At 44.2% G+C, this 287,326-nt stretch overlaps 7 protein-coding genes and 6 long non-coding RNA genes across 24 annotated transcripts; 4 read left to right on the forward strand and 9 right to left on the reverse strand.

Moving 5' to 3' along the window:
• Nucleotides 1-6,561: 6,561 nt before the first annotated feature.
• Nucleotides 6,562-21,522, reverse strand: LSM1 (LSM1 homolog, mRNA degradation associated). The gene is made up of 4 exons (XM_079955284.1): nt 21,364-21,522; nt 19,638-19,706; nt 10,585-10,700; nt 6,562-7,067 (listed from the first exon to the last, which is right to left on the reverse strand). The coding sequence occupies exons 1-4, from the start codon at nt 21,407-21,409 to the stop codon at nt 6,897-6,899; spliced, it is 402 nt and encodes a 133-aa protein (XP_079811410.1). The 5' UTR covers nt 21,410-21,522; the 3' UTR covers nt 6,562-6,896.
• Nucleotides 21,523-24,194: 2,672 nt separating this feature from the next.
• On the forward strand, nt 24,195-37,945 carry BAG4 (BAG cochaperone 4). Of its 2 annotated transcripts, none has more exons than XM_079955139.1 (5): nt 24,195-24,522; nt 31,610-31,711; nt 33,398-33,652; nt 34,941-35,195; nt 36,990-37,945. In XM_079955139.1, the coding sequence occupies exons 1-5, from the start codon at nt 24,343-24,345 to the stop codon at nt 37,488-37,490; spliced, it is 1,293 nt and encodes a 430-aa protein (XP_079811265.1). In that variant the 5' UTR covers nt 24,195-24,342; the 3' UTR covers nt 37,491-37,945. The 2 variants fall into 2 exon arrangements, with proteins under 2 accessions (XP_079811265.1, XP_079811266.1); XM_079955140.1 differs by lacking the exon at nt 24,195-24,522 and adding an exon at nt 24,667-24,891.
• Nucleotides 30,318-50,703, reverse strand: LOC307203979. Its single transcript, XR_013833412.1, has 2 exons — nt 50,359-50,703; nt 30,318-30,512 (listed from the first exon to the last, which is right to left on the reverse strand). It is a non-coding gene; the product is annotated as an uncharacterized lncRNA (long non-coding RNA).
• Nucleotides 48,304-50,322, reverse strand: LOC307204040. Its single transcript, XR_013833483.1, has 2 exons — nt 50,228-50,322; nt 48,304-48,512 (listed from the first exon to the last, which is right to left on the reverse strand). It is a non-coding gene; the product is annotated as an uncharacterized lncRNA (long non-coding RNA).
• Nucleotides 50,704-50,764: 61 nt separating the features above from the next.
• Nucleotides 50,765-76,465, forward strand: DDHD2 (DDHD domain containing 2). 2 transcript variants are annotated; one of them, XM_079955038.1, is made up of 18 exons: nt 50,765-50,869; nt 53,039-53,251; nt 54,802-54,992; nt 55,692-55,781; nt 56,778-56,898; nt 57,352-57,441; nt 58,350-58,482; nt 60,324-60,532; nt 62,951-63,021; nt 63,721-63,843; nt 64,506-64,601; nt 65,943-66,062; nt 67,780-67,935; nt 69,761-69,863; nt 71,108-71,281; nt 72,576-72,738; nt 73,218-73,325; nt 74,337-76,465. In XM_079955038.1, the coding sequence occupies exons 2-17, from the start codon at nt 53,047-53,049 to the stop codon at nt 73,297-73,299; spliced, it is 2,127 nt and encodes a 708-aa protein (XP_079811164.1). In that variant the 5' UTR covers nt 50,765-50,869; nt 53,039-53,046; the 3' UTR covers nt 73,300-73,325; nt 74,337-76,465. The 2 variants fall into 2 exon arrangements, with proteins under 2 accessions (XP_079811164.1, XP_079811163.1); XM_079955037.1 differs by lacking the exon at nt 50,765-50,869 and adding an exon at nt 51,111-51,252.
• Nucleotides 76,466-77,928: 1,463 nt separating this feature from the next.
• PLPP5 (phospholipid phosphatase 5) lies at nt 77,929-104,247 on the reverse strand. 3 transcript variants are annotated; one of them, XR_013833390.1, is made up of 10 exons: nt 104,112-104,247; nt 99,811-99,919; nt 97,703-97,793; nt 95,131-95,194; nt 93,340-93,464; nt 90,010-90,180; nt 88,833-88,944; nt 83,415-83,496; nt 82,168-82,956; nt 77,929-79,973 (listed from the first exon to the last, which is right to left on the reverse strand). XR_013833390.1 is itself a non-coding variant. In XM_079955224.1 (8 exons), exons 1-8 carry the CDS (start codon nt 104,192-104,194, stop codon nt 85,547-85,549), a joined length of 801 nt encoding a protein of 266 aa, XP_079811350.1. In that variant the 5' UTR covers nt 104,195-104,246; the 3' UTR covers nt 83,415-85,546. The 3 variants fall into 3 exon arrangements, 2 of the variants coding, with proteins under 2 accessions (XP_079811350.1, XP_079811349.1); XM_079955224.1 differs by lacking the exons at nt 77,929-79,973; nt 82,168-82,956 and having other exon boundaries at nt 83,415-85,592; nt 104,112-104,246; XM_079955223.1 differs by lacking the exons at nt 77,929-79,973; nt 82,168-82,956; nt 83,415-83,496 and having other exon boundaries at nt 86,581-88,944; nt 104,112-104,246.
• A 54-nt stretch (nt 104,248-104,301) lies between these two features.
• On the forward strand, nt 104,302-111,212 carry LOC307203983. The gene is made up of 3 exons (XR_013833417.1): nt 104,302-104,448; nt 110,146-110,256; nt 110,869-111,212. It is a non-coding gene; the product is annotated as an uncharacterized lncRNA (long non-coding RNA).
• A 6,523-nt stretch (nt 111,213-117,735) lies between these two features.
• PRND (prion like protein doppel) lies at nt 117,736-134,010 on the reverse strand. 3 transcript variants are annotated; one of them, XM_079955287.1, is made up of 3 exons: nt 132,459-134,007; nt 122,378-122,605; nt 117,736-118,544 (listed from the first exon to the last, which is right to left on the reverse strand). In XM_079955287.1, the coding sequence occupies exon 3, from the start codon at nt 118,534-118,536 to the stop codon at nt 118,012-118,014; it is 525 nt and encodes a 174-aa protein (XP_079811413.1). In that variant the 5' UTR covers nt 118,537-118,544; nt 122,378-122,605; nt 132,459-134,007; the 3' UTR covers nt 117,736-118,011. The 3 variants fall into 3 exon arrangements, with proteins under 3 accessions (XP_079811413.1, XP_079811414.1, XP_079811412.1); XM_079955288.1 differs by lacking the exon at nt 122,378-122,605 and having other exon boundaries at nt 132,459-134,010; XM_079955286.1 differs by lacking the exon at nt 132,459-134,007 and having other exon boundaries at nt 122,378-122,722.
• On the forward strand, nt 132,234-152,264 carry LOC307203848 (uncharacterized protein). Of its 3 annotated transcripts, XM_079955041.1 has the most exons (3): nt 132,234-132,371; nt 145,986-146,797; nt 146,918-152,264. In XM_079955041.1, exons 2-3 carry the CDS (start codon nt 145,996-145,998, stop codon nt 148,075-148,077), a joined length of 1,962 nt encoding a protein of 653 aa, XP_079811167.1. In that variant the 5' UTR covers nt 132,234-132,371; nt 145,986-145,995; the 3' UTR covers nt 148,078-152,264. The 3 variants fall into 3 exon arrangements, with proteins under 3 accessions (XP_079811167.1, XP_079811165.1, XP_079811166.1); XM_079955039.1 differs by having other exon boundaries at nt 145,986-152,264; XM_079955040.1 differs by lacking the exon at nt 132,234-132,371 and adding an exon at nt 138,777-138,800 and having other exon boundaries at nt 145,986-152,264.
• Nucleotides 152,265-158,178: 5,914 nt separating this feature from the next.
• On the reverse strand, nt 158,179-173,138 carry LOC307203933 (major prion protein homolog). Its single transcript, XM_079955226.1, has 2 exons — nt 172,969-173,138; nt 158,179-162,300 (listed from the first exon to the last, which is right to left on the reverse strand). The coding sequence occupies exon 2, from the start codon at nt 162,297-162,299 to the stop codon at nt 161,499-161,501; it is 801 nt and encodes a 266-aa protein (XP_079811352.1). The 5' UTR covers nt 162,300; nt 172,969-173,138; the 3' UTR covers nt 158,179-161,498.
• A 29,401-nt stretch (nt 173,139-202,539) lies between these two features.
• On the reverse strand, nt 202,540-217,053 carry LOC307204048. 2 transcript variants are annotated; one of them, XR_013833491.1, is made up of 2 exons: nt 216,978-217,053; nt 202,540-202,854 (listed from the first exon to the last, which is right to left on the reverse strand). It is a non-coding gene; the product is annotated as an uncharacterized lncRNA (long non-coding RNA). The 2 variants fall into 2 exon arrangements; XR_013833492.1 differs by lacking the exon at nt 216,978-217,053 and adding an exon at nt 213,409-213,488.
• A 19,144-nt stretch (nt 217,054-236,197) lies between these two features.
• Nucleotides 236,198-242,858, reverse strand: LOC307203976. Of its 3 annotated transcripts, XR_013833408.1 has the most exons (4): nt 242,413-242,858; nt 241,827-242,025; nt 237,329-237,456; nt 236,198-236,484 (listed from the first exon to the last, which is right to left on the reverse strand). It is a non-coding gene; the product is annotated as an uncharacterized lncRNA (long non-coding RNA). The 3 variants fall into 3 exon arrangements; XR_013833407.1 differs by lacking the exon at nt 241,827-242,025 and having other exon boundaries at nt 242,705-242,858; XR_013833409.1 differs by lacking the exons at nt 241,827-242,025; nt 242,413-242,858 and adding an exon at nt 237,694-238,356.
• A 344-nt stretch (nt 242,859-243,202) lies between these two features.
• LOC307204046 lies at nt 243,203-245,619 on the reverse strand. The gene is made up of 2 exons (XR_013833489.1): nt 244,861-245,619; nt 243,203-243,322 (listed from the first exon to the last, which is right to left on the reverse strand). It is a non-coding gene; the product is annotated as an uncharacterized lncRNA (long non-coding RNA).
• Between the last annotated feature and the right edge of the window lie 41,707 nt (nt 245,620-287,326).

Consider the following 287,326-nt stretch of genomic DNA (forward strand, 5'->3'; position numbering starts at 1 on the left):
CTGTCTGTGTTCCTCTGCACAATCACATGAGTTTCTTATCTTTTTGCGATTGCAGCAAAGCTCATTCCCCACTGCTCCCTTTATCCAGGAATAAAAAGGCCCAAGAACAAACGCCTTAGATAGATTAGATGAAGAGCCACTAGTTTATGGGTGCAAATTCGCTGATCTGCAACCACTGGCTGAGGAAAAGGAGTGTGGGGGGAGCGCACTGTCCCCGGCAGCGCAAACCCGGTGGGGTGCCATTGTGGCTGCACCCTGCCTGCGCTGGGCACCATGCCCCCATAGGTGGCATGCCACGCCCCCAGGATGCGCACCACACCGCCCCCGGGACATGCGCCAGCTCCGTCCCCACCTGCTCTCCAGCCCCGGTGCCTGAGCATGAAGCTCCGCCACTGTCTGCAACGCCCATAACTTGCGTCAAACTTTCTCCCTACAATTTGTGTGGTGTGAATGCCTTGTAAGAAAACCTGGCATTCCACTTGGGTCCTACAGCCTGAAAAATGTGCCATCTCTGCGCTCTGGCCCCTGTGGTCATAAGCAACCGTTAAGGAAGGTGCAACACTCTGCTTGCGGGTGTGGTGCCTGCCTGCCCTAAGTCAGGCCTCGGCTTCTGCACATACAGACTGCCTGGAATGGCGGCCATTTGCTTCCCTCTGTGATAGGTGTAAATAAGTCGTAGCAGACAGAGGAGTGCACAGGACAAAACTAGGTGTGTTTGTGATGAATGTGGCTGATCTTGCTTGTGTCACATTAGGTGCAGGGCTCCACACCTTGCGCCTTTTTTAAGCCAGTCTTTCTACATGTTTTTGTACACCCTATTCCATCTCCCTCTTTAAGAAGATTGCCCCAGTTCAGATACTGGTCTCAGCACTGCCCGTGCCAAGGCCAGCTTAGCCTGAACAATGTACTGGCATTCTATGGCTATGGAGAATCATGGGTATGTTTTCTGCATTGTGGCTTCTTTCACATGCCTAAACAATTGCTGGATGTGGATCACTCAGCCCTTCAATGGGTTGAAGGAGCGTCTCCACCCCCATTGTTCTGCCTGGACACTGAGGTCCAGATCCAAGGGCCTTCTGGCGGTTCCAAGGGCCTTCTGGCAGTTCCCTCACTGCGAGAAGCCAAGTTACAGGGAACCAGGCAGAGGGCCTTCTCGGTAGTGGCACCTGCCCTGTGGAACGCCCTCCCACCAGATGTCAAAGAGAAAAATAACTACCAAACTTTTAGAAGACAGCTGAAGGCAGCCCTGTTTAGGGAAGCTTTTAATGTTTAATAGGTTATTGTATTTTAGTGTTTTGTTGGAAGCTGCCCAGAGTGGCTGGGGAAACCCAGCCAGATGGGCGGGGTATAAATAATAAATTATTATTATTATTATTATTATTGAAGCCAATGCTAGCCGTACTCAGAGAAGACTCACTGAAATTAATAGGCATTGCTAACTTAGGTCCATTAATTTCATTGGGGCTATTTGTCACGGTCCGGTCTACGGGTGATCGAAGTTCTGGCTGAGGACGTTGGGACCAGGGGCAAGATGGCAGGGTGGGAGCAGGAATGAGAGTCCAGAAGTCAGGGGTCCGAGGGTCAGGAAGCAAGGAGTCACGAAGTCGAGGATCAAGAAGCAAGGAGTCAAACGCAGCAAGGCAGGAAACATGTTGCTGCGACAAAGAGCCGAAGGGAAATGCTGACCTCATATCCCTTCGCGGCTCTTGTCACCAGGTGCAGTGAGTTACCAAGCGGCCTCACCTGTGCGGCCGCGCCTTGCCTCTCCAGAACAAACTTAGGAAGGCCCCAGTCCTGCGAAGCCCTACCGATCACAGGGCCTGGCTCCAGCACGCACTCCTGACACTATTACGAGTCGGAAACAACCCATAGCTTGGCACAATAGTAAGAGGTTTTTTTGTTTGTCTGTTTTGGATGTGGGTCATGTTTGCATTGCTTGGGGTCAAAAATCTTTGCAAAGATCCAGCCACTCCCCAAAGTTGGTTGGTTGTTGTTGGCATCTATCTGTCCCGGGAGATAATGGAGGAGGAGTAGACCTTTGGGAGTGAAGTCAAACTGTTGGAAGGTTGCAGCTCCTGCTGTGACTGTAGAGACCGACATGGAAAAGTTGTTGGTGCACAGCAATCAAATCATGTTTGCAAATACTAAGAATGTAATGTATATGAATCACAGTACATAAAAGCCAGAATTAAGGATGATTATTTTAAAAGCAGTAACATAAAGAATAGGAAAACCCAACACTCAAGCATATGGCAAAAAGGCAATAAAATTACCATGAAAGCAAGGCACCCCTTTGGCACTTTGGCACAGATCCTTGCAGTAGCTAGAGCAAGAGGAAACACTGTAAGTCACAGAAAAGTCAGTATATTTTTTCTGGGATGGTTTTTGAGCGTAAGCCTAATAAAATAAAAAGAAGAAAAAATTCCAAATCCACAGTTGGGCAATACATTTATTGGGACCAGTCAATGAAATGTCACGAAAGTGTGACAAGCTTTCAGGTTCTCAAGAACTCTTTGCCAAGTAAGATGATACACAAAGCAGGAAGTGGGGCAGGGAGTTGAGGTAAAAGTGGGTGGAGGGAGTTCAAGAACTAGTTCTGTTTCTAACTGTCTCTCCAAGTTCATTTTTTTGATTTTTGAGATCTTCCATCTCAGGATTTCTGTAAACCTATCTTTGTGGGCAATAAGGAGTATGACAATATCAACCACCAGTCATCGCCAATGGCATAGTCTCAGAGGAGATAGCCACAAAGGCTTACATTAGCTTAAATTAACTGACTAGCAAATTCTGAAGTTGCAATTTTAATGCTGCCAAAAAGGACCAGGAACATTTTGAACTTATATCAGAAAATGTGCTTTGTACTTCAAGCCTATCTCTTGAGCTTAACATATGCATTGGGGTTGACCAAAGAATGTGCACAGACAACAAAATTGGAGTTTCTTATTGCTGGAGGTACAGCAGCAGGGATCATTTTGTGTACAACTTAAGGGTTAATTCTGTGTTAGTCAACTAGCCAAGAGAGGGAGGGGTGTGGTGTTGCTTAGCAACCAGGCAGAATGGCATGATCTTGGCTGAGATAGCATACTGGGTAGTTTTGAGAGTTTTTCCTCTATAGGTTTGTTTGAACGTCTCCATGCTACATACAAGGCCTGAAATATGAAAGACAAAACCTCTCTGTTCCTTTGTCCTCAAATTAGTATACTGTTTTCCTCAGTAAAGTGTTATCAGGATTTCCTTTCTCTCCATCTGCACTATACAGTATAAGTAACTTCAAGTAACAACATTTAGAAAATGAGTTTTCCAGGTTTTTTGAACCCTGGTCTCACAGGTCCTAGTCTGACACTCTAACCACACTAGGGGGCAGAATTAACAACTTTCCCAAGAAATTATCCTCTAAGATTCCTCAGGCTGGAAAAGGTTTATTACCCCTTATCTTTACAATAACTTCCGAGATACTTAAGATTAAGTCACTTGGCAAACTGGTTGCTCATCTGTTGACTGTCTGAGTCTCTGGTGTTTCTTCCCAAAGATCGTAAGTTTGGTTTTTGAGCAGGTGATCTTTACACTTCCCTCTCTACTATATTCACCAAGCCTAGACAAATGCTTTTTTGAACTAACACAGGCAAGAGATAGAACCATTTCAAATGCTTATAAAATATTAGAAGCTTCGTGGGGACCGATGCCTTAATATTTTTATACTCAATCTCTCTTCCATTAGGAAACTCAAAGCTACGTATTTTGGGTCCACAAGCAGTCTCCCATTCTGGCACTGACCAGACCCAAACCTGCTTAGCTTCATTACTATATACGTAGATGATTCGGGTGGAATGTTCTGGCAACTTCCAGATTAGATTAGCTCTAGGTGAGTCTTCCCTTAGGTCAGCTGTTCCCCAAACACAAACACACACACACACCATTGCCCAGAGACCACTTAAAAATGGTGGCTTGATGAACCACAAATATTTTTTAGCTTGTTGTAGCAATTTTGAGGGGCAGATGGGGCTCATCAGCTTGGGAAGTCAGCCCATGTAGAAGGAAAACACTGTTCCTAAACCTCCACTGCCTTGCAGGACATCTTCAGAAGGAAAAGCTAAGGGGTGAACCCTACACACTGGTTGGATAGCACCTTGTACTCCTCCTTCCAAAAACTCCTGCAGCCAGCCGGTGCCAGACATATTGCTCTGCTTTCCTTTGGACATCTGTGAGGCCAAGAGGGCTGGTCTTGTTTGGGGAACCTAGGACCTCCATACACACTGCCCAGGCTTGTGTCATGGGAGGTCCCTTTGGTGCTGCTGATGAAATCAATGGTTTGACTCCACCCTTGGAGGCACACTCCATTGTCTCTCGAGACAGATGCCAACAAACCACAAAAAGGGTAGCAATTGTAATGCACTGTGCTGGATGCTGCATGGTTTTTGTGTTTCTATTGCTTATTTTGCACATGCTGTCGTAGCATTCAAATGTCACAGACTTCAGAGACACAATGTGGACCACTAGAATGATGCTTGGGAACCCTGCCTTAGGCTCTACCCAGAATCTGTAGCCTGCGCAGAATACAGCAGCTAGGTTGTTGGCTGGGCTTTTCCAACACCATGGAACACCTCTGCTGAGGGAGCTGCATGGGCTGCTCTGTGCATGTTTTGTGTCTAGCATTTAAAGCCCCAAACAACTTGGGCCGAGGATAGCTAAGGGACTGCCTTGCCCTATGCCTGTCTGCCCAGCAACTGTGCTCCTCAAATGGGGCACAGAAGAGAAATAAGGCTCTTAAGTGTTGCAGCTCCAGCCCTCTCAAATTCAACGACCAGCTGAAATCAGACAGGCTCTTAGACTATACTGAAGAGGGTTTGGTTTTCAGAAGGCTTTCCCAGAGATATGACCCAATAATTTCTGAAATACTAACTGCACATTTGTAGGAATGGTTTTGTTTTTAGTTTGCAGAAATGGTGTTAACAGTTGTGGGAATTTGTCTTCTATCTTGTTGATGACATCAGGCTGTGAAGCCACTTATAAATTAGTTAAATAAACAAGGATAAGTATGAAATGAAGTATCTTTCGTAAGCTACTTTGGGAGCGCACAGGTGGCACATAGTTGCAAAGTGGGGAAAAACAAGCATCACCTACTGATAATGTTCCTCTTCTAGCAAGCCTTTTAAAGGAGAGTTCTTTGTCCAGTCTGCATCTGTACTGGACCCACTTTTAGATGGACCGCTTTGTTTCCAAATGATTAGACTGTTATTGCATTTTTGTTGGCATTTTGAGCTGCTTCGAGTACAGTGGTACCTCTGGATGCGAACAGGATCCGTTCCAGAGCCCCGTTCGCATCCTGACGCAAACTTAACACGCAACTGAACGGGTCGCGTTTTGCCGCATGACGTCATTTTGAGAGTCTGCGCACGCGTGAGCGGCGAAACCCAGAAGTAACGTGCTCCGTTGCTTCTGGGTCGCCGCGGAGTGCAACCCAAAAATAATTAACCTGAAACGTATTCATCCCGAAGTATGACTGTACATTCATGTGGAAAAGCAGTGTACAAAAGGTAAATAAATAATAACCACCCCGCTTAGGTAGCAAAAATTGTTGCCAGGGAGAGAACAAGGGCATGCTTCTCGGGACACCCTTCTGTCACATGTTTTAAAGGCAACTTCTAAAACTTCTAAGCCTGTTGTAAAGCATCAGACACCCTATGTGGTTTAGAGTTTGGTTGCTTGCAGCTGGCTCACTGCTGCCACATTTATCCTTAAAGCCTGTGATATACTCACAGACCAGGCCACAGTGGGACAATGGGAGGCTGGCCCAGGAAGTGTGACTCCACTTTCCACCTCTGAATGATTATAACTGCATATGGGAGAACGCAGCCCAGAAGGGCCCTTGTAGCTATGCTATGTATGATGCACGTAGAGGAATAGAAGCCATTTATCTATCTCAACCAACACTCCACAAAGATCAATGCCAATACCAATGACTGGGAATTAATATTCAGAGATTCACTTAGTTGCCTGTTATTAAGCCTGCTCAGTCCCGACTGACAGACGGACATCTTTAAAGCGAGGATGGGGAACCTATAGTCAAGTCCTCTAGATGTCTTTTAGTACCGCGATTCCCATCAGCCCCAGCCAGGGCTCAACTGTCAGGGATGATAGGAGTCGTAGGCCTTTACAATGTCTATGGCAGGATCCATTGCTTGATCCAGACCAGGATTCCCAGAATGCTCTGGGTTAAGCATGGACTTGTCCACCCCAGGATGCACAGAGAACTTGGAAAGGAACACCGCCATATGGAACCGTGAGAGAGGAAAGGATTCTAAAATAAATGTAACAAACATAGCCAGAGTCCAGGTTCTTATTTCTAAGTCCCAAGCTTCTGAACACAAGTTACCAACCTCTGGAAGGGCACAGATTTCCCACACACCTGCCTCCAATTGAGGCACCTAAATGTCCACTAGCCCAGTTTTTAAGAGGCAAAGGTGCCTTCGCTGAATTCGCTTAACACTTTTAGAGAAAAGCTAAAAGTTGAAAAGGCGAGCACAAAACTCTCAAAGGGTTCTAGCCTAAGCAAGACCTGGGTTCGCAGAGTCAGTTTTTATTTACATGTCAGGGGAGGCTTAATTCCACCTCCTCCAAAGTCACAAAGGAAAAAAGAAAGAAAGAAAACTATATTTAAAAAAAAAAGTTTCATCCCTAGCCAGGATTGTTGACTGCTGCTCCATCACCTTGGATTACGTAACACTGGGATCTTTTCAGGTCTTCGGCAACAATGATAAATCATGATTAAATTGTGTTTCGCACTCAGGGCCGCAGGGAAAGGGGGGGGGAGGTGTTGGTGGGGAAATGCACATCGCGAGGGGGCCCTAAATGTTAATTCAATCTTGGGGGCAGCTGTGATTGTCTGGACTGAATGCCTAGTATTCATCTAGTGTATCAGCCCGTGGAATGGAGAGGCCCCGCTCCTTCAGCGCTTGCACTTTCAGCTTCTCCGACTCCTGCTTGGCTTGCTGCTCTATTCGCTGCACTTCCAGGATCTCCTCAATCGACACTTGCTGCAAAGGCGTGTCACTTTCCTTCTCCAGGTCCTGCAACAGAAAAGGAAGGCTCAACCACCACTCAAATTTGTCAATCCACACCACCTTTTTTGAGGTTGAGGAGAGGAGGGTTAAAGTATCTCCACCCCACTTTCAGCAGCGTAAGATTCTGGTGGGTGCACCACTGCCGAGTTTGCATCGAGCACACAGCAGGAGTGGCAAAGCTCAGGCCCGAGGGGCTGGATGTGGACCCCAAGACCTCGACACCTGGCCCGAGGAACTCCCTGCAGGCAACACTGCTCATCACTTTTGTTTCACATCCTGATTTAGTGTTTCTGCCTGGCTGGAATGTGCCTTTGGACTCTTGACAGTCCCTCTTGCTTGCCTGGTTTGGAGGATAGAGGGCTGCCCACTGTACAAAGGCCAAATGTACATGACTTGTTCTGGCCACTTTTGCCTCTGGCATCTAGCATGTAGCTCGTGGGCTGGAAAAGCTTCCCTTCCCCTGGTACAGAGAATGGTAAAATGCCTAGAGAAGATTTTTCATTTCCATGAAAAGGACAAAAGTCGAACTACAACGAGATGCCTGGCCAATGAGGAAGGGGCCATTGATGCCAACACTGTGCCCTCCAAAGCTGCCAGCCATCTGCTAACCAAGTGATCAAAAGCAGAAGATGAAGACAAGGGACGTCTCCAGTATCTGGTCCACAGAGATAGGCTCGCTTTGAGGATGGAGGCTTTATTGAGCCATGATGGATAACAGCTGTTTGCAAGAGCTCTTTTTAAACACTGTGCACCTCTTGGGAGGAAGCGGGGGTTATACTAAACAAACAAACAAACAAACCGTATAAGTTGTCCAATGTGTTTTTGTTGCTGCTGCTACAACAGATGACACTTTAGCAATGTATGATATAGGGGGGGGGAGGGGATGAAAATTGCTAATTGTCTCAAGGGCCAGTCTATAAATGGGATAAGAACTCTGCCCTACATCCCAAATCAAATGAAAATTTTACACACACAACAGCCCAAACAGACCCAACTCCCCTTAAAAAATGAGATAGAGAAGGAGGGTCTTTGTGGGCCCCAAGGGGTGTCTGAGGGAGCCATGTACCCAAGAGGTATCAAGTTGTGTCCCGTCCCCCCTTGAAACAGGATATAATTTTCCTGTCTAGCAATGAAATTGACAGGTTGTAAGGGAATCTAAACACCAGGCTGCTCTCCACCAGGATAACATAGTAGATAGAGACAGAATGCAAGCAATCTGCATGGTTTGAGTAAAAGGCCTCAATTTGATTCAAGGCACCAAAATGGTGCAAGAATGTCAAAAAAGGGGCCTTCTGGTATGCTTAATGCAAAAGTCCCAGGGGGGAGGTAAAGAAAGATAAGAACCCCACGGCTCCTTGCCACTCCAAACTTTGCCCTTTGTCTGTTGAGATGAACTACAATTGCCAAGTCTCTGTGCTGACAGAAGAGCAAACAATTACAAGGACCACCCCCCCTTAAACAGGGGGAGCATTATTCATCACAGTGGTTAAGGCGAAGCAGAAAAGAGCCTCCCAAAACGAATGGATGCAATGATCACATGATTTGGTTATCCCTCATCCAGAAAAAAATGCAAGACCATCTAAAACTTGTGTGAAAAGTGCCTATGCCTTGGTTGCAGATGGGATCAGAGCTCGGATTTGAGAATGTGACACATTCCATCAGGCAAGGCTTTTGAATTAGGGAGGTTGCAGTCCTGTGTCTTGTGCAACTCATAAGAGGAATGCATTTCTTCACTTTAAAATAATCCCATGCGCCTACAAAACTAACATTACCAGAGAGATGGCTAGCCTAGAACTATTTCCCCCTATTTTGGCCATATCTGCACCATACATTTAAATCACTATGATACCACTTTAACAGCCATAGCTTCCCCACAGAAGCCTGGGAACTGTAGCTTGTTAAGAGTGCAGAGAAGGGACCCGGGTGGTGCTGTGGGTTAAACCACCGAGCCTAGGACTTGCCGATCAGAAGGTCCGTGGTTCGAATCCCCGTGTCAAAGTGCAAGTAGATAAATAGGTACCGCTCCGTTGGGAAGGTAAACGGAGTTTCCGTGTGCTGCTCTGGTTCGCCAGAAGCGGCTTAGTCATGCTGGCCACATGACCCGGAAGCTGTATGCCGGCTCCCTCGGCCAATAAAGTGAGATGAGCGCCGCAACCCCAGAGTCGGCCACAACTGGACCTAATGGTCAGGGGTCCCTTTACCTTTACCTTTAAGAGTGCTGAGAGGAGAGTGTTGCTAGGAAAATCCTATTTCCCTCACAGAGCTACCATTTCCAGAATAGTTTAACAATCAATCAGGGAACTCTGGGAATTGTAGCTCTATGAGGGGAATAGGGGTCTCCTAACAATCCCTAAGGGACGCAGGTGGCGCTGTGGGTTAAAGCCTCAGCGCCTAGGGCTTGCCGATCGAAAGGTCGGCGGTTCGAATCCTGCGGCGGGGTGCGCTCCCGCTGCTCGGTCCCAGCGCCTGCCAACCTAGCAGTTCGAAAGCACCTCCGGGTGCAAGTAGATAAATAGGGACCGCTTACTAGCGGGAAGGTAAACGGTGTTTCCGTGTGCGGCTCTGGCTTGCCAGAGCAGCGATGTCACGCTGGCCACGTGACCCGGAAGTGTCTCCGGACAGCGCTGGCCCCTGGCCTCTTAAGTGAGATGGGCGCACAACCCCAGAGTCTGTCAAGACTGGCCCGTACGGGCAGGGGTACCTTTACCTTTACCTTTAACAATCCCCAGGACCCTTAAAAAGACTACTGGTCCCTTTTGAGGGAAACCATAACTGTCCAAATGGCATCAAAACACTTTGAAAGTATTGTGTAGGTGTGGCCTATGCTCACCTCCAGCATTCGGAAGGTCCAGGAAGCCCATATTTCACAGGCATTCATAAACTACCATCATTTTAAGTTGCCCTCTTTTGCTTGCATGGGATCACCTAGTTTCAGTATTAGAACAGCCTTACAAGTAAGCCTACTAAAGTTACTAACCTGCCAACACACACACGTCTTCTGGTGAATGGCAGAGGAGGGATTGAGAACTGAATTTCTGTTTTGGTGTGAAAAGGGGGCTCCACCAGCCCGCTTGGTTTCTATGCAGGGCACAGAGGACTCTCTCCTTCCTCTACAAGCCTACTCACTCGCCTGCACGCAATTCCTTGTGGCAACCAGGCTGGTGCTTATCGTGAAAGGAGGAACCTCTAACAAACCAAGAGAAGGAATTAAGAACAAACTGGAACCTGAACTTCCAAATGATGCAAACTAACATAGGACTGACATTAATAAAGCATTTTACATAACCAATATAACCAACTATATAATTACCAGTTCTCTATTAATTTGGTTAGCCTTATTTTCAAGTTCGGATCCCAATTTATTCATAATCACTTGCTAGGCTAGTGTTTAACTGCAGGGCTGCACGAGAAGGAACAATGGCATTTAGGACAAGCCTTTCTCCACCGACAACACTGAGCACGGCAGGAGATACCACTGCCCAATAAAGCCCCAAAGGAAGTCTATGCGACAGAGTTTACTTACAATTTCTCCCAGAAGTACGACGTTCTCGCCTCTCACCACAAAGATGCCCCGAGGGATGTCACCGTACTTTTTGCCCACATGAATGCGCTCCACTGTCTGGTGCAACACCAGGTTTGCTACAAGGTTCAGGGAGAGACAGAGAGGAATGGAGATGGAAAATCAGACTGAAATGTGTGGCGATACAGGCATTGAAAACTGAATGTGCAGCTCCCAGCCTTCTATATAATTCAAGCTTCTAAGAACCATCTTCTCTCAAAACGTGGAATGGCACTAGAACCAAAAGACATAACCCCCTCATTTTCTGACAGCAATTGTCAGCGGTCTTGTGAGTGCTCTGAGAGGGCCGTAGTTTGCATGCAGAAGGTTCCAGGTTCCGCCCCTGTCCTCCCTCAGACATCCTCTAACTGGAAAGGCTCCTGCAAGGATAGAGTACTAGGCAAGATGAGCCAAAGGCCAGACAATCAAGGAGTAATGCCATGTTGATATCCCAAGCACTAATCTCCTCAGAGTATAGCGGAAGAACGATGTCAATCAACATCTGATGATCTCCTTCTACTGGTCAACAATAGAAAGTGTCCTTTCATACTGCTTCACGGTGTGGTATGCTGGTTTGGCATCATCAGATAGGAAGTGCCTACAGAGGGTGTTGAATACAGCACAAGATATTATGGGCTGTCCCGTGAATCCACTGGATGAAATAGTGGAAGAACGTTGCCTCAGGAGAGTGAGGAAAATTCTCAGGGATGATTCACACCCTGGCCGGCACTTTCTTGATCTCCTGCCCTCGGGCAGAAGATATAGAAGCATGATTAGTCTCACCAACAGGGTAAAGAACAGCTTCTATCCATGGGCTGAATGAAAAGATAACAACAGGGCAACTGACTTTTGGGTTTGGTGGGTGTGCGTCAGTAAATGAGGGGAATTAAGACCAAGAGAGCTGAGGGGGGTGCTCGTGTAATCTCACCGTATACAAGTTGTACAAGTGACAAAGTATTTCTAATTTCTAAATTTCTAATTAAATCACATTGGTGACCTTGAAGATGAAGTCCATGCAAGTCGGAAACCAAATAAAATATATAGAGCCCTCCTAGATCACACCAAAGGCCTATCTCATCCAGGATCATGTTGACCAACAGATGCCTATGGGAAGCGTATGAGCAACGACACACTCTGTTCTTAATCAGTATGTGCCAAGACCCATCGATCTCAGTCATTTGTGAAGTTAACATCAACCCCATGAAGGAACCCCAAAAGCTCTCAGGCCTGGTGACCTAAAGGAGATGGCTGTTTTCCTTCCGTGGTTACTTGACAATTTACAGGACAACTATAAGTAAAGGCCATCTTAGAATCATAGAATCATAGAGTTGGAAGAGACCATAAGGGCCATCGAGTCCAACCCCCTGCCAAGCAGGAAACACCATCAGAGCTCTCCTGACATATGGTTGTCAAGCCTCTGCTTAAAGACCTCCAAAGGAGGAGACTCCACCACACTCCTTGGCAGCAAATTCCACTGTCGAACAGCTCTTACTGTCAGGAAGTTCTTCCTAATGTTTAGGTGGAATCTTCTTTCTTGTAGTTTGGAACCACTGCTCCGTGTCCGCTTCTCTGGAGCAGACAAACGTGTCCGCTTCTCTGCTTTGGGCAGCTTCAAAACTGGGGTGGAAGCTATATGGGGTTTGAATTTTACTGTCACTACGTGTGTGTTGGGGAGTGAACATACTGAAGTGCTGTTGGTTTAACCAATGTATGTGGCACTTTGTGAAGAACAGGTACAGGATGTCCTTGACCCAATCAAAACAGATGCAGATCAGCTGCAGAAGGGGAAGGAAGTTAAGCGAGGGGTAACACTACAAAGGGACGCGGGTGGCGCTGTGGGTTAAACCACAGAGCCTACTAATTTAATGTTTTATGTAGTGTTTTCGTTTCTGTTTTTGTATTGCATTGTATTGATTTGTTTAATTCTTTTTCTTTCTTTTTGTAATTTTTAAATTCTTAATATTATTTTTTTAAAAAAAAAAATAAACCACAGAGCCTAGGACTTGCCGATCAGAAGGTCAGCGGTTCGAATCCCCGCGACGGGGTGAGCTCCCATTGCTCGGTCCCTGCTCCTGCCACTCAGGCGGGAAGGTAAACGGTGTTTCCGTGCGCTGCTCTGGTTCGCCAGAAGCGGCTTAGTCATGCTGGCCACATGACCCGGAAGCTGTATGCCGGCTCCCTCAGCCAATAAAGCGAGGTGAGCGCCGCAACCCCAGAGTCGGTTACGACTGGACCTAATGGTTAGGGGTCCCTTTACCTTTACCATTCTACAGCCTTGTCCAATTCCATTTTTTTCTTTCTTTTTGGCTTCTTCATTCTTTAACGAGACTTGCAAATATATATATATATATATATATATATATATATATATATATATATGGATAGATAGATAAGATAGATGATAGATAGACAGACAATTAAAATTTAAAAACAGTTGTAAGAGCAAGATGAATAAAAATGCACAGACAGAATAACAATGTCCAGCTCTTCAAGGGAAAAATGCAAGTAAGCCAGCCAGCTACAATCTTCTTGGGAAGGCCCTTTCCCAGAGAAACGAAGTGCATCTTATCAAACATTCTATTCCATAGTCATGAACAACACTGCTTATTCAAGAGCAATGGCCTAGATGGTGGTTGTTTTTTAATGATCAGGGATGGGGGGGGGGGAGTGTGTAGAGAACTATTCCAGTCCTGTAGCTCTAATGTCACAACTGGCAACAGTATATTTTTTTTTAAAGAACCAAAAAATCACGAGGACCTATTAGGCAGCTTTCAAGAGGTTTTAGCCGGCCAGAGAGTACATCCTGACACTATCTCCAGTGTTTACAAGGGCTTTTAAAAATTACTGAGCAATGTTCTTATGCGCTGCATATGACTAAAAACCCAACTATTTGCCAAGCAAGGCCTTAATTATAAACTAGTTTATCTTGAAGAAAGCCAGGAGCTCCCAGCGTGTAAAGTGAAGTGGAAGATTATTCAGATAAGAACGTTGGCTGCTGGTTCCTGGCTACAGGCACGCAGGCACTCATTCTGAAGACTTAGGGCACCCTCTAGATCAGGGACAGAGGACCTGTGGTCCTGCGGATGATGTTGGGCTACAACTCCCATCAGCCACAACCATCAAGACGACAGTGCTCAGGGATGATGGGAGTTGTATTCTAGAGCACCGCAGATCCCTCATCTGTGTGTAGATACTCAGATTTCAAGATGTTCCTGGCCTGAGATTGTTGCGAGGACCATGTCACAGCCCTGCTGCTGCGGACAGAAATTAGTAGTCCAGCTCCTGAATTTATTTCTTTTCATAGGAATAAAAGAGGAGCCTGCTGAATGTTTTTGTGCACTATTCAATGCTAGTCCTACTCAGAGGAGACCCAGTGGAGTTAATGGATATGACTAACTGAAGTTCATTAATTGGTGTACTCTAGAGTAGGCCATAGCTGAATGCAACCTTTGGTTTTAACAGTTAAAACATTTTGGCATATATTTTGTCCCAGGAACAAAGCAAAACAAACCCCACACGCTCCCCTTAGAAAAGGCAAGCTTTTCTACAGAATTTCCTAGGGAAATTATCATACATCTGTATTGTAATATTTGGATTTTTGCATATTAGGATTTTCTGGCACGTAATGAAGGGGCACGGAGCAATAGCCAGCAGCAGAGAAATTAGGTAAGGCAAGGACAGAGGACACTTGTGCAGATGTCTGTGCCTTGGACAAAGCTTCATCTGGCACACAGTTGCCCATAGATTTCAAAACTTTTCTGAAAAACTAGATGCTGCATTGGAACTGACAGCTGATCTTCAGGAAGCCGTAGCTCCCCAGGGTCTAAGGATTATTTCCCAACTCTTCCTGAAGATGCCAATTATGGAATCTGGAAGCTTCAAGCCCTTCTTCAAAATTAAAGTTTCAGGATGTTATTCATGTCAGGACAGAATGGGAAAGCATTAAACCCTTGTTCCCTAAGTAGGAGGGTGACTGGACTTCATGAGGCGGTCCATTTCAACTGGAGCTCCTTCACATGGAAGGTCTGTAGCTCAGGGGCCAAGTACATGGATACCTGCAGAGGTCCCAGGTTCAATATTTCTGGTATAAGTCCCAGGCAGAGCTGGGAAAGACTTGCTGAAAACGTTCTGGAGACCTGCTGACAGGCAGACAGTGAGTAGTCTTCAGCCTTTCCCAGGACCTATCTATAGCCCAACACAGACATAGAAGTGTCATTTCTTACTTCTTTTGCCATATATTTGTGTTGTGATATTGCTGCTCTTATGACCCACCTTAGGTCAATCTGAGACACAATATTGAGTTCCTTGGACCCACTAGTTGAAACATGAACACCGTATTTACAATGGTGTAAATATTAAGCAAAATGGACCAAATCTTTGGACTTGGGAGTTTTAAAGCCAGATATCATAATCCCAGTTTTGCTCTTCATAGTGTAGACAGAAAACAGCCATATGCAAATTCTAATACAGTGGTACTTCAGGTTACATACACTTCAGGTTACAGACTCTGCTAACCCAGAAATATTACCTCGGGTTAAGAACTTTGCTTCAGGATGAGAACAGAAATCATGCTCCAGTGGTGCGGCGGCAGCAGGAGGCCCCATTAGCTAAAGTGGTGCTTCAGGTTAAGAACGGTTTCAGGTTAAGAACGGACCTCCGGAATGAATTAAGTACTTAACCCAAGGTACCACTGTACCCTCAAAGGAGCAAATTCAATGACCAAGATGCAGCAGAGACCTTACCAAAGCTGGCATCTATTATGGCTTTGCATTAGTTCAATGATACAAGCTTCTTTAACAAAGAAAGAGAACCTGTATTGTGAAATGATAAATATAAAGATGGCACAAACCTTGAGATTTTCCCCGCCAAAACTCTATTAATCACCACAACTCATTCGCCTTCCATTTCTGATCAAAATCAAGTTGGCTGGTTTTGTGAAGTCCACCACTGTCCATCACTTTGATTTCTATTTTTGCAGGGACATCCAATGGCTTTCTTGACGCCACCCCCATGTTCTTATATGCCAAAACTGTTCTTCGAATTCCTTAGCTATGTGTTGTTTCACGTAACCCAACAAGACAACCAAAGGATTCACTGGCACAATATGACACATGATGTCTCTTATTAGTTCTATTACATTTGCGCATGGTAATATGATTTTATAGCATGACGAGCAAGGCTGCATGAAGCCAGCATTAAGACAACACATTCAGACTAAACCCTTCCGATTTAGCACTGCGGGATTCTATTCTATTATCTTCACTGTTAGTATCATCAATCAAATGCAATCAAAAGGGGGCATTTCACATTTGAAACTATAAAAAGGAGTTGTTCAACATTCTGTGATGTATTGCTCCTTACTTTTTACACCAGTGCTGCCAATGTCCTGCTCTCATTTCGTCTCCTATTAAACATCAACAGAGGCAATTCAAGAAAGCTAGTTGCTAAGGCGCATAATAGATTGTCCTTAGAAACCCCTTAGCGTAATTGTTTTAATGTCATACAATAATTCAAAAATCATGGATGTATTGCAAGTCTATTTTTATATATTTATTCAATTTATTCAATTTGTATCCCACCCTTCCTGTAGCTGATCTAAGTAGTTCCTAGTTTATAAGTAACTGAGAAGATTGTGGAGGATCCATCCTATTAGGAATTTCCCTGTAAATTAGTTTCCGCTAGGCACATTCTGTTCAAACTTTGTTCATTCAAAAAACCCAATTTCTAAATTGCAGTGCTGGTTGAAAGTTTGTATTTTGAACTGAGCAACGGTGGAAAACTGAGCAACGGTGGAAAAGAGGTTCTAGAAAACCAACAAGAAGGAGTAATAAGAATGATTTCTTCATCAACCTAATGGCTCTTGTTCAGTAGGAATTCAAATGTGTTCTTAGCAAGAGATCTAATTTTCTGGCCCAGAGGAAAGAAGATGGGGACACAACAGGGTACAGAAAGGGTCCTGCGAGTTGTTAGGTGACCCCTATTCACCCCTCACAGAACTACAATAACCAGTTCCTGGGGAAGAGGGATCGACTACTAAACCACTCTGAGAATTGTTGCCAAGTGATGGGAACATCTCTACGCACTGTTAGCAAACTACAGTTCCCAGAATTCTTTGGGGGAAGCTATGACTTTAAAGCCATATCATAGGGCTTTATAAATGTGTGCTGTGAATGTGGCCGTAATATGCCTCTAAACACCAACAACCGGAGGTACTCCGTGAGAAAGAGCTATTGCCTTCAAGCCCAGCTTCTGGGCTTTGTGGAAGCATCAAACTGGGCCATCATAGGAACAGGACGCTGGATGAGGTTCGCATATGGCTGATCCAGCAAGGCTCTTCTTACCTCACCTTTCCTTCAGAGAAAGAAAGCGGGTATAATATTAATTTACCGCCCTGAGGGCTGGGTTAGGTTAGGAAGATAGAGCCGGACTTGCTCAAGTACAACCAGCCGCCTTTGTGGCAGAGCAGGGATTTAAAGTCAAGTCCCATCAGCCCCGAACCCAACATCCATTGTGCTGGCTCTCAAGATGCAACTTTCACCCTTACAGGGAAGGGAGGCCTGCAGCGGAGTTTCTGAAGAGAGCTAGAGGAGGACTGCATCTTAACTGCATTGTGTCAAGCTTTTAGAAGCGCCCATTCTAGTCTTGCTCAGAGTAGACCCAGTGATTTGATCTGTTAGCTTAAATGGAGCAACTCTGAGAAAAACTCAGTTGGATGCAGCCCAACTCTCTTCATGGTTCCACTTCTTAAAAGGCCTACCCAGATATCTTGAGGCTGCCTAGTACAGTCATGAACCTCATGTTATGTTTGCTTCAGGTTGAGCGTTTTCAGGTTGTGTCCCGCGGCGACCCGGAAGTAACAGAATGGGTTACTCCTGGGTTTCGCTGCTTGTGCATGCGCAGACGCGCACAATGACGTCACGCGCATGTGCAGAAGCGGCGAATCGCGGCCCGCGCACACGCAAACGTGGGTTGTGTTCTGTTCAGGTTGCGAACGGGCCTCTGGAAGAGATCCCATTCGCAACCAGAGGTACCACTGTACAAGGATTTCATCTAAAAAAGAGACTCCTGTTTTTCCCTTGAGTCAAAAGCTCCTTTTTAAACATAAGGCTCCCTCTAGTGGTCCAGGCTGACACAGATCTCCATGGCTGTGGCACTTTTGTCCCCGGGTTCCAGTGTGGCATTGTGGCTCAAGTGTCAGACTAGGAGCTGGGAGACCAGGGTTCAAATCCCCCCCCCCTCAGCCATGGAGCTCACTGGGTCACCTGCGGCCAGCCAGAGCCTCTCAGCCTGACCTACCTCACAGGGTTGTTGCGGGGATTAAATGTGGGGTTAACTGCATATGTCTTGGGGGAAGAATTGGGATAAAACAGTAAGTGCAATGAAAACCTAATACAGTGGTACCTCTGGTTGCAAACGGGATCCGTTCCGGAGGCCCGTTCGCAACCTGAAAAGAACACAACCTACATCTGCGCATGCGCGAGTCGCTATTTGCCGCTTCTGCACATGCGCGTGACGTCATTATGTGCGTCTGCGCATGTGCGAGTGGCGAAACCCGGAACTAACCCGTTCCGTTACTTCCGGGTCGCTGTGGGACGCAACCTGAAAACACCCAACCTGAAGCAAACGTAACATGAGGTATGACTGTAAACTAAACACTACAGGTCCACCCCATTTCTGACTGGAACCAGCGCTCCAGGATTTCACACAGCCATCTTCCATAACTCTTGATCCCTCTAACTAGCAGAGGTACAACCTGGGACATTCTTCATGCAAGCAGACTCCCCACCACAGAATTCTAGCTGATCCCTAAACGTCCTGCTAAGCTTAAGAAGCAGTTTAGGCACCTCCAGGTCCTTGCACAGCCCTTGTGTTCTGAGTAGCTGTCAGGGCCTCAACACCTCAGCTGGACCCACCAGCACCAATGTCTGATGTGGGCTTTTCTTGGCTTCAGGCTTTCCTGGAAGCAGCAGCAAGCTGCTGCCATTTTAAATCCCCCATAATGCCCCAGGGCACTTAATTTAAGATGGCAACTTCATGCATCCCTGCCACTGGCACCACATAAGCTCACTTCCTGGGAAGGGGGGCAGGCTATTGGAAAACAAAACCCTGTGTTTTTGTTGTTGTTTAGTCGTGTCCGACTCTTCGTGACCCCATGGACCAGAGCACACCAGGCCCTCCTGTCTTCCACTGAAACCCTGTTTAACCTTGCATAAAAAATCCTGTTTAACCTTGTAGCCAGCCTTGGGAAGATCTGATCTCTGCTGAAGGCGCCACATGAGGTTCAAGGATTCTCTGACGCTAATCTGATCGGTGGGTGGGGGTGGAGAGACGCTCTCCCAGGCCTCATGCAGTGTTTAGAAAGCAGAAAGCTGGCTTTTTCTTTCCCTAAAGAATGCATACACATACAAGCAGCACCAGGCTTCATATTGATCATAAGTAGTTGAGGGAGGACAAACACACAGAGCGCTCAGGCAAAACAGCAGCTGCTCAGTCTGACCTCCAACTCCATCACGACTGTGCAAGTGCAGATCTGTGTGTGTGGGTATGCTTTTAAGACAGGGGTGGGGAACCTCAAGTCCAGGGGCCAAAGGTGGCCCTCCAGACCTTTATACTTGGCCCTTGGGTCTGATCAGGGACCTCTTGATTTGTATCTCAAGTCTTCACAACTATTCCATAGCCACTCCCTTTGAGGGCAGCAACTGCTTCAGTCCCCACTCAGCCATGAAGTTCACTGGGTGACCGTGGGCCCCTCACCACCTGTTATCCTAACCTTCGTCACAGGGTTGCTGTGAGGGTGAAATGGGGAGGGGGAGATCCATGAATGGCACCTTGGTTCCTTGGAAGCAAAAGGTGGCATGTACGGTAAATGCAATAAATAAATACAGTCAAATAAATCAGAATGCAAAGTTCTCCCTTAACACACATGCATATTCCATTGCTGGATTCCTGATCATGGTCAAATACAAAGGGGAATGAAACAGGCTAGCACCCAAAAAGGCAAGTTTACGTTGGCATACCAAACTGATCGATGCTGCGTAAATATCCAATCAGCGTTCGACCGTCCCGCAGGAGGACCAAGTGTTTCTCTGGAGGAAAATAAAAAGGGAAAGCTTCATTAGTGAACATAAGAATGTAAGAGGCTGCTGGATGAGCTGAATTGTGGATCAGTTGACAGAAACGCTGCTTTGACTATAAGGCAACTTCCTATGTTTGGGGGAATGGGCTGATCCAAAGTAATCCCCCCAGCATCTCTGCACAGGGCTTTGAATGTTCCCAGCCTGGAAGCCTGAGAGCGGCTGCCAGCCAGTGTGGCCAACACTAACCCAACGTGGTTGGGGAGGCTGCGTGCGTACTATACCACTGGTTTTTGGCTTGGTGAGTCACGGACTGATCCGAGGTACCACCTGACCAGAGGAGGAATGACTGCTGGGAGGAGTGCAGAGAGAAGCGCCATGGTACCCCTTGCAGCAGCAAAGTGGGATGCCTTCATCTGCCCCACCTGCAACGAAACGTCTTTGCAGGCGCTGTAACTCTCCAATGGTTTGACTTCACCCCCCAGAGGCACACTCCTCCATTGTCTCCTCAGACAAATCCGATGCCAACCACCCATGGGGTTTGAAATGGGACCCCAAACACGTGTTTGCACTTACAGTGGTACCACAGGTTAAGTACTTCATTCCGGAGTTCCGTTCTTAACCTGAAACTGTTCTTAACCTGAAGCACCACTTTACCTAATGGGGCCTCCTGCTGCCACTGCGCCGCCAGAGCACAATTTCTGTTCTTATCCTGAAGCAAAGTTCTTAACCTGAAGGACTATTTCTGGGTTAGCGGAGTCTGTTACCTGAAGCGTATGTAACCCGAGGTACCACTGTAAAGGATAAAGGTAAAAAGGTAAAGGTACCCCTGCCCGTACGGGTCAGTCTTGACAGACTCTGGGGTTGTGCGCCCATCTCACTTAAGAGGCCAGGGGCCAGCGCTGTCCGGAGACACTTCCGGGTCACGTGGCCAGCGTGACAAAGCTGCATCTGGCGAGCCAGAGCCGCACACGGAAACGCCGTTTACCTTCCCGCTGGTAAGCGGTCCCTATTTATCTACTTGCACCCGGAGGTGCTTTCGAACTGCTAGGTTGGCAGGCGCTGGGACCGAGCAGCGGGAGCGCACCCCGCCACAGGGATTCGAACCGCCGACCTTTCGATCGGCAAGCCCTAGGCGCTGAGGCTTTAACCCACAGCGCCACCTGCGTTTCTGGGTTAGCGGAGTCTGTTACCTGAAGCGTATGTAACCCGAGGTACCACTGTAAAGGATACCGGGTCTGAAAAGGCTACTGCCTTCTACCTCTGAATCACATTCTTTCCCTCAAAGAATCCTGGGCGCTGTAGTTTGCCCCCTCACCTGATTACAGCGCCCAGCGCCCCTTAGCGAACTACAGTACCCAGAATTCTTCGAGGCATCAGGAGCTGTGCTCCGAAGGTGCAGCGTGCGCACAAAGATGTATTAGGCAGCCTCTATGTTGTTTGCAAGCTGCGCGCGGCAGGGGCGGGGGGGGGGGCTTGAGAAAGGAAAAAGGGGTCGCGGAAAGCAAAGGGAAAAGGGGGCATATCGAAAGCGGAGAGCCAGGAGGGAAGAGGAGGCGGCGGCGGCGGGAAGGAAAGGGCGGCGCTTGGCACGGCTTCCCGAGGAGGAGCCGCCGGGCTCGGGTGGCGGAAAGGCGCCCAGGCGCCTCCGTCGCGCCGCGGTACTCACTGTCGATGTCCTGGATGAGGCTGGCGGTGCCCGGCATGTAGTTCATCTTCCCCGCAGACGCCGCGGATGCTCCGCCGCCGCCGCCGCCCGCAGCATCTGCCTTGGGAGAAGCGGAACCTCCCCGCGCCCTGTCCCCGCCCGGGCCGGAAGCGGGGCGGGGAGAGACGAGGAGGAGGAGGCGGCTCCTCTCGCCGGAGGGCGGCTGCATGCTGGCGGGAGGGGGCTCGGCCGAGGCCGAGGCTTAAGTAAGGCCCCGCTGGAGCGCAGTCGCAGCCGCGGAAGCCTCCGCCGCCGAGGCGAGCGAGGGGAGAGGAAGCGGGGCGCTGGCGAGCCTTGCAATGGCTTGGTTGCTCCTCCCGAAGCGGCAGCCCCGGGTCTGCGCGGGCTTACTCAGAAGGAAGCCTCCCCTGACACACACGCATATATACGGAGAGGGCCACCGGTTCTCGCATCGTGGTGTAGCCTAACCCAGCGGGGGCTTCCTTTTGAGCAAGCACGTGTGTGTGTGTGTATACAGTACACACAGAGAGAGCCGGTGCCAGGCTGTTTGCGCCCAAGGCAAGGCTAACTGCTCGCACCCCCCTCCCCATATTGGTAACCTCGGTTTTCAAAAACAGATGTCTTGTAGGAGAAATGAAAATATCAGAAAGTTGTAACAAAAACTAATTTGTATAAAGCTGGCCCTCAAATGTCAGCACTGCACCTCTCTGAGGTCTGCAACCCTAGGCGGGTGCTCTGCAACAAAAATAAAATCAGTTTCAAACTCTGCAGTCACAGGTGTCTGTTGCTGGACTCGTCTTACCAGCGCCAGCCAGCCCTGTCAGTGAACTGGAAATGGTGGGAGTTGCAGCTCAGCAACATCTGGAGACCTGCAGATCCCATGCTCCTGAATTAGACTTGGGCCCAAGAGGGCCTAGATTTGAAGCTTTGCAGGTGGCGCTGTGGGTTAAAGCCTCAGCGCCTAGGGCTTGCCGATCGAAAGGTCGGCGGTTCGAATCCCTGCGGCGGGGTGCGCTCCCGCTGCTCGGTCCCAGCGCCTGCCAACCTAGCAGTTCGAAAGCACCTCCGGGTGCAAGTAGATAAATAGGGACCGCTTACCAGCGGGAAGGTAAACGGCGTTTCCGTGTGCGGCTCTGGCTCGCCAGAGCAGCGATGTCACGCTGGCCACGTGACCCGGAAGTGTCTCCGGACAGCGCTGGCCCCTGGCCTCTTAAGTGAGATGGGCGCACAACCCCAGAGTCTGTCAAGACTGGCCCGTACGGGCAGGGGTACCTTTACCCTTACCTTTACCTTTAATCTTAGCCCTTTGTTTACTTTGCATTTAATCTGTAAAATTTAATCATTTTTATTGTGACAATATTTACTTCTCACACAAGGTCTTCTGGACTCTACACAAAACCATTGAAAAGTGCACTCAGAGCATGTATCCTCTCTGCTGATGTGGTTTAGCTTGCTTCTGGGTTTTGTATATGCACATATGTGTGAGAGCTTGTCTTAATTTATTTATGTATATGCACATATGTGTGAGAGCTTGTCTTAATTTATTTATGTATATGCACATATGTGTGAGAGCTTGTCTTAATTTATTTATGTATATGCACATATGTGTGAGAGCTTGTCTTAATTTATTTATGTAAATGGTTTAGTTGCTAACATTACTACAAATACTGATGGCAAATAAACAGTTGTGTTGTGTTGGCATTATTATTAGCACTCTTAGCATTATAACTCTTTCCAGGATAGACATGCTAGTCTCTTGCAGCAAAGACTAACACATTCATGATGGCAGAAGATTTCACTGAGTACAGTCGTCATTGCTAGTAGCCACCTACATCCCCCCCACAAACTATTTCAGGATTGGTATTTTGCAGGTGGGATTAAGTTGTATATTCACAAACTGAGGTTCTACTATTAAAGCTGTTGGAAAGGATGAAACTCCAAGGATTCCCACTACATTTTTACAGAGGAGCTTATTTTGGACTTAGAAATCATCAACTGACCTTAGGTATATGGACTAGATCAGGTGTGGGGAATCTTTGGCCCTCCAGATGTTATTGAACTACAACTCCCATGAGTCCTAGCTTGGCCAGTGGCCAGGCATGATCAGAGCACATCTGGAGGGCAAAAGATTCCCTACACCTTGACTACCTGGTTAAAATACTCAAAATTGGTCTGTGTGTAATGTGTAATTTCTGAAGGGCTGAACAGCTCCCAAAGGTTTATTATGTTTATATATGCTATACATTCTAAAACTTTAAGGGAAGGTTTCGTTTTCTTGCAAGTTGTAAGTACCATAGTAGTAGCAACACCTGCAGGGATTCTGAAAATATAGCTTTCCAAGAACTTGTTCTGAGTCAGCACGGACTCCAGGAAAGCTCAGTACTTTCTGATGAAGTCTGGCTAATTTTGGATGTACAGTATGCATTTGTAGAAATAAACTTGCATTTCTCATGCTTTTTATATTTAATACAGTGTGGTAGTTTCACTTTTATGCTCCTTTAAAGGTCAGTTTACCCCTTTTGAATGCCTGTTTTGGCATAATTGTAGGCTAGAATCACCAGAGACCGCAGATCTGCCCATGTCTACTGGGCAGCAAAGCAAGCTCCTGTGAAGTAAATGGAACTTCCTCCCAGATAAGGTGTGCACTGCTGACCCATTCCATTTCTCTCCAGGTCTTTAAGGGTTACTCTAACGGGTTGACGGAGGCGAAAGCTTTCCTGATTGGATGCTTTCGCGCGGGATGCTTCTGCGGGTCTCGTTCGCAAGACGTCAGCGACGGCTGGTGACGTCGCTCAGAGGCAAAAAAAAACCACCCCCCCCCAGACAAATCTTTCAGAACTCCCCTCATCCGGGAATGCTATAGCTGGCGAAACGCCTGTTTACGATAAGGCAGGGAGGAGGGGGCGTGTCTATGACAGGAAGGAGATGCGCAGGCGCACTGCTTTCTCAAGGGGACTAGGAGAGAATTAAGAGCCCTTAATGGCGGCGGCGCTGAGGAGACTGTTACACGGGGCGGAAGTGGAGCGGGCCCGGCCTGAGCCCGAGCCTCCTCCGCCACCGCCGTGGGGCGCGGAGGGGCGCAGGTGCCCGCGGCATCGCAGCGGCGGCGGCGGCGGCGGCAGCGAGAGAACGGTTCGGCCCGGCTATGACGGCTCTCAGGTAACGGCCGAGTCCTCCCTCCTCCCCCCTCCTTTTTATGAGGGTCTGTGACGTAGGCGCCCCCCCCCCGGTGTCCTCGAGGCTTGAGCGTCGCCACGTGCGCCTCTCATCTGTTACGTCTCCTCCGCTGCTTTGACCCCCTCGGGGAGGGAGGGGGAGCCAAAGCGGGGCGAGAGGGAAGGAAGACTGGTCCGCCCGGGCCGCCCCATCGCCGAAAGGAAAATGTGTGCTGGTTAATGCAGGGCAGATGCATTGGTTTTTCCTCGTTTCACGCTCAAACTGAACTAGGGACAGGCGACCTGGCTGGGTCCACATAAGGGAAAGAGGGGAGAGAAAAAGAATAACAATCCACTTGACACTAGTAAAATGGTAAGTCTTTTGTACTGTATAATTGTCTTCTCAATCGAGGCGATTTCCCCCTTCCCTGCCCCCCCCCTCTTACGTACTTAACAAATTTGATTTGCCCTGCACTACAGTCCAGAACAGATAAGTGTTATTGACAGTTCCTGCCCCTCGGGATTACAATCTAAATGGCATGGCACAAAAGGAAAAGAAGTTGGAAGGGAAGTGGAGGAGGAGGAGGGTGAGAAGCAAACCTGATGTCTGTAATAGTGATATTGGGTCTATGCTGCTTTCTGTCTCCTTTGAATTATGTGGGGTGTCCCATCCTGTCCCCTCGCAAGCTGTCATTTTAATACAGTGGTACCTCGGGTTACATACGCTTCAGGTTACATACACTTCAGGTTACACACTCCGCTAACCCAGAAATAGTACCTCGGGTTAAGAACTTTGCTTCAGGATAAGAACAGAAATCTGGGCCAAAATATTGGGAAATATTAGAAAAAGATGGAGACAATTGGAAATTGCAGAGTTTGGAGAAAATGAAGGATAAAGTGCGAGACTGGTTACATTACGCTCAGATTAAAGAAGTTTTTAAAAATGACAAAAAGCTAGGGTTCCAGGTGGAGAAATCGAAGTTGGAAACAGAATTGTTAGAGCCAAAAACTAAGGTTTTATCAAGAATGTATAACTTGCTGCTGAAATGGAACACACAAGACGAAATGGTTAAATCGGTTATGATAAAGTGGGCTCAAGACATTGGGCATAATATTATGTTTGAGGACTGGGAAAGGTTGTGGACCACTGGGCTGAACTTCACTGCATGTAATGCTTTGAAGGAAAATGTAATGAAAATGATATATAGATGGTACATGACCCCAGTTAAACTTGCCAAAATATACCATTTGTCTGATAATAAATGTTGGAAATGTAAAGAACATGAAGGAACATTCTTTCACCTCTGGTGGACTTGCCCTAGAGTGAAGGCCTTCTGGGAAATGATTTATAATGAGTTGAAAAAGGTATTTAAGTATACCTTTACTAAGAAACCAGAGGCCTTCCTTCTGGGCATTGTCGGCCAGAAGGTGTTAAAGAAGGACCGAACATTTTTTATGTATGCAACAACGGCAGCAAGGATACTCATTGCCAAGAGCTGGAAAACTCAAGATCTACCCACACTGGAAGAATGGCAGATGCAGCTGATGGACTATATGCAACTGGCCGAGATGACTGGCAGAATCCGAGACCTGGGAGAAGAGAGGGTTGAAGAAGACTGGAAGAAATTCAAGATTTATCTACAAAAGTATTGTAATTTGGTTGAATGCTAAGAAGGATGCTAGATCATAAATAATTGCCTACCACTGAATTAGATTGAACTTGATGATAAGTGAGATTGAGGGAAACATAAATTTGTGGAGAATAGATTAAATTAACTGAATAAAATTTAAGAATATAAACAAGATGATAAATTGCTGGAAAAAATTTACAATGATGTAAGTGGGAGTGGGAGACGCGAGGGAGTCCAAAGAAGTTCTGAAAAATGTGTTATGATCCATGTTATATTGTTTATTATTTTTGCATTTTGTATTTTAAAAAATCTCAATAAATATTTATAAAAAAAAAAAGAAATCTGGCTCCTGCGGTGCAGCGGCAGCAGGAGGCCCCATTAGCTAAAGTGGTGCTTCAGGTTAAGAACAGTTTCAGGTTAAGAACGGACCTTCGGAATGAATTAAGTACTTAACCTGAGGTACCACTGTACATTGGAGCCACTTGTGTGCGGGTGGGAGGACTGCAAAAACTGATTAACACTTTGTAAGGGCAGAGCTGTGCTATGGTGTGTGAAATTTGGCACAGAAACTGCTTTGGTCGTCCTGTATGATGGCCTTTGTCAGGAGACAGGGGCAATATGTCCTTGTTAATTCTCCTCAGCATCTCAGCAGCTTTCGATCCCATCGACCAAGATATCCTTAGGTGGCACTGCTTTGCGTCTGCTCTGGTCCTATTTGGATGATTGCTCCTAGAGGGTGTTGTTTGGGGAGTGCTTTTCAACCCCATGGAGCCTTCAGTAGAGTTCCTCGGGGCTCAATTTTCTCCCCCGTGCTATTTAACATCTACATGAGTGGGGTCATTTAGAGTTTTGGAATACTTTGTCAGCAATTTGCTGACGACACACAGCTCTACCTTTCCTTTACATCTGCAGATGAGTTAGTGGATGTATTGGACCGTTTTCTTGCCTTGATAATGAGAGCCAACAAATTGAAGCTCAATCCAAATAAGACTGAGGCACTGTTAATGGGTACCTCCCAACAGACTGGATGGTTGAGAGTTAGCCTGCTCTTAATGGGGTTACACTCCCTCTGAAGGAGCAGGTACACAGCTTGGGAGAACTCCTGGATCCTCTGCTGTTGTTTGAGGCTCTGGTGGCACGGAGTGCCTTCCATCAGCTTCAGCTGGTGACCCCGTTGGCCTCCTAACTTCTGCTGTCTATACTTTGATAACCTCTAGGCTGGGTTACTTAAAAGAGCTGCCTTTGAAGACTGTGGAAACTTCAGCTGCTGCAGAATTTGGCGGCCGTGTTGCTTACTGGGGCAACATGATTTGAGTGTATTACACCTATCCGAGCCTGACTGCTCTGACTGCCAATTAGCTTCTGGGCTCAATTCAGAGTCCTGGTTTTGACCTATAAAACCTTAAATGGCTCAGGACTGCACCTCAAGGACTGCCTCTTTGCATATAAACCACCCTGGACTCTGCATTCATCATCTGAGGTCCTTCTTCATGTGCCTTCTCCACAAGAGGTCCAGAGGGTGGCAACACAAGAACAGAACTTTTCTGTAGTGGCTCTCCATTTGTGGAATGCTCTCGCCAGGGAGGTTCGCATTATATATTTTAGGAGCTAGGCAAAAATGTTCCTCTTCAACCAGGCCCTTGGCTGATTAGTATTCCACAGCCTTTTAAATGTCTTTGTGGAAGGGGGGATTATTGCTTTTGTTTTAACTACTTACTTGTGTTTTTAGCTTGTATTTTATTCTTGTCGAACCTGGAGTGAGAAAAGTGCATAATGCACCAGTCCTATTTAGTTTGAAGATGTGGCTGAATCTGAAGCTATTCATTATATTCAGTTGAGGAGTGTATGGTATCCTTCAGAATCTTGATTTTGCTGGAATTGTGGGCTCCATTCCTGCCTTTCCTAGGCTGGAGTGGGAGGGATTGGCAACAAACAAGAGGCTGGCTTCGCATTACATATGAACAGCACTTGCTTTTTTCTCTCCTCTCCTCCCATGAGCAGTAAGCCAGGATTTGCTAGTGGTTTCTTGGGAGGGGAACAAACCAAAGACAATAGTTTGCATGTAATATGAAACCAGTCTCTGGTTTGTAATTTCCCTCCAGACTGAGAAAACAAGTAGGAATAATGGAGCAGTGATGAACGCATTCACATTAAACCTTAGTTTATTTGACCAGGAATATTTACGAACCAGGAAGCAAATGTTTTACCTGTAACCAGAGCGCAAGTCTCAGGCTTGCTATGACTTGTTCTCATAATGCTCAACTACCCTTTAGCATTGTATCTGAAGCAACCCCAAACCAAGCTAGTGTGCCCTTATTAAAATTTTAATTGGAGTTGTTAGCCTATCTTTACAGTATCATAATGATACAAAGGTGCTGTATAGGCTTAATTATGATCAATGCTTTGTATATGGTGTTAAAAAACCCAAAACTGAGAAATCATTTTGTTAACAGGTAGTTGCTACAAAGCTTTCTGGCAAGATTGACCTCTAATCTTGATTCCTTCCATTATTGTGTGTGATTCTTGTACAATGGCTATTTTGGGAAGACTGCTTTGTGTCTGTATTTAAAGCTACTTTGTCACAGCAACGCTTGCTGCATATAGGCCTTGGTTGCTGTAACTTTCTACAATAATGGGGAATATAATCACTGGAAATATGAATAGGTAGCCGTGTTGGTCTGCCATAGTCAAAACAAAAAAAAAAATTCCTTCCAGTAGCACCTTAAAGACCAACTAAGTTAGTTCTTGGTATGAGCTTTCGTGTGCATGCACACGAAAGCTCATACCAAGAACTAACTTAGTTGGTCTTTAAGGTGCTACTGGAAGGAATTTTTTTTTTTTGTTTTGGAAATATGAAGTTTTTCTCTGCTGGTTTGAGTATATTTTTCCCAACCCATATTCCTAGTTAGGTCATCTATACTGAGGAACTAAAGGTAAAGGGACTCTTGACCATTAGGTCCAGTCACTGACGACTCTGGGGTTGCAGCGCTCATCTCGCTTTATTGGCTGAGGGAGCCAGTGGAGGAACTATGACTTAATAAAATAGTGAATTGTATTTGGGGTATCTCAAGTACTGCAAAAGGAAGCCAGCATGAAATACAACCGTGCAGTTTTATCCACAGATTTGTATGTTGCTGTTTAATTACCAAGCTCTGATTACCTCCAGGTTCTACTCCTGCCGTTCTTTGTATGTAGGAATGCATTTGAAAGCTATCCAGAAACTGCACTACATTCAAAATACATTTGCTAGGTTACTAACTAGGAGTGGATGTTGGAAACCCAATTTGCCAGAGCTCAGCTGGCTTACAGTCTGTTTTTGAACACAAAAGTGCTGATGTTTAAAAGCCCAACATAGCATGTGACTGTATTCTTGAGTGAACATCTTCTGCCATATCAAGATACCTATATACAGAGATCTTCCCCAGATGAGGTTCTCCAGTTGCCTCTGCTATCTTAAGCGAAATGGGATGGCAACAGTGGAGGTTACAGTGCCAAGCTTGTGGCTCATCTAGTGTCAATGTTGATGTCTTTTAGGAACATAGGACGCTCCTTTATACAGAGTCATGCCATTTGCCCTTCTAGCTTAGTACTTTTCACTGACTGGCATTGGCTTTGCAGCATTTAGGTCAGCAAATGTTTTCAGCCCTCCCTCCCTGGCAATACCAAGGATTGAACCTATGACCTCCTGCATGCAAAGCAGATTCTTTACCACTAAGCTTCCACTTTTTAGGGGCAAAGCAAAGTCCATCTTATTTTCCCAAACCTTTAACCTCAAAGGTATTTTATATCTGCTGGGATTGCTATTAATACTGTATATTATTGTTCACTGTTTTATTGCTGTTTGCTTTTGTGTATCTTGTGAAGTCTTGTAAACTGCCATGGAAAAAATAAATTTAAGGATTATACAAAAATGTGCTAATATTTTGGGATTTTTGTACTTGGGACACCTTTGAGGGGGTAGCTAAGCTTGCTTGACCCAACTTAATGCCATAGCCATAATAATATATTGGAATTTTTAATGATTTTTTTTAGCTTTCACTTAAAAACAAAATGTATCAAGAGGTGTACAAGTAAGCTTTTCTGTAATTGCTCACTGAGATGTGAATATGCTCCTGCCTTCCAATGTTCTGGTGAGTGAATAAAGAATTATTGGAAATGAGAGTCAGGCCCTTATTTTAAAATTTTATAGAACCATTGGGGTTCCTGCAACAAAACATTGTCATATGAACAGTCTGTTCTGGTTCAAGTCATACCATTCCTGCAACTGTCAGTTAGCATTCTGTGCACTGAAGCTGCTAGGTTTTCTTTTTTTCTTTAAAAACTTGAATTTCTTCATTTGTGTAGACTTTTTTCATCCTTGTCCCTGGGAATATTAAAAACAAAGTTTCTTAATGTGAACCAGAAATTGCTTTTTTGGACAATGATACGATTCTGTCTACTATTTTTATATCTATACAGTGGTGCCTCGCAAGACGAAATTAATTCATTCCGCAAGTTGTTTCGTCTTGCGGTTTTTTCGTCTTGCGGAGCGCGGATTCCCTGGGTATTAACGGTTGTAAGAAAAAGGAAACAAACTCGCAAGACGTTTCCGTCTTGCAAAGCAAGCCCATAGGGAAAATCGTCTTGCGAAGCAACTCAAAAAACGAAAAACCCTTTTGTCTTGCGCGTTTTTCGTCTTACGAGGCATTCGTCTTGCGAGGTACCACTGTATACCGTAAATGCAAACAGCACTGTAAGAAGAATGATTTCTGTCTCAACCACAGTAGAGCAGAAAAATTATAGCAGCCTGGCAGCTGCTATTTGCATTGACATCTAGTTTGACCCTGAATTTGAAGTTAGAATTGCATCATTCCCTGCATACTAACCGGTGCCTGAAATAAGGTTTGTTACTCTTTAAACTGCACCATTCACCACAAATTTTTAGTCAGGTTCAACTTGCCTCTCCACTGGGGCTTGGCTGATAAGACTATCTAAGAGGCTGGCCCAGCTGCTTATTAGAAGAACTGGGCTTTACAGTCGTACCTCAGAAGTTGAACAGAATCCGTTCTAGAAGTCAGTGTGACTTCCGAAATGTTCGACTTCCAAAGCGCGGCTTCTGATTGGCTGATGTTCAGCTTCCAAAAGAATGTTCACTTCCGGTTTTTGATCATTTGGGAGCTGGAACATTCAACTCACAAGGTGTTTGGGAGCCAAGGTACGACTGTATTTGCAAGAGAAAGAAGGAAGCAAAACCTCCTATTACCAGAAGTCTGCTGAATTTAGCTCTGTTGCCATGGATTGGCAGAAAATAATTTTTGACTATGCATAGGTCTGTTGAAACCCTCATTAACAGTTTCTACATTCAGAGTCCTTTTAGGCTACATACAATATTTCAAGGAACTAGAAGATTCTAAGATTTTGATACATTTTCAAGACATGTTGATGATTTTCAGGAAGTGAATATCTTGTTTCTTTCTTTAGGAGCACCCCCCTTATCATGGATATGGTTCGCATTACTGGAATTCATCTTCCAGAACTCCCTACCCAAGCCCATATTCTGTTGGACCAGAGCTCCAAGGCCAGGTATAGTCGTAGGACAATTTGTCTGAGAAGTGGTGTCTCATGGAAATATTTGGTTATTGAATACAGAGTGGATGGCACTCCAATGTTAAAATAATGTTAAAGTTATTTTCATACTGACAAGTGGTGATCATAATAAGGCTTACTACTTGTGGAAGACCTTGTAAACTAGTTGTACCATCCTGTGTAGCTGTAGCATCCGGGTGTGAAAAGCCATGACCCATCATGTTGCAGTGATGAAGGAGGACCTTTACACATGTTCCCGTGCCTTACACAGCAGCCTGTAAAGCTCATTAGATGACCTGTCTCAGATTTCCCACTAAAAGATCTGTCATACAACAGTGTAGTCTGTTCAGAATAATAATGATACAAGGCTGTTTGCTCTGTACAGAACAAGTTCTTCCTTATCCAAAGTACCCGTGTGGTTCTAATAAACCCTTCAGTTGGTTCAAAAACATCTTGTTCCATTTGCTACTAAAGGGAGCATTGCTGGAGACTGGTGATATCCTCGGAAGCAACTATATCTTAGTTTTCCTCAAACATTTATTTTCCATTTGGATTAAACAAGTGGGCCTGATTTTAGTACAGATCTGAGGCTATAATATAGATGAGCATTGTGTCATTTAAGATGGGAAGGGTTTAAGGTGAAGTTTGGACATAGGCAAGAATTTAAACCAGGGTCTTAGTCACTACTTTATACCAATTCTCAACCTAGCCAACCACATCAGCTTGTTAATAAGAATAAAACCATGCTGCCCCAACTGCCACATTAAGTTCTTTGGAGGATGAGCAGGGTGCATTTTTAATACATTTTAAAAAGCAGAACTTGCTTCAGAGCTGCAGAACGTGTGAGTTGAAAGCAACGAAACCAAAATAGGTGGGAAATTGTTTCCAAAACGGTTATGCAAGCAAGAAATTGGATGATTGCAGAGAAAAAATGCAACAGTGTGCAATCTCTTGCAAGTAAGTGTTGTTCAAACATTTCCAGAAATCACTGATGGAAATATGGCAAATCTCTTCTCAGAGGCACTAAAACTTCTAATATATTCCCACTAGAGGGCACTTGGTGGTTTACTATCTCTTCGGCAGGGCAACCATTTCACATTTATTGAGTACTGCAACTCTTCAAGGCAGAGTACCAGGAGATGAGGTTCCATCCTTTTGGGTTTACAATATGAATAAGAGAGCTGTGGATTCATTAAGCCCAGATAACAAACCCTATGAAAATGTGTGATCTAAATGACCAGGAATGCAGACTTCTCAGGATCTCTCGGCACTTGGCAGAAATCTGACAGCCAATTTTCGTGTTGCTTAGGTAAGCAGAGTCTGTACTAGCCGCTGTTGGAATAATATGGCTGCCTTGCCTGGTTCCAAAGGGAATTCTTGATGTTGAGGGATGCAACAAATTCTGCATTGAAACAGGATTGTGCATAGCAGGGCCCACACAGCATTCTATGCTACCTGTAACTGAAGGCCTGCATGGTCAAGAAAAAGCTCAGTGGATGTGGCTTCTACATTCACTGCAGAAATGACACCTACTGAGCTTTATTTGATAAAAAATAAAGGAACCATCTTTGGCCCAGGAATTGATAGCATAACTAGCTCTTGTCCAGGAGTTCCTGAGACATAATACTTGATTTGCTGTGCACTCAAGGTTGGTTTTAAATAAGTTACCCTCTTATCTTCTAGGGAATTGATCCTTCCTACACAAATGGTGTTTATGGCACTCCATACTCTACTTCTGGGACTGGACCACCATATTCCAATATCCCACAATCAAATGCCTACTATTCCTCAGGGCATCCTCATGCACCATATTCCACAGAGTCTCCCAATGTACATAGATCACCATCACCAGCTTCTAACTGGAACTACCCACCACCAGACTGCCCAGCTGAAGGTTCCATGGTGAGGAGGCAAATGCCAGGATATTCTCCTCCACAGGTAAGGATGTAGTGTGGGCTGGTGACATAATCTCATATAACTGATTGGCTGCATCCTTCTACCATTGACATACTATTAAAGTATTCTTGTCTTTAACATTCAGACCTTAATCTGTTATGCCAGATGCTTATATAATCATCTCTTAAAGCTCCAAAACCTATAAGTTACTGTTTTTCCTGGTAACTACTGTATTTTTCGCTCTATAAGATGCACCAGACCATAAGACACACCTAGTTTTTGGAGAAGGAAAACAAGAAAAAAAATATTCTGAATCCCAGAAACCAGAACAGCAAGAGGGATCACTGCGCAGCAAAAACAGCAATCCCTCTTGCTGTTCTGGCTTCTGGGATAGCTGTGCATACACATTTCCCCTTACTTTTTAGGAGGGAAAAAGTGCATCTTACAGAGCGAAAAATACGGTATCTCCATTCCAATCCTTTGTAAGCTTATTCGGAGTTCCTGAGGTGATGGGCCTTCCTTCCTGGCATTCATGTCTTAAGTTACAGCTTAGTTTGTACTTTCAGTATCCAGCATGATCAGATACTTTTTAAATTAATCTCTATTTGCAAATTCCCTGCACAGGACAATACTACAGTTTAGTAAATACAGTGATACCTCGGTTCTCGAACGTAATCCGTTCCAGAAGACCGTTCAAGTTCCAAAACATTTGACAACTGAAGCGCAAAGGGCTGTCTGCATATTCAATTGAGAAAACTGAAAAATATGCACCAGAAGCCATTCAAGTTATGAAGTGCGTTTGAAAACCAAAGCATTTTCTTCCAGGTTTTCGGCGTTTAGGTTTTGAAATGTTCGTCAACGGAGACGCTTGAGAACCGAGGTACCACTGTATTGTGAAAAGCTACATATTCTTGCTGATATAGTGGTGGAGGGGAGCAGGGGCTTGGCTAGGTGTCATATAGGCACAAACGGCGCTGTCTACACCCAGTGCCCAAACAATATTCCCTAGCCTGTCTTCAGTTTGGAACTGGTTAGAGAAGCAGGGTTTCCCTCCCATCGTTTTATTGTACCCTCTGAAGCTCAGCCCAACTACAAGGACATTCCCTGCCTTTATTCATCAGCTCTAAGTTGGAGACACAAGGCTTGAGTTTTTCTCGCCACCCTCACCCAAAAGTGTGAACTCTTGCCTTGACAAGCAGAATTGTGGATCCCTGCTTCTGCAGTTAACTGCCAGCCTAGTCTTATTTGGTGGGTCTCAACATTTAATTAATCAATGTGTTCTCATAGGCTATATGAAGAAACCATATCTCATTTTTCCTTCGGCCTGCAGACACCAAACTTTCCAGTCCCACCCTATCCGTATGGCGACTGCAATCACAGCATTCCACAACAGAGGCCCCCGCCTCCACCTCAGCCAAGACTTCAGGATACAAACTGGAGACCTCCTCTCCAGTATGGAATGCATCCTCCGTATGGTTGGTCTCCTTCATCAACAGGACATGGGAATCAATATGTTGCAGAATCCTCTCCTCCATGGCCTCCTAGTGGAGTATCTGCTCCACATGCTCCAAATAACAATGCAAAGGTAATTTTTGAGGGGAGGCAATCTCTCCCCAATGCTTGTCCTCTGTTCATTGTTGGGAAGCTTTTTGTATCAATGGCTATTATATAAAATCTGCTTCCTAACTAAAGAAACAAATAAGTTTATCATCAGTATTAGCTTATTTAATGGGTTGTCTTTTGAATAAATTTGTATGTGGGTAAAAGTATGGCTGTAGAAAACAGGATTCTTTGTTTTTAGATCAAAATGTATTGTAGCAAGCATCATATTTAGAAGAGCCAATTCTGCCTAAGTGTGAGCGAAGAGAAAATATCTCTTAGGATGATGCCTGCCACCTGCAGTTTTTAAGGCATCTGTATTTGGGCAGTGGGGAGAGAAATGGTGCCCAGTTAATTGGCACTGTTTTGGTCAATTCATAGGCTTTTTTAAATCTGATTTTTTTTTATCTGATTATGTTGTAGCCCAGTTCTGGACCTCCGGAACGAATTAAGTACGTAACCAGAGGTACCACTGTAATGAGAAGTTTTCCCAGCTAAAGTTCTTCTTGAAACAACATTCTCTGACCAAACCCATAAAACCATAAAGTTTCAAATTTTATGAAATTCAACTAAGAGTGCTCCACAGGGTGGATGCTGCCACCACAAAGATCCTACTCCTTATTGCCACCCATTAGGCTTCACATAGTTGAGGAATACAGAGTAGGGCTGATGGAACAGATATGAAGGGAATCACCCTGGAAGAAGGTGGTTCTTAAGGTGCATACATCTCATACCTTTCAGGCCTTCATACATGAACAAATCTTGAAGTTCTGGCATCCTTTGCTTAATGCAAGTAGTGAAGGAATAATTTGGTGCTGTTATATTAAGCTTATGTTCATTTCTGTAGATCACCTTCCACCTCTAGCAAAGCCTAAAGTGGTAGGTGCTAGCTTAGTCCAACTCCACCTTGATAAGCCATCTGAAACGGGAATATAACTTTCTCCTCTGGTGTATCTTAAGCTTGAAACCCACAGGCAAGCTTTCCAGCCCTTAACCCTCCCAGTGTACTTGCTTATAGGCATACAGATGTGATCTTTTGTCTGTTTCCCAGAGCTGTGAATTGCTACCTGGACCTTCTTGGAAGGGCTGTGTTTTCCCCCTTTGCTTGTTATTGTAAGGTACACAAGAACAGTCTACATCATTATCCCCTGGCCAACTTGTACCCTTGTTCCTTTTATCAGCCAATGGATTTTCTCAGCTAGGACATAGGCCCTCTTATGCTTCTGTAGACATAGCATAGACAGATTTAGTTTGCATTTTCAGTAGGATAGGAGCAATTTCCCGCTTGGCTACTGAAGCCACCCTTCATTAATTACAGGAGTTGGCAACTTTCAGTCCATGAGCTGCATGCAGCCTCTTGGTCATTTCTTTAAGGTCCCACTTCCTTGCTGCTGAGCTGTTTCTTGCTATTCAGTTGAGAGAGAAAAAACCTCAAGAGCTTGGTCTGCCAAGTATCTAGTATTCTTTTCCCCCCTTTTGGAACTGCTTATGGGTTGCAGGGCCTATGCAGGTCACCTGGGATTCAAGTTATTATGTCATTCCACATTGTGATGTCAATCTGACAGGCTCAAAGTGCAAGTCCTGTCCCTAGTGTCTTTCAGTGCTTGGACCTTTTTGCACTGACATCCTGAGCATGCAGACCTTACTGATAAACACAGAGGCAGCCTGGCAGTATTGGCAGCCCAAGGATCTGTGTGGACAGCACCTTTGCGGCAGGATGTGGGGTAATGGGATTGTTAGAGTTGGACACCATGCTGAAGGCTCTTGTTTTCTTCTTTAGGACTCTTATAACCAATTGGAGCAAGGAAGTAACCAGCAGGGCTACTTTTCTGAAGCCAATAACCTGCCTTCTGGGACCATGAATGACTACAAGCCGGCACAGTTTGATACTAAGCCATCTGCTTCCAACCCCAAAGTGCAGTATAGTGCGCAGCCCCAGCTGTATGATAATGTACATAGGAAACCATCTGTGATTGCCGACCATGGACCAGGATCTAAAACCAGTATTCAGACTCCATCAGAGATACCAGATGTGCCATCAGGCATACAGAAGGTTATGCAAGTTATGGAGGGCGTTGAGCAGTTGGAGGAGGAGGTGGACGAATTTGTAGGGAAAAAGACAGACAAGGACTACTGGCTGCTGGAGGAAATGCTGACCAAGAAGTTGTTGGAGCTGGACTCTGTGGAGACGGGTGGTCAGGACAATGTACGGCAGGCAAGGAAAGAGGCCGTTCACAGAATCCAGGCCATACTGGAAGAACTGGAAAGAAAGGGGCTTTAATGTAGGTAATAATCCTCAGGCCTCCAGTCTTTGAATGCCCAGAGATATCTAGCTTTGTCCGATTCTCAGCCCTCTTTACCACCCAAAGCAATAAGTGGGGACTTGCATTTTAATTTTAAAGTAACACCACTGGTTAGTTGGTTGTGACTAAATGACAATTTCAGACCCAAAGTCTTGGTGATCCTACCAATGAATGCAGGAGAAGGGATGAAGTGCTGACCCTGGTGACTGAAGACTTCAGCTATAGCAGCCTCGATGGATATTGCCACATTTTTCCAGCCGCAGAAGGAAAACACTCAAGTAAAAGACATTTTGGTACCAGAGCGTGCATCTCTGAAGAGATCTCTTGGAACACCAAGGACTTCAGCTGCTCAAGTAACATGCCAAAATTTGTAAGGTACAAAGACTTTTCAGTCACAACCCAGCACCAGTAAAACCAAGACTTCGTCTCCCTAGCTGCTGCTCTTGTGTATTATTTCCGCCTTCCTCACTCCTTGCCATATAAATTGTGTAGTGTTTGGTAACTTTTTGGGTACTTTCTGTTAAAGTGCAACCATACAGTATGGCAGCCAAAACCAATAGATGTTTTATGCTATGTTTTCTCCTTTATCATGCAGATATAATCCACACTGCTTTTTCATGAGGTAGGCAGAAGGAAGTGCTTTGATCATTGCAAATAAGAGACTGACTGTAGGAACTGTGGGCCGGAGGCATTTCAGGACAATTGTACTTAATTGTGATGTCACTTCATATGTTGCAGTTTTTTGTATTCCACTTTTAATCTTGTAACTGATTCCGTATGATCAACTCTATAGGTGGCAGGAAAGGCTACTGCTGTGAATCTTTTAACTCCTCACAAAGTGGTTGTTGCTCCAAACATAAGAAATAAACCACTTAGTTTTAAAACATACACTTATTGCAAGGCATCATCAAGTAAGAACAGTATTGGTGTATCAGATCATTAAAAATGATGAATTGGGTATTAAATGAATTGTGCAGTGTTCTGTTTTGAGTGACGAATTTTATGAGCGAATGCCTGTCTGTATAAATGAGAGGGGCATATATAATGGCACAATGGGATTATACCCTGGATACACTAAAGTTGTTTCCTGTGGCATGATGCTTGGGACGTCTTTCTTAAGAGAAAGTATGGCCTGGTTTTTAATACTTGGCTACTGAATGGTATTGTCTATGAATTTGTGTAGTCCTCCATAATGCCCAGTTGCACCATTGGCTGTCTTGGCAGTGAGTTTGTGAAGTGTCAGAATATTATGTTTAGATTTGTTGGGTTTTATTTCAAAAGGTTGCACCACCTTTCTTCTATAAGTAGTGTTTGAGGGGACACAAATTTGTATGTGGCCTTGGTAACACCAGCATCATGAAAAACCATCAGGTAAGCAGTGTGGGTGGCAAGAGATCGAGACAAGCTGTTTAAAGGAGAGTAGGAGGTGCTTCAGAGAGCAGGTTGCCAAACTGCTCTCTGAAGTGCCACCCGCCCTCATTTAAAAGGGATTGGGTGAGCTGTGAGAGGACAGTTGACAGGGTTGGTCAGGTGTGTGTGGGAAAGGGGGTTTGGCAAGCGGGGGCATCAAGCCCTAGTGTATACATAAATATGTTAGCAACTTGAAGCTTTTACTACGAGGAAGTACAATAAGTGGTGTTAGTGATATGCAAAGATGTTGATGTATAATGATGGTGCTAAAATGAGCTGTGCTTGTTCTTACTGCTTCTAGATGTTGGGTTAGAGCAGGCATGGGAGAACCTCGGACCTATGGGCCGGATTAGGCCAGCTGGGTTCCTAATTTGCCTGCAAGGTTGTTTTCCTTACCAGGCCCACAACTGGTGTCAGTTCCGGGGCAAGAAAAGTCATGGTTGCAAAGGAACCATTGGGAGTGGTAGAATCATTTCTCTGCAAGCAGGGCTTACAGCTGGTGCCAAATTTAAATTTAGTGCTGAATGCAAGCCTCCTGAAGGTGGCAGCTCCCATTAAGAGTCACTTTGGTGTACTAGGAAAAGAAGTTTTGGAAAAGCTTCAGAAATCACCAAAGTCTTCAAAAACCTCAACTGTTCCCCCAGCCACCCACCCACCACACAGAAATTGCAAACCCCTCCCCAACTGTTGCAAACCCCTCCCCAACTGTTCCCCCAGGCACCCACCACACAGAAATTCAAACCCAGAATTTTTTTAAAAAATAAACAACATGGCCCAATGGTCACAGAAAATCAGAAAAATGCAGAAAAAACCCCCACAAGCTCCCAGATTCTTGCAAACCCCTCCCCAACTGTTCCCCCAGCCACCCACCACACAGAAATTCAAACCCAGAATTTTTTTAAAAAATAAACAACATGGCCCAATGGTCACAGAAAATCAGAAATTTTTTTTTTAAAAAAACCCCACAAGCTCCCAGATTCTTGCAAACCCCTCCTCAACTGTTCCTCCAGCCACCCACCACACAGAAATTCAAACCCAGAATTTTTTTTAAAAAAACAGCAGACTGGCCCAATGGTCACCAAAAATCAGAAAAATGCAGAAAAAAAACACAAGCTCCCAGATTCTTGCAAACCCCCCCCCCCCAACACCAAGTCCTTGAATTCCAAACACCCCAATCCAAAAACCCCCAAAAAAGTTTTAAAAGTTTAACTTACCAAATGGATGCAAAAGAAGTTTTGGAAAAGCTTCAAAAATCAGCAACTCCAAAAATCACCACTCCATTGGGAGTGGTAGAATCATTTCTCTGCAAGCAGGGCTTACAGCTGGTGCCAAATTTAAATTTAGTGCTGAATGCAAGCCTCCTGAAGGTGGCAGCTCCCATTAAGAGTCACTTTGGTGTACTAGGAAAAGAAGTTTTGGAAAAGCTTCAGAAATCACCAAAGTCTTCAAAAACCTCAACTGTTCCCCCAGCCACCCACCCACCACACAGAAATTGCAAACCCCTCCCCAACTGTTGCAAACCCCTCCCCAACTGTTCCCCCAGCCCCTCCCCAACTGTTGCAAACCCCTCCCCAACTGTTCCCCCAGGCACCCACCACACAGAAATTCAAACCCAGAATTTTTTTAAAAAATAAACAACATGGCCCAATGGTCACAGAAAATCAGAAAAATGCAGAAAAAACCCCCACAAGCTCCCAGATTCTTGCAAACCCCTCCCCAACTGTTCCCCCAGCCACCCACCACACAGAAATTCAAACCCAGAATTTTTTTAAAAAATAAACAACATGGCCCAATGGTCACAGAAAATCAGAAATTTTTTTTTTAAAAAACCCCACAAGCTCCCAGATTCTTGCAAACCCCTCCTCAACTGTTCCTCCAGCCACCCACCACACAGAAATTCAAACCCAGAATTTTTTTTAAAAAAACAGCAGACTGGCCCAATGGTCACCAAAAATCAGAAAAATGCAGAAAAAAAACACAAGCTCCCAGATTCTTGCAAACCCCCCCCCCAACACCAAGTCCTTGAATTCCAAACACCCCAATCCAAAAACCCCCAAAAAAGTTTTAAAAGTTTAACTTACCAAATGGATGCAAAAGAAGTTTTGGAAAAGCTTCAAAAATCAGCAAAGTCCTCAAAAACCTGAAAAAAGGCTACCAAACCGCGTGCTATCAGTTGCTCCTCGAAGTCAAGTCGCAACTGCACCTCTTCAAGCAATGCACCCTTGGTTTTAATGGTTTTAAGACAAAGGAAACAAAATTGCTAGACGTTTTCGTCTTGCGAAGCAAGCCCATAGGGAAATTCGTCTTGCGAAGCAACTCGAAAAACGGAAAACCCTTTCGTCTAGCGAGTTTTTCGTCTTGCGAGGCATTCGTCTTGCGGGGCACCACTGTAGTCACGATATGTATGCCTCTTAAAACAATTTTTGAGAAACAAGAGTGGGGAAATGCTAATGTACTTGTGTACTGCTTGCGGGTTTCCTATGGGCATCTGGAGAGCCACTATGGGATTACACTACTACACGAGATAGATGTTTGGTTTAATTCAGCATTTCTCTTATTTTCTTGTACTATTGATACAAATTTGCAACTTTATAATTCCAGGTTGTAGCCCATGCTAGACCCATTGAAATTATGAGTAGCTTAAGTCAATAAGTCAATTGATTTGAGTGGGTCTATTCAGAATTGGACTAGCATGGAATACAATAATCCTTTGTGGACTTACTGTTGTGTGATGTGGTTTATGAGTATGTGTTACGTAAAACATTGTCTTAAATATCTTGCACTAGCTGATGGGTCAAACGATCATTTTTTCAACCAACACTTCATTGCAGTCCGTTTATAACTCTGCTGAGACTGTTGAGTGGAAAGATTGTGCAGGGTCATGCAATTCACAGACTTGATTCTAACAAACTGAAAGAGCAGCAGGGTTGCCAAAAACTGGTCTGAGACTGATTTGTTTTGAAAGTCATGAGCCTTTGTGAATGAATGGATGGCAGTGAACATCTTAGCACTAACTGGTACCTTTTATGCAACAGCCCTGTTGCAGTAACCCTAAGTGGCAGTACATGAAAATTGTGCATTGTTGGCTGGTCTTCAGTTCCTTGTAAACAAGGGTTTTATGACATCATTTACATCAATTCCATGCCAGTATGTATTAGCACAATGAGTTTGCCACTCATTGAATTTCTGTCAAGTAAATACCCATCTTGCCTTTGGGTGTGTGTGGAAAGAAAATGGATTTATTTCCTGCCTTTCCTCTCAATAACTCAAGGTGGCTAACAAGGGAAAACCATAAATCAGCAGTGTAAAACAGCTTACAATGGCCTTCCCCCACTTGGTGCCCTCTAGATGTCTCGGAATACAGCTTTCATCAACACACTCAGTGAGATTATAATAAAGGATATAGCAGACCATGAGAGAAGAGATGAGATGGGCTTCCATTGGGAGTTCCAAAGTCTAAGTGCAACTACAGAAAAAAGCCCCCGCCTTGTTCACAACTAAGCCTGTTTCTGGGAATGCTGGGAACGCAGTTGCCTTTAACTGCAAACTAAATCTCCTTTCTCCTCTGTCCCTGGTTGGGATACACAAGAGGGCATCTGAAGATAATCTCAAAAGGTAAGGTGGCCCTTTGAATATCCCAGTCCTAAATAGTTCAGACCTTTAAAGCTTTTTACCAGCACTTTTCACTAATGTCCAGAAACATATAGGAAGCCAGTGCAGCTGCTGGACAAGGGAATTACATGCTCCCTATTTGTAGCTCCTGTTAACAGCTTGGCTGCCACATTCTGTGTGTATGTGTGTGTGTGTGCGCGCGCATACACACACACACACATATATAAAGTTTTCCATTTTAACAATCCAATAAAAACCACATTAAAACATTCCAAATTATGATACAATCAAAAAAGCCAGATATTCAATGCCAAATTACCGTTATATATCTCACATTCTGGACAAGTTATTTCTGAGCATACTTCAAAGGCTCTATGTAGAGCGAACTGCGGTAATCCAGATGTGATGTAACTAAGGCATCTGTCATTGCCATGGCCAGATCTGAAGGCTGTTTATCTCCTGCCTCCATGTTGCAAAATAATGTAACCACTGCTTGTAAATGTTGCTCTTTAAGAAGCCTTTGGCTGATCTAGAAGATGTGAGGTACAAATATGTTTCCTTTCCCCCTGTAGCTCCTACTTCTTAATACCCCTGTTATTCACTTATCTGGACGTGAAGTGTATGTATACTCTCAAGTCACCAGCCACTGCACAAACATTTTAGAAATCAACCTGTGGTGAAGGACAAAATCTAGCATCCCATGTTGATCAAGCGATTCACAAGACTGAGTGGCAGATGCAACTTTAGATAGGATGCATCGGAAGAAAAAATACAATGGAAGAAAAAAATGGGCATCTTTTTGAGTATATCTGCCACTTTGGTCTTGGACACTAAGAATCACAAGTTGGGCAAATATGTTTTTTGCTGAGTAATAGTTCCAGTATTTTAACTGAGAGGGCAGATCCTTAGTATTCTCCATCTCCTCAGAGTATTGTGAAAGAACGATGTCAATCAACATTTGATGAGCTCCTTTCATACTGCATCATGGTGTGGTACGCTGGTTTGACATCAACTGACAGGGAGTGCCTACTGAGGGTGGTGAATACAGCACAAGATATTATGGGCTATCCCGTGAATCCGCTGGATGACATCACGGAAGAACATTGCTTCAGGAGAGTGAGGAAAATTCTCAGGAATGATTCACACCCTGGCCGGCACTTTCTTGATCTCCTACCTTTGAGCAGAAAATTTAGAAACATGATTAGTCTCACCAACAGGGTAAAGAACGGATTCTATCCGTGGGATGTTAGGCTGCTGAATGAAAAGATAACAACAGGGCAACTGACTTTTGGGTTTGGTGGGTGTGCGTCAGTAAACGAGGGGAATTAAGACTAAGAGAGCTGAGTGGGGGGTGCTCGTGTAATCTCACTGTATACAAGTTGTAAAAGTGACAATAAAGTATTTCAATTTCAATTCTGCTTTCCTAAATTGAGGTGGGGTTTTACAATAATAAAAAGTAGACCAGCAACTTGAAATCGTAATTTTTATTACAGAGAGACAGAATACCACAGCCTACAGAGGGATGAGGAATTGTTGGTCCTCCAGATGTTGGACTCCAGCTTACATCAGCCCCAAGCAGTGTTGCCAGAGGCCAGGAATGATGGGCGTGTAGTCCAACAGTTGGAGGACCAAAAGTTCCCCACCCAGCCTAGTCAGAAGGCAGTATCGCTGAATTTCAATGCAACTCTGGCACTACTTATGCCAACTTTGAAACACAATTTAAGTACAATTATGTTTTACGTACAAGACTCCAGCCAGAGACTCAGAGGGATGTATACTATGGAGACAAGTTTGCCTAGCTACCTATTTTTAACTTGCTGCTTTGCCCTTGACAACCTGTAGAACTCTCCAGACCGGGAAAGTAACTATCCGCATTAGGGTGCTTTAAATTGGGAAAACACCTCAACAGTTCTCCTCTTTGCTTCAGTCACCTAGACTAGTTAATCCCCATATGGTAATGAGCTGAGCTGAGAGTTTTCAACATCTGCCCCCTGGATATGTGTGTGTGTGTGTGCGTGTGTGCGTGTGACTTGTGCTTGAGAGTTTCCACACTCTCTTTAGTCTTGGTCTCACCTTTCGCTGGCAAGAGGCCAATGGAGGGTTGGCCAAGAACAAATGCAGCTTTTCAGGCCCAAAAAGACTAGCTACCTTTGTCCAAGGAAGGGCTAGAACATTCCCTCTGTCCAGTTATTCTACTCCCCAGGTTCAATTTAGTCCAGTCACTAGGAAGGGAAATGTTCAGAGCTCTGCTACTAAGACTTGTGTGTGGTGATGGTAGAGGCAGGCAGTGAGCAGTTGCGATTGGGCTTAATTCCACCCAACTGCATTAGAAACATCTTGTACATGCAAAGGTAGAAGAAAGGTTGTATACAACTGCTACTCTCTACCTAAGTTAGCCATGTACAGTGGTACCTCGGGTTACATACGCTTCAGGTTACAGACTCCGCTAACCCAGAAATAGTGCTTCAGGTTAAGAACTTTGCTTCAGGATGAGAACAGAAATCATGCTCCGGCGGCAGCAGGAGGCCCCATTAGCTAAAGTAGTGCTTCAGGTAAAGAACAGCTTCAGGTTAAGAACAGACCTCTGGAATGAATTAAGTACTTAACCCGAGGTTACTACAAGTATGACCAGTGTTGGATACAATCATATATCAATATGTATATATATTTTAATGTATCACACCTTAAATAAAACTAATGTGTCCATTTTGTTGACTATTTCTGATAATTTCAAATAATCTTCTAATGGAGGATGTGTGTCCATGTGGTCCCTGATAATATCCACCTTTCTGAATTTCAGAGCCCCCTTTATATGCCAAGGATGCAGATTAGCTGGAGTTGGGTTCTATCCCCAAGATATCAGGAGCTCATGAAAAATTTCTGTATAGGCAATACGTAATAGTCTGATTAGCCATTAACTCTTTTCTGTCTTTGCAGATAAGGTCCAACACAGTTGTCATTGGTAGGACTTTGGGCAGAGACGAGACGGTAAAATGTTCTATTTTTAGATGGGTTGTGAATTGTCTTGTGTTTGGAAAAGGAAGATTAGCATCAAATTGCAAAGCATTTCTTTCTAAAATGGGCTCCACGGATCAGAAATAACAATGTGTGGTGCAAGCTGTATTTGTCAGCAGTTTAAAGTATATGAAGGGTCAACAATGAGGTAACTAACTGAATGCAGTTATTTTTTTGAAACTTTGAGGGAATTTCCTAAGAGAAGGGTGGTGGTGATATTAGGGATTATGCTGATGTTGGACCAAACCTGTTTTAGCCTATCTGTTCTTGTCAACAGATTGTGGGTGTTGGTACCTTAATCCTGTCATACCTCTATAGCTCAGACTAAGCCCTGATGGCAAGAACCAGACTTTGCCTCTGACTCCCAAACTGTCCTAAATTTAGGGAAATAGGCTATAACCCTTCTCCAAATTTGCATCTCTGATTTGGGATGGAGCTTTGATTTTCCACACCAGGCCAATAAATTCTACCTGAAAGCCTATGACAGTACATGAAAGCAACAGCTGCACACCATTCCAACATTCCACAAAAATGGGGATGTGATTGCAACATCTCACTTTCCACACTAAAATTATTGCCTAGGCTTCTCCCTTGATGCCATGTTACAGAATGTGGTTCTCTGCCTGCTGTATTGGTTTACTTGGAAACAAATGCCTTACTGCGGCATTCAGATTACACATGGGTTAGTGTTAGGGTAAGGAGAAATTTGATTCAGATCATATTTAAAGATGACTCTACCAAATCTGCACAAAACCAAAACAGAGCCATCCTCTGACATTCACACCTATTCAAATTTTGTAATGTATGTCTCCAACCAACCAATGTTTATAAAAATGCCTTTATTAGAGGAAACTGCATTAAAATGGATATGTTTAGGAGAATTTTGCACTAAAATGATACCAGTTTCACAAGGATTTCTTTCTTTCTTTAGCAAATTGCTGCAGAAATGTGGAAACCGAATTTAAGATGGGAAAAATGTGAAACTGACAGATCCTTCCATCCCTACTTATGTGCAAACAATCATGCAAGGGAGAACAGGGCCATGCAGCTAGGCCCCACCCTTTCCAAAGTATGACCATCATCCATCCTATTTACAGCTCTGCACAAGTATAAGGGCAAAGGTCCAAAATGCAATCAGGGCCCCTCTATGAGTAAAGGAGACATTCTGTCACAGACCTTTGCCCTGAAAGTCATAGAAGGCTGTAAACTTGATGGCGATATGCCAGAGGACACACACGTTCCTTGTCCATTTGAATGCCCTCAAATGGTTCCTGTCTTCCATGGATTTAAAAACTCAGCAAGTGAGATGTTCTTTTCGTCAAGCAAAGGAAAACAGACCTGCTGGTTCACCCCAAAGGCTATTCTGTTCCCACAATGGCCAGTTTTGGGGAAGCCAATAACCAACATATAAGTGAAAAGCCCTCTCACAATTGGGGGGGGGGGCATAACTGTCCTATGCTCCCAACAATTCGCAATGTACCTCTGAAGCTGTAATGAACTGGTTTGGACACAATACTAAACCATGAAAAAGCCTGTTCTTAGGCCAAGGAGGTAAAGAAACTCAATATGAGAACTAATTGGCCGAAATATTCTGAAATTTTAGAACAAGAAGGTGGTGAACTTAAACTACAAAGTTATGAGAAAATAAAGTCCAAGGTACGGGATTGGCTCCATTATTTTCAAATAATGGAGGCCTACAAACAAGACAGGAAAATTGGTTTCCAGGTGGAGAAATCGAAATTAGAAACAGAACTGTTAGAACCCAATACTAAGAATTTATCAAGAATGTATAACTTGCTGTTGAAGTGGAATACAATAGATGAGACAGTGAAGCCAGCTATGATTAGATGGGCACAAGACATAGGTCATGACATTATGTTTGCTGACTGGGAGCAGTTATGGACCACAGGTATTAAATTCACGGCATGTAATGCCCTACGAGAAAACTGATTTACAGGTGGTACATGACCCCAGTCAAGCTTGCGAAGATTTATCATTTGCCCAATAACAAATGTTGGAAATGTAAAGAGACTGAAGGTACCTTCTTTCACCTTTGGTGGACCTGCCCAAAGATTAAGGCCTTCTGGGAAATGATTTATAATGAGATTAAGAAAGTGCTTAAGTGCACCTTTCACAAGAAACCAGAGGCATTTCTCTTGGGTATGGTCGGCCAGTTGGTGCCGAAGAAGGATAAGAACTTCTTTTTGTACGCTACTACGGCAGCAAGGATTCTCCTAGCAAAGTATTGGAAGACACAAGAGTTACCCACGCTGGAGGAATGGCAGGCAAAAGTGATCGACTTTATGGGATTGGCAGAAATGACCGGCAGAATCCGCGACCAAGAGAAAGAGACTGTGGAAGAAGATTGGAAGAAGTTTAAAATATATCTTAAGAGTTATTATAAAATTGAGGAGTGCTAAAATGCTGAGGGAGAGGAAGACGTAGAATTGCAGCGGTAAATTGTGTTTAGTTTAGGGGGAAATTGAAAAGGAGAATGAATTTATATTTAATTGGCTAAGAAGGGTTGCTGAACAATTGTTAAAATAAAGGATGCAAAAAGGGGAAGGCATGGGGAAGTCCGGGAAAAGAGGTTTATGGAAATAAGGTAAAGAAATTATGATTTTTTGTGTTTGTTTTTATGTTGTTTTTGTGTTTGTTAAAAATTGGAAATTAATAAAAATTTTATTAAAAGAAAAAGCCTGTTCTTATCTCCCTCCTCTAGAGTAACTTCTAGGAAGCAGTCAAGGTATCTACTAATGTTTTCAACTGAGTGCAGTTTATTTTGTCTAACTGGGTCCAACTGTGGTTAGTTTTAACGAAGATTTAGCTGAAACAAGTAGGACCAGAAATCACATTTTGTTACAACAAACCAGTGTACATTAATCATTTTGTCCTGGTTCGGATGAAAGGATAAAATGTGGTTAGCTGAAAATAGAGATGTTCCAGCTCTCTTCCTTGAAGCACTGAAAGGGAAGTGGAATACACAAGTCTAAGTGTCAGTCACATTATGTTTGTTTAGTATTAGGACTGCTCAGTTTCTATGTATAATAGCAGGCTGTGCATACACATGCATTTTATGTATAACAGTGCAGAAGTGGGGAACCTGCAGTCAGTCCTCCAGCTGTTGGGGCTCCAGTTCTGATCAACCCCAGCAGTCTCATCAACATTTGGAGGGCCAAATGTCCCCCTCCCTGGCCCATGCCAGAGACAAGATGCCCAGCCTCACAAAGACTTAAGTGAGTCAAATCCTGCACCCAAGTCTAGCAGCTCTTACAATCAGCATTTTAACAATGAATTGTCCAAAGGGCAAAAATCTAGGACCGGAATTTCTGGAAGCAGAAGTATAGGTTGTCTTTGGGTAACAGGACTTGTTGGTTATCGAACTTCCCCAGTTCCATATGGTTGTATGCTAATTTTGTGCTGATGCAGCCCTCTGCATTGTTTCAGCTGTCAATTGCTTGTATTTGTATTTTATTGCTTTTAATTTGTGAACTGCCCAGGGGAGAATGATTAACTGGATGATATATAAAGGTAAAGGTAAAGGTACCCCTGCCCGTACGGGCCAGTCTTGACAGACTCTGGGGTTGTGCGCCCATCTCACTTAAGAGGCCAGGGGCCAGCGCTGTCCGGAGACACTTCCGGGTCACGTGGCCAGCGTGACATCGCTGCTCTGGCGAGCCAGAGCCGCACACGGAAACGCCGTTTACCTTCCCGCTGGTAAGCGGTCCCTATTTATCTACTTGCACCTGGAGGTGCTTTCGAACTGCTAGGTTGGCAGGCGCTGGGATCGAGCAGTGGGAGCGCACCCCGCCGCAGGGATTCGAACCGCCGACCTTTCGATCGGCAAGCCCTAGGCGCTGAGGCTTTAACCCACAGCGCCACCTGCGTCCCTGGATGATATATACCCCCCCATAAAAATGTTGCCCTGAGCTTGTTGGAGGGAAGGATATACCGTATGTTTTGCTCTATAAGACTCACTTTTTCCCCTCCTAAAAAGTAGGGAAAATGTGTGTGCATCTTATGGAGCGAATGTAGGCTGCACAGCTATCCCAGAAGCCAGAACAGCAAGAGGGATTGCTGCTTTCACTGCGCAGCGATCCCTCTTGCTGTTCTGGCTTCTGAGATTCAGAATATTTTTTTCTTGTTTTCCTCCCCCCAAAACTAGGTGCGTCTTGTGGTCTGGTGCGTCTTATAGAGCGAAAAATACGGTAAACATAAGACTGAAGTCCTTTACGCACTTCCTGGGAGTAAAGTTTATTGAATGAAGAACAACAATTGCAGAACACAGCAGCTTCCCAGATGTCTATGCTCCAGAAGCAGGATGGGACCATAACAGCACTCTGCCACTTGTGAACGCCAACAACCAATATTCAGAAGCACCAATACAAGAGGTAACACACAGCCATGACTATGCAGCCATCGACAGCTTTATTGTCCATAAATTTGTATAATCTTCTTTCAAAGCCATCTAAGTTGGTGGTTGTCACTAAACTCCATAGTTTTAACAATGTGCTGTATGAAGAACTGCTTCCTTCTGCCAGTCCTAAATGACTCTCAGTTCTAGTATTAAGAAAAGAACACTATATCCTTTTCCACTAAAAACCAGTAACAGGGAAAATACACAGTTTACTGTCCCTTTTGCCATTTATTCTTAAGGCTCTTGGTGGCTAGGTTCTACCTGAGTATGTCTCTCTATGTCAGGGACTGGGGATCACAAGTTGGGAGTGTTATTTCGTGCGCAGGTCCTCCCGAGGGCTTCCCCATAAGCGCCACAGGACCTGGGTTCAAATCCCCACCTGGTCGGGTTACCTCGCAGGGTTGTCTGTGAGGGTCACTGCGCCACCTTGAGCTCCTGGGGGTAACAAAGGCGGGGGGGTCTTCAGACGACCCGTCTAGCCACGGCGAGAGCGGCCTTGGGCCTCCTCTCGCGTTCTCCTCCTCCTCCTCCTCCTCCTAGCAACCCTGTGAGGTAGCGCGGCGGGCCGAGGGGGGCGCGCAGCCTGCTCGCCGGGCGAAGGGAGGCTCTGAGCGCGGGGCTCCTCCGCGGCCTCTCACAGACACCCGAGGGCGGAGGCGGGGCCTCGCTTTCTCCGAAGAGCCTCCCCCGCCGGGCGCTGCCGAGGTGCGAGGCCCCTCAAGGCTCGCGGCGGAAGGCGGGCCGCGAGGAGAGCCGGCCTGCCTCGCGCGTCCCAGGCAGCCCCGCCTCGCCTCGCCTCAGCCAGCCTCCTCCTCCTTCGCCGCCGCCGCCGTTGTCCGACAGCTCAGCCGGCCGGCCGGGGAAGCGGCAAGGCGAGGACACGTCGCGGCCTGGGCGCCCGGGGTCAGTGCGAGAGGAAGGCGGCGGCGGGGAGGACGGGCTGGGGCTGCTCGCGACAGGCGAGCCCGGGGCGGAGGGCCGAGCGCGGTGCTTCCCTGAGGCGATTCTCGCCAAGCGGCGGCGGCGGAAGGGGCGGCCAAGGGGATGCTGCTGCTGCTGCCGCCTCCGCCTCCGCTGGACATCATGGAAAAGGAGGGGACTTTCTGACCTCCCTGATGTCAGGAGGAAGAGGGGCGGGTTGGGGGGGCAGATCCGCAGCCTCCCGTGGCTTGTGGAACGATGAGCCCCGTTCGGACGTTCAGCGAATGCGTGTCGGCGAGGGCGGACACTCGCGGTCCGTTCTGCGGTCGCTGCGCCTGATGTCCAGGCGTGTTCGCCGGCAATGGGTAAAAGGGACGGGGATGCCAAATGCCATGAATTCCTGCGGGGAGTGACAGGATGGAGAGGGACGTGTGTGTTTCTGTGGGGCGGGGAGGTCCTCGATGCCCATGGGGTGGCAAGGGAATGGTGTGTGCCTGCACACGCAGATAGACGCAGGTTTACCTGTGCCCTGCACCTGCCGCCCTGCCCAGCCAGCAGTGGTCTGGGGGGAGGGGGCTGCCCAGCGTCCAAATGCCTCTATTTTATTTTTATTTGTGGGAGGGATGGTGTCAGGGGACCATCAAATGGATTGTTTGGGTGTCAAGAAGCTGAAAGACAGCCTGGGTCCTTCCTGTAAGGTGTTCTCAGAGGCTGGGTACCAGGTAGGAGAAACCTTGGTGACAGATACCTTGGTTGCAGATGCGTTAGGAGGTGGCCAGTGCTGCGAAGGTGCTGAGGAGGACAGGGTGGCCTTTAGACTCACAAGGGCAACAGTGGGTTACTGGATCAGGGGGGCAGCAGGGCTTGGAACGTGGCATCCGTAGCGTCAGTAATGGCTGGGAGCAGCTGTGTGCACAACTCATTTTGTAGTGATGGGTATTTATCCAGCCGCTTCTTCTTCCTAAGGGGAATCTGTCACATTTGCTGTTTGTTGCTCGGCACAACCAGTATTATGAAACTGGAAGCATGCGCTGAAATGATTGGTTAAGCTTGTGGCTTTTGTCTTTGGTATCTGGGTGCTTAGTAGTAAATACCCTGTGATTATAAGGAGATGGGGTCACTGCCTGACAGGGACCAAAGTGTTGTTATTTTGCTGACTAAGAATTTGGAGCAGTGTTTGTATGTCTAATTCATACCCTTCTGACAATTTTCTGCAAGGACTAGGATCATTATTCATATTTTTGCTTAGCGTACTGTTTTCGATGCTGAAAGCACCAGTCTAGTTGTCACTGTCCATATGTGCATTGAAACCATTGTCTCTATTGGAGATTTCTGGAGAAATATTTTTGAACAATTGTCTTATGACAGGTTAGTGTTTTGCCATGTGGAGGCAAAACCATCACAAAAAAGGAATATGTGAAGCCATCTATAGTTAGCAACTGCAAGAAGTCAAAATGTCTTAATATTAGCTTATTTAATTATCATTATGCATATCCAAGACTGAAATTTAATGTGTTAGCAAGCGCCTAGGGTCTCTTTAAAGCAATAAAACCTGTTCCCCACCCTGTAGTAGAGTAAAGACCGAGCAGTTAGGATTCTGTGGCTGTAAGTATCTTATTTAAATTATCATTTGGGGGTACATTTTCATGTCAGTTAGGTGGGGATTCCTCCCTGTCTGCGAGGGATGTAGTTTTATATATTTTCATTTGTATTTTGATTCACTTAGCTATTTTCATTCAGTTATAATTTCTCTTCTGGTTCTCAGATGTGGAGGTGTAATTCAAAGGGATGGTAATATGCCTGTCCATGAATTTTAGAATGATGCATTTAAAAATAATTTATAAAACTGCAGAAGGGAAAGTAGTTCTGATGCAGTTGTGGGCTCTTAGATGTTTAGTTAGTGGTCCACTGAATTGCTTTGTGCTGAAGTTGCAGTCCAAATTGTAAGTTTGATTTGGTTTGAGAGGCCTGATGTCAGTGTGGTTGCTGTTGGCTCATTTGTAGCAATTTACAATTTTATCTTGCTTATTTTCTCAGAAACTGTGCTGTCTGGGGTCATTTTTATTCCTACGTAACCTTTTCATTCATTGCTATCAAATAAACTGTAGGCATTTTAAACCATATTCTGTTTCCTGTCTTGTGTTCTTCCAGGCAGTGCAATGTCAGCAGCAGAGCATCAACCGACAGAGCCTTCTCCATTGCCTAATTTAGCCAGCTCATCTGAAGCACTGGAAACAGATGCAGCCAATAAATATGAGGCAGTTTGCCCTCACTGGTTTTATTGCAAGGTAGTAGATTCAAGAGAGAGGTGGATTCCCTTCAGTGGACAAGATTCAGAGAAGTTAGAAAATGCTCATAAATCCAGTAAGTTGAAATGCTGGGGAGGTGGGAGCTATCCTTTAACACTAAGCCTTATTAGTTAGCAATCTTTCCCAGTATCCTCTGTTGCATTAGTGGTGTTCAGAGGTTTCCTACAATATGACTATATCCAATTCTAAGTCATCTTCCCTTGAAAATAATCTCTATAACTGGCGTGGTTGCATGGTTCACTCAAATACTAAATCATCAGGCGACGACTTGAAACTCGGTTTGAAATATGAGTGTTTCCAGCCAGAAACCCATTGTCATGGCCACCCTTATAGTACAATCCTATGTATATCACTACTCTTATATAAGTCCCATTGAGTTCAATGAGATATTCTCCCAATTAATTTAATTAATTTGGTGGCTATTTTGCACCTAAGTTTATAAGAAGAGCCCCACTCGATTAGGCCAAAAATCCCCTAGCCCAGAATTCTGTTTTTTACAGTAGCCAATCAGATACTCCTGGGAAGCCCAGAAAGCAGGGAAGCATAAAAGTCAGAGGTGGCCTTCATAAATTTCCCCAACTCCATATAGTCATTGCCATATGTTGTGGCAGTGCATGCTATAAATTTTGTGTTGTGCAAATATAGGATATTTATTGAAGTTTTCAAGAATAATACAATGTAAAACAAACAAACAAAAAAAAAACCAACAAAAATACAAAAAATAAAAACAACTAAAAACACATAGAATTTCCAATTACTTATTTTCTTTTAACTTATTTTCCAGACCTCCTCATACCTCCCTTTCTTATATTCCAATTCAAATTGTTAGTTCAGCAAATCCTCACCATTAATTTTTACTTATTTCAAAACCTTATTTTCCATATCTCTTAAGCATTACAGCTGGAAACCACTTAATTTCTGTCCAACATCATTCTAACATTCATTAATTGTGTTGTGCAAATAAGTGCTTTTCATTTGTCCATCATAAATCTATTGCCAATCATTTTCATTGGATCTCTCAAAGTTCTTCTGGTATAGGACAAGGAAGAAAGCCAGTGATTTACTAATATAGTGGCTTATTAACTAAGTGACTCTGAAGACTAAGATCTGCAGTATAATTATGAATACCAAGGGATCAGAGGGTGTGTTTCAAAAGCAGGGAATTATAAAAAATGACCTACCTTCTACAATTGTACTTCATTGCGAGTGTTGGTGGCTGGAAGTAAATGTGTGAGAAATGAGTGGAGAAATTTAACTGCAGGTCCCTGGGGAAGGACAGGAAAATATGCTGGACATACAGAATTTATCCACAAATCGTTGTCATTTTGTAATCATTATTTGGTATGCTTTCATAGCTATTTTGTCAACTACAAAGACGACACACTTGCTTTAAAGAATAAAGCTGCAGTCTTCTGAATTCTGCATTAGATACCATATTTTGTAGGAAGCAAACAAAAAGAAAAGGCTACTTATTCTTTTAGAATCTGGTTTTAGCCCTGCTTTTCCTTTTTACAAAGTTCCGTTAATAATGTGTGGCTGTGTAGGTCAGGTGTCCCCTTATCTTGGGTTTAAGTCCTGCTTTATAATAGTCCTTTTATTTTGCAGGCAAGTACTGTGATGAGCTAGTTGTTCCAACAGAGGGGGGAAGATATGATGTACATCTGAAGAAGAGGTTACGCTATGCTGTTTACTGGGAAGAAGATGAATCTGAAGTGAGGCGCTGCACTTGGTTTTACAAGGGAGACAAAGACAACAGATATATCCCATACCCTGAAAGCTTCAGTGAAGAGCTAGAGGTAACCGTAAATTATAACTGCTGCCTCCGGCAGGCACCAGGCATACCTTGATTGTAATGTTTCCATTTTTGGCAAGTCTTTTTGATCTTGGATATGCCAAGTTTTGTAACTTGGCAAAATGACATGGGAGCTCACAGGCCACTATGTGGGAAAACTTACATGTATGATGCCAGTATTTGTAAATTTTCACCTACAAGTCAAATGGCCAAGGTGATGGTGTGTGTGGAGAAAGGCTACCCCCTACTATTCTACATTTCTAATCATCTCTCCCCTCAGTTGATAATAATGTCAGTTACAGCAGATGGCCTAATTTCCTGATGCTGTATTTTGTTTGGCCCCAGATTTATATTGTAAGGACATAGACAAGCATTCTTGGTGACTATTCCCTCATTGCTGCCTCATCATCTCCCAGACAATAAAATACCTACATATTTTGCTTTTTCTCTTAATAATCTCGATTGAGGTGTCCCGTCCCGTTCCCCCAAAGGCATATATTGAGAGGCTAATTAAGACTTTATTGGCTTGGTTCTTCAAACTATAGTTTTGGAACTGATTCTAGTCATTTAATTTTGTACACTGTGCTCTCAGAATAGTAGTCCAGTTAAAGATGAGTAAATATGCATAGGATTGTGCTTTGATAGATTTTTTTTTAAAAAAGACATATATTTAACTCTTTAAAGATCTTCTTCTTCTTCTCAGGACACCTATATGATCTGTGTCACCTTAGATGAGTGGAAAAAGAAACTGGAGTCTCCGACCAGGGAAATCATCATATTGCATAACCCAAAGGTATAGTGAAGCTTAAAAGTTTGCTCTTTGCACCTCTCAAGTATTACAAGCATCGTTTATCTATTTCAGGAAATCAGGAACTTCTGAAAAGAAAAGTTCATTTCTAGAGGGGAGAATAGGTGAAGTGTTATTGCCTGGTCTGTTAGAAAATTGGAGAAAGGAGTTTCTATATTCTACCCATTTTCTGGGTCTTATGGTGTAGACATGCGTGTGGGTTGTTTGAAGGTGTGAGATTGAATTATGTCTGTGGTTGCTGAGTGTGGAGAGTATGATTTGAGGGAGTGTCAAAATGGTAGGCATACGTATATTGGTTTATAATATGTATATGCTGAATTGATGTGTGTGTATTGATCATGAAAAGGTGTGCTTGAGAAGAACCAAATGGAAGGCATTTTTAGCTGTAATTTATGTTGTGCTTATTGTTAGGAATTTAATTGCTTAATTATACGATCGATGGGGATATGATATTTTGCAAATGGGAAGTGGTTTTTCTTTTGTCTAACTGTCAATCATGCTGTTTTAAAATGTAGAATTTATATATTTTTAGTTGGTTTTCATTTGTAATATTTCATTTCCTATGTTTAAAGGGTATTTTGAATAGCTATGTACTGTATTCCACAATGTGGCATTTTCCTTCTATTTTTGTAGCTAATTTTTCTATGTAATGTTTATTTTGATGCTAAAGAAGATGCTCTGCTTATTTCTTAATTGTCTCTGATAGAATGCAGACATTTTCTGGCAATCTTTGTATTTGTCATTGGAAAAAAATGTTTTAATCTATGTTGTAAACCACTTAGAGATTTGCGTAAATATGAGCAGTATATAAAGTTTCCAAATAAATAAAATGGGTCTGCCTCTCCTCCAGCGTTCCTGCATGTCCATATTTGGGAGTTGCATTTAAATTATTACGCACTCTTGAAATTGATTCTCTGATTTGTGGTTTGTTTCTCCTACTTATGTAGTGCTAACATCTTTTATTTCTGTGGTCCTTTAAAGTTGATGGTACATTACCACCCAGTAACAACCACGGATGACTGGGGCGCAAGTCCCACAGAGCAAGGCCGGCCAAGAACTGTGAAGAGAGGAGTGGAAAATATTTCTGCTGAAATTCCTAATGGTGATGACATGCATTTCCCCCCCCCCCCTGCTTATTTTAAACTTACCTGCTTTTCCTTTCTTGATATGATTTTACACAGGGATTGTTCATTAAACAGGATAGACAGATGTGACTAAAATGATTAGAAAACTTCCTGGTACTTCTGCCCTTGCTTCAAACCAAACTATACCCAAACTTGAACATAATTCTTAAAGATGTTATACTACAACTGAAAAGTAAATAGTCATGTTTGTAATATATATATTTTATCTATTTATGATTTTTTATTTTTTAAAAATTAGGGAAGCCAAAGCATAATCAAATATTTGATTTAGCTCAAGTATAGAATCCATAACTTTTCTTTGAAAAATTTAAGCTTTTTTTGGGGACGGGACCAAAACTTACATTTTGAGAGAATGTCACTCCCATTTGAAAATAGTGTCTTGATAAGTATGTAATTTCTATTTATTTCAGGGGAACCTTTGCAGATAGACCATTTGGTTTTTGTTGTTCATGGAATTGGACCTGCATGTGATATTCGGTTCCGGAGTATTGTTCAGTGTGGTAAGTCTGCAGTATAAAAGATACTTGTTGGTTCTGCATCCCAGGAGGTCCACAAAAGATGTGGGTCTGTTGTACAGACAGAGTTATTGTGCTGTCTTATAACCATTTTATTCCATTATATTATATATTATTCCATTATATATTATTTTATTGTATTCCACTTTTCAGAGAGACATTCCCAGGACAGCTTTACAGTTAAAATAGAAGTAGAACAATACAACAGAAACAGTAAAATGAATACAATAAAACAAAAGCAGAGGAATCTAAAACAGCTGATGTCAGAGCCCACTGGTTCAGTGAATATCAGCTTTATGCTAGAGTGTAAGGCTGAATATATCTTTTGTTCATATGATGAGGAAATTAACTGATGACTGTATTTGACTAGAAAGGCAGACTGATTCTGTTTGAGATGGAGAAGCAAGTTGTCCACAAGATCAATTGGCTAATGATTCTAAGGGTTATATGTACACTTAGATCTCACAGAGATTGCCAAGGAGGATATATCCAAACTAAACTAGTACAGTAGTTCCTCCATATTACAGCAGCCTGAGGGGTCGGGGGTTAAAACCTTTCTCTTTTTCTGCTTTCCCAATCTGAATCCCCTTCCTAGCTGCTATTTGACCCACTGATAGGGGGATGTACAAGTACATTATGATATTTGTGTATCTTCCTTCTCCTCGGTCAAATAGCAGCTGTGGGGTGCAGTCCAGATTGGGAAAACAGAGCAGGGGGAATTTATTAAATTCTCCCTCCTTTTCCACCCACTCCGCCCCCCCACAATGGATGTTCCTATTTTGGAATAACGTGGGAGATCTGTTTATCCATATCATATCATTACATCTAGTCAGGCCCTCAGTGTGGGGTGGTTGCTCTGTGCCTTGATGCAGAATTGATTTTTTTTCTTACAGTCAATGACTTCCGCAATGTTTCATTGAGTATGCTGCCTGCACACTTCAAGAACGCTCAGGAGCAGCAACAGATTGGCCGAGTAGAATTCCTCCCAGTGAACTGGCACAGTACTTTACATACTGGAGTAGATGTGTAAGTGTACCAAGAGTGTTCCCAGCAAGCCTGCCAGTCATTGTATGCTGACAGCCTGGAGCTTGCCAAAGTACAAGAGATCTGGAGGGTGGCAACACAAGAACAGGCGTTTTCTGCAGTGACTCCCCAACTGTGGAATGCTCTCCCCATTTATTGTATATATTTAGGTGCCAGGCAAAAACATTCCTCTTCTTCCAGGCCTTTGGCTAATTAAACAATCCATGGCCTTTTAAACTGTTGGGGGTGGTTATTGTTTTTTGTTTGTTACTATGTTATTTATTTTTGTGTTTTTATATTGCAAACCACCCTATAATCCTTGGGTAAAGGGCAGTATAGAGATTTATTAAATAATGATAATACTCCTATTTCCTACAGTGTGTGAGTTGTCATGCCTGGTAATAATGACAAAGCAGTGGAGACAGAATGGGAAGTGCATGTTATGGACTTTGGGCATACCCTAATCCTGTTCAGCGTGTCCAAAAATGGTGTTTTAAGTTTGCTGTTGCTACTTTGCTCTAGAATAGCCTTGCAAATAAGGAATCAGAAAATAGTTGCCCCCTATTCAAATTTTTTACATGCCCAGTGCTGCTCCCACAATCTCCTAGATCAATCTCTGTATTGGCAACGGTTATGGAGGCACTTGCATTTATTTTCAGCGAATGAGTGCCTAATTACAACCCTCCTGTAGTAAATTAGCACCAGAACAAGGGAGTTGTTTGTGACTTTTTGCTTGAAGGATCCAGCAAATCCTCTTTGGTAAACTTTTTGCCAAGTATTTCATCTCCCATTTCTGCTTTAATCCTCTGGAGAAATAGAGCTGATTTCAAAAACCCTGTTCTGCATGGAGGATGGAAGCAAAACACTACATCTTATAATCAGGTCTTGCAATCTGCCTGCCTACCTGTCCCATGCATATGCTTAATCAAGGGTTAATTGGAAAACTGGGCAGCTCCCCAGACTTCTTTGTTTTAGTATTAGACAGCCTATATTGGGAAATATTGCTTCAAAATAGGGATAGGGAGCCCGGGCCTCTCTGACCTTGGAACTCTCTTCGGTTAGAGAACCTTTCTCCAGGCCACACCCCTTACCAGACATGCTTTGCACCATCCATGAGTGCTTATGCTGGCTGTTTGCCGTAAATTGATTGATTCAGTGCTTTTGCCCAGGTGGAATATATTTTTGAACTCTGACAATGCTTCTTGCTTGCCTGGATGGAGGATAGAGAGGGATGTGTAGAAATTAGCCTACTGTACAAAAAGTAAAATTCACACTTGCTGTTCTTCCTACTTTTGCCTCTGACCTTGCCCACAACTAGCTATGAGCTTTGACATAGCTCAGTCTGTAGAGCAGGAGATTCTTAATCTCAGGGTCGTGCGTTCAAGCCCCATGTTGGGCAAAAGATGCCTGCATGGCAAGGGGTTGGACTAGATGACCCTAGTGGTCCCTTCCAACTCTACACTTCTATAGTTCTCCCTGGAAGAATGTGGACCTTGGGCTGGAAAAGGTTCCCTACGCTGCTTTACAATACAGTGATGCAAAGGAAGGTCTTTCAAAGATCCTTTCCCTCTTACTTTCATTGACATTGTGTTTTCTGAGCATTTTAACATCAGGTTAGTTGTAGCCCAATCTTGTGTCCTGGCCAATCCACTGAATTCAATGGGGCTTGCTTCTGAATGAACAAGTGTAGTCACTGGAGTACAGAGTGCAGCATTTGGATTTGTACTTTTCACAGGCAAACTTTATTTTTATCTGGCTTCTAAGATCAGGTGCAGGATAATAAAGCTTCAGTGGAGTCCAACAACATCTGGAAGGCTACATGCCCTTCTCTGTTTTGCTTTCAGAGACTTGGAGAGAATCACCTTGCCAAGCATCAATCGCCTGCGTCATTTCATCAATGACACCATCCTAGATGTTTTCTTCTATAATAGCTCCACCTACTGCCAGACCATTGTGGACACAGTTGCTTCAGAAATGAACCGTATCTACCTGCTCTTCTTGGAGAGGAACCCTGATTTTAAAGGGGGAGTCTCAATAGCAGGTCACAGCTTAGGTATATATACCTTTCTCTTATTTTGATGCATGCAGACATGTTTATTTATTTATTATATTATTATCATCACATCCTTCCTCACAGAGGTGTTGTTACCTGACCAGGTCACCTATTCCTGAACAACGTACGGTGGTACCTCGCAAGACGAAATTAATTTTTCGTCTTGCGATTTTTTTTGTCTTGCGAAGCACGGATTTTGGAAAAGCTTCAAAAATCACCAAAGTCTTCAAAAACCTCAAAAAAGGCTACCACACCACGTGCTATGAGTTGCTCCTCAAAGTCAAGTCGCAACTGCACCCCCTGAATGCACGGTTTTAAGAAAAAGGAAACAAACTTGCAAGACAAAGGAAACAAACTTGCAAGACGTTTTCGTCTTGCGAAGCAAGCCCATAGGGAAATTCGTCTTGCGAAGCAACTCAAAAAACGAAAAACCCTTTCGTCTTGCGAGTTTTTCGTCTTACGAGGCATTCGTCTTGCGAGGTACCACTGTAAAGGTATATGGTCAAAATTCCCTTTCCCCATTTCCTTTTCTAGCACCTTAATTGAATGGAGACATTTGTGTCTTGGAATACAATATGCTTTATATCCTTGTAACCTGTTACAACATTTTTTTTCTGTCCTATAGTTTCATAGTGTAAGGTTTCACTCCCATTTAAAGATAGGTTGGCAATCAAAGCAGCCATTCACAAGCCAGTAACTCAGTTTGTGGCTATTGTGACTAAGTATCAGATTTATCAGCTGTTGGCGGCGTACAGGTTTGGGAAGGCTGAATTAAATTCAAAATCTGTCTCAAATCTGCACCCAGAACTCCAACATTCTATACATGGAAATAAATAAAATGTGAATATATTTCTGTTTAATATCTTTCATTGCAATATCCAACTTCTTTGCTCTTCCACTTTCCAACAACAACAACAACAACAACAACAACAAAGATTTTTAAATGCATCTCTCCCCCCCCCCCCCAATGAGGTCATGGGATTGAGAGGGTTTGTTAGTGCAGAAATCAGACTTCCAGAGCAGCTTCCTCTGGCTTTTATTTCAAATGTTTCAAAACCTTTATCATTTTACAGTCTAAAGTTTAAACTTAAAATGATTAAGAGCAGAGCTGCATGGTATGTTTAGTTCCATGATTATTTTAACAGACTTCTTTTTAAATATAAAATGCATCCGCTGAATGCCAAACATGCCATGCCATAGTGTTGTTGCTGTTTTTAAGTAATGGCTACCATGCATAGGGACGCATGCAAGGGGACGCAGGTGGCGCTGTGGGTTAAAGCCTCAGCGCCTAGGGCTTGCCGATCGAAAGGTCGGCGGTTCGAATCCCTGCGGCGGGGTGCGCTCCCGCTGCTCGGTCCCAGCGCCTGCCAACCTAGCAGTTCGAAAGCACCTCCGGGTGCAAGTAGATAAATAGGGACCGCTTACCAGCGGGAAGGTAAACGGCGTTTCTGTGTGCGGCTCTGGCTCACCAGAGCAGCGATGTCACGCTGGCCACGTGACCCGGAAGTGTCTCAGGACAGCGCTGGCCCCTGGCCTCTTAAGTGAGATGGGCGCACAACCCCAGAGTCTGTCAAGACTGGCCCATACGGGTAGGGGGTACCTTTACCTTTACCTTACCATGCATAGTGTAAGACAATTTTTATTTGGAGCATGATGGGGGAAACAGTACCAGAAGCTCCTAGCTTTCAGAAGTCTCAGTGGAGGAGACTCTTGGAGGTGCTGGGAGTACAATGCTCTAGAAATGTTCTCTCCTCAGCCCTCTTGTTGCTGTTTTTTGGCTTGGCAGATCCTCAGGGGCTACAGAGCCCACCTGCCCTGTGTTACTTACATCAGTACATCAGTCCCAACAAACACAAGCTGTTAGTGCCCAAAGAGGGCAGGGGCTCCTCCTACTTGATAACATCTGACCAACATCTTGCCTCAAGGAATTTAGAAGCTAATAGGAACGCTGAATAAAGCTGCAATAAGCTTAATTTGTTCTTTTTTTGAAGCCTTGTACCTCTCTCTCAATTTTTAACAAGTGTAGCTCCCCTTTTATTCTTCTTTTTGTACTCAAGGTGCAAATATAATGATTTAATGAAGCAAACTACAGCTGCTGAGGTTGCAATTCAAAGGGGAAAGAGAAAAAGACAAAGAGTACTGGCACATGTATTTTCCTCTGGGTGAGAAAAAGCAGCTTGGGGTAGGATTTCTGGTGGTGAAAGGAATACAAAGGCAGTTTTCCCTGTCAGTCTCCTTCTTCCTAATCTCAGCCTCAATAATTGCATTTTATTTATAAAAGGTGGGTGGGGAGTTAAATCACAAGCTTACACACAATAACTAGCTCCATCCTTGAAAGGGATGATGAGACATTTGCAGTGCCCTAGATGTTATATTCATGACCTTTCCGCCAAGACACTGACTGTATTCTTCTCTTAGGATCACTTATATTGTTTGATCTTCTCACGAATCAAAAATGTACATCTGATGGAGAGGAAGATAAAAATGAGGTATGCGTTAGCATGATTCAACTACTTCCTGAGTTTAAAGCTGGCCTTGTAAGTTCTCTGTGTTTGGGGGAATCTTCGTTGCTTTTGTGCAAATTAGCCTGCTACTCTTCAAAGCTCAGCACTCTGTACTTATTCAAAGGCTAGGTGACTCCACAAAAAGTGCCCCTAAGCTCCTGTGTCAGGGCTGGCTGTTTTCCTATTTTGCATGTTTCTCAGAAAATGTCTACAGTCTAGCCTGAGATGGCAAGCCTGGTGCCTCCAGATGTTTTGAACTAGAACTCTCATCAACAATGAATGGGGCAATGAGTTGAAGTCCAACAACATCTGGAGGGTCACAGGTTCCAAATCCTTGGTAAAGCCAGAGCTAAGGACTTTTAAGATATTGATTTTAATAAAGGAGGATTACGTATGTGTTTGCTCTTTTACAGCAGGTAAGTTAATACTATATCTTACGTTAATACTATATCTTACCTTTGATAATACTATATCTTACGATGAAGGGAGTATATAAATCTAAGAAATAAATAAACAAATAATAAAATATAACATTTATAACAATAATAAAAGAAATGTAAACACTGTGATACAATCAGTACTCTAGCAATATAGTCCACTAGCTATATATTGGTAACTATCCTGTCTTAAGTGTTTTATCAATGCAAGTCAAAAGCTGTACAGAAGTGGTATCTATTTTAACAGGAGTCACAAATATCAGCAACCAGCCAAGAAGGCATTGGATCTGTGACAGACATTTTGACGGAGCTTGAGCTTTCTGAATATTGCTCTGTATTCGAGAAGGAAAATGTGGACAGAGAAGCACTGGTAAATATAGAACTTTTGCATTACTTGCTTTGCTCCTGTATGCCTGTTTCTTCAGCTTCTAGGCTCCTACAGTAAGATCAATAATGGTAGTTTGTGGGGGCATGGGGAGGGAACAAATCCATTCAGGTCTTTGTTCGGATTTCTTGTGAAAGCGGCTTGCAAGGAGTGGTCACAAGACAACTGCGTTCAAGTGTGGTATCAGCAGCAAAACTAACCCTGTGTCCAGATGGTGCCAGGATTATTCAGGAAGCATTTCCTGCCCTCATTCTTGATCTTCTCTGGTGTAGCCTTCTGACAACTAGACAGCAGGTCCCACTGAAGACCTCTGAAGCTACAGAGTGGGCTGAGCAACTAGAACTTGCTCAATCTGTGAAGGAGACAGCTACTTGACAACAGTGTTACCAAGACAGAGCTAAGTTGCTGCACAAGTCTTATCGATTGTTAGTGGTGGAAGAATATTTGCATGAAGAGTTTCTGAGGCTACATTTACCAGTATTGCTGTATTTTTAATAAGGGTGACCTGACCATATTCAACCCTCTGTGTTTCTCAAAGGATAGCACTGAAACACAAGTTACTAAAGTCCAAGGGTTCTTTTCATTTAAGTCACTATCTATTGAAGAACCACAGCTCATATATGTGTGTGTGATTCTTCTTGTAACAGGCCTTGTGCACAGAAAAGGAACTTAAAGACATGGGAATTCCCCTGGGACCCAGAATGAAAATTCTGCATTATTTAAGGAACAAAAGCAACAACCAGGTATGCTTGGGGTGATTGTTCAAGTGATTTAAATCCATACCTCCAGCGTTAGGGATTGGAAAAATGCAGAATGCTTTGATTCTCCTTGTACTATAATTTTGTGGATATTGGTAATATGTATTGACTTGAACCAAATGGAACATCCAGCCTTTTGCTTTCTCCCCACCAACACTTTTGGCAATCGTATCTTCTCTCTCCCCCTTCTGTCTGTCTATTCTACTCTAGTTCGTTAGCAGGCAGGCAGCTCCAGTGCAAGGACATTTCATAATCTCTGGGGTAGGATTGGGCAGACCAGCCCTATCAAGTTCTATTCCTCTTTCGCTTGGTTCCCTCCAAGCTGTCATTCGGTCCTCTTTCTTCATAAATATGTGGGTGTTTAATTCTGCACACACACACATTTTTTTCCTTTTACTTTCATTTCTGCCAGGTGATCTGAGCAGGCTGCCTTTTACATATATTTCCTGCTTTAAACTTAAAATCTTGGAATGGTCAGGAAGCACAACTGGTTGAAAACAGCTGCAGATGGCTCTGCATTGACCTGCCATTGTTCTCAGGGGGGCATGAGTTTGTATACATACTTAAGTTGGGCAATACATCTCTCTGTGTCCCCCCCCTTTTTTTTCTTTATTGGAGAGTAAGTGGAAATTGAGAAATTTCTGACACCTTATGCGTACATACTTTAGGATGTAGAGGGGGCTAAGTTTTGCTGGTTTTATTTCTGTTTTGGACTACCACTTTGGAAGGGAGACAGTTTTTCTTCATGTGTGTGCTACTATCTGATGTACCTTGGGACAGACTACATGTTATACAAACAAGCATGCAAGAAATCCCAGTGTCCCCTCCCCCTTTTGATTTCTCAAATGAAAAGCTGCTAGGAGGCCAAACTTTGAAGTGAGTGGTAAGATGTGCTTAATATTTCCCTGTCTGCTTTGTTTTCCTTTAAAAATTGTCTCTGCCTCCAGTAGCTTTTCCAGATGAGATGTTTATATTGGGAAATAGCATAGAAATTGGTAGAACTAAGGTAGAGACATTTGCATTTGTTACTATTGTATTTTTAAATTAGAGATTGATCTTAAGTGCATGTTTGTGTGGAAACTGACCCAAGCCTTTGAATGTCATGGGCAAAAAGTAAATAATACAATTACTTGAGCAACCAGCGACATTGGCAAATGCATATTGTTTATACTGTAGAAATGCTAAATGGTGATTATTGTGCAACACTGAAACCTTTTTGCAAAGTGAACCTTCTGCTCTTGCAGTAGCCTAGTGGGTTGGGCAGTTGTGCCAGCAGTGTGCTTGAAAGGAATGCTACAGGAGATGGCTGTCTGATTTTTGTTGCAGAATTCTAAAGGGCAGACACCTGCAGCTGCTGGGGAAGGTGGAAATGTCAAGCAGGAGGTACCTGTAAAGCCTACAAATGCAGAGACAAGTTGCCGGCGTCTGGATGTTGTGACAGGGCAGGTAACCCCCACCTCCCACACAGCTCTGTGCCAGCCTCAATTTAAGAGCATAATAAATGAACAGATGACCTCTTGCGCTTTGAGTGACTCTTGAACTGTTTTAAGAAAGTATTACTTAAGTTCCCCAAGTCCCGGCCAAGTTTGTTTTGGATTTACCTGGCGCAGTCTCACAGCTAGGTTGGGAAAACTTATATTATTATCTTATATTATGTCAACAAGCATACCCAGTTGACATTGTGTGCTTAGTCTTTCAAAAAAGCTTATTTCAAAGTACCTTGTGAAAGCTTAGCAGTCATGGAATAAAAGGAGAGGTCCTCTTAGGGATTAGGAAACTGGTTCAAAAACAGGCAAAGGGTAGAAATAAATGAATAATTCTCCCAACGGAGGGTTGGTGATGATGAAACCCTTCACTAGCTGGTTCCTAGGTGGATTGCCACAGTTTAAAATTTAGAAATAAAAGCTGTTAAATCACTGCCACAGGTATATGGTGGGTTCAGTGTAAAAGGTGGTACTGTATGTGGAAAGTGGAATCTTCCAAGGATTAGTATTAGGCGCTGTGGTTGTTAACTTGCTCATAAGTGATTTAGAGTTAGGGCAGAGCCATGAGGTAGCCTGGTTTGCTGGAGATAACAAATGGTTCAGGGTGTTTAAAACAAAAAGTAATTAGGATGAGTTTGTCTCCCTCAATATATACAGTACTAGAACTTGGATGACACTGAATGTTGGAAGATTCAGAACAGATAGAAGAAAGTGCCGTATTTTTCTGTGTATAACACGCCCCCATGTATAAGATGACCCCCTATTTTTTGGGACCGCAACAATCATCAGCAGGCCTTGCCACAGCAACCAATCACATGTCCAATCATCACTGCAAATCTCCTCCTGGTTGCTGCCACCAGTCACCCATCCCCCCCCCCGATATCCGTGTATAAGATGACCCACAATTTTTCACAGTTATTTATAAAGAAAAAATATCGTCTTATACACATAAAAACACGGTACTTCTTCACATAGTTAATCTATGGAATTTGCTCCCACAAGAGGTAGTGAGGACCACCAATTTGGTTGGTTTTGAAAGAGAATTAGACACATTCATGGATGGCTATATTCCACCTCCCTTTTTGGAGGCTGTATGCCTCTGGATACCATGTGCTGAGAATCGTGGGGAGGGCACTGTGGCACTCAGGTCCTGCTTGCAAGCTTCCCATAGACATCTGGTTTGCTACGGTGAGAACAGGATGCTGGACTCAATGGGCCTTCTGCAGTAGAAGTCTTCTTATATTCTCCTTCAGTATCTTGGTTTGAGGCTTTCAGTACTGGTGATTTAATAAGTTTTATGCTTCTGAGTCTTTAAACATCCCAAATGATAACTCAGGTTCTCAGTCTCTCAAATATTTGCCTATCCCAGATAATATGTAACCTAGAGAACTACAGTATCTGAAGCTTCCTGAGCCAGTTAATATCTGAAGCTTAAATTGTTTAAGCTTGGAGAAGAGATTGCCTGAGAAGCCACTCAGAGGTCATTAGAAGGAGAGTAAAATAAAAATCATAATGTCCTACAGCAGTGAGTTTCATAGGTCAGCTGTGTGTCATGTGCAGGGAGGGATTGCTTGTTTCACAATTGCTTTGTGCTTAATTTCAAATAATACACTCTCATAAATTTGCCGCATGAAGTTTATTTCCCACAAAAACAATATGTTGTATTTAAACTCCATTAGGTCTCGGCAAACTATCCTCAGCTAATCTACAAACCAGAGATCTTCTTTGCCTTTGGCTCCCCTATTGGGATGTTTCTCACTGTGCGAGGGGTGAAAAGGATCGATCCGAACTACAGCCTGCCTACCTGCAAAGGCTTCTTCAATGTATTCCATCCTGTATGTATGAGCAGCAATGTCTTGTTCTCCCCCCCCCCCCCAGAGGGTCAAATTATTGGGTGACGTCCCAAGTTATTCACACATCTATTTTTGTGGAATCTCTATAAGTTTCATAATGACTAAATTAGGTCTCATTAATTCCAATGAGGCTTAAGCGCAATTAACTTGGTCTGATTCCAACTCAAGATATTTAGATACCCTGCAGTGGCTTTACTGCATAATGTGGAATGTGAACTTAAATGTGGAATGCACTGCTGTCATGGGATCCACAAAGCTTCCATTAAAGGCGGGAATCTGGAACTGGTTGCTCCTTTCATCATCTCTGATCATTGGCCATGCAACATCTGGAAGGCCACATGTTTCCAACCCAATTTAAGTGGATTGTAATTGGAAAATATGCTGGGACTTGGCATTAAGTGTAGTATATAAATTATAAATGAAAACAGAAGAAAACAAAACCACTAACAGATACATACCAGTTCTGTGCCCAGTTAAAGGTTAGGTAAAGGGACCCCTGACAGTTAAGTCTAGTTGCGAACAACTCTGGGGTTGCAGTGCTCATCTCGCTTTACAGGCTGAGGGAGCCGGCGTTTGTTCGCTCCGCAGACAGTTTTTCCGGGTCATGTGGCCAGCATGACTCAGCCGCTTCTGGTGCAGCAGAACACCGACACCAGAGCAGCACATGGAAATGCCGTTTACCTTCCCGCCAGAGTGGTACCTATTAATCTACTTGCACTTTTTGGGGTGCTTTTGAACTGCTAGGTTGGCAGGAGCTGGGACCGAGCAACAGGAGCTCACCCCATCGCGGGGATTCAAACTGCTGACCTCTTGATTGGCAAGCCCAAGGCTCAGTGGTTTAGACCACAGCTCCACCCGCGTCCCTACTGTTCCCGGTTAAATACCAAGTATTCATTCATTGAAAATAACATAAAGTGTGACCATTTTGGACAATTTTGCCTGAAGTTGATTTTTATTTCATTATTTTAAGTATCATGATAAGTGAATTTAGGAATCCTTCATCCTTCTAGGTACTCAGTGTAGCAGCAGCAAAGGTTGGGCAGGATGGCATCACTCGAAATCCCATCTTCTTTGCTAGGAGACCAGTCCTCTTGCAGACCAGATACTGATGCTGCACCAGAGGGACAGAACTGGGATTCTCTTGGTGTACTTACTGTGCTATCCAACAGTCTGTTGTACGGGGGACATGCTGAAGCTGCCTTGTCAGCAGCAATTCAGGATTTCATGGATGCGAGGACAGCTCTGTAGTTTTTCCAGTACATTGCTGGCCTAGGAGCCGTCTAGGAGTAGAGGGGCTTTCTATAAGCTTTTAGGTGGGGTGTAAATGTGAGAAAAATAAATAAATAACCCATTTGTCATGTCCCATCTCTGTTTTTGGACTACAACCCCCATCGTCCCTAGCTAACAGGACCAGTGGTGAGGGATGATGGGACTTGTAGTCCTAAAATAGCTGGAGGGCCAAGTTTGGCCATCACTGTCCTAACCAAAGATACACCAGAAAGCAATTGAACTTGGAAGAAGGTCTTGGCAGGCAGGTTCAAGCCAAGAATGGGGTCCTTCAGAAATCCTAGTCCTGAACCTTTTAGGGTTAATATGCTGCTGCTAGATATTATTTTTTAATGCAATGTGATTTATATATTGCCACTGGTTTTGCTAATATATTTTAAGAATTGTTTTGAATTTAATCGTTATATTGTTTTTAGAATTGTTTATAAGCCACCTTAGTGGTCATTTGGAACCAAAAGGTTGGATAGGAGATGTTATATATAAATTAAAATGAAGTGTCTCTGCTTGTTTTCTTCTGCAGTTTGATCCAGTAGCATACAGAATTGAGCCCATGATTGTCCCTGATGTGGAGTTTGATCCGATGCTGCTCCCTCACCACAAGGGGAGGAAGAGAATGCACTTAGGTAAAACAGAGAATCTTCCTTCTGCTTGCATCGCCAAAAAAACCTCCTTATATTTCTGGCTAGTGACTGAACACAAGACATACAGATTGTCTTCTGCTCCCCTTGGGGAAATCATAACACCTGTCCTGATTCTGAGAAGAATCCAGAGAGACTCAAGTTTCATTTAGAAAGTTGTGTGCTAGCCCTTCATGATTAAAAAGCAACTATCAACCTGATTAAATAACAAATCCCCAGCCCATACAGGGAAATGTTTTATTTTTAAAAATAACAATATCTAAATAGCTCAGTTAAAGAAATTATTTTCTGGAATTATTGAAGGTTATTTTGTGGAATGTGGAAACTAATCAAGTATTATATACCTGGAGACATTCAAGAGTTGGGACTAAAAAATATTTTATTGTCTAGCAGACTTGATAAATTATTTATAATTATACTAACTCAGATCAAGTGGGATTTGTAACAAAATAATAAATTTTAGACCTAATTAGAAATGTTTTGAATGTTCTTTCCTATAGGAAATTGAACAAAATGAAACACCAATTACCATTTTGACACTTAAAACATTCAAAGCTTTTGATAACTTAGGAGAGAATTTTGTAACTGAGCTTATGCAATTAGGTACCAAAACTGAAGATGCTCTTTCTGCAATTTATCTACATATGCTACAATTCACATGCTACAATTCAGACTAATAATTATGACTCATTACATGCTACCAGGGACAAAACAAGAGTTAGGTGCCAAGTTCCCATATCACATTTTGCCTCCCAAAGTTGCTCTTCAGATATTTCTACTTTCTCAGAATGTTAGCCACAATCCTCTGGCAACCTCAACAAGCGATACAAATGATTCTTGAAATAATGTTTTCACTTGTGTACAAAGATGAATTATTCCAGCCACCCATCTTCTGGAAATAAAACAATATGTGAGAAATAATCCAGGGAAACAAGAGAATTGGAGAAAAGTTGAGGAAAGTTCCAGTGGGGCAGGGAGGAAGGGGCAAGAGAGAGATGGTGGAATTGTGAGAATCAAGGATAGGATTGAAGACACGGGAGAAGAAAAATAAGAGGGTGTTAGGAACTGAATAAGAGGGTGTTAGGTGCTGAAGCTATGAGGATAAGCCACAAGGGGTCCACGGGTAAGAGAGATGTATCCTGACCTGTTGATGACATATTTTTAATTGCACGCTTTCAGAACAGGCTGGTTTTTTAATTGTAAGGCTGTTTTTACCTTCTCCTTTTCAGAACTGAAGGAAGGCCTCACGCGAATGAGCATGGACCTCAAAAACAATTTACTGGGCTCCTTGAGAACAGCTTGGCAGTCATTCACCAGGACTTCACTTCCAGCTGTGGAGGCAGGAGCCACTGGAGATACGGAACAAGTATTGGAAGCTGAAGCCAGTTCAGAGAAACAGACTGGTGAGCAGGGGCTTAATTGTAGTTTGTAAACGGAAGAACAAGGTGCAGAAGCCAGCAGAACCCAGCCATTCTTCCTGTTGCAACCAAGGGAAAATGTTGCCTGTTGCTCTGCACAAGTCCTTGCAAGATGCTTCCATTGATGCATTTATACAAGTTCTGTTCTGCCCTTCATTGTCAAGTGATCTTAAGCTGGCTAAAGCAAATATCTGTACTGCCCTGCCCAGATATACAGTAAAAACAATTGTATACATAAGCATTCAATAAAAGTATGTGACATAAAAGTGAACAACATAAAACGGAATGAAAAGCAGTTCATGAACTCACTTAACCTGCTCCTATTCAGTGTTAAAATAAGTAACCTCAATCATGTCCGACTCCGCCCCCACCAGGTGGCTAGTGATGAGTCTTTAATTGGCACTGGAAGCTAAGCAATGTCACCCCCAGTTGTATATTAAGGAGAAGGATGTTCCATAGCTGGGGTTCCACCTCTGAGAAGGCCTTGTCTTGAGCCAAAGAGCTACAGACTACAGGCTTCACACAGAGATGACATGACCAGTACATCCCCAACAGATTTTAATTCCTTGGCAGGGTAGGGAGAGATGCTCCTTCAGTTAACTGGGTTCAGCATCCCATACATCAGCACTAAAACCTTGTATTTGGCTTGGTAGCATATAGGCAGTCAGCACAGACTCTTCACAACCCATGTTATATTCTTCTAGCTGGCTGAGTCAGTCCAAACTGGCAGCAGCCTTGTGTACTAGCTGCAACTTCTCAACTGTTTTTAAGGACAGCCCTACGTACAGCACATTAAAGGCAACATAAATGATGTTCCTGGGTTTCATCCACATTCAAGCACTGACCTGACCTGAACTTTCTCAGCTCTCTGCAAGATGGTGGTCTCTTACTCCTTAGACTCTCAACCATGTGAGAGTTTTGAATAATTTTGTCAATTAACTTAGGTATCCTTTGGCCAGATACTGACAACTTTTGCTCCCTTTGAATTTGTGCTCTGTAATCTCTGGGCCTGCACATGGACTGGTGTAACTCTCTTGCCAAAATGTCAAATTATTTTGTTTTGTTTTGGCAGCAGTCACCCCTTGTTTTCAGTTGCCTATGGAGATGCTTGCAAAGGTGTCTGCATCTAGTGTGTGACAGACCATCTTACTCCTCCTTAGGCGGGAAACATGACTTGCAATACCTGTTAGCATTGGACAGTCATGCCTTCACCAACCCAGCCTGGTAACCAGTTTTAGCTGTGTATATTAATGCTGTCTTTCTTTGTTAAACAATTCAGACAGGAAACCTGAGGAACCAACCACACCAGTGAAAGAAGAGTCTGCCCCAGTTAACGTGGGTATGCTCAATGGTGGCCACCGTATTGACTATGTGCTTCAAGAGAAGCCAATCGAAAGCTTTAATGAGTACCTGTTTGCACTGCAAGGCCATCTCTGCTACTGGTAAACAATTTTTTTAAAAAATGTATCTTTAAATTAATTAGCAATTTCCCTCATCTTCCAAGAAGCACAGAGCGATATATATGTTCTCCCTTATTGCGGCAAGATCTACCAATAGGCAGAACAAGGCTCTCTGAAGACTTTCCAGTAGGCGCCAGACAAGGGGTTTCCACCACTTTCAGCCAAGGAGGTGGGGTGGGACAGTCTTATAACTTTCCAACCACTTTCAGGAGTGATAACTTCTGGGAGGACATAGGAAACTGACAAGAGTAATGCAAACATCCTTATTATTGTCCTGAACACTTCATTCAAAGTTGTGTTTTCAACAATCATAACTATAGCTGTGGGATGAGATGATTGTGTGTGTGTTAAGTGTTAGGACTGTCCTTTTTCCTGGTGCCTAAGTAAATCTGCCACTTGGGCACACTTGCTCTATATGTAGTTCTAATAAGTAATTCATTGTATAAATATTTAACTTCCAGGGAGTCAGAGGACACAGTGCTGTTGCTGCTGAAAGAGATTTACCAAACAATGGGCATCGGCATGGACCAGCCCCTTCCATAAAGCCAGATTAACCAGCTGCACCAAATGTAAGTTGCCCTGTCTTTCTACTCATCACCCAGTTGGGAAAAGTGCAAAAAACTATTTTGGCTGTGGTGCGTGCACTCAACTCACAATGAATGCTGTTTGCAGATTTTGTGGGTTGTTGGTAGTGCTTCAAAAACCTACCAAGCCGGTTTGGCCAAGCATGACCCTAGGATTCAAGAAATGAATGTGTAAGCCACAAATTAATATGTATTTCTCATACCACCTTCAGCGTTCTTGTTTGTCCACAGCTAAAGTGGCTCAGAGTCAAATAGTCGTGAAGGAACAGTAACAGCCTTAATTCCACAATCCTAAACAATACAGTGAAGTAATGGTTAATTCATTACAGTGAATCAAAATCTTTTTGATTGCAGCAAACTTTATTTTCATCATACTGTACTGATGTTTAGCTGGTGTAGGGGCATGTCTATGTAATGGTAGTTTTCTGTTTTAGCGGGGTGCACCCATTATCATCCAAGAAACATGGTGGGAATAGCAGTGGCTGTCTTGAGTTGTCCTCAGAATATAACATGATTGAGTGAAATCTCTTTTTCCATTGATAGTACAGGGCAGAAAGAGGCACTCTCCTTTCTCCAGACCTATTTCCTGTTTTTCTGATTGCTTACTGTTTGTGAAAGAAGCGTAGACAACTGCCACATAACCTCCTCCCAAATGAATATACTTTGTTTAAACAATGCAAATTTAATATTTTAATGTTTTAGCCAAAAGTCACTAAAACAATTCATTATCTTTTGTTTTTCCATTTTTTTGGAGTCTAAGTTACACTGTTGAATGCTACTGTATTTTTCAGAGATTTCTCATAGAGCTACACAATGCATTCAGTACTATCCTTTTCCTAATTGTCACTTATGTTGACACTTAAATTTTGTTTACCCAGTGTTTGCAGCTTTGAAATAGCCATAACGTAGCTCCCATCCCTCTTTGATTTCTGCATCCATCCATCCATCCATCCATCCAGCACTGGCCTAGCTAATCTTTACCTGTTGCTTCTTTAGATTTGCTCCATGTTGAAAACTCATCAAGGCTCCTGTCCACCTTCCTGTTGTCTCCTCTGTTGCTGCTGTGCCCAGCATGCTTCACCCCACTGCCTGGAGATCTGGAGGACTCACCACCCAAGTCTTATTCCGTGAGAAGTGCAGCAAGCACTTTGACTCTCTGGGCTGTGTCCTCTGGCTAGAGGCTAGCGTGTGTCAAGTTGCAATACCACCCGCATCAGGTCTATTGGTGCACTAGGCGGGGCCAGGAATTGGTGCTAGAACTTCACACCTCCTCTTGAGCTGGAAAGCCATGATACAGGACGTTGATACCAAACTGGAGAGATTTCACACTTTGCTGAGTAAAGCTGTGAGGAATGTGGGCATACGGAAATGCTTGTTTTGTGGCTGCACTGGACACCCAGCACCAGACGTTTTTGTTTTGAGTAGATTTTTGTTCCTTCAAACCTTATTGCTGCTGCTTTGCCCAACAGGTGGAGCTACAGACCAAAGCAAAAAGGCCAGTTCCTGTCCCTACCATAGCAAGCGCTGTTGTGCTGGTAATTCCCATGTATCGTCCTGTACCAACCTTGCTACAACAGGAAAAGCACATAGGCACTCACTTAGGAATAAACTAGACAGGTGCTTGGAAAAACCCTGTAAGTATGTATCTGGCGCAGGTGACTCCTCAGATTCTGAAATTGTCTCTGTTGTCTGCTTAGTGTAGTTCTTATCCAAACAGCTTTAGCATACTGGAGAAGCTCCATTTCATTTGTATCTTTGCTGTCCATGCTGTGTTAAGAGCTGCAATGATCCAGCAGCTATGCAATAAGGAAGAGAGCCTGGGCTGTTGGCTGGCTCTTCCCCTGAGCTAGGTTCAATAAGAATAGGATGCCCTACTACGAGTGTTTGGAAAGGATTATGCATCGCAAAGATGGTGTCTGTGACTGAACATCCACTCACTTTACAGCTAATTCTGATCTCATTTGTCAGCGGGTGAGTGGGATAAGTCTGGGTCAAGGGGAATCATGTTTCCCAACCCTTTAAACCTATACCTACTTACCAAGAGATCCTGGTGGTGAATTAAAACTATGCCTGTGCCCATTTAGTAGATTGTGTTTTAAAACAGAGTAGCAGTAGCTCTGCACCTGCACTTTTCACACAGGAGATCATATTTTTTTCCTGACAAAACATAGGAAGGTGGTTGGCCAACTGCTCACCAAGTTGATATGCCGTGCTATATATTGAATACAGGAGGCCACTAATATATTTACTCACCTCCATTTTCTCCTTGCTACCAGTTCTTCAAGTCCTGTAGTAAGCAAGGAGAAAGGCGATTTCTGCTTCACTTGCCCTTGAAGGTTGAGTAAGGAAAGAAACAGTGCTGTTTCTCTAAGCTGAATGTACTGCTGGTGGTGGGTGGCCCACACTAGAGGGCAAGGGGAATTTACTTGCTGCTGGAAAAAAATCAGGGGAGTCCAGATGCAGCAGGGGCTCACTTCACCTGTGTCTCAGCATGGCCTCGGAGGATTTGCTCATATTTTCAGAGAGCCCCTTCTACAAAGGCAACCGCAAACAATGTGTCGTGCTATTATTCTCTCTGTATTGTGTATCAAAACTCTTTGTCAGTATTCAGTTTGGTTATTCATCCTATGTATTTGCACTATTTGTTTCTGCATTGTTCATCATCTCATCCATTTGTGCTGCAGCTGAGAGCTCATCCACTCTTCACCTTTTGCCCTGTGCTTCCTAGGTACAGGTCCAAGCTCCCAAGCCCACCCCCACCACTGCTTTCCCCAGGAAAACCCACAAACAGCAGTTCGGGTTTTCTGCGAAATTGTTTTCAGTGGTAAAGAGCAGGTTTTCATAGGGAAAGTGTTGGGGCCAACAACAACAAAAGCACACTTTGGAGCTTTAAAGCATAGACCTCTGCCTAGAAATACAACACAAAAGGAAGTCTGGGTGAACCCTGAGTGATGCTATTTGACACAACCAAGTTCTGGATTACAATCTCTAGCAGCAGTTATAGGAAGAGTCCAGCCTCGGTCAATCAATTCCCAAACAGCTGTTGAAGTTTACGCACTTTGTAAAATATGTCTATTTTAAAAGTTATTTAATTTTTTTTCCAGTAAATATTTGACTTTGGTGCATTTATTGGCCTCTGTAAGGAGAACCTTGGAAGTCTGAGTGGCCTAAGGACACTTTATTGTGTCCCAATATAGGAACCCAAACAAGGTTGGAAAAAAGCAGTGAAGATGCTTTTCTCGTGTAATTAGAGAATGGCCACAAGTGATTAGCCAAATACCTGACTTCTGTCATTCTGTGCACTGTGACAGAAATCAGCAATTCATCCAGCAATTGTCAACTTGCAAAAGGTGCACATCTTTCCCCCCAGCATGTTCCTGTGTTGGAAGATAAATACCAGAAGGAGCGGCCCCCAAATACAGAACTTGCCTGAATTTCCTATTCCCTTTTCCCACCTCCCCTCTGTGAGGCCAAATACCATAGCTCTAGACTTGAGGCAGTAGTTGGTGTTTGCTCTGTGTGCATCTTGTCTGTGTTGAAGGAGAATCCTGGAGTGCAAATGACAGAAATGGTCCTTAAAATTATGAATGTTTAAGGATGTACATCTGTAAGTTTCACCACTCACTGCAATCTAAGTTGCCATATTGTAGATGCTTCATACATCAGGAAAACATGCTGAAATACTGTGTCTTTATCATAGACATTAGCTTGATACTTGCAGAAGTAAAAATTATTGCTTTCATTCTAGGACTGTGCTACATACCTAAACTTTTTGTCACACTTTTTATACCACAGTGCAGTTGTACTGTGCAATAAGTCAAAGCAGTAGCACTTCTCTTAGAACCATGGTTTGTATCAAACCAATTTTTTTCTCAGAGTAGACCCATTGAAATTCATGAAACTGTTTGCCATTTCAGTGGGTCTACTCCGAGTATGACCAGCTTTAGCTGCAAGCTTGCACCCCAGTGTTAAGATCTGCAGGTGCTAGTGATGAGAGTGTCTAATTTCTGTGATCTTGTGGGCCAAAAAGAGACTTGGTAATGAAATGTGTGGATGATGAATTTAGTTTTTCTTTTGTATAAGGAAACTCAACTGTTCTTCCAGAGATTACACATAGGGTTCCGTTTAAACTCAGTAAATGCAAAACATGTTGAGCACAATGTGAAAAACAGACGTTAGTAAACAGGTTAGGAGCAAGCTATAAAGTCTCATTTAGTGCACTCTTCTGATGCATGTTTGCTCAGACTTAAGTCCTGCAGTGTTTTGGTGTAAGAGTGCAGAATTGTAACCTTATAGTTAATCCCTCCTTTGCCAAATCCAATCCCTTGCCATACACTACAGTCTTAACTATCTGAAGGGAAAGCCTAAAATGAAGTAAATATTTTCTGTGAGCTCCAGTTTGATAGCTTCCGAATTTATAGCACCTTGCAGTCATTCATGAGTAACATGAAAGACAGATTGCAAGTACTTCTACTTTACAGAGTGCACAAGGTAAGGGAGAACGAGAAGTTAGTGTTTCACATTCAGCAATGCCTCGCATGCCCCATTTAGTCCTAATCTGAGGACCAAAGAAGTGATACAGCAGTGCTTTTTCTTTTGAAATTTTAGCATTTTTATTAAGACAGTTTTAAAATCAAAACCGTGAAACAATGAAAACACAACTCCATTGATTTGGCCTCTAAAAATGTACAAAATGTGAAAAACGAAGGTAAAATAATCTTTATCACAGCAACAATCCTTCCATACCTACTAATGGTTCAGACTAGCCCAATCTGCAAAGCAGGCACAAAATTAACTGCCCGAAAATGCGCCATACCAGGAATGATAGTGGTTTAACTATGATGGGAGCAAAACCTTGAGATTCCCACGTGGGTAAACAGAGGAAAACTCACCATTCATTATAAATTGTTTTGAGTATTCCTGAGACGTCTGCTTGGCCACTATTTCATTCTGCTCCCCTCCCCCTTTTACCACATTTTTATTCTACCTCCTAGGAGCTTACATGATCCCGGCTGATTTTATCCTCACACCCTTTGAGGTAGGTTAGGCTGCTAGTGGCTGGCTCAAGGTCACCCAAGACTGACTGCTGGAAACAGGAGGCTGGCTGAGCCAGACTTTCCTGTATTATTTTAATATTACTCATCACCTTTCTAAAATACCACGACAGCTTTCATTAGAGACACAAGTTTTCTTTTTTCCTTTGCTGTGTCCCCCAACATTTTTAGTTATGGGGCCTCCCTTTAATCTCCAACTGCTGGATGAAACTTCTTTTTTATTAGCTAGATATATGCCTGTCTTTTCTCCCCCTTTTCTCTCTCTTGGTGTACTGTCTCTTTGCTCTTAAATAGAGGTTTAAAATAAAATGAAGACTGTGTTCCCTTTATTAGTCCATGACCCAGTTGTGGGTACCAAACCACAAGCTGACAACTGATGTGCTAGTCTATGTTATGCGTGTTCATAGTTGCCATTTTGCACAGAAATACCGCCATCTCCCTGCCACTGTTACCTTGCTTAAACCAGAAGTAGCTTGTGTGCTTCCCTCCTGATGATGTTGGGATGCAACACCCATCGGCCTAAGACAGCCTGACCAACAGGTCAAGGATGATGAAAGTTGTGGTCCTGCAACATCAGGAGAGCACAACGTTGGCTATTCCTGCCTTAAATAGCCTTTTGAAGCCACAACCATTATCACCCTTGTAAAAAGAAAAGAAAAGCACTTGGCACTGCTTGGGGATGTGCCTCAAATCCACAGTTCAACAACATCTGGGCAGGTGGGCTTCCATCAGCCTCAGCCAGAAAGGTCAATTGACATTGGGAGCCTGCCACGCCTGATGTAGGTAAATGCCAGTTATGGCCTTCTGCTATCCTACTTAGGGGTATGCGGGGACCATTTTATTTGGGTGACAACAAGCAGAAAATGCGGCACATCCAGTATGACAAAGAGCAGCAAGGTGACATTCTGCTTGTGGAACAACTTCTGTAGAGAAGGAGGGAAGCCTTGTGCTAATTACCTCTCCCCCACCCCTTCTATGGGGGCACTCCAATGGATGCCCACCCTGCAGAAAGGGATGTTTATGCTGCTGGTGTCTCTCCCATGCCATCCCAAGTCCCCTGAAAGTAAAACACCTATTGGGAAACCTCTCCAGATTTAAGGTCCCAAATCCCAGAGAAACAGAGTTGAACCAGCCTGTGGTCACGGTGCGGCCATCTGTTCTCAACATTAAGAAACTTCTGACTGTCCCAAGCACACCAACTTAACAACGGTGGAATCCTAGCACAGGCACCAACCAACAAAAGCTGTGGGCATGGATGAAGGCCAGTGCATCTTTGAAGAAGGACAAGCTCCAGCACTGAGAGAGCAGGGGTCACAAGCAGTTAAGTCTACAGCTATATACAGCTCCCCCTGAACTCCACGGAAGGGAAAGATCACCAGTGTGATGGCACATGCACATGCAAAGTAGACAGCTGGCCACCTAAGAGCTGCTTTTGCGCAAGGCGGTTTCAAAGGGGAGGAAGCAAAAGTCTGAGAGTGAGATCTTGCAGCAGAGACCTCATCACAGCCGTCACCCAAACCACCTTGCAAATGGTGCAAGCTGCAGAAGGTGAATTTGGGAGCTTACAGCAAATGTGCACCTCCTGAGGTTTTTTTTTTTCAAATAAATTTTTATTAAGATTTTAAAGGTTACAGAAAAAAAAGAATAATAAGGAATAAAAAGAGAACAATCAAAAATGAAAAAAAGAAACAATACACATACAAAAAAGACATCATCAAAAAACCGAAAAAAGAAAAAAAGAAAAAGAAATAAAAAAACAAGTCAAACCTTTAACTCACTTACTTACATTCACTTATTCCCTTGACTTCCTCACGCCTCCCATTTTTTGTATTCTAATTCAATTAGATATTCCAGCAAATCCTTCCAACTTTGTTTTAATCCCAATAATTTATCTTAGCATACTATAATTCCCCTCTTTATATTCTAATTCTTATAGATATTTCAACAAATCCTTCATCTTATTTTTATCCTTATATCTTATCTTATTGTACTATAATTTCCCATTCTTTCTTTCTCCAAATAACCATCCACTTTTACTTTATCCAATCTTAACTCTCATCCAAACCTATATATCTGTACTTATACTTAAGACGTTTCCTCTAAGGTCAAAAAAGATTCCATTCCACGATTTTCCCATCTCTCATTAAAAAAAACAAGAAACAAATTATATTATATACACTTTAAATTCCCAACTTTCTTCCACCAGATCCCCTCCCTGGTTTCGGCCCCCAGCAAAAATCCATCAATCTCGGAAAACCATCAACCCGGAGATCTTAAATCCGAGGCTCTTAAGTCTCTTTCATGTCCCCTCTGCCGGTCTTTTTGATAGTCTTTGGTGTTGAAAACCAGATCTCGGGGAAGCTCCAACCCAACGGTTATCATATTCCTTCCTGCCAAACTTCCATGGTTAAAAATAGGGCCTATAGGATATTCCAAATCTTGTTTCACGCTCCTTTCAAATCCAAAGGCCCCCGAAACTCCAACCTCCACCTGGCTCAGATTTGTAATCCAAAGGTCATCTGATCTCCACATAGGGTGATCTCTCCATCTTTCATTTTCCAGACCAGGCCAGGCTTCCATCTCCAAAAATTTGCTTCTCCTTGTTGCCATCATGTAAGGCCTCAAATTGTAGTCCACCATTTTCCTCTGTAGGGTTACGGCTCCCCCTTTCTTCACTTTCACAACATGATTCTCCTCAAATTTTCCAATTTGTTCAGTTGAAAGAGGTTCCTGTGCCGAGTTCTTATCAAGTTCTTTACTAATACCCACTTTTGTTCCCAAAATTACAACATTAGTAGTCATAACATTTATCTGGTCTTGCAGCTTTCCCAAGAGATAAAATGTCCTGTTCAGTTCACGCTCAATTTTCTTCCCGACCGCCATCCTTAAACAGTCCAAGGTCAAAAACTAATTTCTCAAGGCTTTTATCTTTAAAGGCAATTTCCCAGTTGCTCCTTACGACAATATCCCAAAGCTCCCTCTAGAGGGATTTAAGATCCTTTTCACTCCTTCCAGCACAGACCCAAATGTCCCATACGTTAAATTGTAACAGTCCTTCCTTCATTTTAAATGTAAACTTGTAACAAAGACAGACAGTAGAAACAAAGTCCTTCTTTTGTATCTTGACAGCTAACTTGACAGCTGTCAAATTTATCACCGTCAGCGGGCTCTCACAGACCACTCCCGGGTTTAGGGAAGTGGCACTTCAAATCCCAAATTTTAACCTTCTCCTGCAGGCTCCCCTGCTTCCAAAAAAATATTGATGGTAATTTCAATCAGTAGAATTTAAATCCTTTACATAAAACTCTCCACGACCTTAGTTAACAGGTTCTTTGTTTCAGTTAATTTACAGAAAGGGGAGGCGGACTTCCTGTTTAGACCTTCCCCGATCGGTGCCTATTTAAAAATACTTTAAAAATCCAATTTCCGTTCTACTCACGGGTTGTTGTTTGAAATCCAATTGTCCACAAGAAAAAGTCAGCGCTCTCCAGCAACGGCTACGCGGCTTCACTCCGTAAAAATAGCGGTTGATTCAAAACACCGCGCCGCTCACCCCACGTCACTTCGGAACCCCCGAAAAGGGGTTTCCCTGTGGGTAGGGGGGGCGCTCCTGGTGTCAGCCAAATCCCACGTTCCCAGGCTTCATCCGCCTGGGATTTCTGAAGGGTCTCCGCCTTCGCCGTGGCGGCACGACCCGAATTCCACGGAGCGGGTTCCTCTCAGTCAGAGGAACGCCGCCATTGCCGATGGCGCTAACCCGGAAGTCCCTGCACCTCCTGAGTTTTGCTTCTTAAGCTGATTTTAAACAGTAGCCTTGAGATACCTTGTTAAAGAGTCTTTTGCAATGCTACTGTTGGGTTTATGCCCAAGTTCCACAAATCCTGGTGCAGAGAGCAGCAGGTTGTATACATGCAATGTTGGTGAACAGGTTAGTGATTTATTTGAGAGGTAGTCATTTTGGGGCACTTCTTTGCAAAAGTCTACTATAATGGGTCAATGGGTTTCATTTTTTGCAACCTGCTAAGGTCTAGAATCAGGTTTAGTCAATCCTAGTCCTACTTAAGAGTAGACCCACTGAAGTTAACGGGCATGATTAACTTAGGACATTGATTTCTTTTTTTTATTTCTTTTTTTTAATAATATTTTTATTTTCAAAACAATTTTATACAATCAATCCACATTTTGTCACACATTCGTCTATTTTTGACTTCCCTCAGTTTCTCTGCCAATCTTTTGTTTAAATTTATATTGTTAATGTATTTCTAAACTTAATATTGCCTTTAAATATCACCTCTCCCTTCTTACTCTCTTTTTTACAATATTTCTTAATTTTCTTAATATTTCTTGAAAACCAACAAGCGTTATCTGTTCATCACATATGCTTTTCAGATAATCTGTAAATCTCCCCCAGTCCTCGATGAACTTTTGGTCTCTCTGGTATCGAATCTTCCCTATTAGTTTGTCCAATTCTGCGTATTCAGTCAATTTCATTCTCCATTCTTCCACCGTTGGAATTTCTTCTTGTTTCTATCTTTGAGCCAGAAGTATTCTCACTGCTGTTACTGCGTATTGGAAAAGTTAACAATCTTTCTTATTTATTTCATTACCTACCAATCCTAGTAAGAAGGCTTCCGGTTTCTTAACAAACGTATATTTCAATATCTTTTTCAGTTCATTATATATCATTTCCCAGAAGCCTTTCACCCTTTTACACTCCCACCACATATGATAGAATGTTCCTTCTTTTTCTTTACATTTCCAACACTTATTACATGTTTTATACATTTTGGCCAGTTTTACTGGCGTTATATACCATCTATATACCATTTTCATTATATTTCCTTCAACACAGTACATGCCGTAAATTATAACCTTTCATTCCATAATTTCATCCAATCATCATATTGTATATTGTACCCAAAATCTCTGGCCCAATGTATCATTACCGATTTAACCTCTTCATCTTTTGTATGCCATTCCAGTAACATTTTATACATTTTTGATAAATTTTTATACTCACTATTCAGTACCTCTGTTTGATATTTTGAATCTTTTCCTTCATATCCACACACTTTACAGTCTTTTTTAAACATTTCATTAACCTGGTAATAATGCAACCAATCATAAACAAATTATTTCACATCTTCATAAGATTTCATTTTCCATTCCCCCCCCCCTCACTATCAAATCTCCATATGTTATCCATCCACCCCCCTCATGTTAATCTTTTTCACACTCAATACTTCTAATGGTGAAATCCAGTGGGGGAGTTTTGGTTCCAACAAATTTTTATACCTTTCCTATACCTCTATCAGTGATCTTCGAAAGATGTGGTTTTCAAACCCTTTATGAATTTTCTTCTTTTCATACCATAAGTATGCATGCCAACCAAATCTGTTGTCAAACCCTTCTAAGTCCAACAACTCCCCATTCTCTAGTTTAATCCATTCCTTTAACCAACAGAGGCATGATGCTTTGTAATATAATTTCAAGTCTGGAAGAGCGAAGCCACCTCTTTCCTTTGCATCTGCTAGTAACTTGAACTGAATCCTTGGCTTCTTGCCCTGCCAGATATATCTTGAAATGGTTTTTTGCCATTCTTTAAATACTGATGCCCCCTTGATTATCGGTAGTGATTGAAATCAAAATAACATCTTTGGCAGCACACTCATCTTAATCGTTGATATTCTCCCCCCAAAAATAACTTCAATCTTCCCCACACCTCCAGATCCCTTTTTATTCCATTCCACACAGGTAAGTAATTGTTTTGAAACAAATCAATATTTTGGGGGGTTAACCATATTCCTAAATACCTCACTTTATTCACCACTTCAATCCCTGTCTGTTGTTGCATTACCTCTATTAGTTCTTGATTCATATTTTTAGCAATAATTTTGGTCTTTTTTTTATTTAAATAAAATCCTGCAACTTGACCAAATTGATCTATTTCTTCTAAAATTCTTTTAACACTTCCCGATGGTTCTTCTACCGTTATTACTAAGTCGTCCGCAAACGCTTTAACTTTATATTCATTTTTTCCTACAGACACCCCTTTTATTTCTTCATTTTTCCTTATTGATTTTAGTAAGACTTCCAGTACCAGAATGAATAATAGTGGCGATAATGGACATCCCTGTCTTGTACCTTTAGTTATTTTTATATCTTCTGTTGTAGTATTATTTACTATCAACTTTGCTTTTTGCTCTGTATATATTGCCTTTATTCCGTTGAAGAATTCCGTACCCACGTCCATATATTCTAAATTTTTTAGCATAAAGTCCCATGATATATTGTCAAAGGCCTTTTCAGCACCCACAAAAATCAGCATAGCTTGTTTCTCATTCCTAGCATTCAGATATTCTAATATGTTTATTATATTTTTTATATTATCTTTCATCTGTCTGCCAAGAAGGAAACCCGCCTGATCCTTATGTATAATTTCTTGCAATACCTTTTTCATTCTCTTTGCTAGTATGCTCGCAAAGATTTTATAATCAGTATTCAACAATGAAATAGGCCTGTAATTTTTTACTTGTGTTAAGTCCGAATCTTGTTTTGGAATAAATGTAATAAAGGCCTCTTTCCACGTTTCCGGAATTTCTCTGTTTTTCAAAATGTTATTCGTAACTTCTTTCAGTGGTACAAGCAGGGTGCGTCTCATTTCTTTATAATAACTAGCTGTAAATCCATCTGGTCCTGGAGCTTTTCCTTTTTTCAACTCTTTTATTGCCTCTTATTTCTTCAATTTCAATGGGGGCATTCAGATTATCTTTTTTTCCGTCGGGATTTTCTGCACTTCTTTTTCCTTTAAAAATCTTTCTATTTTTCTTGTGTTATTATTTTCTTTACTTTTGTACAAATGTCTATAAAAGTCCAAGAATTCTTTTCTAACCACTTTCGGGTTTTCTATTTCTGTACCTTCAACTTAGGACATTGATTTTAGTGGGTCTACTCTGAACAGAACGTGATTGGCTATAACATACAGAGTTGGCTAGGCCCTCAAATATCATCTATGGTGCAACATCATCCATCCCAGGAAGCCATCCAGCCTCTGTTGGACAACCTCTAATGAATGAGAGTCCACCACTTTCTGAGACAGTTTGTTCCACTGTCAAGAGCTTGCAACATCAAGAAGTTCTTCCTGCTAGCTGGTCAAAAACTCTTCTGAGAATTTGAGCCCGTTGGTCCGGGGCCAACCCTTTGAAGCAAAAGTAAGCAAACACATTCCATCTTATACGTCAGGAGTGGGAAGGTTTTGGCTCTCCCAATGTTGCTTGCTTAACTACAACTTCCATCAGCCCCAGGAAGCACAGCCAATCACCAGGGATGACGGAAGCTGTAGTTCAATTAACACCTGGAGGGTCAGAGGACTTTCCCCTCCCTTGTTCTATGAGATGGCCCTTCAAGTATTTATTAATGGTTCTCATATTGCCTCTAAATAGTACTGTCCAGAGAGTAGGGGAAATATATTCAACTTCTTCACCCCTTTCTGAGAGGACTAGATATCCAGGACTCTTATCATCTTTGTCACCTTGCTTTGAACATGGTCCAGCTCAACAATATCCTTGTTAAACCCCAGACTGGACACAGTACCCTAGCTGACGTCTGAGCAAATCAGACTATTACTTCCAGAAATCTGGACATTAGCTTTTTGTTGATGCAACAGAATTGTACAGTGGTACCTCCGGTTGCAGACGGGATCTGTTCTGGAGGTCCGGTCGGATCCCGAGGTTTCTGCAACCTGAGGACCACTTCTCCACCTGCGTGCATGGCGAAGCCCTGTCAAATACTTCTGGGTTTGCCGCTTTCGCATCCCGAAGTTTACGTAACCAGAGGATTACGTAACCGGAGGTACTACTGTATTAGCCTTTTTAGATACCGCACAACACTGGGGGATCACATTTAGTTTCTGGTCTACTAAAATCCCTGAATCTTTTGCATTTTTACGAGGCATCACCCATCTTGTATATGTGTGCCTTATTCCTCCTAACTTAATGCAGAACTTTACATGCAGCTCTGCCACCTGCAAATCTGATCAGGATCCTACACTCCTTTGCCCAACTCATTGATAAAGGTGTCAAATAACAGAACAGGACAGAACCCCACACATCACTTCTTCCCAGATGAACGAGGAGTCATTGATGGGCACCCTTTGGGTAAAGTTTGTCAAGCAGCTACAAATCCACCCAACAGTAGCATCATCTAGCCCACATTTTACCAATCTGTCAACAAGAATATTATGGGGAATCTTGTTGAAATCAAGATATGCTACTAGGAAGATAAAACATTAACAGATAAAGAACATGATTTTCTCACAGTAAAGTTCCACACATCACTACAAGCCTGGAGTCCATAGTCTGCAATGACCTGATAAAAGCAGGATTGACTCTACACTGAAAAAGTGCACATTTGACATTTAGAATAAATTACCCACATTCTATATAATAAGTTAATGTCACTAAGACTCAGGTTTTCATAGTCTAGATTTTTCAGGGCTGGGATCAAGGGAAGGAAATGTGGAAAATCACAATGGATGTGCAATGAGGGTGGTGGAAACACTCGTCACAGCCTAAAGCAGGAATGGGGAGTCTGTGGCCCTCCAGATGTTGCTGGAGTTCCCTCGGCCCTGGCCAGAATGACCAATGGTCAGGAATAGTGGCCAATGTAGTCCAACATCTGAAGGGCTACAAGTTCCCCACCTGTCTAAAACCAGGAGTATATTGAAGGCCACATGGGGCACTGTTTGATTTTCTAAGTGGATAACAGATAAAAAGCTTCTATGCTTTTCTTCCTAGCTCTAGGGACACAATTGCCTTTTTCAGAATAGAAGCTGCAGTTCTCAGGGCGCCAGGCTGCATCTCTGTGCACCCACCCTCTGGAAGATGCACATCCATCTAAGGAAGAGCTGGTCTGCACAGCACAGAACCTGCTTTTGCAGGAGGTCAAAGGAGCAGATACTTCAGAGTGGCAGAGGGGCAAACGGGGCTTATCTGCTGCAGCAAACAAAAGAGAGAGAGTCTTCTGGTACCAAAAACGGTATCAAATGCATCATGGCAGGAACTTTCATTCATTAGTCCATTGCATCATACATGCATTAGCCGCAACTCTGCCCCAAAATTGTCTTGCTCTGCTCTCAACTGCAATCCTAAACATGCTCACTGGTGAGTAAACACCTGTGAACTGGTAGTTACTTCTAAGTAGACATGCTTGAGGTTCAACTGACAGGCTCTCATCTGTATATATGAGAGAGGACTATAGAAAGATAGGAAGCTGCCTTATACCAAGTCAGATCATTGGGTCCCTCTAGCTCAGTCTTCACTGACCCGCAGTGGCTTTCCAGGGTCTCAGGCAGGTGCTGTTTCCCAGCTGCACTGGAGACACCAGGAGCTGACCCTGGCACCTTCTGCATGCAAGGAAGATGCTCTCCAACTAAGCTGCATGCCGCTTCCCCAAGAACCGTACACCCCACCAGCCGAGGGTAACATTTCATGCATCTGATGAAGGAGGTGGGCTCAGATCCACAAATGCTTCTGCTCCCCCACGATTTTAGGCTTGCTAGGCTTCTGAACATAAAAGCCAGCCGAACTGTGTGGGGAATGTACAGATTTGAATGGGGAAAGCCTGGAGGTAGCTGAACGGGCAGAAAACCGATCAGGGACCCTGTCTACGCTAAAGAAGAGGTCACCAAACTTTCTGAAATTTTTACAATGTGCCATCAACTCTAGTCCCAATATGGTTGTCCCTGGGTGTGGCATAACACAAAAGGGCAGAGAAAGAGGCAGGACAGGACCCCAAAATCGTGTTGGTGTGCCTTCTTTCATCCGTGGGGGGGGGGGAAGGCTTCACCACGCCCTTTCACAGAGAGAAGCTCTCTGCAGCTCTCCTCCATCCAGAATAAATGGGAGGTAGCGTGTCCCACTGCTGGTCAATAAAATGTGGGTCATGTTTAAGGGAGTTGTGTTCAGTGTAGGAGACACCCTGGCTGGGACGGAGCTCTGATGATCTGTGTGGAGGAGAGCTGCAGGTGATGGTTTTGCCTTACAGCAAAGGACTGGACCAGATTGCCTTTTGGCTTAGGGCAACTGCATTATTAAGAGTGGCATGGGCTGGATTGGAAATGCGACTGGTCCAGGCCCTGCTGTCTAGTAGGAGAGAATTGCCTCCAGAATTGCCATGCAATGCCCAGCACTGTTCCCTAGGTCCCTGTGTAAACAGACTGGTAGGGCCAGAGCAGATCTCAAAGCCCCCCAACTGGACTGCCGGCATTTAAAAATGGTGTGATCCAACCGCACTCCTCCTCCAGGCACAAAGTAACACCGAAGGCTGTGGCCTCCCTCCTTTTCCAGCACACAGGACATGCAGGTGGGAATCCTGAGGTCTTTATACATCGAGGCTAAAACCAGAGACTGTCAGCTTTTGTCTCTCAGGGGCAGAGAACCTGGATTTGCGCCGCAGCGGCTGATGGCACTCGGGATCAGTCAGAGGTGGGTAATGCTGCCTGTAGCACAGGTAGGCAAATGCAAGGCCCATTCCTGAACCAACCAGCACATCTTGGGAAGAAAACACAAAGAGGAGAGAATGCAAAGATTGTTTCAGCTTGGGGCTGGCTAGCAACAGCACAGAACTCTGCTTCTATCCTCTCCATGTGTAGGGAGAAGAGTAGGAAATTGCCTCATACAGAGTCAGACCCCTGGTCCATCTAGCTCAGTATTCCTGACCCTGACTGGCAGTGGCTTTCCAGAGCTTCAGATGGGACATTCCCTGTCCATTGCCAGGGATGGAACCTGGGACCTTCTGCATGCAAAGCAATGCTATTCCTTCCTCATAGGGGAAGCTGCCTTATACCGGTTTGGACCATTTGTTCATCTAACCCAGAATTGTCAACTCTGACCGGTAGAAGCTCTACAAGGCTTCAAGTGAAGGGAGGTCATTCCTATCACCTGCTACCTGCCTTTTAAACTGGAAATACCAGTGACTGAGCAGGGAATGTTCTGCATACAAAGCCATGTGCTCTGCCACTGGTCTATGCTTCCTCTCCAAATGAATGAATGGAAAAATACAAGATAGCACCATGCTTGGTCCGATATGCAGGTCATCTAACTGGGTGTCAGGGAGGGAAAACCCAGAAGTCCAGCGGTGGCAAGAGCAACTGGCTGCTGCTCTAAGAACCGGTGCCATAGTTTGCTTCTCCCCTCCTCCCTCCCAATCACTTTTCCCTGTGTGCCGTGTCTTTTACACGGTAAGTCTGAAGGCAGCAGGGAGCAAGGGATTTCTGACACCTGTCAGCTGGTTTTTTCCCAGAGGAATATGCGGAGTAAAAATCCTGCAATGGGCAGGAGGGGATTCAGCCCTCTATCCTGTTCCAAACCCTGGCTTGGACGCAGACATGCACTTAAGTAGGGAGTACAGCCAACCTCCACCCATTACTCCAGGGTTGGGGATCCTGAAGCCTTCCAGGGGTTGCTGGACTACAACTCCCATCCTCCTTGACTACTGCCCATTGGCTACAACTGATGGGAATTGTAGTCAAGCAACATCACAGGTTAGCCACAGGCAGACAGCCACTTGCCATCTTCGTGGCATGTGCCTCACTTCTCCATCAACTTCTCACTCACCTTGCCAGTGATGCTTGTAATCGCAGGTGCGGGATAAAGCAATGAGCATCGCCACAAAGAGGGGCGCCAAGAAGGCACAGAGGCGCCAGGACTGCCCACGCCCTCCAGGCGCAAAGCAGTGGAGCTTCCCTGCGATGTAGAAGGAGCTGAAGGCGAGGCCGGCAAAGGCAACTGGAAGAGAGGAATGATCACTGCAAGACCCAGCAAGACAAAGAGTCCCTGCTAACATTAGCGACAGATCCATAAACACCTGAGGAACTAATAGTCCCTGATCTCTCGGCAAGCTATAGGAGAGGCTGAGCTCAGAAAGTGGGCAATGCCTTTGCAAGGCAACACTATATAAGAGGACTCAAAAGTTAGCCCTGTAGACTTCAATGGCACAGGCTCTCAGGTGAGCCACATTGAGGGGAACATTCAGAGCAGCGGAAGCCAACATGGAGACCAGCTCCCAGCAGCCCCAGTCAGCATGGCCAATGGTCAAGCACGATGGGAGTTGGAGTCTGTAGAGAAACTCTCTCTATGTGGTTCATTTTGCTCTAAGTTTTGAAGAAACATTCTGTGACTGCAAAGAGCTGTGGTGACAGGTTCTAACAGGAAATGTGATCGCTTTAAGATATTACTAGACAGGGCCTGGATCAGGTGTATTGGTCTGATGGTTAGCTGCAGGTTCCGGTCAGCTGAGAGTTCACTGTCAGTGAGGGAGATGATTAAGTTGTTCCAGTTGCAGAGAAGGGAGAAGGGGGTGGATGAGGGAGGAATAAAGACAGAGAACAGTGGAAGTGGAGGACTTCCGGGTTAGCGCCATTGGCAATGGCGGCGTTCCTCTGACTGAGAGGAACCCGCTCCGTGGAATTCGGGTCGTGCCGCCGCGGCGAAGGTGGAGACCCTTTAGAAATCCCATGCGGATGAAGCCTGGGAACGTGGGATTCGGCTGACACCAGGGGTTCCAAAGTGACGTGGGGTGAGCGGCGTGGTGTTTTGAACCGACCGCTATTTTTACGGAGTGAAGCCGCACAGCCGTTGCCGGAGAGCGCTGACTTTTTCTTGTGGACAATTGGATTTCAAACAACAACCCGTGAGTAGAATGGAAATTGGATTTTTAAAGTTTTTTTTTAAATTGGCACCGATTGGGGAAGGTCTAAAAAGGAAGTCCGCCTCCCCTTTTTGTAAATAAACTGAAGCAAAGAACCTGTCAACTAAGGTCATGGAGAGTCTTATGTAAAGGATTTAAATTCCACTGATTGAAACCACTATCAATATGTTTTTTGGAAGCAGGGGAGCCTGCATGAGAAGGTTAAAATCCGGGAATTGAAGCACCACTTCCCTAACCCCGGGAGTGGTCTGTGAGAGCCCGCTGACGGTGAATAGATAAATTTGACAGCTGTCAAGTTAGCTGTCAAGATACAAAAGAAGAACTTTGTTTCTACTGTCTGTCTTTGTTACAAGCTTATGTTTAAAACGAAGGAAGGACTGTTACAATTTAACATATGGGACTTTTGGGTCTGTGCTGGAAGGAGTGAAAAGGAACTTGAATCCCTCTAGAGGGAGCTTTGGGACATTGTCTTAAGGAGCAGCTGGGAAATTGTTTTTAAAGATAAAAGCCTTGAGAAATCAGTTTCTGACCTTGGACTGTTTAAGGATGGCGGTCGGGAAGGAAATTGAGTGTGAACTGAACAGGACATTTTTCCTCTTGGGAAAGCTGCAAGACCAGATAAATGTTATGGCTACCAATGTTGCAATTTTGGGAACAAAAGTGGGCATTAGTAAAGAACTCAATAAGAACTCGGCACAGGAACCTCCTTCAACTGAACAAATTGGAAAATTTGAGAAGGAAAATCATGTTGTGATTAAAGTGAAGAAAGGGGGAGCCGTAACCCTACAGAGGCAAATGGTGAACTACAATTTGAGGCCTGACATGATGGCAACAAGGAGAAGCAAATTTTTGGAGATGGAAGCCTGGCCTGGTTTGGAAAATGAAAGATGGAGAGATCACCTCATGTGGAGATCAGATGACCTTTGGATTACAAATCTGAGCCAGGTGGAGGTTGGAGTTTCAGGGGCCTTTGGATTTGAAAGGAGCGTGAAACAAGATTTGGAATATCCTATAGGCCCTATTTTTAACCATGGAAGTTTGGCAGGAAGGAATATGATTACCATTGGGTTGGAGCTTCCCCGAGATCTGGTTTTCAACACCAAAGACTATCAAAAAGACCGGCAGAGGGGACATGAAAGAGACTTAAGAGCCTCGGATTTAAGATCTCCGGGTTGATGGTTTTCCGAGATTGATGGACTTTTGCTGGGGGCCGAAACCAGGGAGGGGATCTTTAAATTGAGAATTTAAAGTGTATATAATATAATTTGTTTTTTGTTTTCTTAATGAGAGATGGGAAAATCGTGGAATGGAATCTTTTTTGACCTTAGGGAAACGTCTTAAGAATAAGTATAGATATATAGGTTTGGATGAGAGCTAAGATTGGATAAAGTAAAAGTGGATGGTTATTTGGTGAAAGTAAGAATGGGAAATTATAGTATAATAAGATAAGATATAAGGATAAAAATAAGATGAAGGATTGGTTGAAATATTTATATGAATTAGAATATAAAGAGGGGAATTATAGTATGCTAAGATAAATTATTGGGATTAAAACAAAGTTGGAAGGATTTGCTGGAATATCTAATTGAATTAGAATACAAAAATGGGAGGCGTGAGGAAGTCAAGGAAATAAGTGAATGTAAGTAAGTGAGTTAAAGGTTTGACTTGTTTTTTATTTCTTTTTCTCTTTTTTACCTTTTTGGGTTTTTGGATGTGTATTACTTTTTCGTTTTTTCTTCATTTTTGATTGCTCTTTTTTATTCTTTCTTTTCTGTAACCTTTAAAATCTAAATAAATTTTTTTTTTTTTTTAAAAGAGAACAGTGGAAGTGGAAACTCAGGCCCGTATATTCATAGGCATGTTGTGTGGGGTGGGGGTGGACATCAAGCAAAGGAGGGGTCTTTGGGGATTGGGGGCTGGAGATCGGGTGAACGAGCAGTCTTTGGAGATAGCATGGGTAGGGGTGGAGATCAAGCAAAGCAGCAACCATGAAGATCACCTGTTTGCAGGGGTGGAGATGGGGCAGAGGAGCCGTCATGGGGATTTATAATGCTGCAAGTGTACCATATGGTTGTAGCCAGGACACTCATCTGCTCACAAAACAGTTTCTCTGCAGATGCACCCTGGAGAGATCTGTGCATGGCTGCCTTGAACTCACCCTGGATCCATCCCATCTCCCCATTTGGTGCTTCCCATCCCCGGCTGCAGCCCCCAAACGAGACAGCTTGCGCACTCACAAGAGGAATGTCCACTGGGGAAGCTCTTGCGCCCCTCGGTCACTATTTGCGCGTCCCCAGTGCACAGCAGCTGAAGGGTTTCCCGGCCATCTGGGAAGCAGCGGTAGAAGAAGTCCGGTCGAGGCCTGGAGTGAGGAAGAGACGCAAAGCGTGGGGCTCTGAACAATAAGTGTGGAGAGGAAGAAGCAAGGTGAAATCTAACGCTGCGCTCCACAATCTGACCATGCAGCTCCTCTTGCAGACTCCACAACTACTGGTCCTTCCATAACCCATCCTGGCGTCTTGCAAGGAACGGCCTTTGCTTGGCTGAAAACTGCTCTGGAGGCGGCAGCAGCAGAGGACATAAATGCCAAATCCCAACTCCTATCACCTCCAGCTGGAATGGACCATGCTGAGAGAAGATGAGAGCCGGAGTCCAGCAACATCTAGGAGACCCCTGCCCAGCCCGCCCCCCCAACCCTGCCTTTTCATTCTCTACTCTCCAGGCAGTAGCCTAGAGGCAGCTAAGAAAGAAAGATGAAGGAATAGAAGGTGAATGGGATTTGAGGAGCCACGTTTACTAGGAAACAGACTGTCTGGCTTACCCATAGAGCAGAACTAGGTGGCAAGTGATAGCAGAATCCTGAGGTGGCTTACTGGATCGGCGGTGGAGGAAAATCATGGATTGTATCCAATGTCAGCCATGCTCAGAGTAGAAACATTGGGTCATATTCATCTAATTTCCACTCAGAGTAAAGGTAAAGGTAAAGGTAAAGGTAAAGGTAAAGGTAAAGGAACCCCTGATCATTAGGTCCAGTCGTGACCGATTCTAGGGTTGTGGTGCTCATCTCGCTTTATTGGCCGAGGGAGCTGGCGTACAGCTTCCAGGTCATGTGGCCAGCAAGCCTAAGCCACTTCTGGCAAACCAGAGCGCATGGAAACACCGTTTACCTTCCAGCCAGAGCGGTACCTATTTATCTACTTGCACTTGGACGTGCTTTTGAACTGCTAGGTTGGCAGGAGCCGGGACTGAGCAACAGGAGCTCAACCCATTGCAGGGATTCGAACCGCCAACCTTCTGATCGGCAAGCGCTAGGGTCTGTGGTTTGACCACAGCGCCACCCGCGTCCCTTTCACTCAGAGTAGACACATCTAAATCTAGAGTTGGACCTAAGTTAGCCTGTTTATCCATTTCAATAGGCCTACTCAATGTGTCTGGCTGTGAACCAGAAGGTTTGTGGTTTGGGCCCACCCAGGGATAGCTATGGAAAGAATTTCTGCATTGCAGGGGTTTGGATTAGAAGGTCCTTTCAAACTCTACAATTCTTTGATTCTATAGTCTGGGTAGAAATTAGTTGGATACAACCCATTATTTTTTTAATACTCCCCTATAGAATCGGTGGTGGTAGTAATGTCCCTGCAAGCAGAAAACTAGCAGGACAGGCCCTGTGCTGTGTTGTAACCTTTCTGCTCAATATGAACCACCATGGTACCACTTCTCATAATGAAAGAGGGCATTATATACTGTGTATATATGTGCAGAAAGAGTTTTAATGAATAAATACATAAATTGTGCTACGTTCTCTAGCACTGGGGAACTATTCCACATTTGGGACGGGCATTCAAAAATGGCAGAGACAAACCCATTGCAGTCTGAAACGTTACTCTCTACTCTGCCACTCTCAGGATATTTATCTCATTCAGAAATGCAGACAGCCCGGTCCAACCTTCTGCAACTGGCAGTCAAAATGCAAAAATACACACTCTACAGAAAGGACTAGAACAAACACACACAGAGAAACAGGATCTCACCTGCCCACGGCCAGCTTCACAGCATTGGTAAAGACACCATTCAGGGTAAGAGCCAGGCTGGCAGCTGGAGGAAAGAAGAAGGCAGAACCCATCGTTTTCATCATCTTTACGGATTCAACCCTAGTCAGGCTCATTGTCAGAAATGTTGTGGCGAGAGGGCTGTCTTAAGGGGGAGAATTATTGCAAAGGTAAAACACAATCGTGGAATTCAAGCCATGGTCTTCCCATAATTCCATCTGCACAAGCATTGAAGTTTGTCAGAGAGAGAGAGATTCCCCTTCTCCTTCTCCTGGGAGGAATGGATGGGGGTGGGAGGGAAAGCCCCATTGCACAAATTTTAGCTCAGGACTTCCAGTGATGGGGCTGGTAAGATGACGACGACGATGATGATTATAATATTTCTATTATTCATACCCCACCCACCTAGCTGGGCTTCTCCAGCCACTCTGGGTGGCTTCCAACAAAATATTAAAATATAGTAATGCATCAAACATTAAAACCTTCCCTAAACAGGGCTGCCTTCAGACGTCTTCTAAAAGTCTGGTAGTTGTTGTTCTCTTTGACATCTGGTGGGAGGGCGTTCCACAGGGCGGGCACCACTGCTGAGAAGGCCCTCTGCCTGGTTCCCTGTAACTTGGCTTCTCGCAGTGAGGGAACCGCCAGAAGGCCCTCAGCGCTGGGCTGAACGATGTGGGTGGAGACACTCCTTCAGATATGCTGGACCCCACCCAAGAAGCTTGATATGTTTAAAATGGTTGAATTGTACTCTATAGAAAATAAAGTAAAATTCTATTTTGTAACGTTAAATAAGAAGCTACTCTTTCCAGTTATCCCAGTGCCTTTGCACCCCAGCCAGAAAGTTAGAGCAGGCGAGTACATGGCTATTCTTGGTAGCTGCCCCCAAGTTCTGCAACTTCTTCTCAAGGGAAGCTCAGCCAGTCCCCTCTCTAAAGCATCTTCCACTGGCAAGCAAATACATTTTTATGTGGACAGGAAGCTGCCTTGGAAATACACTGCAATTGGCTTGTGTGGGTTGCATGGAATAAGTGAATTCATTCATCTTATTTAGCAGGATATATATACTGCTTATTATCCACCCTTCACCCTAAGGTCCTGGGACAGGTTACTACAATATAAAAATACAATGTTAAAATCAGTTAAAACAATTTTACCATCAGAAGACTGACTTTACTAATGTTGCCCCAGTGTGCTTTAATTTTTTTACTTTATATTTTACTGTTATTTTATTTTGTTTGAATTACTGCTTGTTAGTCGACCTTGACCACCATTTGGGGGAATACAAATTAAACAAGCGATAAAAGTTTACTTCTTTGACTGCTTCAGGGGGCAGGTAGGGGTTTAGGGCCTGATCCACAGTATAAAGCAATTTATTGTAGGACTTTAAATGTCAGAGCTTTCCACAAAGAATCCTTAGAAGTGTAGTTAAGTGCACTGAGAATTGCTAGGAGACACCTTTCACTCTCACAGAACTGCAATTCCCAGAGTTTCCTGGGAAGATTGTTAAAGCACTTTAAATATGTGGTGCTGCTGTGCCCTAAGAAGTAAACAGAAAAGGCCCATCTGGACGACTGTATGGTTTATGTGAACACTCAAATCAGTTCTAAGTTTATAGATGATCCTTCTTTTGGTCCATTGATGTATTCTTGCATTTTCTGCTGTGGAGGGGCTAAGTTGGACTCAAAGCTGAGAATTAGTTTACAACAACAACAACAACAACAAATTATTTATACCCTGCCCTTCCCAGTTCAAAAACTCGGCTCAAGGCAGCTAAGAATAAATTTAAAACACTTAATTATAAAAGCAGCATAAAATATAGTATAAAAATGAATAACAATAAAATTCAAAAATCGAACATCAATTTAGGGGAAATAAGCATTAGATAATCCCCAGGACTAGCTGGCTGAATTGGTCCTACTTGGGCCAGCGAGGAGACCAGGTGAGAATTGGCTGTGGGGTCTCAGAGTGGGAGATCTTCATAAAAGGGGAGGGGGAGGGAAGAGAAGGGAAGGGAAGGGAAATAAAAGATCAGGCTGAATTCAAATTAAAGGCTAGGAATAGCTCTGTCTTAAAGGCCCGGCGGAAGGAGGTTAAATCCTGAAGGGCCCTAGTCTCATGGGACAGAGCATTCCACCAGGTCAGAGCCATCACTGAAAAGGCCCTGGCCCTGATGGAGGATAGTCTGACTTCCTTAGGGCCCGGGATCTCTAAACTATGGACCTTATTCATGGACCTTAAGGTCCTCTACGGGGCATACCAAGAGAGGCAGTCCCGTAGACAAGTGGGTCTGGAGACTTGCTAAATCAGACGAAAGACCCCTCACACCTAGCATCCTGTTTCTGCTCATCCAGATGTCTAAGGGAACTCATAAGTAGGAAATGAGCCCAAAAGCATCTCTCTCTCCTGGCCCAGAAACTAGTACTGGGTTTGACACTGCAGGCAATACAAGGTCCTTGTGACTAGCAGCCACAGATAGCTTTATCCGCTGTGAATGTGTATAGCCCCCCTTTCAAAGCTGTTCAAGTTCAGCTGCGGCGTGCAAAGATGTATTCACCTAAGCAGGCTTCCCGTGTATCCTCTTGGTCTGCGTTCATGAAGAATTTCGCCAGTAGAATCAAGATCAGGGGAGACAAAAAGGAAATGACCTGGAACGAGATGGGAAGAGACAAGAAATAGAGTCAGCAGCGCTGCAAGAGCAACAACAAAACTATAGGGTTGTATCCAGCATTAGAACGGACCCATTGAAAATAATGGACAGGCCTAAATTATGCTCATGAAGTTCACACGGTCTATCCGGGTAGATCTTCGTTGGATACAACCTATCAAGGAAAAAGGTGCTTGCCACCCACAATTTTTATAAGTACTATATTCAAATTTATGCTGCCTGATAAATCAAGAGAAAACAGTTCATTTTAATCAATTAAACATTGCGATTGTAGTCAATATTCAGTATTAACTAAATTACTAAGGTATTTAAGACTCTCCAGCTTACAGGAGATCCTTGGAGCTGAGGGATTGCAGGGGGTTGGAATGGATGACCATTAAGGTCTCTCCCAACGCTACAATCCCATGGTTCCACGAAGTGTTTTGGACCCTATCCCCCACCCACAACAAGCAGCATGGCCGATGGTCAGGGATGACGAGACTTGTAATCAAGCGACTTTGGGAGGGAGACAGGATCCCCACCCCTTACCTATTGGGGAAAAGACCTCGTACATCATCAAGTCCAGTTAGAAAGAGTTCCTAGATTAAGGCTGTAATCCTATGTCCAAGGGGACTAAGAGGAACTCCCATCAGTCCCAGTCAGCATGGTCAATGCCCAGGGATGATAATGATGACTATTATTATTATTTTATTCATGCTTTCAATTTCATTTTTTCATTTCATTTTACAATCATTTTAACATTTCAAAACTTGACTTCCTTCCCTTGCTTTCTGTGGTTCCTTATTTAATACCTTCTGCATGTCCAAATTTAACTTAATTTGCTCATTTATTCATCTGCTTTAAATATATACTCTTACAGAACTGCAGGTTATTACAATAATCCTGCCAATGTTCTTATCTCTGTACAATTTATCTGGAAATATTCAATAAACCATTTCCATTCTTTTATAAAAAGTTTGTTATCTTGAATTCTTATTCTTCCGGTAAGTTTCACCATTTCTGTATATTGCATTAAGATTTTGTATCCATTCTTCCTTCCCTGGGACTTCTGCTTCTTTCCATTTTGGGGCGAGTAACATTATTGCCACTCTAGTCACATACATGAATAAATTTCTATACAGTTTAGGTCAGGGGTCAGCAAACTTTTTCAGCATGGGGCTGGTCCACTGTCCCTCAGACCTTGTGGGGGACTGGACTATATTTTGGAAAGAAATAATGAACGAATTCCTATGTCCCACAAATAACCCAGAGATGCATTTTAAATAAAAGCACACATTCTACTCATGTAAAAACATGCTGATTCCCGGACCGTCTGCAGGCTGGATTTGGAAGGCGATTGGGCCGGATCTGCCCCCTGGGCCTTAGTTTGCCTACCTATGGTTTAGGTCAGGGGTCGGCAACGTGCAGCCCATGGGTTGGATGCAGCCCACAAAGACTGTTTTACTGGCCCACGAGCCACCTGCTTGGCAAGTCCCCCGTGCGCTGCGGTAAACCAACACAGCATGGCACAGGGACTCGCCAAGCGGCACCGGAAATCACATCTGTGCATGCACAGATACCGGAAATCACGTCTGTGCATGTCCAGAAGCTGAAAATCACTTCTGCGCAGGCACGCTTTTCAGCATCTGTGTATGCGCAGAAGCGATTTCCGGCTTCGTGCTGTGCCGGCTCGGCCCATGGATGATCTCCATGGGAGTGATCCAGCCCATGGCCGGTAAACCTTGCTGACCCTTGATTTAGGTAGTTCTATCCCTATAATTGCCAAAAGAAAAGCTTCTGGTGATAGTTATTAAATTTAATAAAATGGTGATGGTGATAGGAATTGCAATCCACAACATCTGGAGGGCATCCCACTGACTAACCCTTACATAGATGTGTGCTTCACCGAACGTACCATGCACTGGAGACAAATCTGAAGTGGCATCTGCCTGCAAAGGACACATAACTACAACCACAGCCTACACTGTACATGACGGCTGGCATGAACGAATACTTACAAACATGGGCTTAGCGGGTACATGGTCGGACTCCACATAGGGGTTTTTATAAAGCCACATTTCTTCCGGCTGTATGACTCGCTGGAAAGGAGGCAGCAGCTCAGTGAACCTAGAGAGGAAGCACAACCCAAGGACTAAAGTCTCTTTTGCACAATACACTGGACACAGGTACAAGCAGCCTGTACGCCCACGTTAAGTGTGTGAAAGAGTGTGCGCCTGTTCACGTGTACAACCCTTGTCCACGCAGACTGTGCACCCCTTGGATGCAATGTGTGAACACCTCTTGGGTGGTGGTGATTTTAAAGAAAAAGCAGAAAGCCAGTACTGGGGTTTCCTCCCAATATGATCACAGGGAGATCTGAGGAACAAGAATGATGCAACCATTTCCAGCAGGCATTTTCAAAGCGGTCTACAATTATCACTTGAAATATCATATTGTTTTCGTAAAGAAACCAAAATTCCAAATAACCACAAATAATACAGGAGCTCCAATCATATGAGGAACAGGCAGCCAGTCACTGAGTTGACCTCAATTTGGCTCCCTGCACCCAGAAGACTGGATTCATGGAATGCCAGTCCAGGCAGGATGCGTATTGAGAGGGAGGAGAGGAAAAACCAAATGTCTCTAGCGTGGCAGAGGTGCCCCAGTCCTGGAACACCCTCTTCCTCTAGGCATGGACAGCCATGAGTTTCTTGGCAGTGGCGTAGCGTGGGGGGTGCAGGGGGGGCCGGCCGCACCGGCCGCAACATCTGGGGGTTAGGGTTAGGGGGTGCAAATCCATGGGTTAGGGGGTGCAAATTACTTGCCTTGCCCCGGGTGCTGACAACCCACGCTACGCCACTGTTTCTTGGGAATTCACAGCCCTTTTGTTTTGCTGCAGGTTTGGTAAAACTGATTCTGAGTCTTGAATCTGCTTCATGGTTTTAGTATTGATACTGATTATGTTTTACAGTTACTGTATTTTTCGCCCCATAGGATGCACCTAGTTTTTTTGGGGGGAAATAAAGAAAAAAAATTTTATTCCCCCCCCCCCCAGGTGCGGGGCTGGGGAAGCCTGAGCTTCCCCCGACCCCAGCCCCCAGAACAGGCTGCTATCTGCAAGCCGTGGGAGAGCTTCACGCGGTTCTCCCACGGCTAGCGGATAGCTTCCTGAAGCCTGGAGAGCGAGAGGGGTCGGTGCGCACCGATGCCTCTCGCTCTCCAGGCTTCAGCGAAAGCCTGCATTCGCCCCATAGGACGCACACACATTTCCCCTTCATTTTTGGAGGGGGAAAAGTGCATCCTATAGGGCGAAAAATACGGTATCTTAATTGTGCTCTGTGATTTGGAACCAATGATTTTTTTTAATACTGCTTTGAGGTCACCTGTGACAAAAGTCAGTGTGTAGGCACATTAAACAAACAATAAACAATTTCAAGATGTGCTTTCCCCACTGCACGCACACACATATAAGGGACTCTGCCCCACCTCTGACCTACACAGTGGTTGATAAGAGGGGCACAACCTGTGCAAGCTCTAGAGCTGGATTTCTGCAGGTTATGAACTACAGATTTCAGCAGCCTGGAGGGTGCATTTATCTCATGTAAGTGAGGAAACCCTTTCACGGCAGGGAGAGTGGCTATGTTTCTAAGCAATGAATTTTCAGCAGGCTTGATACCACTGATCGTGCAAAAACCTACAAGCTAGCATTGGGCCGTTCAGCATTCTCAGGCCTGTCTGAATGATAAGACTGTGTGTGCACATGCACACATGATAAATTCGTATTTGCTACTTGTTTGTTGCATAGGGTCTATATGACTTCCCCTTGAAGCCGTGCATTTTGTGTTTTCCAAGTCAGGAATGAGAAGAGTTGCCGAGTCCAACTCTGACCACCTCTAAGCCAGCACAGCCAATGGTCAAGAATGATGGGAACTGTAGTCTAAGAGCAGCAGGAGAGTCACAGTTCCCCTATCCCTATTCTAAGTGAAGAGCAATATTTTGTATATGTGAAAATGTGATTCTCTCCTCACCCACCCTGGCCAATCCTTTGCTCTTAAAATGCAATGGTGCATGCAATGAGATTAACCAAGTTAACATGGGCTCCTCTTGGATATTCTCCGCAACAGGACTATTAACAATAATGATGCTGATTATAATAATTGCCTGCTCTTCACCATAAGGTCCCAAGCCCTACAACAAGGCAGAAATACAAATTTAAAACCAGTTAAAACAACTGAAACAAACAACAAGGGATTCTTTTCATCTCTCCCACTGTTTTTGAAATTGAGTTTTAATATGTAAAATAGTGCTGGACCAGGCTTGAGAGTCATGTGAGGGTTAAAACATGTGCTTTGTCCTAGCGCAAGGAAATGCCCTCGGAGTCTGCTCTGATCCACTGCAAAATAGCAACTCCTCTCTCCTTTCCCATGGGCATGAATCAGAAACTGATTTTAAAAGTCGAGGCATCTGTGAGATTAACAGGAACAGGGGTTCATTTTCAACAGCCTAGCTAGAGAGAAAAGATGGAGCCGCTTGGAGAGACAGGCCTCTCCCTACAGTAAAAGCCTGGGCTGTGAGAACGCAGCGGAATTATTTAAACAATGTTGAGTGGAACCATTTCACCATTACAAGTGCAGAGCAGAACAGCCCTTACCCCTACATCTCTGGAGCCGAATCCAAAAAGAACACATCAGCCTTGGACTCCTGTCAGACAAGCAGCAACCGCACTGCCAAAACACAGGAGCAGCTACTCCTCTCATTGTGTCAACACAAGGGGTGGGGGAACGTCAACTGACCAGGTGCTGCCAGCAGGTCTTGCCATATCAGCTGCTCGCCACTGGCATTTTCTGGGGAGTTGTTGCCAGTCAGGGTAGGCAACACTAAGCTCAATGGAGCTGTGGTCTGACTCAGTAAAGGGATGCTTCCTGCAGACCCCTGTGTTATACCCACTGCGAAGGAACCATGTGGAAAGGGGTGGGTCAGACAGAGACTCTGATGATATTTCCCATGCACTGGGGAAGTATCAAGCACAGCAGGAGTGTGTTGTAGATATAAGGAGGCTTTTCCTGAATATAGTGGTAAAGGTAAAGGTAAAGGTACCCCTGCCCGTACGGGCCAGTCTTGACAGACTCTGGGGTTGTGCGCCCATCTCACTTAAGAGGCCAGGGGCCAGCGCTGTCCGGAGACACTTCCGGGTCACGTGGCCAGCGTGACATCGCTGCTCTGGCCAGAGCCAGAGCCAGAGCCAGAGCCGCACACGGAAACGCCGTTTACCTTCCCGCTGGTAAGCGGTCCCTATTTATCTACTTGCACCCGGAGGTGCTTTCGAACTGCTAGGTTGGCAGGCGCTGGGACCGAGCAGCGGGAGCGCACCCCGCCGCAGGGATTCGAACCGCCAACCTTTCGATCGGCAAGCCCTAGGCGCTGAGGCTTTAACCCACAGCGCCACCTGCGTCCCAGGTGTGGTACAGTGGTACCTTGGGTTAAGTACTTAATGCGTTCTGGAGGTCCGTTCTTAACCTGAAACTGTTCTTAACCTGAAGCATCACTTTAGCTAATGGGGCCTCCCGCTGCTGCCGCATGATTTCTGTTCTCATCCTGAAGCAAAGTTCTTAACCCGAGGTAATATTTCTGGGTTACGTCTGTAACCTGAAGTGTGTGTAACCTGAAGCATCTGTAACCCGAGGTACCACTGTACTAGTATGGCATCCACCTTGAATCTCCAGCCAGAGACCCCTGCCTGAAACCCTGGAGAGGTGCTGCCAGTCAGGGTTGGCAAACTGAGCTGAGATGGGCCAAGGGCCCGATTCTGCAGAAGGCAGCTTCCTGTTCCACATCTTTCCAGGACCTTATGTTACGAAACCTGCCCCAGAGGCACGTAGACCTAGAGATGAAGGAGGACATCGTCTGGGGCCCTCGGCCCATACAATGCACGCCGCGCAGCAGGGCAGACATCTATGGGGCGCAAAGCCAGCTCCTGCGAGCCACACAATATGCACAGGCAGATACCCACGACCAGAGATGCCAGGGCGTCCTCCGGGGGCCGCATATCCAATACCACTCCATGCCCCAAACGCGGCACCGACAGGCCTGGCTCTCCCCTCCTGAGGCGCAGGAGAGCGGAGGGAGGCACCTCTCCTGCGCATCGCCCAGCTGGCCTGCTGCTGCACCGCCGCGTTGCTTTCAAAAGGAAGCTCCCTGCTGCGTGCATTGCGGCAGAGAGAGAGAGATCCGCGCATCCTCTTTCCCGGGGATGCCAGGCCCGCGCCTTGCGCGCCTCCCTCGCCACCCGCCCCGCATCCCGGCCCGCTTTTGCACTCACAGGAAGAGCCCCAGCAGCGCGGCGCGCACCCCCACTTCCAGCAGCAGCAGCAGCGCCAGCCCCGCCCGCGGGACCCGCCGCATCTCCGCTGGTGCGGCCCGGGAGCCGCGCGCCGCCCTCCTGCCCGGCCAGGATCCGCCTCCTCTGGGGGGGAGGAGAAGAGGGCGGGCGCGCAGGGAGAAAGGGGCCGGGGGACTTACTTCCGAGTAAGCCCAGCCGCACTCTTCCGGCAAGCCTGCGCGGGGGTGGAAAGGGAAGGGGCGGCGCGGGGCACGAGGCTCCTTGCTGCAGCTGCTGCAAAAGCCCATGCAGCTTCATGGGCGTAGGCAGGATTTAGGTAAAGGGGGTGGGGGGGCAGGCTTTATGTTAGCGGGAGCAGAACCTCACATAGTTAAGAGTTTTGTATTGACTTAATTGATTTGGAGGGAGCTGCCCATGGGCGTGGCCAGGATTTTTTTTTGGGGGGGGGCAGGAACCTCAGATTTACTGTATATTGATTTTTACTGATTGGGGGGCAGCTGCCCCGCCCCGACTATGCCCATGTGCCATTTCTCACTCCATCAGCGGAAGTGAAATATACTCAGAGTCGCAAAGTGATTTCATGCTCTTTATTCAGCTCATAGTGGTGAGGAGGAATGAATGAAAGTCCCCTCAAAGTATCTGCTTTATATACATTATTTACACAATGGGCTGCACATGATTGGCTAATTCCGGGATTCTACTGTAAGCCAATCAGGTTGTGGATTCACTTCAATCTGGAGCATGATTGGGTGGTTCTTGCCAACCAATCATACTGCTGCATTGTTCTAGGACCAATCAGACTGCTGCATTCTGAAGCCTATTGTTCTAGGACCAATCAGACTGCTGCCTTTTGGATCCTATTGTTCTAGGACCAATCAGACTGCTGCAGTTTGGATCCTATTCGACTCAGTACATAACAGGAAGCCTTGGGTCCAGATTGCCTGAGGTTGTTGTCTTGCGCTCTGCACTGGTGGTGGCAACTAGGTGCACCTGTGCTGCGTCTGGACAGGGCCAGCCCACCCATAGGTGCTAGCGGTGCCGGGCACCTGGCGGAGAGCCCGGGGCCCGAGAGCTGAGTTTGGGGAAGAGCCCACCCGTCGGAGCGCTGGGCCTCAAGTTTGGGGGCAGCCGAGCCAGCAAGACGCTGAGGCGGACAGCCGGCTCCGCCCTCCTGTGTGCCCGGGACTGGGCAACTGGGGGGTGTGTGTGTGCCAGGCGGATCTTTGCACCCTGGCACCGCATATGCTTAAGACAGCCCTGCCTATAAGGCAAGGTAAGGCCACCGCCTCAGTCGGGGCAACAGATGCAGATGCAGGTCTCTGCCCACCACCCTCGTGTTCCAGATGTAGACCTTGGGTCACCCCATCTTCCCTGGAGGCATAGGCACCAACTCTGGGCTGAGCCCCCCCTCCCCCAGTCTTGAGGGGCTTGGCCTCATCAGGTGGTGGGGTCCTGTTGGGCTGTGCGGGGCCTCCCTGCAGCTGTGGTGGGCCTCACAGCCTCCTCCCACTGCGTGCATGCGCATCATGCATGTGATGACACACACGGATGCCGCCCCCTTCCAAAGCTAGGAGTATGCTATGGGGTCTAGGAACCAAGATGAGAAATGGTTGAAAGAGTCAGGTATGATTAGCTGGAAGAGGAGAAGATGAAGAGACTTTTTAGTAGGTTTTCAAATATTTGAACGGTTGTTACGAACAAGATGGAGTGGGTTTGTTCATTTAAAGCACCTAGGAATTGTAGTTCACCTATCACAGAGTTACTTTTCCCAGCACCCTTAACAGACTACAGTTCCCAGGATTCTTTGGGGGCAAGCAGTGTGGAGACAGCCCTAGGAAGCTGGACTACTGCAGGGGTCCGTGGGGACTGTCCGTGGGGTGGAGGTTCCTCCTCCTTAGTCTCAGTGTCCTCATGGGCACCATCAACTGCTCTTCCGGCTTCTAAAATCACATGATTCTCCATGTGAGGACAAGTAGTCCTTCAGCTATTCTGCTCTTAGGCAAGTTGGAACAGAAATTTTACAGGGCTTCTGCACTTTGGGGGTATCAATGGGTTCTTAATGCAGTTGTCCTATTTAAAAAAATGGGGAACTCCAGATGTTTTGCAGGAGGCATTCAAGCACATGCCAGACGTCTAAGTGTGTGCAGTTAAAGTGGGTGAACATGCACAGCAAATTCACTTTTTAAAAGAAAATGAAAAAAGGATGGGCAAATGCACTGAAAAGTGTGGGATGAACATATGATTAGTGGGAAGATGTATAAACACCACAGATACAGATCAAGAGGAATACCCGTTGTCGTATATGGCAGGACAAATACTCAGTAAATACCAGATACAGTATGGTCTAACCAGCATGTAAGCTTCCTGATAGCCAACTGGGAGGAATGATCACTCAACAAGTTTCTCTGGAGGAACTCTACCACGGGGGCATGGCCTTGGATCAGTAGTTTAGGGGCAAATTCAGATGTGCATTGTTTCTTCGCACTCACAGGACAAATCCTGCACAGCTACCCACCCTTCTAAGATTATCCAACCTTCTAAAAGCATACAATATTATAATTAGACAATAATAATTACAATAATATAATAATTAGCAATAATTATTAGCAATGCATTGCAATAATTATAATTAGCAATGCATTGCAAAGTTCAATGCAGATGTCCACGTGCTGCTTTTAAGCTAAATCTGCAACAGTGCTACCTCAGGTTAAGTACTTAATTCATTCCGGAGGTCCGTACTTAACCTGAAACTGTTCTTAACCTGAAGCACCACTTTAGCTAATTGGGCCTCCTGCTGCTGCCACGCCGCCGGAGCACGATTTCTGTTCTCATCCTGAAGCAAGGTTCTTAAACTGAAGCACTATTTCTGGGATAGTGGAGTCTGTAACCTGAAGCGTATGTAATCTGAGGTACCACTGTATTTCCTGTGTGAGAGCCAGTGTGGTGCAGTGGTTAAGAGTGGTAGTCTCGTAATCTGGTGAACCGGGTTCCCGTCTCTGCTCCTCCACATGCAGCTGCTGGGTGACCTTGGGCCAGTCACACTTCTCTGAAGTCTCTCAGCCTCACTCACCTCACAGAGTGTTTGTTGTGGGGGAGGAAGGGAAAGGAGAATGTTAGCCGCTTTGAGACTCCTTCGGGTAGTGATAAAGCAGGATATCAAATCCAAACTCTTCTTCTTCTTCCTGCAGTAATGATTGGGCAAATGATTTGGAGTGCTCCAGTATCTTCTTTTGGAGTGATTTAAGTTGTGTTTTCCTTGACGCTTCTCCTGAAGCTAACGTACCTTGTTTTTTCAGTGTTCCTTAATACTTAGCTTTGGAGCATACAAAAGGACTTCTCGGTGTCCTTCCTGCACGTCTTCTCCAAAGTGACCTTAGGCGTCAATCCTTTGTTGCTGACTCACTTCCTTTCATAGTCATTGACTCCAATCACCAGAAAAGGCAAGAGGGCTTCTCATTCAGTGGTTAAAAAGCTCTCCTTTTATGCCGGACTGGTGGCTCTAGGATGCTGGAAACGGGGCCCCTGCCACAGAAATAGAAATGGGACTTTAGGCTCATCCCACAACCCTGTGGCACTACCCCTCAGCCTAAGATTATATGTAAAAGGAGCAAGCCCATACATCATCAGACACTCTGTTCTAGAGGCAGCTTCCCAAAGGTCCATTTCAACCACATTTGCTTTGCTCGTCGCTTTAAGACATACACCGCTTTCCATCTCTGCTCAGGGTCTGGAAAATATTACATGTTCTTTTTTGGCAGTGATGAAATAAACAACAGTTCACTCTGAACTCAGTAGCTGCTTAATTTCGCTGCAAAGCAATTATGGAGGCTAATAGATTCCTTGCAGGGTTTTCACTCTTAGGATCTGTGCTGTTAATGCCAGTGTTTGAGGTTTATCTTCCTGTCTGTTTGACCTCATAAGAAAAAATCCTACCAGATTTCATCATGTTTAATTATTAAAGTAACCCTTTGGGATGCCAGTTAGGATTTTGGACATGGCTTTGGGTAAGTGCTTCTCTTGGTGTTAATTAGAAAAGCTGATTGCCAAAGAACCTCCAGCACAAATAGCTACTGTTGTCTAACAGCCTGCACATGGGATTGATGCTTATACACTGAAGACAACTTACTTTTCCATCTTTTGCAGGTTAGGTCAGAATGAGGCCCCACTGAATCCTTTCCTCCCTGGAAAGGGTGCATAGAATGGCAATCTCACAGAGCTGCCCTGCCCCTTTCTTCCCAAGCACTTTGTCATTGAGTCTCTTTTCCACCTGTCAAATTTTAGAGGGTCTGTTTCTGTTTGCATTGGGGCAGGAAGCCTTGCAGCACCCGTGGCTTTGCTAAAGAGGAACAAAGCTCCCTTCCTTTTTTTATTCGGAAACTTTGTACTTGTCTTATTACGTAAGATGACTTTTCTGTGTGGTAGCTGAAGAAGTGTGCATGCACACGAAAGCTTATACCCAGAACAAACTTAGTTGATCTCTAAGGTGCTACTGGACATTTTTTATTATTATTATTTATTTTGACTATGTAGTATGGTTACTGGCCAGGGGACGCAGGTGGCGCTGTGGGTTAAAGCCTCAGCGCCTAGGACTTGCCGATCGAAAGGTCGGCGGTTCGAATCCCTGCGGCGGGGTGCGCTCCCGCTGCTCGGTCCCAGCGCCTGCCAACCTAGCAGTTCGAAAGCACCTCCGGGTGCAAGTAGATAAATAGGGACCGCTTACCAGCGGGAAGGTAAACGGTGTTTCCGTGTGCGGCTCTGGCTCGCCAGAGCAGCGATGTCACGCTGGCCACGTGACCCGGAAGTGTCTCCGGACAGCGCTGGCCCCTGGCCTCTTAAGTGAGATGGGCGCACAACCCCAGAGTCTGTCAAGACTGGCCCGTACGGGCAGGGGTACCTTTACCTTTTTATGGTTACTGGCCAACCCAATCTCTGCTGAGCAGTGCATGAGATACCAAGGGTATTGGCACTTAACTAGGGTTTAATCCATGGGTAGGCAAACTAAGGCCCGGAGGCCAGATCAGGCCCAATTGCCTTCTAAATCCGGCCCGCGGACGGTTGGGGAACCAGCGTGTTTTTACATGAGTAGAATCTGTCATTTTATTTAAAATGCACCTCTGGGTTATTTGTGGGGAACAGGAATTGATTCATTTTCTTTTTTTCCAAAATACGGTCCGGCCCCTGCTGACCCCTTTAATCTTCAGAAGATTAAGGCACAATAGAGGCTATAGTGTCTTTATGAAACATGGTGTATTTACACATATTTACAACCTGAAGCCTTCAGTGAAGGGGCGTGCAGAACATTGCAGGCAAAGAGTGTTTCTTGTTGCTTCTCCCATAACTCCAGCCAACTGGAAGCAGAAGCCAACCATGCTCCCAGTCTCTCTTGAGTATGGCCTCTCCCAGCCAACCCGCATGGAGTTCTCCCCTGCTGCTTCTTTCCAGAACCCCTTGCCAAATGCAAATCCCGCTTCTGTTTGCATCATTGCTTTCTGTGAGCCTGGAAACCTCCTCCTCCTGTCTCTGCCTGCTAAAAATTTGTGTTGTCAATTGCCCAAATACTTCCCTTAATACTCCGAATATTACTCCTAATATTTCCCTTAATACTCCAAATATTAGTTACATTATAACATCTACTAATTTAATAATTTAGGGGGATTCTCCCCACCAAAGCTCATAAAAGTATGCTACAGGAAGGACGGCTTGCTCTTAGAATAAATGGCAAAATAGTGATATACCTAGGAAGCTGCTTTAGCGAGTCAGACCATTGGTCAGTTTAGCTCAGTATTGTCTATAGTGACTGGCTTTCTATCTCTGGGATTTCAGATGGTCTTTCTTTCCTAGCTCTACCTGGATATTAAAATGGGTTTTTTCCATGCAAAGCAGGTGCTCTACTACTGAGATATGGCCCTTCCTCTAAACCTGGGAATTACGGGTTTTGGGCTATGTGTAAAAGGAGATTGGAATGCTCTCCCTTTAGAAATGTTGCTTAATGAAGAATATCCTTACTTGTTAGAGAAACAAGGACGTGAAAATGAAGGGAGGCATGGAAACAAGATGGAATAGCAGGCCCCTAAAAGTTCTGAAGAAACATCCATACTCGGGAGGAACAAGGCACCCTGAGCAGGTTGGTGGGATGGCAAAGTAACAGCGACTTGCCTTCTTTTGTGACATCTCTTGCTGCCGTCTTAAAATCCACTATCCCAGGGGTGTCTAGGGTGGGAGTCTGAGTATGTGTCAGAGAGGAGAGAGCAGAGGAGGCTTTTGTTTATTTTATTTATCTTGCTGCTTATAATCTGTTTAGATCTTGGTTTACTTTGTTACTTATACCTTGTTTGTTCATGTTTTTGTCCTTTCTTTTAGACAGATATTTAGAGATGAGGTCATGTTACTAAAGTGGGTATTTTAGATTAGAGTCTTGCAAGTTGTCTGGGGTGGGGGGACGACTCCCACTTTGTCAAACTGCTGGAAAACAGAAAGGAAAGGAAGAGTGTGGTCACTGCTTCACTGGAGTTAGACCGTGCACTGCCGGAGATGCTTGTGCACTACAGGGTCTCATGGAACTGGCAGATCATGCAGGAGGTTTCTGCATAGTGAAGTGTCTGAGGAGGAACATAAAGATTGAGAAGGCATTGCTGGGGGAGTGAGAATATGGAGAGGTTTGATAAGGTTGATACAGTAATGCTAAAAATCCATAATCTGTTCTCTCTCCTTTCCACATCCTCTCCTGAATCTACAGATCCATCTCTATGAAAATGATCTTCGCCATCAGGATCACCAAGAAATCTTTAAATTGATGCTGAGGGGCCTCCTTTCAGAGGCCCCAACCATCAAGACATTAACATGCATGTTGAAGTGAATGTGTTGATGGTGTGACATTACGTCTCATTTCAGCAGAGCGGCTCACCCCTCCAACCCGTGTTTTGTCAGCAGAATCACCCACTGTTCACCCCTTGGGTCCTTCCACTGCCGGCAGACAAGCTGAACACCCTGGAAACTTCTGGACTAGAACACTCCATGACGGGTCGTAGTCTGTGCTCCTGTTTTCTCGAGACAGATGAAGTTGCAAGATGAGAGAAAAAGGTGGAGATCTTGGGAGGCAAAAGTTCCAGGCGGTGCAGCAAGGGGTTTCCCCTCCTCAAATTTGAACAAAACTGAGAACTGAACAAAGAGTAGAGGGGAGAACCTCAGCGCTCTGAATGAAAAGCACTCTCACTTGCCAACGCCTTGAAACCCGAGCGAACAGCACTGGTCTACTCTGCAAAAATAGGGAATTAAAAATCAACCAACTGCATCTCAATAACAAGCAGAAAGCAAGGAGCAAATAGGTACGTGAAGGGGATGGCAGCAACCACGAAATAACAATGAAAAGTGAGGGAAGGATTAAGGGGGTCTATCTCAATGCAGTTGTTAAACTGTAACACTACGCTGTGAAAATGCCAAGGATGCTTATGCACTACAGCAGGGGTCAGCAACGTGCGGCCTATGGGCCAGATGCAGCCCACGGACTGTTTTACCGGCCCACGAGCTGCCCCCAAACTGAGCCGCCCGCCTAGCGAGCCCTGCATGCTGCACTAAACCAGCGTGGTGTGGGGACTCACCGAGTGGCGCCAGAAATCGCGTCTGCGCACGTGCAGATACCAGAAATCACATCTGCGCATGCCCAGACAGAAATCACGCCTGTGCAGAAGCGATTTTCGGCATCCGGGCATGCGCAGAAGTGATTTCTGGCATTGCGCTCTGCCAGTCTGGCCCACGGACGATCTCCGTGGGAGTGATCCAGCCCATGGCCAGTAAACCTTGCCAACTCCTGCACTACAGGGTCTCATGGAACTGGCAGATCGTGCAGGAGGTTTCTGCATAGTGAAGTGTCTGAGGAGGAGCATAAAGATTGAGAAGGCATTGCTGGGGGAGTGAGAATATGGAGAGGTTTGATAAGGTTGATACAATAGTGCTAAAAATCCGTAATCTGTTCTCTCCCTCCTTTCCACATCCTTTCCTGAATCTACAGATCCATCTCTATGGAAACAATCTTCGCCATCAGGTTGACCAAGATATCTTTAAATTGATGCTGAGGGGCCTCCTTTCATTTTTATTTTTTTAAAGATATTTATTAAGATTTTATAAGCAAAAAAGGATTACAGAATAAAAAAATAAAAAATAAAAATAGAAGGCAAAGATACAAAAATACAAGTTAACAAATACAAAATACATAAAAAAGAATAAATGAAAAATAAAAAACATTAAAAACAAATCAGTCTTTTCATGACTTGTATTTCATTTACTTATTTTCCTGACCTCCACACACCTCCCTTTTTTGTATACCTGTTCACATGGTTAATTCAGCAAATTCTTACCATCTTTGTTTTTATCTTAATTTTATATCATAACATGTTTAACTTCATATTGTCATCTAGTTATCAATCCATTTTTACATATTCTTTTAACTTTGTTGCGAAAACCGTCTCATTTCAATCAATCCTACATCATTTTAACATTCATTAATTTTACAATATTTCTGCAAATAGTCTTTAAATTTCTTCCAATCTTCTTCCACCAACTCTTCTCCCTAGTCTCGGATTCTGCCAGTCATTTCCGCCAGTTCCATATAGTCCATCACCTTCACCTGCCATTCTTCCAAGGTGGGTAGATCTTGTGTCTTCCAATACTTTGCAATAAGTATTCTTGCTGCTGTTGTAGCGTACATAAAGTTCTATCCTTCTTTGGCACCAATTGGCCGACCATGCCCAGGAGAAAGGCCTCTGGTTTCTTCAAGAAGGTATATTTAAATACCTTTTTCAATTCATTATAGATCATCTCCCAGAAAGCCTTAATCCTTGGGCATGTCCACCAAAGGTGAAAGAATGTACCTTCATTTTCTTTACATTTCCAACACTTGTTATCGGGCAGATGATATATTTTTGCAAGCTTGACTGGTGTCATGTACCACCTGTATATCATTTTCATAATACTCTCTCTTAAGGCATTACATGCCGTAAATTTCATACCTGTGGTCCACAACTGTTCCCAGTCAGCAAACATTATGTTATGTCCGACATCTTGTGCCCATTTTATCATAGCAGATTTCACCGTTTCATCCTGAGTATTCCATTTCAACAGCAAGTTATACATTCTTGATAATATCTTAGTTTTGGGATGTAACAATTCTGTTTCCAGTTTTGATTTTTCCACCTGGATCTGAGGGGCCTCCTTTCAGAAGCCCCAACCATCAAGACATTACCATGCATGTTGAAGTGAATGTGTTGATGGTGTGATGTTACGTCTCATTTCAGCAGAACCGGCAGGGAGGCTCACCCATCGTACAGTCCTTGGGTCCTTCCCCTGCCGGCAGGCAAAGCTGAACGCCCTGGAACAGCACTACCCCACATTTCTGGCAAGGGATCTCTCCTGGTGTGCAAGAGGGATGGCGGCCTTGATTCTGAGGGGCTTTTTCCTCCTATAGAGCTGAGCCTTTGCATGATAACAAGCTGAGGAGAAGAGGGACCTGGCTGTCAGCAGCATCCAATATCTGCTGGCATGTGCAGGGAAGTTTCCCAACCTGATCTTATGCATCTCGCCTTCATTCCCTTATTTCAAATACTTTGAGGACAAATGACACCAGAGGTGGGTGTAGCATGGTCTCCCCGTGGGGCCATGAAGGTTCAGGTGGCATTTTTTGCCCTCCCTCTTGGTGATGCCCTTTGGCCTCTGCCCACTAGGCAATAGAGCCCATAGAGCAGGCATAGGCAAACTCAGCCCTCCAGATGTTTTGGGACAACTCCCATCATCCCTGACCACTGGTCCTGTTAGCTAGGGATGATAGAAGTTGTAGTCCCAAAACATCTGGAGGGCCAAGTTTCCTTTGAGGTAAAGGAGTGGAGCTGAACATCTGGATCTCACTTAGTTCTGCTTTGGATTTCTCTTGTACCAACTCTCTGGGTTGGGCTGTACGTGCCCCCCCAAAGGACCTGGTTTTCTTGTCTCAGCAGTCTGCGCCCATTAAAGATACCTTCTTTCCAGAACTGGCCTGGCTGTGCCCCTGAAACAGAAGCTAAGATCCCCATGTGGAACTCAGAATGAACTGATAGGCCTCACTTTCCACACTAAAGCCATCATCTGTAGCTTAAATGGGACCTGAGTACGGCCTGCTTCACAGCTGTAACATGGAGTCTTGAAATCCCAGTCTTTCACCATGGCCAAAAAGCAGGGAGGGGATGGGGAGGCAGCTACCAGCTGCTGTGTCAATGTTCAGGTTTTTGTATGAAAATACAATGAACTCAGTTCTGATGTTGCAAATAATTCATTGGGCTGAGCAGGTGCTTACAGGCACTCTGTTCATCTGTGCATCAGTTTTGCACCTGGTTTGGGTTGGAACATGGGGCGGGGGGGGGGGGGGGGAGATACAGTAAAATACAAAGCCAAGCCTGAAGTCTGCCCGTCCCTGTTAGGAAGAATAAACTGTATCAAGTGTTATAAATAGCAATATGCTGTTTGACTCATCTGCTTTTGTGTGCCTGTATAATTAGTGGTGCAGACACTCTCTGTGGGTCTGAGCTTGGGAAGCCTAAAGGAACAGAAGGTCATGAGGAGCAACTGGATGAGGGGAAAAATTGAATACCACAAATTGACTTGCAATAACAAACCTCTGAAGAGCGGGAGAGGCAAAGCCCAGGGCGAGCAGGCAGATTTCTCCTTTTTCCAGTCTTTGAGTCCTCATTAAAAGTAATCAGGATTTAAGTGCGAACTCCTCCTAATATCCACATTTTTGCAAACCAATTCCCCCTAATGCAACACAATTTTGAATATTATTTTCATGAACATACAGCATAGACATTTGTGGGCTTTGCTGGGCCTTGCAACGGCAGCAGATCTCACAGGGCCTCCCGGCAGCAGGTCTTGCCAGGCTGCGTGTTCAGTTTTTTTTTTTTTAATGGGGCTATACATTTAAAGAAAGTAAACAAACAAGCCACACCCCGCCAGCAGTTGCTTCCGAGCAATTCCAAATAAAATGAACGGGAGCCGTGCAAAAGCCCAGTCATATGCCGTGGGGGTGGGGACTCGATTTCTTTCTTTGTGGTTCTGCTAATGGAGGCTGATCTGGCGATTACTTAAGAAAAGTGGCTCAGGTTAATGGGAAGGAAAGTATTGGCTGGGGGGAAAGAGATTGATGAGAAAGGCAAGATTAATTCTTGCTGCGCAGTCTGGGGTCAGCAGGATAGCGAAGATACAGCGCATGGAAAATTGAGCGCTGGTCTTTCCGTTACTGATATTAAAAGGCAAGCATTAGACATGCATCTGGAAATAATCTGCTGTTTTGCACAGGGAAGTGCATTTGTGTGTGGACCTCTCAGGTCTCCTGCTTGAGGCTTCTGTGTTCATTCCTCCCCCTCCTTCTACCACAGGTGCCCAAATTAGGAGGGGGAGGAATCATTCCATTTTGGTTTCTCATTAAGTTCAGGTCTCCACAAAAGCTTGAGATTTTTAAAAAAGTCCTCATGAAGATTTGTCAGCATTTTTGTGCATGTTTCTTCCAATATACATATTTTGGTGTGCTATTTTGCCCAATATACAAATTTTTGCAAGCGATGTCCCCATCATATAATTCATTTTTGTTATGCAGAGTTGGCAAAGTGAACAGATAAACTTCGTGAAAAAGACAATAGTGATTTTGAAAAATAATGGGAACCTTTTACATCATATTTGCAGAAGCAACAAAAAAACATAGAACCATTGGCAGGATTTTAATAAACATTTGCAACTTTATTTATGAAAAACAAGAAACACAACAGTACGACAACATAGAAGTATATACAAACAGCAGAATGTAATATGAGATGCAATAAATCAGGGATGGAAGTTGAGGGAAGTAAGCAGGAAAGGGGGAAATTGAAATTTGAATGTAATGTAATGATTATAGATATTGTTATAAGAGAAAAAAATCTAATAAAAATGAATTCATTTTTGTAAGTTTGTTTTTAAACTAATATACACATTTATGCACACTTTCTTCTGGTATGTGTATCTTTCCACATACTATTTGGTTGACAAACGGGCTGACCTTGGACCAGTCACCATCTCTCAACCTGTCTCACAGGCTTGTTGCGAGGATAAAAAAGGGTGGGCAATGTATTCTTTCGAGGGAAGGCAGGGGAAAAAAGAAGGCAGTAAAATAAATTGTGAACAAAAGGAGGTATGTAATACACAAATCTTGAATTCCACTATAAGTGAATGCTTAAAATACATAAAAGATATGGTAAAACAGATGGCCAATGCAATTTTGACATTTCACAACAGGAAATACAGACAATGATGGACTTTGAATAGCTTTTTTAAAAAACACCACTACCAAGGATCATCGCAGATACATGTATATGATATACACCACTGAACATTGCTGAAAGCTCCTTTCAGAGAGCACAGCAAAAGGAATGTGTGCACTGCAGGGAATGATGGTTTTATAGTAAGCAGCTCCAAGCAGCCCTTTGTAAATCTGTCATCTGTGCTGAATCCGGAAGGACTGCACTCACTCATCATGGGAAGATGTCAAAAGTCACTGAGTGAGCAGCAAACATTCCATCCAACTGGCCCTGCGCTTCTTGTTCTGTGCGGCAAGGACCAAACGCAAATAACTTTGACTATTGTGGCTCCAAATAAGCCAGAAGTTCAGCACTGTGCTGCTCTAGCAATTTGCATACTTCCTTCAATTGTGCGGGGCATAATGGCAAAGCTGATGGCGGGGGAAAGATCTGACTCATGCATACCTACAACTAATATAAGTGGTGCGCCTGACGCAGTAGAAATTCAAGCATGGAAAATGGCAAGGTTATCGGAAGCCTTTGCGGCCTGCTTGTCTCCTCTTTGGTTTCTACTAGGGCTGAGCAATTAATAATTTTGAATTATGGAGCTGGAGGAGACTCTTGAGAGTCCCATGGACTGCAAGAAGATCAAACATGTCCATTCTTAAGGAAATCAGCCCTGAGTGCTCACTGGAAGGACAGATCCTGAAGCTGAGGCTCCAGTACTTTGGCCACCTCATGAGAAGAGAAGACTCCCTGGAAAAGACCCTGATGTTGGGAAAGATGGAGGGCACAAGGAGAAGGGGACGACAGAGGACGAGATGGTTGGACAGTGTTCTCGAAGCTACCAGCATGAGTTTGCCTAAACTGCGGGAGGCAGTGGAAGACAGAAGTGCCTGGCGTGCTCTGGTCCATGGGGTCACGAAGAGTCGGACACGACTAAATGACTAAACAACAAAAAGGGCTGACCAACAGAACCGGTCAAAGCCCAGGTCCTGAACCATATCATGCCAATTCTGGGGGATCTGGGCTTTGGTTAGGTTGGCTGTTGGGACAGCCGTGGATTGCCTCATGTCGGTCCAGCTGGAGTGATTCAGGGCTGTCAAAAGGCAGGGCAGACAGGCAGTTGTAGGAAAGGAGGAGAGGCTGGCAGCTTCTCCAAGCTCTGCTCTTCTAGCACATTCCCTGTGGAGCAGCTCCCAACTGCATTGAAACCTCCACTCATCAGCTGATGTGCAGAAGGTTCTCTGCACTGCGGTTGGAGGATGGAGGAGACACTGTGTGTGTTGGAGGATGGAGGAGACACTTCCCCCAGCTCCCTACAGATCATATTTTTAAATTAGGGTTTTAAAAATCTCATTAACACGGCGGCGTGGGCGGGAGGAGACGCAATGTTTCAAGGACTTGAGACCCTAATTAAGCATTAGGACTCCCCACCCTGGAGTGATTCCAGACCTGTATCTGGGTTAGCCTTGGGTCAGCCCAGCTCAGATTGGGGACGATCCAAAGTGCTAGATCTGGACTGGGGTGGGGAGAGGGAACTACACAGCCCTATCTTCCATATCAGGAGCTTGGACCCTGCAACTTTATTTTGTGGAAAGAACAGAGTGACCAAGCAGGCCAATAATCAGGGCTTGACTGGAAAAATGGAGAGCTCCAGCGTTGGAGCGTTGCGGACACGGCTGACTGCATGTTTCGTTGGCACACAAGTGGTTAATCACGAACCACATCACTCTCTGCTTGGGGTCATTTGCATCCTTTCCTAGAGACAGGTTCAACTTGGTTGAAGGCGTTACAAAACTGACACACTCGCCAACCAAGGCTTCTTTGCTTACGTTAGGCTCTCGATACAAGGAACAGTTGGGGTAATAGAGTCCGTCTGGAAAATCCTTCCAATTATCCCTGTAATAGTCGGTGTCGTTCGGCTGCAGTTCCACACCGTCAATCATTTGACCCCCGTGGCACAGGTATTTCTGGACAGGCGAGGTGGTCCTGCTGGGCCGCTTGGTGTATGGCTTCTTGTTCCGCTTAGATGGGGAGACGCCCACTTTCCGGCAGAGACAAATGCACAGGGCTGCAAAGAGGACGGCTGCCGCCAGTTTTCTCTGCATCGTAAAGTCTTGGAAAGGAGAAAAGAGGTTTGCTCCATTAGCGTCAGATCAACAAATAGGAAGCAGCAGCCACAGCTGAACTAGGCAGCAGAGTGAATGTGCAGCTGCCAGCTGTAGATTTTGCAGAGTGTTGGGCAATATGTTCTCCGGGTATGAACATCTAGCTCAATACTGTCTGCATTGGCATATTACATTGCAATACAGATATACCAAAGCCAACACCATTTCTTCCCCATCCCCCCATACATTTACATTTATATTTCCTCAGTTCACTATATTATTCTTTTCTCCTTCCTCCCACTTCCTTCCACCCCCACTCAATTTCCTCCATACTATTTACAGTAATCTTTGGATTCCACAATCTTCTCAAATCATCTATATATTCTTATTATCTTTCCTTACTATTTTTTCTTCCATCCAGTACTTCACATTTTAATCTAGGCATATTAGCATATCTTTTTTTGCACAATATTTTGCCATATATTCATCAAAGCATTTCCACTCTTTTTTTCATTTTTGATTCGACTGATTTCTTATTATAGCAGTTAATTTTGCCAAGATTAAATATTCATTTAGTTTACAAATCCATTCCTCCTTTGTGGGTATAGTTTGTGACTTCCACCTAGCAGCAATCACTATTCTAGCAACTGTACTTGCATATAGAAAAATTCATCCCACCTCTGTGGTATCTCTTCATCTATCAATCCAAGGAGATATGTCTCTGGTTTCTTTGTTATTTATATTTTCAACATCTTTTTTAGTTCTTCATGTACTACTAAATTTCTTCATTTCCTCACACCTCCACCACATATGCATTGTTGTTCCTATTTCTCCACCACTAAAAATAAAAATAAATACTGTCTGCACTGACTGGCAGTGGTTCTATGGGTTTCAGGCAGAGTTCTTTCCCAGTGCTACCTGGAACTGTTGAGGATTGAACCTGGGACCTTCTGCATGCAAAGCGGATGCTCCCCCACTTCACTTGAGAAGTGCAAATTAGGTAGTTTCTCTTTCAAATGCAAATCCCTTGCTGCCGCAGCTGCTTTTCTTCCTCCTCATGGCTACCACCCAGTTTGCTTGCTAGGTAGAGACTCATTGAGCAAGCAGACAATGGCATTCATTGCTCCTTGTTCTCACTCAAGAGGCAGATGGAAAGGCAGGTTGCAATGATGAAAGGGGGGGTCTTGCCAGTGCAATTTTAGTGAATATTTCTTCTAATATACACCTTTATCTATGCAATTCTGCATAATGTATCCCTTCTTGCAAAGCAGTTTTCTCTAATATAATGCACTTTAATGTTATTTTCACTATTTATTTTTGTATGTGTTACTTGACCAGAGAACAGCATTGCAAAATTCGGAAGATTCAAATTTCAAAGGATGGCTGTGTTTTGCTTTGCATATTGTTTCAAAAAGTGGAAATTAGGAAGGTTCACCTTTAAATCCGAACTGAATCAAATTTCTCCACCATCTCTGCCTGAGGTTATTGGCTATTTTCTATATAGCTGAGCTGTGGTTACACTTTTTTTGCATTCTGTTTTGGTTTATTCTGGACTGTTGATCCTAAGAAACTGATGGTGATGAACTGGTGAATTGCTGTGTTCCCGAAAGGAATAATGTTGTAATGGGGTGGGGTGGGGGGGGGGTGGGAAATCATAGGTAGTAGGTGAGAATACAACAGGAAATATTTTAAGTTTGATTTAGACAGTTTGTAGTCGAGCATTTAGAATATTGGACCGGGACTGTGGAAATCCATGTTCAAATAAACACTTATACGGTGGTCTTGGCCATTCACCATCTCTCAGTAGAACTTACCTCACAGGGTTGTTGTGGAGATTAAAATGTGTTTGTGTGTTTGGGGTGAACCAGGTACCCCACCCTGACCTCCTTGAAGGATGGTTGGGATGAAAATATAGAACACTTTGTGCAATATGGCGACACCTCAGTGTAAATGCATCAGAAATGTGTTTCTTGAAGACTTAAAGAAGGAAGTCTTCTACACTGGTACCTCAGCATACAATTGGCAGTAAAATAATAAAGTTAAGCAAGTCTTATTTTCGTAAGATTAGGATTAATCTAAGGAGACTGTCCAAATTTATTGTGACTCATCCTTCCTTGGGGGCAGATGTTGTAGAAATCCAAGCAAAAGGAATTTTGTCAGCCAGCATTTTGGTAGCTCAGTTATTCTTATAGTACAGTTCGAATTGGTTTGTTTTAATTCCTCTTTGCGGAGAAGCTCTAAGATCAAGATCATGCCTTGTTTTCCAAAATCACTTGGACTCCATACAAACCTTCTGCTTGTACTCCCTATGCAAAAAATGTTTAGAATATTATGCACTGAGATGAAATCGGATTTATGTAGGGGTTTAATGACAATTACTGGTGTAATTCTGCTTGAATGATATAGCTCACATTACTGGAAATGCCTACCCATTATGTATGAAGCACTGGAATGACTGTTGATCAACCTGCAAGGTATGACTGGATAAACTACCAGTGCTTTTTCCTTTCCTTTTTTTAAAAAAAGAAAAAAGGGCGCTAGGACCCACCATAAGGTGGTCACAGTAAGTGCCACACTTTTAACACTGGGGTATGTGGCGGGGGGGGGGGGAGGTACTGCTACTGCATACCCATTAGGTACCCCCAGAAAAAACACTTTATATTACCATTAGATCCATTAGCCATGTTATTTTGGCATGTTAAATCGTTAAATTTAGCAAGCAATAGACAAAATCATGATATATCTTCTCACTGCAGCTAGAATTATTAGTCAAAACTGGGAAAGAGATTCAGAATTTTAAGTTCATTGTGGTTTTACATATTTTTATTCAGATCTGCATTTAATCATCAATTTAATCATCATAATATTTGTTAAGGGTAAAAACCATTCCACCTTTAATGTCTAAGCAAAGGCATTTCAGCGTTCTACATTTGTTCACTTGTAGTTTATCTTTGTCTAAGTTAGTTTCTATTTCTGCTACCTTGACTTACTTTTACATTGTTAAACTTTGTTTTGGAGTAGTCTAAACAGGACTATAAACCAATAAAGGAATCTGAAACTACTCAATTGAATAAAAACAGTTTTACGTTGAAAAAGTATTGTAAAGAGTCTTGTCTCTCATTTATCTTCAGATCGTATAAATCTTTCGCCTTTTATTAAGGATATTTTTCTCTTTTTAATGTGCACTTGCAACCATTTAAAAACTTTCCCCGTGTTATAGCCAAGACCTCATAGGTGAAACTTAACAGGTGGCTTATCTGTTCCATTATCAAATGAAATGCGGCTCCCACAGGCAGAAGCCAAGGCTATTCTGTTTGCCTCCATAGCTCATTAGGATCCTATGAGATCATTAGCTGACTTTGCATCTGGCATCCTGAATCTAAACATATGAAAAGTAAATAAAAATGGACTGGCATGACCCTGAACAGTAATACAAAAGAATGACTGCTAAGCAGTGCAAAGATTCAGGGTTCCTCCAGACAAGTCGAGCATTTGCCCTGATTCACTTGCACAAAGCTTATGCAGAGGTTAAATTATACGGTTTTATTAAGCATTCATCCTGATTTATTTGCAGGGAGGGCATATGACAAAGGAGCATGCATCCTGCATCCATCCTGATTTGCTTCCCGTTAATCATTCATTTATCCCACCCTTTCCCTGCCAGTTCCCAACTGCAAAAAGTCCAACCCTTGTTTTTAAAAGTGGATTTGTTGTGCTAGGGGAACAGAGCACTTTAACTCACCTTAACGGCACAAACCTAAATTTACAGTATGCTCTTGAATCACTCCCACAAACCAGTGACAATCTGAAGGCACTCTTAGCAAAGATGGGAGTAACTTACTCGTCTGTAGAGGGTTTCTGGTAGGCTTCTCTGAGGCTCTGTTCTTTTTGAAGAGCAGGTGTCTCTAAGCTCAAAAAGCCTGTGCTTCTCAGAATATATAGCAGCAGGAGGGGTAACCTTCAATGTCAAGTTTAGCCAATCCTTTGTGTCTGAGCATACACCATCTCTCAACTTTGCGGCCACTGTTCTAAATGCATCAGGAAACTTTCCCCAGGGGTCGCTCCCCTACTGTGGAAAAAGGAAAAAGAAAGAAAGAAAACAACCACCAAAAGCCTCACTAGCTGACCACAGGCTCCAAGCAAAACTTGTGTTACTTTCCCTGTTAGCTTCTCTCTGGTACAGATTGTATAGTTCATTCTAAAAATAGGATGGAAGCAGAGGACAGAGGACCATCACTGGCTGTGGCTGCTGAAATAGGAACACTGGCAGTGCTGATAAAAATATTGCCCGCCCCATATATCTTTGGAATGCAAAAAGCTGCCTTATCAGGAGTCAGACCATTGTTCCATCTCGCTCTGTGTTGTCCACACTGGCAGCCACACTCTAGGATTTCAGAATGGGTTCTTTATCAGCCCTACCCAAAGATGCTGGGGATTGAAGCTGAGGGATTGAAGCTGAGGGACTGAAGCTGAGGTCTTCTGCATGCAAGGCCGTGGCTCTACTATTGAGTGACAGCTTCTTCCCATTGTTTTTGCGAAGTTTCCATGTAGGGATCTGGTAGAATTCTACATAACTCAGATTAATCTGGTGATTATTGGAGCAAGCACAGGCAGACTTCAGTTGTTATGTACTGAAGTTCTCACCCTGGGCCAGCAGGGGGATACTGTAGATAGTTCAGGTCCACATATGCAAATAAGGGATCAAAAGTGATGTTCAGTGATTGGATAGTTACAGAAAAGGGTTACTGTTGCGTTCTAGTGGAGCGGAGAGAATGGTGCGCTTGGCAAAAGAGGCACTGGCGCGCCTGGACCGGGGAGACTGGCATGAGCGGGCTGCCGAATACTTGTTCGTGCAACACATCACCCTTCATGCGGCCACAGGGCAGAGTCCTGCCGAACTGCTTATGGGCTGCCGCCTCAGATCTCCGCTTGACCGGCTGCACTTGGACTTTGCCGTGGCCGAACCCCTAGGCTGTGCCAACACGCCACGGTCCTTTGTTCCAGGAAACAGGTTTTGCCCAGAATTTTGTGGGGGACATTCCTTGGGTGCCAGCCACAGTAGTGGGAGTCACTGGACCTCACTCGTACCAGGTGGCACTCAGACGCTTGTGGCACCGGCACATAGACCAGCTTAGGCGCAGGATTGGGGACTTGGACACTACCGTGGTGCCCCCAACTGCGCTCGTGGCTCCGGAAGAGACACTTACAGATGGTGAGGCTCCACCTACACCTCTCTCGCAAACTGCCAGCGTGGAGCCGAACCAAGCTGCTTCAGAGGGTCTGCCAGACTTACCACAGACTCAGACCACTCCACTTGCGGAGGCTCCACCCACAGCAGCGGATCCAGGGGACTTGGTTTCAATGCCACCTAGGGTCGCGCCACAGCCTCAGCAAGAATCGGGCGGCCCTCCGGACCTGGGTACCGCTCCCTGGCGGTCTGGCAGAGTTTCCAAGTGCCCAACTTATTTAAAGGACTATGTTGTTGGACATGTAATACTGTCGGTCTAATGGAAGTAGGTGAAATGTATTTGATATGCTTTTGTGCCTAATTGAACCATTACGCGTAGTGCTGTATATAAGGAAACCATTACGATTGTAACTAACGCCTTATCTCGGTGGGGAGGGGTGTTATGTACTGAAGTTCTCACCCTGGGCCAGCAGGGGGATACTGTAGATAGTTCAGGTCCACATATGCAAATAAGGGATCGAAAGTGATGTTCAGTGATTGGATAGTACAGAAAATGGTTACTGTTGCGTTCTAGTGGAGCTCTATATAAGCAGGTTGGCTGAACCCTTCAGTTCAGTTCAGTTCTGGCCTGTGAATAAACAAGAGCTGTTTGAAGAATCGCTGTGTCGTCTGATATGTTCACCCACAACTTAACATCAGCCTTCCTAGATCTACCTTATTTTGGGGAGGATTAGAAAACGGGGGTTCTCTGTGAGCACATTCTGGGACTGGAGGCTTGTTTTCAGTACCCAAATCAAACTGATTGTTAACAGCGTGACTTGAATAAAGCAGATGGAGTCCAGAGAGAAAAGAAATTGATCATACTTTATTGGGTAAACTGAACAAAAAGGGTAGATAATATGAGAAGAAACAAACAGAAATGTTTTGTCTTTCTTAGCAGTTCAGGCCTTGTCTACAGCAGGGCAGCATACTCATACAGTGGAGAAACTCTCTCAGATATACAGAGCCAATCAGAGCACAAGTTATCCCAGCAAGGATCATGTCATTCTGAGTGGTTGCTAGGCAACACCTTCACCCCCACTTCAGTTGGCTGAATCTAAACAGAATTAACCCTTAGGTTACTAACTGATTGATCCCTGTACTTCCAACACTGAGGGAGGAACCATTTATGAACAATTTTCATCAAGTTTTCTATAATAGAGGCTGAGACTGAATAGAATTGTTTTGTGGACCATTTTTGTGGATCATCTTATCAATTTCTTCCCACAAATCCTGTTCACATACTGACTTCAAAGCAGTCAAGGAATAATTGAGAAAGGAGAGCTGTGCATATTTGAGAAACTTGTCCTTTGATACATGATGTTGGCAGAATTACTGTATCTTCAAATACAAGGGTCTAGAACAGCAGAATACGTATAATCAGCAGAAGAAATAAAAATATTTGCTGAATGTTTTTGGTGTCCATTAATCATGTGGAATCAAAGTATTTAATTAAATCTTGCAACTCCAAACAGTTCAGTTAAAGAAGCTATCAATATATTTAAAATGTTTAAGGGTGCAATCTGATATGCACTTAGCTGGGAATAAATCCCATTGGGTTCACATTTCACTGTAATAAGCACTCTGAACACCAGGGGGTGATGTGGACCAGCTGAAAAAAGCTGGTCTGTTATGAACACTTGGATGTAGAACAGCCAATTTTTCAAAAAAAGTGGGCCACAAGAATATTTCCACATAGAATCCATGGGCCACACATTGAACAACAACAATAACAACAACAGCAACTGTATAATAATAATAATAATAATAATAATAATAATAATAATAATTTATGCCCCTCCCATCTGGTTGGGTTTCTCCAGCCATTCTGGGGAAATTAAGGATGCATTGCAACCATCGATGTAGATCTTTGTTGTTTGTTTAAATTTTTATTATAAAATACACACATATTGCAAATATACAAGCATACAAACATACATTTCATACAATCCTTCAATATATACAAACATACCTACATTCAGTCTCACAGATAATTCCTTTTCCCATCACCATCCACCACCCCTCACCCCAGCTTTGTGTTAGACTTCCAATCTACTCAATTGCAATTTCTTTCCACTTCTATTACTTTCTTTCACACACCTTTAACCTGATTTCATGCTTCTTTTTCTATTACACATTGTTATCCATCTTTTTTTAGTATTTCAGTATTTAAAACGGAACTTGTTTATTCTAATAGGAGTTCTATGGTTTTGCAAGTATCCTTTAAATAGATCTATTTCTACTATTTTCTGTACACATATGTGGACAAATGATTTGGAGTGCCCAATACAGTGGAACCTTGGATGTCTGCGCTGGTGCAATTTGGCGCTTCTGCGCATGCGCGAGCAGCAAAGCCCAGAAGTAACCCGTTCCGGTACTTCCAGGTTTCCTGCCGTCCGCAACCCAAAAACACGTAACCTGAAGCGTCTGTAACATGAGGTATGGACTGTATCTTCTTTCAGAGTGACTGAAGTTGTGGTCCCATCCCCCCAATGTTCCATAGTATACAACAGAACTTGCACACCATGCTCTTGAAATTGAAGCACCATCTGTTTCCAGTGTTCCTAAATACTTCGCTTTGAAGCGCACAGAACAATTAAGTGTTCTCCGCACACACCTTCTCCAGAGTGACCCTAGGAGCAAATTATCTGTGGACGACTCAGTTCCTTTCACTATGACTGGCTCCAATCAGCACAAACTGCACTGCAAAAATAGTAACAGATATTTGACATCCCCCCCTTCAACCCTGCCCACTATATCTCTGCTCATTCTCTGATAACAGCAACATGCAGCCAAAGGGGCAGCAGATCACTGGCAGCAAATTCATTCTTAAAAATGTCAGAACAAGCAAGCAACTACAGTGGTATCTCGGGTTACATTCGCTTCAGGTTACATACGCTTCAGGTTACAGACTCCGCTAACCCAGAAATAGTACCTCGGGTTAAGAACTTTGCTTCAGGATGAGAGCAGAAATCATGCTCCGGTGGTGAGGCAGCAGCAGGAGGCCCCATTAGCTAAAGCGGTGCTTCAGGTTAAGAACAGTTTCAGGTTAAGACCGGACCTCCAGAACGAATTAAGTTCTTAACCAGAGGTACCACTGTATATGACTATAAGTGGCAAGTGCAGAGAGGCCCTAACATAAAAGAACATAAACAGACACGGAACGTACTGTACAATATTGGGAAAATTCAGAACTTTAAGGGAAACCCCACAGCTAACTGGTTCTTAAAGGTTCGGGGTCTTGCAGAGGGGAGAGCCTGAGGGATTATCCTAACTGCACAGAGGTAAGTAACCTTGGCTCATATGGTGGCAGCTCTCTGTTTACTGAGCACATGCAGACTTAAAGTCTGATACACCTGTGGATTACGCCTGCAAGCCCCCCTTTTTGCCCAGCTGTGGCTGTGCCTTTATTTGTAAAGCAAGTGGGGGTGGCTTGGCCAAAATAGCATTGCAGGCCAAATGTGGAGGTCTGGTAGACCTAATTAGACCCATTAAATGGAAGTTCCTGACTTCTGCTTTAGAACAGAAGCAGCTGCAAAAACAGATCACATTTCTAACTTTTTGTTGTCAGGGTTGTTGTTTGTTTGTTTCTTGCACATGAGCTAGATCAGCCATCTTTCTGAACCATCCCCAAATAATCTGAGCCTATGTTTCTGGCACATATTCCTTTATGTTTGGGGGTGTATATACCCAAGCAAGCAGCATTTAACAATAATTTGTGGCGTTTATCAACTAGTCCTTTCTTTGATTTGTTTCTGCTTGAAGAAAATGCTGGTGGAACAGGTATCTTCATGACAGATAAAGGTAAAGGGACCCCTGACCATTAGGTCCAGTCGTGACCGACTTTGGGGTTGCGGTGCTCATCTCGCTTTATTGGCCGAGGGAGCCGGCGTACAGCAGGACTAAGCCGCTTCTGGCGAACCAGAGCAGCGCATGGAAACGCCGTTTACCTTCCCACCGGAGCAGTACCTATTTATCTACTTGCACTTTGACGTGCTTTTGAACTGTTAGGTTGGCAGGAGCAGGGACCGAGGAACGGGAGCTCACCCCGTCGTGGGGATTCGAACCGCCGACCTTCTGATCAGCCCTAGGCTCTGTGGTTTAACCCACAGCACCACCCGCGTCCCTAATCTTCATGATACTTAGTGCCTTTTCTATATAATATTTCCCCTCCTACAGACATACTTCTAAAGACCTTTTGCTTGTTTTTAGCTACTTTTACATGTAATAATAATAATAATAATAATAGTAATAATATTTTTTATTTATAGCCCGCCCTCCCCAGCTAAGACCGAGCTCAGGGCGGCTAACACCAAATATAAAAACAATTGATTGAAATACTGCTTAAAAAGCAAGATTAAAATACAACATTAAAACATTAAAATGCAGCCTCATTTCAGTGGAAACTCAATCAAAAACTTTTTTTGGGGATGAAAACGTCAAGTCTTCACCAAGGCTAACTATCCAGACTGGTCCTACACAGGCCAGAAAAAAGCCAGGGAAGTCCCCAAATAGGAGTTCCAACACAGAAGGAGAAAGGAAAAAAGAAAGAGGGGGAAGGAATCAAATTGATTCCAAGCCAAAGGCCAGGCGGAACAACTCTGTCTTAGAAAGAAATCAGATCCTGCAGGGCCCTGGTCTCATGAGACAGAGCATTTCACCAGGCTGGAGCCAGTGTTGAAAAGGCCCTGGCTCTGGTTGAGGCTAATCTGACTTCCTTAGGGCCCGGGACCACTAGGGTGTTGCTATTTATGGACCTTAAGGTAAAAAGAAAGAAGGGACACGGGTGGCACTGGTCATATGACACGGAAGCTGTCTGCGGATAAACGGCAGCTCCCTCGGCCTATAGAGCGAGATGAGCGTCGTAACCCCAGAGTCATCCGTGATTGGACCTAATGGTCAGGGGTATCTTTACCTTTACATGCAAAAAAAGCTAAAGGACCTCTGGATGGTTAAGTCCAGTCAAAGGCGGCTATGGGGTTGTGGCGCTCATCTCGCTTTCAGGCCGAGGGAGCCGGCATTTGTCCACAGACAACTTTCCGGGTCATGTGGCCAGCATGACTAAACCACTTCTGGCGCAACAGGACACCGTGATGGAAAACAGAGCGCACGGAAATGCCATTTACCTTCCTGCCACAGCAATACCTATTTATCTACTTGCGCTGGTATGCTTTCAAACTGCTAGGTTGGCAGAAGCTGGGAAGAGCAACATGAACTCACCACTGTCGTGTAGATTCAAACAGCTGACCTTCCGATCAGCAAGCGCAAGAGACTCAGTGGTTTAGACCACAGCGCCATGTAAAAGTGGCTAAAAACCTGTAAAAGCAACTAGAATCCCAGATATTACTGTTAAGTGCTATTTAAAAAATGTTTTAAATGTTTTATAAGTTATTAGAAACTTTAGAACCACAAAGTCATTTGGGAAACATTAGTTCATAATTTTTTTTAATGAGCAGAATGAACATGAGTTAATGGGCTACCAAAATATGTCAGTTAAAGCTGCATTGGAAAGCATTATCCGTATTTAACATTCACCAGATTGGCAAAAATGTATAAAAAAGAAAAAGGTATATGTTGGAAGTGTAATGAAAATGAGGGATCTTTTTTCACATGTGGTGGTCCTGTAAAATAATTAAGGAATGTTGGGAAATTATATATAATGAATTAAAAAAGATATTTAAAAAAAACTTTCCCTAAAACACCTGAGATTTTTCTCTTAGGAATGGCAACAATGAAGGTCCCCCAAAACCAAAAGGGTTTATTACTATACTGCAGCTAGAACCTTATTGGCACAAAAGTGGAGAACGAGTATAGTACCCTCTAAGGAAGAATGGCAGTATAAAATGTTTGAATATGCTGAACTGGCTGGTTTGATGAACAGGATAAGAGAAAAAGATAAAGAATACAAGGAGGAAGGGAAAATGTTTATTGAATATTTTAAAAACCATCATAAACAAATACATAGCTTAGCAGGTCTCACGTAAATCCAGCGGAGTTGAAATAGATAGTTTTTAATAGGTAACAAATTGGATGATTAAAAAGATGTGGATTATGCGGAGTGGTAGAAAAGCAAAGGAACCAGGAAAAGGGTGGAAGGGAAGTCATATGGTATATGTATACATGCTGTATTTGGTACAAAGTTGTAAGTGGGACAGGAGGAGGGGAGGGGGGGTTAAATATGCTCTGTTCCTGTTTTTGAAAATGCAAATAAAAAATAAATGGGAAAAAGGAAAGCAGTATCAGTCTGGAAAGTCCAGCCTCAATGGTCAGCCTCAACAGTCAGTGCAAGGGCTTCTGGGATTGCACTTGCAAAGTATTGTGGGATTGCTAGGCACTGTTTTGCCTTTTTGCCCTTTCTGGGCTCTTTGAGGGCCATTTTTAAAGTCACTTCTGGATTTGGCACAGTGCATGCAGTCGCAGTCGCATGTCAGTTGGACCCGTGTAAATAAGGAGTTGCCTGTAATAATAAACAGGATATTTATTACTGCTCAGTCAGGCAATTGACTGAGTCAACTGGGAATGACAGGTTCAAATTAAGCAGAACTGGGACTGGCACCTACTTTTGTTATTTGGGTTAAGTTAATATACAGGAATCCAGTTGCTACTGTATGTGTAGACAGCAGAAGATAAAAAAGGCAGTCTAGAGTAGCAATACAGGGATGTCCATTATCCCCCTTGTTGTTCAACACTATGATAGTCATTGGTAGAGAATGTAAGATCTAGCTAAGAGAATGAAGGTCTTAGAATAGGAAGCAACATCTGTAAGGCCAGCCTTTATTTTTTAGTGAAAAATCAAGAAATTTATCTCGAGAAAACACTAAAGGTTTTTCAAGACTATTGTAAGATCTAAGGCCATAAGATTAATCTAAATGAAATCTGAATGGTTCAGTTATAATGCACAGCAGAAGGTTAGACTCAACTATACCAATGCCATTCAGAGCTGTTAGCTCTGTCATACACATTTATGTGTCAACCACTATAAGCTTATGCAGGAAGGAAACAATTATTTTAGCTTGCAAGTGTGGTGAGAGAGATGTGATTGCTGCCAGAAGTTTTTGCACCATACCAGAAGGAATGGGCGGCAGCTAGCAAAGTTGCTCAGGATCTGAAGATTCTAAATCACTCCTGTGTGGGAGATAGGACACTTCAGAAATTACTTGCTATTTTCCTGGTAAAAACTGATTGCACATATATATATATATTATCCAAAAATGCATACAAAGATGTGTTTCCTTGGAAAATTGCACACAAAAATGCTGACAAAAATTCATGAAGATTCTCCCCCCCCCCCCGCTGCCCCAAAGCTCTACTGCAGTAATGTGGGGGACTGGATTTAAGACTGAAAAAACAGAGAAACCAAAAGGAACTGAAATGGACAAATGCAGTATATCCATTGCCTACCCACCAATCACGGTGGTGATTTCACTTGTTGACTAAAAACAGGCTCATTTCCCGTAAAGAAATTACCGTATTTTTCGCGCTATAAGACGCACCAGACCACAAGACACACCTAGTTTTTAGAGGAGGAAAACAAGAAAAAAAAATATTTCAAAAAAACCTCAGAAGCCAGAACAGCAAGAGGGATCGCTGCACAGGGAAAGCAGCAATCCCTCTTGCTGTTCTGGCTTTTGGGATAGCTGTGCAGCCTGCATTCACCCCATAAGACGCACACACATTTTCCCTTACTTTTTAGGAGGGAAAAAGTGAGTCTTATAGAGCAAAAAATACGGTACTTAGAATGGCTTCTGCCCATTTTGCTTCAGAACCGTAATTCTCAGAGGATGTGGGAGGAGAGGATGGCAAGGGTGGCGGGAAGGTCTTAGAATAGGAAGAAACATTTAAACAATATAAAGTATTTGTGTTCTATGTTATAAATCAAGCACTGCTAGTTGTTGTTTCTTTTTGTTTTCCAATGTGATTCATTATCAATTAGAAAATCGGTGTGGCACAAGCAAATCTTTATTCTGAGTGTGTGGCCCAGAGGAAAATGTTTGAGAGCTCATGGAATAAAATATCCTAAGGACCACCAATGGCATGTTTTGACAGTGGTCAGCAGCAAACATTCTCCCTACCATACTGAAACACGCTTCTGCTTTAAAACTTACCACCAGAGGGGAGAAAACATCCATTTTTAAATAGAGGCTGAATCAATCTGAAAAAAGGTAGAATTCCACCAGAAGCTGATAAGAGCGCAAAAAAGATTTTGATGTCCACAACCAGTGATCACACACTGCATGGAATATAGTCCTAGTTTTAAAACCCTACTGGAAAATATGGACCTTGTTCAACTTCATGTTTGAAAGTTAGAAGCCAGTTCTGAAAGCACAACTTTTTCCTGGAGCCTGAGTCTGACTGGGGAGATTTCTGCTCCCCGGCTCCCTCCCACCATCCAGAAACTCTAATTTCCTAATGCATTTACTGGTAGAAGGGTGGGCTGACTCAGAGGCTGCTCTCAAGTGACGTATCTCCCAAGAAAAACAACTGTTCTTGTTAGGCGTTCAGCACGCCCCACCTACTGCTACTTATTTTGAGAGACGCATAGATTTCCGGGCACACAGAGAGACCTGACGTACTAAAGAAGAGGGTCTTTGAAAAGCTCCAAATAAGGGTAAGTTGTTTCATCTTTTAAAATGAATTTACAGGGCTTACAGCTGCTCAGTCACATCCTGGATACTCTTACCTCTTGGATACTTACAGTTCAGTTGTCAGCAGAGTAAGAGGTCAATATTCTAGACGCTGTGGTTTTCTTTCTTCCTTCCCCTCCCAAATGTCATCTTCAACATTCTGCTGTCATTCTATAGGTCCTTAATGTTCATATTTATTAAATCTGCTTCATTAAATTAAATGGAGTCCTTGCAGCTGCTGTGTTGCATAAATCGTAGACATGTCTGCCAATTTCCTTTTATTTTTAAGCTGCTCTGAATGGAGACATTATTTGCAAGGGTGTCCGTTCATGTTAGGATCAGAGTGCTGGGTTGCCTAATGATCTCACAGCATCTAAATGAGCAGTGGAGGCAAAAGGATTTCCCTTGGTTTGCAGTTTGAGGCGGTCGTATTTCATTGCATAACACAACAGATAAACCATCTGGGGGTTTATTCTTTGAGTGCTCTGCATTTACAAAGCTTTTAAGGCAGCTGTTGACAGGATGTTTAAACCCTTGTTGTCGTCACCAGCCGTTATAAACGTATCCCAAAATGATAGCATATATGGGGTGCAAGAAATTTCTGAAACAATGTCGGATTGTAGAGACTTCTCAGCAAAGAGGCTCTCCTTTTATATCAAGGAAAAAATGGAAGATAAGATAGAGCATGACATATAAACATGACCACAAGGTTCCTTCAGTTTGGTTTTTTAATAAAACCTGCCTTTGTAGCTCCTTCTAAACTCAGGGGAAAGAGCAGAATTCTACACATTTTATTTTCCCACCATTTTGAGATATACAATACATGCCTGCATGCACACACATTCCAAATAGTTTCAGAAAAATTTGATTAGATTAATCCTGGTTTTGTAAAAATGGGAGGAAATTGACCACACCCCTCTGCACTGTTATTACACACCAAATCTTACTGCTTTTCCACCAATTGTGTGCTACGCAATTAGGGCACCAGTTTGGGGTTGTATTCAATGGCATGCTTGTATTGCTTCTAGACACAGTTTATATTTGATGCATTTACCGTATTTTTTGCTCTATAACACGCACCTGACCATAACACGCACATCGTTTTTAGAGGAGGAAAACAAGGGAAAAAACATTCTGAATGAAACAGTGGATGTATCATTTTTGTGCTTCATGCTGTGGCCACAGACATGTGATCTGATGGTGAATTTGGGGTGACCCAATGCAAAAATCCTGAGAATCCCTGTGGATCCATGCTTTGTAACCACGTTTTTGCACCATTGCAGCCCCAGGCAACAGTGGGTGTGTGATTTTTGGGGGGCAGGCTGTAGCCATGGACATGCTATGTGCTCTAATGGTGAATTTGGGCTGACCCAATGCAAAGATCCTGAGGATCCATGTGGATCCATGCTTTGTAACCACGTTTTTGCACCATTGCAGCCCTGTTTTTGCATCAGATCATTGCTATGTGATCTGATGGTGAATTTGGGGTGACCCAATGCAAAGATCCTGAGGATCCATGTGGATCCGTGCTTTGTAACCACGTTTTAAGTGGGGAGGGAAGGAAAAATATAGAAGGGACAAGGAGCACGAGAGGGGTGTGCGGAGAAGCAGCTGGCTAAGAATGCAGGAGAGGGGTTTAAAGGGGGGGTGGGAAGGAAGGCAAAAGTCCACCCACCCACTCAAGCCAGCCTTCTCTCTCTCTCTCATCTGCATGTTTTCCGCTGCCTGCCGAGTCCCCAGACGCAGCAGCAGCAGCACCACCGGAGCAGGGACGCTCTGCTTTCCTCTCTACTTGCCTGGAGGGGAGGGGATTTCACTGCTCTTTGTTCCGTCTGAGCAAACAGCAACCGAAACAGTACAGGGTGGGCAGTAAGACCCTGAGGCAGAATGCAGGAAAGCAGCAGCCTCCTCTCCTCCGTGACGGCGCAATATGATTTTTGCCATGCACTTGGGACAAACGGCTCCAGGGACCACACATTCGCTCTATAACACGCACAGACATTTCCCCTTACTTTTTAGGAGAAAAAATATGCGTGTTATAGAGGGAAAAATACGGTACCTTACAATATATTCACCATACCTTCACAGTGGCGTAGTGTGGGTTGTCAGCACCCAAGGCAAGGCAAGTAATTTGCGCCCCCTAACCCGTGGATTTGCGCCCCCTAACCCTAACCCCCAGATGTTGCGCCCGGTGCGGCCGGCCCCCCCTGCACCCCCCACGCTACGCCACTGTACCTTCACCATCCCTCCCCCCAACAATCTGTCTCCAGATTATGCAAAATGAGCTTCTATAATTCCCTGCTTGATTCTCATCTCAGCTCTTAGAAACTACAGTGGTACCTCTGGTTATGAACTTAATTTGTTCAGGAGGTCCATTCTTATCCTGAAACTGTTCTTAACATGAAGTGCCACCTCTGGCACACGATTTCCGCTCACATCTTGGGGCAAAGTTTGCATCCAGAACCAGAAGAGTTTGTATAATAATAATAATAATAATAATTTATTATTTCTACCCCACCCATCTAGCTAGGTTTCCCCAGCCACTCTGGACTGCATCCAGCAAAATATTAAAATACAATAGTCTATTAAAAGCAGGGCTGCCTTCTGATGTATTCTAAAAGCCTGGTAGTTATTTTTCTCTTTGACATCTGGTGGGAGGGCATTCCACAGGGCATGTGCCACTACCGAGAAGGCCCTCTGCCTGGTTCCCTGTAATTTGGCTTCTGGCAGCGAGGGAATCGCCAGAAGGCCCTTGGCGCTGGAGCTCAGTGTCTGGGCAGAACGATGGGGGTGGAGACGCTCCTTCAGGTATACTGGACCGAGGCCGTTTAGGGCTTTAAAGGTCAGCACCAACACTTTGAATTGTGCTTGGAAACGTACTGGGAGCCAATGTAGGACTTTCAAGACCGGTGTTATGTGGTTTCGGCAGCCGCTCCCAGTCACCAGTCTAGCTGCCGCATATCCAAAGGTACCACTGTATATATCTTAATCTAAGGGTTCAGCCAGTAGCCACAGCTACAAAGCATTAACTGGCCAGAACATTAGCCAATGGGTAGGAAGAAAGAAGGCCGTGTGCAGACTCTTGGGATCTACAGGTTATCTATGGATCAATACAGTGCCATCGTGGCTGCCCCCCCACGCTGGGCAACCTGCCCCTGTGGGCAGCATGCCACGCTGCTGGGACATGCGCCAGCCACACCCCCGCTTGCTCTCAGCCCCTGGTACCAGAGCATGAAGCTCCACCACTGCGCTTGCTCTCCTGGTTTCTGTCTCAATGCATTTCTTCTCTGCCTGTGGAGTTATTGATACAATAACAAGTGTGGCCGGCTGCAACAAAATGGTGCAGTGCATTGCCAGCTCCTAAGAGGAGTGTTCCTGGAAGATCTCCAGCCAGCCTCAGACAGAAGGCACCATTTGGGTTGGTGTTGCTGCTGATGGTGGGAAGAGTTCCAAGAAGAGAAATAGACGCCCTTTTCCCCCTCTACCATCCTCATGAAACCTTCCCTTGCTATGAAGTGTTAATGGGATCAGTTTTGGAGTCGATTACCAGCCCTGAAACTTACTACTGTACTTTATTGGGTGCAAGTGTCACATGGGAGGTTTTTGAGGGAAGTTTCAAAGAGTCACCAGATTATGCAGAAGGGTGGTGGGAGTGTTTAATTTCCTGGTGGGCAACCCTTTAATTATGCCTCCCCCCTAGTATGGCACTGGTGGTCACCATGGCACGCACAATTATCACCAGTGCCCTCTGCCCCTCCCTTTAAATTAGTTTTTTGGGGGAGGGGATGTTCTTGGTGGTTTGTGTGCTGTCTGCCTCGCTGCTTTCTTTTTTTAAAAAAATAATATTTATTAAAATTTTCCAGAATAGAAAGGAAAGTTAGAAAGCAAAAACAAATATAGTTTAGACTTAGTTTCAGTGGCATCTTTCCCGGACTTCCCCCCCTCCCCCTCTTGTATTCCATTTCCCTTAAATTGATTCCACAAATTCTTACCCCAAATTTTAAAGCCTTATTATAATTTTAACTAGCCCATTTATTCCAAATTAGTTTATCTTATTTATCTTAATTAACCATTTCTCCTTATATTTTATATAATTCCCTAAGATCGACCCCATTTCCCTTCCACGAATTCCCCTATTTTCAAACAACAGACAAGAAAAAAAGAAAAGAAAGAAAAAGTATGTAATTTTACAGCTTTTGGGTTCCAGATCTCCCCCCCCCCCCCATTCCCCGGTTCCGATCCCCAAAGTTCATCCACTGTCTACTGCCAGCCTGGTGTATCCGCGTCTATATCTCAGCTCCACTTTGCCGCCTCAGCGCCTAGGACTTGCCGATCAAAAGGTCGGCGGTTCGAATCCCTGCGGCGGGGTGCGCTCCCGCTGCTCGGTCCCAGCGCCTGCCAACCTAGCAGTTCGAAAGCACCTCCGGGTGCAAGTAGATAAATAGGGACCGCTTACCAGCGGGAAGGTAAACGGCGCCAGATGCAGCTTTGTCACGCTGGCCACGTGACCCGGAAGTGTCTCCGGACAGCGCTGGCCCCTGGCCTCTTAAGTGAGATGGGCGCACAACCCCAGAGTCTGTCAAGACTGGCCCGTACGGGCAGGGGTACCTTTACCTTTACCTTTTAATTTCAGAAAGTCCAATCTCGGAGAAACTCTCAGAAAAGATCATTCTTCTTCCATCCAGACCTCTGTGTTTAAGAGTCTAACTCAAATTCTCTTTCTTGATCCTTTTAAAGTCTGGATGTTCCAAATGCTCCAACTTCAAATTTAGTCCAGCTCTTATTACTCAGGTTGCTTTTTCCTGTTCTGCTGCAGAAACCTTCTAATTCAGAAACTTCTTGTTCTCCACAGAGGCTTTTGTTATTCAGGAACATAAACTTGCGTCAAGTCCCTTCCTTTCTTCAATAGATAAATCCATTGTCTCCTTTAGTATAGAAACCTCTGTAGACAAAATAATGCTTCGTTTTTGCAGCTTTCCCAAGAGATAACGAATCCTGCTCAAATTCATAGTATTTTTCCACTTGGTGCTACTGTTGCAATGTCCCGGCCTCCCTCTAGGGGGAATGTGGTAATTTCTTTCCAGATCAGACCCAAAAGTCAAATAACTTGTTGCCTTTATTTCCAGTAGTTTATGTCCAAATTGTAACAAATCTAACCAGCAAAACCATCGTAACAAAGTTCTCTTTTATTTTCCTGCTTTGACAGCTACTTTGACAGCTGTCAAAGTTTCTGTGTCTCTTCGCCAGTCTCTCATAACGGATCGTTCCCGGTTCCCGGGGGGGGGGGGGGGTTGCACTTTAGCTCCCACAAACCAATCTTCTCCTCCAGCACAATTATTGTAATTTCCCTTCGTGAAGTTAATTTTTTTTTTCAAATAAACAAGTTCATCTCTCAATCTTAGTTGTCAAATCCTTGCATTAAGCCATCTACAACGGGGGGGGGGGACTTCCTTTTTGCACCCCCCCCGATCGCTCCAAATTCATAGATCAAATTTCCCCTTTAAGTCCAATAAATTTACTCACGGTTTGTTCTTTTTAATCCAAATCCGAAATTTCCAAAGAAGAAGTCGTTGCTCTCCGCCGAATGGCATGCGGCTTCGCTGGGCAGGGGAAGCAGTGGACTCATAGCACCCCCCTCCCGTCACCCGCTCCGCAGCCTTTAAAAAGGCTCCTTCATGGGTCGGGGAGGCGCAAACGGTGCCCGCCGAGTCACCAAGTCCATGGGCATCTCCGCCCATGGTTTTTGAGGGTCCCCGCATCGCCGGCGCGGCAGGACCCGACCCCTACCCAGCAGACTCCCTCCGGAGCTCGGAGGGAGTCCGCCATTCGGCGATGGCGCCGACCCGGAAGTCCTGCCTCGCTGCTTTCTTGTGGGGTGGGGTGCATAGGTGTTCTGCTTGCTTTAGAGCCGGGGTCAGCAAACTTTTTCAGCCATGGGCCAGTCCACCCTCCCTCAGACCTTGTGTGGGGCCGGACTCTATTTTTGGGGGGTAAATGAATGAATTCCTATGCCCCACAAATAACCCAGAGATGCATTTTAAATAAAAGCACACATTCTACTCATGTAAAAACACGCTGATTCCCGGAACATCCACGGGCCGGATTGAGAAGGCGATTGGGCCGCATCCGGCCCCCGGGCCTTAGGTTGCCTACCCCTGCTTTGGAGGAAGAGTTCTGAGCATCACATTTTTCTTCTGTGAAACTGGTATTTTTGGGTTTTATGACAGTTTCTTGGCTTTCCAAAAGGTAGGGAACCTCTGCAAATTTCTACCACCTGAACACTCACTGTACGTTGTTAAGGAAAACTGATAACCAGTCCCTATTTTCATTTTCATCTGCCATCCTCAACAGGCTGTGCCTCTACTGCTGTCAACATTCAGTAGGTCCTGGAAGGTCCTTGTCAGGCTGTTGTGGTGTCTGTGTTTTGCCTAAAATCTCTTCTTCTTTGATTTTTACAAACTAATATACTTGTGGATACCTGGGAAGATCTATTTTCTATAGAAGCACTTTATTTTTACTTTTTTTGGTGGCTCCATTTTGCTTCCAAACCTAAGTGCAGAATTAGATGGAAATGCTATTATTAATCTAGCTCTACTGGTGCAATTTCCAGAGCAACATAAGCAACAAACAAACTCAAAACGAACCCTGAGGTGCCTCCAATCTAATTTTAGAGAGTGGAGGAGACAACATGATTTCGGGGAACTGGGAGGCTAAACCGATTAGATAATATTTTATGGTGTGGCTGTCTGGGGAGCTGATCTGCTGCAGTCCCCTTTTGCTTGGCTTTCTCCCTCATCACCTCTCTCCTCATGACAGAGGTGCATAAAATGGCATAAGGAGTGGAGAAAGGGAACAGATAAATGTTTTTCTCCCTCTCTCACGCCACTAGGATTTGTGGACATTCAACGAAGCTGAATTTTGGAAAATCCAGAACAGACAAAAGACAAATGGAAAACGGAGAGAACTAAAATTGACAGAGCCATCCGCCCCTAACATGCCATACGTATAGCTAAACTATGGGATTTGCTCCCACAGAGGCAGTGATGGTCACCTCCTTTGATAGCCTTCAAATAGGTAAAGGTAAAGGGAACCCTGACCATTAGGTCCAGTCGTGGCCAACTCTGGGGTTGTGGGCTCATCTCGCTTTATTGGCCAAGGGAGCTGGCATACAGCCACAGTCATGTGGCCAACATGACTAAGCCGCTTCTGGTGAACCAGAGCAGCGCACAGAAACGCCGTTTACCTTCCCGCCGGAGTGGTACCTATTTATCTACTTGCACTTTGACATGCTTTTGAACTGCTAGGTTGGCAGGAGCAGGGACCGAGTCCTAGGCTCTGTGGTTTAACCCACAGCGCCACGCTTTCAAATAGGATCTGACAAATTCATGGAGTATCAGGTTGTTAGTGGCTACTATCCCTCATGGCTATATGTTGTCCCTCCACAGTCAGAGGCAGTATGCTAGGAATCACAAGTGGATAGAGCGCTGCTGCACGCAGGTCGCGCTTTGCCCATGGACTCAAGAAGGTTGGCAATCCGTAAATCTAGGGTTTCGTTTACCCTTTTAGGTATCAAGTTTAACTTAAAAAATAAAATAAAAATCCTCACACATCACAATAAATGACTTGTTTATACACAACATTCATCTTGATTTGCTTGCACAAAACTTACGTGATGGTTAGATTATATCCAGTCCTTAATGAACATTCATTCTGGTTTGTTTTACATGGTGGTTATAGCACAGGATAAGAATTTGGCCTGATTTGCCTGCAGGGGATTCACATGTCTTCACATTAATCCTTAGTTCATCCACCCATTTTTCTTGCATTCCCCTGTAACTTACATAATTGCAAAAAGCTGGTTCATCGCACAAGGGCAACAGGACACTTCCATCCACTTCACCTGTGCAAGCCTAAATTTTTATTTTAGTATTATTTATTAAATTTTGATGCTGCCCTTTATCCAAGGATCCAGGGGTGGTTCACAATATAAAAACACAAAAATACATCACATAGTAACAAAGAAAAACAACACCCCCCCAGTTTAAAAGGCCATAGATTGTTTAATTTGCCAAAGGCTTGGGAGCTTAAATATATGTAACAACAGCCATATGTAACCTTGCAAGCCAGACTTGCCACTTGGAAAAACCTGCTCTCTGATTGTGAGCGATCAAATCTACGATTTTCATCTGGGGAGCTGGGTGGAGTTTCTTCTCCTTGGCTAAAAAGCAATTCAGTTATTTGAACAAAAGCCAGACTTCTGGCATATCTGTATTGTACGTATCAGCTATTAGTGTTCATGTTTATATTACAGTGAGAAGCAGACCTCATGGATCTTGCTGCTAAGCTCAGCTCGGAGGTGCTTCTTGCAGGTTTATTCTATGGTTCCTCCAAAACCTCAGAAGAGTAAACAAGAGTCAGGTTTCTACAGAGTGTGGGCAGGGCTGAGTATACATCTTGCAGCTGGTCTAGAAACTCCTGTTGCAGGTTCTTCTTTTGCATGTTTTGAGTACTTTAAACAAGTTTGGCTTGCACAGATGGTTGGGATGGTTATGAACTGGTTGTTTGTTGGAAAGGTGTGTCCATTGAATGGGATTCTGTGGACTTGTGGTCAGTTGTGTGGCTGAGGGGTAAAAGTAGGACATGTGAGGGTGGCTGGAGTTGAGCATTAGGTTGTGGCTGTTGTTCACAATCAATGCCCTAATATTGCTGGGGAATGGCGAGTTTCCCCATCTCTAAAAAAAGAGGCATATTAATTCACATTTTGGGTTGTTTTTTTTGTAAACTGTTCCCCCCATGCTTTCCAGTAAAATGCTTTTCTACTGGTCAACACTCTCTGCAGGCACCATGCTGGTGAATAAATAAGATTTATTTGCCACTGGTATCATCAAAGAATAGAATCTCAGATGGGTTATGAGTCATAGCCAGTCAGATTCAGGCCACGTTTTCGATCACTTGCACTCTAATCACCAGGCATGCCAACTCTATGAGGCCAAAAACACCTTGGCCCTCTCCATCTTCAATTGGTGCTACACATATTGCACCCATCTGGCATGCACCACAGGTCCAGTGGCCGGCTTCTCCCAAGCGCTCAGCTCCTTGTATCATGCATGCACCATCATATGGGTGCAATGCACACCATGTATGGTGTTACATGTGTGCAATGAGTGTCAGCCCCGCCCCATCTTGGTGGCAACCCAGTGCCTCTGCCAACCAATGTCCCAATAGGCTCATCTCTGTCATCTTCCCTAGAAAATGAAGGACGGTGGGAGAGAGCAGTTAGGAGAAATTGTATCAACAGCCCCGGTCAATTCTAAATTCCAGAACTCAATCAAGGTCCAAACAAAAAGCCTAGCATATCAGCTTGAATTTCCATGAGGGCGAGTTGGAAGCCAATTCAACTCAACAACCTCCCATTAGACCTTGGGTTTGACTAGCTCAGGCTAGTTAGAACGCTGGAGGCGACTTGCAATTCCTTGGAACAATCCACAGCCCACGGGAAGGTAAACGTGTTTGCCTCTGCTCCAGTTTAGACACTTCTTTAGTGCTAAGTGCCAAAGGCCCTCCCTTCCACCCCATCCAGGCCCAGCACGTGTTTACCAAGAATGGATGACTCTCATCAACAAGTGGAGGCATGACCAGAAAACAGAATATCTGCCCTGCTGGCAATCCTGGAGGACCTTTTAGTGGAATACAGTGTCCCCATTGTTAGGAGGGTGCAAGTGAAAAGAAAGGGGGGCGAGGGAGCGGGATAAACAGCGGATTGAGAGCAACAGTGCATAGGAAGGAGGGAACATTATGCAATCAAAACAAGCTCTTTCTGACAGCTACTCTGAGTGGAAGTTGGAATACCAAGGTGATACAGGAACGCCCTGCTGTCTAGAATAAACCCCACAGCACTGTCTTATCTTCCTTGCCCATGGCAAGCGATGATTAACCCAGAACATAAATTATGCTCCAAATCAGAGACGGGCTGTGGATGATTCCATGGAATTGATTCCAAGGAATTGCAAGGATGATTCCAAGGAACTGCAAGTCGCCTCCAGCCTTCTAACTAGCCTGAGCTCGTCAAACCCAAGAGAAAGTGTGTGGAAAGGTCTAATGGGAGGCTGTTGAGTTGAATTGGCTTCCAACTCGCCCGCATGAAAATTCAAGCTGATATGCTAGGCTTTTTCTTTGGACCAATGCCTTCAATGGAGACAGAACTTCCTGGGCTCTTGCGGGATACAGGCCCCTGGCAAATGTGCTGATTCTGAATCAGCTTGTGGGCTCTGAACAAAGCAATAAAGGATTCCTCCAAATAATGCTAAATAATAATGCAGTGGTACCTTGGTTCTCAAACTTAATCTATTCCGGAAGTCTGTTTCAAAAACAAAGCGTTCCAAAACCAAGGCGTGCTTTCCCATAGAAAGTAATGCAAAATGGATTAATCCGTTCTAGACTTTTAAAAACAACCCCTAAAACAGCAATTTAATATGAATTTTACTATTTAACAAGACCCTTGATCCATAAAATGAAAGCAATGAACAATGTACAGCAGTCAATCAATCAATCAATCAATCAGTCAGTCAGTCAGTAGCTGAACCGGGTTCCACACAGTCCCATAAACAAACAAAAAGCCAGCCACAAAAATGCAAAATAAATAGCAAAAACAGACAGACCTCAGTGTAACACTCAAAACGGAAGTGTAGCACTCAAATTGGAAGCGTAACACTCAAAATGGAGCACGTTCGGCTTCCGAAAAAAATTCGCAAACCGGAACACTTCCAGGTTTGCAATGTTCGGGTTCCAAGTTGTTTGAATAGAAGAAGAAGAAGAAGAGTTTGGATTTTATATCCTGCTTTATCACTACCCGAAGGAGTCTCAAAGCAGCTAACATTCTCCTTGCCCTTCCTCCCCCACAACAAACATTCTGTGAGGTGAGTGGGGCTGAGAGACTTCAGAGAAGTGTGACTAGCCCAAGCAGTGGTGTAGCGTGGGTTGTCAGCACCCGGGCCAAGGCAAGTAATTTGCGTCCCCTAACCTGTGGATTTTAGTAGGGGCAGAGAGCTGCGAGTGCCCCCCCCAGATGTTGCGCCCCGTGCGGCCGGCCCCCCCCTGCACCTCCACACTACGCCACTGAGCCCAAGGTCAGCAGCTGCATGTGGAGGAGCAGAGACGCAAACCTGGTTCCTCAGATTACGAGTCTACTGCTCTTAACCACACTGCCTCTCTACCAAGACGTTTGAGAACCAAGGTACCACTGTAGATGTGAAGCAAAGCTGTGAACCTGCTGTGGCCAACAGTGATTGCGTGCATCTCATTGCAAGTTGCAGTTGAGAAAATCAGAAGAGCTTGGCTGCAGGATCAGACCAAAGGCACATGCAGCCCAGCATCCTGTCCACACAGGGGCCCGATGCCCGTGGCAAGCCCACAGCAGGGCCTGATTGCAACAGCACTTTCCCCCTAGGCTTGGTGAGGTGAGGTGGTGTGAGTTCTCTGTAAAGCGTGCTAGGACTTGGAAAATCCCACTTTGCATGCCGGAAAAGTGTAAGCTGATTATGGTGAATCTGTGGGAAAGGCCAAACTGCAGCAGCTCTTTGGCACTGGCCCCAAAGCCTTTGGAACAATTTAAAAGGTTGGAAGGAGAAGAGGAATGGAGGTTTGTTTGTACGCTAAAACACACTGCCTCAAAGCAGGGGGCTTTGGTCTTTCTGAGCATTAGAGTCTGGAACTGTATTTTTTTCCCTTGAGAGGATTCTCCAGTGCTTAATTTCTAAGGCGAGCACGCATCTTTCCAATACAAATATGGGTGGGCATATTGTGATTGCTCAGGGGTAAGGGAAATGCACTTTGCACGTGCTTAAGGTATCTCTGTTATACTTTATTTACCAAGCCTTGATTTTCCAATGGGTTCAATGTTTTTTTTTAAATTATATTTTGGTTGCCCTGTCTGTGGATACATTTGCAATTCTGTAAAAGGACCTCGTTTCACAGCCTGCTTCTAACAATGAGAGATAGAGGGTAGTGAGTTTGAGATACTTGATCCATTTGATCGCCAGAGCTGCCTTTTTGCCAACACACTTAATCATTTGCACTATAATCCATAGTGGTTCATATGAGTATGCACTCAAATTTTGCGAAACTTTGGGATATATGTACTGACTATCACAGTTATAATGTGGTGTTTTTCTAAAATAAAATTCTGCTACAGCTTCAACAGGAATTTATATAACTGAGAGATAGATTGAGCTGGGTGACTTTGGAGAGAGGATTTATTACGATATATATTTTGGTATATGCAGTAGTGTTGGAAAACACCAGATTGGCAAGTCGGTGGTTTTCTTTCTTTTTTTTTTTTAAAAAAATGATATTTATTGAAGTTTCAAAAAAGGTTACAGAAATAAAAAAGATAGAAAAAAACACAAAAATACAAAAATACAAAATACCGAAAAAATAAAAACAATTAAAAATGAATCCATCTTTCCATGCTTATCTTTCATTTACTTATTTCTCTGACCTCCTCACACCTCCCCTTTTTTGTATTCCAGTTCGGTTGGTTAATTCAGCAAATCCTTTCCCTCTTTGTTTTTATCTTAATCCTTCATCTTAATATATTATAGCTTTACTTTCTCGCCTGTTTACAATCCATTTTCACATGTTCCTTTATAACATTACTGCTAAAAACCACTTAATTTCATTCCGACATCATTCTAACATTCATTAATTTTACAATATTTCTGTAAATAGTCTTTAAATTTCTTCCAATCTTCTTCCACCGACTCTTCTCCCTGGTCTCGGATTCTGCCAGTCATTTCCACCAGTTCCATATAGTCCATGACCTTCATCTGCCATTCTTCCCGGGTGGGTAGATCTTGTGTCTTCCAATACTTTGCAATGAGTATTCTTGCTGCTGTTGTAGCATACATAAAGAAAGTTCTATCCTTTACCACCAATTGGCCGGCAAGTCAGTTGCTTTCACTGGGCTATTGATGCTGGAATGGTCAAGTTTTCAAGTGACTCAGAATTATTCATCAAAGAAAGTGGCACAATTTTTAAAAGCTCCTAACTGGCATGAAAGTGAGAAGTTTGCTGCTCATATATAGCTGAAGTGGAGCTACCTTCTGACTTCTGCCTGATGTAATTGTGTCCTGTAAGTCAAGTACTTAAACACCTGGGCTGTTTTATATTCCCCGTCCCCCCAAAAAACTTGCCTTGCAAGTTGTATAGACTTTTGTCAGCTGGTGCAGGCATCAACTTAGGAACACAGAAAGTTGCCTAATACCCCATCAGAGTATTGGTACCTCAAGCTCAGGATTGTCTGCACTCAAACAGGGTCCTTTCCAGTCCTACCTGGAGATGCCAGGGTTTGACCCATGGTCCTTCTACATACAAAGCGTGTGGTCTTCCATTGGGTTACAGTCTCTCCTCATGTTGGACAGTTGTCAGATTCACAGTATTGGCACATCCAAAGCCTGCTCCACATATAATGTGAGAGACAATCATTTTGGAAATACCACCACCATCTACCTGCAATTATATATTCTGCATTTTGTGTTATATCCTCCCTGTCTCTTTTCCCCCCTTAAAATAACACTTGATTCCTTTACTTTGTTTTACAGAATAGCCATTATGGGGAAGTACTTGCTGACCTGCGCGATAGCAATTCTCTTTATTCTTCTGCAGACGGATGTCATTGTCTCGGTTTCGGGAAAAAGCTCATCCAGTAGAAGTAGTAGAAAGCCTAGTAAGCCTTCACATCATCGACCTAGCAAGCCTGTGGAACATCATCGACCTAGCAAACCTGTGGAACAGCGACCAGGCAAACCTGCACAGCGACCTGGCAAACCTGCACAGCGACCTGGCAAACCTATACACAACCAACCTGTACACAATCCTGCTCCCCCACAACACAACCCTGTTTATCCCCCAGTAAATCCTGGTAAGCCCCCAAGCAATCCTGGCAACCCTCCTCCATATAACCCTGCTTACCCACCACAAAACCCTGGTAAGCCCCCAAGCAATCCTGGCAACCCTCCTCCATATAACCCTGCATACCCACCACAAAACCCTGGTAAGCCCCCAAGCAATCCTGGCAACCCTCCTCCACAAAACCCTGCATACCCACCACAAAACCCTGGTAACCCTGCCTATCCACCACAAAACCCTGCATACCCACCACAAAACCCTGGTAACCCTGCCTATCCACCACAAAACCCTGCTTACCCTCCACAAAACCCTGCCTACCCCCCACACAATCCTGGCAACCCTCCTCCACAAAACCCTGCCTATCCACCACAAAACCCTGGTAACCCTGCTTACCCACCACAAAACCCTGCTTACCCCCCACACAATCCTGGCAACCCTCCTCCACAAAATCCTGGATACCCACCACAAAACCCTGGCAACCCTGTCTATCCACCACAAAACCCAGGTTACCCTCCCCACAATCCTGGTAACCCACACAACCCTGGTTATCCTCCACAAAACCCAGGTTACCCTCCCCACAATCCTGGCAACCCACACAACCCTGGTTATCCTCCACAAAACCCAGGTTACCCTCACCACAATCCTGGCAATCCACACAATCCTGGTTATCCGCCACAAAACCCTGGATACCCTCCAAACAATCCTGGTAACCCACACAACCCTGGCTATCCCCAACAAAATCCTGGCTTTCCACAAAACCCTGGTTACCCGAGGTATGGAGAAGGAGGCAGCTGGGGCAAATATGACAGTAAGCCATGGAAGCCGAAGCCACCCAAGCCCAATATGAAACATATGGCAGGATCGGCTCTGGCGGGAGCTGCAGCAGGAGCCGTGGGTGGCTACCTCTTAGGCCGCGCCATGTCCAATGTCAATTTTCACTTTAACAACCGTGATGACGAGCGGTGGTGGTATGAAAACCGCAACCGTTACTCCGACCAGGTTTACTACCCACAGTACAACCAGCCTGTTCCGCAGGATATCTTTGTGAGAGATTGCACAAATATCACGGTGAGCGAGTATACGGAGCCCAGCGGAAACCAAACGGCAGATGAGATGGAAACCAGGGTTGTGACGCACGTGGTGCGCGAAATGTGCATAGAGCAGTATCGTACCTACTCTAGCCATGCAGGAGGCGACTTCAGACGTCCTGGGAGTAGGCCAGAGGGGCCTATGCCGGCCAAGCCGGAAGTGAAGCCTGTGGCGGAAGAAGCGATAACAGGTGCTGTGGCGAAAGACCGATTGGGCAGCTCCATGTCTAACATGCACCTGCATTTCAATGACAGCGATGAGGAGCAGTGGTGGAGCGAAAACCACAATCGTTTTACCCATCCCGTTTTCTACCCAAACTACAGCCACCCTGTTACGAAGGATGTCTTTGCAAGTGATTGTGAGAATGCCACCACAAACTATTACATAAAGCCCACCGGAAACCAAACGGCAGATGAGGTGGAAGCCAGGGTGGTGACGCAAGTGGCGCGGGAGATGTGCAGGGAGCTGTACAGTGATTTCATCCGTCAAATGGAAAGAAGCAGATATGATCAGAAGCCAGAAGTGCCGATGCCAACCAAACTCTGGCTGAAGCATGTTCCAGAAGCAGCTAACATCGCCCCTGGCGCAGGAGCCACCGGAAGCCATCACAACAGTGCCACGTCTTGCATGCGTGACAACACTTTTGCCAAGTCTTCTGTGCTTTTGATTATGGTCACTTCTTTCCTGATACCTTGAGGCTGGACAGCCTCCTCAAGCTGCCATTTTGTTGCTGAGACAGGAAATGTCCAGAAGGAAAGAGATGTGTTTATATAAAGGAAATGTTTTGTGGAGAGTGCATTGTCGCTTCTGCGTCTGTTTGGTGGGCTGTCTTTAATAGCTGTTACGTGTGCTAATCCTTACTCCTTCAGAGCCACCTTTGGCACTGCCGCTGTTTCAAAATAGTTCCCAGGGAAAGAAGCCAAGGGTAACCTTTCAATGAAGGGAACATCCCCACCCCAGCCCACGTGAATCAAGCCGTGTCCTTTTTCTTTTTCTTTCTTTCTTTTTTTTAATAATATTTATTAAAGATTTTCAAATATAACAAAAAAAAAAAAGAAAAACATCCAAATTTAAGACCTTATTTTCAATATCATCTTTCCAGGACTTCCCCCTCCCCACCCCCTCTTGTATTCCAATTCTTTCAAATAGATTCAACAAATTCTTACCCCAAATTTTAAAATTATTATCATTATCCCAATTTAAAAAATATTTTCCCATCCCCTAAAATCGACCTGTTCCCTTCCACGAGTTCCCCTCTTTAATATAAGATACAGATTAACATAAAAAGAGTTTAAAAAAGAATAAAATATAATTTAACACCCTTTGGATTCCAAATTTCCCTCCCCCCTTTCCCGGTTGCATTCCCAATGTCCATCAAATCCACTGTCTCCTGGAGCTCCCACATCTGAACCATAATCTAAGCCATAATCCTTCACCAGTCCGCTTTGCCGTCTTTTTAGTAATCTTTACCGTCTTTTAATCATCTTTAATTTCAAATGTCCAATCTTAGAAAGGGTCTATCTTCCAACTTTGTCCAGTTCTTGTTTTTCTTGTTGTTCTTGATGTTCTCTCTTCTCCTCTTTTTTCTTTTTCTTTTTTTCCCCCTGCTCTCCTGCACAAATGTTCTAATTCCAAAAAGCTTGTAATTCCTCTACAGAGGCTTTATTATTCAGGAACAAAACATTACGTCAAGTCCCTTCCATTCTTCAATAGATAAATCTATTGTCTCCTTTAGTGTGTAGACCTCTGTAGACAAAATAGTGTTCCATTTCTGCAGTTTCCCAGGAGATAAAATGTCCGATTCAAATTCCATGCCAGCGATACTTGTAATAACCCACAGCTCCTCTAGAGGGATTATAATAACTCAGTTTCATTCCCGATCTCACCCACCAGTCAAAGTAACTTATTATTCCTTGTTTTAAACAGTTTATATCCAATTTATAACAAATGTAACCAGCAAAGTCCTCGTAACAAAGTTCTCTTTTTGTTCTTCAGTTTTGGCAGCTCCTTTGACAGCTGTCAAAACCTCTATTTCTCCTCTCCAGGCGCTCTCACGGATCGCTCCCGGGGCTTCCGGGGGGGGGGGTTGTATTTTAATTCACATTCCACTCTTCTCCTCCAGCCCAGCTTATAATTTTCCATCGCGAAATTAATATCTTTATCAAAAGAAAAGGTTGCGCTCGATCTTAGTTGTCCGGTCCTTTGCTTTAGCTCCTCTACAACAGGGGGGAGGTTGACTTCCTTTTTATACCTCCCCCGCTCACTCCGAATTTAAGAAAAAATTTATTCCCCTTTTTAATCCAAGTTCCAATTACTCACGGGTTGTTCTTTTAAGTCCAGATTTTCAATGGAAGAAGTCAGCGCTCTCCGCCAAATGGCATGCGGCTTCGCTCGGCAAGGGAAGCGGAAGACTCACAGCACCCCCCCCCCGTCACCCGCTCCGCAGCTTTTAAAAAGGCTCCTTCGCGTGGTCGGGGGGGGGGGCGCAAACGGTGCCAGCCGAGTCACCATGCCCATGGGTTTCAGCGCCCATGGTTTTTGAGGGTCCCCGCGTCGCCGGCACGGTAGAACCCAGCCCCTGCCGGGCAGACTCCCTCCGGAGCTCGGAGGGAGTCCGCCATTCGGCGATGGCGCCAACCCGGAAGTCCAAGCCGTGTCCTTTTTCATAGCCAGTCGAGCATATTCAGTGTATAAACATGAACAAGTTAATGGAAACACGGAGAAAAACACACCCTTTGCCACACTTCTCCTGTTACATAGGCCCTTCAGTGAAACCTGCATAGCTTTAACATATCCTGTGGCAGACTCCTCCCAGTACACTGGCCCCTCATGGGAAGCTGCTTAGCTTGAACAGAAAGCTTTATGGTGCAGTAAGCCATTATACAAAAGTCTAGCTTCAAGAGAAGGAAAGGATTTCCAGTTCTTACGTAGCTTCACCGAGAGTGACTTTCAATGCTATGAAATGGGATGGGGTAGCAGACCAAACGGCTTACAAATAGGGATGGCAGAATCTGTCAATGTCAGCTTCTAATTTTTCCAGTTCTACGCTCAGTTCTTCACATTCCACCTCCGTTTGTGATAATAATAATAATAATAGTAATAATAATAATAATAATAATATTTATACCCCACCAACCTCATGAAAATTCATTAGCCTTTTAGTGCAATTTTATCTGCATATACACATTTTGTATGCAGTTTTGTCTCAGATACACATTTTTTTTGCAAAGCAATTTCCCCTAACATAATACATTTTTGCATGCTATTTTCAATAATATATGCATTTATATGCACACTTTACGCTAGTATATGTGGCTTTTTAGTGTGAATTTTAAAGGATGAATGTATTCTGGTTTGTGCATTGTTTGAGAAAGTGAGAATTAGGTAGGTTTGCCTTTAAATGTGAACTGAAGTCCAAAGTGACATTTTTCACATTCACCTCCGTAAACAAGGTGCCAGACTGGCTCCACATTGGGAGTACCTCACTGGAGGTGTGAAAATTCCACATGAGAAACTCCTTTGGGTTGTATCCAATGTAGGACTAAGTTAAAGTCACCTAGTGGTACTTGTTCCACAGGTGAAATGTTTTGCATCCATGCGCCATGGCTGCAGAAGAGAGGCTCTTAGTTAATTTGTCACACAACAGATTGCACAATGAGGTTCCACTAGCACAACCTTTGGGTTGGGTTCCTCTCTAGTGCAACATAAACCACTTCAAGGTATTATTATTATTATTATTATTATTATTATTATTATTTACAACCAAGAGGTATATAAATTTTATGACATAAATAAGTAAATAAACATTAAAACTCACCCACCCACTTGAGTTAGCAGACAGGGAACACTGGACACAGTCCTAAATGCAGTGAACACTTTTGATGGTGTTTCCTGCTTGGCAGGGGGTTGGACTCGATGGCCCTTGTGGTCTCTTCCAACTCTATGATTCTATGAACATTTTGAAATGTCTTGAGATTCTGGTGGGATGGATGGGGAGCAGAACACAGAACATACAAGGGGACATTCCCTCCCACATATCACAATGTGAAGTCTGTGGGATGCTCCTAGCTCAACAAAATACTAGGCGTAGGTTCATGTGAGGGTGTTTCCATGTGGGTGCTTTTTGTGGGTCAGGTGCATACACATTTTGTCGTGTTCCGAAAGTTGCCAGCATCCCGAAGCCTGTCCAGTGCATCAGGTTATTTTGTTTCTGTGCAAAATATTCTCTCTTTCTCTCTCTCCCTCTCACCTGTTGCCAGTGACCTGTTTGCAGGGAAGTCTCTGTCTCGAAGTACCTTTAGCCGGACAGCAAGAAGGCAAAATGTGATTAGAATGTCAAGGATGGGGAGGGACCAGGGAGATGTCTATCCCTCAGAAAATATGTTGCACTCTCATTATAGTGCCTTTGCAAATGTGTCTGCCTAGTGAGGAATGGGATAAGCCGCTGTGGGTTCCCTATACTTGCCACGGAGCTGCTGTCTATGGAGGAGGGAGTCCTTCTCCATGGCAGCTTGTTCTGGAAGCATGCGTGCAAGTTTTGCGCAGCATCCACGTGACTTCACCCTCATCAAAATGCTGCCCTACATTATCTTCCAACTTAATCCAAAATTAATGTTTCTATGGAAAGTCTGTTAAGTAATCCTTTCCCTCCAAACAGATTAAATGGGGGGGGGGGGCAGGGATGATGCATTTTGAGACCGTTATGTGAATGTCATAAAAAAAATAGTGCATGCATTAGCAGTACCACCTCCACAATAAATTTCTGCGTGAAAGTGCCTTGGATACACTGGAACAGCCTGCATGAAAGCCTTAAAATCTGTAGGTGAACATGCCTGAGTTTTTCATTGTCTTTTGCCTACACAGAAATAAACCAGTTGCCCAGAGTTGTTACCTTTGCATGTTTATTCTGCTCTGGATTTTACAATCATACAACACTTCCTGTCTTTTAGAAGCAAAGCCGGTCATCATGTGTTGGGAAAGTGTCAATCCCTGTGAAAATCTTTTTTACATCATATCACTTTAGCGCTTAGTTGTGGTGCCTGATCTAAATTCCTCCAGAGAGGGGATTTCCAGGCCTATCTAGCCCCAGCAAAACTGCCTGAGGAGGTATTTCCTGGGTTTAAAACTGCCAGCTACTTTACTCTTTAATTTTAAGATACTAGTAGAGTTGGTTTTTTTTAAGCCACTTGTGATAAGGACTGCTTTCTTTATTGTAAAGTGAAGCTACAAGGAACTTTGCCCTGTGGGATTGTGGGCGATTCCAGACTGGCTGCTTATTGAGCACTCATGTTGATAATGTTCGCACCAAACTTGGGTAGAGGTTTCATTGCATTGCCACTTAGTAGTTATTATCCTGCACTTTCCAACACAATTTTCTATCTCTTTTCTTATTGGACTTTTTGCAGTTAGAAGGGGAAAAAAACAGGATAATTGCACAAAAATGTGCGGAATTGCAGTCAGATTTTGTGCCAATAAACAGCCCATCTGGAAGCACCGTGCCTCTGTTTTCTGTGGCTTTGGTGTCGTAAGCCACATAAATAGCACCACAGAAGGAACAACAGCTAGAGGTGGTCATGTAGCATCAACATACAATTCTTAACATTCCCAGCAGTGCTTCTTTTTAGCATGTTTTTACCAATCTGTTCTGCAAGACTGTGGCACTGACATGTTCTAAAAGACTGATGACCAAACCATGATTGGCTCTCCCCTTTTCTAATAAACAGGTTAAAACCAGCTGCCGGTGTGCACAGTGAGCAGATGGATTAGCTCTGGCTGCAGCCCCAATTTTGTACCAGATTTTGTATTTCTATTGTCCCTGCTTCCCCCCTGCACATCGGTGCTGCTTCCAGAAGCACAGTCTAACGATAGAAACTTCCTCCTCAAAATTTTAATATGCAGGGCAATGCGATTACTGGAAGCGGGTTTGTATGATATGTGTGAATGCAGGGCTTGTGGGTGCAGGAAATTGGGAGCCTGGTGACCTTGTTGGATGAGCAGAGAGAGATTTTGTAGGAGACGACAATAAAGACCAATTGGGGGGGAAGGAGAATTCAAACCATACACCAAGAACTTATTGGCCAGTCTAGGGTTGCCATTTTTCAAACAGTGAAAGTTGTTGAGCTTTTTGAGCAAAATCGCAAAAAAAACCCCCACCCAAAACTTTTTTGGGCTATTTTTTATGAAGAAAGGGCAAAAACGGCCCTGCTGACATGGGCTGCCATTTGCCCGGATTTTCCCAGACATTTCTTTGGTTTCTGCCCAGAAACTGCTGCCAACTGCAGTTTTCCAGGCTTATGGCAACCCTACTGGATAGGTTGGGAGGCAGGTCCTCCCGTACTCATTCCTACCCTTCAAGACGGCCTGACATGCTTTGGGAGGTCTCTGATTCACGGGAATGGGAAGGATTTCCAACCCCTGACCCCCAGCAGCTATTTGGCTCATGGACGTGGTCATTTGGCCTTCCTAACTTTGCCTCCCATCATCTTTTTAAGCTTAACGAATGCTCTGTGAGTTTGATGCAGTTGGTGATGTTTGCTCTCTGCCAAGCTCTTCTGTGCCTTGACACACCATGGGCCTAGAGACAAGGAGAGATGGGAAGAGAAGGGAAGCCGGGTTTGAATGTGGAAACCGAAGCACTAGAATTCGCATGCTGATCCCAAGTGTGGGTCATTTTCTGAGCAGTTCTAATGTGTAGTATGGCTCCACTTCAGCTCTTGGGAAACCTACTTAGAGTTTGCATTTCTTCATTTCTGAAGTGAAGGTCGTATGCAGCTATCCTCTTAGATCAGTGCAAATTCTTAAAAAAACCCAAACCTGCTGCATATGCATTGTCTTACAAGTTATTGCTAATGGCATCTGGGGAACAGGGGGGAAATATGTTGGATGAATAACCAATTAGTGGTACCTCTGGTTACGTACTTAATTCGTTCTGGAGCTCCATTCTTAACCTGAAACTGTTCTTAACCTGAGGTACCACTTTAGCTAATGGGGCCTCCCGCTGCTGCCACACAATTTCTGTTCTCATCCTGAAGCAAAGTTCTTAACCCGAGGTACTATTTCTGCGTTAGTGGAGTCTGTAACCTGAAGCGTCTGTAACCCAAGGTACTGCTGTATTGCTTCTGACTTGCTAACCTGTACACCTTGAACCCTGATGCTCCTGTGAAAGCCTCAAATACAGTAAAGCTGTGGCCTGTTTAACACAAAAAGCATGTATGATGGTCTTCCTTTCCTGTCCTGCACACTAGCCAGACAGTTTGGCCAGCTACATTGACCAGCTCCGTGCTTCTGAGGCCTAAAACAAGCTCAGTGCAAGCAGCGTTTTTGCTTGGACTTGAAAGAGTACATGCCACATGTACTCTTTCAAACCCTCCAAAGCGTCCCTATTTCCCAGGGACAGCCCCAGATTTACAGAAGCCGACCAAGTTTCTGATTTGATCCAGGAATGTCCCACTTTTCCTTAGGATGCCCCCAATTTCATCAGAGAAATGTTGGCAGGTATGGAGTTAAGTGACCCCTGAGCCAAGGAGATAAGTAACTGTACAACCTTTAGAAGACAGCTAAAGGCAGCTCCATATAAGGAAGGTTTTTTTAAAAAAAAAAGTTTAATGTTTTACTAAGTTTTTATATTTGTTGGAAGCCACCCAGAGTGACTGGGGCAAGCCAGTCAGATGGGTGGAGTATAAGCAATAAATTATTTATTATTATTATTATTACTACTACTACTACTACTACGGAGCAGGATGTCCCTATTTTCATCAGGACGAGATGGTTGGACAGTGTTGTCGAAGCTACCAACGTGAGTTTGACCAAACTGCAGGAGGCAGTGGAAGACAGGATTGCCTGGCGTGCTCTGGTCCATAGGGTCACAAAGAGTCAGACACGACTAAATGACTAAACAACATTTTCATCATAGAAATATTGTGAACTGGCCTGTCACTCACATAGGCAGACGGCTTCAAACTCCCCCCTTCATCTTGTTAAATAAAGGATGTTAATAGGTGTGGCTGATGGTGCACTTGGGCCCGAAGGAATGTCAGATATAATGACAACCACACTGTGTGGGATGTGTGAAGCCATCCTAATGGGCTAGCCCTGCATTCATCCTGGCCCCCTGTGCTTTGACTGGCCATCTCTGGCTGGCTTAATTCTCAAACCTGATAGCAGTGCCTGGCAAGGTTTGCCCCAGGTCCAAAAGTGTGCTTACACTCCCACCCCTCTCTCTGCAAGAATATTTTTGTCCATTAAAAATTTGAGGACGCTCCCGCTTACTCCTTAGAGCAGGGGCCCTGGACTTTTCTTCCAAAGTTCTGTCCTGATTAGAAAGGGACAAATGTGACAATTTTGGTTTCTATGTTTCTCATTTCTTCCAATCTTAGGTTCAGTTCTCCACAAGTTTGCAGTATTATTATTTTTTATTCCATTTTATTTCTATTCCATTTTATTTCATGGAATTTCACCATTTTAGCATGAATTTCTCCTAAACATTTTTGCAAAAAATTTTTGCCAAATAAAATGCATTTTTGTAGGTTCTTTTCAGTAGTGCACATTTTAACTCAGTATTAAGCATTTCTGTACACATTACTTGGCAGAAGTGCACATTTTGAAGGATGCGTTTCTGTTTGCATACTGGTTTGGAAAGTAGGCAAACTAGGTAGGCTCACTTTTAAATTTGAACTGAATCACATTTCTCCTCCACCCCTATGACTGACGGCACCGAACGAGTGAATTGATCCATGTCAGATTGCAATAATAATAATAATAATAATAATAATAATAATAATAATAATAATTTATTATTTATACCCCGCCCATCTGGCTGAGTTTCCCCAGCCACTCTGGGCGGCTCCCAATCAGTGTTAAAAACAATACAGCATTACATATTAAAAACTTCCCTGAACAGGGCTGCCTTAAGATGTCTTCTGAATGTCAGGTAATTCTTTATCTCTTTGACATCTGATGGGAGGGCGTTCCACAGGTCGGGCGCCACTACCGAGAAGGCCCTCTGCCTGGTTCCCTGTAGCCTCACTTCTCGCAATGAGGGAACCGCCAGAAGGCCCTCGGCGCTGGATCTCAGTGTCCGGGCTGAACGATGGGGGTGGAGATGCTCCTTCAGGTATACAGGACCGAGGCCGTTTAGGGCTTTAAAGGTCAGCACCAACACTTTGAATCGTGCTCGGAAACGTACTGGGAGCCAGTGCAGATCTCTCAGAACCGGTGTTATGTGGTCCCGGCGGCCACTCCCAGTCACCAGTCTAGCTGCCGCATTCTGGATTAATTGCAGTTTCCGGGTCACCTTCAAAGGTAGCCCCACGTAGAGCGCGTTGCAGTAGTCCAAGCGTGAGATAACCAGAGCATGCACCACTCTGGCGAGACAGTCCGCGGGAAGGTAGGGTCTTAGCCTGCGTACCAGGTGGAGCTGGTAGACAGCTGCCCTGGACACAGAGTTAACCTGCGCCTCCATGGACAGCTGTGAGTCCAAAATGACTCCCAGGCTGCGCACCTGGTCCTTCAGGGGCACAGTTACCCCATTCAGGACCAGGGAATCCTCCACACCTGCCCGCCTCCTGTCCCCCAAAAACAGTACTTCTGTCTTGTCAGGATTCAACCTCAATCTGTTAGCCGCCATCCAACCTCCAACCGCCTCCAGGCACTCACACAGGACCTTCACCGCCTTCACTGGTTCTGATTTAAAGGAGAGGTAGAGCTGGGTGTCATCTGCATACTGATGAACACCCAGTCCAAACCCCCTGATGATCTCTCCCAGCGGCTTCATATAGATGTTAAAAAGCATGGGGGAGAGGACGGAACCCTGAGGTACCCCACAAGTGAGAGCCCAGGGGTCTGAACACTCATCCCCCACCACCACTTTCTGAACACGGCCCAGGAGGAAGGAGCGGAACCACTGTATAACAGTGCCCCCAGCTCCCAGCCCCTCTAGACGGTCCAGAAGGATGTTATGGTCGATGGTGTCAAAGGCCGCTGAGAGATCCAGCAGAACTAGGAAACAGCTCTCACCTTTGTCCCTAGCCCGCCGGAGATCATCAACCAGCGCGACCAAGGCAGTTTCAGTCCCATGGTGAGGCCTGAATCCCGATTGGAAGGGATTCAAATTGGAAGGGATCCAAATGCACTGAGTCTTTTCTCTGAGTTTTAACTCCCCACAATTAGGCCCCATTTGCACTGCACATTGAAAACAGTATTATACCACTTTAAAAAGTCATGGCTCCTGCTTCCCGCCCCGAAAGAATCTCAGGAACTGCGGTTTAAGGTTGCTGAGAATTATTAGGAAGCTCCAATTCCCCTCCCAGAATTAGTTCTGAGTTGCTGTGGTTTTTTGTTTTTTTTTTTGGGGGGGGGGAGGAGGAATGGTTGTTAAACCACTCTGAAAAATGCAGCTATGTGACCACTGGGATTTCTTAACAACTGCCATACCCTTAACAAACTATGCTTCCTACAGTTCTTTGGGGGGAACCCATGTCTGTGGTATGATACAGCTTTACATGTATAGTGCAGATGGGATGAGATTTTATTCTCCCAACACTGCAACACTTGGCCAGTTCTCTATCATGGTATGACTGAGGAGCGGAGTTGAAGTTTGGATTCCCTGGTCCCAGTCCAACATGTTAATCCTGGGGTTGGGAGCCTGTGGTGTCCCAGTTGTTGCTGAACTACACTTACCACTCCCTGACCACTGGCCATGCTAGATGAGAGTTATAGTCTTGAGGGCGTCATGTTGAAGTGTCTTGTCTGTCTGTGTGTACACATACCTGCACAAAGTTACATCATCAAAAAAGAAGCTCATAGACAAAAGCTGGGACCTTTGACCTTTATTTCTACTAGATATCAAACACTTTAAAAAAGCACACACAAAATTGCAAAGTACAAATGTGCTTATCTCTCCAATACTCCCTGTAATTTTACTACTATTGCGTGCTTTTTACTTGGACCAAGTCACCAATATTTAAAAGTGTGTCTGTACAATAATCATCTTCTAGCAAAATGCAGAGAATATATTAAGATAAACTCAGAAGGATAATTGTGTACTCTTTACATTTTGAATACACTTAAAAAATATATCTATACCCTTGAACAAACATGGAGTTGTCAGCAAGTTGACTGAAATACAGGTTAGCAAAAATGTAGCCGTTACCAACGCTGCAGGCCAAAAGCGGGAGGACAGACAGAATTAGTACCACCCAAAATGTAGTCCTCAATTATAATGTCTGCCTTAAGGTTAAATGTGGCATTTTCGAAGCCAGCTACATTACTGGAATGCATAAATCCTAGTGACTATTTGTGTGCTCCCAGCCCCACTGCCTGCTGCATAAATTGAAACCAAGAAAATGAAGCACACGAGCTCTCTTAACCAGAAGAGCATCGCAACAGGTGGTGTGGCATTGCACCCTTGTTTCTTGCCCACTAACACAGCATCTCTGGAAGGAGAAAGGGCCTTGCAGAAGCCCGAAGTGAGCAAGGGGAGGGTGTGGCAGAGACAGGATGTGTGTGGCGTCCCTCCCCAACTGCCAAGAATTGGCTCTTCACAGGAACTCACAGGACTGCAATTCTGCACACACTTACTTGGAAGCAAGTCTCTCAAATTCTAGGGACTTGCATCAGTCTACAGGCTGGAATCCAGTTTAAGATAGAGGGATGCTTAACCACTTTATGGAGAGCACCATTGGCTTTGACAACATGGCTTTCACGTCTGAATATTTTGTGAGTTATTGGCACACAGCTCGTCTCTCCCAACGGACTGAGAACCTGCTCTGAATTTTATAAGACTGCCTTTAAGTCATATTTGTCACCCGCTTACCCAATAGGTTTCCTCACAGATGAAACTTTGGAATGACTCTGGTATCTGCAGTTGACCCTTAAAGTTAGTTCCAAAATTCAGCAGGGTAAATACAATTAACACCCAGTAATTTTGAGGACTGAAGAGGTCAAACGAGTGAAGATGCTCAACAACAGCAGGAGCCTAATTGTTAAGGTTAGTTCAGACAATGATCAGGAACTTCTACTCTTGTAAGAAAATATGCAATTGCTAAGTTACCAGAAAGGTAATGTCTGTGCATCACAGAGGGTTAAAAATTCCTGATGAATGGTGTACTCATATTCCCATGCTGCAAAGCCAAATGCTTTTCTTTGAAGCCTAGAAATTCTAAGTGCTATTGAGACAGCCAACACCATTTCAGAAGACCTGCCCCAGATTTATCAGTTCCAGTAATAAGCCATTAGTTCTCCATGAAAAGGATACTTCAACTGAGGTTCGTCTTTCATTAAAAAAAAGAAAGCAAGAGATTTTGGTGTCATCAGCAGTAATGCACCCATGCAGGCAATAACTGTGGTTCATAGGCAAACAGGTTTGTTACTGCACAGACAAGTACCTACAGTATGCTCATGGTACAATGGATAATGAAGGGAATGCTCGCTTAATGATTTGCATGGATCCTATATGGGCTGCTCTGGTCTGCCTAATGGCTACAAACCTCAGATAATGTGCAAAAGAGCCCACAAGGCCCTACAACTTTCCACATGGAGAGAACTAAATCAGGAACACAGGGTAATTCTTTGCAGATGTGTCGTCTTGCTTCGTGAAATTCCAGGCACTATCCATCTTCTTTGTTGTAAGGTTAACACGACTCGGTTCCTGGAATTGTGTCCAATAAGACACACCAGAGTCTTCTCACCTTGCATAATGTAGGAAAGGATGCGCATGGCCTTTCCTCTTTTGCTTGTATTCATATATTTAACACCCCGGTGGTGTTTTTTTTTTTTAACCCCAACCACACTCTCAAGGCAGTTTATAATATATAAAAGTGTTTTCTGTGTTTTTTACAGTGGGATTTCCATAGATCTCCTACAATATACTGAGATAAATATCTCAGTATGTATGTGGGTCTAGAATGAGAATCTTACTGCATGGTGGAGTGGAGAACTTAAAACCTGATTCACTTCAGCTTCCTGCCTCTCGTCATATAATGTAGTTTCAAATAACAGCTGGAAATACTTCCTTCTCTTAAAGGCAAGAACAGTTTACTGCAGGGGTTCCCAAATGCCCTCCTTCACCCACAAAGGGCCACTTAAATGATTTTTCTGCCAGCTATCGCAATTGTAATGTGCAGTGGTAGATGCTGTAAGATTTTTTACTGTCTTTCTACTGCTTCTTTTATTTCTTATATATTGCATTACAATTTGAATCCCACAATAAGAATAAAAATGCAATATATAAAAAAATTAAAGCAGCAGCAGAAACACAATTAAAGACCAACAGGACAATAGTTCCACCGACACACCGTAGACCACCTGAGTGAAGCCTGCAGATCACAGGTGGTCTGCGGACAATGATTTGGGGACCCCTGGATCGCTGCATTATAGAACGTGCCAATTTGGTTTCCGCGAAGAGCCGGTGTAATGAGGGTAGGCAAGCAAAGGACTGTGGCAGCTCAAGATTTTACAGAGCCTGTGGGCAAAGACATCTTCCACAGGCCTCCGGCCTCCACCTCACTGCTGTTATCACCGATTGCTCCTCTTCCCCATCTCCTTGTTTGCCAGAGAGCCAACAAGCAAGTTGGCTGTGGCACGGACTTCTCTTTCTCACCTCCACCACAGTCTGACCCAGAGATAGAGGCAGGTGAACAAGCAAGTTTCAGCACTGAAGAGGAGAAAAGGGGGTGCCCTTCTCAACTGTGGGCTCTCCGGCAGAAACCCAGCCACATCAACTCTCAATGCTGGCCCTAGAAAACAATTCGTTTTTCCGCGTGGTCATTGTGCTTCTATTTACAGTTCGCGTTACATTAGGCTCGACTGAAGAAGGGAGGGGTTGATCTATGACAGGTTCTTCCTGCCCTCCCTTCATTACAAAATAAGACCTTATGCCCCCCCCCAACTATTTCGTACCACAAATGACAGAAATCAAAGATGGCTGCAAAAGGAATAGGTGCTTGGCAGAAGCCTAGGTGTTCATTAATACGTAGCAGATGTAACAGCTTTGAAAGACTCTCCACCAAAGAGGTGCATAAGCGAGAATGTTATCTCCCCCGAAGCCGTCGCTCTGTATAGATCTCATTCCTTCTGGACGTTTGCTCAATGAACAACGAGGTGCAGGCCTGAGGAGGACCTCAGGGGATGAGGAAACAAGTGACCAACATGAGGAAGAAAAGCACGGAAGGGCTGGCGAGAAGCAGAGCTGCCGCGTTTATCAAGCGGTACTGCTCCGTGCACATCTCGCGCACCACATGTGTCACGACTTTCACTTCCATCTCATCTGCACTTTGGTTCCCTTGAGGGGTGATATACTCCGTCAGTGTGACGTTCACACAGTCTCTCATAAAGACATCCCTCGAAACACGCTCCTTGTACTCTGGGTAGTAGACTCTGTCGGAGTAGCGGTCGCGGTTTTGATGCCACCACTGCTCCTCGCTGGGGTTGCGGAAACCAAAGTTCATGTTGGACATGGCACTCCCTAAGAGGTAGCCGCCGAGGGCTCCTGCTGCCACCCCTGCGACAGCTGCTCCGGCCACGTGCTTCATCTTGGGGGGCTTGGCCGGCTTAGGCTTCCACGGTTTGCCTCCGTAGCCCCCACCGTAGCCCCCACCGTAGCCAGGGTTCTGTGGGTAACCAGGATTGCGCTGAGGATAGCCAGGGTTCTGCTGTGGGTAACCAGGGTTGCGCGGCGGGTAGCCAGGGTTGTGCTGGGGGTAACCAGGGTTTTGAGGATAGCCTGGGTTGCGTGGTGGCGGGTAGGCAGGGTTCTGAGGATAGCCAGGGTTCTGCGGGTACCCAGGCTGACGTTGGCTTCCCGTGTTCCAGCCACCACCACTGGGTTTGGGCCTTTTTTTGGAAACGGAGACGTCGCTCTGCAGCAGGATCAAGAGAATTGCTACCCAGCAGGTCACCAGGTACTTCCCCATGACGGTCATTCTGCAAGCCGAAAAGGAGGAAATCTCATTAGATAAAGAACAATGTTTCTGGCACAAAGTGCAATGGTTCTCTATAGCAGGGGGTGATACACTCTCCTTTCCCAGCAGCCTTCCAGGAGCCATATGCAGATTTCACCTGTGGTGTACCCTAGCTTTACAAATACCCATCCCCCAACCCTCCCTCCAGGTAAGCAAGAGGCATTACCAGAATTCAAAGGCACATTCCAGCCAGGCAAAAACACTCAAGGTGGGTATGCAGCTAGGCCATTGAGTGGGGTAGCCTGGGGAGAGGAGTAGCCTAATGTGTGTGTGTGAGGGGGGGTGTCCCTAGGGCCAGACAGAGAGGACATTGGTCCCTGAGCTTGAGGTTCCTCATTCCAGTTCTTTACATATTTAGAAAGCAATTTCCCCCTATATAATGCATGCTTGTATGCTATTTTCATTAATATATGCACTTCTATGTATACCTTACCCTAGTTTATGCATTTTTGCACATTTTACTTGGCTGGAATACTGCACTGCAAAATTTGGAGAGGTGCGCATTTTGAAGGATCCCTGTGTTTCTGTCCATGTATTGTTCACAAAGTACAAATCTGGTAGGTTCATCTTTAAATGAAGACTGAATCTAATTTCTCCCCCATTTCTAATATTTGACCATTGTGCTAAGCTGGCTGGGGGTGATGGGAGTTGTATTTATATATTTATTATTTCTGTATCTCCCTTCATCCAAGGATCACAGGGCAGTTTACAATATAAAAACACAAACATACCATAGTAACAAACAAAACGATGCCCCCTCCCCCATGTACATTTTTAAAGGCCACAGACTGCCTGAGGCACGGGAGAAGAGGAATGTTTTTGTCCGGCACCTTTGGATATGTAATGAAGGCACCAGGTGAGAACATTCCACAAGCAAGGAGCCATCACAGAAAAGGCCTCTTCTCATGTTGCTGCCCTCTTGACCTCATGCGAGGAGGCACATGAAGAAGGGCCTCAGATGATGAACAAAGAGTCCAGGTAGGTTCTTATTGAGGCATTGCAGTCCAGAGCCATTTAAGGCTTTATAGGTCAAAACCAGCACTTGGATTTGGGCCCAGAAATTAATTGGCAGCCAGTGTAGTCGGGCCAGGAATGGCATTATATGCTTAAACCAGGCACCCCCAAACTTGGCCCTCCAGCCAAGTTGTGACTACAACGCCCATCATCCCCAGCTACCAGGAGCAGTGGTCAGGGATGAAAGGAACTGTAGTCCCCAAATAGCTGGAGGGCCGAGTTTGGGGGTGCCTGGCTTAAACCATCTTGCCCCAGAGAGCTACCTGTCTGCTGAATTCTGCACCAACTGAAGTTTCCAAACCATCTTCAGCCCTACGTATAGCACGTTGCAGTAATCTAACCTAGAGGTTGCCAGAGCATAAGCGACAGAAGTTAGGCTATCCCTGTGCAGATAGGGGCGCAGCTGGGCCACCAGCCAAAGCTGATGGAAGGCACTCCAGGCCACCGGAGCCTCAAGCGACAGCAATGGACCCAAGCTGCGTACCTGCTCCTGCAGAGAGAGTGTAACCCCATCAAAGGCAGGCAACCATCTGGTCTAGGGAACCATCTCCCTAACAGTGCTTTAGTCTTATCTGGATCGTACTCCAACTCCTTGGGATCTAAGGCTGAAGAATACGGCAGCACAGAGAGCTGATCCTCTACAGAGATTAAGATGCCCACCATATCCCCAGATTTCTGAGTGGCCATTGAGAGCAGTAACACTAAGTTTAACTGCACTTTATCTAGTTGTAAACAACATACAGCAGTAACTTTCTAAATAGACTATGTGACTTCAGCTGTATAAAGGAAGAAGTTGCAAGGTAACAAAAGGCACTTCCTTTTATAAATGCAATTGCATTATCAAACTATCCACCCCACCCAACCCCCCAAAATGTTGGTGGCACAGGTGCCAGAAAGAGGATATATATGAGATATTGTCTTGGAATGGCTAAGGTAGAAATCCATTTTTCACCCCCAGTTTTGGATCTATGAAAGAGCTGAGGCACCTTATTTTTTTTTCAAATGATTCTTAATTCCTCAATAACCGCATCTTCCAGTGGTACATGAACCACAATGCAAACTCTCCATAGATCTGTGCATGCAACCCACAGACAGCAGGTGGCAATCTAGTACAATACACAATCTATTATGCAAACTGCCACCAACTCATTTCCCCTTGTTGCACAGGCACACTCTCAAACATGTTTGTGTTCTGCTCACTGTCAGCTGCATGCGGAGAACGCAGAAGACATCAAACCCAGAAAACAACCTGAGCTATTGGAACAATGCTATCACTAGGCTGTAGAATTACCCAGAGAGAGATTCAGTCGCTTGAAACCTCAGAGGTAAGACCAGACCTCTGCTGGCAGTGAACCTCCCAGGTAATTCAGATCAATAGGCAGATTTCAGGAGAGGTTGTAATTGGGAGAACTTTCCCTTTCAAGCGGTTCTGAAAGGCACATGAACCCTCTCAGAAGCTACTCTTTGCCAACATGGCTTCTTGGCTTCCATGCACATAGTGTCTGGCTTCTAAAACCTCAATTTCTGTTGATGCCCCTCCCGTTACCAGCATATAGACTCCTCCTGGGCCAAGTGTCCTACTTTACAGAGGAGAATACTCAACTTGAAGAGCTGTCCAGTCCAAATCCTTTTAAGAGTAAAGAACAAATGGAAACCAGGGGCATCTGCAGCACTGGGCAAAAGACTGAGCTGGTACACAGTCACCTGGTCATATCTTTCTCACTATATTGAGAGGAACTGTATTTCTATTCAAATGGTAGTAGTTGCTTCTAAATTTGCATCTCATCCAGTCATCCAGTTTTGGATCTATGAAAGAGCTGAGGCACCTTATTTTTTAAACAGATCATTTCTTCAGAAAGAAACCAGGCCTCATCTGCACTATACATTTAAAGCAGGCACAGGCAAACTCGGCCCTCCAGATGTTTTGGGACTACAATTCCCATCATCCCTGACCACTGGTCCTGTTAGCTAAGGATCATGGAAGTTGTAGTCCCAAAAACATCTGGAGGGCCAAGTTTGCCTATGCCTGATTTAAAGCATCATCATACCACTTTAACAGTCATGGTTTCCCACAAGAAATCCTAAGGACTGTAATGTGCTAAGAGTGCTGAGAGCTGCTAGGAGACCCCTGTTCCCCTCACAGAGCTACAGAGTGGTTTAATAGTCGATCCCTCTTCCCAGGGAACTCTGAGGAAAAAGTGCCAGGAACTGAACCTGGGACCTTCTGAGCACAAAGGAGAAGCTCTTCCTCTGAGTGACAGCTATGGGATAAGGAAGAACCTTACCAGTCACATGGTATACTATTAAACAGTACACAAAATGGAAATCTGCATGAACACCAAAGGCTAAAGGGCCTAAATACTACTCTGTGAAATAGTATCAGTAAACACCTGTTAACACAAAAACAGTGGTACCTCTAGTTGCAAACATGAGCAACCGTGATTCGCCGCTTCTGCGCATGTGCGTGATGTCATTCTGAGCGTCTGCGCATGTGGCGAAACCTGGAAGTAACCCGTTCTGTTACTTCCGGGTCGCCACGGGACGCGGAACAGTGTGACACAGCAGCTAAAAAAGCCAATGCAATTCTGGGCTGCATCAATAGGAGTATAGTATCTAGATCAAGGGAAGTAATAGTGCCACTGTATTCTGCTCTGGTCAGACCTCACCTGGAGTACTGTGTCCAGTTCTGGGCACCACAGTTCAAGAAGGACACTGACAAACTGGAACGTGTCCAGAGGAGGGCAACCAAAATGGTCAAAGGCCTGGAAACGATGCCTTATGAGGAACGGCTAAGGGAGCTGGGCATGTTTAGCCTGGAGAAGAGGAGGTTAAGGGGTGATATGATAGCCATGTTCAAATATATCAAAGGATGTCACATAGAGGAGGGAGAAAGGTTGTTTTCTGCTGCTCCAGAGAAGCGGACACGGAGCAATGGCTCCAAACTACAAGAAAGAAGATTCCACCTAAACATTAGGAAGAACTTCCTGACAGTAAGAGCTGTTCGACAGAGGAATTTGCTGCCAAGGAGTGTGGTGGAGTCTCCTTCTTTGGAGGTCTTTAAGCAGAGGCTTGACAACCATATGTCAGGAGTGCTCTGATGGTGTTTCCTGCTTGGCAGGGGGTTGGACTCGATGGCCCTTGTGGTCTCTTCCAACTCTATGATTCTATGATTCTATGATTCTATGTATCCTGAAAGAACATAACCTGAACAAGAGGTATGGCTGTATGTCACCTAAACGAACCACCACACAATCCTTTCAAAGTGGATTGTTATTTCTCAGGAGTTGGTTGGGTGGTCAGCTTCGTAACTGAGCAGGGGGCGTGTGCAGACATCACCTCATGCAAAAAAAGTACAGGGCAAAATGTTCTTAATGCAGCTCTACAGCACACCATGTACCGCAGAGCATGAACAAACACATCTCTCTGGCAGAAATGGTAGCTGGTTGGAAGCCTTGACTTATACAGTAGAACGGGCAGCTAGAGTTCACCATCATCCCCTCTGCCAAGGGAGGGAAGAGGTTTTAAAAATAGCTCTCATGACTTGCTGTATTTTGCAACAGGCCCAAAGCAGATGGCAAATCAAATGTGTGCTAGCAGGGCCATTTCTAAAAAACAACAATGCTTTTCTCTAACTGCAGCCTTAGTATGCATGACATTTAACTGAAGAACGAACCCTTTTATCAAGCAACCCGTAGTGTCTTTGTTTTCAATCAATGAGTGCCATTTTCTTTGTTTAAAATGGAAAAGAAGAACTATGAGTTATGTTAAATGTTTTCATGCATTTAATGGGACTGTATTCTAAAACTAATCCCCCTTTTAAAAAGGAAAAAGAAAGCCACCCCAGATATGTGATTTTATCATGCAATATTATTATTATGCATATATAATTTGAAAATGCTGACTTCTATGACAACCCACTATTGTGATGAATTTTGGACCTTAGATTTTTGGCAGCCATCTGTTTTGTGCATTAAACTGCAAGCCTGCCTACATTATAACCGTTACTTGAGACACCCAAGCAAAAATTTGCTTAATGCTCCTATTAAAGCGGAATTTGTTGAAATATTTATAGCACTTACAAAGTTAGTTAAAGTTATGTTTATGGGATGCAAGATCACCACCCACCTGATTCCAGAATATTGCTTCATAGGCTATAAAAATCCATTCTAAAAACATTTGGTTTCCTAAGCAAAGCTGGATATAATGAACTATGAACATTTTTAGTAGTTTTATTCATAATGAAATCCATTATGGCAAGTATCAGTGGGGTGGCTGAGCTTGCATTTTGCTCCTGAGTAGGTCAGTGCATGGACTGACAGTTGTCAGACATAGTCACAGATCATTATAGATACATGGGGTAAATATATTTTTTCTTATGTTGATGAAGCACATTTCAGAACATCCTTGGCTTAACCGTTAACTAAACCTGCCAGCAGATCCAGTGACCGGTTGCCCCAAGGTGCTCATATTACAGCTTGCCTGGGATGGCAAGCGCCTCCTGGCAAACTGTCGCTGAATTGGCCCCTAGAGAGAAGTTCCCAAATGTTAAAAGGCTTGTTAAAAGGCTTTGATGTTTGGTTACAAGTGCAAACATAACATTAAAACACATCAATGAATCAACAGAAATGATTGTAAGCTGTTTTTGTATGCAATGACGGCAGCAAGAATATTATTGGCACAAAAATGGAAGCAAGAAGAATTACCGACGAAAGAAGACTGGAGGATGAAATTGATGGACTATGCAGAATTAGACAAACTAACGGGAAGAATTCGAAACCGGCGGGACCAGAGATTCACAGAAGATTGGCGTAAATTTATGGATTATTTGAAAAGTAGTTGTTATGACCAGATTGCATTTGTAGGTTTGCAGGAAGTTTTGTAAGGGGAATAATTTGAACTATTGCATTATTGAACAAAAAGGATGATGTTAGTTATGATAATTAAAGTCAATATGAATTTAAGAAATGCAGAAGAAATTATAAAAATGGAAGATCACCAGAGATGCTGATGGAAGTCCAAAAAGATTGTATAAGAGATGGAATTTTGTGGAATGTATGACAATTTTTATGTTTTAAAATTAATAAAAATTAATATTAAAAAAACCACACCAATGAATCAAAAGAATTGCAAGAGCCATTCATCATACTAATGGAGGATTAAAAGCAAAAACTATTTAGATTTACTTATAGAGCCTGAAACCCACTCGCACAGGCAACATGTCCCACTTGCAGGCTGTGATAAACTGCTTCAGAGGTTTTTGTTGATTACACCATATACAAATCCTGTTAAACAAAAGAGAGCAGGATGGACAGTGAGTTTAATTAACGCAGTAGCAGGGAGGGAGGGTAGACCATGATTTTCAACAGGACTGCAGTGGGGGAGGAGGGGTTAATCTCCCCTCTCCCTGCCCAACACAGTCCTGATCAGATCTCCCTTTGGCTCCTATGCTAGGTTCTAAAAATATATCCGCCACATTAAATGCAATTAATGTAATAGGTAGTATTTAGAACTTAGCATTTGTGGGCTGCAAAACTCGGGAGCGTCCTAGAAAAAAACTTATTTCTCCAAAAATGTTTTAATACTGATTTTCAGTTAAAAAGGAAATGCCAAAGGGGTTTGCATGTTAAAATGGCAGGGAAAGCCAGTTAAAAACAAGAACAAACCACACGGAATCCAAGATGTAAATACTGCAGGCACTGAATCTCAAAGATCCCAAAGCACAGCCCTGTTGAAAGCAGCTTTTGAAGCTTATAGAAGAGAATCCTGTATATGGCGAAAACTGATTGACAGCACAATCCTACCTTTCTACTCAGAATAACTCCCACTGAATTCAATGAGACTTAGGCTGTGTACATACCATACATTTAAAGTATGCCCCCCCCCAAAAAAAGAAAACTGAGAACTGCAATTTACCCCTCATGAACTACAACTCCCAGCACCCTTAACAAACTGCAGTATCCAGGATTCTGTGTGTGCTTTAAATGTATGGTTTGTGCACAGCCTTACTAGTCTCAGGCATAGCTTTGTAGTGTAAAAGTTATTTTAGCTGAAGCCTTGCTTTTAACTTTTGTTAATTTTAGCTGTATTATATCAGGGCAGAGTTTATTTTACTGCTGCTACTACTACCACTATTAAGCAGCATCTATTTAGGGTTAACACTATGCAGAGTTTAGAAGCCCAGTAATCCGTAGTTGGATGGCTTATCTTGACCTTAATATCTCTGTAAAGTCTGTTGTGGGGAGATCAGAGATTGTGAAATGAGCTGTAAAGATGGCAGCAGAATTAAGGGTCAGGAGATCCAGAGAAGATACATTTCCACTAATCAGGAGTGTCAACAATTTAAAGCAATGTTTTTAATGAAAAAGCAGGCTTTTATAATATTAATTTATTTAGGCTACTCCTAGTAATAGGGATAGGGTGGAACTTCGATTCTGTTTGCATTTAAAGGAGATCCTACCTTGTTCACATTTTCCAGAATGGTAATATGTGGACCAAAACACTTCCAATTTTGCAAGGCAGCTATCCAGTCAAGCAATGAGTTCAGAGATGCATACAGGTGACTCCTATCTTACGCAGGTGTTGTGTTTCAGGGATCTCGTGTAAAAACAACCCTTTAAAAACTGGGAAACGGTCTGTGAAGAGCCCACAATGGCACATGCTAACTGCTTTTATTTTCCCAGACCTGCTTACCAGTCTCTGGGAGGCTCTCGTGAGATCTTGTAGGGCCTTCCAAAATCTTGTAAGAACCCAGTAAGCAGAGAAATATTTGTAGAAAATTACAGAACCACCTCTTTAATCTGGACTGCTCTCACCAAAAGCTCATGTTTTTTAAATCTGTGGTGAATGTTATTGCTTGACAGATCAATCTGAGCAAAGCTTTTCTGACCTCATTTTAAGCATGGCACAGTTATGATAGTAAGAGTGTGTTTTGGCAAAGCCCTGGGGGATGCTCTCTAGGGCAGTAGCTTCCAACCTTTTTGGTATGGTGACCTACAAGTCCAATTTTATTCAGTATGGGGACCTATCATTTTACTGTCAGATGAATTTTGGACCTTAGGTCTTTGGCAGCAATATCCTGCATGCATTTTAACTGCAGGTTTGAGTGTTTTATACCTTTCATTTGAGGCAACCAAACAAAAATTTACTTAATGCCCCTATCAATGTGGAATCTGTTAAAGTATTTATTGCACTCACAAAGTTATTCAGTTTTGTTATGCAAATATAAAAAAACCCCCAACCATCTGATTGCAGGATATTGCTTCATAAGCTATACACGTCTATTAAAAAAATACATGAGCACTGTTAGATATAGCAAACTATGACCTTTCTAATCGTAAAGCCCATTAGCGGTGTGCCTGAGCTTGCATTTTGCTAATGACTAAGTAAGTGCAGGATTTGATGGTTGTCATAGAAACCATAATGGACCCTGCTTAGCTTTGCAAAGGTGTCAGCGGGTGGTTGGGTTTTTTGCTGCACTCTGAGATCATTATTGATACACAAGGAAAATACATTATTTCTTATTTTGACTTAGCAAACTTCAAATCATCCTTGTCTTAACTATCAACTAATCATGGCAGCAGATCTAGTGATAGTTTTGCCACAAGGTGCTCATACAGGGAGTTGCTTTGAGTGAGGATGGCAACCAATCTGCAATGGTTGGAAACCTATGGGGAATGCTGCTCAGGGGAAATCACCAGGCATTGGCAGAGTGACAGGAGCTCCCTTTACAAACCAGGGTTTCTGTGGAGCCAGAAGACAGGCAAAACTACTGGCTTGGAACTGCATGTCTTTTTAACCATATAACTGCTGCTGCATGAGCAGGACTCACTTCTGATGCCCAGAGAGGTGAAGAATGATTGCAAAATGCATTTAGTCAATGCGCATTTCATCCCTTACAAATTTCCAAATTTCTGAGATGATCCTGACAGAACATTTTCATAAGCAAATGTGTGTGGCACCTTAAAGCTTGCTGTGGCATAATCCTTTGAGGGAAAATGCCTACCCTTTAGGGGATCGTCCTCATTCCTCCTACAAGCAATCTCTGGGAGCGATGCAAAATGATCCAAAAGCAACATTCTTTGCTCCAAGAGGGCTGTACAACCAACCAAGGTGTTCGTAGTGTCAAAGGTTGTTATGTAATGCCCAGAAGCATGGCTGACATGCTATAAGCAAGCAAAGATTTCTTGCCATGAGAGAAACTAAAATGCAGAAATGAAACGTTAGAAAATAAGCCTGGAAGGTGTGGAAAGGGGGCAATTTCATGGTATGTTATCCAGAAAAGGGACCACAATGGAAGGGGGACCATCACAGTTCAGTGGCAAAGCAGACACTTTGCTTCAGAGATTCAGTCGTAAGGAACATACAACACTGTAAAATAGATGCTGGGAAAGGAGTCTGCTTAAGACCTTTGCAAACCACTGCCAACCAAAGCAGACATTGGCTGTGCACAAACCCTTGAAGCACCCCTACCACAAGAAACCTGGGACCTGTAATTTACCCCAAACAGAGCTTCCATTCCCAGCAGCCTTAACAAACTACAGTTCCCAGGATTGCTGGCCGTGCGCTTTAAATGGTGTCTATACAGCAAAATGCCAGGGCAGATGGACAAACGGTCTGACCCAGGGCCAGATTTAGGTTTGATGAGGCCCTAAGCTACTGAAGGTAATGGGGCCCTTTATATGCCCAGCTGTCCTTTGTCAACAACCAATTGTCACTGTTTTTTGTGTGTTGAATATATGCTATATGGTAATTTATGGACCCAATAGGTATCTAAAGCCATTTGCACATAACAAAATATGTATTTTATCAAACTAATGCAACCAGTCCATGCAGAATGTAGGCACCGTAAAATACTTAAAAAAGAGCAAACTAGTGAGGGATCAGGCTAGCAGGCTGCTTACATCATAGGAGCCTACACAACACAAAACACTGTTGCTGTATGTAGGTTTTACAGTAATTTATTTCTTTTTTATCTTATATTTTGGAAATGTACATCCAATTTTTCCCCCTTTAAATTTTTTGGGGCCTCCTAGCTTATAAGTAAATCCGGAACTGGTCTGATCCAGAATGTGTGGGGCAGCTTTCCTCGGCAATCTTTAGGCCCATCGCTCGGCCGTTAAAGCAGCATCTCCCGCATCTTTTGCTAACACGGCGAGGGCAGAGGCTGGTGTGGGTTTGGAGGGCGGAGAAGAAAGCTGGTGGAAAGGCAGAATCCTCCACGCAGAGGAGGGGGCGCCCCCCGGCCCTCGAACCCCATTATTTCTTCCCACCTCCCCGCCTCGCCCGGCCGCCAGCGAGCCCACCCTTCCAGAAGGTTGCAACGGTCTCCTGGCTTTCCGGGCCCCCTCCGCGTCCTCTCCATTTTGACGTGCGTAAAAGCGCACGCCAAAGCCCTCCCTCGGCCAGCGCGGCCTGCCTACGGAGAGACACCTGGACAATGGGCGCCTTGAGTCGGGGGTGCCGCCAAAGCCCCGCAATTCCGATGCCCCCCAACCCACCTCTCCGGGCTAGAGAGCGGCCAGCTGGGCCAACAAACCGCCGCTTCTGGAGCCCGGAGCCCGGAGCCCTCCCTGCGCTCTCTCCCCGCACCGCCCGCATCCCCAAGCGCTGTACCCACCTGCGCGCCTCCTCCTGCGAGGATCCCAAGGGCCGAGGGGACCCGGCCAGCGGCGCTCTCGCTCTCTCCCTTTCTGCCTGCCTCGCTCTCCGGCTCCGCAGACGCAATGAGACAGCCGCGCACGCGCTTCCAGGCAGGCAGAGCCGCGCTCGCCTCCGCTCTGCCAGGCGCCGCTGCTCCGCGCTGGCGAGGCAGAGATTGGCCACCGCGCTCGCGTGGCGGAGAAAACGCGGAGGGAGGGCGGAGCTGCGCCGCAAAGCCGCTCATCTTCGCCAGCACCCATCCATCTGCTGATGCCCGGGGCGCGACCGGGGTTGTGGTTGTTGTTGTTGTTGTTATTGTGGTTGTTGTGGTTGTTGTTGTTCATCTTCATCTTCATCTTCATCTTCATCTTCATCTTCATCTTCATTATTATTATTTGTTTCCCCCCCAGATCGGAAATTCAAGGCCGCTTGCAGAGAATTTTTTGTTATTGTTTAGTCGTTTAGTCGTGTCCACCTCTTCGTGACCCCCTGGACCAGAGCACGCCAGGCACTCCTGTCTTCCACTGCCTCCCGCAGTTTGCTCAAACTCATATTGGTAGCTTCGAGAACACTATCCAACCATCTCATCCTCTGTCGTCCCCTTCTCCTTGTGCCCTCCATCTTTCCCAACATCAGGGTCTTTCCCATGGAGTCTTTTCTTCTCATGAGGTGGCCAAAGTATTGGAGCCTCAGCTTCAGGATCTGTCCTTCCAGTGAGCACTCAGGGCTGATTTCCTTCAGAATGGACAGGTTTGATCTTCTTGCAGTCCATGGGACTCTCAAGAGTCTCCTCCAGCACCAGAATTCAAAAGAATCAGTTCTTCGGCGATCAGCCTTCTTTAGATAAATTAGAGAAAGGCTGAAAACATGCACAGTATTGCATGGCACATAGTTTTATTTGCCTTGACATAGTGAAAAGCATGCCCAAGGCTGCACAAAACATGGAGAAAAAATTGTAGTTGCAAATGCAACAAAAGTCAAGCAATAAAACATCAGGACGTACACAACCAACTTGAACAGTTTCCACATAAATCATAATAAGATTTAAAATAAAGGCACCAAAAATTAATATGCAAACCAGCAACAACCCCCTCCCCCCCCCCTGTTCAGCAGCCTCAGCTTTTGCAGTTGGAGTCAGTCCGGCCCTGCCCTCCCAGGCCAGGTGGGAGAGAGGTCTGTAAGGCAGGGAGCGGGACTTTCAGGACTCATAGCCAAGGTGGTTTAGTATTAGTCAACCTAGACCCTGGTCTTGCTCCCCCCTGGCTCTTAAGATAGTGGCTTAAGAGCCAGATGGCGCTTGACATTGATGATGGTGGTTGGTTTGCAGCCAACTTAAGTTCTGTTCAGAGTAGACTGAACATTTCACTGGCTTAAAATGCAGCTGGTTGATTACTTTTATTTAATTTTGATTGAAGCTGATTTGGGGGTGGGGTGTATCAAAGCGTAGTTTTTTGTAAAGAGAGAGAGAGAGAGGGTAGACACAGGTTGCCGTTGATGTGTGTATGCCAGTTTTCAAACCAGTAGCAGGGGTGGACTGGATGCAGAATAAACTGGAGTGTGTACACAGTCTTAGTCATGGGTCTGCTCTGAGTAGGACTAGCATTAGATCAGGGGTGCCAACTTGAATAAAATAATGGGGGGCTAGTAAGCCCCGCCCCGCATAACTGATCACATGTTGTGGTGCACAAGAATGGCAATGTCCATCAACTTTGGGGGACCGGGCCTCCTCAAATATTTTATTGGAGGGGGGCTGAATAGACCTTGGCCCCTAGGAGTTGGCTCCTATAATAATGTGTGGTTTGGGTGGTTTTAAGCACAGTGAAACATCAAACATTTAAAACTTTCCTATACAGTGGTACCTCGGGTTAAGTGCTTAATTCGTTCCGGAGGTCCATTCTTAAGCTGAAACTGTTCTTAACCTGAAGCACCACTTTAGCTAATGGGGCCTCCTGCTGCTACCGTGCTGCCGTAGCACGATTTCTGTTCTCATCCTGAAGCAAAGTTCTTAACCTGAAGCACTATTTCTGGGTTAGTGGAGTCTGTAACCTGAAGCGTATGTAACCCGAGGTACCACTGTACAGGGCTGCCTTCAGATGTCTTCTAAAAGTCACATCTCATTCTTAATTTAGCACTTATAATACACCTATTTTTTCCCCTAAGTGCTGTACATATTATATTATATTAAAAGACCGCAGGCTCACAATCTAAAAGGCACAATATAAAGAGGAAAGAAACAGAGAAAGGAACAAGGCTGGTTTTCGCTCTTGGCCTTATGAGCTCTGTCTGGTTTTGCAGTCCTAGAGCAACGCGAATAGAGTGCACCAATGGACATGCTATATGATCTGATGGTGAATTTGGGGTGACCAAATGCAAAGATCCTGAGGATTCATGTGGATCCATGCTTTGTAACCACGTTTTAAGTGGGGAGGGAAGGCAAAAGGGTTTAACGGGAGAGGGGTTTAACGGGAGGGAGGAAATGAAGGCAAAAGTCCCCCTCCCACCCACTCACCCAAGCCAGCTCTCTCTTTCTCTCCCACCTGCATGTTTTCCGGCTCCCTGCGAGTCCCTAAAATGCTTCCCTGGACGCAGCAGCACTGGAGCACAGAGAGAAATTAGAAGGAAGGACGCGATCCGATCCTTTCCCCTCTGCTTGCCTGGAGGGGAGGGGAGGTGCTCTTTGTTCCGTTTGAGCAAACAGCAACCGAAACAGAAGAGGGTGGGCAGTAAGACCCTGAGGCAGAATGCAGGAAAGCAACAGCTTCCTCTCTTCAGGCGTCCCTCTTCCCTGACGCACGATTTGATTTTTGCCTGATTTTTGCCCCTGCACTCGGGCCAGTCGGCTCCAGGGACCACACATTCGCTCAATAACACGCACAGACATTTCCCCTTACTTTTTAGGAGAAAAAAATCTGCGTGTCATAGAGAGAAAAGTACGGTATTTAACTACATGGCAAACATTTATTTCATGTATAGATGATAAGAACAGTATTCAAATGCCTCCCTACTGTTTGGAATTCTTAGTAATTTTCCAACTTCAAGTAAGACCTCCTGATATTTGTAAATAAAACAAATCTTTTTTTCTAAAAAAAAAAAAACAGGAAATGTTACTGCCCTCCAACCAGTGGTGTAGTGTGGGGGGGGGGCAGGGGGAGCCATGGCCCCGGCACAAATTTCTGGGGAGCTGCTGTGATGCCCACATGTGTCCTGCCTCTGGTCCAGCGAAGAGGGAGGCAGTGGGAGAGCTCTGCTGCCACCAAGGAGGGAAGAGGGAAGAGGAAGGTAGGGAAGCACTGCTGGAGGAACATGCGTTGCCCAGAGCGCCTCACTACAAGGAGAGGAGGGCAAGGCTGCTCCTGGTTTCATGTTTCAGTCAGTCAGTTAGTTTTATTGCACATAGCCAAAGGCTGCCGCAATGTACACAGAATCATTTGACAATTAAAAGAAAATATACTGAATTGATACAAAAGACTTAAAACATTTATATTATCAAAACATTACGTACTCTAAACAGAACTATTAAAATACCCCACGTTTCTTTGCCTTTTCTCTGCTTCCAGTTTGGGGCTAGTTCCTTGATTAGATGCTGGCCAGCAAAGGGACTGACCACTGCCCAGTCCTCTGTCTCCAGTGTCAATAATAACAACTATTTCCCCCATAAATGGTTAATGAAACAACCTACTTTTGTGTGTGTTTAAATTAAAATCCGTGTGCAGCTTGCAGGCTATGTATGAGGCTTCAAGGACGCTGTCCTGGTATGTGCTGGAGCTCTGCCAGAACCAGAGTAATTGCCATAATTAAAGAAATGGGGAAGTTGCGTCCAGATTCCTGAGTGCATTCATGTCACCTTTTCATTGCTTCCACTTAGGTTTTTCTTCTGCCAAGCCAGAGATTAAACACTGGTGTTTCTGAAACATGTTTCTGAAGGATGCGTAAATCCCTTACTATTGCTTAGTGTAAATTTCAAATATGAGTTCTAAATGAATCCTGCTAATGAATTTAGTTGTTTACAGTGATTTTTCAAATACAGTGGTACCTCAGGTTACACTTCAAGTTACAGACGCTTCAGGTTACAGACTCTGCTAACCCAGAAATAGTACCTCGGGTTAAGAACTTTGCTTCAGGATGAGAACAGAAATCGCGTGGCAGCGGCAGCGGGAGGCCCCATTAGCTAAAGTGGTGCTTCAGGTTAAGAACAGTTTCAGGTTAAGAACGGACCTCCAGAATGAATTAAGTTCTTAACCTGAGGTACCACTGTATATTATATAGTATATGATGAGGAATATTTTCACCTGGCGCCCAAAGATGTACAGTGAGGGTGCTAGATGAGACTCCCTAGGGAGAGCATTCCACAAACAGGGAGCCGTTGCAGAAATGCCCTGCTCTGGTGTTGCCACCCTCCACACCTCTTATGGAGGAGGCACATGAAATAGGGCCTCAGATGATCATCACAAAGCCTGGGTCGATTTATATGGGTTTATAGGATGGGAGTTGTAGTACTGCAACACCTGAAAGGTCACATGTTTCCCCATCCCTCTTCAAGAGGGAGAATAATGTGTTGTAGTTACTTTGGATTTAATTGTGTTAGGACCCCGTGTTTAGACAGTAACACATACTGTACTACTTCATGCTGTGATAAGCCAGCAGTGATGTGTTGGGTGAACCTCCTGCTCATTCTCTAAACAGCTCCCCCAAAGTCCTGGACTACTGGGAGAACATGGCGTGACACCCTGAATGTTGCATGTGCCACATATTTAGCGGTATTCAATACTAGTCTTACTTAGCATAGACCCACTGAAGTTAATGGGCATAACTGTTAGGCACATTCGTTTTAATGGGTCTACTCCGAGTAGGACTTAGCCAACTGCAAGCCCCATTCTTAAATCATCTAGAACGAAAATCACATTGACAACAGCATCAGGCATCCCCCTCCCCTCTTGCGACACTGAACACAAATATTTCCCGCAATTCTTTGCAAGGTATGATGCATGGATGCTTTTTGATGTACTGCCAGCAAAGCAGCTTTGACTGGAAAAGAGCTTTCTGGATTCCCTATAGACACTGAAGCTGGATGGGAAATGTATATTCAAGAAGATGAGAGATAGGTACTGTTCCCTGCCCTTCCTCCCCTGAGTGGATAATTGCTTGAAGGAAGATTGCCATGAGACAGATGTGTGCTTTCCCATTGAGGACACATTATGCTTAGCACGGTTAGGTAGAAATCCTGCGGTAATAAATCAGGATTCCTACCAAGTAAACATTGCTAAGGTCAGGGGAAGGGCCATAGCTCATTGGCAGAGCTTGGAAACAGGACTGAGAGAGACCCTGATCTAAAACCCTAGAGGGCAGCTGCCACTCAGTGCAGATGATACTGAGCTCAATGGATAGTTTCATTTCATTTTCATTTCACATTTAATTTGTATACCACCTTTCCATTTTACTATACCCAAGGCGGTTTACAAGCTGAAGAAACAAAGAATCTACACCGGGTTCGCGTCTCCGCTCCTCCACCTGCAGCTGCTGGGTGACCTTGGGCTAGTCACACTTCTCTGAAGTAGCTCAAACTCACTCACCTCACAGAGTGTTTGCTGTCGCGGAGGAAGGGAAAGGAGAATGTTAGCCGCTTTGAGACTCCTTAAAGGGAGTGAAAGGCGGGATATCAAATCCAAACTATTACTACTACTACTCTTATAACAATCTAATCCAATACAAAAATATGATAATAAAGCATAGCTTTAAAATAAGCAACAAATATCAAATAAAGTAATATTCAACAATCCATTAGAATAGTATAGTTGAGTTGGTTTATTATATATATTTTAAAAAAATAATATTTATTAAAGTTTCAAAAAAGTTACATGAATAAAAAAAAGAAAAGAAAAAAAACAAAAAATACAAAATACAAAAAAATAAAGACAATTAAAAACAAATCTTTTTTTATAATAATTTTTATTAATTTTCCAATTAAAACAAAACAACAACAACACACAAACATCAACAAATACAAACAAACACACAAATATAATTTCTTAACCTCATTTTCATAAACCTCCTTTCTCGGACTTCCCCATACCTCCCCCTTTTTGCATCCTTGTTTTACAGTTTTTCAGCAACCCTTTTTACCAATTAAATTTAAACTTATTATCTTTCTCAATTTCACCTTAAATCATCAAACAATTTCAGCTGTAATTCTGCCTCTTCCCTCCCCTTGACATTTTAGCACTCCTCAATTTTATAACAGTTCTTAAGATATAATTTAAACTTCTTCCAATCTTCCTCCACCGTCTCTTTCTCTTGGTCACGGATTCTGCCAGTCATTTCTGCCAATCCCATAAAGTCAATCACTTTCGTCTGCCATTCTTCCAGTGTGGGAAGTTCTTGTGTCTTCCAATACTTTGCTAGAAGAATTCTTGCTGCTGTAGTGGCGTACATAAAAAAGGTCTTGTCCCTCCTTGACACCAATTGGTCGACCATGCCCAAGAGAAATGCCTCTGGTTTCTTGTGAAAAGTACATTTAAGTACCTTCTTAATTTCATTATAGATCATTTCCCAGAAGACCTTAATCTTTGGGCAGGTCCACCAAAGGTGAAAGAAGGTCCCTTCAGTCTCATTACACTTCCAACATTTGTTATTGGGCAAATGATAAATCTTCACAAGCTTGACTGGGGTCATGTACCACCTGTAAATCATTTTCATAACATTTTCTCTTAAGGCATTGCATGCCGTAAATTTAATACCGGTGGTCCATAACTGTTCCCAGTCAGCAAACATAATATTTTGACCTATGTCCTGTGCCCATTTAATCATAGCTGATTTAACAGTCTCATCTATTGTATTCCACTTCAGCAACAAATTGTACATTCTTGATAAATTCTTAGTATTGGGTTCTAACAATTCTGTTTCTAATTTCGATTTCTCCACCTGAAAGCCAATTTTCCTGTCTTGTTTAAATGTCTCCATTATTTGATAATAATGGAGCCAATCTCATACCATGGACTTTATTTTCTCAAAACTCCGTAATTTAAATTTGCCACTTTCTTGCTCTAAAATTTCAAAATATTTTGGCCATTTAGATTCCATATTAAGCTTCTTCACCTCCTTAGCCTCCATTGGTGATAACCACCTAGGAGTTTTATTTTCCAACAAATCCTTATATCGGATCCAAACATTGTATAATGCTTTCCTAACAATATGGTTTTTGAAACCTTTATGAACTTTAACCTTGTCATACCATATATATGCATGCCACCCAAATCTATTGTCAAATCCTTCCAGATCCAAAATATCTGTATTCTTAAGAAGTAGCCAATCTTTCAACCAGCAGAAAGCTGCCGATTCATAGTACAGTCTTAAGTCTGGCAGGGCAAACCCCCCTCTTTCTTTCGCGTCAGTTAGTATCTTAAATTTTATTCTGGGCTTTTTGCCCTGCCAGACAAATTTGGATATATCTTTTTGCCACTTCTTGAAACAATCTAGTTTATCCACAATCTGTAATGTCTGAAACAAAAATAACATTCTTGGCAATACATTCATTTTGATTACTGCAATTCGGCCTAACAAGGAAAGCTTCAAGTTCGACCATATTTCTAAATCTTTCTTTACCTCCGTCCAACATTTGTCATAATTGTCTTTAAATAAATTCACATTTTTAGATGTCATATTAATCCCTAAATATTTTACTTTCTTTGCCACCATTAACCCAGTTTCACTTTGAAACCTCTCTCTTTCAACATTTGTTAAGTTTTTTTTCCAAAACTTTGTTTTTTTGTTTATTCAACTTAAATCCTGCCACCTGACCAAAAACTTGAATTAATTCTAAGACTCTTTTTGTACTAGTGTCTGGCTCTTGTAAAGTCAATACTAAGTCATCTGCAAATGCCTTCAATTTATATTGTTTGGCTCCGACCTGAACTCCTTTCACCAGCTGGTCCCCCCCTGATCATATTCAACAAGACCTCCAGGACTGATATAAAGAGTAATGGGGATATTGGGCACCCCTGCCGTGTCCCTTTTTCTATAGAAAGTTCATCAGTAACCACATTATTTACAATTAGCTTCGCCTTTTGTTCAGAGTATATTGCACCTATACCATTTTCAAACCTTTGACCTACCCCCATCCCATGGAGATTCTTCTTCATGAAGTTCCAAGAAATATTATCAAAGGCTTTCTCCGCGTCCACAAAAATTAAAACTGCCTTTGTATTGATATTTACTGTCAACAGTTCCATAATGTCAATTATATTCCTTACATTATCTGATAAATGTCTTCCTGGGAGAAAGCCTGCCTGGTCCTTATGAATCTCCTCCATCAACACCCTCTTCAGTCTTTTTGCTAAAATGTCAGCAAATATTTTGTAATCCACGTTAAGTAATGATATAGGGCGGTAGTTCTTGATCTGATTTTTTTCAGTTTCAGTCTTTGGTATAAGTGTGATGAAAGCTTCTTTCCACGATTCAGGTGCCTTTTCCCCCTCTAATATTTCATTACAAACCTCCTTAAACGGCTGTATTAACCATTCCTTCAATGCTTTATAGTATCTGGAGGTTAGTCCATCTGGTCCTGGAGATTTCCCTAGTTGCATGTTTTGAATGGCACCCTCTATTTCTTGATCCGTTATTTTCTCATTTAAAACCAACATACTTTGTTGCGAAATTTTTTGTAATCCATATTTCTTAAGAAAATCTTCTATATCTCCTTCGTTTTCCGGCCCTTGTGCATATAATCTTCTGAAATAGCTCTGAAAGCAATTACTGATCTCATTTGGTTTAACAATATTCTTTCCATCCACCTCCAAACTTGTGACTGTGTTCAATTTTTGTCTCTTCTTCAGTTGCCATGCTAGAAGTTTCCCGCATTTGTCTGCTGATTCAAATGTCCTCTGTCTCATTTGCTTGATTTTCCATTCTATCTCCCGATTCATCAATTCCATATACTGCATCTGGTAAAACTTAATTTCTCTCAGAATCTCATGAGACTTTGGTTTAGACCTCAATTTCTTTTCTCCTTCTTTTATTTTTCCCAGAATCTTATCTTTCTTCTCATTTTGTTTCTTCCTCTTTAAAGAATTCTGTTGTATTAGGAAACCTCGCATCACGGCCTTGCTTGCGTCCCAAATCACTCTTTTCTCAACTTCTTTCCTCAGATTTATCTCAAGATAGTCCTTCAAAGTTTTTTGGGCCTTTTTGTAAATCTCAACATCTCTGAATAGGGTGTCATTCATTCTCCATCTGAAGGAACCAGCTGTTGTTAATTTCATTTCCATCTTTACTGCATTATGGTCGGAGCGTGTCTTTGGGCAGATTTCCACTTTTTTTATCTTTGGAGCCATTCCACTAGTAGTCCATATTTGATCTATTCTTGTCCATGTCATCTGTGCCTCTGAGAAAAATGTTCCCTCTCTCTCAAGAGGGTTTCTTGTTCTCCAAATATCAATCAAGTCCATATTTTCAGTCATTTCAAAGAAAGTCTTAGGTAGTCTCCCATCCTTAGAAACCACCTGTCTTTGTGCTTTGTCCATATTAGTAGAAACTACGCCATTCATATCTCCTAGCAAAATCACCTTGTAATCCAGGTAGTCCATTAATGTCTCATGCAATTTCTTATAAAATTCTGCCTTCCCTTCATTTGGTGCATAAATGCCAACTGTCAAATTTTTTTCTCCTTGGACTTGTATCTCAATTGCCAAAATTCTTCCATGTTCATCTTTAAAAATCAATTTTGGGGCCAATTTCTCCTTCACATAGATCACCACTCCTCTTTTCTTAACTTTGTCTGATGAAATAAATTCCTGTCCTAATCTTTTATTTATAAGCAATCTTCTATGTGCCCTTGTCACATGGGTTTCTTGTAAACAAATCAAATCCAATTGTTCTCTTTTCAAAATGTGAAAAACCTCACGCCTTTTCCTGGGAAGGTTCAGTCCATTACAGTTCCAAGTTAAAAATTGCAGAGACATTGTTAATTAGTTACCTCCAACTGCTCCCTGCAGCTGTTCTTCTTCCGTTGGTGATTTAAGTCCAAATGTCAGATTTCCAAGATCTGTTTCAGAGGTCGATTCTAGCACTCCTTTCAGAAGGTCCTCCTCGTTTCTGTCCAGGAATTGTTCTTTATCTTGCACCGTTCTTATTTTAACTTTCTTTCCTTTGAAGTTAAAAGACAAACCTTGTGGAAATTCCCACCTAAAAGGTATATTGTTCTTCTTCAGCAGGTCAACCAGGTTCTTGTAGTAGGTTCTTACCTCCAGAATGTATTTTGGGATGTCCTTGTAAATTTGCACAGAAGCATTTCCAATCTGAAGAGTTCTCTGGTAATGCGAGTTTAGTATTTTATCTCTTTCCTCTTTAGATCTCAAAGTTATCAGACAGTCCCTTGGAATCTTCCTGCCTTGCCTTCTGCCCAATCTGAAGGCAGTTGTTATCTTAAATTCTTCTTCCTCTGAGTTTACCTGCCAAAATTCTGAGAGTTCTTTTGTAAGAAAGTCCACTAGGTTGTCCCCCTCACTTTCAGGGACAAGTCTTAATCTTAAGTTCTTCTCCTTCCTCTGCATCTCCCACAAAGACAAGGCCGCCTCATGTTGGTCAAGCTTCTTGCAAACTGGTATTAAATTCTCCTGTGTGGTTTCTGCAGTAAGTTTGGCTTCTTCCGCGATTTTTCGAATTGTAGCGTTTTCTTGAACCAATTTATTTATAGTCTCTGTATTAGATGTAATGCTTTTGGTATTTAAATCTAATTTTGTTGTAAGTTCTGTCAGTTGTTTGGTATTTTCCGTACTCTGCTTTGTCAAATTTTCTAAGGATTCATTTATTTTAAGTAGTGCTTGTGTCACTGAATCCATGAATATGCCTATTCCTTTTTCCTGTCCAGCTGTGCCTGTTGGCAATAAGCCTGATATTGAGCCCCTTTTCTTTTGTGCAGCCTTAGCTTTAGATCTTGTTGCTATCTCTTCTGCGGAGCCGCTCATGTCCCAAGGTCGTTCCCACAGGAACAGCTCTTAAATGGAAAAATCCAATGACTTGGTTTTTTTTTGACAGTCTATGTTACAACTGTTACCTTTCAACCCTCTAGAGGGAGCAATTCAGTATATCCAATGAGCAGAAGAAACATAGAAACCAAAAGCCCTCAGAGGGAGAAAGTTTTTAACAACAATCTTTCAGTCTTCTAATTGCAACAATGTTGTTTCTGTAAAGTCCCAAAAAATGTATCCAATAAAGTCTCCGCTTTTCAGCAGGTCTTATCTGACAGTCCCCTGTCAAAGTGCTTCACCCAGGCAGTCTGTTCCCAGAGTTAGAGACAGCAGAAATTTTCCCCTTATATTTTCTCTCATGCAGGTTAAGCCAAATTCCCTTTTCTTCCCCCCCTGCTCCTGCTTGCTGGGGGGGGGGGAGTTGAAATTCAATGTCAAGGTTTAACAGTTCAAAAAGTTCAAAGTTACTTTTCCTTCAATTGCAGCTTTCTAGTTCCGTTGCTTTAAGAATCATGCAGTCCGGGGGAGGCAGACTTCCTTTATTTACCGTCCCCAATTTCGGCCAAATTTCAAATACTTTTTTAATAATCCCAGTAGATTTTCCAATCCTACTTACGGGTATTCAATTTCAGTCCAAATTTCAGGAAGGAATCGACGCTCTCCGCCTATGGCGACGCGGCTTCACTCCACGGGCTGGGTAACGACTTTCAGCACTGCACGCACCCCGATGCCACTCCGGAGCCTTTAAAAAGGCTCCTTAACAGTAAGGGGGGGCGCAAATGGTGCCCACCGAGTCTCCTTATTCACAGGCTTCCGTGCCTGTGATTTTAGGGGTCCCCGCTTCGCCGTAGCGGTCAGACCCGAACTCGTGGAGCAGTCCTCCTCCGGAGATCGAAGGGAGGACCGCCATTAAGCGCTGGCGCCGACCGGAAGTCCCCAATTAAAAACAAATCAACCTTTCCATATCTTAACTTTCAATTACTTGTTTCCCTGACCTCCTCACACCTCCCTTTTTTGTATTCTGATTCAATTAGTTATTTCAGCAAATCCTTTCCATTTTTGCTTTTATCTTAATAATTTATCTTAATATATTATAACTTTACATTCTCACCTGTTAATAATCCATCTTTAAATACTCCTTTATAACATAATTGCTAAAACCACATAACTTCATTCCAACATCCTTCTAACATTCCAAGTTGGTTTATTATATAGCAGCTCTCTAGGTTTGTTCCAGGGGAAAAAAAATAGTTTGAGGAAGCAAAGTTGTATCATAGACCACTACTGGAAGAGGAAGCGTGCTGTGATGCACATTTAATATAAATACACTATCACTAAAGGATGGGAGTAAAAATGGGAGAGAGCAGGAAACATTTTTGGGAGAGTGTCTGCTCCCCTCATTTTCGCTTGGAATAATTCCTGGTTAAGATAAGGCTGGAAGTCTCATATTGCTGTTACATCAAAAATAAATACTGTTTAATGGTGACTGGATTCCAAGCAGAGTAAACCCCTACCACTAACTGGATAAGTCCCCCCCCCCCGTCTCAGTCCCTCATATGTAAAATTGGCATTTCCAGACCTCTCCCCACATCCCTAGCTTTCCAACTGCTCACATTATTCTCCCCAAATCCCGCATTTTTATGTGCAACTGACCACTTGAAAAACAACAACAACTATTGTCTGCAAGCAAAACAACCTCCATTACATCAGGCCAAGCTCAGGATAAGCTACAGAGATGCCCTGTCATCTCTAGCTCAGGGAGATTTGGGCAGGATCAAAAATGCAAGGCGATATCAAATAAGCAGGGAAGTTCACACAGAGCAAGGATAGTGGTGTGGTTTAAGAGCTTATTCGCAATTACCTTTCATCTACTCCTTCAAGGTGTGGTCTGCACGTTAAACCTCTGTGTCTGAGTGCCATTTTTTAAACACAGGAGTATTCCTCGTGAAAACCTGCTCTTCAAAGCTCTATCGGAGCAAATAGCAATCTTCAGAAAACCTGAATTGATGTTTGCTCTGACTGAGCACTAAAGAGCAGCTTTTTGCGGGAGAAGGTCAGGGCAAAAATCAACAATGCTTGGACACAGAGCTTTTAAGCAAAAATCAACAATGCTTGGACACAGAGCTTTTAAGCACAGACCTGTCCCTGGAAAGACTGGGGCAAAAGGTCAGTGTGAATGAGCCCTAAATGTCAGGGGACTTGGGTTCAAACCCTCTCAGCCCTATGGAGGATGTCAGGATGCCTTTGGGTCAGCTATGTAAATCTCTCAGACTCTCTCAACCTACCTCACTAGGTTGCTGTTTGGATGAAATGAAGCAATCACTGTTTACGCTGCTGCCTAGAGCTCCTTGCAAAAAATGCAAGCCACCAATGTATTATTACACACCACCCCAATCTCCGAGTTGTGTGAGATTCCTGGGATACCAGGCACACTTATCAGAGTCTGTGTTTCCTTTTGGAACAAAGGAAGTTCCTGACCAATTCCTGACTATTAGCTCTGGTGGCTGAGGCTGATGGGACCTGGAATCCAATAGCATCTGTTTTTGTTTTGCTGTCCTGCACCTTCCTTGGAGGCGGCACATGTAAAAAGTGATTGATTTGTCTAGGTTGGTTCATGTGGGGGAGAGGTGACCCTTAAAATGTTGAGGTCCTGAACTGCATAAAAGCTTTATAGGTCAAAACCAGCACTTAAATTGAGCTCAGAAACTAATTGGTAACCTTTGCTGTTGAGTCAAGATTACACGCTCAGAACAATTTTCTGTGGTCAGCGATCTGGCTGTTGAATTCTAAACCAGCTGCAGTTTCCAAACAATCTTCAAAGGCAGTCCTCACAATAACCTAAACTAGTGCATAGACTACAGAAGGGTTAGAGTCCTCTCTGGTTCTCAACAAAGAGCCTGTGATTCTGAAAGTTCAAGACAGGCTAGCAAAAAACCCCCACAATTATTTCCCAGCATAATGGAATAAAATGCATTCAAAATAGACTGAAACTAGTGCACACTTTTCTTATTTAAGACCAGTAATATTTGGACCTGGATGTGTCTGTTGGTAGCGCTGTGGAACTGCCCAGAAACAAAACATTTGATTTCCAGGAATGCAGCAGCAAAACTTCCTTTATTTCAAGTGGAGTGTTCCTTTATCTTTGAACTTGTGGACAAATGGATGTCAACACTCTAAAAAGAGCCCCGAGTGCTCAGATAGTACATTAGCCTCCATGCTAAGTGGCCTGCAAAGCATTTGGCTCTCTTTTGTTGCATGCAGGACTCCAGCATTGATTATAGAAGATAGGAAAGGAGGTCAACCACAGAAACCTCTCTATGGTGCTGATGGAGGACAATAATGTATCATATTCATGATAAGAAAGATGATGGAAACCCAGAGAGGAGGAAATGTTTGTTGAGGAAGTGATTGTTTTCACCACCGCAAAGCACTTTGCTCTTGTTGAAGGGAATTTCCAAAGAAAATGATCATTACTCAGAAACTTTGCTCACAGAAACAACAGGTATTAATTATGGAAACCATGATTAATTGTCACCGGCTTTCAGAATGTTTTTCTAAGCCCTATGAAATAGTAGTAAATTCATAGCCACTGACTCAGTGAGTCCAGAGCTGCTGTCTGCATGTATACGACTGATTTGGACCATAAAGTCCTAGAGAGCAAGACACATACTTAACACTGTCAAGATATGTTCCACCCAGCAGGCCCCAGGTGAATTGCTTACCTGCCACAACCTGAAATAGCCGAAGCATCCACAGTAATCCAACCAGATTTCTGAATATGAAGAAGGGCAAAGTACTGGCACTGTTACAGTTGCCACTTGGTACTCATCCTGCACTTGTAAGAAATCAATCTTTTAGTGGGGCAGCACCTAAACTTTGGAAGTCCCTTCCTATTGTCATGAGGCAGGAACATTCACTGTTCTATTTTTGGTGCTTACTTAAAAACATTTTTGCTTAGGTAAACCTATCCAAACATGTGGAGGTTTCATGCGTTTAAAATTATTTTTAAAGCGCTGTTGATTTTCACGATCTCTTGAATATTTTAAAATACCTGTGTGTGTTTTTTATTGATACTTTTGGTTTAATTTTATATTTTTGTAAACTCATTAGAGGTTATCTTACAATCAAGTAATTTGTTTAAATAAATAATAAATAAATGTCCTGAGCAGCATTTGATCTATGGAGTCAGTGTTTCACCCATGCTTTAACTCCCCTTTCTAGTTAACCTACAAGATTTTTAGTCATTTGTCCCACTCAGTCATCTGTTTATGTGCGCAGGTGTGTCTGCCCTGCCATGAGTCAAATGCTGTTTCAGGAATGAAGATAAACTGCTTAAGGATACAGCTTAAATCGTCTTCATTTAGGTCACGGAACAATGATGCAATAAGAATTCTGTGGCTGGCTGCCCAAACCTGAGCAGCTGATGTCTCTATGGGAACTGCCTTAGAAACAGAGTCCTGCTGATGAAGACATGGTGTGTTTATTAGCTGGCTATTGGATTATTTTTCCATAGGCAGCGCTCTGCTGAGAATTGTCTTTCCTGTAGGAACTCCTGGAAACCAGGATGATATGCACACGTTGTTCCTGATTTATCAATAACTAAGTAGGCCGGCTTCTGTATGAGATAGTGAACTATTCATTCATTCTTCATCCGATCAAAGCATTTCTACTGTGTTCTTCACCCAGAAAAGCTCTCACAGTGGCTTGCAGTTTAATTAAAATGACACCATGCCTGCCCTCAGACCTTCAACCAAAAAGGGAGATGACACAAAAGGAAATAAAGGATCAGGAGGGAAGAGGGAGCCAAAGGATCAGGAGGGAAGACGGAGCCAAGGAGTGTGGTGGAGTCTCCTTTGGAGGTCTTTAAGCAGAGGCTTGACAACCATATGTCAGGAGTGCTCTGATGGTGTTTCCTGCTTGGCAGGGGGTTGGACTCGATGGCCCTTGTGGTCTCTTCCAACTCTATGATTCTATGATTCTATGATTCTAGGGAAACGATTGGCTGTTGCATTGTTACAAAGCACAAATGAGCAGCCCAACAAATTCAAGAACTTACATGCACCCTGTCATGCACGCAAATTGTCATGACCCTTGAATCCTGCTGCAATCCAGACCCAGAATTGGGGGCTACAGTTTTATAAGAGCATATATTTAAAGTAGATGAATAAATGAGTAAATTAAGTTCATTTGGAATATGCAGGAAAGCATAAATAAAATAATTAATAAAATAATTATAAGCATAATTATAATAAAACAACAGAGTTGGGGGCTGTAGCAGTACCAGCTAAGCAGCCTGATTAAGCTCAGGGCTCTGAGCTGGTTGCAGTAGATCAGGGGATCACTGTGTCCGAGAATGACAGATGGAAACTCCCCCGCCCAAGGGACGTCCCAGACCTTTGTGGATGCCTTCTCCTGAGCCTGAGGAACTAGATGTGTCCCACCACACTTCGCCAGTCCAGCAGCACAGAGAGAGCACCAAGAGAGAGGCTATGGAATGAAGGTGGTGTGTGTGTGTGTGGGGGGTTCCTAGCTTCAAGGCAGGGGTTGGCCCTTTAAGGCATTCTCCGCGAGAGGGTGGAGCCTGGAGGAGGTAGTGTGGGGACAGAGGCTTGAGGGGCTCCAGTCTGCTCCCAATCCTTGTTCACTTGGAGCTGTCTGTTATCTTTCTTGCCTTTCTTGCCTCACCTTGGCTCAGTCCTGGCTCTCCCTGTCGAATGAGAGAGAACACCTGTACAGGACTCATGGCAGCCTCCAACCTTGTCCTGGCTTGCCTCACCTCCAGCCTTGCCATCTTTTCTGTCAGATCTGGCACTGGACTGGTAGGTGAGAGATACAGGTCACAGACACACATGCACATCTCTCTCTCTCTCTCTCTCTCTCTCTCTCTCTCTCTCTCTCCACACACACACGCACACACGCACACACACCCACACCCTTCTTCCTCAGTTCACCAAGTGCATCTTTCTGGAAGGCCGTTAGCTCAGGGATAAAGCCTCTGCTTTGCATGCAGAACTTCTCAGGTTCAATCCCTGGCATCTCCAATTTGTCTGAAATCCTGGAGAACTCCTGCCAGTCAGTGTAGACAATACTGAACTAGATGGAGTAATGCTTTGTCTCATTATATGGCAGCTTCCTATGTTCTGATGGACATCCACAGGAATTCTTCTGGAGGTGTTTGAGGAGATAAGGCAGTGAAAGGGCTGAACTGACTGATTTCTCAAAAAATTGAGGGTATCTGTGTTTTGTCTCCTATCTCAGGTTCTAAAAATACTACAAGCATTTTTTTTTAAAAAAATAACCAGATTTTATTTCATTTTATTTATCTGGGGGATATGATTCATTCAAGGGACACCAAGAAGACATTGGTGATCCCTGTGCTTTTGGAACAGGCTGTCCTTCTGGTCTTGGAATCTTGGCAAATGTTCAACATTACAAGAGTCTGGAACCAGCCCTGCAAGGAGATCACAATGTTACACACTGTTTTATAATGCTTTGGGGTCCCTTATTTTGATTTGTGTTATGGGAATTGAAGCGTGAGATCGAGCTGCTATTTCAGACATTGAATGGCTTATTGTACATTATCCATGGCCGTTTCCAGGAAACAGCAGCTAAGCAGACTGTTGCCAGATGACTTCTTTCTTTCTTTTTAACATAAAAATGATGAAGTCAAGGTGGTTTATATCTAATTAATCCTATACTTAATGCATAGGGTTGCATTATAAGGACACAATCCTATACGCACTTATCTGGAATTAAGAACCATTGGGCATAGAGAGCACAGAAACTTAACCTTTTGGGTCAGTGAGTTCCACACATGGGATATCACCATAAACAAAAGCTGCATTTAGATGGTACTTTATTCCATCTTCCTGACATTTCCTTACCCATTAATTTCAATGTTTCATGTCATCTTTCAAACAACAGAAAAGTCACAGAATCTTATATAAAAAAGAGAAAGAAGATGAAGGAAAAATAGAAAAAATTCTGGAAATGAATAGGCTGCAGAAAATTCCCACAGAGAAAAAGAGCCAGCTCAATTCTTCTATAACGATGGATGAAGTGAAAATAGCGATAAAACAAGCAATAATTGGGAAGCCCCAGGACCCGATGGTTTGACAGCCAAATTTTATAAGAAATGTGCAGAACAGCTGTCAGTTCCCTTACTGGAAGTAATGAATAACATTTTAATGGGAAATAAAATTCCAGAGTCGTGGAGGGAGGCCTACATTACCCTAATTCCTAAACAAGGTACAGACTTAAACCCAAGTTAAAAATTATAGACCAATCTCATTCCTAAGTAATGACTACAAATTATTCGCTAGTATTTTAACTAATAGACTCAAAGAAGTTTTTGGAGGGGTCATTGGGAAAAATCAAACCGGATTTTTATCTGGTAGATAAATGAAAGACAATGTCAGAAATATAATAGATATTATCAAATATCTGGATTCAAGGAGGGATAAACAAGCTGTACTTATGTTTTTAGACTCCGAAAAGGCATTTGATAATGTGTCGTGGTATTTTATGAAAAAAAAATCTGGAATTAATGGATATGGGTACGAAGCTTCCCCGACCCCAGCCCCCAAACAGGCAGCTCTCTGCAAGCCGTGGGAGCGCTCCTGCTGCTTGCTGAGAGGTCCGCGAAGCCTGGACGCGCTGAGCTCAGCGTGCACAGGCTTCAGCATGCAGGCAACTCTCCGCAAGCAGCGGGAGCTCAGCGCCGGGCTCCCACTGCTTGCGGAGAGGTGCGCGAAGCCTGGAGAGATGTTTACAATGCGCACCGACCCCTCTCGCTCTCCAGGCTTCAGCGAAAGCCTGCATTCGCTCCATAGGACGCACACACATTTCCCCTTCATTTTTGGAGGGGGAAAAGTGCGTCCTATAGGGCGAAAAATACGGTATTGAAGATGATGTATCGATGGTACATGACACTGGCCAAACTTGCAAAAATGTATAGAAATCAAGATAAAAATTGTTGGAAATGTAAGGAGAAGGAGGGGAATTTCCTCCATATGTGGTGGATGTGCACTAGGGTGAAAACTTATTGGGACATAATTTACAAAGAATTAAAAAAGATCTTTAAATATAATTTCTGTAAAAATCCAGAGTTATTTTTGCTAGGTCTAATTGGAGATGAAATTGAAAAAAAAAAGATGTGAATCTTTTTATGTATGCCACAACGGTCGCAAGGATACTTCTGGCTCAGAAATGGAAATCACAGGAGATTCCAACATTGGAAGAATGGCGGAATAAGATGGTGGAATAGTTGAGTTAGCAAAGCTGACGGGGAAGATCCAGAATCAGCATAACGAACTGTTTCAAAAGGACTGGAGCAAATTTATATTATATATAAAAGAATATTGTAAACATCTGAAAATGTTTGTAGCTTTGAGTTGAGATGTTTTGTAATGACAATATACGGAACTGATTTACATTTAACAAGGAAATATAAAAATAAGATAGAAGGTAAAAAAAGTGGTTATAGAAATGCTAAGATTAAAGTAAATATATATGGAAGTCAGGAAGAGGGGCAGGAGGAGGTTGATGCTCTGGTAAGAGCGAGGTTTGAGTTTATTGATGTATGTATGGATATTGTGATTACAAAAATTGAAAATGTAATAAAAATTATTTTTTAAAAAAAATAAAAGTCACAGAATCTAACAGAATCTAGCACAAGTTTAGCACAAATTTCCTGTGGTTTTTATAGAAGATATCCCCATTGCTTATGTAATAGCATTTTGGGTAGTATTCTGGATAATCAGGGAACAGAAGGGGGGGGGTGGCAACATGTCACAAGGCATTGGTTGTGTCACGCCGCAAACGCCCGTGTGCATGAAATTTAGCATGCCACAGTGGTATGCGGCCTAGGACCCACGTACCTACGGGACCGCCTCTCCTGGTATGCCCTGCGGAGGACCTTAAGGTTCACAAATGACAACATTTTGGAGATCCCAAGTCGCAAGGTGGTCAGATTGGTCTCAACTAGGGCCAGGGCCTTTTCAGTACTGGCCCCGACTTGGTGGAACGCTCTGTCACAAGAGACTAGGGCCCTGCGGGACTTGACATCTTTCTGCAGGGCCTGCAAGACGGAACTGTTCCGCCTGGCCTTTGGTTTGGACTCAGTCTGACCCTTATGTTTCCCTCCCTTTATGGTTTTAGATCTATGAGCTACTTTTAAAATGAGGCTGCATTTTAAATTGCATTTTAACCTGTATTTTAAATTGGTTTTTTCCCCTATTATATTTTATTATATTGCAGTGATAGAAAAAGCACATTTCCATAATGCAACAGTTACTCCTATGTAAAAGGGGTGTTGGAAATTGGGACAGAAGCGCTAGCATTATAAACAGTGGATCTCACTATCTGGTCATTATCTCCCAGTCTAGCCCACCTCACAGGGTTGTTGTTAGGTTAAAATGGAGAAGAGAAGTGTTGCTTGAGGTACTTGGAGACAATGTGGGATAAAAATGTAATAATAAATAAGTAGCGCTGTGAGGGAAACTGGGGTCCCCCCTCAACGTCTATGTACAGTCATACGGCAGTATAAGAGTGCCTTAAATGTCTGATTCAGATGTGGCCTAAGAATCTGACTCATCGTGAGCACAATTCCTCAAGATGCACAGTGTTTGTGTAGATGCCTCAGTGCACCGCAAACTTCTGCCTAAGCCCTAAGAATCTTTCCCAAGCCCCACCCTGTATAAAACTCATGCAAACAGAGCCCCACAGTCAAGTATCTCTTCCTCTTCTTTGAGTTGCTTAACAACACTTCCTGAAGGCTCAAACAACCCCGCTGTTTTTCTTTTCAGCAATAAACTTGAATATTCTACTGCTCTCTCAGCCTCACATGAAAGCCTGACTGAAAAAGACTTTTAACCATTCCCTTCCTGACTTTTTCACATTGAATAGTTCACCCCATTTATTAAATACCTCCAAGTGACTGAACAACATATATATATATATATATATGAGAAACCTTTTCGTGGACAGGGTCGTATTCTTCCCGAAGGAGAAGGTCCATAGTTTGGGCTCGCTTCTGGATCCAGCTCTGTCACTGGAGGCCCCGGTTGCTTCAGTGGTTAGAAGCACCTTTTAACAGCTCTGAGCATTTCTGGACTGGGAGAGCTTGGCCACTGCAATTCTGGCATTGGGAACTTTGAGACTAGATTACTGCAATGCACTCTATGTGGGGGCTTCCCTTGCCCTTGATCTGGAAGCTGCAATTGGAGCAGAGGCGGAGCAAGGTGGGGGTGGCTTGCCCCAGGTGTCATGCCTGAGGGGAGGTGACATTGCCACAGGTGTAGGGGTTCAGAGTGGTGGACTCGTAATCTGGGGAACCGGGTTCGCGTCTCCGCTCCTCCACCTGCAGCTGCTGGGTGACCTTGGGCCAGTCACACTTCTCTGAAGTCTCTCAGCCCCACTCACGTCACAGAGTGTTTGTTGTGGGGAGGAAGGGAAAGGAGAATGTTAGCCACTTTGAGACTCCTTCGGGTAGTGATAAAGCGGGATATCAAATCCAAACTCTTCTTCCTCTTCTTCCTCTTCTTCTCTGCTAGTCCCTATGGGCACAGCATAGCCCTAGCCCCTATGGGTGCGCACCACCCTGAGTGCCCGAGAGGCTTCCTCCACCGCTGAGTTGGAGCAGAACGTTGCAGCGCGGTTGTTGACGGTGGTGAGACCTTGCCAGCATAGAACATCTCTGCTCAGATATCTGCAGAAGTGTGCATGCACACGAAATGTGTATCTGAAGATACACACAGATGTGTATCTGAAGAAGTGTGCATGCACACGAAAGCTCATACCAAGAACTAACTTAGTTGGTCTTTAAGGTGCTACTAGAAGGAATTTTTTTATTTTGTTTTAACCAGAGGACTGTTAATGATAATTGCGGAGGACTGCAATGAGGATCATAGCTTGCAGGGTGGGACAGTTAACTATTTTAACTGATTTTAATATTGTATTTTAAAATGACTGTAACCCGCCCTCCTAAGACCTTATGGTAAAGGGCATGCAAGAAATCAATAATAATCACCATCAGTTTTATGCCCACTTCTTTTCTCTTCTCATCTCTCCGTCCAAGCTCTTGTTGTGTGTCAAACAGTCTCCCGATTTCATCCTCTGGAGAAGCTTATTAGTCCTTTGTGTATATTTATGTAATCAGCTTGTAAATCGCTTTGGGATTCATTACCGTAAAGCTGTACTTAATTCTACTTTCCTTATTGCATGTCTTTGTCCTTAATGAAACCTAGAGAGATGTCCTCATCCCCATTTCAGCTAGTTCAGAAAAAAATGCAGTCATGAGGTTGCTAGGTGAGACAAGGCGTTGGAGAAAATAGCTCACCTGTCCTTAAACACTTGCACTGGTCTCCAGTCCATTTCCAGGCACAACGGAAAGTTCTGGCATTGTCCTTTAAAGCCCTTCACAGCTCAGTACCAGGATACTTGAAAGCTCATCTGCTTCCCTTTCAGCCTGTCCATGCACTGAGGTCATCTTCAGAGGCTCTTCTGTGAATGCCCTCACTGACCAAGGAGTGAATGGCAACCAGGGAGAGAGCCTTCTTAGTGGAGGAACCATGAATGTTCTCTCCAGAGAAGCTTGCCTGGCCTCTACACTGTTCTCTTTTTGGTAGACAATGAAGGCCTCACCCTCCCCGACTTTTAAGCAGCACTTTTATACCTTAGGGTTCATCAACACTTCCATTTGCTCCAGTTTTCAGCTTTCCACATTTCTATGTCAGTTTGAGACTTTTTTTAACAAGTCCTTATGAAAGTTCACCAGCATTTTAGTGTGAATCTATCCTAAATATACACGTTTGCATTCAATTTTGCCCAGTATGCACATTTTTGCAAAACAAAATTTCCTTACACAATGCATTTTGTATGTTATTTCCCCTAGTATACGCTTCTTCTTTTTCCGCTACACTTTGCCTTGCTGTATGCATTTTTTTGTACACTTTACTTGTCTGGAGGACTGCATTTCAAAATTCAGAGAAATGTGAGTTTTGAAGAATTGGCTCCGTTTCGGTTCTTGCATTGTTTTGGAAAGCACAAATTTTGAAAGTTGGCCCTTAAATGCAAATGGGATGGAATTTCTCCTCCATCTCTGCTGCTATCCTACATGTGTTTTTCCATGGAAAAAATGCTGGGAGGCTGTGTTGTTTTATTTTGCATGTATTATGAGGAGTAATATGCTTTGGTTTGGTGGAGCAGCCCCGTCTTTCTGACTCTGGAGTCAGTGCAGTGTAGCAGGATGGCTCTGGGGCAGAGCGGCAGTGAGATCGAGGGTGCACAGATACACAAGCAGGAGAACTGGATTGGCTCTGCCAGGGCATCTTTGTGCCCCAAACTTATTGCTGCCCTGATCTGGACACAACCAGGGGCTGGGTGAGGGCTTATACAGTGGTGCCTCGCAAGACGAAATTAATTCGTTCCGCGAGTTGTTTCGTCTTGCGATTTTTTTCGTCTTGCGAAGCACGAATCCTGTGCTGAATTTCTTCCTCAGTCGCTCAGGCTCCCCCCTCGCTTTCAACCGGCCACCATGACCGTCAAGTTGCGCTCGGGCTTCTACGTGGGCAAAAAGTCCGCCGCGCTGCTGGCGCTGCTCTTGGCTGCGCTCCTCTTGGCGCTGCTGGTGTTGGCTATCTTGTACGGGCGCTGTGCACAGGATTTGGAAGGGAGAGGCGACGAAGCGGCGGCGGAGGCGCCCACAAACGAGGCTCCTGCCAGCGCCGACCCATCCACGCAGCCACGCGGTGCCTGGGACGTAAGAAAAAGGAAACAAACTCGCAAGACGTTTTCGTCTTGCGAAGCAAGCCCATAGGGAAAATCGTCTTGCGAAGCAACTCAAAAATCGAAAAACCCTTTCGTCTTGCGCGTTTTTCATCTTGCGAAGCATTCGTCTTGCGAGGTACCACTGTATCTGACTGCAGAAGATAGGAGAGAACATTGTGGCAAGAACTCTCAGAGGAACCTCCCAGACCACCAGGGCCTCTTTGGGTCCAGCACTTTGACCAGCCTTGCCTCCATCCCTGCCTCTTTCACCTGTGGGTTCTGGCATCAGATCGGTACACGACACCCTCATCCTTGTGATCTGCAGTGATGCCAGTGTCAGGAAAGTGCCATTATTGTTCCTCAGGGCAGGCACGCCAACTTTAGTGGGCCAAGCACCTTTTATTATATGTGGTGGAATTGTACGGTAGTAAAAGGATGTTGGGAAATGATATATAATGAATTGAAAAAAAATGTTTAAAGTAAAAAAGGTAAAGGTAAAGGTACCCCTGCCCGTACGGGCCAGTCTTGACAGACTCTGGGGTTGTGCGCCCATCTCACTTAAGAGGCCAGGGGCCAGCGCTGTCCGGAGACACTTCCGGGTCACGTGGCCAGCGTGACATCGCTGCTCTGGCCAGAGCCAGAGCCGCACACGGAAACGCCGTTTACCTTCCCACTGGTAAGCGGTCCCTATTTATCTACTTGCACCCGGAGGTGCTTTCGAACTGCTAGGTTGGCAGGCGCTGGGACCGAGCAGCGGGAGCGCACCCCGCCGCAGGGATTCGAACCGCCGACCTTTCGATCGGCAAGCCCTAGGCGCTGAGGCTTTAACCCACAGCGCCACCTGCGTCCCCAACCTTTGCTAAAAAAAACCCTGAAGCCTTCCTTTTAGGAATTCTCTGTGCTGAAATCCCAAGGGTGCAGAAATGACTATTTATGTATGTGACCATGGCTGCACAGATGTTATTGGCCCAGAGATGGAAAGAAGATAATGTTCCTATCAGAGAAGTACGGCAGATGAAATTGATGGACTATGCCGAAATGGCTCAAATGACCAGAAGAATCAGAAATCAGGAAGACCAAAATTTTAATAAGGAATGGGGGGAAATTGTAACTTATCTTAAAGACCATTGTAAACAGTTAAAATCGTTAGTAGGATTGGAATAACACTTGTAGTTTAAGGGTGAATTCTGGACACAATGGAGAAGTAAAAGATTTGGATCATTATAAAAGATGTGGGAGGAAATGATTAAAATATGACTCACAAAGGGGAGGATGGAAGTCCAGGAGATTCCTTGGAATCTTGTTTTTATGATTTATGTTTGATATATATCTGTAAAAATTTAATTTGAAAAACCAAATAAACAAATTTATATTAAAAAATTTATTCTGGGAGCCAAGGTGTCTTGTCTCCTCAGAATTTCTGGGCAAGGGGTCAGGTCCCCTCAATGTTGAGGGGGTGGAGGAGGCTCCAGTCGTGTGTGTGACACTCATCTGCCAAAGGTCTGGTACTCTGGTGTGACTTCTGCACAGCCTGGAGTGCTAGAGCCAAATGGGAAAGTGCGCTGGGCTCATTAGCAGGGGCGCACCAGAGTACCAAAGCACTCTGGCATGATCCTCTGAGGAGCGCAATGTGCCATGTGCCGCATGTTTGTGACATCCCGTGTCAACCTCCCCCGCAATGTTGGGTGCAACTTGGCGCCTCTGCCTGAGCATATAGGATTCCAGAAGATCCAGTTGCTGAATTATTTATATGGAGTGCTTGAGATGGAGGACATTGATGCGGTTTCTAATTTCCCAATAGCACATAAGTCTACTGCTTGCCATTTGGGAAAGATGTATTTCTCTGAATGCATTGGATTGGTTTTATTTATATCACCAGGGACACTGCAATCATGCTACCTGATTCTAAGAAGACAGGATGATGCTGAATAAATGTATACAAAGATGGCTTCTGTTAGCTACCTTTTGGAATGACAGGTTTCAGGATAATTTGACTGGATTCATGCATATAATGTAGACTAACTTTTTTTCTTCTGTTGAATGGGTTAAGACATGCAACAAATCCTGCTGTAGTTCAGATGCTCTGCTTCTTCATGCGCTGGGGGCTGCGAGAGTCATTATTTGCTTCTGTTCTCATGAACAGAAGTAGCTAAAAGAGATAAGGTGATCACAAGGTGGACAATAAATCCTTGACGTATTCAGCAGCCCCAGCTAGACATGGGGGAATCTGATTATTTCAGTTTCTCTCTGCTTCTCATTTTCTCAGTCTTAAGTTCAGCTCACCACATCAGTCCTCGTGAAGATGGAGCAGCACTTTAGTGCTTGTTTCCTCTAATATACACATTTTTGTATGCAATTTTCCCTAATATACACATTTCTGTAAAGCGATTTTCCTACTATAAAGCATTATTGTGTGCTACTTTCACTAATATATGCACTTTGGTGCACATTTCCCCTGCTATATGCATTTATGTAAACATTACTTGGATGGAGAACTGTATTGCACATCTGAATTAGATAAGTTAGCCTTTTAAATGAAAACTGAATCAAATTTCTTCCCCACTCTAGCTCCAACCATCAAGGACAATGGAGACAACAGATTCTCTATCCCTGGGCAACAGGCTTTCAAAATCACACCAGTTAAGCTTGCCACAATTGATTCCAACAGAGGGGCAATTTCTCTGTTTGCGCTACAGGTGGAATCTGAGCCTTTAGTCTACAGGTCACCAGTTTCTTTTGCCTTCCTGCTCTCCTGTTCTAATCTCTAAAGTCCCCGTTTCCCTGCCCACTATCCAGTTCTTGCCTCTATCCAGTGATAGCAGTGCTTGGAATGAACTAGTTTAGTTGAATAAATCTCTGAACTACACTTGAAATTGCCTAATTGCCCGGTGAACTAAAGGCAAATTAAGTTCATTTTGGGGTAGATTCCTAGTTCATCCTAAAGTTCATTCCTTTCTCCTGTCCCCTGTTTTCATTTTTTCTATATAAGAAAGGTGAGCCAATAGGACATCCACAGAGGACATTACAAAGCAAAATGTGGAGGCAAAATTGTAATCCTTATTAGGCAGATACAGAGGTGCTGCTGTTGCTAAGGATGATTAAGTCACTGGTTCACTTTTGCTAAGCAACCAGAATGAAGGAATGTGAGGCTTTTCCTGCATCTTTTCTGCTGAGGAGATTCAGGAGGAGCAACTTGCAGCAAGAAGTACAGGTACAGGGTATGACAAGGCTAAAATACATAAGACTTTCAAGAACCATGTTGTCAGAAAAGCAGTATTTAATGTCTGGTTGAAATATAAAGACTTATTGGAAAACAAGACCCCAAGGTGGTTATCACCAATGGAGGCTAAGGCCCTGAAAAAACTCAATATGGAGGCCAAATGGCCGAAATATTGGGAAATAATAGAAAAAGATGGAGATAACTGGAGGTTGCAGAGTATGGAGAAAATAAAAGATAAAGTGCGAGATTGGCTGCATAATGCTCAGATTAAAGAAGTTTTTAAGTTGGACAAAAAGATAGGATTCCAGGTGGAAAAATCAAAGTTAGAAACAGAACTGTTAGAACCCAGCTCTAAGATACTTTCAAGAATGTATAACTTGCTGTTAAAATGGAATACACAGGATGAAACGGTTAAATCAGCTATGATAAAGTGGGCACAGGACATTGGCTATAACATCATGTTTGCTGACTGGGAAAAGTTATGGACCACCGGTATGAAGTTTACGGCATGTAATGCCTTGAAAGAAAACATTATGAAAATGATATACAGGTGGTACATGACCCCAGTCAAGCTAGCAAAAATATATCACCTGTCAGACAATAAGTGTTGGAAATGTAAAGAAGCTGAAGGAACATTCTTTCACCTCTGGTGGACTTGCCCTAGAGTGAAGGTTTTCTGGGAAATGATTTATAATGAACTGAAAAAGGTATTTAAGTATACTTTCCTTAAGAAACCAGAGGCCTTTCTCTTAGGCATTGTTGGTCAGAGCGTGCAAAAGAAGGATCGAATCTTTTTTATGTATGTTACAACAGCAGCAAGGATACTCATCGCAAAAAGCTGGAAAACTCAAGAATTACCCACACTGGAAGAATGGCAGGTGCAACTGATAGACTATATGGAACTGGCGGAGATGACTGGCAGAATCCGAGACCTGGGAGAAGAACTGGTGGAGGAAGACTGGAAGAAATTTAAGGACTATCTACAAAAATATTGTAAATTGTATGAATGTTAAGAAAGATGTAAGATTAGCAAAAACATGGCTTCAACAAACTAGTTATAAAGAATATAAATTTAAATTTAATTGGAAGACGAAAAGATAAATTTTGGATAAGTAACATTTTATGATTAAGTTTCAATAAGAGTATGTTAAATCCCAAAATTTGAGATATTAATATTGGAAAATTATATTATATGAATTAAACCAAGTTAATAATTTGCTGGTAAAATTTATGAGTTTAGAAAGCAGGAACAAGGGTTGTGAGGAAGTCCAAAGATGAGTATGAAATGTGGATATTGGAAAAGATTGTGTTATTATCTATGTATTTTTATTGTTAAACTAAAATTTAATAAACATTATAAAAAAAAAAAGAAGTACAGGTACAGGAACAAAGCAAATGATTCTTTTGCCTTTAACAGCTGTGTGTGGCAGGCGCAAATTAAACAGGTTAAGCCTTTTATGTTGTAGAAATAGAATTCTCAAGAAAGCTTCACTAGTTGACATTCTATCTGTCAGACACCTTATTAGTTGTGTATGTTCCCTGATTCACCTTTGGACACTATACTACTGTACAACAGCTTGTAACATTCTGAATGCTTACTGTGTTTGTGTGTGTGTAGAGAATGAATGGGAACTGAAATAGTTTAGTTTGTAAAAGCGTGAACTTAAATGTAAACTAGTTCCTTTTTGGACTGGGTTTCGGTGAGGAGGAACTAGAACTAGTTGCTTTTAAAAATGAAACTTCTAAGCACTGAGTGAAGGGGTATTAGGAATTGCACTTGAAATATTAGGTTTACAGTTCTGGGATGTTCTGGACATGGTATTGTTCTTGCAATCCCAGATGGCGTCTGTGCCCAGAAGTGTTGTTGCTGAATTTTAGGCTGGTGTATCTGCTGCATCTAATTCTGAGGAGGGCATACTTTGCAGGATTCACCCATGTCTGTGCTACATCTAGATTGGGTACTGCAATGCATTTTTATGGGGCTGCCCTGGACAACCATTCAAATGTTACACCAGACATGTGATGCACATGTGAATGTTTTAACCAATGCTGGTTTAATGCCACATATTGTTCCATTCTTATACCAAGTTCACTTGGTTTTTTTTTATCTGTTCCCAAGCACAATTCAAAGTGTTGATTATCATCGTTAAATCCCTGAGTAATTTAATGACTAGGGTAATTAAAATATCATCCCCATATGAAGCTGCCTATCCACTGATACTGGCTGAGAGTGTGTTTTTGTGTGCCCTATCACCTTTCTGAAGCAGAAATATATGAGAGAACTACTATTTCTTCTTTCCCCCGCCCCCAGTGGTACACAAGATAACTTGTTGTTCTTGGGGGTTTGGGTCAGCTGCCTTGCTATTTATTTTTTAAAGTCAGCTGGTAGCTTGTTGGATCAGTGAGCCTTTGGTTTATCTGTTGCTTTAATGCGACTCTTTATTGCTTTGATACTTTCTGTCAGGAGTGGGAAACCTCAGGCCTGGGCGGACAATGGCAGCCTTCCAGCCCTCTCCTCTGGGGCATTTGGGCTGAAAATGTTTCCCAGCTTCTGCTTTATGCACCGTTTTCATTATATTTTGTTATAATTACTTCACGGTTGTTGTTGGGATTGCTTTATTGCTTGTTATTGGCATGAGTTGCTTGCACGGTTTTTGCTGGAACGGGAGAGGCCTGAAAGAAATCTTAGAAACAAACATCCCCAGAAATGTCATTTTGCTCTCTGTGCTTCAGCCGCTTGGCAATGAAGCCACGGGTTTGTCCCTGCTTTGCTTCCAAACTGTGGTCTCAGTAACTCCATGCCCATTATACAGATCAGCCGAATCCCTGGCGTTTGCATTGGACATTGCTGTTTGGTGGATCCTGCTGAAAGACTTGCTCCTTGTACCCTCTTCAGTTTCTTAATCTGTAGATTCTGGAGAGGAACAGGAAAAGTGAGGCCGCAGTTAGAAGCTCAGTTAAATGAGGATAATGCCCCAAAGGGGGCTTCCTTTTGAGAAGACGTATTGGATTGCTTTGTGAATGCTGCACCCAAAGGCCTGGAAAGGCCCACTCTATTCCATGGTGCCTTGAGAACTTCTGCTATCTCCCTTCTGTTCCTCCCTTCCAATACCGTGTGCATTTCTGTGGCAATGCTGACATCTATAGACAAGCACGGGCATTGCAAAAATTAGAATAAAGTAAAGTTGGTGGCTGCATTTAGCTGGCACAGATCTGGGACTGACAACCACAGCTGTTCCGTGTGTCTCAGGATGAAGACAGACAAAACCTTTATAAAACAATGAGGTCAGTCCTCTTACTGCATTTAATTCACACAGACCTCTCTGTTTGCTATTTAATGCTATGAAGAAAACGTAATTAGATGCTGGTTGTTGAGAGGGTGGGAGCTGGTTTTTAATCCTCCCAAAATGCAGATGAATTTTAAAGGTAACTTTTTAAAAACAGCAATAACAACACAACAGATCCATTGTGGCAGGAGTTAGGTAAAATGTAAAAGGTAAAGGACCCCTGGACGGTTAAGTCTGGTCAAAGGCGACTATGGGGTGCAGTGTTCATCTCGCTTTTCAGGCTGAGGGAGCCAGCATTTGTCCACAGACAGTTTTTCCAGGTCATGTGGCCAGCATGACTAAACCACTTCTGGTGTAACGGGACACTGTGATGAGTGCCAGAGTGCATGGAAATACCGTTTACCTTCCGACTGCAGTAATACCTATTTATGTACTTGCACTGGTATGCTTTTGAACTGCTAGGTTGGCAGAAACTGTGACAGAGCAATTGGAGCTCACTCTGGTCATGTGTATTCAAGGTGTTATGTACTGAAGTTCTCACCCTGGGCCAGCAGGAGGATACCGTAGATAGTTTTCACTCAGACCCACATATGCAAATAAGGGATTGAAAGTGACATTCAGTGATTGGATAGTTACAGAAAGTGGTTACAGTTGTGTCTATATAAGCAGTTGTGTCTATATAAGTTGTGTCTATATAAGCAGGCTGGCTGAACCCTTCAGTTCAGTTCTGTTCTGGCCTGTGAATAAATAAGAGCTGTTTGAAGAATCGCTGTGTTGTCTGATATGTTCACCCACAACTTAACACAAACTGCTCACCTTCCGATCAACAAGCCCAAGAGGCTCAGTGGTTTAGACCACAGTGCCACCTGCATCCCTTTGTGGTCAAAGTAGCAGAGCAGGGAAGGGGAAACCTGCGACCCTCCATATGTTATTGGATTACATCTTCTATCAACCTCAAGAGAGTTGTAGTCCAACAATATCTGGAGGACCATACGTGCTCTGCACTAGGACCCTTCACCTTAAATAAAATTTCTATTCTAGTCTAGTCTTCTCTAGTCTAGTCTATATTAATAGCGCATGCAAAGAGCAGGACACAATCTTACTGGAACAAGGTAAGCAAGCTTGAGAAAACGGAAGTCTTCTTTTCCCACAACAAGTTGGCTTTATACATGCATGAATGTTCACACACATATGTTCCAGCCATTAGGGAACCTGGAAATAATTCAGGAGATTCACCTTGATGATTACAGTATTTTTCGTCCTATAGGGCGCACTGGCCCATAGGACGCACCTCGTTTTTTTGGGGGGGAAATGAATAAAAAAAAATTATTTCCCCCCCCAGCCCGTGGCTGCCGCCCCAAGCCTTGCGCACACCTGCCCGAAGCACGGGGCACCCTCCGGAGGGCTCCGCGTGCTTCGGGCTGCAGGCTGCCGCCCCAAGCCTCGCGCGCCCGGCGGGACCTCCCGCCGGGCGCGCGAGGCTTGTGGACACTTGCCGGGGCTGCAGGCTGCTGCCCGCAAGCCTTGTGAGCCCGCGGGAACTCCCGCCGGGCTAGCAAGGCTTGTGGATAGCTTCCTGAAGCCTGGAGAGCGAGAGGGGCGCACCGATGCCTCTCACTCTCCAGGCTTCAGCAAAAGCCTGCATTTGCCCCATAGGACGCACACACATTTCCCCTTCATTTTTGGAGGGGAAAAACATGGAGCTTACTTTTACATGGATTGCATTGGCTGCACAGGGAATAGTGCTTGCTCTGTGGGACGAGGTTTGTATTTTCATTTAACCGAGTGTAGGCAGGCTGCATGTTTTGGTGCAAGAGTGCGGAGAGAGCAGCTGCCAGAGAAGGCTGAGGGGACAGACTGCACAGTGGCTGCGAGGGATGGATGAATCTGACAATGTCTGTTTCTGCGTTTCACATTCTCCCCTCCCCCAATTGTAAATTAAGTTTGCCACATTACCACATCAGTTTGCAAGTTTGTGAAATAAGAAGTCAACAGTCGAGGCAGCTTGCTTCAGAACATCAGTTGCTGGACATTCCAGGGGTAGGGGAGAAGGCTGTGGTGCTCAGGTCAAGCACCAGGAAAACAGGATGCTGGATTAACTGGGACACTGGCCTGATCCAGTCGGCAATTCTTATGTTCTCATGGAAAATTGTCAGCATTTTATTACACATTTCTCCTAGGTTTGTGCGCAATTTTCCCTAAGCTGCATGTTTCCCCTGATACAATTCAGTTTTGTATGTTATTTTTACTAATATATATACAAATCACACACACACACACACACACACACACACAGAGAGAGAGAGAGAGAGAGAGAGAGAGAGAGAGAGAGAGATAATTAATTAATTTTCTATACTGCCCTTCATCTGAGGATCACAGGGCGGTTTACAATATAAAAACACAAAAATACATAATAGAGTAACAAACAAAAACAACACTCACCATAGTCAAAACAAAAAATTCCTTCCAGTAGCACCTTAAAGACCAACTAAGTTAGTTCTAGGTATGAGCTTTCGTGTGCATGCACACTTCTTCAGATACACTGAAACATAAGTCACCAGACCCTTATATATAGTGAGAGGGTGGGGAGGGGTATTACTCAGAAGGGTGGTGGGAATGGCTGATAGGTGTGGTAAGCCTGTGGAGAAACTGTGGCATAGTTTCCTTGCATTTCCAGTAGGATAAGTGGATTGTAGAGGGTTCTTAATTCTATGACCCTTAGGTATAATGCCCAGGTTCTTGCATTTAGTCAGAAAGAAGATGTCAGTGTATACCTGTGCAAGTTTCTTGGTGAGGTTGATGGACTTCCATTTCATGCGGCTCAAGAGAGCTGAGTGGGAGTGCTCCTGTAATCTCACTGTATACAAGTTGTACAAGTGACAATAAAGTATTTCAATTTCAATGTGGTGCCTTCCATAGGTCTACTTACAGGTAGGTAGCCGTGTTGGTCACTTATGTTTCAGTGTATCTGAAGAAGTGTTCATGCACACGAAAGCTCATACCTAGAACTAACTTAGTTGGTCTTTAAGGTGCTACTGGAAGGAATTTTTTGTTTTGACTATGGCAGACCAACACGGCTACCTATAGATTGATTAATCAGCCAAATGCCTGGGAGAAGAGGAATGCTTTTGCCTGGCGCCTAAAGAGAGCATACCACAAGCAGGGAGCAATTTCAGAAAAGTACTGTTCTCATGTTGCCCCCCTCTGGACCTCTTGTGGCAGAGGCACATGAAGAATGGCCTCAGATGATGCTCTCAGGGTCCCGGTTGGTTCATATGAGGAGGTATTGCAGTCCGGCACTTTGAATTGGGTCCGGAAGCTAATTGGCAGCCAGTGTAGTTGGGGCCAGAATTGGCGTTATGTGCTCATACCTCCTTGCCCCAGTGAGCAACCTGGCTCCTGAATTCCAGCTTCTGAACCATCTTCAGAGGCAGCCCAATGTATAACATGTTGCAGTGATCTAACTTAGAGGTTATATGCATTTTGATGCTTATTTCCTCTAATGTATGCATTTGTACACTTTCCCCCCTTTTAGTTGGAGATGTGCATTGCATTTTTTTTTTAATTAACTGTGTTCTGCTTCATGTATTAGTTTCTATATGGATTAGGAAGGCTCATGCTTAAAAGGTGAGCAAAAACCTCAGGACTGGAGCCTGAATACAGCACTCCAATATTCTTCCCAGGCTTTGCACTCACTGGCTTTGCACATTCCAGTTGTTTTTACCTAGTTGGAATGCATGTAGAAATTAGCCTACTGTGTAAAGGAAAAATTTTCATTTGTTGTTCCATCCATTTTTGCCAGCTGTAGTTTCCAGACAGTCTTCAATGCTGGCTTAAGTTTCTCATGGCAATTTCATACGATGAAATTTGGGGCAGTATCCCAGCATACAGTTATTTCCTGCCATTTAAAATTTAGTGTGACATGACAGTATATTGATGGGAAAGCCGCAGTATGCAACAGGTAATGCAGCATACAAGGAGTGTTAGAATCCAGGTTAGAATTGCCAGCATTATAACCAGGAAAACTAGTGCAACAATCGCCATGTCCGAATGCACCCATGATGAAAAACATATTCACATCCAGTGTTTTCTGGGTTGCCAGGAACAGTGTCTTTCAGCCATCAAATGCCTGGGTAATCAGGAATGCTTTCTAGCTCCTCCTGGAAGTCAATAATGGCAGAGACAGATGCAATTTTCCAGGGAGGGCATTCCAGAAATGGGAAGCCACCACTGAAAAGGCCCTGTCCTGGATCAACACCAAGGACTGCCTCCTCACTTGCCAGTTGTAGTGCCCAATGATACTGGGTAAGAGGAACACATCATCTGACTTAGTATAAGGAAGTTTCTACTTGTTATATTCCTTTTAGCATCACAAGATGGTGTAAATGTGCAATACTGTTTTAAGAAAGAAGACAACCTTTATCTTGCAATAAAATTGAAGTCACACAGAAAACTATATGGGTTGGGTTTTTTTGCACTCATCTGTCATTTTTGGGAATGGAATGTTTGTGTGGAGGGGTCTCATCCCACCATGGACATAGCTAAGGGGGGGCAGCTGCCCCCCTAGATCAAGTAAAACAATTGTTGTTTAATCATTTAGTCGTGTCCGACTCTTCGTGGTGACCCCCTGGACCAGAGCACGCCAGGCACTTCTGTCTTCCACTGCAATTTGGTCAAACTCATGCTGGTAGCTTCGAGAACACTGTCCCACCATCTCGTCCTCTGTCGTCCCCTTCTCCTTGTGCCCTCCATCTTTCCCAACATCAGGGTCTTTTCCAGGGAATCTTCTCTTCTCATGAGGTGGCCAAAGTATTGGAGCCTCAGCTTCACAATCTGTCCTTCCAGTGAGCACTCAGGGCTGATTTCCTTCAGAATGGATAGGTTTGATCTTCTTGCAGTCCATGGGACTCTCAAGAGTCTCCTCCAGCATCATAATTCAAAAGCATCAAAGACAACAAGTAAAACAATAGAAATACTTAACTGACCAATTAGGTCGGTTCTGCCTCCCCTATCAAAAGTCCTGGCCCCCCTTACAAAAATCCTGGCTACCCCCAAGTGCTGCTGATCTTAAAATGGGTATTTTAAGTCCCTCACCTGCCTTTGCTGGTTGTGCCTATAATGACATGGGAGGCAAGTAACAGAAACATCAGAATTGCCTTGCACTCTGTAACGAAGCTGGTGGCCCATAGATGTCAGCATCCCCTTGTATTTCAATAACAAGGAAGCCTGTCAAAGAGTGAAGGTAGATGCTGCTATTTCATTGTTCCAAAGGGTAGAAATGTAATAACACTGGCTCCCTCACAACCATGGTGTGGCTGCAGGGGGCAAATTAGGATGCGTTATCAGTGGAGTCATAACATGCTGAGAGAGGTTTAAAAATAAAATTTTAAAGTGTGATAAGAAGCACATGCTTTCCTCTCAGTCCTGCTTAATAAAGACATAGCTGCTTCTTCACTCTCTCTCTGGATCACCTGTGAGGTTTTCAGAGCAGGGGGGCTCTTTTGAGTGAAGCTACACAATGAGACGAGAAAAATGTGTAGATTTGACGTTGTATGTAAGCAAGGGATGCTGAGTTGCAGTGGAGGTAACAGCTAGAAGCTTTTATTCCCTGCCCTCCGCTTCATTCACAACTAAGGCAAGAAGGCAGCAATTTCCATTATGACCTATATTCATCACAAGCAGCACTGTTTCCATTAAGAGAACAAAGGAAAGGGGCTTGGTGTGAGATGGAAAATGGGTGGGTCCACCGTCCCTCCTAAACTCAGAAGTAGAAGAACAAAGGCTGAGTTTAGAGAGTTTGCAGAATAGCTCAGTTGGTAGAGCATGAGACTCCTAATCTCATGGTCATGAATTTGAGCCCCACGTTGGGCGGAAGATTCTTGCATTGCAGGAGTAGATGATGGTCATGGTCCTTTCAAATTCTACAGTTCTACGATTGTTTTTATGAATGTGATCTAGAAGCAAAGAAGCAAGCAGAGAGAGAGAAATGGCAAACACCATGCTAGATCTCTGCTTGAATCCCAGGCTGTGGTTATGGGAGAAACAAGACCCTCTTTGCGTGCTGATGCTATGAACCCCTCCTTTGTAGGTTCAGGTTGTACAGTATATACAGTGGTACCTTGGGTTAAGTACTTAATTCGTTCTGGAGGTCAGTTCTTAACCTGAAACTGTTCTTAACCTGAAGCACCACTTTAGCTAATGGGGCCTCCTGCTGCTGCCATGCCGCTGGAGCACAATTTCTGTTCTCATCCTGAAGCAAAGTTCTTAACCTGAGGTACTATTTCTGGGTTAGTGGAGTCTGTAACCTGAAGTGTATGTAACCTGAAGCATATGTAACCTGAGGTACCACTGTATATGTTTAAATAAACCATATATCCTAAAGACACCGCAGTCTCCATTGTGCCTCATTTCCAAAATAAAGCACAATCCTGGGTAACTGCTAGGAAACCCTAGAATCTCACACCGCTCAGAGATTAGGATGGTTTGTAGCAATATATACGATTCATGTGCGAACAAGAAATGTAATTCATTGTGTGTGTTCTGAAAAGCTACTCCAGTTTGTTGCAGCATGGTTCACATGGCCTCAGGTCATTGGTCCACTCATGCCCGCACTGCAGGGGGTTGGACTAGATGACCCTTGGGGTCCTTTCCAACTTTACAATTCTATGATTCAACTGAGTTCCTTATTGATCACATTGATTGGAAGCAGCACTCCAAGGTTTCGGGGCTGGAGGGTACTTTTCTTCATCTCTGTATGGAGATTCTGGGGGATTGAACATGGAACTTTGCCACTAAGCTATGACCTTCTCCCAATGTGCACGCAGGAGGAATTTGTAAAACCCACCTCCAAAATCTAACTGAAAGGCAAAAGTAGAGCTGGCATTGATTAACCAAGAATAAGAACTGCTGGAGCATATAAGTCTGTGAAGGGCGGGTGGCGCTGTGGTCTAAATCACTGAGCCTCTTGGGCTTGCCAATAGGAAGGTGGGCGGTTCAAATCTCCGCAATGGAGTGAGCTCCCATTGCTCTGTCCCAGCTCCTGCTAACCTAGCAGTTCAAAAGCATGCTAGTGCAAGTAGATAAATAGGTACCCACTGCAGCGGGAAGATAAACAGCATTTCCGTGCACTCTGGTTGTGGTTCGAGGACCCGACCCCCGCAATGTGAAATGAATACACAAGGACACGTGATATAAGGTTAATGGGCAAGGAAAAGCCACAACTTTATTGATTACAGCAGTGAAAAGGTATTGGCTTAGGCATTGGATCTCTAAAACAAGTGGGTTTATTCATCAGTAGGTGGAGCCTGTTGATGCTAATCCAACTATAGGCTCACCCCTGATGTCACCGAGGGTCGTGCCATGGCCTCCCGCCAAGCAGGCATCGGACAGAATACACGACCACCAGATTCCTTTAACCCAAAAATTGAAGGCATAGGCGATGGCCACACCTAGCACTTCGACACACCACAACACATTATTCCAATGCCTAACCTACCCACCAATACCACAAAAGTTGTGACGATTGCTACGAGGTAGGCGAAAAAACCAAAAAGCCTAATGCCAAATGGAAAAACTCCTACCAGGCCCCCTGGGCAACCAGGGCAACCAACCTAAGGTCCATAGCAAGGCCAATGACCTAACCCTAACTCAAAGGGAGTGGAGGGTGGGTGACTCACGACGAGACAACGGCAAAGAATGAGGCCGGGGAGAGGCTGGCGCTGCAGCAAAAGGCTGCCGAACACGCCCCCTCTGTGGCACCTGGTTGGATGCCTACAGAGGGGCGTGGGCGCCAGCCAGGTGAGCTGGAGGCAGGGGGCAACGCCCCTTGCTAGGAGCGGTGCTCGGGCTCCCGCCCACAACCACTCCCCTCTCTTCCAGGGAGGAGAGTCTTTTCTGTCACAGTGTTCCGTTGCACCAGAAGTGGTTTAGTCATGCTGGTCACATGGCTGGAAAGCTGTCTGATGAGCTATGCGGAGTTGGTAAAGTTGACATACAAACTATGTGAAAAGGACAACTGTGACTTCAAGGAAGAATGGGAACTTTTTGCAAATTACCTAAAAAGACAACAAAACAATCTGGACTCCTTGGTGGGTTTTGAATAAACACCCACAAATTTATTAGTAGAATATATGATAGATAAGATGAGACGCAGGTGGCGCTGTGGGTTAAACCACAGAGCCTAGGACTTGCCGATCAGAAGGTCGACGGTTCGAATCCCCGTGATGGGGTGAGCTCCTGTTGCTCAGTCCCTGCTCCTGCCAACCTAGCAGTTTGAAAGCATGTGAAAGTGCAAGTAGATAAATAGGTACTGCTCCGGCGGGAAGGTAAACGGCGTTTCCGTGCGCTGCTGTGGTTTGTCATGCTGGCCACATGACCCACAAGCTGTCTGTGGACAAACGCCAGCTCCCTCGGCCAATAAAGCGAGATGAGCACCGCAACCCCAGAGTCGGCCATGACTGGACCTAATGGTCAGGGGTCCCTTTACCTTTATGATAGATAAGGTAATGAATGGTATGTACAATTTTATAACATGCAGAGAATAATATGTGCAAATAAATCAGAGAGGGGAGCTGAGGGAAGTCCTTAGTGGGTGGGAGAGGGAGGGATGGGGGGGAATAAAAAGGGGGGAAATGTAATTGGATATATTGACTGATAAGTTGCTTTGTTAAAATTGTTTAATAAAAATATATTTAAAAGAAAGAAAGAAAGAAAAGAAAGCTATCTGTGGAGAAATGCCAGCTCCCTCAGCCTGAAAGCGAGATGAGCGCCACAACCCCATAGTTGCCTTTGACTGGATTTAACCATCCAGGGGTCCTTTACCCGCTACCCCCCCCCCCCCCGTCTGTGTCAGAGGAGAGCATCACCCTGAGCAATGACTGTCACATTCTTCTCTGGCTGGTGCTTTTCATGGGTTTGCCTAATCTCTGAGAACACAATCATTTTTACCAGTGACAGGGCCTGGCAGAAGTGTTGCAAGCGCAAGGTTTGAAACTTTTCTAAGCCTCCTGCTGTTGTGATAGCTGGGGGAGCAATCTTCACATTTATATTATGAAGTTCCCTGCGATAATAATCCATGGCAGTCATTTTAGTGGTTGTTTTGTTTTAAAGTATGGGGGGAATGCAGAGGCACGCTGCTCGGTGCTTTGGCAATTAAGGCACCATGTGTACAAGAGCTGCTCTGGCAAGGGAGTGGGGATTTGTAATGACAAAAACCACTGTTACATGCAGAGAACTCTGAAAATCCGCTGCTTCCTAGAGGGACATCAATGCCATTCCCTGAACCCATTGCCTGGCATTATCGCGTTTCACAGTTGCATGAAAGTATCTGAACAAACACAGCCAAGAAGCTTTGAAAAATGTTACGAGAGCCACCTACACCTTGCGTGCAAATGTCAACAGAAATCAAGGGGTTCATTTCCTATGCAAGCAAATTGTTCAAAGTGAGCATCCCTGCTGTTTAAACCGGAGGGAAATCATTCTTTGCACCGCTACAGGATCTGCAAAAATGAGCACAAAGCTGGATGAACAAAGGGATGTAGACTCTGGGCAGGTGTCTCGTAAACAAAATTTGCCTTTGCTTGGCTGGCGGGATCTTTGGCTCATGACTAAACTGTTCCAAATGCTTTGCTAAGAGTTGAAATGTTGGGTGGTTAATTTACTTTCCATTGAAAGATGCATGTGCCCCATGATGGACTATGCAGAGGATGATGGTGATAGATGGAATAGCCCATTTGGTTATTTCAGCTGTGCATTGCAAAACTGTATTATAGGGCAGTGGTTCCCAAGTAACTAATTACTGAGGACCCCCTATTTTTCAAAAGCCAAGTCACAGATCCCCTACTTTTGAAAATTTTGGTAACTCTATGATAGTTACCTGAGCAAAGCAATTTTCTGAAGAAAATTTGGGGTATCCTAATAAGCCATGGATTTTATGTCTACTAAAAAAAATATCAAATAATTTGTGATATTACCAAGCAAAAATGACAAAGATTTAGTTGGGGGGAGACAAATGTAATTTAATTAATATATATTAATATACAGTATACTACAAGTGAACAAATTATGACATGTCTAGCAGCTACTATTTTTTTTTTTATTTTTTTTTTATTTGCCACCCATCCGGCTGGGTTGCCCCAGCCACTCTGGGCGGCTCCCAACAAAATGTTTAAAACACACTCTACCTAAATGCGATGGGAGAAATCATGCCTCTTTTTGTCCTGAACAATCCCTTCCACATCCTGTTCTCACAGTGGCCAACCAGAGACCTGTGGGAAAACCACAAGCAGAATTCAAGCACAAGAGCCTTCTCTCCTCGTGCTGTTTCAAGCAACTGGAACTGAGATAGCATTGCTGCCTCTAACCATGAAGCAGAGCATAGCCATTAAGGCTAGGAGCCATCAATAACCCTCTCCTCACTAAACTTATCTAATCCTCTTTCAAAGTCATCACTGCCTCCTGCAGAAGAGGGTTCCACAGGTTAACTATGCTTTGTGCGAAGAAATGCTTTCTTTTGTCTGTCTCAAATCTTCCAACCTTCAGCTGTGTTGGGTGTTTCCGAGTTCTTCCGTTATTAGAAGGGACCTTTCGCATCCCTCCCAACTCTACAATTCTATGATGCAGAGTAAAACTTTTTACACATTTCTATCACGTCTCTTCACCCCCCCCTAAACTTAAAAGCCCCAGCCTTTTTTCATTGGAGGCTTGCCCCTATGATCATTCTGGTCATCCTTTCCTGAACCATTCCAATATCATTTTGGAAGTGAGGCTTCTGGTATTGAACAGAGTATTCCATGTGTAATTGCATCGTAAAATTGAACAGCGGCATTATGATATCAGGAGTTTTATTTTCAATCCCCCCCCCCCAATAATCTCTAGCATGGAATGCATCTTCATGGAGCAATCCACTATGACTCCAAGGTTTCATTCCTGGTCAGTCACTGCCAGTTCAGACCTCATATGAAGACTTTTTGCCCCAGTGTACATTGCTTTAGACTTGTTAATAATAATAATAATAATAATAATAATAATAATAATTTATTATTTATACCCCGCCCATCTGGCTGGGCCTCCCCAGCCACTCTGGGCGGCTTCCACAGAAACCAAAAATACAGTAAAATATCACACGTTAAAAACTTCCCTGAACAGGGCTGCCTTAAGATGTCTTCTGAATGTCAGGTAGTTGTTTATCGCTTTGACATCTGCTGGAAGGGCGTTTGACAGGGCGGGCGCCACTACCGAGAAGGCCCTCTGCCTGGTTCCCTGTAGCTTTGCTTCTCGCAATGAGGGAACCGCCAGAAGGCCCTCGGCACTGGACCTCAGCGTCCAGGCAGAACGATGGGGGTGGAGATGCTCCTTCAGGTATACTGGACCGAGACCGTTTTTGACATGGAGTTGCATTTGCAATTTTACTGCTGGGTGGTGGTGGTGTATTGCACATTCCATCAGCATAAACAGGGCTTCTGCCATATCCTATAGTGAGGTGGTGGGGGTGGGCACCATTTATCTCCCAGTTTCACCATCAAAGGTAAAGGGACCCCTTATCCTTAGGTCCAGAGGGAGTCATGAGGTGTGGGGAGTTCAGCCCAGTGCAACATGTGGCAGTGGAGCACCTGATTGTGTACTCCACCAGAAGATACTCCACCAGGTATCTCAAGTCTAGGACTGAATCTTAAGGCCCATCTGCATCATCCCTGCAACAAGCTGAATGCTGATGATAATTCAGAAGGTTGGGATAGCAACCGCTAAAAGCAGCTTCCTTGAACGTCCACTGTGCAATTTGTGTTTTGATTGAACTGGGCAGAAGAGGATAATAATCCAAATATTTAAGTATTGTTCAAGTTTGCAACATAAATTAAAATTAATTGGAAGCTTTGTTTGCTAGTAAGGACGGAGCACCTGGTTGCTATTTACCTAAAGAGGCTTTCTAATCAGGCAAACTTTGTCTATAATGCTGTTATTTCCCGGGGGAAACACATAATATCTGAGGAAATAAAAGTCAAGTTTCATTTTTGATCCACGGGGCCAAAATAGACATTTGGCACAGTCCCGTAGCCAGAATGTTAAGATAAGGGAGCTTGAGGAAATACATAATGGCACAATGATTCTAGTACACAGTTCACAGGTAGCCTAATAGATTAAAAGTGATTCCATTGTATTAAATATTAATTTCAAAACAATTCATTATTTCTTTATGCAAAACATCTTGTAAATAAATACTGAATATTTAAGAATCACATATCACAACCAAATCATTTTGTAAATGGCAAATACATGAATAATAAACAGATAAGTCTGTCCCTTATTTAACGTCTTCTATGATTGAATTTTTAGGGACGCAGGTGGCGCTGTGGGTTAAAGCCTCAGCGCCTAGGACTTGCCAATCGAAAGGTCGGCAGTTCGAATCCCTGCGGCGGGGTGCGCTCCCGCTGCTCGGTCCCAGCGCCTGCCAACCTAGCAGTTCGAAAGCACCTCCGGGTGCAAGTAGATAAATAGGGACCGCTTACCAGCGGGAAGGTAAACGGCATTTCCGTGTGCGGCTCTGGCTCGCCAGATGCAGCTTTGTCACGCTGGCCACGTGACCCGGAAGTGTCTCCGGACAGCGCTGGCCCCTGGCCTCTTAAGTGAGATGGGCGCACAACCCCAGAGTCTGTCAAGACTGGCCCGTACGGGCAGGGGTACCTTTACCTTTACCTTTATGATTGAATTTGCTTATATTACATTAATATATGATCTGCTCCAATCCCAGCTATTTTTTTCTTATATTTTGGGCTCCTGGTCTCCAGCCACTCAGTCTCTTTATAATCCCCATGTTTCTTTAACTGCCATCTGCTCCCGTAAACTCAGTTAGGCTGTAATCCTATCCTTAATACTGTAAGGATTCTATCCTTTTAAATTGCTGTAACCTGCTCTTGGACTTTATCCCTAAGAGAGGGTAAGAAATCAAGTCAATAAAAACAAATAAGCTCCAATGACTTGGGAGTAAGCTCCATTCAATTAAATAGAATTTACTTCTGAGTAGACACAGTTAGGCTTAGTAGCTCTGCGATTCCTCCTTCTTAGGCTTGCAATCATCATTCTAAGCTTCCACAAACGTGATTCTTGCTAATATTAATATACTACGGGGCTCTGCCCCCCCCCCAGTTCACTCTGTTCACCAACCTCTCACTCGCCCACATTAAGCCTTCTGGAGTTTCCACCCCTGGGAAAGTCCTCCTTTTCACCTTCCCAACTCTATTCTTGAAGCCACTTCTCTCTTCTGTTCTGGATCCCTGCTCTGTGTGCCTTGTTTCACCTTCACCTCCACGCTGCCCCTGTGGGGGCTGCCCCCTGAGGTGGTCGTGAAATCATGGAATCATAGAGTTTGAAGGGTCCCGGGGTCCCAGGGGTCATCTAGTCCAACCCCATGCAGGCGCAGACAGAGGGGGGGGCATATGGGCTACTTGGCCTGGGCCTCCGATTCCAATTGTATATCTATATTTTCCATTTTGTCTTTATATGCTGATACGGTTCAAGCCTTGAAATAAAATTATTTGTCAGCATAACTTTTGTGGAAATTATTTATATACTTACTTATTTATAGGACTTCAGTTATCTACCTGGCCCGGGCCTCTGCCTGGCTCTGCAAGGCCCTGACCCCATGCAATACAGGAATCTCAACTAAAGCATCCATGGCAGACGGCCCTTGAACCTCTACTTAAAAACCTCCAAGGAAAGAGAGTCTGCAACCTCCTGAGGAAGACCGTTGCATCACCTTTTCTCATGGATGGGCTGGCCCTGTGGCCAGCTAGGAAGCCACCCTCTCTTCCTGTATGTCAGACCCTTTTATGCCCCAAGTCCTAACCCAATTTCCATGCCTCCTCCTCCTTCCTTTTCTGCCCATCCCATTTTCACCTTCCCCGGTTCCTCTTCTCCCTTCCTCCTTCCCCCCACTCTTCCTTGCGCACAGAACACTCCCATTTCCATGCCTCTTTCTCTCTCCTATTCTGCAGCCTCTCTATTGATGGATCTCAACCAAAACTCTCTGCTACCGGCTGCTTAGTCCGTGTGGTCCAGGATGACGACTCAGGAACATAATTTGCTGAACAGTAACTTGATTTGTTTTTGCTTTTATTATACACAAAGTATAGCACAGCTTTGTACAAGTTACTACAGTCATGCCTCGGGTTGAAGTTGCTTCAGGTGGAGCGCTTTTGGGTTGCGCTCTGCGGTGACCCGGAAGTAACAGAACGCATTACGTCTGGGTTTTGCCGCTCGCGCATGCGCAGACAGTTAAAATGACGTCACGCGCATGCACGGAAGCAGCGAATCGTGGCATGCGCAGGCGTGCAGACGCGGGTTGCGTTTACTTCACGATGCAAATGGGGCTCCGGAACGGATCCCGTTCATATCCAGAGGTACCACTGTATATACACAGACTCGATTCAACTCTACACACCAACCTCTGAACTCCAACACCAAACTACTGTGTCATGCTGCTTATAAGGGAAAACTTTTAGCCAATCACCACCTGTTGCTAGGCTTCCCTATCTCCAAGCGGACTGTCTCAAGTACTCTTACTTAACTTGGCTTCTTGCCACCTCACTAATTGTCCACTTCAAAGCTGCAGTTTCTCATAAACTGTTATGTAGTGAAGTTTCACCCTGGGCCAGCAGGGGGATACTGTAGATAGTTTTCACTCAGGTCTGTAGATAGTTTTCCCTCAGGTCCACGTCAGTTATTTTAGGCGGGAAACTCTGGGTTGTTGTTGCTACAATGTTGACAGCCGGCTGCCTATAAAAGCAGGCCGGCTGAGCTGTTTGCTAGTCAGTTCTATTCCAGCTTACAAAATAAATAGCTGCTTTGGAGAAATCGCTGTGTCGTCTGCTATGTCAACCCACAACTTAACACTGGCGACAAGGATGGGATGGATGGACATCAGAGCACAGCCAGATGCGGCCAGCCTCTGAACTGAGCTGAATCACAGAGCGAAATCACTGAGTGAAATCACTGGACAGAACCAATTCAGAGCTGACTGTTCTGGCTAGAGCACTGTGTTCCATCCATCGCCCTTCACGCCGGCATCGGAATCATGGCTTCACTTGTGCCTCTACCGCCATTTGCGCCAGCCTCTGAATCATGGGACTCCTACCTCGCTTGGTTCGACTGCTACCTCCAAGCCAACGAGCTGACAGCAGTATCAAAGGATGGGAAGCGGGGCCTATTCCTCAGCCTCTGTGGGCCTGAGGTGTTTGAGACGGCCCGAGCATTGGTTGCGCCTGAAGCAGTCCAGGCAACACCGTGGGACACGATCCAAGAGAAGCTCCGCAACCACTACGCACCAAAGCCGTCCAAGATTGCTGCCCGCCATGCGTTCTACCACCGGAACCAGGCAGAGGGGGAGTCAAATGACGTCACGCGCATGCACGGAAGCAGCGAATCGTGGCATGCGCAGGCGTGCAGACGCGGGTTGCTTTTACTTCAGGATGCAAACAGGGCTCAAGAACGGATCCCATTCGTATCCAGAGGTACCACTGTATATACACAGACTCGATTCAACTCTACACACCAACCTCTGAACTCCAACACCAAACTACTGTGTCATGCTGCTTATAAGGGAAAACTTTTAGCCAATCACCACCTGTTGCTAGGCTTCCCTATCTCCAAGCGGACTTTCTCAAGTACTCTTACTTAACTTGGCTTCTTGCCACCTCACTAATTGTCCACTTCAAAGCTGCAGTTTCTCACAAACCTCAACACTCTCTTGCACACATGAACCCCCCCCACCACCCATGATGATATACATTACTGTATCTTTAAGAAGCATAGAAGCTTAAGAGCAGGCCTGTCGTTTAGTTTGTTCACTTAAAGAAGGCTAAATTTAGCTAATGGATGCTTTACATATATGGGTGTTTGTTGTTAATGAAACAACTGTTCCAAATTAGTACATTAAATCTGGAACATCATGCTGAAGACAGTACACCGTACTTAGAGTGAAATACATCACGTGAAGGTACTAACTATAGAATATTTGAGGGCTCTGTGTTCTTTATCTCTCATGCAAGGCAGCTGAAGAATGGAGGAGGGAGATGTTTGAATAGAGCGAGAAGGGAGGTACACTTGACATACTCATTTTCCCCCAATGACTCCTCTTGCTCTTCCATATCACTGCAAATGCCCACTTTAAACCTACCCACTTCTACCTGCCTCTTCCCCAAGTCGTCCGCCTCTCCAGCTTTCTTCCCCCCTTACCAGAGCCCTAAAACTTTGTCTCTCCCATATATATCCCTCCCTCCCATATTTCCCCTAATTCCTCCAAATGCCACTTTTACTCCCACCCTTTCTAACCCGCCCCTTCCTCAATTCCTCTTTTCTCTTCCCATTACCAAAGGACTAAAACCGTCACACAAAGAGACCTTTCTCCCCTCAATGTCTCATCTTATGCCCCTCCCATCATGTACTGTAGACCTCAGTCCCCTCCTTCCTGCCCCCTCCTCCTTTCTCCACCACTGCTGGTGCAACCTTGGGAAACAGCCAATTAAAACAGTGTGGTGATGGTCTATAGCCTGGGTAGGCAAACTAAGGCCCAGGGTTCGGATCCAGCCCAATCGCCTTCTAAATCAGGCCCATGGACGGTCCAGGAACCAGCATGTTTTTACATGAGTAGAATGTGTCCTTTTATTTAAAATGCATCTCTGGGTTATTTGTGGGGCATAGGAATTCGTTCATTTCCCCCCTCCAAAATATAGTCCGGCCCCCCACAAGGTCTGAGGGAGAGTGGACCAGCCCACCGGTGAAAACGTTTGCTGATCCCTGGACTATAGCGTAGAGAGATACAGGACCCGAGTAAGAATGCTCCTTGGTTGATCATCCACATAATTCAAAAGGCACGACAGCAGATCATTGATCAGTGGTAACTTTAAAAAGGCCATTTATAACTGAAATTGCAATCTGTGCATTAGCAGGCAAACACAAAAGGGTTTAGGATTTCTGTTTGCCTGATGTGGGTGGGAGGAAAAATCCCTTGGAGCCTGTCAGCAGTGACTAGCGAGGAGCCGGGGGGGGGGGGGGGGCTGATTGTGACAGGCTCTTTGTAACAAAGAGATAAAAAGCATGGCTGATTTTGGTGCTTTGGATCCAAATGCAGCTGTGCCAACAGGAAAAGCAAGAGAGCCTTTTGGAGTGTAATGCTGGAAACTCTCTCCACCCAGATTCAGGTTGTATATACATGTAAATGAACCATATATCATAAAGACACCACAGTCTCTATTGTGCCTCATTTCCAAAAGGAAACATGGACCCTGAGTAAGCACCTGGGACCCCTGGAATTTCATGCACTGCTTGGAAGAGATTATTGGAGTGGTGTGTAACAATGTCAATGGAGTTCGGCCTAGATGGCTGGGGAAATCTTGCAGCTGAAACCCTACCTTTGTCATAGTAGGAGAAGCTGTGAATCTGGCAGATTCCGCAAATGTTCATGTATCTGAAGGAACTGCATGGGGCAGGGAGAGAGAGAGAGCGTTTCATGAAGCTCAGCTACCACTGTGGTTCTCAAAGGCAAAGGTCCTCATGTTTTGTGTCTGACATTCAGAGCTCGGCAGGATGGCGGTTTAGCAAAGGCTGTTCTGGCAGAGGTTCTGAGGGCTGAAATCTCTGGCAGCCTTCCGGAGAGAGCAGCAGCCAAGCAATTTTTAAAGTGCAAATATTTGTTTTGATTTCACATCCGTCAGACTTGGGCAAGGGATAAGGGCATCTCCAGCCACTCCTTTGATTAAATTGCTGGCAGAATTAAAGAGCAGAAAAGATGCTTCTGTGGAGTCTGTGTACCTGAATTCTGAGTAATCTCAGGATGATGAGAGGCACTGTGGAGCAGAATTAATCTGGATCCTAAGTAAATTTTATTTTACCTGTGAAACCAGGGGGTGCTTTTCTTACCATTATCCTTGCTCCACTAGAGTTCTTAACTCCCATAGCAAAGCAGTTGGGACATGGCTGAAGACGAATGTCTTGGAAACATAAAGTGCTATTTATACACATATAATGCTTTATGAAGGCTGATCGCTGAAGAATTGATGCTTTTGAATTATGGTGCTGGAGGAGACTCTTGAGAGTCCCATGGACTGCAAGAAGATCAAACCTCTCCATTCTGAAGGAAATCAGCCCTGAGTGCTCACTGGAAGGACAGATCGTGAAGCTGAGGCTCTAATATTTTGGCCATCTCATGAGAAGAGAAGACTCCCTGGAAAAGACCCTGATGTTGGGAAAGATGGAGGGCACAAGGAGAAGGGGACGACAGAGGATGAGATGGTTGGACAGTGTTCTCAAAGCTACCAGCATGAGTTTGACCAAACTGCGGGAGGCAGTGGAAGACAGGAGTGCCTGACGTGCTCTGGTCCATGGGGTCACAAAGAGTCGGACGCGACTAAACGACTAAACAACAACAAAACAAATGCTCTTTATACATTACATTCAATGAGTGCACCATTTGTGTACACAAATAATTGAGCCATACTCTTGTACAGCGATTCATATGTAATGTTCATTCAGTATAGTCTGTACACACAAGAGCTGAGCCTTGCAAAGGAACAAGCATACCCTTTCACACAAACACTTGCACATTTGTAGAGGCAGTTTGTACCTGTGTTCAGTGTAACATGTGGACAGCATATAAATAATCTGACCCATGTTTGGCACAGGTGGAGAGATGGTAGATCATCACCATTATCATCTATTTATTTGCATGTCACTTTTCCACAAAATTGTGCCCAAAGCGGCTTGCTCACAACCTATCAAATGAACAATTAGGAATAGCAATTCAAAAAACGTATATTAGAAACAATCTGAAACAACACAATCAATAAATACAGAAACAACCAACCCACACAAGTTTGTATAAAACAAGACAAATAAACCAAACTAAGTTGACAGCTTTAAACAGGAGAGAGAATAATGCCTAACAAAGAAATAAAAAATAATGTACAAAAATCATTGAATTATAAAACTGGAAGGGAGTTGGAAGGGACCCTGAGGGTCATCTAGTCCAACCCCCTGCCATGCAGGAATCTCAGCTAAAGCATCCATGAAAGATGGCCATCTGCTTGCTTTGGCACACTCTTCCTTCTGTGTGCCAAGGATATGCATGGAGGGGAAGGCATGAAGAGCATATGTGGAATAAGTTTATTTGCCTGATTGTGCCTCACCTTCAAAATCCCCCATACTGGAGCATCTGTATCTTGAGCTCTGAAAAAACCACTGATACAGCTTTTAAAAGAAGAAAGAATAATGAGAGACCTTTCAGAAGGTGCATGCTGAGCAGTGAAAATGAATTTTTATCAGACATTTCCCAGTCTGATAAAACTTGCAGTGGTTACTTCATATGGATAATTGATCGCCCCTCCATTTGCTGTTTCTTACCAGCCACAAGCTTGCTGTGAGATGCAGCTCCCTGTTGTTCTCATCTGCAGATAGGAAAGTAAATCCGGAAGAGTGTGAAATAATCAAATAAAAATTCAAAACATGTGCATGTGCAGCCACACACACACATGCGGAAAGGGGTGCATCTCAGTGGCAGAGCATCCATTTTGCGTGCAGATGGTTCCATGTTCAATTCCTGGAATCTCCAGAGAGGACTGGAGAAGACTCATACCTATTTGCCATAAAAATCTGCTGGTTAGTGACCGTAGACCATTTCTGCTTTTGAATAGTAGTCAAGCTGCCTGTGAAACTGAAATACTGTATAGAACAAAATTTAAACCCAATTTATTTATTTAAAAAGGGACCCTGCACCACCAGAGTGTCAAAGCTTCCCCACCTCAGATAGCTACCTGGAAAGAGTGGAGTGCAGAGAGTCTTGTGTTTTCAGGGGCAGGGCTAGTGGCGTGGCCCTGTAATCTATTTCCATACACCTCTTCATGTGAGCACAATCTTCTGCTAACCATGTTCTGTTGGGTGAATATCCACTGATTGATATTCTGTTCAAGAATTGGTCTAGTCTTCTTCTAAAGCCATTCAAGCCAGCACCAATCACCACATCTTGTGTCATTGAGTTCCACAAGGTAAACTCGTTTTGTGTGAAGAAATATTTCCATTTGTCTGTTCCTGAATCAACTGCCAATCAGTCATTTTCACTAAGTGCCACCCCATTCCCCAAATTCTAGTATTACAAGAGAGGGAGAAATTATTATTTTCATATATTTTCTCCACCATTCCTAATAAACCCCTCTTTTCTCATCTTTCTCTCTCTCCCCCCCCCAAACTAAGAAGGTTCTGCCTCCCCATGTTTTACTATAAAAGGTTGTCTTTGGAATTTAGGAAATAGGGGGTGTGAAACACTTGGACAGTTAGTTAGCAATCTGATTACTAGTCCAATGCAAAGATTGCATACCAATGCATTGTGTTCTCTGTCAATCATTCATGCCCTTGAGTTTCTTATTGCTGCACCCTTCCTGTCTCAGCTGCTTGGGCGATTTCAATCAAGGAGGAGGGAAGCTTGACAAATGGAACTTTCTGTGCAATTGTGGCCAACCAATCTGATGTGTAGCTACCTGGAGACCCACCAAAAGCCATCCAGCTTTGGAGAAATTAATGCTTTGTGGATTTACACTCGGCCAATCAATACTTCCACTTTCTGAAGTGATTTTACATTTCTCGTTCCACTGACAGCTACTCCTGGTCAAGCTTTTATGGATGAGTCTTTGGGGCCATTTGATTTAGTAAGAGTCAAAATTATAACCCTCCCCCATTTTTCATGGCTCCCATATCCTCTCACATCAGCAGTGAGAGCTGATTTTCTGCGCTTGTCCCATGGCATGACTCAATGACATGCTAGGGCTGACTGACCGGGTATTACTATTAGAAATGGCTTCCAACAAGGGTCCCTGTTAAGCAGAGACAGTCCTCAGTTTCTGGTCTCTGGTAAATCACTGTCTCTATTTTGTCAGTGGCTACTAGGCATGGTAGGGATGTGGGTGGCACTGTAGGTTAAACCACAGACCTTGGACTTGCCAATCAGAAGGTCGGCGGTTCGAATCCCTGTAACGGGGTGAGCTCCTGTTGCTCGGTCCCAGCTCCTGCCAACCTAGCAGTTCGAAAGCACATCAAAGTGCAAGTACAGTGGTACCTCGGGTTACATACACTTCAGGTTACATACGCTTCAGGTTACAGACTCCGCTAACCCAGAAATAGTGCTTCAGGTTAAGAACTTTGCTTCAGGATGAGAACAGAAATTGTGCTTCAGCGGCGCGGTGGCAGCAGGAGGCCCCATTAGCTAAAGTGGTGCTTCAGGTTAAGAACGGTTTCAGGTTAAGAATGGACCTCCAGAGCGAATTAAGTATTTAACCCGAGGTACCACTGTAGATCAATAGGTACCGCTCCGGCAGGAAGGTAAACGGTGTTTCCGTGCGCTGCTCTGGTTTGCCAGAAGCGGCTTAGTCCTGCTGGCCACATGACCCGGAAGCTGTACGCCGGCTCTCTCGGCCAGTAAAGAGAGATGAGCGCCGCAACCCCATAGTTGTCCGCGACTGGACGTAATGGTCAGGGGTCCCTTTACCTTTACTAGGCATGGTGACTATGTGCTGCCTCCAAGATCTGAGGCACCATGCTGAGGACCAACAGCTGTGTGGCGAGTTCCCGCCTCCCCCCAGGGGAAATAAAGACACATGACACAGATATTTAAGGTTAATGGGCTAAATATGGCCACAACTTTATTGGTTACAGGTGATGAGTGCTATTGGTTTAGGCATTGGTCCTAACCGACTATCCGGCTTCAGCCTGTTCGCTTGAAGTCCGGGAAAGGTTAACCACCAGTAGGGGGAGTCCCGCTGATGCACATCAACTAGGAACTCCCCCGGGGTCACCGCTCAGGGGCATGCCCTAGGCCCTCACCTCCCTAGGCTTCGGACAGGCCCACGCCCCCCAGAATCCTTTATCGGACTTCCCTTCAATATGCGAGGGAGGTGATGTCGCTTCCTCCCCCCTTCCATCTACATAATAACAATACCAATGCCTAACCGCCACTCGAGCAAAAACTCGCCGCCAATACCCTCAAACCTGCAACCAATCCCTAATCCCAGCCATCATATCCGCCAACCACACATCGTTTCCCACATCGCGCGGAGGCTGAGAACCAGCCCCCGCGCGTATGCTGGGAGGGTGAAGCCCGCAACCCCACCTCCTTTCTACGTCGGAAGTGGCTTTGGAGACAGCTATTGTGGTCCTGCTAGTGGGCTTACCACAACCATCAGATTGGCTACTGTTGGAATGTGAAGTCTACACTAGATAGGTCTTTGGCCAGATCCTGCTGGATTGTTCTAATTTCACCATCCTAACACTGGCTTGGGGAACTTGTGGCCCTCCTGATTTGATGGCCTAGAAGTCCCATCATCTCTAAGTATTGGCCATGCTGCCTGGGAGTTGGAATCCAACAATATCTGAAGGGTCACAGGTACCGCATCTCTACTCCCTGACTTTGGACCAGGACCAGAACTTGCCTTTCGGATTGCCCCTGTGGATGGGTTTGGAAGTGCTGGATTTAGTTTAATCAGAGTTCCAAGTAGGTAGTACCACCTAGAGGCATAGGAAGGTCAGGTGGTACCAGGTGGGGAAAATTTCTTGTCAACCCCCATTTATTTATTTATTTATTTATTTATTTATTTTGCCTGCAAAAATGGTTTTATATTACTTCATATTTTCTCACATTCTGGGCCTCTGATAACAAGTAGGCGACTGTGGACAGATACTTAAATAATAATAATAATAATAATTTATTATTTATATCCCGCCCATCTGGCTGGGCCTTCCCAGCCACTCTGGGCGGCTTCCATAAAAACCAAAAATACAGTAAAATCACACGTTAAAAACTTCCCTGAACAGGGCTGCCTTAAGATGTCTTCTGAATGTCAGGTAGTTGTTTATCGCTTTGACATCTGCTGGAAGGGCGTTCCACAGGGTGGGCGCCACTACTGAGAAGGCCCTCTGCCTGGTTCCCTGTAGCTTTGCTTCTCGCAATGAGGGAACCGCCAGAAGGCCCTCGGCGCTGGACCTCAGCGTCCGGGCAGAATGATGGGGGTGGAGACGCTCCTTCAGGTATACTGGACCGAGGCCGTTTAGGGCTTTAAAGATCAGCACCAACACTTTGAATTGTGCTCGGAAACATACTGGGAGCCAATGTAGGTCTTTCAAGACCGGTGTTATATGGTCTCGGCGGCCGCTCCCAGTCACCAGTCTAGCTGCCGCATTCTGGATTAGTTGTAGTTTCCGAGTCACCTTCAAAGGTAGCCCCATGTAGAGTGCATTGCAGTAGTCCAAGCGGGAGATAACCAGAGCATGCACCACTCTGGCGAGACAGTCCGCAGGCAGATAGGGTCTCAGCCTACGTACCAGATGGAGCTGGTAAACAGCTGCCCTGGACACAGATTTGACCTGTGCCTCCATGGACAGCTGTGAGTCCAAAATGACTCCCAGGCTGCGCACCTGGTCCTTCAGGGGCACAGTTACCCCATTCAGGACCAGGGAATCCTCCACACCTGCCCGCCTCCTGTCCCCCAGAAACAGTACTTCTGTCTTGTCAGGATTCAACCTCAATCTGTTAGCCGCCATCCATCCTCCAACCGCCTCCAGACACTCACACAGGACCTTCACCGCCCTCACTGGTTCTGATTTAAAAGAGAGGTAGAGCTGGGTATCATCTGCATACTGATGAACACCCAGCCCAAACCTCCTGATGATCTCTCCCAGCGGCTGCATGTAGATGTTGAAAAGCATGGGGGAGAGGACAGAACCCTGAGGCACCCCACAAATGAGAGCCCAGGGGTCTGAACACTCATCCCCCACCACCACTTTCTGAACACGGCCCAGGAGGAAGGAGCGGAACCACTGTAGGACAGTGCCCCCAGCTCCCAGCCCCTCAAGATGGTCCAGAAGGATGTTATGGTCGATGGTATCAAACGCCGCTGAGAGATCCAGCAGAACTAGGAAACAGCTCTCACCTTTGTCCCTAGCCCGCCGGAGATCATCAACCAGTGCGACCAAGGCAGTTTCAGTCCCATGATGAGGCCTGAATCCCGACTGGAAGGGATCCAAATGGTCCGCTTCTTCCAGGCGTGCCTGGAGTTGTTCAGCAACCACTCGCTCAATCACCTTGCCCGAGAATGGAAGATTTGAAACTGGGCGATAGTTGGCCATTGTGGCCGCATCTAAAGATGGTTTTTTAAGAAGCGGTTTAATAACTGCCTCTTTCAGCGGGTCTGGGAAGGCTCCCTCACGGAGGGAAGCATTCACCACCCCACGAAGCCCATCGCCCAGTCCTTCCCAGCTAGCTTTTATAAGCCAGGATGGGCAAGGATCCAGGAGACAGGTGGTTGGTTTCACTCGTCCAAGCAGCCTGTCCACATCCTCGGAGGTAACAGATTGGAATTGATCCCACTCAACTTGACTAGACAGAACTCTAGCACTCTCCCGCCCTGGCCCTGCTCCCACGGTGGAGTCTACTTCTTCCCGAATCTGAGCGATTTTATCTGCAAAAAACTTTGCAAAATCATTGCAGGAGAACATGTGGCCCGTACTGGGCCCCGATGTTACAGGTGGTTCCGCTAAATTGTGAACCACCTGAAAAAGTCTCCTGCTGCTGTTTTCTGCAGATGCAATAGAGGCGGTGAAGAAATTCTTCGCCGTCGCTATCGCCACTTGGTAGGCTCGACGTTGAGCTCTAACCTGTGTCCGATCAGATTCGGAATGAGTTATCCGCCACCGGCGCTCTAGCCGTCTCAAAGATTGTTTCATTGCCCTCAGATCCGTGGAAAACCACGGGGCTGTCCGGGCTCCATGCAATCGGAGAGGGCGCTTCGGAGCCAAACAGTCAATAGCCCTGGTTAACTCCACATTCCAGCGGGCCACCAGGGAATCGGCTGAAAGGCCATCAACATGGGATAAAGCATCCCCTACCACTCTCTGGAAACCATTTGGATCCATTAAGTGGCGGGGGCGGACCATCCGAATTGGTCCCACCTCCCTGCAGAGGGGATGGGTCGCAGAGAAGTCCAGTTGCACCAGGAAGTGATCTGACCATGGCACTTCTTTTGTTTCACTTTTACTTAGTGTCAGATCACCAACATCCATAGAGGTAAACACCAGGTCCAAGGCATGTCCGCGGCTATGGGTTGGGCCAGACTTATTCAGGGACAGCCCCATGGAGGCCATGCTTTCCACGAAGTCCCAAGCTGCCCCTTGTAAGGTCGTGTCGGCATGGATGTTAAAATCCCCTAGGACGACCAAGCTAGGTGTCTCTACGGGATGGATTGTGTTTTGGCTTGTGTGATTTTATTTATATTTATTGCTTATTTATTTAATAAATTTTATTTTTAAAAACCCTGCAAAGTGGTTTACCAAAACAAAAACAAAAAACGTATCAGTTAATATCTTGACCCTGCTCCACTGAATTGAAATTTCAGCCTTCATGACATAGGAAAACGGCCAAGTAAACAGCTATTTTTGTGGAGGAGGGTCAAGATATTAACTGATATGCATGAAATTTCATATATAGCTATATAATCCCTAGTGTAGTAAGAGAAGATCTTTGGAGCGGGCAATTTTTAAAAAAAGTTTTTTATGAACCGCCCTAGTAGGGCAGTAATTGTTCCTTGGTCATTTGTCACCCCCCTCCATGATGGCACCTGGGGCACCCCACCCCCCTTCCTATGCCCCTGTAATACCACACTGAGCAACTGATTCATCGAGAAGCATGCTTGCCTACATCCAAGCCAAAGCACCCAATACATTTTTATGGAAAGTTTAAAAAAATTTCAATGAATCTCCCCCGACCCAATTTAATATCTATTTAATGAACCTGAACGACCCTCAATTTAACCACTAGGCCCTACACTGCATCACTGAAAAGCTCTGCCTTAGGACAATTTACCTGACTGCTGTAGCCTTTTAAAGATTTTTTTTTTTTTTACAAGTTAAAATAAACATTTAGACTGGAGTTTATTGAGGTTATCACACCGTAATGTTCACATGATTAAAAGACCATATTTTGAGTTTTCATATTTATGAGGCATTAGTCAAGTGGGATCATAATTAACTCAAAATTAAAGGTGCAATAAAGGTGTAATTACAATCTTCACCATTGATTAAAGCGTCAGTGTATATTTAGGCTCTAAAAGCAAACACCAAGGCACCTGTGGCAGGTTAACAGGAAATCAATTAGCTGAACATAGGTTAATTGCCGTACCTGTCTTGTTTTATTTAAGTAAAATTCAATTTCAGGAAGATAACCCTTTTTGAACAGTTTTAATACATTGACTGTCGTGTCAATAGAAATTCATTTGTTATGCAAATGTGGAACCTAGAAGCAGATCCTCTGGCTGTTGGTCTGCATTGGAGCCTTTATAGAGGCTCAGTGGTTATTTTCTTCCTCTCAGATGTGGTTAGATATCATATTACATAACTACCGTATTTTTTGCTCTATAAGACTCACTTTTTCCCTCCTAAAAAGTAAGGGGAAATGTGTGTGCATCTTATGGAGCGAATGCAGGCTGCGCAGCTATCCCAGAAACCAGAACAGCAAGAGGGATCGCTGCTTTTGTTGCGCAGCGATCCCTCTTGCTGTTCTGGCTTCTGAGATTCAGAATATTTTTTTTCGTTTTCCTCCTACAAAAACTAGGTGCGTCTTATGGTCTGGTGCGTCTTATGGAGCGAAAAATACGGGTACTTTTTATACCAACTGGTACCAATCAGAAGCTCGAACGGTTTCTGTAATTCTGGGATGTCTCACTTAAATCGGGAGGGTTAAGTGGTATGGGACACATTTGTAACAATTCACTTCTTATGCCAAAGTCGTTAGGGGTATCTTAAACTCTTAGCATGCTTAACAAATTATGGCTCCCAGACTTCTTTGAGGGGGAAGACATAAGCATCATAGTGCTTTAACATGTATTGTGTGAATGTGGCCAAAGTTACTCAAAGGTGATTTCTTTTTTGGCTAAAAAAACCCCTTAAGAGTATGCTTTAATGAACATTCATCAGTGCATTTAAATGCAGAAAACCAAAACTGTATTCCAGCTGTTACTGTGTCTTAATAGCTTAGAGGGTTTTTCAGAATTATTCCATTATGCTTATCTGAACACTGATTTAATATTTAATTAGGCTCCCCGGCCTAATTGCCAGGGAAAGACACCTCTGAGTCATAAAATGTTGTTTCTTTTGAAAAACAACTTATAATGAACTAAATTTCTTGTCGTGGTAATATGTAGACTGTATAAATGTCTGCGTTCTGTCTCATTAGGTTTAAAACAATATATATTTTTTCAATTAAAGTTGAACAAAGGACAATGTTTGCTTTCAGAGGCAAGATTGAATTCTGAAAACAGTAATTTATTATTATTTTAGCTCTGACAGGCTGGGTGTTAATTTGGTGTTTATTCAACCTGCACTGTGCATGCATTAAATTCTCCCCACCAAATAACAAATGAGTTCAGACATTCTGCATTAGGTGCATCGTTAATTTCTATGGCAAATTTCTGATTACCTTCCAACATTTACTCCCTTCAACGTATATCTGGCCTCCAGCACTCAAAGATCAAGTTAACAGGACTGTTTGGCTGAATCCAGAGAAATGGATAAGCAAATCTTTATGCTCAGCAAGGCTTTCCCTTCTTTCAGGACAGCCGTACCTCTCTCCTCTGTGACCCATAGCTTTAATAATGGGTGCTACCCTAGGCTCAGATAAGCCAAGTGATTCACCTCCTCTACAAATCAATAAATAGCTCAACAACTGTAAGCCAATCCAAATCACTTCAGACTCATTCAGGGCCCAATCCTTAGCTTTCCCCCCTTGCCCCACTCCTTCTAGATGCCTGTAGTCCTTGGGGAAATTACCATACATTTCCTGTCACAACTTATTTCTGGCAGGCCAGATAACAGCACACCGGGCATCAGAAAGGGAGCACTGACCCAGGGCTCCAGCATAGGTCAGCCAAGGGTGAACACCTGACGTAGGTGAAAAGCCCGGGAATAGACTCTGCTCATTCCCCAGATACTCCCCTGGACTCAGGCATGGGCACAACCCCCTCTTGCCCACTATCGTAGTTCTTGCACATCTGTCTGTCCCTTTAGTCTTTTTTTTTAAAAAAATAATTTTTTATTAAGATTTTAAAGGTTACAGAAAAAAAGGGAAAAGAAAAGAGAACAAAAATATATATAACAATAGAAAAAACAATACATATAAAAAAAATCATCAAAAAACAGAAAAAAGAAAAAAGAAATAAGAAACAAGTCAAACCTTTAAATCACTTACTTACATTCACTTATTTCCTTGACTTCCTCACGCCTCCCATTTTTGTATTCTAATTCAGTTAGATATTCCAGCAAATCCTTCAAACTTTGTTTTTTATCCTAATAATTTATCTTAATATACTATAATTTTACATTCTCTCTTTCACCAATTCATTTTTACTTAATCCTTTATATCTTTTCTGCTAAAACCACATAATTCCCCCCCCCAACATCTCTCTAACATTCCTTAATTTTACAATATTTCTGAAGATAAACTTTAAATTTCTTCCAATCTTCTTCCACCGACTCTTCTCCTTGGTCTCGGATTCTGCCAGTCATCTCAGCCAATTCCATGTAGTCCATCACCTTCATCTTGTCTGTCCCTTTAGTCAGAGCTCAGATGACAGCTGTCAAACAACCAAATCAGAAAGAAATCCACAAATTCCCATGAATTTCCCTCCTCCCCTTTCTTCCTGCATCTTCTCTATTAATTCTTGAGAATGCAATGGTGGATTAATTAGATTACCATCGTTGCTTTTCTTTTCTTCTTTTCTTTTTAAGTGCAACATTTATTATTTGATTTCATTTAATAAGTTATGTAGGCAAACAATGAAAAGCAAAGGTATATAAATTGCAATCTTTTCAACTATATCTACTACACCTGATATTCAGTGTCATAATACAATACAATTTTACATTATAGAACCATTAACACCATTTGTCTGCACAGTTCCCTCTATTCTCAATCCTAAAAATATACTTAATGAATTTATAATCTTAACAGAAGAGAAATAATGATAATTGTTGCTCAAATTTATATCATAATGATTATATTGATTCTGATTGCAAAATGGTTAAATATTCTGATTAAATATTCCAATACACAATGAGGTGTATGACAACTACCACTTAATGACAAACAACCGCTTTTGAGGTAAAGTGGTTGAGAGAATGGTCACCAAACAGTTTCAGAATGAACAGATTAGCTGAACTCCCCCAGGAGCATCGGTCACTCCATGGGGCACCTTCCATGGCACTCGGTCACTCCATCGGTCACTCCATGGGGCACCTTCCATGGCACTCCATGGGGCACCTTCCATCGGGAACTCCATGGGGCACCTTCCATGGCAAGATGTGGTGCCTACATTGGACTGGGTTTATAGTTTGCATTGATTTCAATCTGGATTTAGACCTGTGTTGTCTTGTTTGATGACATGTATTGGGAGAGAGAAAACCAAGGTGTGTCTCTGCTAATGCTCCTTGACTTCTCAGCGGCATTCCATGCCATTGACCATGGATGGTATCCTCCTAGAGTGACTTTGCAAGTTGTATATTAGAGGCACAATGATGATCCCGCTCCTATCTGCAGAACTGCTACCAGAAGTTGGTGAACTTATGCCCGGCCCTGTCGCAATTGCACTGTGGGGGTCCCACAAGATTCCATGTTTTCTGTCCCCCATGATCTTTAACATCTATGCTGTATTAGGTCACGATCTGGAGATTTGGAGTGAGGTGGGTCTCTGCAGGTGGGTCTCTGCAGGTGCTGGATCAGGGTCTAGAGGTGATAATAGCCCAAATGAGGACCAGACCAACAAACTGAAATGGCCTCTTGACAGGACAGATGTGTCTGTGAAGTGTGGAGATGGCCTATTTCAGAGGGAATTTCAGTGATGGAACAGCTTATCTTGAGGACCCAACATTTATGGCCCAGGTGGCCAAGGAACAAAGAATTTCTAATTCCAGCTATGGCCATTCCTCATCTAGTCACAGTGACCGATGCTTTGGTCCACATCACTTGCGAGGCTGCCTTTGATGGGGGGGGAGGGAGGGATAGAGAGATTGTAGGCTGGTTAAGGGGTGGGGGAGGAGAGGGAAAATTCTGCAGCCCAGCTGGTTTGAGGGGAGAGAGAGCTGTTGGGGGGGGGGGGGAGAGAAAGGACTGGTTGATTCCATTAGACTGGTCATTTGATCTGCTTCAGCTGAAAAAAACCTGGGCCTTTGATTCTTCCAGTTGAAAAGGTCAGTGCTGGAGAATGGGACGTGAACCCAGGTTAGTTGTGCCTGGAGACCTGCAGGCATTTGCCTCAGAGGGTAAAGACTCTGTGGAGTTGAGGTCAGGCCTTCTCCTTTCTCATGCCACCTTTTGAACAACCTGTCTTCTTACATCAACTAAGGCTGTTCCCAATTCATCCCCATCCCTCACAGGTGAGCTCTGTGTTTTTCTTTTTACTTGCTCCAGATGAGCAAGGCCTCTGCTCAAATCCTCTATGCTGCAATCCAACAGGGTGTTTTCCATCTCATTGGCCTCCCCAAGCTCTTCTTCTTTGCCTACAGCACCCAATTCCCTCAGCTTGTCCAGGGGACACCCAGAGGAGCCATGTTGGCTTGTCCTCCCCCCACTCGCAGGGTCCTCAGGATGCTGAGACCAAAGAAATGAGTGAGTCTGATATGGGGACCTTCTGCCTGAGGGTGCATCATCTTGAATTGGGGATGGCGTCAGGTCGGGTGAACAAGAGTGTGATCGACAGGGACAGGATTGGGGCGAGACCCATAAGGGGGAGGGTCCTCTTCTTCAGGATCAGAAAGTTCCAGGGGCAGAGGGTTTATGCAGAGGAACCTTTTCTAAGACTGGCAGAAACTTGCAAGGCTTCATCAAAGCAGGTTTCAACGTCAAATCATTCAACAATTCTCCATAGTCATGTTCATCCCATTTCCCAGTTTTCCTAAGGAACTCCAACAATTTCAAAATTCTGCCGCCATCTATCATTCAAATTCAGGCCAAGCAACAAGTTCACCGAGGACATAAAGGGGCCATTCCTGCTGGCAAAATTGCCTTACTTTTTGCCTGGTCCAGTTGCCCCCCAGCCCTTCCACCAGGACACACCAGTTCTTTAGGACTCATCCCAGTGGACTACAAAGGGGCACCTTCCTAGACCAAGAACTCATCCTTTTTCTTCTCTTTATTTCTAGGTTTTTGGCTATACTTTTAAAATATATAAATTTCATAATTTTTACAAGCATTTTAGCATGTCAATGTTTGACTTCCTTCCCTCTGTTTCTGTGATTCCCTAAATGTATAAATTTCATAATTTTTACAAGCATTTTAGCATGTCAATGTTTGACTTCCTTCCCTCTGTTTCTGTGATTCCTTAAATTTATTTTTTAATATCTTCTGCATATCCAAATTCATCTACTTGCTCATTTAATTATCTATTTTAAATATACATTTTTATGAAACTGCAGGTTATTACAAGAATCCTACCCATGTTTTTTATCTGTTTGCTATTTACCTATAAATATTCAATAAACCATTTCTATTTTTTAATAAAAATTTTGTTATCTTGATTTCTTATTCTTCCAGCAAATTTTGCCATTTCTGCATATTCCATTAAGTTTTTGTATCCATTCTTCCTTTGCTGGGACTTCGCTTCTTTCCATTTTGGGGCGAGTAGCATTCTTGCTGCTGTAGTAGCATACATAAATAAATTTCTATACAGTTTACATAGTGCTGTCGGTATAATTCCCCAAGGAAAAGCTTCTTGCTTTTTGTTTTTTTACAAAGGTTATTTTGAAGATCCTTTTCAATTCATTATATATCATTTCCCCGTAAGCTTTAACCTTACTACAAGACCACCACATATGAGAAAAAGAACCTTCTTTCTCTTTACCTTTCCAACACTTGTTTGATTTAGGTTTATACTTTTTATAGTAAGAGAACCCACACAAGCGACACTGACACAACCCCCCCCCCACATACAGTAAGTAGAAGAACAGAAGCACCCCCACCCCACTCACCACTGCCGCCCCCTCTTGCCCCTTTTTCTTCCTAACCTAACACTGTATGTAACAGTAATGTCTCACAACAAATGAAGCTGATCTGTGGAAACTGCAACTTGAAAAATGAGACAATGCACAAAAGTTTCAAAACTAATAATTCTTTAATGACAAATATATATATATTTAAAAAGAAATGAAGCAAAGGGAGAAGGACCCTGGAACCTGTTCAGACAAAGCTGTCCTGCCCGTGGGAAGGTAGATAGGGGAGACCTGGCACACCTAACCCCAATAAAGAGAAACCCCCCCCAAAGATAAAATCCTATGAGACCCAAAAGGAAGCCGAAAAGATAGAGAAAGGGGGCATCCGAGGGAACAAAATTACCTTCGAAGAAAGGCCTAAAGTTAGTTAGTTAGTTTTATTGCGGCAAAAGCCAGCGACACAGAACACCACAAGATCAAACAAAAGGAAATCAACAACAACATCCAAAAAAAAAAAAATACACAAGGGAACTTCGCAGTGTGCCATTCAGCAAAAGAGATTTACGCTTCCTGATTGTTAAAGTGCAAAATTTGGCCACCTCATATGATATTGAGCTTGAGGAATCTTCCAGAAGGTATTTTCGTAGAATTTCGGGGGAGGATTCCAAATAATGTTGTAGGGGTATAAATTTTGATAAAAGAGGCAAAATAAGTTGAACTCGTTCTTCACTATAAAATTCGCAAAATAGAAGGATGTGAGTGACAGATTCTACCTTATTAGACATACAGGGGCAGAGACGCGCATGCATTGGTACCCGCCTAAATTTGCCGTACAGCACTGCTGAGGGCATTGTCTCAAAGCGGGCTCTGGAGAAAGCCCATCTATAAGCTTCGTTAGTGATGTTAGTTAAGTAAGGGGCAGCTGCAAAATTAGGCCGAGCTTTTAAACAGAAAGGCCTAAAAAAACCTCTACCCCACCCCACCAGGGGATGAAAGACACACAGAACCTCCGGAGGAAAGGAAAACATCAAGCCAGGGGATGACATGCTCCTGAATGTCATTTCTGAGTGCTTGGAGCAATCGTGGTACTCTTGGCCACTTTCACAGTTCAGCCCATCTGCAAAGGAGGGGTGGGCGTTGTAGAGGTGGCAGTCGTCGTGGCACCAGACTCCTTGATACACCTCTGCCCATTTCCGGTTCTTGGGCTCCTGCTGTCTCTCCTTGGCTGAGAAAGGCATCATAGGAAAGCGAATCGCCTGTGAGGAAGAGAACAAACTCCAGTCAAAGTCAGACCTACTTTGCACCTATGTGCCAATCCCTCCCTTGCAATTTATAAGGCAACAGAGGGGGAAAGCCAGAGATTCTGGCTACACACCATGGAGGCAAAGGAAACTGATGACCTCATTTTTCCTCTGCTACAGCGTCGCCTATATAACGGCCAGGGAGGCTGGTTTAGTCGCTGCGAACTGTAAGGGAGGGAGGGGGAAGCTGGACCATGTTGCACTCCCAATGACATCACCAGGGGGTGCAACAGAGTCACCCAAGGTCTATTATCCTTTGTAGTAAAAAAAGAAAAAAAAGGCTTGTAGCAACACGTTGGGTTGCAGATTCCAAAGCAGCAGCTGCTGCAATCCCCCCCCCCAAAGTGTGACAAATAAGGTTAAAATGGTCTTTAAAGGGTGTCACACTAAAAACCATCCTCCCCACCCCTGCCCCCACCCTGAAGGGCCTCACCCTCCTTGCCTACTTCAGCTGGCCCAAACACTTTCCCAAGTCTGGGGGGAGTCACGCTGCCTGCTGCTTCTCCCCAGCCCTGCGATTCCACGCCACAGCCACCCTTCCTTCCTAGAGGGGGGCGCAGGATGGCTATGGAAGGAGACCTAGACACAGTCCCAGTCCGGCAGGAAGCTTCTCCCATGTGCACCAGGTGACTCTTGCACCACTGTCTTGCCATGAGATTTGAACCCGGGTCTCTCTGGGTCTAGTCCAACACTCTAACCGTCCCACACCACACTGCCTCTCCCACCTTCCCAAGGAGAGGACCCGGGAGATGGCAGTGAGATAGCAGAAGGACCTGAAGGAAGAAGGAGAGCCAATTACCCAAGGAGCTCAGCAGGTGAAGGTGGTCATTTCCCAGCCAGAATTGTGTCAGCTGGCTTCCAAAAGCTCTCTTCCAAGAACGCCAGTCCTGGTCAAAATCCAGAGCCATCACTCCGCCTTGGGAACACCTGCAAGGACATGATGACAAGGTATCTTTTAGGCCTTCATTTGAGTCTTTTACATTTCATTGAATACAACCGTACATTCTTTCCTTGACTTCCCTTCCCCCTTCCATGGTTCTATTTCTTTCTCCATTAAGACTGGATGTGGCGTTTGCCCGTTCATTTAGAAAATGTTTGAACGGGGGGGGGGGAGAGATAGGGTTAAAAATATAGACCAATAGGAAAGCTGGAGGCGGAGCCTACCTGTGTATAAAAGGGCTTAGCCCAAGGTTTGAGTGAGTTGTTGTTGGGAGTTGTTGGTGGGTAGTTGGTTGGTTTTAGTGGGTTGGCTGGTTGGGAAAGGCAGTTGGAGGAGCAGTTGGCAGGCAGTTGGAGATAGACATTAGGGCAGTTGGTTCTTGATTGAGGGGTGGTAGAAGAGATAGAAAGAGGAAAATAAGACTAAGAAAGTAAAGAGTAACAACGTTTGGAATACCGTAACAGTTTGTTTGTGTCTGAAATAAAATACACTCTTCTTTATTAATTGAGAACCTGACTGAGGCTGAAGTGATTTTACCGGGGAGGACCTGGTTGGTGGCAGCGGATTGGTGGTGTACAGGTCAATAGTCTGTGAGACGACCGGGGGCTCTGTATGAACGCCACAAAATTGGCGGCAGTGGCGTGATAAATATGCCCGTGGTGGAATAAAAGAATATGCCCGTGGTGGGAGAAATAAATACATCTGTGGTGGGATAGATTTATACGCCCGTGGTGGGATTGTTTATACGCTCGTGAAGAGGAAGTTGGATCTGGGAGTGAGGTTATTTTGGAAGAGGTATTGGACTTGTGGTTGGAGGAAGTGTCTGTGCAGGGCCAGTGTGAAGACCCAGTGCAAGGCTCCAAGGCCAAAGTCTAAAAGAAAACCTAGCCAGACCACAAGTGCTCAATATGCCACCTAAAAAGTCAAGAAATCCTGTTAGGGAACCAACCTAGGAAAGCTCTTAGGGAGAGGAAGATGGGAATCCTCAGGGAGAAGGGCAGAGTTTAGAGGAGATATCAGAAATTCCTTCTGAGGCAGTAGAGCCTAGACTCTTTAGAATTTGAAAAATGGAAGTTGGAACAGAAATACAAATTTAAATTAGAGAGAGAAAAATTAAGGCTGAACAAGAAAGAGATAAAATGAAAGTTGAACAAGAAAAAGAAAGAGATAAAATGAAAGCTGAAGAAGAAAGAGAAAGAGAAAGGGAGCAGTACCATCTGTGGGGAAAAGAGATGCAATTTCAGTTAGAAATGCGGAAAATGGAATTGGCATCTGTGGAAAACCAAAATAATAATAATAGCACAAATGATCAAAGTCAGGTTAAGATAGACCTCAAGCGTTTTCCTGAGTTGAAAGAGAAGGATAATCCGGAGGCTTTTATCGTCTCATTTGAAAGAGCATGCAAAGATTTCCAAGTAAAAGATGAGGAAAAAATGATAGTATTAAGGGTTAGAATTAGTGGAACCTTAGCCAAAATATATGTGCAAATTCCAGAAGACCAGTCTAGAAATTTTGACATGTTTAAACAATTAATTTACACCCGATTTGGAATCACCTCAGAACAGTTAAGAAAGAAGTTCAGGGGTGTGACAAAAGTGAGGGAAGAAACGTTTGCTCAACTTGGAGCCAAAATTTCAAATTACCTCACAAAGTGGCTAGAGCAGGAGGGTGCCAATTCAGTTCAGAAGATCACGGAGATTATAGCGCTCGAACAATTTTATACAACTATCAATGAGAAATTGAAATATCTGGTAAAAGAATGACATCCCAAAACTATACAGGAGGCAGCCACATTAGCTGACCAAATTAATGAAATTAGAGACCATGGATTTGATGGTCTGAAATTTGGCGGGAAAGTGTGGGAGTACGCCAAAAACAAATTTCAATATGCCAAGGAAAGCCCTACCTCAGTGACAAATAAGGGAAATATGCCACAAACTAAAAGTCCAACTGACAAGGCCCTGACTAACATTGGTCCCACTGAAGGAGAAGGAAATAAAAATAATTATACTGGGTACAGGGAAATAAAGTGCTGGATGTGTGGTAAATTAGGCCACAGGAGTTTGGACTGCGGGGATGGAAAGGGTAAAACTGTGAATTTGGGTTCTCAAAAACAGACTTATTGTATCCACTCAGTGGTGCTGGAAGAGGCTAGGCAGGTTGCTAAGGAAACCGAGGTTTTAGCTAGGCCTGAGCCTGAGGAAAATTTTGAAGCTCGTGTGGTACAATGCTACTTGATTAAACAGGATAGTTTCCTCTTGAGAAATGCTGGGGAAAACATCTGGGTTGATGATAAAAAGTATCTTGGGTTAAGAGACACCAGCTCACAGATTACAATCGTCCATCCGGACATAATTTCCACCACTAAATTACTACCTGAGAAAACAATAAAATTAAAAGGAATTGCCAAAGAACCAGTGATCCTAAAAGTAGCTGAAGTGGATATTAACTTCCGTGATTGGCCTGGGAAGTGGCAGGCAGCCATTTCTGAGGAAGTTCCAGCAGCAGTTCTTATCAGCTGGGATCTCCTAGAGCATGTTAAGAGTGCATTTGTAGTTACTCGCTCAAAGGGGAGCCAAGAATCACCCGCTACTGAGGAAACTGAAACAGTTGCCAGTGGAGGCACGGCTGGGAAACCTCTCTTGGAAGGTTTGGGCAGAGCAGAAACTGAAGCCGTTATAGTTCCTTTTAAAAACACCCATAAGGCTAATTTCGCTCAGGAGCAAAAAGGGGGTGTTGGGTTAAGCAGTTGTTTTGAGGCGGCTAAGTCTGCTGCTCCTTTAACCCCTGAACGCCCAGAGAGATTCTGTGAAGAAAATGGGCTGTTGTATAGGGAACTCCTTGCCACACCGTATGGGGGGTGGGGTGGAGGAGGAATCCATAAACAGCTGGTAATCCCTCATACCTATAGAGAAAAGATTTTGCAACAAGCCCATAATAGCATTTTTGGTGCACACATGGGAATAACACGCGCTAAATGAAGGGTTGCACAGAACTTCTACTGGCCAGGCATGGGGAAACAAATCAAGCTATATTGCCAGGCATTCAATATTTGCCAATAACTCTGTTCAGTTATCCCTCCTGATCAAACTTCTTTAAGGAGGGAGGGATGTGGTGTTTACCCATTCATTTAGAAAATGTTTGAACAGGGGGAGAGATAGGGTTAAAAATATAGACCAATAGGAAAGCTGGAGGCGGAGCCTACCTGTGTATAAAAGGGCTTAGCCCAAGGTTTGAGTGAGTTGTTGGTGGGTAATTGGTTGGTTTTAGTGGGTTGGCTGGTTGGGAAAGGCAGTTGGAGATAGACAGTTAGGGCAGTGGGTTCTTGATTGAGGGGAGGTAGAAGAGAGAGAGAGAGGAAAATAAGACTAAGAAAGTAAAGAATAGCAACATTTGGAATACCGTAACAGTTTGTTTGTGTCTGAAATAAAACACACCCTTTTTTATTAATTGAGAACCTGACTGAGGCTGAAGTGATTTTACCGGGGAGGACCTGGTTGGTGGCAGTGGATTAATGGTATACAGTTCAATAGTCCGTGAGACGACCGGGGGCTCCATACGAACGCCACACTGCCTATTTTAATTTCCCCATATATTCCTATTTCTCCCTTCCCACTATATCTAGCATACTTTACACTACTGAATTTACAATAACCCTGCTAACGTTTTAACTCGATTAGCAAACAATGGTGGAAATCTGCGGGGCCTGCCTGGCTCAGCAATGCCCACACCACCAGGGAACCTCCAGTGCGTGGGCCAAGTTTGGCCACCAAGGTCTTTTGTCCAAACTGGGCCCACCTGCCCCACACCTGACATCCGCTGTGCCCTGTGGAGAGCGGGATTGAGCTGCCTGAAGCTCAGCCGATGGGTGATGAGTTCAATCCTTCCTGCTTGGCATCCATGAGAGAGTTCCCCATGGGACTTGGCCAGACCCTGCAGGAAGCAGGACTGAACACACCCAGCGCTGCCCCTCATCAGCTGATTTGCAGGGAGGCCTGTCCTGTTTGCTTCTTCTCTTCTCTTCTCAAGCTCCTGGGGGCCCATTCACCCACCCACAGGGCAGAGAGAGATAAAGTTCTTCCAAAACCAGGACACCAAGGTGTCCTTACCACCATTGTCTCCAGGGTTTCACAAACTGGCAATGGATCTCCCAAGCTCTCCTTGGAGATTGAACTTGCGACCCTTCTGGATGCAACAAGTGTGTTTTACCCACCAAACTACAGCTTGTCCCCAGCAGGAAACCACAGCTCCCCATCCTTCCCCCACCCCACTAGCTATGCCACTGAGTGGTATCCCAGAACCAAGAGGGCACTGCTGCCTCCAGTTGCCAAGGTATCTCTGGGTGCTTCTGCTTTACCTCTAGCAAGTTTTCCTTGGCTTTAGGTGGCTTTTACTCAAGGTAGAAGACACGGCTCCTGTGTCTAGTCAGCAATTGGACTGGTGGCCATCTAGGTGCATTTTGCCCATGGGGTCAGTGGCAGAGAGGGCTAAGATGGGACACAGGAGTTCTGAGTGGATGGGATTCCTATTTAGTTGTCACTATTCTCCTATTGTCACTATTTTTGGGACGCAGGTGGCGCTGTGGGTTAAAGCCTCAGCGCCTAGGGCTTGCCGATTGAAAGGTCGGCGGTTCGAATCCCTGCGGCGGGGTGCGCTCCCGCTGCTCGGTCCCAGCGCCTGCCAACCTAGCAGTTCGAAAGCACCTCCGGGTGCAAGTAGATAAATAGGGACCGCTTACCAGCGGGAAGGTAAACGGCGTTTCCGTGTGCGGCTCTGGCTCGCCAGAGCAGCGATGTCACGCTGGCCACGTGACCCGGAAGTGTCTCCGGACAGCGCTGGCCCCTGGCCTCTTAAGTGAGATGGGCGCACAACCCCAGAGTCTGTCAAGACTGGCCCGTACGGGCAGGGGTACCTTTACCTTTTACTTTATTCTCCTATTTGACTGCCAACAGGTTTTGGAGATGGGGCAAAGGCGGCAAAGGCACACACCACCCCTCTTGGTTGGAAAAATGATTAGTCTGCTGATGAGGTGCCTCGCCCCTCAGAGGATGCTCCTGCAGGCGTTTGGGAATTAAATTTTGCCACGTTTCTGAATTCTATGGGTTAGCATTGTTGGCTTGTGGGCTAAATCTCCTCTAATGTCCTACTTTGCTATACTGGTAGCACTCCTCAGTTGGGCAAGACCCTTCCCTCTGGGTCCAAGCTGAGAGGTTTACCGAGCGGGCACAGACTCACCTTGGTCAATGGAGGGAAGCTCTCATCGCCTGACTCGATGTCTCCAATTTTCTGGAGGCTTTGTATGTATTTCAGCTCTGATGGGCTGGGGTTGAATGGGGTGGGCTGGAGGGGCTACTTCAGGAGGCTGGGTGTCTGGACATATGGGGGGTTGGGAGGGAGGTTCAGGTGGGGGGGACCCCAGCCAGAAATGCTGGACAGGGGTCTCCAGTGGGTAGGGAGGGAAGGGTGAGAGGGGGGTGCCCACCCATGTGGATGTGAGCCAGATGTTAAGGGCTTGCGGCAATCCACATGGGTGGGCAGGGAGAGGGGCGCCAGCCTCCGCCGACATGGGGCTGATGGCTTGGGAAGGGAGGGGCGCTGGGGAGGGGGCACTGGGCGAAAGAAGTTTTGGGGATGTTTTTTAGGCCTTTCCTCCAGGATGATTTTGTTCCCTCGGATGCCCCTTTCTCTACTTTCGGGGCTTCCTTTTGGGGCTTTTCTATGTTTTTCTTTTGGGGGGGTTCTCTTTTTTTGGGATAGGTATTCCTATCCCCTTGATGGCCAGGTCTCCCCTAACTTGCTTCCCATGGGTAGGTGCGCTTTGCTCCAGGGTCCTTCGCCTTATCTGGAATACATCTGGAAGAAAAGAAATAGAGGTACAATACTTATTTTCAATGACACTAGTTTGTCTTACAAATCTTAAGCTCACCTGTTTCTCTAATTCGTTGAGATAGGGGTTACAACAGCAACAAAGATTCATCTAAAGAACAATGGCTATTTCAGGCTCTTACACAAGAGCAGAATGTAACCAAACTGCTTTTGGTTCAGGATCAATGTGGAGCATTGATGGATATTTACTTATTTATCTACTGTTTTCCCCTCCCAAACTGATGTTTTGTGTTGTTTCTCCCTAGAAACTTTTGATTCGTAAGCTGCTTTGGAAAGGTACAAGGTACATTGCTCTACAAAATGCAATGTAGATGGACAGTAGTACCGTTAATAAAGATTTGATTTTGAAGGCCCCTCAGATTTTATTGACACATCGAGTGAAAGATAGATTCAAGACTAAGTCCCACTGAAGGCCATTGAATGGGCCTTAGTCATGGCTTATCTAAGCCCCATGGCAGGTACCGGGACCTTGACTAACTGGAATAGCTTTTTAAGGCAATCTGCCTTTCTCCCTTTTCCTCTTGCTGTCTATCACAGCATCCACTTGCATGTATGATACCATCTCTAAGTTGTCCAAAGATTTCATCCATTCCCCAGCTATAAATCCTGAACTTCTCAGCTGGTTTCTCTGTCTACTTCATGGGACAATGAAGCAGAACAGGTGAACATCTAGATGGCACAATTTCCTACCTGACATGTTGGTAAGAATGCTGACCCAAAAAGCACAATGTTGTAATTCGTCTCCCACTGTCTCGCACTGGCAAAGATGGCCGCTAAGAAGTGGGCAACGGAATAGTGATGATGCAAAGTTGTTTCTTGCTGTCTCTATGGTAACCCTGCGGAATGTGAGGAAGGGGCTAGGAGAATATTAGAATCAGAATCAGATGATGTCATCATGGAAGGTGGAAGAGAAGCCCAGGCGTGAGAAAAGGGTGGTCAGTTCACCCTTCCTGCTTGACCATTCATCTTCACAAATGCTCCCTACATATTTTTAAACATAGTCATCTTAATTTTCCTATGTAGTTGTTCCTCCCTTCCTTGGAGACGATGTTGGAGAAAGAGAATTGTACTCCGGAGATGGCCAGCCAAGAGGAAGTTGTAGGAAGTACTCAAACCGTACGGTTCTTGCCTTTGTCACTTATCCCCATGATATGAAAATAAGCGGGGAAGACTCAAGAGCAGCAGGTGCAGGGGATGTGCCCAGCGCTGCCTAGTGATGCTCTCTCTTGAACCCATGAGCTTCTGCAGGCAAAGCAGGTGCTCTGCCACTGAATTATGGCCTTTCACATTGTTATAATGTCTCATTGTGTTCAGTAGCACTTGCTCCCAGGAAAAATATGCACCAGATTTTTCCTGGCTGGATGTGCAAAGCAACATCCATTGTCCAGCCACGTATTTATTTATTACCCATCCTTTGCCAGGGCAGCTTTCAATAATTACAGCTCAAAGGCAGTGCAAAATAAAATTGCAGCAGTAATGCAGGTCTAAAAAATGCACCTCCTTACCCCTGAGAGGTGCATCTTCAGCATTCATCAGAAGCTGGGTAATTAAGGTGCCAGGCACTCCTGAAGAACGGTTTCCACAGGGTAGGGGCTGCCCCAGAGAAGACCCATTCCCAGGCTCCAACACACCCACCCCAGCTTCTGAGGGGGGTGGAGCAGCCAATTGTAGCACCAGAGAGGGTCTGTAGGGAAGGAGGCCGTCCTTCAGGTATTTTTCATATTCTGAGTCACAGTGACCCTTGGTCACCTCCGTTGCCCTTCCTCTGGGCAAACTCACCATAAGAAGATCAGAAGCGTCTACTGGGTCAGGCCAATGGCTTTAAAAGAAGATCAGACAAATTCATGGAGGAGAAGGCTGGCAAAAGCTACTAGCCACAATGACTACTTTCTGCCTCTAAGTGGTAAATGTTTCTTAATTCCTGAAATTGGTGGTTTTATCACTTGCGTAGCATACTTACTGGGTGGGGAGAAACGTCCCAGTGTTTCCCATGATGCTCTGCAATTTTTGGTGAGACACAGATAGATAGATCGATATAATCATATACCACCAACTCCTAAAATATCTACATGGTGATCAAGATATAAACAAATACAAAATAATCACTAAAATGTTTGCTTGCTCAAAAGTAATTTGAACAGCTACATTTGGCATACAAAGGTCTGCAAGAGAGGCTACACAACCCCTCTGAGACCCTTCACACCTAAAGTAGCTCAGGCACACTGTCAGCTGCCAACTGAGAGGTTCAATGAAAATTCAATGAAAATCAAATTTCTTAGGAAATTTGATGTAGGTCTGAGCCACCTGGCAAACCCTTCTGATAATAGCAATGTGGGCAAAAGGTAAAAACAAAATAGCAGGCTATTGATAAGTGTGGCGTTCGTACAGAGCCTCCGGTCGTTTCATGGACTATTGACCTGTACACCACTGCTTTATTCTTCCGCTGCCACCAACCAGGTTTCTTCTGGTGAAATACTGAGTCTCAGTCAGGTTGTAAAGTCAACAACGAAGATTAAAGTTTATTGAAGAACAAACAAGTTTTAAATAAGTTTAGAACGGTTTCTCAAATGCGCGCCCTTAACTAGATGTGGCACTATCTCACACTGTCACACTCTTCTCTCTGAGTTCTATCCCTGTCTCTCACTCTAGCTGTCACTCTAGCTGGTCGACGTTTAGTCGCTCTGTCTGACTTTGACTCCCCTATCTCCCAATGGTAAAACCCCTGGGCTGAGCCTCAAAACCAGGTAGGCTCCGCCTCTCAGCTTTCTCATTGGTCAATCTACATTAACCATTTCCATTCCCCTGTACAAACATAATCACAAGGAATGGGCAAACGCCACAATAAGCTTCAAAGTAAAGCTAGCTTTACCTCCCAAAGAGGTAGAGCTACCTAGCAGATCTACAGCAAGTTATCCACCTCCAGGACACCAATACCTAGCTCTTCTCAACTCTGCACAATTTCCTCTTGAGTCCTTCTCCTCAGATAGGCTTCAGGAGACACTTTTTTTGTGAAGGTGCTAGTATGCTAAGGATTTCCTTCTGCATGCACTGAGTCACACACTCTTCTCATACTATTGAACATTACTGAACACAAAAGTGTTCAGAGGTAACCTTGGAAGTCATCAAAACTTGGAAGTCATCTCAGAGCAGCTACAGCATCTCTGACTGCCAAGGGTGGCTAATCTGTGGCTTTCCATATGTTGTTGGATTACAACTTCCATAATCCCATGGTAGCTAGGACTGATGGGAGCTGGAGTCTAGGGACACCTGGAGGCACACAGCTTGGCTATCCCCGGAATATGTAGTGCAGTTGAATCACATAAATTAGGAAATAACATTATAGAAAACGGTAATAACCTTGGTGAGCAAAATAGACGAAGTGTGGCACCTAGCGGTAGACTACAGCAGGCATGTACAGCACGTTGATCGCGAGCCCCCAGTCGACCGTGGGGCTTTTTTCTGGTCAATTACAGGGCCTTTCTCTGCAACCTCAGGTGCAGCAGCAGCAGCAGCAGCCACTGCCAGTCTCTACAAAGCTGCAACTGTGAGCAGTGCATGCGGGGGAAATGGGGGACGGAGGGAGGCACGAGGAAGCTGGGGAGAGGCCTGCGCAATGCTGCTGGAAGAGGGGAGGTGGGCTTATAGTGGCTTTCCCAATTGAGAAAGAGGGTGGCTGCCAGAGATGGAGAGAGGCATGAGGAGGAGCCACGTGGGAAAGCTTCCTTTGACAGGGAGGGAAGGAGGGATCAGGATTAGGACCAGCTGCGTGGCCCTATTTGAGTGGGGAAGGAGGGACAGAAGGAGGGAGGGCAGGCACTATTTGACGCGCAGCGTGAATTAATAATGCAGAGTTTTTAAGTGAAAGAATAAGAGCTTTACTGGGTTAAAATAAACTTCTTCATAAACAACATGGTTCCAAACAGTTTGACTGAGATTACATACTGCTCACAACTGAGGCAGAATGACTGAAATCTTACAGAGAGCGCACAGAGAAAATGGCTGCTAAGTCACATGTCAGAGTGACTCAACAGTTAGCCGTTAGGCCCAAATGACTGTGCAGTCCCAGCACTTCCCAGCCTGCTTTGCTGCTTCTGCTCTCATGTGTCTTTGTCACATGACACTACTGGAATCCACATCAGCTGGGAGGCTCCCTTTGACAGGGATGGAGGGAGGGAGGGAGAGAGATCACACTGGTTGGGGGGGGAGGGAGGAGAAGCATCCCCCTGGACACCTCTGCAGCCCAGCTGGTTTGTGGAGGGGGAGAGAGAGACAGAGAGCTGTTTGTGGGGGGAGAGAGAAAGGGCTGGCTTGGGGGGGGGGGAGAGCTGGGCACCCACCCACCCTGCCCCCTTGGTGGAAGCAGCCAACGCCCGCCCTTCCACCCTGCACCCATCCCTGGGTGGTAGATCACTGCCTGTTTTTTATATTGGATCGTAGATCACAGGCTACTTGAAGTTGCCGTAAAGCAACTCACGGGAGACCAGCAGCCATGGTTAGCATCGTTTTACTGATTGAAAGTGAAATAGGAAACAGAAAGCAAACCTACAGTAAAGTGAAATTTACAAGGAACAGTATATCAGAACAGGGATTGAACTGTGCAAAGCCAAAGTTCCACTATAGATTAGTAGCCCCTCCCCTCTTGCAAACCTGTAAAAGCATCCTCCTGCTTTTGATAACCTTACTGCTCCATTTTTTTTTAAAAAAAAAACTCCAACAAAGCTGTGCTGTGGGAAGAGACTTCTGCTTTCTATGCCTCTCACAGCAACCCTGAGTTCATTCTCTTTTCTGCAATAATTTGGAAAAGCGGATTATGATGCCCATTTTATTATTCCCAAAGGGACGCTTTCTGACTACAGGCAATTTACTTCTAATTCATCCTTTCACCCTCTCTGATCACTTGAGCCTAGAGTTAGACCAACTACCTCAAGTAGTCTTCAGTGTCTTTCAAGAAGCATTTGCAAACTGTAAAACATCCATCTCCCTTGTCTCTGGGTCAGGGAGGTTGTGCTAGTAAATATTAGAGAGAGAGGATGTCACCCAGCAACAGAGCGACATTCAGTTTATGTTTTTTTTTTCCTGAAACCTTGTCATCTAATATTACATTTTCAAATATCTTCTGACCAGGGAGTCTATTGAACATCTATCTGTCTATCATCTATCTGTCTGTCTGTCTGTCTGTCTGTCTGTCTGTCTATCTATCTATCTATCTATCTATCTATCTATCTATCATTAGTTCTTTCATAAAGCCAGGGTTTTAAAACACTGATTGATTCATTAAGTGTCTCTAAAGTCAAACCATCCATCTTTCTATTTTATCATCTTAGTTTTCTCATCGCTCTCACTCGGTGCCTCTCTCTGTTTATCCTCTAAATTCCACGAGAGTTAGTGTTGTGCTGAAATGTTTAATCATATACAGCTTATCTGGTAACAGTATAAGCACTTTCCGAGGGCAAAACCTTACCTGGTGAAGTTACTTTATTGATATGTGCTGCTTACTTTTTTAAAAAAGCTTCCTTTGTGGAATCTATTTTATTACGATTCTGCAAAAGTGTCCTGAACATTCTGTTAATTTTATCCCAAATGCAATAATGTGCTGCACACTGTCATTGTTCTGTGTTTCTTTGTTTTGTCTTGTGTGTATGTTGTTGTTTTTGGAAACTCAATAGACATTATTTTTAAAAAACCGAAATAGTTGCTTTTTAAAGTGGCAATTTCAACGTTTTACCCTTCTTGTAGCCTGGTTGAGGTTTTGTTGTAACCAGGCAGCTTAAAAATCTTGTGAAACAAATGAACAAAAAAATAACTAAGTACTACTCAGAGTAGATCCATTTAAACATATGAACCTAAGTTAGTCATGGCCATTAGATTTCACCCCTCCCATATCCAAGAATCTCCTGAGGTCTCTGCTGACTCTACAGAGAGGAGGAGCAATGTACTGCTCTCTACTTAATTAGTCAAGTGAGTGAATCAGTCTGTGTGAGAGAGAGTCAGTCAGTGTGTCGGAGAGAGAGAGAGTGCTAGAGATCGTGTTTAGAGATAAGGTTGCTGCTAAGAGCAGCTGCAGGCACTCAAAGTAGCATTGATTTATGCTCAGAATATTTAGCTCTGTATATAGTTTTGTATTATAGCTGTAGTTATAGAATAAAAGGAAGATATTCTACAGAGCTGCTCTCCGAGTGGTTTATACTCTGCAAGACTCTGCAAAACGCTGCTGCGCAATGACTGTATTATTGAGACAGTGAATCCGGTGCTCTCAGCTCCAAGCTGTGAGTCCACAGCACTGTGACCTGTTCCTGTGAGAAAGGTGGTCTCTGGCAGTGCTACCCAGCTCGCCTAGCCCAGTCGGGGTTGAGGTGCATGAGTCCAGTTGGTGCACTGGCTCATGGGCGATGCTGACACTTTGTGACTAACATCGGGCACAAAGCTTTGTCGTTTGCCATTCCTGGATTGCTTTTGGTCATAGAAAATGTGATAAAAGCTCTGAAACTGGTGGGCATTTTTACTTTCTTTTTTTCTGACAGGCAAAAGATCGAGTCTGCTTATAAATAAGTACAAAGTTCCTCTGGATGTATTGAAACCAAACCTATAGTTACTTTGCTTCCTTTTCATATTCTGTCACAGAGACTGCATCACCAACCCATTTAAAATGGCAGGGCTATGCAACAAAAGGGAGGGGGGAATGGAGAGAGGGGAGAGAAATGTTGGCTCTGGAAATGCGACAGACTCATTGTGGCTTTCTTTTGTGGGCTTTTTTCTTTTGAAAGAGAGGCTGGTTTTTCTTGTTGCTTTTGTATTTCTGATGAATGTCCTTGCTTGGTTCATTCTACAAGCCCTTGCCAGCATTTTTGGCTCAAACAGCCTGGATGGAAGGCTTGTGTTCTCTTCAAACATTTCAAAGGCGGCTTTGAAAACACCCCAGGGGGAAAAAAAGACGTTTGTATTACAACTACAGTTGCTCACCTCCCATTATAGGGAAGAAGCTTCTAATATGATGATGTTCTAAATAAAAAAAAGGCCAGAGTTCAATCATATGGATAAAGAGAAGCATGGAAACACAACCAGAGCAGAGCATCAAAGCATTTCTTAGGCCCACAGATGCACCAAAAGTACTAATGAATTTTCATGAAGTCTACTTCTTCTTTTTATGGATCAAACTGAAGAAGAAATCTGGAGTACTTCAGATGGGAAAAATGAGAAAGTGAAATTGATATATTCATCCATCCCTAGCAGTGTGGTGCCTGTGGGTTATTGAGGACTTACACAAAACCTGTAAGCAATTCATCTCCCTTTTTCCTTGAAAAGTATATAGAGCTGAAGGACAAAGCTGGAAGAGGCACCCCCCCCCTCTCTTTGATTGGTTATGGGTGAAAAGAGAACAATCAAGAAGACTGGGGGGGGGGGAGGAAAATTGAGTGACCAGCAGGAGGTGGGGGGGGGGGAGAGAAAATGGGGTACAGCAGGAATCTGAGAGAAGGGGGGGGGGAGAGATAGGTTTAGAACAGAGATGGACAAATTATTAATTTCAATTTCAATTTTTCTCATTTTCCCACTCTTCAGTTCTTTGTGTTCCTATATCAGTTTGCATTTTTGGTAAAGAAGGTCCTCATGAAAATTTATTAGCATTATAATGTAAATTTCTCCTAATGTACACATTTTTGCAGAGCTATTTCACCTAATAACATGCACTTCTGCATGGTTTCCACTACCATATACACTTTTATGCATACAGTGGTACCTCGGGTTAAGTACTTAATTCGTTCCGGAGGTCCGTACTTAACCTGAAACTGTTCTTAACCTGAAGCACCACTTTAGCTAATAGGGCCTCCTGCTGCTGCCACGCCGCTGAGCACGATTTCTGTTCTCACCCTGAAGCAAAGTTCTTAACCTAAAGCACTATTTCTGGGTTAGCAGAGTCTGTAACCTGAAGCGTATGTAACCTGAAGCCTATGTAACCTGAGGTACCACTGTACTTTACTCTAGCATATGCATTTTCATACACAAAACTTGGCTAGAGTTGCAGAATTTGGAGAAGTGCAAATTTCAGATGCTGGCTGTGTTTCAGTTCACGTATTGTTTCAGGATGTGTAGATTAGATAGGTTTTCCTTTAAATGATAACTGAATCAAATTTCTTCCTCATCCCTACACACACAGGTTCCACTGAAACCCACCCCTCAACCTGCCTCCATTTCCAGCCACCATCAAATCACAATTACATCGGTCTTCATTGACTGAACGATTAAAAACTATGAATCTGATGTGCGCCCACAGATGCATTCTGCTGTGATTTGTTGTCCTCTTATGTAAACATCCTGAAGATTCATGAAGATCTGTGTATTGGGTCAATCCTTTTGCAGTGCTGGCAAGCACCAGACCTGAGATTTACAAGACAATTCTGCAAGCGAGCTGCCCTCAAGCTTTATATACCAGTGCTAACACCTTGAACTTGGCCCAGAAACAAATCATCAACCAGCAGAGGTGCTGCATGCATGCTGACAGGCTCTCACTCCAGTCAACATCTGTGCTGCATGAGAAAGCGCCAGATCATTCCCAGACTTTATACTTGCTCCTTCATGGGGAGGGCAACCCTATTCAGGTCAGGCAATTGACTAAGTTGTCTGACAGAGGACCCAGTCACTTACAGTCCCTCAGCTTATTTTTTCTCATCCACCTCACCACTGTGTCCAAGCACCAGTCCAGGGGTCACACAACCTCTCCTGATTGAGATACTATGGAATAATAGAGCTGTGTGTCATTAGCATATTGATGACACCTTTCTCCCAAACGCCTAACGGCCACTCCCAGTGGCTTCATATAGAAATTGAGGGGCGTGGGTGGTACTGTGGTCTATACCACTGAACCTCTTGGGCTTGCTGATCGGAAGGTTGGCGGTTCAAATCCCTGCAACCAAGTGAGCTCCCGTTGCTCTGTCCCAGCTCCTGCCAACCTAGAATTTTGAAAGCACGCCTGTGCAAGTAGATAAATAGGTACTGCTGTGGCAGGAAGATAAATGGTGTTTCCATGTACTCTGGTTTCTGTCACGGTGTTCCACTGCGCCAGAAGCGGTTTCATCATGCTTTCCACATGACCTGGAAAGCTGTCTGTGTCTACAAATGCGGCTCCCTCTACCTGAAAGCCAGAAGAACGCCGCAACCCCATAGTCGCCTTTGACTGGACTTAACCTTACAGGGGTCCTTTACCTTTTTACCTATATAGAAATTATTTAGCATTGGGTATAAACAGCACCCCGTAGTCCCCCATAACCAGGAGTCCAAAAAGCACTCTCCCCATGCCACTTTTTGGACTAGGTCCTATAAGTAGGACCAGGACCACTGTAATACAGGGTTTCAAGTCCCAATTTCCGGAGCTGGTCTGGGAAGATATCATGGTTAATGGTATTAAAAGTAACAGAGAGATTGAGAAGCAGGAGCAAAGTCTCTCTCCCCTTGTCCTGCCCTATCAGTCAGGGTGACCAAGGCCAACTCATTCCCAGGCCAGGCCTGAACGCAGATTGGAATAGATCTAAATAATCTACCAATCTAAATAGTCTACTGGTATGAATTGAATATTGTGTGTTTGCTGTGGGGAGAGACCCCATGTGAAACAAAAATTCAAGATGATGTTTTAATGCTACTGGATTTGACCTTTACCCAGACCTCATGGAAAAGCAAATGATTATTTCTGTGTTTTTTCTCTCTTTCTGTCTACTGGGGGCAGAGGGAATAAGTAAGAAGAGGCTCTCACAGCACTCTGGAAATTCCAAATATGCCCACAGACCCCCTCAAAAGTTGGCAACCCCAGAATTTGTCTTAGGTCTGGGAAAAAATAAAACAACCTGAAAGTTAAATATTTATTTTGGCCCAGAAATATACAGCAGCATATATAATGCAATAGACTTTTATGCTTCAGGAGGTTGAATATTTTTCAAATATGAGGTTAGTTGCTTAATAATGGAGTCTTTCTTTATTCTTTTCAGTTTTAAAATTGCCAGGTCCCCTTTAGAAAGAAGTCTAAGAAGGATGAGGATATTAGAATAAATAATAAATATGTTACAATGTGAATTTGGGAGATTCATTATGTATTATTTCTCCCTTTTAAATCTTTAATTATAAAATAAAGCTCTTGGGGATTCTTTTTTTACCCAGAGAGCATCCTTTCCTTAACTTTAATACCATAGAAAACAATTTGGGCTTTGGCTTCCATGTGATGGAAGATCGATCCGTCACTTAAATCTGTGCAGTTTTGGTTGCTGTGTCGATTTCTTTACACAGTGAGTTGCTTTCCAATATAGCTGTGTGATGGAAATCACCATGAAATGTTTCAGAGATTGTTGATGCTGTGTCTGAGGAGGCAATAGCTCAGTACAATATAGGGATGACCTTTTTATGTGATGAGGAGAATATGGATCAAGATTCCTGCATGCCCATAAAGGACTTTGGAACTTGGATGATGATGATGATGATGATGATTTAGACATGTAAAGACAGGTTCTGGTGGATTGAGTGGTCAAGACCAAGAGAGGGGGTTTCTGCATGTGCTGTAGAGGAAAGTGAGGGCCAGATGGGGCTCATCAACCTGGAAAGGCAGACCATCTAGGAGAAGGAAAACTCTGATTCTAAACCTCCGATGTCCTGTGGGATATCTTTGAGAGAAGAGAAGACTAAGGAGTAAACCCTACACAGATCCACAGTGGAGTCCCTAAGACGGTTGGATGGCACCTTGTACACCTTCTTCTGGCAACTCCAGCAGCCAAGCTGGTGTCAAACATATTGCTTTCTCTTCCTTTGGATCCTGTCAGCAAGACTGAGAGGGGGAAATGCTTGTCTAGGCAGCCCAGGACCTCCATGAACACTGCCCAGGCTTGTACCCCGGGGAGGTCACTTAGGTGCTAAAAGGCCAAGAAGAATGTTTGTGTGCAGGGAGGAGTAAGTTGCAAGCAAGCACATTTTATGACATTGCACAACATCACTGCTCATCATGGGCATGCCTGTTATGGCATCAGTAGCTTTGTGGAGCTAGTCTGGCTTTAACTGGAAATGCCAGGGGCTATACCTGGGCTCTTCTGCATGCAAAACATACCACTGCTATTTGGAATGGCAGCATGTCTATGCAGCCTCTCATCAACATAATGGACTTGAAGTGTCCAATGTAAAAACGCTCTCAATATCACACACACACCACTGTAGACTAATGAGTGAAATGAATACCAAATATTTGAATTACTAGTGGGGTAGCTATGCTGGGCTACAATCACATAACAGTTTATTCTGTTTTGATTGACCATTCTATTTGTGCTTCCCCATGATTTAAAAGTCATTTCCAGAAATATATTGGAATATAGTACAAGTTTAGTACTCGCATCCATGTAATTTGCAAACAGATTCCCCCCCCCCCCCGGAAACAAATAACACAGAAAGAGTGGCAAACTTGCACTATATCCCACTACGTTTCTGGAAGTGGCTTTTAAATCATGGGGAAGCTCAAAAATAATAAACTGCCATGTGAATGAAACTTGATCTAAGTCTTTTGCAGCAAAACCAACAAGTCTGTCAGCACTAGATGGCACTAAGGAACCAAATGATCACCCTGCCTTTTCTTTCTCCCCCTATATTATTATTATTATTAGTCTTGGAACATGCAAATTACAGACAGTTGGGGGATCTTTTTTTAATGGAATGAAAGGACTGTAGCCATTTCAATGATGCAAGCAATCTGCAAATCTATACCACTTAGTATTTATCGTGGTATAGTTTCTGGATTTCTTTGTTTGCTTGTTTTGCATGCTACCATGTGACAACGTCATTATTCAGCAAGTCTGCCAGAACAAGCTACTCATCTTGTAGTTTATGCAGTTTCAATCCACAGGTCAAGGTTCTGATCTGCTCATGGGCCTGAGCGGGGCAAAATAGGAAAGTGTACACCAAAACACAGCAATTGTTTAATGGTTTATGAAATCACAATTTATGCAACCATGGTTTATGAAACCAGAATGAGTCATTAGTCACAAGGCAGTAGTCAACAACCAAATGGGGGCCTTGGCTGAATTTTAAAGGGTTTGGGGGAAAGATTTAGGGCAGGGCGTAGGTGAAATGCAATGGAAATTATGGCTTTTGGCCCTAACAAAATCCATCTCTGCATATATTAGAGAAAATACTGTACATGAAAAGCTGTGGTGCTGCATAGTGATTCAGTTTGCTCATATATTGCTCGCAGTTCAGCCATGAAGCTCATGGTGATGCGGTCCTAAGGGGACTTATTATCATGTATGTTGGGGTTGCCCGGAAAAGCAGGCATTTTGAGGACTGGTGTCCTTGGAAATATCAAAAATAATTCGGGAGCCCAGGGATTTCTTAACCTGATTTTGTTCATTGCCCTTCTTTGAATGCCTAAACGCTGATAGAAAGACTTCAGTTCTTTTGACTTTTCTTTTAGTGGCCACTTGGCTCTCTATAGCTCAAACCTGGAAGGAACCCTTGACTTACGATATAGAAATGTCTAGGTAAAGGTAAAGGTACCCCTGCCCGTACGGGCCAGTCTTGACAGACTCTGGGGTTGTGCGCCCATCTCACTTAAGAGGCCAGGGGCCAGCGCTGTCCGGAGACACTTCCGGGTCACGTGGCCAGCGTGACATCGCAGCTCTGACGAGCCAGAGCCGCACACAGAAACGCCGTTTACCTTCCCGCTGGTAAGCGGTCCCTATTTATCTACTTGCACCCGGAGGTGCTTTCGAACTGCTAGGTTGGCAGGCGCTGGGACCGAGCAGCGGGAGCACACCCCGCCGCAGGGATTCGAACCGCCGACCTTTCGATCGGCAAGCCCTAGGCGCTGAGGCTTTAACCCACAGCGCCACCTGCGTCCCGCATAGAAATGTCTAGCGAAAGGCTGTCACTGAGAAAATAAAAGAGATAAAAGGAACAGAAAAACCAGACAAATTGTATGCACTATGGTGGCCATTTATTCAGTATACAAATGAAACTGGTCTTAAAGATAAGCTCCCTAAAGCATATCTGCAGATAGGGCTGTACTGAACAGTGTGACTTAAAGTACCGAATTTTTCACTCTATAGGACGCACTTTTTCCCCTCCAAAAATGAAAGGGAAATGTGTGTGCGTCCTATGGAGTGAATGCAGGCTCCTTGGCTTCAGTGATAGCAACACAAAGCCTCCAAAGTGTAGAGGGAGCGCTCCAAGTCCCACCAGAAGATGCTGGGGACTGAACCTGATGCCTTCTGCATGCTAAGCAGTTGTTCTACCACTGAGCTATGGCCCTAGCTCACAATATTGCTGTCAGGATAAAATGGAGAAGGTGGAGGCTGAAGTGTGTATGCTCTGTGGAGGAAAGGTGGGATAGAAGTTTAAGAAGGAATAAAGTATGTAAACTAGCCTATAAGTGAATAAACTTTGAATAAACTACAGTATATTTTTAACTTACTCTCCTAATAATTTGTATATAAATTATAAAAGTGGTATATAAATTTTGTTAAATAAAAAAAGAGGAAATGTTCAGACTTTCAAACAGTATGTTATGCCTGAGCCTTCATTGCTGAAACTCCCAACAGCTTTTTCATGCTCACAAATACCTGATGAAGGAACCATTGTGACATAACCCATTTAAGCAGAGTGAAGGGGCAACAGGCTGTCAACAGTGGCAGTAGTTGGGGGCTCCCATCTATTCAAAAGCCACAGAAAGTCTTTTCATACTGCCTGAGGAATTAATCCCTTATTTAACGTTCATAATTGCTGGATCGATTTAACAGGACTGGAGCTAACATTTGCTTGGATTGGCACCATTGATAGGGAACTGCCTGCTGCGTCCTCCGCTTTGAAGTCACCCTGGCCTTTGGGCCTCCAGCACCTTCTTCAGCATGTCCAACCCATCTAAGAGGCATATGATACTGGTGTTCTGCTGGGTTAGGAAGAAGCCCCTGACAGAGAAGCCGTGCTCTACCATCTCGGCCAGACCTTCTGCCTCTGCACCGGCTTGCAACACTCCTCACATTTCACCCTACTTCACGAGGAGCAAGACACAACCCGCTCCGCTCAGGAGGTCCAACATGAAGTTGCCTGACGCCGCCAAGTGGGACGAGGAGATGGACACGTGATGAGCTTTATTTATTTATTTATTATTAATTTTATTGAGTACAAATTAGAAAAAAATGCAAATATACAAAAAAAGGACAATACATGTAACCAATAGAAAATTAGAAAACATTTTACCTCTTCTCATATTTACAATTATTTACACCTCTACAAAACAACATTCACAATAAAGAAAAGAAATGAAAGGTAAAATATAAAAGAAAAGAACAAGAAGAAGATAAAGAAAAGGAAGAAATAAGATCAAGAATGACAATTTTAAAAGTAGATAAGTATTCACTATACACAGCCATTTCCAATCTATATTTATGTTCAATTATGAACCAGCCCCAAAGAGCAGGTCGAAAGGAACTCGAATCCTCCGGAGCCCAGCGGGAACCTCCCGCCGCACTCCTGAGGCTTCGGGTTGCCTTCACTGAAGCCTGGAGAGCGAGAGGGGTCAGTGCGCAGCGACCCCCCTCGCTCTCCAGGCTTCCAGGGTAGCCGCCTGAAGCCTCCAGAGTGCAGCGGGAACACACCTTGAACGCACAGAATGCACCTTGTTTTAGAGGGGGAGAAGAAGAAGAAAAAATTCTCTCCCTCTGTGCTCAGCGCCCCTTCAGCGAAGCAGCAGGAGAAATGGAAGGGACTCCGTTTCTCCTGCCGCTTCACTGAAGGGGCACTGAGCAGAGAGGGGGAGAATTTTTTTTTCTTGTTCTCCCCCTCTAAAACAAGGTGCGTCCTATGGTCGGGTGCGTCCTATAGAGCAAAAAATACGGTATATTCTTCCCAGGGAATGACTATCTGTGAAGGATTAAGTAACTTGTGTGCTCTCCCCGGGCCATTATATGGGGGACTTTATGGATTAATAAGGATTATTTATATTGATGGACAATGTCTATTATTGGGGCTGGGGTTGCTATGTTATGTATCTTCTTAATCATCATCATCATACGAAGAAGAAAATAATTAAAAAAACCCAAACCATGATTAATGTTAAAGCACTCCCCTAGCTACGTAGTTTGTTTGCATATGTAAGACAAGTGTACAGCCTACCATCAGTTTATATACTATTTCATTCTATGTGTGGGAAGTTTGTCATGTTTGATGGGATTCTTTGTTGGCTTGTTCTGCCCTTGCTGCACAAATACAGTGACAACAACCAGGCTTCCAAACAGCGGCGTCTGCCTGCAAGCAAAGATCCCTGCAAAATTTAACAATTCGTTGCTTCCTCATTTGTTCTGTAAGCGTGAAACGCTTAATGAGGTGGCTTAATGTTTAGCAACGTGCATGACACAGACACACAGAAGGGTTCCCCCTGCTGTTTGCAAATTGCTCTGTGATGTAAACATGAAAAATGCATACCAGCGACGCTTCCAAATGCTGAAGGACTTTGGTGAGGGGAAAATGCATTGTGCCCTTTCATGTCAACCCAGCAGGCTTTGACTCTTTGCTTTCGTACTGCATAAATGTACACAAATCCTGCTCTATTATTGATTATTTATGAAATGTATATCCCGCCTTTCCTCCCAAAGGAGCCCAGCGCAGCAAATACACAAATGATAAAGCAATGAAAAACAATTCCAATGTAGATACAGACTGGGAAAGATCTCTGCATTCACATGGCAGCTTATTCTGTTTCCCCAAAATTTCCCTGTTAATCTCCATGTTATATTTGAGCTTTCACATGATGCAAAAGCCACTTCCAAAAATACAGTAGAATATAGCACAAGTTTCGTGCTGATTTCCATGCTAATTGTAAATTGATTTTTTCTGGAAGCAAAAAAACACAGAAATGAGTGCTCAACTCGCACTATATTCCACTATAGTTCTGGAAGTGGCTTTTGCATAGTGTGAAAGCTCAAATGTAATGTGGAAATTGCAGACCCACTTGCAGTGACCCTCGCCCCCAGGGGACCGGGCCAGGATGTCAATAGTTTTAACAAACTGTACAAGACAAATGTTCTGGGATTTAAAATTGGCCACAACTTTTATTGATTACACTTGTAGGCTTTGGCTCAGGAATTGGGTGTATATCCATTCTCAACCTCTTGATGGAGGGCTGATGCTTCAGCAGCGTTGTACCCGGGTTTAAGGAACCACCTCAAGATGCAGGTCTCCCTAGGTGGCCTGTCTGCCACCACGCTTGGCTTCTGGACAGAGTCTTCCCAATGCACCCCTCTAATGGGGTACCCTGCGATCGCACCTGTTTGGGATAGGGGTCTTGCACCACTTCACCCCAACCTCATACTTTTTTTTTAATATGCTTTTTATTGACATTTTTCAATAAACAAAAATCAAAAACAAAAAACAAAATAAAACAATCTTTACAATCATTCTTAATATCATCTTATTTACATTGCACTAAATCACGCCTCGACTTCCTTCCTTCCCAGTTGCGGTTTTCTTGAAATACCTCTTCTCTTACAGTTTATTTTGCATTTCTGTACACATCGCAAGATTTTTATTAGTCCTGCTGTAGTTCTTAAACTTCTACAATTACATTCTATATATGTTACAAATTTACTCCAATCTTCTATAAACTTTGCCCCTTTTTGGTGTTGAATTTTGTATGTCATTTTCGCTGATTCCGTATATTCAAATAATTTTGCCTGCCATTCCATAACTGTAGGGATCTCTGATGACTTCCATTTTTGGGCTACAAGAACCCTAGCTGCCACCGTTGCATATTAGAATAACTTCTGATCCCCCTTTTTTATTTCATCACCTATTATTCCTAATAAAAATGCCTCCGGCTTTTTTGGGAAGGTATATCTAAAAAGTTTCTTTCCCCCCCCTTCATTATAAATTTTTATTAGTTTTCCATTGATTATACATATATACAGTATAGATTACATAAATTGCATATAACATAGCTGTTACAAGAATCATATATATAGTACTGTCTTATCTCAGCAGAGAATTTCGTGCAGCGGCTGAAGGAGGCAGGAGAGTCAGTACCTTTTATAAATGAAGAATCCTGGAGCAAGCACTTTGGAACTCAGGGAAAAACTTTATTCACAGAAGCAAAAACAAACAAACAAACAAAAAAAAACAACCCTGGCGATAAAGCACACATGCTTTTATCTCCGGCATAAAGGAAAACTTTACTCTAAACTTAACTCATATCAGCAAACACGCCCATGGCCACAAACTGAGTCTGCGAGTCAGGTCAAGGGGGGAAGAAGAGAGAGAAACATGGGTGAACTGACTCTTTATACAAACTAACTCACATTCCTGGATGCTTAATGACTTCCAGCTGCTCAGTGATTAGAGCGACTTGTTACCTCTTAACCTTTAGTACCAACACCCCCTCTTGCTCATAACACTGAGCTGTACCAACCTTAATTCAAATTTAAACCTGAACAGAAATATTTATGAGATTGCGGACTCAAAGCTTTTGTAAAACCATCTGCGAGATTTTCTTTGCTTGGACAATACTTTAGTTCAATTAAACCTTGTTTTACACTTTGGCATACATTTTGATAACGGATATCCAAGTGTTTTGTGAGTGCCTTGAATTGACCTGATTTAGCTAGTTTAATACAAGGTTGATTGTCTTCCCACACTCTGATAGGTAGGGAACATTCTTCAAACAATTCTTGTACCAGTTGCTTATAAAATTCCAGTTCTCTACATACATCTGATAAGGCATTGAACTCAGATTCAGTTGAACTTAAAGCTATAAGTGATTGCTTTCTTGATCTCCAACCAATTAGTGCATTTCCAAATTTTATCGCCATTCCTGACACTGATTTTCTATCTGGTCCAGCATCTGCCCAACTGCTGTCGGCCCAATATTCAAGTTGTGTGCTACCCTCTGCTGATAGTTTTAAGCGAAACCTTTTGGTAGTTTGGAGATACCTTAAAACTCTTTTTACTCCTTGCCAAGCATGCATTGATGGTTTTTCAGCTTGTCTGCACAGCATGTTGACAGCATATGTTATATCGGGCCGAGTCCACTGTGCAATGTGGAGTAGACTGCCTATCGCTGACTGGTAAACCCCGGGATTACTGAACTCTGCCTGTTGCTCGACTTGAGCATTCTTTGTGTAACTTAACTCCATTGGGGTTTTAACACCAGCACAGTTGTCCATTTTAAACCTTTCCAGCAACTGCTGGATCTTAGCTTCTTGGCTAAGCTGATAGTTCCCATTTTCATCTTGTTGAATTTTAACTCCTAGATAAACAGATACAGTGCCTAGTGATTTTATCTGAAACTTTTCTCCAAGCTTTGTGGCAAATTGTTGTGCAAGTTTATCGTCCTTTCCACTGTATAATAAATCGTCAACAAATATCAAAACTGCTTCTTGTTCATATCCCGAGCCCTTTAGATAAAGACACGCATCTGCTGCAGGAATTCTAATTATGGGTGGACTGTTTCAACCCATAAATGGATTTGTGTAGGTGCCAGACCTGGTTTGGCTTGTCTCCTTCAAAACCTGGTGGTGGTGTCATATAGACTTCCTCCTGTAAGTCTGCATTTAAATAAGCCACATTGACATCAAAATGAAACAGCTTATTTCCCTTCTTAGCTGAAGAGGCTAGAAGCATTCTTAATGACTCCAATCTTGAAGTAGGGGCATAGATTTGAGAATAGTGAACACCTTTGCGCTGCGAAAAACCTTTTGCAACTAGTCGGGCTTTATATTGCAACTCCTTAGTAGTTGTGGGCTTTAAACGATATACCCATCGACAACCTACAGCTTGTTGCCCTTTCGGAAGCTCTGTACTTGTAAACACACCTAGAGACTTCATTGAAGCCATCTCCTTTTCCATTGCTTCCTGCCACTTTAAGGCTTCTGAGCTTGGAAGCTGTTGTACCTCTATATAGCTATCTGGCTCACACTGTGACATATTTACGTATACACTTGTCACCTTAAACCGCTCTAGTGGTTTGCTCTTTGTGGCACGTTTTGATCTGCGCAATTGTTCCTCTTGTGCCCCCTCTGACCGTTGGCTGTCTTAGTCTGTCTCAGACTTTATATCTGGATGCGCTCCTAGGGATAAAGACCTCCGTTTAGATACCTCCCTTGGGCTTGGTGTTGCAGGCGACCTGCTTCGCTTTTGCTGTCTGCTAGGCCTACTGACTGGCGATGTTGGAACACTCCTAGATTCTGGCTTTTCTACCTTAGGAGAAGAACCTTGTGCCTGGTCAGAATCTGCATCTGAACCATGTGCACCATCCCCTTCTGGCTCACCACCCTCTGGGCTTTCATTCTCAGCATAAATGCCTATATCATCTCTCAAAATGTCAGGGTTAGCATGTAAGTGAGTCCATCCGGATTGCTCACAAAATTCAGCGCTCCTACTGATGACCACTCTTGTAGTATCCCCATTTGGGTTCATGAACCGCCAAGATTTGGCGTGTGGTTCGTACCCACAAAAGATGAGTTTCCTAGCCCTTGGACTTCCCTTTTTCCTTAACGCTTTTGGGATAAGTACATAGGCTTGAGATCCAAACACCCGAAAGTAATTAACTTTGGGCTTCTTCCCGTATAAAGCAAAATATGGCGTAGTGTCAATTACCGAATTATATACTCGGTTCAGAATATGAGTAGCTGTCTGCCAGGCTTCCGCCCAGTAACTTTGAGGGAGTTTAGAATCAAACAACATAGAGTTTGCCAACTCTTGTAGAACCCTGTTTTTACGTTTGGCCATGCCTCCTTCTTGGGGGGAATAAGGTGTAGACAGACGATGCTTAATTCCCTTTCTATTAAAGAAATTCTGCAACACATACCCGGTAAATTCTGACCCTCTGTCTGTCTGAAAAACAAGTACTCTCGTACCAAATTCAAGTTCTACTGCACGAACCCAATTTTTAACTGTTTCTGCAGTATCTGCTTTTGTTTTGAGAGGAAAAAACCATGTGACTTTTGTTTTGTCATCCGAGAGACACAGTGCATACCTCGAACCTCCCATGCTAGCGACAGGCATTGGGCCACATAGGTCCATATGCACAAGTTGGAATACTTTGTCAGATTTCCTATCTGAACTGGGGTAACTGCATCTATGAACCTTTGCCCTTTTGCATGCAATACAATCCAAATACTTAGTACATTTGTTCATTTTGCACCCTTCTGATAATTTGGGTTGCCTTTTAACATACTGAAAGTTAATATGTCCCAAACGGCGGTGCCATAAATGAACACAAGAATTATGGGTGGGCGAGTTCACACAACCAGCATGAACCTGTTCAACTTCATCTGGACTTGTCTCAAAATAATATAATCCATTTCTGCATTCCACCTGCAAGAGATACGTTATTCTTTGAAATAGTGCAAACCTCATTTTCAAACACAGTTTTAAACCCATCTCTATCAAGTTCTGACACAGACAAAATACACCCCTTCATTCCCTTTAGCACATAGGCATCAATTTCTGTATGCAAACAATTCAAGAACACTGTGCCTACGGTCTCTAAGGAACACTTAGTTGAATCTGCCATTGTCACAACTTTAAGGGTTTGCAAATGCCTGCAATTCTGCAAACAGACACTAGATGGCGCCACCAGGTGGTGAGATGCACCACTGTCGATCAACCAGCTTAGATTGCTGCCTTGGCCACGCCCTTGCATCAATGCCATTGCTGAAGCTATGTGCTGTGTGAGTAGCCACGACCTCCTCCTCTTCTCTGACATCCCCTGGAACTCCTTGTCTGGTAACTAGGGGTAATGGCCTTGGTGCTGTGTTGACCAGGTTCACGTGTGCAGTTCCTGATTAAATGGGAAGAAGAACCACAGCAAAAACAGTGTCTAGCTGCAAAAGCATTTACTATATTCTCAAACTCAGCATCCCCACTCTTAGGCACAGCTCCCCTTTGATGACAAACCTCTTTCTCTTTGCCTTTTATCCTGTTCATCTGCAAGCCGAGAAGAAATGTATTCAAGGGTTAATTCAGCTGAAGGCATAGCTTCCAAAGTTAAAGCTAGAGTCTCATAGCTTTTATCAAGAGAAGACAACAATATGTATAACTGCTGCTCCATAGAGAAAGGAATACCCAGCTGTCTTAGTTGATTAAAGGCAGACACCATTTTGGCAATATGTTCTTTCACACACGCTCCCGGTTGGAGACATAAATCAAACAAACATCTTGTAGCATGGATCTTGGCCCCCGCAGTGTTTCTGGAATTTAGCTGCTGCAGAACCATCCAGACCTCATGCGTGTTCTTTAACTCAGAAACATAAGGCATTTGCTCCAGTCCCACTGCCAAAACTAATAGACCTTGGGCTTTCCTGTTGCGTTGCTGTGAAGCTGCTGCTGCTGCTTTGTCTTCTGCAGACGTGTCTGCAGTTGCCTGTAAAGGCGGTGCTTCAGTACAACTCCACAACTCTTTTGCTTATAACCAAACCCTTACTCTAGCCTTCCAATCTTGCCAATTTTTCCCATTGAGTCGCGTAAATGGGACAGCAAAACTTTCCTGGGACTCTGCCATCCTCCCTGGGGCTTAGGAACGATACTCACACACCTGTAGACCGTCTCCCAGCATCTGAGTTGGCTCCTTGAGGAATAAGACGTCTTCCAGCGAGTACAAACTGCGCAGTGCCTGTTTAAAACTTTTTTTTTCTAGGCACGTTGCAGGACTCAAGCTGCTTTGAAGGCTTTCGTTTTCCGGCAACCGCTTCTGTCTTCGCTCCAGTCCTTTCATAAATCGCTCTGAACTGCACTCCTTATCTCCTTCTTGACGTACAAACAACCATAACCTGTCCATTAAACTTTGATTAGTTTAATGTTAAGTAAACGTCCAGTGCGCTTCCAACGCCATAAGTCTTATCTCAGCAGAGAATTTCGTGCAGCAGCTGAAGGAGGCAGGAGAGTCAGTACCTTTTCTAAATGAAGAATCCTGGAGCAAGCACTTTGGAACTCAGGGAAAAACTTTATTCACAAAAGCAAAAAAACAAAACAAACCCTGGCGATAAAGCACACATGCTTTTATCTCCGGCATAAAGGAAAACTACTCTAAACTTAACTCATATCAGCAAACACGCCCATGGCCACAAACTGAGTCTGCGAGTCAGGTCAAGGGGGGAAGAAGAGAGAGAAACACGGGTGAACTGACTCTTTATACAAACTAACTCACATTCCTGGATGCTTAATGACTTCCAGCTGCTCAGTGATTCAAGCGACTTGTTACCTCTTAACCCTTTAGTACCAACAAGTACACAGTTATTTTGGGCTCTGCCGAGCCTCGGACTTCCCTTCACTTCATTGGTAAGTATCAGATCATTTCTGAAGTTACATGTTTTATCTCCTTTACATATTTGCCAAACACTGTTAGAGTTATTCTAACCCTGCCAGAGTCATCAAAGTTCTATACTTGTCTCTTATATACGTCAGATATTTGTTCCAATTTTCATGAAACTTCTGGTCATCCTGGTCTCTTAGTCTTCCTGTTATTCTAGCTAGTTCAGCATAATTTATCATCTTGATCTGCCAGTCATTTATAGTAGGTATTAATTCCGTTTTCCAGCTTTGGGCTAACATAGTTCTAGCGGCCGTTGTGGCATACAGAAACAGATTTTTGTCCTCTTTTTTTATTTCCTTGCCAACTATTCCTAGCAGGAAAGCTTCAGGCTTTTTGGGGAAAGTATATTTAATATTTTTTTTAAGTTCGTTGTAAATCAGTTCCCAAAAGCCTTTATTGCATGTCCACCACATATGATAGAACTTACCATCCCCCTCTCCACATTTCCAGCATTTCTTAATCTTCAGTTTGTAAATCTTAGCCAATTTCACTGGTGTGAGATATCACCTATAAATCATCTTCCAGAGGTTCTCCCTTAGTGCCGTACACGCCGTGAATTTCATATTTACATTCCACAATTCTTGCCACTTTACAAAGTCAATGTTGTAACCAATATCTATGGCCCATTTTAGCATGGCCTCCTTCACCTCTTCGTCTTTTGTATACCAATCCAGTAAGAGGTCATACATCCTAGATAATGTTTTGTTTTTACCTTCTATGACTTCCACATTAAATTTAGATTTTTTATCTTCAAATCCCAGTTTCTTTTTATCATCTTTTAACAGATCATTCACTTGATGGTATTGCAGCCACCCCGTGAGTACATTCTTTACCTCCTCATAGGGCTTGAGTTTTATGCCCTGATCAGTTTTATTGATAAGTTTTTCATAGGTAGCTTTTTTCCCTTCCATGTTAGTTTTTTTGACAGTTAAGACATCTATTGGTGAGATCCACCATGGGGTTTTCTTTTCCAGCAATTTCTTATTTCTTTCCCATACTTGAAATAATGGTCCTCTAATTATATGATTTAGAAAGCCTCTATGAACTTTCACCTTTTCGTACCACAGGTACGAGTGCCACCCATACCTGTTATCAAAGCCCTCTAAATGCAAGATATCAGTATTCTCTAGCTTTATCCAGTCTTTCACCCATGTTAAACAAGCTGCTTCGTAATATAAACTCAAATCTGGTAAAGAAAAACCCCCTCTTTCTTTTTTATCTACCAGTATTTTCATTTTTATTCGTGATCTTTTTCCCTGCCAAATGAATCTCGCTAAGATCCTTTGCCAATCTTTACACTGTTTTAGTCCTTTCATTACTGGTATAGTTTGAAACAAAAATAACATTCTGGGCAGGACATTCATTTTAATAACCGATATCCTCCCTAAGAAGGAAAGTTTTAATCTCTCCCAGATTTCTAAATCTTTCTTGACACCCTTCCAAGTAGCCTCGTAATTATCTTTGTATAAGTTTATATTTTTTGCTGTGACCCACACTCCTAAATATTTTACCTTCTTAGCCACCGTAATTCCCGTCCTTTGTTCTAGCTCTACTATATCTTCCTTGGTTATATTTTTTGTTATCATTTTAGTCTTATTCCTGTTAAGCTTGAGACCTGCCACTTTTCCTAATTCTTCTAGTTTCTGTAGGGCTTCTTGTAGACTGTTCTTAGGATCTTCCAATGTTAATATCAGGTCATCTGCAAATGCTTTTATTTTGAATTCCTTACTTCCTACCTTAATTCCTTTAACCTCCTGTGTTTCCCTTAACCTTTTATTAAACACTTCCAACACTGTTATAAATAACAAAGGGGATAAGGGACAGCCTTGCCTAGTCCCTTTGGCAATATCCAAGGTCTCCGATATATTGTTGTTTATTATAAGTTTGGCTTTTTGCTCTTGATAAATAGCCTCAATACCTTTTCTAAATCCTTCACCAATTCCCATCGTTTTTAAATTTTCCTTCATGAAACGCCAGGAGACGTTGTCAAATGCCTTCTCGGCATCTAAAAAGTTTCTTTAATTCATTATATATAAGCTCCCATTTTTTTTCCATTTCATCACATACCCACCACATATGGTAGAGATCCCCATCCTTACACTTACATTTCCAACAAGCTTTGTTACCCGTTTTGTACAATTATGTACAAAACGGGTAACAATGTACAAAAATGTACAAAAATGTACCCAAAAAAATGCACCCCACCCTCATACTAAACTAGAGGCATTCCATCCAATGCCTTATCTGCCAAAAGTTGCGACTATTGCTATGAGGAAGGCGAAACCTCCAAACAGGGCCATTCTGTTTGCAGGCTAATTCCTTCCCGACTCTGAATATGGCAACCATTTGACCTGTCCTTTGAGGCACAGGGAGAACCGTATAGCACCTCTGCAGAGGGAGCTGCACTTGCTGTCAAGATGTTACCACGCATACTTCAATGTTTTGCGTGGACGTGTGCAGCCCCTGGATCTGGAGCAGCTCCAACAGCATAGGCTTGGCTTTGCCTTCCCTCAGGTGGGATACCTGGAGGTCTCCGCCTACCTCAGTCAGTTGTCCAATCCCACCTGGGGGAAGCATTGCCAAGGAGACCAGGCCAGGTAGGGGAGGGATTACCTGCCCACACAATAGAGGGAGGATCTTACCTGGGAATCCTCACTTGGCTCCAGAGCTTCTTTGGGAAGGACGTCACTGGACTTCCTCACTCCAAAGGTAAGCCTGGGGCCTTTTGGTCTCCCCGCCCCACCCCCGTGACAGGGTTCCCAAAGGATAGCGGGGGGGGGTAATGGATTTCAGGACACCCCTTTTAAAAGGGGATCCTTTTCCCTAGGCGGGCCTGGATGCCCCAGAGTGCTGGGTGGTGGCAAGGGGACCCCTCTGGCTGCCCCCCATGCCTGCGGGGGTGTGTGGGCCGCGGGGGGGAGGCAACGCCACATGCGGCCCCTCCTCTTCCCCCGCCAGGCCTGGCGGCCCTGGGGTGCGGTGGGTGGTAGCCTCCAGCCATTGTTAACCCACTTTTAATTGCACCATTCTAAATTTCTGGTATGTGCTTGAATCCCTCCTGCGAATAAATGACAGTCTGGAGGCACCCTGTAGTACATTTAACCCACCAATGGAATAATATAAATTCCTTCCATTCCATTCCATTCTAGCAACGGACATGTTCAAAAATTGTCTAAATGCTACAGTTTTAGCAGATGAGACTCTCCAATCGTTTCTAGGTGTGCAAAATCAGTACAATGAGGCAGCAGTTTAAAGGGTGATCAGGCAAAATAAATGTTTTGATATACCAAAAAGAAATTTCTGTGAACTTCTGCAAATCTGCAAGATTTGACAGAATGGTAAGAACAATGATTTCTGGGGAGCAACGGATCACTGAGCCGTCAAGCAGTTTCTCGCTATAATTCATTATAGGATGGCCCCTCCTCAGGTTCCAGGATGTGTAATTCTGGGGCCCAACCAGACTGGTATTTTTATTGCAGGTGCATTCTGTAACATGTTATTGATACAATAACAGTGCAATAGTGGTGGATTTATTCAGCTTTAGTTTGTTCTGCAAAGCTTTCCCAATGCTACCACAATTTTCCTGCTGGGAGGAGCTGTAACACAACAAAAACAAACTAGAACATTTGTCGTGTAAAACGTTACATAGAATAATAGAATTTTAGAGCTGGAAGGGACCACAAGGACCATCTCATCTAAAACTCTGCAATGCAGGAATATTCTGCCTAACATGGGGCTTGAACCCATGATCCTGAAATTAAGAGTCTCATGCTCTACTGACTGAGCTATCAGCAGGAAGTTATGGGATATGCATTGACTGGGAATAAAGCTGTGTGACTCCCTCCCCTCAAAAAACCTTTGCAGGTGCCCAGAGTATTGAAATCAGGATCATGTGTGAGCTCCCTCAAAGCATCTTCAGCACAAATCACCATCAATGCTCAGTAAGAATGCATTCAGGAAACCCTTGATTGAGCAAGAAAACACATCTCTTTTATTTGGGTCTTATTTGAGAAAGTTACTTGCAACCCCCTTAACCATTAAGGACAATTTCTGAAAATGTATTGCAATAGCAAATGCCCTGCACCTGTAAAAGAATGGGGGGGGGGGAGTCCATTTTCCTGGTATCTGATGCTCAGCCTGCTAAGCAGTCTGCCCTTTGGCAGCGGAAGGCAGAGCTGTGAGCAATTTATAATGTGCATAACATTTTTGCAACCATTGGGGTGGCAATCAAACCCCCGCCTAGCGAACACAATAATGGAGAATCTGGTTAATCACCAATTAGTGGCCATTCCCTACTAGGACCCTTGAGGGAGAGAAGGAGCCTGCAGTCTGAGTCACATCACGGTTTTTTCACATTAGACAGACAGGAGCAGTATATTAAAATGAGCGGCAGGAAGTCAAATGCCACCCACTTGTCTCCCATGCAAGTTTTAATTATAGCACTAGATTTTCTCGAGACATGTCATCAGTCTCCCCGTTAAGTTGCCTCCTTTGTAAAACAAAAAATTGGCCTCCGAGGAGGAGAAGCATGTAGCCAGCAAGCAGCTGCAAAGCCAGCAACCAGCACGTTTAATTCTGCCAAATTAAACCACAGCTCATAAAAACGAGGTGGGAAGAGAAGAGCCTAACGAGGCAAGTGACCTTGCTCGAAAGGTAAATAAAATGAGAAAAGGATTTCACTGGCTTCACTTGCTTAGTGAATTAAGTTCAGCTGAGTAGAAAGAAGGCATGGAAATAACACATGAGCTGAGAGCTTAACCGCTGCAAACTTCAGAGCTAAGCTGGTGATCATGGCCACACTGATTCATTCTTTTGTTTTTCAAGATTTGGAGAGCTATTAACATAGTGTAGTCATTCTTGAAAGAGGAGGAGGCATCCCTCAAGAGCCATCAATTGTGGCCAAAAGGAGACCAATGTAAGGCTCAGTAGTAAGTCAGAAGCTATGACTCAGGTTAGACTAGGGTAAAGGTAAAGGTAAAGGTACCCCTGCCCGTACGGGCCAGTCTTGACAGACTCTGGGGTTGTGCGCCCATCTCACTCAAGAGGCCGGGGGCCAGCGCTGTCCGGAGACACTTCCGGGTCACGTGGCCAGCGTGACATCGCTGCTCTGGCGAGCCAGAGCCGCACACGGAAACGCCGTTTACCATCCCGCTGGTAAGCGGTCCCTATTTATCTACTTGCACCTGGAGGTGCTTTCGAACTGCTAGGTTGGCAGGCGCTGGGACCGAGCAGCGGGAGCGCACCCCGCTGCAGGGATTCGAACCGCCGACCTTTCGATCGGCAAGCCCTAGGCGCTGAGGCTTTTACCCACAGCGCCACCTGCGTCCCTTAGACTAGGGTAGGGGACCACAAACCCAATGCAGCCCTCCAGGCCTGTCTATCTGGCCTCTGGGCCTCTCCCCAGATGATGCCCCTCTTCCTAGACCACAACTCTCACCTGTCCTGCTCCACACTCCTGCATGGCATGTGTAATAATGGCTCTTTTTTGTCTGGGTGGAGGGTGGGGTGAGGTGTGTGTGTGTGTGTGTAGAACATTTGACTTTTGCATGGCTGAAAAGCAGCATATTGTCTCAAGGTGAGAGTTGTACCTATTGCTCTGCCCACACTGGTCTTTGGTTTGTCATGCGGCCACTGGAATTTACCTATGAGATTATGCAGGCCCCAGGCTGCAAAAGGTTTATGATACAGTGGTGCCTCGCAAGACGAAAAGAATCCGTTCCACGATTCTCTTCATCTAGCGTTTTTTTCGTCTTGCGAAGCAAGCCCATTGACGGCTTAGCGGATTAGCGCTATTAGCGGTTTAGCGGCTTTTAGCGGCTTTTAGCGGCTTTTAGCGGCTTTTAGCGGCTTTTAGCGGCTTATCGGCTTAGCGGATAAGCGGCTTAGCGGCTTAGAAAAAGGGGGGGGGGAGGAAAAAAACCCCGCAGGAACTCGCAAGACATTTTCGTCTTGCGAAGCAAGCCCATAGGAAATTCGTTTTGCGAAGCACCTCCAAAACGGAAAACTCTTTCGTCTAGCGAGTTTTCCGTCTTGCGAGGCATTCGTCTTGCGGGGCACCACTGTATATTGTTAGCTGCCTTGAAACTTTGAGTGATATTCTCAAGACAGGGTATAAATGCATTCAATTAATCAATAAATTATATTCCCCGAAAGGTAAGAGGTATTTTCAAAGACTCTGAAAAGGCAATGGAAGTTTATTGAGGCCCAGCATTTCCTGGATCCCTTTATAATTCTTTCTACTGCAAAGGCCCAAACTAGACAGTACATTATGTCCCTAATTGCTGGGGTGAATGTGCATATACATGCTTGTAACGTGTGCATAGTGCCCACGACACCAGTTCCTAGTCAGAGTGGAAATAAGATGTAATAATGACTCTTCAAGAGCTGCAAACCCTTAGGCAGGCTGCTGCAGGTTGGAATGGGAGAGACACACAATTTTGATTTTTGGAAGAAGTGAAGTATATAAATTCAATAAATAAAAATAATAAAGTTATTTCTTATAAAATGCTGAACCTGTGCTGGACGTGCACAAGATCTTATAGAACTCTTTGGCGGTAACATTTTCTGTTTTCTGTTCTGTTTTGAAGGAAGTTCTTCAAATAAAGCTTTGACTCAAACTTGTGGGCCTGGACAATGCTTTAATCTACTGTAAAAGGAGTCAGTGTTTTATGCATCCAGGCACTTCAAGCTGCAAAATGTTAATATCTGCAATATAAAGGCTGCCAATCCCCATGTTAAATGTATGAAAGAAATATGCCTATATTTCCCTTTAACAGTAACAGTCATGCATGGATGGGAATTGTTCAGGATTGGGACCACAGCACCCAGGGAGCAGGGGTAACTCTCTCTCCCACAATGGTGTGGTGCAGTCCCATTAAAAATTAACCCTGGCTGCTATTTCTCCCTAGAGAGAAGAAACTGCCATTGCTGCAAATAGCAGCTTACTTCTGGGGGAATAGCAGCTTTGAGGAAGGGGGTGGAGAATCGCAGTGGAATGGGAAAGGGTTAACCTCCTCAGATGTGGATTGTAGTAATATGGTGCTATGTGCAAGGCCAAAAGTTGATCCCCACAGTGCCTTCCCAAAGCCAGGTATGGAGGTGCCATGCTTTGGGAAGGAGGTGTGGGGCTCTGGCAGGGTCCTAGAGCCCTCCTACCTTTTCCCCAAAGTTGGGCAAGAGCTAAGTAGGCTTTGGGAAGGAGATTGGAGGACTCTAGGACCCTCTAAGAGCCCTCCCACCTCCTTCCCATAGTCCAGTGCTTACTAGGATTTGGGAAGGAGGTGGGAAGGCACCCCCCCCGGCCCATATGCTCTGTGCGGAGGGACCAGTCACACTCTCCTAAATCCGCTTCATGAATGATGGTGACGGAAGCCCACAAATTGCTTGTTCCAGAGCAGTCTTGCAGCAGTCCCACTGCAATTCGCCAACGTTAGCTATTTTTTTGCCTGACAACTTAAAAGCATTAATGAATGGATGTGACATATAGGTAGCCTTTCAGTGTTGGATGAAATGGAGGTCAAAGCAGGAATGCAGCCTGAATTATACCACTACGGCTCTCAGTAGAACATGACATTCCTTTGCACTTTTCAGCAGAAAATTGAAAGCATTTCCACACAGAGAAGCCCCACTCCAATTATTCTACTTGCTTGGGAAAAATAAAAACCGAATGACTTACGATTTCATATTTTCAGTGAAATATACATATACACCATTTAAACAATGGAGTGGCTGCATACCGACTTGGGTCAGATCCCAGATCCTGAACTGAACTGGTCCAATTTGGTTTGTCTTTGGGATTTGTCTAGAGTGGCTTGAGGCAGCCTCAGATCATCTCAGGTCAGACTGTCCAAAGCAGGGGCAGTTGGGCAGCAAGGAGGGGTGGGAGGTGTTGTAAGTAGGCAGCCTCTCTCTCCCAATCACATGATTAATTAGAGTTTTAAATCTTAAGAAAAAGTATGCATGGTCCCCAATTTGGTTTGGATGCAAAGATCGGGAAGCAGTGCTGTTTGTGACAAACACAGGATGGGGCAAAATTGGCTGTCTCCTTACCTTCCTGGTCAGGAAACTGGGATGGCTAGAGGATCTTTTGGATCCATGCCTTCCCCTGAGATGTCTCTGGCATGCCCCCTGACATCAGTGAGGGAAGGACTACAGAGGTGTCCATGATGGGGGTGGGCTGTACAAGGTAAGCTCACCATGCCTCCAAGGTGCGTCCTCTCTCTCTGTCTTCACACAGCAGGGGCCGGCAACCTAAAGCCCATGGGCCACAAGCGACCCATGGGGGCTGTTAAAGCTGTGCACACCTCCTCCACATGCCGGAAATAGTGTTTGCGCATGCATGCGTGTGCGTGCACATACTCCAGCCCACCGCGGTATCTGCGGGACCGTGAACCGGCCCAAGCCACAACAACTTTGCCAACCCCTGTCATAGGGGAAGATCTGAAACATCCCATGACCTCGGATAGGTGCTCCCAGCCACCTACAGCCTGAGCAGCTAACATTCTGCTCCTTGCCACCACATGCTTCCAAGGTACGTAGAGCATGCCTCCCTGGAAGTGATGGGTCATGATGGCTTTCTATAATTCCCAGGGGGTTCACATGGGGACAGTCATCCCCTCCCCCCACCCCATGCAATTTCCCCTGGGAGCTACAGAATATAATCAACTCTCATCTTTCCCAGGGAGACTTGCTCTCGGTGCATTGAAAGCGCATGGAAAGAAGCCCAGGCTTAGGCTGGCTGGTTATACAGCTTTATTAAGTTTAATACATATTTTAGAAAAGAGGCACGGTGGAAACAGCACAACACCCTCAAACCATCTTGTAAGCTATTTAAGACACTTGCTTTAAATGTGTCTTTTTAGGTGTATTTTTAAGGATTCCCCATTAAATATCTGCCTGATACCAGCATGGGAAAGAATCATCCTGCCCCTTCTAAGAATTGGGGCAAACTAGACTTTAATGGGTCCATCCATCTCTCACTTCAGTCATGTTGCTGTGGAGCAAAATATCACTCTAGTGTTTTTGTAGAGTTGGATAGATAAAAGCCAATCAAGAAAGATAGCGTACATATTTTACACTTAAGGTGTATTCTAGGAAACATAAAGCTTGAATCATTGCATAGGCTTACCAGTTGTTTGGAACGTTTGTAGACAGTAATAAAGGGGATTGGTTGACATCTTGTTCCATTGGGACAGACAAGAAGACCTACAGCCAAATAATTGGAATATAAGTCAAGACATTTGCAAGTCAAGAAACTAAGATGTCAGTCTTTGGGTGCAATTTTCTCCTTTTGAAGTTCTTGCAGGGTGGTAGTGGAAAACAAGTCACGTAAATGAAGACACAAGACAGCTTGTGCAGAGAGAATTGAAGGGGGGAAATGATGTTGCTAATCAACTTCCCCTCTTAGCAGATGCCCTGCCTGAAGAATGAAGGACAGATCTCTACAAGGGGGAGCTGGGTGGTGACAACGCCTGTTTTTAAGGTACAGTTGGATCTGGTTCCCAGTGGTCAGATGGGACTCCCACTCTGAAATGAGTGCTGACAGAAGTCCAATGGAGATCAATTGATTTGATCCAGGAGATCCTCAATGGCTTGGGTCTAAAGTTGGTTTGCATGAATGGAAGGAACTGCTGCTGGTGAAGGATGGTCATTCTGATTTCACCCCTTCCACTGCAACACTATGTCCCATCCCACACCATTTGGACGAGATCCCTGGTTCTCAGGAGCAGCCCAGGAGGGCTCTTGGCAAAGCACATGCTTTACACAAAAAGGATTCCAGATCCAGTCCCCCAACATCTTCAGATATGATTGCGACTGACTCCTGTTTGAGAGCCAATGCCAGTCAATTTAGACAGGTAACCAATGTGGTGCTTTTCCAAGTGTTATACAGCTGATGTCAGGGACTGGGCAGATGAGGAATGGTGGAAACCGCCTCCCCATCCTGGCCGCCCCCCAGGGAGGAGGAAGAGGAAGACAGTATACATTCACAATAGTGGTTTGAGGGAGGTCACAGCTCAGAGGCAGATGAGGGGAAAAGCTGGGAAATAATGGGAGAGGAGGAGGCAGGACCGGAAAACGGCAGCTGACTGACACAGTGTCTTTAGAAAGCATTCCAGACCCTCCAAATCCTAGAACTTGGCAAGCCTTAAAAGTAGGAGAACAAAGAGCTCAAAGACAGAGAGCACATAGCAGCACCTATAGAGGAGATGATGAGAATGACGAATGAGGAAGTGGGAGAGATGGGGGTAAGAGGTAGGGTGGAGATTCACTTGGGACAATGCCATTATCCAAGAGGCTGGGTTCTATAGTCTCTCTCTTGTCTTTATACTTTCCTGGGCAACTACCCCCAAGCCAATAACAGCATCCTTACAACTCCCAACAGCCCCAGACAGCATGGTCAATGTCAGGGATGATGAAAACTGTAATCCAAAAACATCTGGAGGACACCACTTTCGCTATCTCTGATCTACACAGAGCTGGGTAGACTAGTGGTGTGACTTGGTAAAAGGCAAAGTCCTGGGTGTGTGTGTTTTGGGGTGGTGGTCTCGGAGGATGAACAGGAAGAAGAGATGTCAAAGCCTTGTGGTTCAAGTGGAATTCCACTTATGAACTGAATTGAATCTGTCTCCTATCCTTAGCTGTAAGTCGTACTCTGAATGTGCACAGGTTTGCCAACTTCTCCCTTCACATGCAAGAATGTACACCTGTTGAGTACCTGCCTAGGGCCGCAGCCTGTAAAAACACTGGGTTGTATCCAGCAACTTAGACCCTAAGACAGTCATCTCAGTAGGTCTACTCTCACTATGACTAACATTGGATACAACCCTCTTTGCTATTCTGGAATTAAGAGAAAATATGGGCTAATAGCATAAGAAGAGCCCGGCTGGATCATGCCAAAGGGCCCATCTAGTTCAGCATCCTAGTCTCACAGTGGCCTATAGGAAATACGTAAGGACGACAAGTATTCTCCTAGCAGCTGGTATTGAGAGTGATGCTGCCTTTAACAGTGAAGGCAGAGAATTGCCCATGATGCAAAGTTGATCCAAAAGATTGCCATAAATGAGCATTGGTTTCCTTTGGTTCCAGTTCTTACCATTTGCCAGCAGGAGTAGAATCAAAGGGGATGAAAACAAGCAAGAAAATGCTAGTTGATGTAATTGCATGAATGTTGTTGTCAATACAGTGGGAGCTGTAACAATTTGTGGGACTCCCTGTGGATCAGACCTCAGACACTGACTAAGCAGTGGGTCACCTGTACCTCCCTAGGTGATCTTTTTTGTTGTTGTTTTTTTGCTGTAGCAGCTCCAGCGTGCCTGTTTCCTTCTGCCTACTTCTCTCCTGCACTTGGGAAAAATTCATCCAAGGTATTTTGCAGAGGTTAATTCGGGACAAAATCTCAGCAAGCAGAAAGCACAGAAAACTGCCAACATATCCTCTCTCTTTTTTATTGCTTCTGACAATCAGTAGTAAAACGTGCTGCCTCTATCCAGGGAGCTTGCTGCAGCATTACTCATTAGATGTTTGGATCTGCAGGAATAAATCACTTAAGAGCTCCTTCTGGCATTCAACAAGGGCCTAAGTCAAGACTTGTAAAGGTAACGTATTAAGTAGCCATGGGGGAAAAAAACCATCACCCACAAGCGAGTGTAAATGATGGGAAGGTGAAAAACGCACAACATATAAAAGTCATTGTTTTCTTCCCAATTTCACAAATACAGACATGGTAATAGCAGCTTCCCACCTGCTGATAAGAGATGTTGGGGGCTGCTTTGTTACTGACACATGCACATAACAGTGTACTAATCTGCAGGAAGGAGCTAAAGAGCCTATGAAGAGCTCTGCTGGATCAGGCCCACCAGATGGCTGTGGGAAGGACCTGAATTCAACAACACTCTCCCCACCAGAGATTCCCAGTAACTGGTCTTCAGAAATACATTGCCTCCAACAGGGGAGGTAGAACATAGCCACTGTGGCTAGTAACCACCAATGGCATCACCCTCCACGAATTTGTCTCTTTTAAGCCTCTTTTGAATCCATCCAAGTTGATGGCTATCTCTGCCTCTTATGGGAGTGAAGTCCATAGTTCAGCTACTTCTATGTGCTGTGTGAAGAAGTACTTTTTTTGGTCTGCCCTGAACTCCCCAACATTCAACTTCATGGAGCTCTGCATCTACTATATCCACCTCATGCGGAATTTTATACACCTCTATTATTAGGCTGAAGAGAGATGCATATCACTTGAACCTGTTGCGGATCTCCACACACCTCTTTTTGGACAGAAAGGCAGCATCAGGGCTCTTCCCCCCAGTTGGAACTCACTGGAACTCAGTTCTAGCACCTCTCAGGCGGGCACCATTGCCATTAGAAGAGAACGAGGGAGGAGATCATGATGAGTTCTGGCACCTCTTTTTCTAGGAAAATAGCACTGGGAAACATCCAAATCGAACCCAGCTCATGAGGAGTGGTGAGCTCTCTGTGTTTCTGGAAAAACCCAGCAGTAGTGGGTGTTGATTGACTAACTAACCCTTTTGACTATATATCATGGAACTACTCCCCTCCCCATACTTAGAGCAATGTTTGACATTGAAGGGGCTTCAGACAACTCCCCTCATGCATTGTGGGTGGCTTACCTCCTGCTACAGCATGTAGTGGTCCCACCCTAACTACCCACACATTATGTTAGCATGTGGAGGAGCTCTCTACACATGTTCACTGGGGTCTGCCTTGCATGGAGGAGCTCTACGCATGTACTGATACAAGTATCTAGAGATACCTGGCTGGTGGCAGGTGGCATGGCCACTGCATGTATCAGTGGCAGGGAATGGGGCTGGCCCATGTGACCCCATGACTTCCTAACGTTGGGGAGAGGGTTTTATTTTTCATTCTGAGGGCTGCATTCTTGTGCGGGCAATTCTCTGGGGTACTTCCCACAGCTGCAATTCCCAGAGAGGTTGCTCTATCCAGGATTCTCTGGGAATTGTAGCTGTGTGAAGGGAATAGGGTATCTTAACAATGCTCAGAATTCTTAACAAATTACAGTTCCCAGGATTCTTTGGGGGAAGCTTAATAAATAACAGACATCATCTAACCTCCCCACAAGCATTGGGCAAACAAAGCAGGGGGAATGCTCAATGCAACCACATACAGACTGTTTTCAGAACAATCAGAATTTATCATAATGCATTTCTGCCTAAGCACAAAAAGCGAAGAAAAGTTTATACTGTGTTCAAGTTAACATTTCAGAACTCAAAGAATTGTTGTTTCATCTCTAATAAGCAGACATGAGAGAACATGTTATCCTTACAGGCTACAGGGTTGAAAGGAATGGATGAATTCTTCTAAAGCAAAGGGTTCAGCTGTAGTTTCTATCGATCAAAGAAAGAGGGGGGGGGCATTGGAAACTGCACATTCTTTGTTTCAAAATTCAAACCCAGGAAAACCTGTATCACCTCCTGGCCCGTGTTGCACAAGAACCTCTCACTGTGGCGCAGATGTTTGAGCAGAAATTACAAAAATCAAATTGTCTGTGTTCACCAGACTGAAAGTAAGTGAAAGCCAAGCTTGCTGTCAAGGTGGAGGAAGGGTACAGCCAGAGACAGGTCAGGACTTTAAGCAATCTGATGGAAGATCAAGGGCCCAGGAACAATTTACTATACAGCCAAGTAAGATGCTGAGAGATACATCCTGAATTCAACCACCCTTGATGCCACAAAGAAAATGAGAAAAAGGTAGCAGAGCAAAGTGATGGGGTTGCAGTTTTGATCTCTTAAAAAAAATAAAATACAAATCCCATTCACAATATTTAACTGTGTGTAAACAAAATAAAAAAATTCCTTCCAGTAGCACCTTAAAGACCAACTAAGTTAGTTCTAGGTATGAGCTTTCGTGTGCATGCACACGAAAGCTCATACCTAGAACTAACTTAGTTGGTCTTTAAGGTGCTACTGGAAGGATTTTTTTTATTTTGTTTTGACTATGGCAGACCAACACGGCTACCTATCTGTAACTGTGTGTAGACACTGAAGGTTTTCCTAACTCAATTAAGCAGGAGAAAGGAATGGAGCATAATTATGGAACTGAAACAGATGCAACTTCCAACAAGATAATAACTGTACTTCTTTTTAAAAACAAGTCTCATAAAGCAACATTGTGCAGTATCAGAGTCACAAGAAGCACCACATGGAGGCAACTGGTGATGTTGTGAAAATTCACCACCATTTGATTCAGCATATAAATTTGCCAAATTTGTCATACTCTGCTGTTCTGTTTTCACTGTGGGTCCTACAAGACCAGCATCCTACTTTGTCTGGCTTATTTTTGCCTCACCTTGATTGACTCCAGATGCAAAGCGGCTAGGGAAGGTACCAGAGACCACCTTGCTGTGAGTCCTGCAGGGCCTCTCCCCAGCTTTCTTGGACCTATTTTAAGCTGGGGCTGCAAAGGGAATACAGAGAATGTATTCCTGATCCTTTTCAAGGTTGATTCATCTGGTATCACATGGCACCAGGTGATCAACAGGTGGGAAGTTTCTGTCCATCCTTCCAGCCACATCCATTCACAGCTCCCTTCCCGAGGGGACCCAGTGAGGACCAAACTGGATATGGTGCCAAAGATATATAATTCTAATGACCTACAGGTTTCCCCACAAAAAAAACCCATTAGCAGCCCCATCTGGATGCTTTGGAGATTTAAAAAGACTGAAGAATTGGTACTTGGAAATGAATTGTTTACTCCTTTCCTGCTTCACTATTTCCCTGATCTAAGGGTTGCTAAGCTACACAAGATATGGGAATTTTGTGATTGGAATTTGCACTGTATTTTTCTTTTATAAAAAAAGCAGATGAAGTACTCCATCCTCCAATTTGGCTGGTGCTGTGGAGAAGAGGATGGAGATGGAAATCTAACCTTTCACCCCAGACTGATTTTCTAAATTCAAAGGGATTTCTGTACCAAGCAGTCTCAAGCATATACTTTGGCTAAAGAGATAATTCAAATGCAGGTTAAAAACAGAGGGACTAGAAGACATACTTGTCTTAACCCACAGGTCACTGGGATGGAGTTGTTGAGACTGACACTCTAGGGGTTGTGGTAAGAAGGAAATGGGTTTCTGAAGAGGAGAGGGATGATCTGTGGGTCTGCATTTTGTCACTGTTCCCTTTTTGAGAGCTGAGGACTACAGGAGAGCCAGCGTGGTATAGTGGTTAAGCGCAGGGGACTCGTAATCTGGTGAACTGGGTTTGATTCCCTGCTCCTCCTCATGCAGCTGCTGGGTGACCTTGGGCCAGTCACACTTCTCTGAAGTCTCTCAGCCCCACTCACCTCACAGAGTGTTTGTTGTGGGAGAGGAAGGGAAAGGAGAATGTTAGCCACTTTGAGACTCCTTAGGGTAGTGATAAAGCGGGATATCAAATCCAAACTCTTCTCTTCTTCTACAGAAGATGGCTCACCATTGAACTGTTGCTCCTCAAGAAACTTATAAATATTGGCTAGGTTTGTGGAAATGAAAAAGATTCTTAATTAACAACACCAAAAAGACAATGTAAACTTAGGAGGGCTGGGGGGTGGGTTTAAGGAAAGTGCAGTAACATAATGAAGATGCCTGACCATCATTAATGTTTGTTAATGTTAACAAAATGTTAAAGAATTTGAATGAGTTCACTCCAAGGAAGGTTCATCTCCGGTAGCCACCAGCATCTAATAAGCCTATGGAGGGATTTTCTTCCAATCCATTTGAGCTCTCCAAATCCAGGGGGAAATGTGGCCTGATGCAAACCCATTGAGTTGATTGGCACTGCTGAGTCGCTCCAATGGCATCCCCTCTAAATCCACTCAGAGCCTATTTGTGGAGGAAAACAGATATAATGTCTGTAGGTGACACTGCATTATTGTCACATGGCCCTTAACACAACACAACATAAATGTGCACAGGATGGTAAAGCATTGTTCAGTGGTCAATGGAGCAGATGTAATGCAAAGGTTTTGCAAGACCTTTGCATGGTACTTTATCACTTATGATGTGGTGCTAATTCACATCAAGTCAAACCGACCTTTCTACCCTGATAGTCCCAAAGTAGGAAAAGTTTACATCTAACTGTAGTAGCGAGATAATGAGGCTCCGATGTGAACACAGGAAAAAAGCAACACTATTCATTTAAATCAATGGGTTGGGTGCATTCCATGTTTGAAGCTTTTTTAATATAGAAAAAGGAGCAAGTAAAACACAACAGGGACATGGAGGAAGTTTATACATCCGTGGATAGTGTAGATAAAGTGTAGCTGAATGTGGGAGATTCAGGCTAGACCAAACAAAGTACTTCTTCACACAATACACAGTTAAACTATGGAATCTGCTATTGCAAGATGTGATGATGGCCATCAAGCTGTAGAGCTTTAAGAGAGCGTTAGACAAATTCATGGGTGATAAAGGTATCAAGGGCTTTGAGTCTGGTCTGAATCCCAGAGACATTTATGTAGCCACTGTGAAAACAGGATGCTAGATTAGGTAGATCTCTGGTGTGATTCACCAGGCCTTTTCTTATTTGGGGAAGGGTCATAGCTCAGATGTAAAACATCTGTTTCGTATGTAGAAGGGGTTCAATCCCCAGTATCTCCAGGAAGGTCTCCTTTAGAAGTCTCCTAACTGAAACCCCAGAGAGCCATAGCAAGTCATTGTAGACAATATTGAGATAGATGGACCAATGATCTGACTAGGAATAAGGCAGATTCATATATATTCATGTCCTTTCTGCCCACTTTCATAGGAAAGAAAAAGGGACACAAGAGGAAATTTCTAGATATGGGTCTGGTGCTAGGAGAGCATGTGTAGGTAGGACACTCTCCAAAGAGAGTGGGTCACAGCCACACCACACATTTAAAGCACATAACTTCCCCCAGACTCCTGGGAATAGTAGCTTACTCTGCACAGAGCTACATTTCTCAGCCGCCTTAACAAGGTATAGTGACTTGTATAGTGACTTCTTTGGGGGGAAGCCCTGTGCTCTATAGGTATGGGGTGTATGTGACCCCAGAGCAGGGTTAATGGCTGATGGTGTTCAGCTAATAAGGACGCTAATGCACATTTAATGCACAAGCATGATTGCATGGGGAGGCCCTGAGCTGCTACTGTGCTGAGATGGGGACAAAAGAAGGAAGGCATCCTTTGTCATTGATGGACTTGATAGCTTAATGTTATGTTCCACAGGTGTCTTCCTCTCCCCATCACTTTTTCTCATATTGGAGCTCTCAGTGGAATCTCCTTTTGTGAAACTATCTATCACTCAATTTCTGAAGATAGATCTTCAAGCTAAATGCTCTCTTTGGTGTTCTGAGAGAACACTGTGCTGACAGCTGAGACATTTGCTTCCAGAATCCACTTTCTCTGGGTTTATTCAGATTTATGAGTGTTTCCCCCCTCAATGACAGATGTGTACCTGCATGCACAAAAGAAGCTGTGAGATCAGGCCAAAATGCATCTTTCCAGAATAAATGCTATGAAGGTTTAGTGCCATAAGACAGGAGTGCATTTCACTTTTTGAATTGCAATTTACGTTATAGCACATTTAGATTTGCAATAATGAATGGAATAGCCCAGAGGTAAGCTACTGCCAGTGGATGCACAAAATACTAGCAGAGGAAAACAACAGCAACTAAACTCAATTTATGTCAGCTTGATGCTTCGGGGATACATCAGCTCAGTAGGCAGATTATGGTGTATAGCAGAAATTGTTGAGATTGTTTGGGACGAGTTTGAGCAACCTGATATATAGGACGACAGACTGATTTATAGAACTACTGTAGTTGATAAAAATGGCTTTCTCCCATCCAACAGAAGGAGAAGGATTGGTTCTTCCACTGGAGTAGTGAAGGCTGGTCCATAAGGGCAAATGAGGCACTGTCCCATCAACCTCAGTCAGCCCCCAAATGCCTGTATTCTTACAACCAGTCCAGGGTGGCCCTGCCTGCCATGTTCTTCCTCAGTGTTGCTGCAGAACTCAGCAGCGAGGAAGATGTGGAAGAAATCTAGCATTTCTTGGGTCTGCCTGTGATTGGCTCCACCTGCCATTGGCCTCCCTGTCTCCTCCTCTATCGGCCCTAATGGGCACCAGCCAGCACATCCTGCTTTCTCACTTTTCTTCATCCCACAAAGCACTTTGACTAAAGCTTATGCTGAGCTTATAAGGACACAGGAAGCTGTCCTATGCTGGGTGAGACCTTTGGTCCATCAAGTTCAGTATTGTCTACAATGACTGGTAGCTGCTCTCCAGGATTTCGTGTAGGGGGCATTCCCTGTCCTACTTGGAGGTGCTGGGGATTGAACTTGGGACCTTCTCCATGCAAAGCAGAGGCTCTGCTACTAAGGTACAGCCCTTCCCCTCAAGCTAAAGTATTGTAAGACTTTACAATACTAGTCCTGTTACCATTTCCAAAGGCTTTGTTAAGAGCTGCTTTTAACCTGGAAGATTCCTGCCCGGCTATACACATCTCTAGAAATGTCCTGTGACAGCAACACCACTCTCAAAAGGTTGATACAAGGTTTTTATATTTGGTTTATCCATTCCCATTGTGCAAAACAATGAAGAGTTTAAGATCCAATATCCCACCTGTCCTTTGTGTTGCTCAGTTTAGGAAGACAAAAGGAGATGAAAATCACCAGAAGTGTTGGGGGTAACATGACAAGAGCTGACATTTCTAGGTTGTCGAGCATCCGTAGTAATAGATGGTTCTGTGATAACAGTCACATCCCATCATTGTCTTCTGTAACAAAGCTTATTCCCAAAGATGTTGTGGGAGTTCTTGAAGTTTTGTCCTTTAGCTACTGCTGTGATCAGAGGTTTTTTTCAAAAAATCTTCTATTTGCTTCTTATTGGTGGAGATGCATTTGCTGGGTCACTGTGCCAGCATGGAAAATTCTCAATAATTTAGGAGGTGGTGAGAAAGAAGTACAGTTTGGTTTGCCTCAGGAAGCCTTGCAGTGGTTGGGTGTGTTGAAGGAGTAATAAGCCTGCTTACACTGACTGTTTCAGTCTGAAGGACATGTGGAAAAGTCAAAGAATAAAGTGAAACCTTGGACCAGGACAATGCAGAAAAAGAATAATATAAAATGGCGAGAGCTGTTGGCCCTAAAGATGCCAGTTAGGGAGGGAACAGTCAACCTCACATCCTCCCATATTTCAGACCAGATGTGATTATTCTTCAGGAACAGCTAGATGTTGATGATGATTTTCAGCAATGAATTGCTTCTCATGAAACATCCCAATACAATTAACAAATTATTATTACTATTATTATTAGTAGTATTTCATTAATAAATACTATTGTTCTTATTTTTATTTAAGGCATTTTTTATACCACTTAGCGATGCAGGTGGCGCTGTGGGTTAAACCACAGAGCCTAGGGCTTGCCGATCAGAAGGTTGGCAGTTTGAATCCCCGTGATGGGGTTAGCTCCCGTTGCTTGGTCCCTGCTCCTGCCAACCTAGCAGTTCGAAAGCATGTCAAAGTGTAAGTAGATAAATAGGTACCAGTCCGGCGGGAAGGTAAACGGCATTTCCGTGCACTGCTCTGGTTCGCCAGAAGCGGCTTAGTCATGCTGGCCACATGACCCGGAAGCTGTACGCCAGCTCCCTCGGCCAATAAAGCGAGATGAGCACTGCAACCCTAGAGTCAGCCACAACTGGACCTAATGGTCAGGGGTCCCTTTACCTTTACCTTTACATCATCTACTCATGAGTGTATTTTATATTAGGCATTTAAAATTATGTCACACAATTAATTTGAAATACGTTTGTCAGTTTTTTCCCCAGTTTTTCACTGAAAAATTCAAATGAACTGAAGACTAGGGAGCCAATAGCTCTCCAGATCCCATTAGTCCTCACCAACATGGCTAATGGTCAGGCACCCTTGTGGCCCTGCCTCATCTGAAAGGTCACAGGTTTACCCATCCTTGATTTAAATGATTGATTGATTGATTGATTAAACATGTCAGCCCTAGAAATGATGTTTTGCCTTCCCACCCCAAATCATTTCAGCGTCTTAAGTGTACCATTTTCCAAAGTGGTCTAAGCAACAGAAGCCTGTACTTCTTTGCCTGTCATCAGGAGAACGGGACATGAAAGAGTGAGGGATGCCTTTGGGGAAAACTAATATGCAGATAACTTAACAGAAGAGATTTATAGAGAATGTAATGAGCAGAGATAGATGCTTTGCCAGTTAACTTATAAATCAGTCTCTCTTGGTACTGATAATATTGCACATGCCTGCTTGAAGTTTATAATACCATCAGCAGCTGGAGACTGATTTACAGTCAAGCACAGTCTATCCATTATTACTTAGCATTAATAGAAAAGATTTAGAGGCAGATTTTCAAAGGCACATATGGCACTTAGACACCCCAGTTGGCACTGACTATCGATTGTCCTTCAGTGTCTTAGGAAATTCAAGGAAGGGAGTTTCCAAGTGGGATAAGTGAGATAAGAATCAACAGCTGTCTGCTGATATCCAGGGGTGGGGAAAACCATGGCTCTCCAGAGGTTGTTGGTTTGCTGCTCCCATCAACCCCCTCCAGCACGGCTAATTCTCAGGGATGATGAGAGATGTAGTTTAGCAACATTTCTCTGATGAAAATAGGGATGTCCCATTCCATAATGATCATTTTACTATTTAATAATAATAATAATACATTTAGTGTCATTGTACAACCTGTGTGCAATGAAATTATACCCCACACATCTTACTGAGCTGCCCCAGCCACTCTGGGCAGCTTCCAACTTATATAAAAACATTATAAAACATTAAACATTTTTTAAAACTTCCCTATACAGGATTGCCTTTAGACGACTCGGGGGATGGATAACTCCATACCCCCCAACATTTCTCCAGTGAAAATAAGGACATCCTAAGGAAAAGTGGGCCATTCTGGGATCAAATCAGAAACTGGGATGGCTTCTCTAAATCAGGGACATCCCTGGAAAATAGGGACACTTGGAGGGTCTGCAACTCCCATTAACTTGCCTCAGCCAGCATGGCTAGTGGTTAGTGCTGATGGGAGTTGCAGTTTGGAGGGGGAAAGATCCCCATTGCTGATTTACAGATTTGCCTGGATGTAGGTAGGAGAAATTTCACAATAATATAGAACACTGGTGCCTTTAGAGATGTTGCTGGGTTTCATCTTTCTTGGCCTGGAAATACAACTCACGGTGAGGTGAGCATTTTGGCCTCAAACATTTGTCTCTGATTAATGAGTGTTTATGTAGGTCAGTGATTAACCAAAAGTGATTTGGGATAGGCTTTCTGAGCATCGGCAGAATAAGGCACATCTTTCTTTGGACATCTATTTAAGATGTTGCAAATACAAATATGGTACATAATAGTAATAAAAATCATTTATGGCATTGTGAATATAACAAAAACATTATACTAATTTTGAATTTGTCCAAATTAACATTTAAGTTCTGTCTCATAAATGTTAAGTCCTTGATTCAGGATAATAGCTTCTGAGGAATAAACTCCAACACACCTCTGGCATCCTTTGCTGAATCAAAAAGCTGTGGGCACATGCAATTTCACCTTCCTTATGTTTTCCTTTTTTCCTTCCAGAAATCTTCTGCTGCAGTTCCAATTGTCTCTCTTCTGTGTCTTGTTGACAGGCTTGCTGAA

Source organism: Podarcis cretensis (genome assembly GCF_951804945.1).
Source record: "Podarcis cretensis genome assembly, chromosome: 15".
In the NCBI taxonomy this organism is placed as follows: domain Eukaryota; kingdom Metazoa; phylum Chordata; class Lepidosauria; order Squamata; family Lacertidae; genus Podarcis; species Podarcis cretensis.

Bases quoted from the DNA above. Each gene is read 5' to 3' on its own strand.
- LOC307203933 (XM_079955226.1), bottom strand. From the start codon at position 162,299: ATGACCGTCATGGGGAAGTACCTGGTGACCTGCTGGGTAGCAATTCTC.
- PRND (XM_079955288.1), bottom strand. From the start codon at position 118,536: ATGCAGAGAAAACTGGCGGCAGCCGTCCTCTTTGCAGCCCTGTGCATT.
- DDHD2 (XM_079955037.1), top strand. The intron at 58,483-60,323 runs GTAAGTGTACCA...TTTTGCTTTCAG, and splicing joins TTACATACTGGAGTAGATGT to AGACTTGGAGAGAATCACCT. The intron at 63,844-64,505 runs GTAAATATAGAA...TTCTTGTAACAG, and splicing joins ATGTGGACAGAGAAGCACTG to GCCTTGTGCACAGAAAAGGA.
- BAG4 (XM_079955139.1), top strand. From the start codon at position 24,343: ATGGCGGCGGCGCTGAGGAGACTGTTACACGGGGCGGAAGTGGAGCGG. The intron at 33,653-34,940 runs GTAAGGATGTAG...TTCGGCCTGCAG, and splicing joins CAGGATATTCTCCTCCACAG to ACACCAAACTTTCCAGTCCC. The intron at 35,196-36,989 runs GTAATTTTTGAG...TTTCTTCTTTAG, and splicing joins CTCCAAATAACAATGCAAAG to GACTCTTATAACCAATTGGA.
- LSM1 (XM_079955284.1), bottom strand. From the start codon at position 21,409: ATGAACTACATGCCGGGCACCGCCAGCCTCATCCAGGACATCGACA. The intron at 10,701-19,637 runs GTATGCCAACGT...TGAACCTTGTAG, and splicing joins ACGCAGCATCGATCAGTTTG to CAAACCTGGTGTTGCACCAG. The intron at 7,068-10,584 runs GTAAGTAAACTC...TTTCTGTTGCAG, and splicing joins TCGTACTTCTGGGAGAAATT to GACCTGGAGAAGGAAAGTGA.
- LOC307203848 (XM_079955039.1), top strand. From the start codon at position 145,996: ATGGGGAAGTACTTGCTGACCTGCGCGATAGCAATTCTCTTTATTCTT.
- PLPP5 (XM_079955223.1), bottom strand. From the start codon at position 104,194: ATGCGGCGGGTCCCGCGGGCGGGGCTGGCGCTGCTGCTGCTGCTGGAA. The intron at 99,920-104,111 runs GTGAGTGCAAAA...CTTCCTCTCTAG, and splicing joins GCGCTGCTGGGGCTCTTCCT to GTTCACTGAGCTGCTGCCTC. The intron at 93,465-95,130 runs GTGAGATCCTGT...TCCTCACTCCAG, and splicing joins GTGAAGCTGGCCGTGGGCAG to GCCTCGACCGGACTTCTTCT.